At 45.8% G+C, this 265,218-nt stretch overlaps 168 non-coding genes and 13 pseudogenes across 168 annotated transcripts; 59 read left to right on the top strand and 122 right to left on the bottom strand.

Moving 5' to 3' along the window:
* Positions 1 to 14: 14 nt before the first annotated feature.
* LOC135029771 (U1 spliceosomal RNA) lies at positions 15 to 178 on the top strand. Its single transcript, XR_010225865.1, has one exon. It is a non-coding gene; the product is annotated as a U1 spliceosomal RNA (small nuclear RNA).
* Positions 179 to 330: 152 nt separating this feature from the next.
* On the top strand, positions 331 to 493 carry LOC135029783 (U1 spliceosomal RNA). Its single transcript, XR_010225877.1, has one exon. It is a non-coding gene; the product is annotated as a U1 spliceosomal RNA (small nuclear RNA).
* Positions 494 to 1,167: 674 nt separating this feature from the next.
* Positions 1,168 to 1,331, top strand: LOC135029762 (U1 spliceosomal RNA). Its single transcript, XR_010225857.1, has one exon. It is a non-coding gene; the product is annotated as a U1 spliceosomal RNA (small nuclear RNA).
* A 152-nt stretch (positions 1,332 to 1,483) lies between these two features.
* On the top strand, positions 1,484 to 1,635 carry LOC135029868 (U1 spliceosomal RNA; annotated as a pseudogene).
* A 685-nt stretch (positions 1,636 to 2,320) lies between these two features.
* LOC135029932 (U1 spliceosomal RNA) lies at positions 2,321 to 2,484 on the top strand. Its single transcript, XR_010226004.1, has one exon. It is a non-coding gene; the product is annotated as a U1 spliceosomal RNA (small nuclear RNA).
* A 152-nt stretch (positions 2,485 to 2,636) lies between these two features.
* Positions 2,637 to 2,799, top strand: LOC135029796 (U1 spliceosomal RNA). The gene has a single exon (XR_010225890.1). It is a non-coding gene; the product is annotated as a U1 spliceosomal RNA (small nuclear RNA).
* A 674-nt stretch (positions 2,800 to 3,473) lies between these two features.
* LOC135029754 (U1 spliceosomal RNA) lies at positions 3,474 to 3,637 on the top strand. The gene has a single exon (XR_010225849.1). It is a non-coding gene; the product is annotated as a U1 spliceosomal RNA (small nuclear RNA).
* Positions 3,638 to 3,789: 152 nt separating this feature from the next.
* Positions 3,790 to 3,952, top strand: LOC135029781 (U1 spliceosomal RNA). The gene has a single exon (XR_010225875.1). It is a non-coding gene; the product is annotated as a U1 spliceosomal RNA (small nuclear RNA).
* An 828-nt stretch (positions 3,953 to 4,780) lies between these two features.
* LOC135029816 (U1 spliceosomal RNA) lies at positions 4,781 to 4,943 on the bottom strand. The gene has a single exon (XR_010225905.1). It is a non-coding gene; the product is annotated as a U1 spliceosomal RNA (small nuclear RNA).
* Positions 4,944 to 5,095: 152 nt separating this feature from the next.
* On the bottom strand, positions 5,096 to 5,259 carry LOC135029744 (U1 spliceosomal RNA). Its single transcript, XR_010225840.1, has one exon. It is a non-coding gene; the product is annotated as a U1 spliceosomal RNA (small nuclear RNA).
* Positions 5,260 to 5,933: 674 nt separating this feature from the next.
* Positions 5,934 to 6,096, bottom strand: LOC135029806 (U1 spliceosomal RNA). The gene has a single exon (XR_010225899.1). It is a non-coding gene; the product is annotated as a U1 spliceosomal RNA (small nuclear RNA).
* Positions 6,097 to 6,248: 152 nt separating this feature from the next.
* Positions 6,249 to 6,412, bottom strand: LOC135029749 (U1 spliceosomal RNA). The gene has a single exon (XR_010225845.1). It is a non-coding gene; the product is annotated as a U1 spliceosomal RNA (small nuclear RNA).
* A 674-nt stretch (positions 6,413 to 7,086) lies between these two features.
* LOC135029814 (U1 spliceosomal RNA) lies at positions 7,087 to 7,249 on the bottom strand. Its single transcript, XR_010225903.1, has one exon. It is a non-coding gene; the product is annotated as a U1 spliceosomal RNA (small nuclear RNA).
* A 152-nt stretch (positions 7,250 to 7,401) lies between these two features.
* On the bottom strand, positions 7,402 to 7,565 carry LOC135029742 (U1 spliceosomal RNA). Its single transcript, XR_010225838.1, has one exon. It is a non-coding gene; the product is annotated as a U1 spliceosomal RNA (small nuclear RNA).
* A 674-nt stretch (positions 7,566 to 8,239) lies between these two features.
* Positions 8,240 to 8,402, bottom strand: LOC135029813 (U1 spliceosomal RNA). Its single transcript, XR_010225902.1, has one exon. It is a non-coding gene; the product is annotated as a U1 spliceosomal RNA (small nuclear RNA).
* Positions 8,403 to 8,554: 152 nt separating this feature from the next.
* LOC135029741 (U1 spliceosomal RNA) lies at positions 8,555 to 8,718 on the bottom strand. The gene has a single exon (XR_010225837.1). It is a non-coding gene; the product is annotated as a U1 spliceosomal RNA (small nuclear RNA).
* Positions 8,719 to 9,392: 674 nt separating this feature from the next.
* On the bottom strand, positions 9,393 to 9,555 carry LOC135029851 (U1 spliceosomal RNA). Its single transcript, XR_010225937.1, has one exon. It is a non-coding gene; the product is annotated as a U1 spliceosomal RNA (small nuclear RNA).
* A 152-nt stretch (positions 9,556 to 9,707) lies between these two features.
* LOC135029740 (U1 spliceosomal RNA) lies at positions 9,708 to 9,871 on the bottom strand. The gene has a single exon (XR_010225836.1). It is a non-coding gene; the product is annotated as a U1 spliceosomal RNA (small nuclear RNA).
* A 674-nt stretch (positions 9,872 to 10,545) lies between these two features.
* LOC135029780 (U1 spliceosomal RNA) lies at positions 10,546 to 10,708 on the bottom strand. Its single transcript, XR_010225874.1, has one exon. It is a non-coding gene; the product is annotated as a U1 spliceosomal RNA (small nuclear RNA).
* Positions 10,709 to 11,382: 674 nt separating this feature from the next.
* Positions 11,383 to 11,545, bottom strand: LOC135029787 (U1 spliceosomal RNA). Its single transcript, XR_010225881.1, has one exon. It is a non-coding gene; the product is annotated as a U1 spliceosomal RNA (small nuclear RNA).
* A 152-nt stretch (positions 11,546 to 11,697) lies between these two features.
* LOC135029798 (U1 spliceosomal RNA) lies at positions 11,698 to 11,862 on the bottom strand. Its single transcript, XR_010225892.1, has one exon. It is a non-coding gene; the product is annotated as a U1 spliceosomal RNA (small nuclear RNA).
* A 671-nt stretch (positions 11,863 to 12,533) lies between these two features.
* LOC135029831 (U1 spliceosomal RNA) lies at positions 12,534 to 12,696 on the bottom strand. The gene has a single exon (XR_010225920.1). It is a non-coding gene; the product is annotated as a U1 spliceosomal RNA (small nuclear RNA).
* Positions 12,697 to 12,848: 152 nt separating this feature from the next.
* LOC135029947 (U1 spliceosomal RNA) lies at positions 12,849 to 13,012 on the bottom strand. Its single transcript, XR_010226019.1, has one exon. It is a non-coding gene; the product is annotated as a U1 spliceosomal RNA (small nuclear RNA).
* A 972-nt stretch (positions 13,013 to 13,984) lies between these two features.
* Positions 13,985 to 14,148, bottom strand: LOC135029862 (U1 spliceosomal RNA). The gene has a single exon (XR_010225945.1). It is a non-coding gene; the product is annotated as a U1 spliceosomal RNA (small nuclear RNA).
* A 674-nt stretch (positions 14,149 to 14,822) lies between these two features.
* On the bottom strand, positions 14,823 to 14,985 carry LOC135029864 (U1 spliceosomal RNA). Its single transcript, XR_010225947.1, has one exon. It is a non-coding gene; the product is annotated as a U1 spliceosomal RNA (small nuclear RNA).
* A 152-nt stretch (positions 14,986 to 15,137) lies between these two features.
* LOC135029730 (U1 spliceosomal RNA) lies at positions 15,138 to 15,301 on the bottom strand. Its single transcript, XR_010225827.1, has one exon. It is a non-coding gene; the product is annotated as a U1 spliceosomal RNA (small nuclear RNA).
* Positions 15,302 to 15,993: 692 nt separating this feature from the next.
* Positions 15,994 to 16,135, bottom strand: LOC135029769 (U1 spliceosomal RNA; annotated as a pseudogene).
* Positions 16,136 to 16,287: 152 nt separating this feature from the next.
* Positions 16,288 to 16,451, bottom strand: LOC135029748 (U1 spliceosomal RNA). Its single transcript, XR_010225844.1, has one exon. It is a non-coding gene; the product is annotated as a U1 spliceosomal RNA (small nuclear RNA).
* Positions 16,452 to 44,966: 28,515 nt separating this feature from the next.
* LOC135029919 (U1 spliceosomal RNA) lies at positions 44,967 to 45,130 on the top strand. The gene has a single exon (XR_010225991.1). It is a non-coding gene; the product is annotated as a U1 spliceosomal RNA (small nuclear RNA).
* Positions 45,131 to 45,282: 152 nt separating this feature from the next.
* On the top strand, positions 45,283 to 45,445 carry LOC135029834 (U1 spliceosomal RNA). The gene has a single exon (XR_010225923.1). It is a non-coding gene; the product is annotated as a U1 spliceosomal RNA (small nuclear RNA).
* A 674-nt stretch (positions 45,446 to 46,119) lies between these two features.
* LOC135029719 (U1 spliceosomal RNA) lies at positions 46,120 to 46,283 on the top strand. Its single transcript, XR_010225817.1, has one exon. It is a non-coding gene; the product is annotated as a U1 spliceosomal RNA (small nuclear RNA).
* A 150-nt stretch (positions 46,284 to 46,433) lies between these two features.
* Positions 46,434 to 46,597, top strand: LOC135029773 (U1 spliceosomal RNA). Its single transcript, XR_010225867.1, has one exon. It is a non-coding gene; the product is annotated as a U1 spliceosomal RNA (small nuclear RNA).
* A 10,988-nt stretch (positions 46,598 to 57,585) lies between these two features.
* On the top strand, positions 57,586 to 57,749 carry LOC135029918 (U1 spliceosomal RNA). The gene has a single exon (XR_010225990.1). It is a non-coding gene; the product is annotated as a U1 spliceosomal RNA (small nuclear RNA).
* A 152-nt stretch (positions 57,750 to 57,901) lies between these two features.
* Positions 57,902 to 58,064, top strand: LOC135029833 (U1 spliceosomal RNA). The gene has a single exon (XR_010225922.1). It is a non-coding gene; the product is annotated as a U1 spliceosomal RNA (small nuclear RNA).
* A 674-nt stretch (positions 58,065 to 58,738) lies between these two features.
* LOC135029945 (U1 spliceosomal RNA) lies at positions 58,739 to 58,902 on the top strand. The gene has a single exon (XR_010226017.1). It is a non-coding gene; the product is annotated as a U1 spliceosomal RNA (small nuclear RNA).
* Positions 58,903 to 59,053: 151 nt separating this feature from the next.
* Positions 59,054 to 59,217, top strand: LOC135029802 (U1 spliceosomal RNA). Its single transcript, XR_010225896.1, has one exon. It is a non-coding gene; the product is annotated as a U1 spliceosomal RNA (small nuclear RNA).
* Positions 59,218 to 75,447: 16,230 nt separating this feature from the next.
* Positions 75,448 to 75,611, top strand: LOC135029917 (U1 spliceosomal RNA). Its single transcript, XR_010225989.1, has one exon. It is a non-coding gene; the product is annotated as a U1 spliceosomal RNA (small nuclear RNA).
* A 152-nt stretch (positions 75,612 to 75,763) lies between these two features.
* Positions 75,764 to 75,926, top strand: LOC135029866 (U1 spliceosomal RNA). The gene has a single exon (XR_010225948.1). It is a non-coding gene; the product is annotated as a U1 spliceosomal RNA (small nuclear RNA).
* Positions 75,927 to 76,600: 674 nt separating this feature from the next.
* On the top strand, positions 76,601 to 76,764 carry LOC135029943 (U1 spliceosomal RNA). Its single transcript, XR_010226015.1, has one exon. It is a non-coding gene; the product is annotated as a U1 spliceosomal RNA (small nuclear RNA).
* A 151-nt stretch (positions 76,765 to 76,915) lies between these two features.
* Positions 76,916 to 77,079, top strand: LOC135029772 (U1 spliceosomal RNA). The gene has a single exon (XR_010225866.1). It is a non-coding gene; the product is annotated as a U1 spliceosomal RNA (small nuclear RNA).
* Positions 77,080 to 88,907: 11,828 nt separating this feature from the next.
* Positions 88,908 to 89,070, bottom strand: LOC135029860 (U1 spliceosomal RNA). The gene has a single exon (XR_010225944.1). It is a non-coding gene; the product is annotated as a U1 spliceosomal RNA (small nuclear RNA).
* Positions 89,071 to 89,222: 152 nt separating this feature from the next.
* LOC135029750 (U1 spliceosomal RNA) lies at positions 89,223 to 89,386 on the bottom strand. Its single transcript, XR_010225846.1, has one exon. It is a non-coding gene; the product is annotated as a U1 spliceosomal RNA (small nuclear RNA).
* A 674-nt stretch (positions 89,387 to 90,060) lies between these two features.
* LOC135029774 (U1 spliceosomal RNA) lies at positions 90,061 to 90,223 on the bottom strand. Its single transcript, XR_010225868.1, has one exon. It is a non-coding gene; the product is annotated as a U1 spliceosomal RNA (small nuclear RNA).
* A 152-nt stretch (positions 90,224 to 90,375) lies between these two features.
* LOC135029729 (U1 spliceosomal RNA) lies at positions 90,376 to 90,539 on the bottom strand. The gene has a single exon (XR_010225826.1). It is a non-coding gene; the product is annotated as a U1 spliceosomal RNA (small nuclear RNA).
* Positions 90,540 to 91,213: 674 nt separating this feature from the next.
* On the bottom strand, positions 91,214 to 91,376 carry LOC135029836 (U1 spliceosomal RNA). The gene has a single exon (XR_010225924.1). It is a non-coding gene; the product is annotated as a U1 spliceosomal RNA (small nuclear RNA).
* Positions 91,377 to 91,528: 152 nt separating this feature from the next.
* Positions 91,529 to 91,692, bottom strand: LOC135029728 (U1 spliceosomal RNA). Its single transcript, XR_010225825.1, has one exon. It is a non-coding gene; the product is annotated as a U1 spliceosomal RNA (small nuclear RNA).
* Positions 91,693 to 92,366: 674 nt separating this feature from the next.
* Positions 92,367 to 92,529, bottom strand: LOC135029786 (U1 spliceosomal RNA). The gene has a single exon (XR_010225880.1). It is a non-coding gene; the product is annotated as a U1 spliceosomal RNA (small nuclear RNA).
* A 149-nt stretch (positions 92,530 to 92,678) lies between these two features.
* On the bottom strand, positions 92,679 to 92,843 carry LOC135029829 (U1 spliceosomal RNA). Its single transcript, XR_010225918.1, has one exon. It is a non-coding gene; the product is annotated as a U1 spliceosomal RNA (small nuclear RNA).
* A 670-nt stretch (positions 92,844 to 93,513) lies between these two features.
* LOC135029759 (U1 spliceosomal RNA) lies at positions 93,514 to 93,676 on the bottom strand. The gene has a single exon (XR_010225854.1). It is a non-coding gene; the product is annotated as a U1 spliceosomal RNA (small nuclear RNA).
* A 152-nt stretch (positions 93,677 to 93,828) lies between these two features.
* Positions 93,829 to 93,992, bottom strand: LOC135029747 (U1 spliceosomal RNA). The gene has a single exon (XR_010225843.1). It is a non-coding gene; the product is annotated as a U1 spliceosomal RNA (small nuclear RNA).
* A 972-nt stretch (positions 93,993 to 94,964) lies between these two features.
* LOC135029737 (U1 spliceosomal RNA) lies at positions 94,965 to 95,128 on the bottom strand. The gene has a single exon (XR_010225833.1). It is a non-coding gene; the product is annotated as a U1 spliceosomal RNA (small nuclear RNA).
* Positions 95,129 to 95,802: 674 nt separating this feature from the next.
* On the bottom strand, positions 95,803 to 95,965 carry LOC135029874 (U1 spliceosomal RNA). The gene has a single exon (XR_010225949.1). It is a non-coding gene; the product is annotated as a U1 spliceosomal RNA (small nuclear RNA).
* Positions 95,966 to 96,117: 152 nt separating this feature from the next.
* Positions 96,118 to 96,281, bottom strand: LOC135029928 (U1 spliceosomal RNA). The gene has a single exon (XR_010226000.1). It is a non-coding gene; the product is annotated as a U1 spliceosomal RNA (small nuclear RNA).
* Positions 96,282 to 96,951: 670 nt separating this feature from the next.
* On the bottom strand, positions 96,952 to 97,114 carry LOC135029766 (U1 spliceosomal RNA). Its single transcript, XR_010225861.1, has one exon. It is a non-coding gene; the product is annotated as a U1 spliceosomal RNA (small nuclear RNA).
* Positions 97,115 to 97,266: 152 nt separating this feature from the next.
* Positions 97,267 to 97,430, bottom strand: LOC135029725 (U1 spliceosomal RNA). The gene has a single exon (XR_010225822.1). It is a non-coding gene; the product is annotated as a U1 spliceosomal RNA (small nuclear RNA).
* A 674-nt stretch (positions 97,431 to 98,104) lies between these two features.
* Positions 98,105 to 98,267, bottom strand: LOC135029863 (U1 spliceosomal RNA). Its single transcript, XR_010225946.1, has one exon. It is a non-coding gene; the product is annotated as a U1 spliceosomal RNA (small nuclear RNA).
* Positions 98,268 to 98,419: 152 nt separating this feature from the next.
* LOC135029944 (U1 spliceosomal RNA) lies at positions 98,420 to 98,583 on the bottom strand. Its single transcript, XR_010226016.1, has one exon. It is a non-coding gene; the product is annotated as a U1 spliceosomal RNA (small nuclear RNA).
* Positions 98,584 to 98,727: 144 nt separating this feature from the next.
* LOC135029895 (U5 spliceosomal RNA) lies at positions 98,728 to 98,843 on the top strand. Its single transcript, XR_010225968.1, has one exon. It is a non-coding gene; the product is annotated as a U5 spliceosomal RNA (small nuclear RNA).
* A 270-nt stretch (positions 98,844 to 99,113) lies between these two features.
* Positions 99,114 to 99,230, top strand: LOC135029915 (U5 spliceosomal RNA). The gene has a single exon (XR_010225987.1). It is a non-coding gene; the product is annotated as a U5 spliceosomal RNA (small nuclear RNA).
* A 286-nt stretch (positions 99,231 to 99,516) lies between these two features.
* On the top strand, positions 99,517 to 99,629 carry LOC135029916 (U5 spliceosomal RNA). The gene has a single exon (XR_010225988.1). It is a non-coding gene; the product is annotated as a U5 spliceosomal RNA (small nuclear RNA).
* A 4,815-nt stretch (positions 99,630 to 104,444) lies between these two features.
* On the bottom strand, positions 104,445 to 104,607 carry LOC135029826 (U1 spliceosomal RNA). The gene has a single exon (XR_010225915.1). It is a non-coding gene; the product is annotated as a U1 spliceosomal RNA (small nuclear RNA).
* Positions 104,608 to 104,751: 144 nt separating this feature from the next.
* On the top strand, positions 104,752 to 104,867 carry LOC135029901 (U5 spliceosomal RNA). The gene has a single exon (XR_010225974.1). It is a non-coding gene; the product is annotated as a U5 spliceosomal RNA (small nuclear RNA).
* Positions 104,868 to 105,137: 270 nt separating this feature from the next.
* On the top strand, positions 105,138 to 105,253 carry LOC135029907 (U5 spliceosomal RNA). The gene has a single exon (XR_010225979.1). It is a non-coding gene; the product is annotated as a U5 spliceosomal RNA (small nuclear RNA).
* Positions 105,254 to 105,539: 286 nt separating this feature from the next.
* LOC135029890 (U5 spliceosomal RNA) lies at positions 105,540 to 105,655 on the top strand. The gene has a single exon (XR_010225963.1). It is a non-coding gene; the product is annotated as a U5 spliceosomal RNA (small nuclear RNA).
* Positions 105,656 to 105,930: 275 nt separating this feature from the next.
* On the top strand, positions 105,931 to 106,046 carry LOC135029913 (U5 spliceosomal RNA). Its single transcript, XR_010225985.1, has one exon. It is a non-coding gene; the product is annotated as a U5 spliceosomal RNA (small nuclear RNA).
* Positions 106,047 to 112,672: 6,626 nt separating this feature from the next.
* LOC135029718 (U1 spliceosomal RNA) lies at positions 112,673 to 112,836 on the bottom strand. Its single transcript, XR_010225816.1, has one exon. It is a non-coding gene; the product is annotated as a U1 spliceosomal RNA (small nuclear RNA).
* Positions 112,837 to 113,507: 671 nt separating this feature from the next.
* On the bottom strand, positions 113,508 to 113,670 carry LOC135029876 (U1 spliceosomal RNA). Its single transcript, XR_010225951.1, has one exon. It is a non-coding gene; the product is annotated as a U1 spliceosomal RNA (small nuclear RNA).
* A 152-nt stretch (positions 113,671 to 113,822) lies between these two features.
* On the bottom strand, positions 113,823 to 113,986 carry LOC135029735 (U1 spliceosomal RNA). Its single transcript, XR_010225832.1, has one exon. It is a non-coding gene; the product is annotated as a U1 spliceosomal RNA (small nuclear RNA).
* Positions 113,987 to 114,654: 668 nt separating this feature from the next.
* On the bottom strand, positions 114,655 to 114,818 carry LOC135029842 (U1 spliceosomal RNA). The gene has a single exon (XR_010225929.1). It is a non-coding gene; the product is annotated as a U1 spliceosomal RNA (small nuclear RNA).
* Positions 114,819 to 114,970: 152 nt separating this feature from the next.
* LOC135029937 (U1 spliceosomal RNA) lies at positions 114,971 to 115,134 on the bottom strand. The gene has a single exon (XR_010226009.1). It is a non-coding gene; the product is annotated as a U1 spliceosomal RNA (small nuclear RNA).
* Positions 115,135 to 115,804: 670 nt separating this feature from the next.
* LOC135029853 (U1 spliceosomal RNA) lies at positions 115,805 to 115,967 on the bottom strand. Its single transcript, XR_010225939.1, has one exon. It is a non-coding gene; the product is annotated as a U1 spliceosomal RNA (small nuclear RNA).
* A 152-nt stretch (positions 115,968 to 116,119) lies between these two features.
* Positions 116,120 to 116,283, bottom strand: LOC135029897 (U1 spliceosomal RNA). The gene has a single exon (XR_010225970.1). It is a non-coding gene; the product is annotated as a U1 spliceosomal RNA (small nuclear RNA).
* A 702-nt stretch (positions 116,284 to 116,985) lies between these two features.
* On the bottom strand, positions 116,986 to 117,120 carry LOC135029861 (U1 spliceosomal RNA; annotated as a pseudogene).
* A 152-nt stretch (positions 117,121 to 117,272) lies between these two features.
* On the bottom strand, positions 117,273 to 117,436 carry LOC135029723 (U1 spliceosomal RNA). Its single transcript, XR_010225820.1, has one exon. It is a non-coding gene; the product is annotated as a U1 spliceosomal RNA (small nuclear RNA).
* Positions 117,437 to 120,461: 3,025 nt separating this feature from the next.
* LOC135029765 (U1 spliceosomal RNA) lies at positions 120,462 to 120,625 on the top strand. The gene has a single exon (XR_010225860.1). It is a non-coding gene; the product is annotated as a U1 spliceosomal RNA (small nuclear RNA).
* Positions 120,626 to 120,777: 152 nt separating this feature from the next.
* Positions 120,778 to 120,940, top strand: LOC135029855 (U1 spliceosomal RNA). The gene has a single exon (XR_010225940.1). It is a non-coding gene; the product is annotated as a U1 spliceosomal RNA (small nuclear RNA).
* A 3,304-nt stretch (positions 120,941 to 124,244) lies between these two features.
* On the bottom strand, positions 124,245 to 124,408 carry LOC135029923 (U1 spliceosomal RNA). The gene has a single exon (XR_010225995.1). It is a non-coding gene; the product is annotated as a U1 spliceosomal RNA (small nuclear RNA).
* A 692-nt stretch (positions 124,409 to 125,100) lies between these two features.
* LOC135029810 (U1 spliceosomal RNA) lies at positions 125,101 to 125,242 on the bottom strand (annotated as a pseudogene).
* Positions 125,243 to 125,394: 152 nt separating this feature from the next.
* On the bottom strand, positions 125,395 to 125,558 carry LOC135029921 (U1 spliceosomal RNA). Its single transcript, XR_010225993.1, has one exon. It is a non-coding gene; the product is annotated as a U1 spliceosomal RNA (small nuclear RNA).
* Positions 125,559 to 126,250: 692 nt separating this feature from the next.
* On the bottom strand, positions 126,251 to 126,392 carry LOC135029809 (U1 spliceosomal RNA; annotated as a pseudogene).
* Positions 126,393 to 126,544: 152 nt separating this feature from the next.
* On the bottom strand, positions 126,545 to 126,708 carry LOC135029815 (U1 spliceosomal RNA). The gene has a single exon (XR_010225904.1). It is a non-coding gene; the product is annotated as a U1 spliceosomal RNA (small nuclear RNA).
* A 6,743-nt stretch (positions 126,709 to 133,451) lies between these two features.
* LOC135029912 (U5 spliceosomal RNA) lies at positions 133,452 to 133,567 on the bottom strand. Its single transcript, XR_010225984.1, has one exon. It is a non-coding gene; the product is annotated as a U5 spliceosomal RNA (small nuclear RNA).
* Positions 133,568 to 133,842: 275 nt separating this feature from the next.
* LOC135029889 (U5 spliceosomal RNA) lies at positions 133,843 to 133,958 on the bottom strand. Its single transcript, XR_010225962.1, has one exon. It is a non-coding gene; the product is annotated as a U5 spliceosomal RNA (small nuclear RNA).
* Positions 133,959 to 134,232: 274 nt separating this feature from the next.
* On the bottom strand, positions 134,233 to 134,348 carry LOC135029898 (U5 spliceosomal RNA). The gene has a single exon (XR_010225971.1). It is a non-coding gene; the product is annotated as a U5 spliceosomal RNA (small nuclear RNA).
* Positions 134,349 to 134,623: 275 nt separating this feature from the next.
* On the bottom strand, positions 134,624 to 134,739 carry LOC135029893 (U5 spliceosomal RNA). The gene has a single exon (XR_010225966.1). It is a non-coding gene; the product is annotated as a U5 spliceosomal RNA (small nuclear RNA).
* Positions 134,740 to 135,009: 270 nt separating this feature from the next.
* On the bottom strand, positions 135,010 to 135,125 carry LOC135029891 (U5 spliceosomal RNA). The gene has a single exon (XR_010225964.1). It is a non-coding gene; the product is annotated as a U5 spliceosomal RNA (small nuclear RNA).
* A 264-nt stretch (positions 135,126 to 135,389) lies between these two features.
* Positions 135,390 to 135,505, bottom strand: LOC135029905 (U5 spliceosomal RNA). The gene has a single exon (XR_010225977.1). It is a non-coding gene; the product is annotated as a U5 spliceosomal RNA (small nuclear RNA).
* A 270-nt stretch (positions 135,506 to 135,775) lies between these two features.
* On the bottom strand, positions 135,776 to 135,891 carry LOC135029896 (U5 spliceosomal RNA). Its single transcript, XR_010225969.1, has one exon. It is a non-coding gene; the product is annotated as a U5 spliceosomal RNA (small nuclear RNA).
* Positions 135,892 to 136,035: 144 nt separating this feature from the next.
* Positions 136,036 to 136,163, top strand: LOC135029878 (U1 spliceosomal RNA; annotated as a pseudogene).
* Positions 136,164 to 136,756: 593 nt separating this feature from the next.
* Positions 136,757 to 136,920, top strand: LOC135029931 (U1 spliceosomal RNA). Its single transcript, XR_010226003.1, has one exon. It is a non-coding gene; the product is annotated as a U1 spliceosomal RNA (small nuclear RNA).
* Positions 136,921 to 137,072: 152 nt separating this feature from the next.
* On the top strand, positions 137,073 to 137,235 carry LOC135029840 (U1 spliceosomal RNA). The gene has a single exon (XR_010225927.1). It is a non-coding gene; the product is annotated as a U1 spliceosomal RNA (small nuclear RNA).
* Positions 137,236 to 137,910: 675 nt separating this feature from the next.
* LOC135029746 (U1 spliceosomal RNA) lies at positions 137,911 to 138,074 on the top strand. Its single transcript, XR_010225842.1, has one exon. It is a non-coding gene; the product is annotated as a U1 spliceosomal RNA (small nuclear RNA).
* Positions 138,075 to 138,226: 152 nt separating this feature from the next.
* Positions 138,227 to 138,389, top strand: LOC135029846 (U1 spliceosomal RNA). Its single transcript, XR_010225933.1, has one exon. It is a non-coding gene; the product is annotated as a U1 spliceosomal RNA (small nuclear RNA).
* A 9,748-nt stretch (positions 138,390 to 148,137) lies between these two features.
* On the bottom strand, positions 148,138 to 148,301 carry LOC135029927 (U1 spliceosomal RNA). The gene has a single exon (XR_010225999.1). It is a non-coding gene; the product is annotated as a U1 spliceosomal RNA (small nuclear RNA).
* Positions 148,302 to 148,956: 655 nt separating this feature from the next.
* On the bottom strand, positions 148,957 to 149,119 carry LOC135029844 (U1 spliceosomal RNA). The gene has a single exon (XR_010225931.1). It is a non-coding gene; the product is annotated as a U1 spliceosomal RNA (small nuclear RNA).
* Positions 149,120 to 149,271: 152 nt separating this feature from the next.
* On the bottom strand, positions 149,272 to 149,435 carry LOC135029757 (U1 spliceosomal RNA). The gene has a single exon (XR_010225852.1). It is a non-coding gene; the product is annotated as a U1 spliceosomal RNA (small nuclear RNA).
* A 674-nt stretch (positions 149,436 to 150,109) lies between these two features.
* On the bottom strand, positions 150,110 to 150,272 carry LOC135029822 (U1 spliceosomal RNA). The gene has a single exon (XR_010225911.1). It is a non-coding gene; the product is annotated as a U1 spliceosomal RNA (small nuclear RNA).
* Positions 150,273 to 150,424: 152 nt separating this feature from the next.
* On the bottom strand, positions 150,425 to 150,588 carry LOC135029941 (U1 spliceosomal RNA). Its single transcript, XR_010226013.1, has one exon. It is a non-coding gene; the product is annotated as a U1 spliceosomal RNA (small nuclear RNA).
* Positions 150,589 to 151,247: 659 nt separating this feature from the next.
* On the bottom strand, positions 151,248 to 151,410 carry LOC135029795 (U1 spliceosomal RNA). Its single transcript, XR_010225889.1, has one exon. It is a non-coding gene; the product is annotated as a U1 spliceosomal RNA (small nuclear RNA).
* A 152-nt stretch (positions 151,411 to 151,562) lies between these two features.
* LOC135029936 (U1 spliceosomal RNA) lies at positions 151,563 to 151,726 on the bottom strand. The gene has a single exon (XR_010226008.1). It is a non-coding gene; the product is annotated as a U1 spliceosomal RNA (small nuclear RNA).
* Positions 151,727 to 152,381: 655 nt separating this feature from the next.
* On the bottom strand, positions 152,382 to 152,544 carry LOC135029843 (U1 spliceosomal RNA). Its single transcript, XR_010225930.1, has one exon. It is a non-coding gene; the product is annotated as a U1 spliceosomal RNA (small nuclear RNA).
* Positions 152,545 to 152,696: 152 nt separating this feature from the next.
* On the bottom strand, positions 152,697 to 152,860 carry LOC135029756 (U1 spliceosomal RNA). The gene has a single exon (XR_010225851.1). It is a non-coding gene; the product is annotated as a U1 spliceosomal RNA (small nuclear RNA).
* Positions 152,861 to 153,534: 674 nt separating this feature from the next.
* Positions 153,535 to 153,697, bottom strand: LOC135029821 (U1 spliceosomal RNA). The gene has a single exon (XR_010225910.1). It is a non-coding gene; the product is annotated as a U1 spliceosomal RNA (small nuclear RNA).
* Positions 153,698 to 153,849: 152 nt separating this feature from the next.
* Positions 153,850 to 154,013, bottom strand: LOC135029739 (U1 spliceosomal RNA). The gene has a single exon (XR_010225835.1). It is a non-coding gene; the product is annotated as a U1 spliceosomal RNA (small nuclear RNA).
* Positions 154,014 to 154,684: 671 nt separating this feature from the next.
* Positions 154,685 to 154,847, bottom strand: LOC135029819 (U1 spliceosomal RNA). The gene has a single exon (XR_010225908.1). It is a non-coding gene; the product is annotated as a U1 spliceosomal RNA (small nuclear RNA).
* A 152-nt stretch (positions 154,848 to 154,999) lies between these two features.
* Positions 155,000 to 155,163, bottom strand: LOC135029940 (U1 spliceosomal RNA). The gene has a single exon (XR_010226012.1). It is a non-coding gene; the product is annotated as a U1 spliceosomal RNA (small nuclear RNA).
* A 659-nt stretch (positions 155,164 to 155,822) lies between these two features.
* Positions 155,823 to 155,985, bottom strand: LOC135029799 (U1 spliceosomal RNA). Its single transcript, XR_010225893.1, has one exon. It is a non-coding gene; the product is annotated as a U1 spliceosomal RNA (small nuclear RNA).
* A 152-nt stretch (positions 155,986 to 156,137) lies between these two features.
* LOC135029935 (U1 spliceosomal RNA) lies at positions 156,138 to 156,301 on the bottom strand. Its single transcript, XR_010226007.1, has one exon. It is a non-coding gene; the product is annotated as a U1 spliceosomal RNA (small nuclear RNA).
* Positions 156,302 to 156,999: 698 nt separating this feature from the next.
* Positions 157,000 to 157,135, bottom strand: LOC135029867 (U1 spliceosomal RNA; annotated as a pseudogene).
* Positions 157,136 to 157,287: 152 nt separating this feature from the next.
* LOC135029724 (U1 spliceosomal RNA) lies at positions 157,288 to 157,451 on the bottom strand. The gene has a single exon (XR_010225821.1). It is a non-coding gene; the product is annotated as a U1 spliceosomal RNA (small nuclear RNA).
* An 8,066-nt stretch (positions 157,452 to 165,517) lies between these two features.
* On the top strand, positions 165,518 to 165,681 carry LOC135029942 (U1 spliceosomal RNA). Its single transcript, XR_010226014.1, has one exon. It is a non-coding gene; the product is annotated as a U1 spliceosomal RNA (small nuclear RNA).
* Positions 165,682 to 165,833: 152 nt separating this feature from the next.
* On the top strand, positions 165,834 to 165,996 carry LOC135029794 (U1 spliceosomal RNA). Its single transcript, XR_010225888.1, has one exon. It is a non-coding gene; the product is annotated as a U1 spliceosomal RNA (small nuclear RNA).
* A 671-nt stretch (positions 165,997 to 166,667) lies between these two features.
* Positions 166,668 to 166,831, top strand: LOC135029767 (U1 spliceosomal RNA). Its single transcript, XR_010225862.1, has one exon. It is a non-coding gene; the product is annotated as a U1 spliceosomal RNA (small nuclear RNA).
* A 152-nt stretch (positions 166,832 to 166,983) lies between these two features.
* On the top strand, positions 166,984 to 167,146 carry LOC135029770 (U1 spliceosomal RNA). The gene has a single exon (XR_010225864.1). It is a non-coding gene; the product is annotated as a U1 spliceosomal RNA (small nuclear RNA).
* Positions 167,147 to 167,820: 674 nt separating this feature from the next.
* On the top strand, positions 167,821 to 167,984 carry LOC135029732 (U1 spliceosomal RNA). Its single transcript, XR_010225829.1, has one exon. It is a non-coding gene; the product is annotated as a U1 spliceosomal RNA (small nuclear RNA).
* Positions 167,985 to 168,136: 152 nt separating this feature from the next.
* Positions 168,137 to 168,299, top strand: LOC135029779 (U1 spliceosomal RNA). The gene has a single exon (XR_010225873.1). It is a non-coding gene; the product is annotated as a U1 spliceosomal RNA (small nuclear RNA).
* A 3,287-nt stretch (positions 168,300 to 171,586) lies between these two features.
* Positions 171,587 to 171,750, bottom strand: LOC135029922 (U1 spliceosomal RNA). The gene has a single exon (XR_010225994.1). It is a non-coding gene; the product is annotated as a U1 spliceosomal RNA (small nuclear RNA).
* Positions 171,751 to 172,443: 693 nt separating this feature from the next.
* Positions 172,444 to 172,585, bottom strand: LOC135029808 (U1 spliceosomal RNA; annotated as a pseudogene).
* Positions 172,586 to 172,737: 152 nt separating this feature from the next.
* LOC135029804 (U1 spliceosomal RNA) lies at positions 172,738 to 172,901 on the bottom strand. Its single transcript, XR_010225898.1, has one exon. It is a non-coding gene; the product is annotated as a U1 spliceosomal RNA (small nuclear RNA).
* Positions 172,902 to 173,593: 692 nt separating this feature from the next.
* Positions 173,594 to 173,735, bottom strand: LOC135029807 (U1 spliceosomal RNA; annotated as a pseudogene).
* Positions 173,736 to 173,887: 152 nt separating this feature from the next.
* LOC135029721 (U1 spliceosomal RNA) lies at positions 173,888 to 174,051 on the bottom strand. The gene has a single exon (XR_010225818.1). It is a non-coding gene; the product is annotated as a U1 spliceosomal RNA (small nuclear RNA).
* Positions 174,052 to 180,795: 6,744 nt separating this feature from the next.
* Positions 180,796 to 180,911, bottom strand: LOC135029911 (U5 spliceosomal RNA). The gene has a single exon (XR_010225983.1). It is a non-coding gene; the product is annotated as a U5 spliceosomal RNA (small nuclear RNA).
* A 275-nt stretch (positions 180,912 to 181,186) lies between these two features.
* Positions 181,187 to 181,302, bottom strand: LOC135029903 (U5 spliceosomal RNA). Its single transcript, XR_010225975.1, has one exon. It is a non-coding gene; the product is annotated as a U5 spliceosomal RNA (small nuclear RNA).
* Positions 181,303 to 181,576: 274 nt separating this feature from the next.
* LOC135029906 (U5 spliceosomal RNA) lies at positions 181,577 to 181,692 on the bottom strand. The gene has a single exon (XR_010225978.1). It is a non-coding gene; the product is annotated as a U5 spliceosomal RNA (small nuclear RNA).
* A 274-nt stretch (positions 181,693 to 181,966) lies between these two features.
* On the bottom strand, positions 181,967 to 182,082 carry LOC135029900 (U5 spliceosomal RNA). Its single transcript, XR_010225973.1, has one exon. It is a non-coding gene; the product is annotated as a U5 spliceosomal RNA (small nuclear RNA).
* A 264-nt stretch (positions 182,083 to 182,346) lies between these two features.
* LOC135029904 (U5 spliceosomal RNA) lies at positions 182,347 to 182,462 on the bottom strand. Its single transcript, XR_010225976.1, has one exon. It is a non-coding gene; the product is annotated as a U5 spliceosomal RNA (small nuclear RNA).
* A 270-nt stretch (positions 182,463 to 182,732) lies between these two features.
* On the bottom strand, positions 182,733 to 182,848 carry LOC135029883 (U5 spliceosomal RNA). The gene has a single exon (XR_010225956.1). It is a non-coding gene; the product is annotated as a U5 spliceosomal RNA (small nuclear RNA).
* Positions 182,849 to 182,992: 144 nt separating this feature from the next.
* On the top strand, positions 182,993 to 183,120 carry LOC135029877 (U1 spliceosomal RNA; annotated as a pseudogene).
* A 593-nt stretch (positions 183,121 to 183,713) lies between these two features.
* On the top strand, positions 183,714 to 183,877 carry LOC135029920 (U1 spliceosomal RNA). Its single transcript, XR_010225992.1, has one exon. It is a non-coding gene; the product is annotated as a U1 spliceosomal RNA (small nuclear RNA).
* Positions 183,878 to 184,029: 152 nt separating this feature from the next.
* On the top strand, positions 184,030 to 184,192 carry LOC135029803 (U1 spliceosomal RNA). Its single transcript, XR_010225897.1, has one exon. It is a non-coding gene; the product is annotated as a U1 spliceosomal RNA (small nuclear RNA).
* A 675-nt stretch (positions 184,193 to 184,867) lies between these two features.
* LOC135029745 (U1 spliceosomal RNA) lies at positions 184,868 to 185,031 on the top strand. Its single transcript, XR_010225841.1, has one exon. It is a non-coding gene; the product is annotated as a U1 spliceosomal RNA (small nuclear RNA).
* A 152-nt stretch (positions 185,032 to 185,183) lies between these two features.
* On the top strand, positions 185,184 to 185,346 carry LOC135029845 (U1 spliceosomal RNA). The gene has a single exon (XR_010225932.1). It is a non-coding gene; the product is annotated as a U1 spliceosomal RNA (small nuclear RNA).
* A 9,742-nt stretch (positions 185,347 to 195,088) lies between these two features.
* On the bottom strand, positions 195,089 to 195,252 carry LOC135029926 (U1 spliceosomal RNA). Its single transcript, XR_010225998.1, has one exon. It is a non-coding gene; the product is annotated as a U1 spliceosomal RNA (small nuclear RNA).
* A 655-nt stretch (positions 195,253 to 195,907) lies between these two features.
* Positions 195,908 to 196,070, bottom strand: LOC135029817 (U1 spliceosomal RNA). The gene has a single exon (XR_010225906.1). It is a non-coding gene; the product is annotated as a U1 spliceosomal RNA (small nuclear RNA).
* A 152-nt stretch (positions 196,071 to 196,222) lies between these two features.
* Positions 196,223 to 196,386, bottom strand: LOC135029755 (U1 spliceosomal RNA). The gene has a single exon (XR_010225850.1). It is a non-coding gene; the product is annotated as a U1 spliceosomal RNA (small nuclear RNA).
* A 674-nt stretch (positions 196,387 to 197,060) lies between these two features.
* LOC135029820 (U1 spliceosomal RNA) lies at positions 197,061 to 197,223 on the bottom strand. The gene has a single exon (XR_010225909.1). It is a non-coding gene; the product is annotated as a U1 spliceosomal RNA (small nuclear RNA).
* Positions 197,224 to 197,375: 152 nt separating this feature from the next.
* Positions 197,376 to 197,539, bottom strand: LOC135029939 (U1 spliceosomal RNA). The gene has a single exon (XR_010226011.1). It is a non-coding gene; the product is annotated as a U1 spliceosomal RNA (small nuclear RNA).
* Positions 197,540 to 198,198: 659 nt separating this feature from the next.
* On the bottom strand, positions 198,199 to 198,361 carry LOC135029792 (U1 spliceosomal RNA). The gene has a single exon (XR_010225886.1). It is a non-coding gene; the product is annotated as a U1 spliceosomal RNA (small nuclear RNA).
* A 152-nt stretch (positions 198,362 to 198,513) lies between these two features.
* LOC135029934 (U1 spliceosomal RNA) lies at positions 198,514 to 198,677 on the bottom strand. Its single transcript, XR_010226006.1, has one exon. It is a non-coding gene; the product is annotated as a U1 spliceosomal RNA (small nuclear RNA).
* Positions 198,678 to 199,348: 671 nt separating this feature from the next.
* LOC135029818 (U1 spliceosomal RNA) lies at positions 199,349 to 199,511 on the bottom strand. Its single transcript, XR_010225907.1, has one exon. It is a non-coding gene; the product is annotated as a U1 spliceosomal RNA (small nuclear RNA).
* Positions 199,512 to 199,663: 152 nt separating this feature from the next.
* Positions 199,664 to 199,827, bottom strand: LOC135029938 (U1 spliceosomal RNA). Its single transcript, XR_010226010.1, has one exon. It is a non-coding gene; the product is annotated as a U1 spliceosomal RNA (small nuclear RNA).
* A 659-nt stretch (positions 199,828 to 200,486) lies between these two features.
* On the bottom strand, positions 200,487 to 200,649 carry LOC135029791 (U1 spliceosomal RNA). Its single transcript, XR_010225885.1, has one exon. It is a non-coding gene; the product is annotated as a U1 spliceosomal RNA (small nuclear RNA).
* A 152-nt stretch (positions 200,650 to 200,801) lies between these two features.
* Positions 200,802 to 200,965, bottom strand: LOC135029933 (U1 spliceosomal RNA). The gene has a single exon (XR_010226005.1). It is a non-coding gene; the product is annotated as a U1 spliceosomal RNA (small nuclear RNA).
* A 671-nt stretch (positions 200,966 to 201,636) lies between these two features.
* LOC135029858 (U1 spliceosomal RNA) lies at positions 201,637 to 201,799 on the bottom strand. Its single transcript, XR_010225942.1, has one exon. It is a non-coding gene; the product is annotated as a U1 spliceosomal RNA (small nuclear RNA).
* Positions 201,800 to 201,951: 152 nt separating this feature from the next.
* LOC135029909 (U1 spliceosomal RNA) lies at positions 201,952 to 202,115 on the bottom strand. The gene has a single exon (XR_010225981.1). It is a non-coding gene; the product is annotated as a U1 spliceosomal RNA (small nuclear RNA).
* A 7,551-nt stretch (positions 202,116 to 209,666) lies between these two features.
* LOC135029832 (U1 spliceosomal RNA) lies at positions 209,667 to 209,830 on the top strand. Its single transcript, XR_010225921.1, has one exon. It is a non-coding gene; the product is annotated as a U1 spliceosomal RNA (small nuclear RNA).
* A 152-nt stretch (positions 209,831 to 209,982) lies between these two features.
* Positions 209,983 to 210,145, top strand: LOC135029790 (U1 spliceosomal RNA). Its single transcript, XR_010225884.1, has one exon. It is a non-coding gene; the product is annotated as a U1 spliceosomal RNA (small nuclear RNA).
* A 671-nt stretch (positions 210,146 to 210,816) lies between these two features.
* On the top strand, positions 210,817 to 210,980 carry LOC135029722 (U1 spliceosomal RNA). The gene has a single exon (XR_010225819.1). It is a non-coding gene; the product is annotated as a U1 spliceosomal RNA (small nuclear RNA).
* A 152-nt stretch (positions 210,981 to 211,132) lies between these two features.
* Positions 211,133 to 211,296, top strand: LOC135029761 (U1 spliceosomal RNA). Its single transcript, XR_010225856.1, has one exon. It is a non-coding gene; the product is annotated as a U1 spliceosomal RNA (small nuclear RNA).
* Positions 211,297 to 211,970: 674 nt separating this feature from the next.
* LOC135029731 (U1 spliceosomal RNA) lies at positions 211,971 to 212,134 on the top strand. Its single transcript, XR_010225828.1, has one exon. It is a non-coding gene; the product is annotated as a U1 spliceosomal RNA (small nuclear RNA).
* Positions 212,135 to 212,286: 152 nt separating this feature from the next.
* On the top strand, positions 212,287 to 212,449 carry LOC135029778 (U1 spliceosomal RNA). The gene has a single exon (XR_010225872.1). It is a non-coding gene; the product is annotated as a U1 spliceosomal RNA (small nuclear RNA).
* Positions 212,450 to 213,104: 655 nt separating this feature from the next.
* On the top strand, positions 213,105 to 213,268 carry LOC135029733 (U1 spliceosomal RNA). Its single transcript, XR_010225830.1, has one exon. It is a non-coding gene; the product is annotated as a U1 spliceosomal RNA (small nuclear RNA).
* A 152-nt stretch (positions 213,269 to 213,420) lies between these two features.
* LOC135029841 (U1 spliceosomal RNA) lies at positions 213,421 to 213,583 on the top strand. The gene has a single exon (XR_010225928.1). It is a non-coding gene; the product is annotated as a U1 spliceosomal RNA (small nuclear RNA).
* Positions 213,584 to 214,257: 674 nt separating this feature from the next.
* Positions 214,258 to 214,420, top strand: LOC135029734 (U1 spliceosomal RNA). Its single transcript, XR_010225831.1, has one exon. It is a non-coding gene; the product is annotated as a U1 spliceosomal RNA (small nuclear RNA).
* A 9,243-nt stretch (positions 214,421 to 223,663) lies between these two features.
* On the bottom strand, positions 223,664 to 223,826 carry LOC135029777 (U1 spliceosomal RNA). The gene has a single exon (XR_010225871.1). It is a non-coding gene; the product is annotated as a U1 spliceosomal RNA (small nuclear RNA).
* A 152-nt stretch (positions 223,827 to 223,978) lies between these two features.
* On the bottom strand, positions 223,979 to 224,142 carry LOC135029875 (U1 spliceosomal RNA). Its single transcript, XR_010225950.1, has one exon. It is a non-coding gene; the product is annotated as a U1 spliceosomal RNA (small nuclear RNA).
* A 696-nt stretch (positions 224,143 to 224,838) lies between these two features.
* On the bottom strand, positions 224,839 to 224,980 carry LOC135029805 (U1 spliceosomal RNA; annotated as a pseudogene).
* A 152-nt stretch (positions 224,981 to 225,132) lies between these two features.
* Positions 225,133 to 225,296, bottom strand: LOC135029727 (U1 spliceosomal RNA). Its single transcript, XR_010225824.1, has one exon. It is a non-coding gene; the product is annotated as a U1 spliceosomal RNA (small nuclear RNA).
* A 695-nt stretch (positions 225,297 to 225,991) lies between these two features.
* Positions 225,992 to 226,133, bottom strand: LOC135029847 (U1 spliceosomal RNA; annotated as a pseudogene).
* A 152-nt stretch (positions 226,134 to 226,285) lies between these two features.
* LOC135029726 (U1 spliceosomal RNA) lies at positions 226,286 to 226,449 on the bottom strand. The gene has a single exon (XR_010225823.1). It is a non-coding gene; the product is annotated as a U1 spliceosomal RNA (small nuclear RNA).
* Positions 226,450 to 227,123: 674 nt separating this feature from the next.
* LOC135029811 (U1 spliceosomal RNA) lies at positions 227,124 to 227,286 on the bottom strand. The gene has a single exon (XR_010225900.1). It is a non-coding gene; the product is annotated as a U1 spliceosomal RNA (small nuclear RNA).
* Positions 227,287 to 227,437: 151 nt separating this feature from the next.
* On the bottom strand, positions 227,438 to 227,601 carry LOC135029930 (U1 spliceosomal RNA). The gene has a single exon (XR_010226002.1). It is a non-coding gene; the product is annotated as a U1 spliceosomal RNA (small nuclear RNA).
* A 674-nt stretch (positions 227,602 to 228,275) lies between these two features.
* On the bottom strand, positions 228,276 to 228,438 carry LOC135029789 (U1 spliceosomal RNA). Its single transcript, XR_010225883.1, has one exon. It is a non-coding gene; the product is annotated as a U1 spliceosomal RNA (small nuclear RNA).
* Positions 228,439 to 228,590: 152 nt separating this feature from the next.
* LOC135029929 (U1 spliceosomal RNA) lies at positions 228,591 to 228,754 on the bottom strand. Its single transcript, XR_010226001.1, has one exon. It is a non-coding gene; the product is annotated as a U1 spliceosomal RNA (small nuclear RNA).
* Positions 228,755 to 229,428: 674 nt separating this feature from the next.
* LOC135029776 (U1 spliceosomal RNA) lies at positions 229,429 to 229,591 on the bottom strand. Its single transcript, XR_010225870.1, has one exon. It is a non-coding gene; the product is annotated as a U1 spliceosomal RNA (small nuclear RNA).
* A 152-nt stretch (positions 229,592 to 229,743) lies between these two features.
* LOC135029753 (U1 spliceosomal RNA) lies at positions 229,744 to 229,907 on the bottom strand. The gene has a single exon (XR_010225848.1). It is a non-coding gene; the product is annotated as a U1 spliceosomal RNA (small nuclear RNA).
* A 674-nt stretch (positions 229,908 to 230,581) lies between these two features.
* On the bottom strand, positions 230,582 to 230,744 carry LOC135029775 (U1 spliceosomal RNA). The gene has a single exon (XR_010225869.1). It is a non-coding gene; the product is annotated as a U1 spliceosomal RNA (small nuclear RNA).
* A 152-nt stretch (positions 230,745 to 230,896) lies between these two features.
* Positions 230,897 to 231,060, bottom strand: LOC135029751 (U1 spliceosomal RNA). Its single transcript, XR_010225847.1, has one exon. It is a non-coding gene; the product is annotated as a U1 spliceosomal RNA (small nuclear RNA).
* Positions 231,061 to 231,734: 674 nt separating this feature from the next.
* LOC135029812 (U1 spliceosomal RNA) lies at positions 231,735 to 231,897 on the bottom strand. Its single transcript, XR_010225901.1, has one exon. It is a non-coding gene; the product is annotated as a U1 spliceosomal RNA (small nuclear RNA).
* Positions 231,898 to 232,049: 152 nt separating this feature from the next.
* Positions 232,050 to 232,214, bottom strand: LOC135029738 (U1 spliceosomal RNA). Its single transcript, XR_010225834.1, has one exon. It is a non-coding gene; the product is annotated as a U1 spliceosomal RNA (small nuclear RNA).
* Positions 232,215 to 233,378: 1,164 nt separating this feature from the next.
* On the bottom strand, positions 233,379 to 233,541 carry LOC135029857 (U1 spliceosomal RNA). The gene has a single exon (XR_010225941.1). It is a non-coding gene; the product is annotated as a U1 spliceosomal RNA (small nuclear RNA).
* Positions 233,542 to 233,693: 152 nt separating this feature from the next.
* LOC135029768 (U1 spliceosomal RNA) lies at positions 233,694 to 233,857 on the bottom strand. Its single transcript, XR_010225863.1, has one exon. It is a non-coding gene; the product is annotated as a U1 spliceosomal RNA (small nuclear RNA).
* Positions 233,858 to 234,528: 671 nt separating this feature from the next.
* On the bottom strand, positions 234,529 to 234,691 carry LOC135029837 (U1 spliceosomal RNA). The gene has a single exon (XR_010225925.1). It is a non-coding gene; the product is annotated as a U1 spliceosomal RNA (small nuclear RNA).
* A 152-nt stretch (positions 234,692 to 234,843) lies between these two features.
* On the bottom strand, positions 234,844 to 235,007 carry LOC135029925 (U1 spliceosomal RNA). The gene has a single exon (XR_010225997.1). It is a non-coding gene; the product is annotated as a U1 spliceosomal RNA (small nuclear RNA).
* Positions 235,008 to 235,678: 671 nt separating this feature from the next.
* LOC135029852 (U1 spliceosomal RNA) lies at positions 235,679 to 235,841 on the bottom strand. Its single transcript, XR_010225938.1, has one exon. It is a non-coding gene; the product is annotated as a U1 spliceosomal RNA (small nuclear RNA).
* A 491-nt stretch (positions 235,842 to 236,332) lies between these two features.
* On the top strand, positions 236,333 to 236,448 carry LOC135029892 (U5 spliceosomal RNA). Its single transcript, XR_010225965.1, has one exon. It is a non-coding gene; the product is annotated as a U5 spliceosomal RNA (small nuclear RNA).
* A 286-nt stretch (positions 236,449 to 236,734) lies between these two features.
* LOC135029887 (U5 spliceosomal RNA) lies at positions 236,735 to 236,850 on the top strand. Its single transcript, XR_010225960.1, has one exon. It is a non-coding gene; the product is annotated as a U5 spliceosomal RNA (small nuclear RNA).
* A 274-nt stretch (positions 236,851 to 237,124) lies between these two features.
* Positions 237,125 to 237,240, top strand: LOC135029879 (U5 spliceosomal RNA). The gene has a single exon (XR_010225952.1). It is a non-coding gene; the product is annotated as a U5 spliceosomal RNA (small nuclear RNA).
* Positions 237,241 to 237,501: 261 nt separating this feature from the next.
* Positions 237,502 to 237,617, top strand: LOC135029910 (U5 spliceosomal RNA). The gene has a single exon (XR_010225982.1). It is a non-coding gene; the product is annotated as a U5 spliceosomal RNA (small nuclear RNA).
* A 5,360-nt stretch (positions 237,618 to 242,977) lies between these two features.
* TRNAN-AUU (transfer RNA asparagine (anticodon AUU)) lies at positions 242,978 to 243,051 on the bottom strand. Its single transcript has one exon. It is a non-coding gene; the product is annotated as a tRNA-Asn (tRNA).
* A 20,949-nt stretch (positions 243,052 to 264,000) lies between these two features.
* LOC135029872 (U1 spliceosomal RNA) lies at positions 264,001 to 264,179 on the top strand (annotated as a pseudogene).
* The last annotated feature ends 1,039 nt before the right edge of the window (positions 264,180 to 265,218 follow it).

The raw sequence follows: 265,218 nt of genomic DNA, 5'->3' as shown, positions 1-265,218 counted from the left end.
CCCTATCCCAAATCATACTTATTTTGCATAGGAGATACCATGGTCATGAAGATTGTTCTCCCAGGGTGAGGTTCATTCATTGCATTCTGGGTATGCTGACCCCTGTGATTTTCCCAAATGTGGGAAACTCGACTGCATTATTTGTGGTAGTGGGGGACTGTGTTTGTGCTTTCCTCTGGTCAGCTCTGGTAAAAGTCAGATTTCTTTGTCTCAGATCTTCCTCTAGCCTTGTTCTTCTTTCGAGAGTTCCCTGGTGCTGCCTCAGTTGGATCTCCTTCACTTCACAGGGGGGAACCCGAGCAGCGACCCTCCCCAGCTCTAGCCCAACTCCTACTTACCTGCCAGGTGAGATACTATGATCATGAAGGTGCTTCTCCCAGGGCAAGGCTCACCCATTGCACTCTGGGTGTGCTGCCCCTGCGATTTCCCCAAATGTGGGAAACTTGACTGCATAATTTGTGTTTCCCCTGGTCGGCTCTCGTATAATTCAGATCTCTTTGTCTCAGGTCTCTCTCCAGCCTAGTTTGCTGTCTGTTTCCACTTCTCTTTTCTTCAGCCGCTCCCTTCTATACCCTTGTGCACTATCCTGACTTCTCCTCCCGTCTGCTTACTTTGTGCCTTCCAATGCACAATGCGAACTACAGGTAGTGCTGCAGGGCCCACACCCTTTTACTTGCCTTACAGAGCAGCTCTGGAGCTGTTACAGTGCCCAGCTGCTGCAAGAAATCAGCTTGAATGCTTCAGGGGCTGGGGCATAGCCAACATGAGCCCCACACCAAAGGAGGGTGGAGGTGTTTAATGCAAACTAGGGGTCAGCCAAGCGCCGCAAAAGGCCACCATGCCCTGCACGCCCCTTTTCTCTTTTCATATGCAGACGAGGATTGAAGCCAACTTTGACCCACTGCTTGGATGACATCACCATATGCAAATCCATCTGCGGCAGGCCTTCCCCCAGGAATGCTTGCACTAGTTGTTGCATTTGGTTTGTTGTTTGGGGGTGCTTCAGTATTAGGCAGCCTTCTGCCCTCCCATGTTCATCTGAAAATATATGTTCTCCCTGCAGTTGTTGTCCCAAGATGAGAGTTCCCTTGTGCTGCCTCAGTTGAATCTCCTTTACTTGACAGAGATGTGCATGAGCAGCGGCCCTCCCCAGCCCTATTCCAAATCATACTTATTTTGCATAGGAGATACCATGGTCATGAAGATTTTTCTCCCAGGGTGAGGTTCATTCATTGCATTTTGGGTATGCTGACCCCTGTGATTTCCCCAAATGTCGGAAACTTGACTGCATTATTTGTGGTAGTGGGAGACTGTGTTTGTGCTTTCCTCTGGTCAGCTCTGGTAAAAGTCAGATTTCTTTGTCTCAGATTTTCCTTTAGCCTTGTTCTTCTTTCGAGAGTTCCCTTGTGCTGCCTCAGTTGGATCTCCTTCACTTTACAGGGGGGTACCCGAGCAGCGACCCTCCCCAGCTCTAGCCCAACTCCTACTTACCTGCCAGGTGAGATACTATGATCATGAAGGTGCTTCTCCCAGGGCAAGGCTCACCCATTGTACTCTGGGTGTGATGCTCCTGCGATTTCCCCAAATGTGGGAATCTTGACTGCATAATTTGTGTTTCCCCTGGTCGGCTCACGTATAATTCAGATCTCTTTGTCTCAGGTCTCTCTCCAGCCTAGTTTGCTGTCTGTTTCCACTTCTCTTTTCTTCAGCCGCTCCCTTCTATACCCTTGTGCACTATCCTGACTTCTCCTCCCATCTGCTTACTTTGTGCCTTCCAATGCACAATGCAAACTACAGGTAGTGCTGCAGGGCCCACACCCTTTTACTTGCCTTACAGAGCAGCTCTGGAGCTGTTACAGTGCCCAGCTGCTGCAAGAAATCAGCTTGAATGCTTCAGGGGCTGGGGCATAGCCAACATGAGCCCCACACCGAAGGAGGGTGGAGGTGTTTAATGCGAACTAGGGGTCATCCAAGCACCGCAAAAGGCCGCCATGCCCTGCACGCCCCTTTTCTCTTTTCATATGCAGATGAGGGTTGAAGCCAACTTTGACCCACTGCTTGGATGACATCACCGTATGCAAATCCATCTTCTGCAGAACTTCCCCCAGGAATGCTTGCACTAGTTGTTGCATTTGGTTTGTTGTTTGGGGGTGCTTCAGTATTAGGCAGCCTTCTGCCCTCCCATGTTCATCTGAAAATATGTGTTCTCCCTGCAGTTGTTGTCCCCAGATGAGAGTTCCCTTGTGCTGCCTCAGTTGAATCTCCTTTACTTGACAGAGATGTGCATGAGCAGCGGCCCTTCCCAGCCCTATTCCAAATCATACTTATTTTGCATAGGAGATACCATGGTCATGAAGATTGTTCTCCCAGGGTGAGGTTCATTCATTGCATTTTGGGTATGCTGACCTCTGTGATTTCCCCAAATGTGGGAAACTTGACTGCATTATTTGTGGTAGTGGGGGACTGTGTTTGTGCTTTCCTCTGGTCAGCTCTGGTAAAAGTCAGATTTCTTTGTCTCAGATTTTCCTCTAGCCTTGTTCTTCTTTCGAGAGTTCCCTTGTGCTGCCTCAGTTGGATCTCCTTCACTTTACAGGGGGGTACCCGAGCAGCGACCCTCCCCAGCTCTAGCCCAACTCCTACTTACCTGCCAGGTGAGATACTATGATCATGAAGGTGCTTCTCCCAGGGCAAGGCTCACCCATTGCACTCTGGGTGTGCTGCTCCTGCGATTTCCCCAAATGTGGGAAACTTGACTGCATAATTTGTGTTTCCCCTGGTCGGCTCTCGTATAATTCAGATCTCTTTGTCTCAGGTCTCTCTCCAGCCTAGTTTGCTGTCTGTTTCCACTTCTCTTTTCTTGAGCCGCTCCCTTCTATGCCCTTGCGCACTATCCTGACTTCTCCTCCTGTCTGCTTACTTTGTGCCTTCCAACGCACAATGCGAACTACAGGTAGTGCTGCAGGGCCCACACCCTTTTACTTGCCTTACAGAGCAGCTCTGGAGCTGTTACAGTGCCCAGCTGCTGCAAGAATTCAGCTTGAATGCTTCAGGGGCTGGGGCATAGCCAACATGAGCCCCACACCAAAGGAGGGTGGAGGTGTTTAATGCAAACTAGGGGTCAGCCAAGCGCCGCAAAAGGCCACCATGCCCTGCACGCCCCTTTTCTCTTTTCATATGCAGACGAGGGTTGAAGCCAACTTTGACCAACTGCTTGGATGACATCACCATATGCAAATCCATCTGCGGCAGGCCTTCCCCCAGGAATGCTTGCACTAGTTGTTGCATTTGGTTTGTTGTTTGGGGGTGCTTCAGTATTAGGCAGCCTTCTGCCCTCCCATGTTCATCTGAAAATATATGTTCTCCCTGCAGTTGTTGTCCCAAGATGAGAGTTCCCTTGTGCTGCCTCAGTTGAATCTCCTTTACTTGACAGAGATGTGCATGAGCAGCGGCCCTCCCCAGCCCTCTTCCAAATCATACTTATTTTGCATAGGAGATACCATTGTCATGAAGATTTTTCTCCCAGGGTGAGGTTCATTCATTGCATTTTGGGTATGCTGACCCCTGTGATTTCCCCAAATGTGGGAAACTCGACTGCATTATTTGTGGTAGTGGGAGGCTGTGTTTGTGATTTCTTCTGGTCAGCTCTGGTAAAAGTCAGATTTCTTTGTTTCAGATTTTCCTTTAGCCTTGTTCTTCTTTCGAGAGTTCCCTTGTGCTGCCTCAGTTGGATCTCCTTCACTTAACAGGGGGGTGCCCGAGCAGCGACCCTCCCTAGCTCTAGCCCAACTCCTACTTACCTGCCAGGTGAGATACTATGATCATGAAGGTGCTTCTCCCAGGGCAAGGCTCACCCATTGCACTCTGGGTGTGCTGCCCCTGCGATTTCCCCAAATGTGGGAAACTTGACTGCATAATTTGTGTTTCCCCTGGTCGGCTCTCGTATAATTCAGATCTCTTTGTCTCAGATCTCTCTCCAGCCTAGTTTGCTGTCTGTTTCCACTTCTCTTTTCTTCAGCCGCTCCCTTCTATACCCTTGTGCACTATCCTGACTTCTCCTCCCGTCTGCTTACTTTGTGCCTTCCAATGCACAATGCAAACTACAGGTAGTGCTGCAGGGCCCACACCCTTTTACTTGCCTTACAGAGCGTCTCTGGAGCTGTTACAGTGCCCAGCTGCTGCAAGAAATCTGCTTGAATGCTTCAGGGGATGGGACATGGCCAACATGAGCCCCACACCAAAGGAGGGTGGAGCAGAAGGCTGCCTAATACTGAAGCACCCCCAAACAACAAACCAAATGCAACAACTAGTGCAAGCATTCCTGGGGGAAGGCCTGCCGCAGATGGATTTGCATATGGTGATGTCATCCAAGCAGTGGGTCAAAGGTGGCTTCAACCCTCGTCTGCATATAAAAACAGAAAAGGGGCGTGCAGGGCATGGTGGCCTTTTGCGGCGCTTGACTGACCCCTAGTTTGCATTAAACACCTCCACCCTCCTTCGGTGTGGGGCTCATGTTGGCTATGCCCCAGCCCCTGAAGCATTCAAGCTGATTTCTTGCAGCAGCTGGCCACTGTAACAGCTCCAGAGCTGCTCTGTAAGGCAAGTAAAAGGGTGTGGGCCCTGCAGCACTACCTGTAGTTTGCATTGTGCATTGGAAGGCACAAAGTAAGCAGACGGGAGGAGAAGTCAGGATAGTGCACAAGGGTATAGAAGGGAGCGGCTGAAAAAAAGAGAAGTGGAAACAGACAGCAAACTAGGCTGGAGAGAGACCTGAGACAAAGAGATCTGAATTATACGAGAGCCGACCAGGGGAAACACAAATTATGCAGTCAAGTTTCCCACATTTGGGGAAATCGCAGGAGCAGCACACCCAGAGTACAATGGGTGAGCCTTGCCCTGGGAGAAGCACCTTCATGATCATAGTATCTCACCTGGCAGGTAAGTAGGAGTTGGGCTAGAGCTGGGGAGGGTCGCTGCTCGGGTACCCCCCTGTAAAGTGAAGGAGATCCAACTGAGGCAGCACAAGGGAACTCTCGAAAGAAGAACAAGGCTAAAGGAAAATCTGAGACAAAGAAATCTGACTTTTACCAGAGCTGACCAGAAGAAATCACAAACACAGCCTCCCACTACCACAAATAATGCAGTCAAGTTTCCCACATTTGGGGAAATCACAGGGGTCAGCATACCCAAAATGCAATGAATAAACCTCACCCTGGGAGAAAAATCTTCATGACCATGGTATCTCCTATGCAAAATAAGTATGATTTGGAATAGGGCTGGGGAGGGCCGCTGCTCATGCACATCTCTGTCAAGTAAAGGAGATTTAACTGAGGCAACACAAGGGAACTCTCATCTGGGGACAACAACTGCAGGGAGAACATATATTTTCAGATGAACATGGGAGGGCAGAAGGCTGCCTAATACTGATGCACCCCCAAACAACAAACCAAATGCAACAACTAGTGCAAGCATTCCTGGGGGAAGGCCTGCCGCAGATGGATTTGCATATGGTGATGTCATCCAAGCAGTGGGTCAAAGTTGGCTTCAACCCTCGTCTGCATATGAAAAGAGAAAAGGGGCGTGCAGGGCATGGCGGCCTTTTGCGGTGCTTGGATGACCCCTAGTTCGCATTAAACACCTCCACCCTCTTTTGGTGTGGGGCTCATGTTGGCCATGCCCCATCCCCTGAAGCATTCAAGCAGATTTCTTGCAGCAGCTGGGCACTGTAACAGCTCCAGAGCTGCTCTGTAAGGCAAGTAAAAGGGTGTGGGCCCTGCAGCACTACCTGTAGTTTGCATTGTGCATTGGAAGGCACAAAGTAAGCAGACGGGAGGAGAAGTCAGGATAGTGCACAAGGTTATAGAAGGGAGCGGCTGAAGAAAAGAGAAGTGGAAACAGACAGCAAACTAGGCTGGAGAGAGACCTGAGACAAAGAGATCTGAATTATACGAGAGCCGACCAGGGGAAACACAAATTATGCAGTCAAGTTTCCCACATTTGGGGAAATCGCAGGGGCAGCACACCCAGAGTGCAATGGGTGAGCCTTGCCCTGGGAGAAGCACCATCATGATCATAGTATCTCACCTGGCAGGTAAGTAGGAGTTGGGCTAGAGCTGGGGAGGGTCTCTGCTCGGGCACCCCCCTGTCAAGTGAAGGAGATCCAACTGAGGCAGCACAAGGGAACTCTCGAAAGAAGAACAAGGCTAGAGGAAGATCTGAAACAAAGAAATCTGACTTTTACCAGAGCTGACCAGAGGAAAACACAAACACAGTCCCCCACTACCACAAATAAAGCAGTCGAGTTTCCCACATTTGGGGAAATCACAGGGGTCAGCATACCCAGAATGCAATGAATGAACCTCACCCTGGGAGAATAATCTTCATGACCATGGTATGTCCTATGCAAAATAAGTATGATTTGGGATAGAGCTGGGGTGGGCCGCTGCTCAGGCACATCTCTGTCAAGTTAAGGAGATTCAACTGAGGCAGCACAAGGGAACTCTCATCTGGGGACAACAACTGCAGGGAGAACACATATTTTCAGATGAACATGGGAGGGCAGAAGGCTGCCTAATACTGAAGCACCCCCAAACAACAAACCAAATGCAACAACTAGTGCAAGCATTCCTGGGGGAAGTTCTGCAGAAGACTGATTTGCATACGGTGATGTCATCCAAGCAGTGGGTCAAAGTTGGCTTCAACCCTCATCTGCATATGAAAAGAGAAAAGGGGCGTGCAGGGCATGGCGGCTTTTTGCGGTGCTTGGATGACCCCTAGTTCGCATTAAACACCTCCACCTTCCTTTGGTGTGGGGCTCATGTTGGCCATGCCCCATCCCCTGAAGCATTCAAGCTGATTTCTTGCAGCAGCTGGGCACTGTAACAGCTCCAGAGCTGCTCTGTAAGGCAAGTAAAAGGGTGTGGGCCCTGCAGCACTACCTGTAGTTTGCATTGTGCATTGGAAGGCACAAAGTAAGCAGACGGGAGGAGAAGTCAGGATAGTGCACAAGGGTATAGAAGGGAGCGGCTGAAGAAAAGAGAAGTGGAAACAGACAGCAAACTAGGCTGGAGAGAGACCTGAGACAAAGAGATCTGAATTATACGAGAGCCGACCAGGGGAAACACAAATTATGCAGTCAAGTTTCCCACATTTGGGGAAATCGCAGGAGCAGCACACCCAGAGTACAATGGGTGAGCCTTGCCCTGGGAGAAGCACCTTCATGATCATAGTATCTCACCTGGCAGGTAAGTAGGAGTTGGGCTAGAGCTGGGGAGGGTCGCTGCTCGGGTACCCCCCTGTAAAGTGAAGGAGATCCAACTGAGGCAGCACAAGGGAACTCTCGAAAGAAGAACAAGGCTAAAGGAAAATCTGAGACAAAGAAATCTGACTTTTACCAGAGCTGACCAGAGGAAAGCACAAACACAGTCTCCCACTACCACAAATAATGCAGTCAAGTTTCCCACATTTGGGGAAATCACAGGGGTCAGCATACCCAAAATGCAATGAATGAACCTCACCCTGGGAGAAAAATCTTCATGACCATGGTATCTCCTATGCAAAATAAGTATGATTTGGAATAGGGCTGGGGAGGGCCGCTGCTCATGCACATCTCTGTCAAGTAAAGGAGATTCAACTGAGGCAGCACAAGGGAACTCTCATCTTGGGACAACAACTGCAGGGAGAACACATATTTTCAGATGAACATGGGAGGGCAGAAGGCTGCCTAATACTGAAGCACCCCCAAACAACAAACCAAATGCAACAACTAGTGCAAGCATTCCTGGGGGAAGTTCTGCAGAAGACGGATTTGCATACGGTGATGTCATCCAAGCAGTGGGTCAAAGTTGGCTTCAACCCTCATCTGCATATGAAAAGAGAAAAGGGGCGTGCAGGGCATGGCGGCCTTTTGCGGTGCTTGGATGACCCCTAGTTCGCATTAAACACCTCCACCCTCCTTTGGTGTGGGGCTCATGTTGGCCATGCCCCATCCCCTGAAGCATTCAAGCTGATTTCTTGCAGCAGCTGGGCACTGTAACAGCTCCAGAGCTGCTCTGTAAGGCAAGTAAAAGGGTGTGGGCCCTGCAGCACTACCTGTAGTTTGCATTGTGCATTGGAAGTCACAAAGTAAGCAGACGGGAGGAGAAGTCAGGATAGTGCACAAGGGTATAGAAGGGAGCGGCTGAAGAAAAGAGAAGTGGAAACAGACAGCAAACTAGGCTGGAGAGAGACCTGAGACAAAGAGATCTGAATTATACGAGAGCCGACCAGGGGAAACACAAATTATGCAGTCAAGTTTCCCACATTTGGGGAAATCGCAGGAGCAGCACACCCAGAGTACAATGGGTGAGCCTTGCCCTGGGAGAAGCACCTTCATGATCATAGTATCTCACCTGGCAGGTAAGTAGGAGTTGGGCTAGAGCTGGGGAGGGTCGCTGCTCGGGTACCCCCCTGTAAAGTGAAGGAGATCCAACTGAGGCAGCACAAGGGAACTCTCGAAAGAAGAACAAGGCTAAAGGAAAATCTGAGACAAAGAAATCTGACTTTTACCAGAGCTGACCAGAGGAAAGCACAAACACAGTCTCCCACTACCACAAATAATGCAGTCAAGTTTCCCACATTTGGGGAAATCACAGGGGTCAGCATACCCAAAATGCAATGAATGAACCTCACCCTGGGAGAAAAATCTTCATGACCATGGTATCTCCTATGCAAAATAAGTATGATTTGGAATAGGGCTGGGGAGGGCCGCTGCTCATGCACATCTCTGTCAAGTAAAGGAGATTCAACTGAGGCAGCACAAGGGAACTCTCATCTTGGGACAACAACTGCAGGGAGAACACATATTTTCAGATGAACATGGGAGGGCAGAAGGCTGCCTAATACTGAAGCACCTCCAAACAACAAACCAAATGCAACAACTAGTGCAAGCATTCCTGGGGGAAGGCCTGCCGCAGATGGATTTGCATATGGTGATGTCATCCAAGCAGTGGGTCAAAGTTGGCTTCAACCCTCGTCTGCATATGAAAACAGAAAAGGGGCGTGCAGGGCATGGTGGCCTTTTGCGGCGCTTGTCTGACCCCTAGTTTGCATTAAACACCTCCACCCTCCTTCGGTGTGGGGCTCATGTTGGCTATGCCCCAGCCCCTGAAGCATTCAAGCTGATTTCTTGCAGCAGCTGGGCACTGTAACAGCTCCAGAGCTGCTCTGTAAGGCAAGTAAAAGGGTGTGGGCCCTGCAGCACTACCTGTAGTTTGCATTGTGCATTGGAAGGCACAAAGTAAGCAGACGGGAGGAGAAGTCAGGATAGTGCACAAGGGTATAGAAGGGAGCGGCTGAAGAAAAGAGAAGTGGAAACAGACAGCAAACTAGGCTGGAGAGAGACCTGAGACAAAGAGATCTGAATTATACGAGAGCCGACCAGGGGAAACACAAATTATGCAGTCAAGTTTCCCACATTTGGGGAAATCGCAGGAGCAGCACACCCAGAGTACAATGGGTTAGCCTTGCCCTGGGAGAAGCACCTTCATGATCATAGTATCTCACCTGGCAGGTAAGTAGGAGTTGGGCTAGAGCTGGGGAGGGTCGCTGCTCGGGTACCCCCCTGTAAAGTGAAGGAGATCCAACTGAGGCAGCACAAGGGAACTCTCGAAAGAAGAACAAGGCTAAAGGAAAATCTGAGACAAAGAAATCTGACTTTTACCAGAGCTGACCAGAGGAAAGCACAAACACAGTCTCCCACTACCACAAATAATGCAGTCAAGTTTCCCACATTTGGGGAAATCACAGGGGTCAGCATACCCAAAATGCAATGAATGAACCTCACCCTGGGAGAAAAATCTTCATGACCATGGTATCTCCTATGCAAAATAAGTATGATTTGGAATAGGGCTGGGGAGGGCCGCTGCTCATGCACATCTCTGTCAAGTAAAGGAGATTCAACTGAGGCAGCACAAGGGAACTCTCATCTTGGGACAACAACTGCAGGGAGAACACATATTTTCAGATGAACATGGGAGGGCAAAAGGCTGCCTAATACTGAAGCACCCCCAAACAACAAACCAAATGCAACAACTAGTGCAAGCATTCCTGGGGGAAGTTCTGCAGAAGACGGATTTGCATACGGTGATGTCATCCAAGCAGTGGGTCAAAGTTGGCTTCAACCCTCATCTGCATATGAAAAGAGAAAAGGGGCGTGCAGGGCATGGCGGCCTTTTGCGGTGCTTGGATGACCCCTAGTTCGCATTAAACACCTCCACCCTCCTTTGGTGTGGGGCTCATGTTGGCCATGCCCCATCCCCTGAAGCATTCAAGCTGATTTCTTGCAGCAGCTGGGCACTGTAACAGCTCCAGAGCTGCTCTGTAAGGCAAGTAAAAGGGTGTGGGCCCTGCAGCACTACCTGTAGTTTGCATTGTGCATTGGAAGGCACAAAGTAAGCAGACGGGAGGAGAAGTCAGGATAGTGCACAAGGGTATAGAAGGGAGCGGCTGAAGAAAAGAGAAGTGGAAACAGACAGCAAACTAGGCTGGAGAGAGACCTGAGACAAAGAGATCTGAATTATACGAGAGCCGACCAGGGGAAACACAAATTATGCAGTCAAGTTTCCCACATTTGGGGAAATCGCAGGGGCAGCACACCCAGAGTGCAATGGGTGAGCCTTGCCCTGGGAGAAGCACCTTCATGATCATAGTATCTCACCTGGCAGGTAAGTAGGAGTTGGGCTAGAGCTGGGGAAAGTCGCTGTTCGGGCACCCCCCTGTCAAGTGAAAGAGATCCAACTGAGGCAGCACAAGGAAACTCTCATCTGGGGACAACAACTGCAGGGAGAACACATATTTTCAGATGAACATGGGAGGGCAGAAGGCTGCCTAATACTGAAGCACCCCCAAACAACAAACCAAATGCAACAACTAGTAAAAGCATTCCTGGGGGAAGTTCTGCAGAAGACGGAATTGCATACGGTGATGTCATCCAAGCAGTGGGCCAAAGTTGGCTGGAACCCTCATCTGCATATGAAAAGAGAAAAGGGGTATGCAGGGCATGGCGGCCTTTTGCGGCGCTTGGATGACCCTTAGTTCGCATTAAACACCTCCACCCTCCTTCGGTGTGGGGCTCATGTTGGCCATGCCCCATCCCCTGAAGCATTCAAGCTGATTTCTTGCAGCAGCTTGGCACTGTAACAGCTCCAGAGCTGTTCAGTAAGGCAAGTAAAAGGGTGTGGGCCCTGCAGCACTACCTGTAGTTTGCATTGCGCATTGGAAGGCACAAAGTAAGCAGACAGGAGGAGAAGTCAGGATAGTGCACAAGGGTATAAAAGGGAGCGGCTCAAGAAAAGAGAAGTTGAAACAGACAGCAAACTAGGCTGGAGAGAGACCTGAGACAAAGAGATCTGAATTATACGAGACCTGACCAGGGGAAACACAAATTATGCAGTCAAGTTTCCCACATTTGGGGAAATCGCAGGGGCAGCACACCCAGAGTGCAATGGGTGAGCCTTGCCCTGGGAGAAGCACCTTCATGATCATAGTATCTCACCTGGCAGGTAAGTAGGAGTTGGGCTAGAGCTGGGGAGGGTCGCTGCTCGGGCACCCCCCTGTCAAGTGAAGGAGATCCAACTGAGGCAGCACAAGGAAACTCTCGAAAGAAGAACAAGGCTAGAGGAAGATCTGAAACAAAGAAATTTGACTTTTACCAGAGCTGACCAGAGGAAAACACAAACACAGTCCCCCACTACCAACAAATAAAGCAGTCGCGTTTCCCACATTTGGGGAAATCACAGGGGTCAGCATACCCAGAATGCAATGAATGAACCTCACCCTGGGAGAGTAATCTTCATGACCATGGTATCTCCTATGCAAAATAAGTATGATTTGGGATAGGGCTGGGGAGGGCCGCTGCTCATGCACATCTCTGTCAAGTAAAGGAGATTCAACTGAGGCAGCACAAGGGAACTCTCATCTGGGGACAACAACTGCAGGGAGAACACATATTTTCAGATGAACATGGGAGGGCAGAAGGCTGCCTAATACTGAAGCACCCCCAAACAACAAACCAAATGCAACAACTAGTGCAAGCATTCCTGGGGGAAGTTCTGCAGAAGACGGATTTGCATACGGTGATGTCATCCAAGCAGTGGGTCAAAGTTGGCTTCAACCCTCATCTGCATATGAAAAGAGAAAAGGGGCGTGCAGGGCATGGCGGCCTTTTGCGGTGCTTGGATGACCCCTAGTTCGCATTAAACACCCCCACCCTCCTTTGGTGTGGGGCTCATGTTGGCCATGCCCCATCCCCTGAAGCATTCAAGCTGATTTATTGCAGCAGCTGGGCACTGTTACAGCTCCAGAGCTGCTCTGAACGGCAAGTAAAAGGGTGTGGGCCCTGCAGCACTACCTGTAGTTTGCATTGTGCATTGGAAGGCACAAAGTTAGCAGACGGGAGAAGTCAGGATAGTGCGCAAGGGCATAGAAGGGAGCGGCTCAAGAAAAGAGAAGTTGAAACAGACAGCAAACTAGGCTGGAGAGAGACCTGAGACAAAGAGATCTGAATTATACGAGAGCCGACCAGGGGAAACACAAATTATGCAGTCAAGTTTCCCACATTTGGGGAAATCGCAGGAGCAGCACACCCAGAGTGCAATGGGTGAGCCTTGCCCTGGGAGAAGCACCTTCCTGATTATAGTATCTCACCTGGCAGGTAAGTAGGAGTTGGGCTAGAGCTTGGGAGGGTCGCTGCTCGGGCACCCCCCTGTCAAGTGAAGGAGATCCAACTGAGGCAGCACAAGGAAACTCTCGAAAGAAGAACAAGGCTAGAGGAAGATCTGAGACAAAGAAATCTGACTTTTACCAGAGCTGACCAGAGGAAAGCACAAACACAGTCCCCCACTACCACAAATAATGCAGTCGAGTTTCCCAAATTTGGGAAAATCACAGGGGTCAGCATACCCAGAATGCAATGAATGAAACTCACCCTGGGAGAACAATCTTCATGACCATGGTATCTCCTATGCAAAATAAGTATGATTTGGGATAGGGCTGGGGAGGGCCGCTGCTCAGGCACATCTCTGTCAAGTAAAGGAGATTCAACTGAGGCAGCACAAGGGAACTCTCATCTGGGGACAACAACTGCAGGGAGAACACATATTTTCAGATGAACATGGGAGGGCAGAAGGCAGCCTAATACTGAAGCACCCCCAAACAACAAACCAAATGCAACAACTAGTGCAAGCATTCCTGGGGGAAGGCCTGCAGCAGATGGATTTGCATACGGTGATGTCATCCAAGCAGTGGGTCAAAGTTGGCTTCAACCCTCGTCTGCATATGAAAAGAGAAAAGGGGCGTGCAGGGCATGGCGGCCTTTTGCGGCGCTTGGATGACCCCTAGTTCGCATTAAACACCTCCACCCTCCTTCGGTGTGGGGCTCATGTTGGCTATGCCCCAGCCCCTGAAGCATTCAAGCTGATTTCTTGCAGCAGCTGGGCACTGTAACAGCTCCAGAGCTGCTCTGTACGGCAAGTAAAAGGGTGTGGGCCCTGCAGCACTACCTGTAGTTTGCATTGTGCATTGGAAGGCACAAAGTAAGCAGACAGGAGGAGAAGTCAGGATAGTGCACAAGGGTATTAAAGGGAGGGGCTCATGAAAAAAGAAGTGGAAACAGACAGCAAACTAGGCTGGAGAGAGACCTGAGACAAAGAGATCTGAATTATACGAGAGCCGACCAGGGGAAACACAAATTATGCAGTCAAGCTTCCCACATTTGGGGAAATCAGAGTGCAATGGGTGAGCCTTGCCCTGGGAGAAGCACCTTCATGATCATAGTATCTCACCTGGCAGGTAAGTAGGAGTTGGGCTAGAGCTGGGGAGGGTCGCTGCTCGGGCACCCCCCTGTCAAGTGAAAGAGATCCAACTGAGGCAGCACAAGGGAACTCTCGAAAGAAGAACAAGGCTAGAGGAAGATCTGAGACAAATAAATCTGACTTTTACCAGAGCTGACCAGAGGAAAGCACAAACACAGTCCCCCACTACCACAAATAATGCAGTCGAGTTTCCCACATTTGGGGAAATCACAGGGGTCAGCATACCCAGAATACAATGAATGAACCTCACCCTGGGAGAACAATCTTCATGACCATGGTATCTCCTATGCAAAATAAGTATGATTTGGGATAGGGCTGGGGAGGTCCGCTGCTCAGGCACATCTCTGTCAAGTAAAGGAGATTCAACTGAGGCAGCACAAGGGAACTCTCATCTGGGGACAACAACTGCAGGGAGAACACATATTTTCAGATGAACATGGGAGGGCAGAAGGCTGCCTAATACTGAAGCACCCCCAAACAACAAACCAAATGCAACAACTAGTGCAAGCATTCCTGGGGGAAGGCCTGCAGCAGATGGATTTGCATACGGTGATGTCATCCAAGCAGTGGGTCAAAGTTGGCTTCAACCCTCGTCTGCATATGAAAAGAGAAAAGGGGCGTGCAGGGCATGGCGGCCTTTTGCGGCGCTTGGATGACCCCTAGTTCACATTAAACACCTCCACCCTCCTTCGGTGTGGGGCTCATGTTGGCTATGCCCCAGCCCCTGAAGCATTCAAGCTGATTTCTTGCAGCAGCTGGGCACTGTAACAGCTCCAGAGCTGCTCTGTACGGCAAGTAAAAGGGTGTGGGCCCTGCAGCACTACCTGTAGTTTGCATTGTGCATTGGAAGGCACAAAGTAAGCAGACAGGAGGAGAAGTCAGGATAGTGCACAAGGGTATAAAAGGGAGGGGCTCATGAAAAAAGAAGTGGAAACAGACAGCAAACTAGGCTGGAGAGAGACCTGAGACAAAGAGATCTGAATTATACGAGAGCTGACCAGGGGAAACACAAATTATGCAGTCAAGCTTCCCACATTTGGGGAAATCGCAGGGGCACCACACCCAGAGTGCAATGGGTGAGCCTTGCCCTGGGAGAAGCACCTTCATGATCAAAGTATCTCACCTGGCAGGTAAGTAGGAGTTGGGCTAGAGCTGGGGAGGGTCGCTGCTCTGGCACCCCCCTGTCAAGTGAAAGAGATCCAACTGAGGCAGCACAAGGGAACTCTCGAAAGAAGAACAAGGCTAGAGGAAGATCTGAGACAAATAAATCTGACTTTTACCAGAGCTGTCCAGAGGAAAGCACAAACACAGTCCCCCACTACCACAAATAATGCAGTCGTGTTTCCCACATTTGGGGAAATCACAGGGGTCAGCATACCCAGAATGCAATGAATGAACCTCACCCTGGGAGAACAATCTTCATGACCATGGTATCGCCTATGCAAAATAAGTATGATTTGGGATAGGGCTGGGGAGGGCCGCTGCTCAGGCACATCTCTGTCAAGTAAAGGAGATTCAACTGAGGCAGCACAAGGGAACTCTCATCTGGGGACAACAACTGCAGGGAGAACACATATTTCCAGATAAACATGGGAGGGCAGAAGGCTGCCTAATACTGAAGCACCCCCAAACAACAAACCAAATGCAACAACTAGTACAAGCATTCCTGGGGGAAGGCCAGCAGCAGATGGATTTGCATATGGTGATGTCATCCAAGCAGTGGGTCAAAGTTGGCTTCAACCCTCGTCTGCATATGAAAAGAGAAAAGGGGCGTGCAGGGCATGGCGGACTTTTGCGGCGCTTGGATGACCCCTAGTTCGCATTAAACACCTCCACCCTCCTTCGGTGTGGGGCTCATGTTGGCTATGCCCCAGCCCCTGAAGCATTCAAGCTGATTTCTTGCAGCAGCTGGGCACTGTAACAGCTCCAGAGCTGCTCTGAACGGCAAGTAAAAGGGTGTGGGCCCTGCAGCACTACCTGTAGTTTGCATTGTGCATTGGAAGGCACAAAGTAAGCAGACGGGAGAAGTCAGGATAGTGCGCAAGGGCATAGAAGGGAGCGGCTCAAGAAAAGAGAAGTTGAAACAGACAGCAAACTAGGCTGGAGAGAGACCTGAGACAAAGAGATCTGAATTATATGAGAGCCGACCAGGGGAAACACAAATTATGCAGTCAAGTTTCCCACATTTGGGGAAATCGCAGGAGCAGCACACCCAGAGTGCAATGGGTGAGCCTTGCCCTGGGAGAAGCACCTACATGATCATAGTATCTCACCTGCCAGGTAAGTAGAAGTTGGGCTAGAGCTGGGGAGGGTCGCTGCTCGGGTACCCCCCTGTCAAGTGAAGGAGATCCAACTGAGGCAGCACAAGGGAACTCTCGAAAGAAGAACAAGGCTAGAGGAAGATCTGAGACAAATAAATCTGACTTTTACCAGAGCTGACCAGAGGAAAGCACAAACACAGTCCCCCACTACCACAAATAATGCAGTCGAGTTTCCCACATTTGGGGAAATCACAGGGGTCAGCATACCCAGAATGCAATGAATGAACCTCACCCTGGGAGAACAATCTTCATGACCATGGTATCTCCTATGCAAAATAAGTATGATTTGGGATAGGGCTGGGGAGGGCCGCTGCTCAGGCACATCTCTGTCAAGTAAAGGAGATTCAACTGAGGCAGCACAAGGGAACTCTCATCTGGGGACAACAACTGCAGGGAGAACACAAATTTTCAGATGAACATGGGAGGGCAGAAGGCTGCCTAATAATGAAGCACCCCCAAACAACAAACCAAATGCAACAACTAGTGCAAGCATTCCTGGGGGAAGGCCTGCAGCAGATGGATTTGCATACGGTGATGTCATCCAAGCAGTGGGTCAAAGTTGGCTTCAACCCTCGTCTGCATATGAAAAGAGAAAAGGGGCGTGCAGGGCATGGCGGCCTTTTGCGGCGCTTGGATGACCCCTAGTTCGCATTAAACACCTCCACCCTCCTTCGGTGTGGGGCTCATGTTGGCTATGCCCCAGCCCCTGAAGCATTCAAGCTGATTTCTTGCAGCAGCTGGGCACTGTAACAGCTCCAGAGCTGCTCTGTACGGCAAGTAAAAGGGTGTGGGCCCTGCAGCACTACCTGTAGTTTGCATTGTGCATTGGAAGGCACAAAGTAAGCAGGCAAGGTCCAGAGAACAGTTAGAGGTCGGAGTAGCACTGTCTCAAGTAGTACTACGACAGCACGGATGGATTCTAAATATTCCAAAATCGCAGCTGATTCCGACGACACGTCTTCTGTTCCTAGGGATGATTCTGGACACAGTACAGAAAAAGGTGTTTCTCCCGGAGGAGAAAGCCAAGGAGTTATCCGACATAGTCAGGAACCTCCTAAGACCAGGCCAAGTGTCAGTACATCAATGCACAATGGTCCTGGGAAAGATGGTGGCTTCTTACGAAGCGATTCCATTCGGCAGATTCCACGCAAGAACTTTTCAGTGGGATCTGCTGGACAAATGGTCCGGATCGCATCTTCAAATGCATCAGCGGATAACCCTGTCTCCAAGGACAAGGGTGTCTCTCCTGTGGTGGTTACAGAGTGCTCATCTCCTAGAGGGCCGCAGATTCGGCATTCAGGATTGGGTCCTGGTGACCACGGATGCCAGCCTGAGAGGCTGGGGAGCAGTCACACAGGGAAGAAATTTCCAGGGCTTGTGGTCAAGCATGGAAACGTCACTTCACATAAATATCCTGGAACTAAGGGCCATTTACAATGCCCTAAGTCAGGCAAGACCTCTGCTTCAGGGTCAGCCGGTGTTGATCCAGTCGGACAACATCACGGCAGTCGCCCACGTAAACAGACAGGGCGGCACAAGAAGCAGGAGGGCTATGATGGAAGTGGCAAGGATTCTTCGCTGGGCGGAGAATCATGTGATAGCACTGTCAGCAGTGTTCATTCCGGGAGTGGACAACTGGGAAGCAGACTTCCTCAGCAGACACGATCTTCACCCGGGGGAGTGGGGACTTCACCCAGAAGTCTTCCACATGATTGTGAACCGTTGGGAAAAACCAAAGGGTGGACATGATGGCGTCCCGCCTCAACAAAAAACTGGACAGATATTGCGCCAGGTCAAGGGACCCTCAGGCAATAGCTGTGGACTCTCTGGTAACACCGTGGGTGTACCAGTCAGTGTATGTGTTCCCTCCTCTTCCTCTCATACCAAAAGTACTGAGAATCATAAGAAGGAGAGGAGTAAAGACTATACTCGTGGCTCCGGATTGGCCAAGAAGGACTTGGTACCCGGAAATTCAAGAGATGCTCACGGAAGACCCGTGGCCTCTACCTCTAAGAAAGGACCTGCTCCAGCAGGGACCATGTCTGTTCCAAGACTTACCGCGGCTGCGTTTGACGGCATGGCGGTTGAACGCCGGATCCTGAAGGAAAAAGGCATTCCGGATGAAGTCATCCCTACCCTGATCAAAGCCAGGAAGGATGTAACCATACAACATTATCACCGTATTTGGCGTAAATATGTTGCGTGGTGCGAGGCCAGGAAGGCCACTACAGAGGAATTTCAACTGGGTCGTTTCCTGCATTTCCTGCAAACAGGACTGTCTATGGGCCTCAAATTAGGGTCCATTAAGGTTCAAATTTCGGCCCTGTCAATATTCTTCCAAAAAGAACTGGCTTCTGTTCCTGAAGTTCAGACGTTTGTCAAGGGAGTACTGCATATACAGCCTCCTTTTGTGCCTCCAGTGGCACCTTGGGATCTCAATGTAGTTTTGGGATTCCTAAAATCACATTGGTTTGAACCACTCACCACTGTGGACTTAAAATATCTCACATGGAAAGTGGTAATGCTGTTAGCCCTGGCTTCAGCCAGGCGTGTCTCAGAATTGACCAAAACAAAAAACTGCAACAAACGAGTGCCTAATCATCAAAATAAAAAGTGAAAACCAATACGTGTTTCATAGAATTAAATAATCACAATTTTATGTTCCTGATAGTCTGCGCTTGCCGGAATACTATGTGTAGTATTGTGGTGATAGCATAGAAAAAGAACAAACGGCTGCGCTGAATATCAGGAACGAAACATGATGTACAGAGAGCCAACGTAAAAAATAACAATGTTTATTAATAAAACATATAAAAAGATTAATTGTCAAATAACCGGTGAAAAATATATACAAATATATATAAGAACAGTCACTAGACGTGAACTAGTGGTATATTGTAATGACTCAGCTTATTGGGGTGAAAAGTTCCGTGATTCACTTGTTAGATAGTTGATAAATACCAGGTGTGTTGGTAGGATCCTAATGAATAAAAAAGTCCCTCAGTTGAAATTGATATTCAATACCTTTCCAAAATGGGCTGGTAAGAGCCGAGCGTCCTCGGCTTCAATGTCCTGCAATGCCCATATACGCTGTGCAGCGGAAAGGAATGGATCGTCTCTCTCACAACCCGGTCGTGGCGGCGTGTGCGCTGAAGCCGCTGATGTCGGATGCTGTAGAAGGAGGGTGCAGCGGGGACCAAGGAACACCTGGAAGATTTCACCTGAGCTGAGTGTGGATAGGGGCGGGTCCTGACGCGTTTCGTCACGTTCACGTGACTTTCTCAAAGGTAGAATGTTCTTATATATATTTATATATATTTTTCACCGGTTATTTGACAATTAATCTTTTTATATGTTTTATTAATAAACATTGTTATTTTTTACGTTGGCTCTCTGTACATCGTGTCTCAGAATTGGCGGCTTTATCCTATAAAAGCCCTTACCTAATTTTTCATATGTGGTGCCTGCGGCTACTAGGGACTTGGAGGATTCCAAGTTGCTGGACGTAGTCAGGGCCCTGAAAATATATGTTTCCAGGACGGCTGGAGTCAGAAAATCTGATTCGCTGTTTATCCTGTATGCACCCAGCAAGCTGGGTGCTCCTGCTTCTAAGCAGACGATTGCTCGTTGGATTTGTAGTACAATTCAGCTTGCACATTCTGTGGCAGGCCTGCCACAGCCAAAATCTGTAAAAGCCCATTCCACACGGAAAGTGGGCTCATCTTGGGCGGCTGCCCGAGGGGTCTCGGCTTTACAACTTTGCCGAGCAGCTACTTGGTCAGGGGAAAACATGTTTGCTAAATTCTACAAATTTGATACCCTGGCTGAGGAGGACCTGGAGTTCTCTCATTCGGTGCTGCAGAGTCATCCGCACTCTCCCACCCGGTTGGGAGCTTTGGTATAATCCCCATGGTCCTTTCGGAGTCCCCAGCATCCACTAGGACGTTAGAGAAAATAAGAATTTACTTACCGATAATTCTATTTCTCATAGTCTGTAGTGGATGCTGGGCGCCCATCCCAAGTGCGGATTGTCTGCATTACTTGTACATAGTTATTGTTACAAAAATCGGGTTATTGTTGTTGTGAGCCATCTTTTCAGAGGCTCCTTCTGTTATCATGCTGTTAACTGGGTTCAGATCACAAGTTGTACGGTGTGATTGGTGTGGCTGGTATGAGTCTTACCCGGGATTCAAAATCCTTCCTTATTGTGTACGCTCGTCCGGGCACAGTATCCTAACTGAGGCTTGGAGGAGGGTCATAGGGGGAGGAGCCAGTGCACACCAGCTAGTCCTAAAGCTTTTACTTTGTGCCCAGTCTCCTGCGGAGCCGCTATTCCCCATGGTCCTTTCGGAGTCCCCAGCATCCACTACGGACTATGAGAAATAGAATTATCGGTAAGTAAATTCTTATTTTCTGGACTGTGTCCAGGATCATCCTTAGGAATAGAAGACGTGTCGTCGGAATCAGCTGCGATTTTGGAATATTAAGAATCCAACCGTGCTGCCGCAACACTACCTGAGATAGTGCTACCCCGACTACCAACTGTTCCCTGGATCTTGCCCTTATCCGGAGATCGTCCAAGTAAGGGATAATTAAAACTCCCTTCCTTCGAAGGAGTATCATCATTTCGGCCATTACTTTGGTAAAGACCCGGGGTGCCGTGGACAAACCAAACGGCAGCGTCTGAAACTGATAGTGACAGTTCTGTACCACAAACCTGAGGTACCCTTGGTGAGAAGGGTAATTTGGGACATGGAGATAAGCATCCTTGATGTCCAGAGACACCATATAATCCCCTTCTTCCCGGTTTGCCATCACCGCTCTGAGTGACTCCATCTTGAATTTGAACCTTTGTATGTAAGTGTTCAAGGATTTCAGATTTAAATTAGGTCTCACCGAGCCGTCCGGCTTCGGTACCACAAACAGCGTGGAATAATACCCCTTTCCCTGTTGTAGGAGGGGTACCTTGATTATCACCTGCTGGGAATACAGCTTGTGAATGGCTTCCCATACCGCCTCCCTGTCGGAGGGAGACGTCGGTAAAGCAGACTTTAGGAAAACGGCGAAGGGGAGACGTCTCAAATTCCAATTTGTACCCCTGAGATACCACCTGAAGGATCCAGGGGTCCACCTGTGAGTGAGCCCACTGCACGCTGAAATTTATGAGATGGGCCCCCACCGTTTCTGTTCCTGGGAACTGGCTGTTTGCTGCAGCCTTTTTCCTCTCCCTCTGCCACGGGGCAGAAATGAGGAGCCTTTTGCCCGCTTGCCCTTATGGGGCCCAAAGGACTGCGCCTGATAATACGGCGTCTTCTTATGTTGAGAGGCTACCTGGGGTAAAAATGTGGATTTCCCAGCCGTTGCCGTGGCCACCAGGTCTGTTAGACCTACCCCAAATAACTCCTCCCTTTTATAAGGCGATACTTCCGTATGCCTTTTGGAATCAGCATCACCTGACCACTGTCTTGTCCATAACCCTCTTCTGGCAGAAATGGACAGCGCACTTACTCTTGATGCCAGTCGGCAAATATCCCTCTGTGCATCACGCATATATAGAAAGCATCTTTTAAATGCTCTATAGTCAGTAATATACTGTCCCTATCTAGGGTATCAATATTGTCAGTCAGGGAATCCGACCAAGCCACCCCAGCACTGCACATCCAGGCTGAGGCGATTGCTGGTCGCAGTATCACACCCGTGTGAGTGTATATACATTTTAGGATATTTTACTGCTTTCTGTCAGCAGGTTCCTTAAGGGCGGCCGTATCCGGGGACGGTAGTGCCACCTGTTTAGACAAGCGTGTGAGCGCTTTATTCACCCTATGGGGTGTTTCCCAATGTGCCCTATCCTCTGGCGGGAAGGGGTATGATGCTAATAACTTTTTAGGAATTAACAGTTTTTATCGGGGGAAACCCACGCATCATCACACACTTCATTTAATTCCTCAGATGCAGGAAAAACTACAGGCAGTTTTTTCTCACCCAACATAATAGCCTTTTTAGTGGTACTGGTATTATCAGAAATGTGTAAAAACATTTTCCATAGCCTCAATCATGTAACGTGTGGCCCTACTGGAAGTCACATTCGTCTCTTAATCGTCGACACTGGAATCAGTATCCGTGTCGGCGTCTGTATCTGCCATCTGCGGTAACGGGCGTTTTAGAGCCCCTGATGGCTTTTGAGACACATGGACAGGCACAGGCTGAGTAGCCGGCTGTCTCATGTCATCAATCTTTTGTAAAGAGCTGACACTGTTACGTAATTCCTTCCATAAGCTCAGCCACTCAGGTGTCGACTCCCTAGGGGGTGACAACTCCATTACAGGCAATTGCTCCGCCTCCACACCATTTTCCTCCTCATACATGTCGACACAATCGTACCGACACACAGCACACACACAGGGAATGCTCTGATAGAGGACAGGACCCCACTAGCCCTTTGGGGAGACAGAGGGAGAGTATGCCAGCACACACCAGAGCGCTATATATATATATATATACAGGGATAACCTTATATAAGTGTTTTTCCCCTTATAGCTGCTGTATTGTTATACTACGCCTAATTAGTGCCCCCCTCTCTTTTTTAACCCCTTTCTGTAGTGTAGTAACTGCAGGGGAGAGCCAGGGAGTTTCCCTCCAACGGCGCTGTGAGAGAAAATGGCGCCAGTGTGCTGAGGAGATAGGCTCCGCCCCCTTCTCGGCGGCCTTTTCTCCCGTTTTTCTGTGGAATCTGCCAGGGGTTAAAATTCATCCATATAGCCCTGGGGGCTATTTGTGATGTATTTTCGCCAGCCAAGGTGTTTCTATTGCTGCTCAGGGCGCCCCCCCCTAGCGCCCTGCACCCTCAGTGACCGAAGTGTGAAGTGTGCTGAGGAGCAATGGCGCACAGCTGCAGTGCTGTGCGCTACCTTGGTGAAGACAGGATGTCTTCTGCCGCCGATTTTCCGGACCTCTTCTTGCTTCTGGCTCTGTAAGGGGGCCGGCGGCGCGGCTCTGGGACCGAGCTCCGAGGCTGGGCCTGTGTTCGGTCCCTCTGGAGCTAATGGTGTCCAGTAGCCTAAGAAGCCCAATCCACTCTGCACGCAGGTGAGTTCGCTTCTTCTCCCCTTAGTCCCTCGATGCAGTGAGCCTGTTGCCAGCAGGTCTCACTGAAAATAAAAAACCTAAAACAAAACTTTCACTAAGAAGCTCAGGAGAGCCCCTAGTGTGCACCCTTCTCGGCCGGGCACAAAAATCTAACTGAGGCTTGGAGGATTGTCATAGGGGGAGGAGCCAGTGCACACCAGGTAGTCCTAAAGCTTTACTTTTGTGCCCAGTATCCTGCGGAGCCGCTAATCCCCATGGTCCTTACGGAGTTCCCAGCATCCACTAGGACGTCAGAGAAACACTGATAGAGTACATTATATTTATGAATTAATTGCTTCCAGATTCTGCAGCAGCATCATCAGCACCACCAGTGTTACTCACAGTCACTTCACACTGACTGCTGCACAACACATCACTTAATTTCCGGGCCGCCCGCCACCTGGTGAAGAGACATGGGAGATGAAGGACCAGCAGTGCCACGTTGAGCGGAAGTATTGTTAATTAGTTACCCACACACTCCTTGTGACACCTGCTCCCCGTCTGCCCTCCCACCCGCCGCCTGCCGTCCGGAACCCGCACTGACAAGTAAGTCTCAGCAGAATGTGTCTGCCAGCAGCTCCCAGTCCCTCCTAGAGGAACACTGCCAGTGGTGTGGCGGCCGCGGCACACTAGGACTGAGAGACCGCAGCAGGAGGAAAGCACAGGTGGGCGGGAGGAGAGCATGGGCGGACATCACCACGTCACATTGCAAGGTGACGCCAGTCCCCCCAGTGAGGCCGCCGATGAATGCACTCAGCATAGTATTAGCAGCAGGCAGAGGGGGGTCGGGTGCAGCGGTGGTGGGAGGTACGGAAATGAGCTGCAGGCTAGGCTCCACCGATCACACACTCAGCGATCACTGTGCTACTCAAGCGTGGCGTGCAGCGGTGCTGGACATTAGGGAGTGCCTGTGCGCACCAGGCACCCCCTGTACGCACGCCTATGCGCTACCACCCCCCATATGCCACACTACATCACTATGCTACAGCCCTCCCATATGCTGCACTTCATAATTACACTATACCCCCCATACAACATACTACATCACCACACTACACTACTCACAATAAAATTAAAACATCCCAGTTCCTCATTCTTAATGAGCTCACGTGCGTTCTCTCCCCAACGGAGCTCCAGACCAAGTAACAATGAAGACACCAGCAGCGTGTAGGGGGCAGGCCTGGTCCACTTGTCAGGAGAGAGCAGTCACAGGAGGGTAAGAAGGGGGCGGGGCCTAGTCCTACAGACGGGAGAGAGCACAGACAGGAGAGAGCAAGGTACAGGGGTAGAAGGGGACGGAGCCTATTCTTACAGGCTTTCAAAATTCGACTTTAAAATTCGACATTTGACAAATTCGACTTTTCTGCAATGGTACAAATGCGGCAATTCGACAAAAGTATATTCAATTGAAGTTTGTAAATTCGACAACAGTGCTTTTAAACAGTAAATTCGTCATTTTCAATCCGCCACACTTTGCTGGCGGAATCTAATAAAAAAAATTTAAAAACATGTTTTTTTTTTTTGGTAATAGCATATCTATTTATATTAGAAGGGATTAGGTACTTGGTTTGTCTTTTTTGGAGGCACAAGTATTATTTATATATTTTTTAAAATATTATTTATTTTTTAAATGGAATGTGAAAAACCCGAAAAAAAAATTGCGTGGGTCCCCCCTCCAAAGCATAACCAGCCTCGGGCTCTTCGAGCCGGTCCTGGTTCTAAAAATCCGGGGGAAAAACGGACAGGGGATCCCCCGTATTTTTAAAACCAGCACCGGGCTCTGCGCCTGGTGCTGGTGCAAAAAATACGGGGGACAAAAAGAGTAGGGGTCCCCCGTATTTTTTACACCAGCATCGGGCTCCACTAGCTGGACAGATAATGCCACAGCCGGGGGTCACTTTTATACAGTGCCCTGCGGCCGTGGCATTAAATATCCAACTAGTCACCCCTGGCCGGGGTACCCTGGGGGAGTGGGGACCCCTTCAATCAAGGGGTCCCCCCCCCCCAGCCACCTAAGGGCCAGGGGTGAAGCCCGAGGCTGTCCCCCCCATCCAAGGGCTGCGGATGGGAGGCTGATAGCCTTGAGAAAATTTAAAGAATATTGTTTTTTCTAGTAGTACTACAAGTCCCAGCAAGCCTCCCCCGCAAGCTGGTACTTGGAGAACCACAAGTACCAGCATGCAGGAGAAAAACGGGCCCGCTGGTACCTGTAGTTCTACTGGGGGAAAAATACCCAAATAAAAACAGGACACAGACACCGTGAAAGTATAACTTTATTTCCCACCTGCCGACACACACATACTTACCTATGTTGACATGAAGCAGTCGGTCCTCTTCTCCAAGTAGAATCCACGGGTACCTGAAAATAAAAGATAATTATACTCACCTGATCCAGGTTCCAGATTAAATCCACGTACTTGGCAAAACAACAAACCGAACACCCGGACCAGACGGACTGAAAGGGGTCCCATGTTTACACATGGGATCCCTTTCCACGAATGCAGACATCCGAATCTCGTGAGAATCCGACAGCGGGATGATGACGTTCGTGCGCGCTCGGGCTAGCCGAGCAAGGCGGGAAGGTTCGAACCTGCCTCGGACCCGTGTAAAATGGGTGAAGTTCGGGGGGTTCGGATTCCGACGAACCGAACCCACTCATCACTAGTATGTACGTGAGTGTCAGGTGCCGTGCGCGTACATATGTGTCAGTGCCGTGCGTGTACGTACGTGTGTGTCAAGTGTCGTGCGTGTACGTGTGTGTGTGTGTGTGTGTCAGGTGGCGCGTACCTACATGTGTGTATGTCAGGTGCTGTGCATGTGTGTACGTACAGGCGTGTGTCAGGTGCCGCGCGTGTACGTACGTGTGTGTGTGTGTGTGTGTGTGCCAGGAGCCGCGCGTGTACATGCGTGTGGGTGTCAGGAGCCGTGTGTATACGTACATACGTGTAGGTGTCAGGTGCCGTGCGTATACGTATATACGTGTGTGTGTCAGGAGCCGAGCGTGTTCGTACATGTGTGTGTGTGTGTGTGTGTGTCAGGAGCCACGCGTGTGTGTGTGTCAGGAGCCACGCGTGTTCGTACATGTGTGTCAGGTGCCGCACGTGTAAGTGTGTGTGTGTTTTAAATTCCGCGTGTGTACGTACGTATGTGTGTGCCTGGAGCCGCGCGTGTACATACATGTGTGTGTGTGTCAGGTGCTGTACGTGTATGTGTGTGTCTCAGGTGCTGCACGTGTATATGTGTGTATCTCAGGTGCTGCATTTGTATGTGTCAGCTGCCACGTGGGTGTCAGGTGTTGAGCGTGTATGTGTTTGTGTCGCATCTGTATGTGTGTGACTGTCAGGTGCTGCACGTGTATGTGTGTGTCAGGTGCTGCATGTATATATGTGTGTGTTAGGTGCTGTTCATGTATGTGGGAGTGGCAGGTGCTACATGTGTATATATGTGTGAGTGGCAGGTGCTGCGTGTGTATACAAGTGTGTGTGAGGTGCTGCGAGTGTATGTGTGTGTTAGGTGCTCTGAGTGTATATGATTGTGTGTCAGGTGCTGTGCGTGTGTGCGTTAAATGCCACATGTATGTATGTGTGTCAGGTGCTGCGTGTGTGTGTGGGTGTGTCAGGTGCTGCATGTCTGTGTGTGTGGGTGTGTCAGGTGCTGCATGTGTGTGTGTGTGTGTGTGTGTGTGTGTCTGTCAGGTGCTGCATGTGTGTGTCAGGTGCTGCATGTCTGCGTGTGTTTGTCAGGCGCTGCATGTCTGTGTCAGGTGCTGCGTGTGTGTGTGTCAGGTGCTGTGTGTGTGTGTGTCAGGTGCTGCGTATGTGTGTGTGTGTCAGGTGCTGCGTGTCTGTGTCAGGTGCTGCGTGTCTGCATGTGTGTGTCAGGTGCTGCGTGTCTGCGTGTGTGTGTCAGGTGCTGCATGTCTGCGTGTGTGTGTCAGGTGCTGCGTGTGTGTGTGTGTGTCAGGTGCTGCGTGTCTGCGTGTGTGTGTCAGGTGCTGCGTGTCTGCGTGTGTGTGTCAGGCGCTGCATGTCTGTGTGTCAGGTGCTGCGTGTGTGTGTGTCAGGTGCTGTGTGTGTGTGTCAGGTGCTGCGTGCCGTGTGCGTGTGTCAGGTGCGTGAGTGTGCGTGTGTCAGGTGCGTGAGTGTGTGTGTGTCAGGTGCGTGAGTGTGTGTGTGTGTGTCAGGTGCGTGAGTGTGTGTGTCAGGTGCGTGAGTGTGTGTGTGTCAGGCGCTGCGTGTCTGTGTGTGTCAGGCGCTGCGTGTCTGTGTGTGTCAGGCGCTGCGTGTGAGTGTGTGCGTGTGTGTCAGGTCCGTGTGAGTGTCAGGTGCTGCGTCTGTGTGTGTGTGTCAGGTGCTGCGTGTGTGCGTGTGTGTCAGGCGCTGCGTGTGCGTGTGTCAGGCGCTGCAGGGAGGGCGGGGGGGGACGGACACACAGCAGGGAGGGCGGGGGGAGAACGGACACACAGCAGAGAGGAGGAGGGGGGGTGGACGGACACAGCGGGAGGAGGGGGGGTGGCCGGACACAGCGGGAGGAGGGGGGGTGGCCGGACACAGCGGGAGGAGGGGGGGTGGCCGGACACAGCGGGAGGGGGGGTGGCCGGACACAGCGGGAGGGGGGGGTGGACGGACACAGCGGGAGGGGGGGGTGGCCGGACACAGCGGGAGGGGGGGGTGGCCGGACACAGCGGAAGGAGGGGAGGGTGGCCGGACACAGCGGGAGGAGGGGAGGGTGGCCGGACACAGCGGGAGGGGGGGGTGGCCAGACACAGCGGGAGTGGGGGGGGGTGGCCGGTCACAGCGGGAGGGGGGGGTGGCCGGACACAGCGGGAGGTAGGGGGTGGACGGACACAGCGAGAGGGGGGGGGTGGCCGGACACAGCGGGAGGGGGGGTGGCCGGACACAGCGGGAGGAGGGGAGGGTGGCCGGACACAGCGGGAGGAGGGGAGGGTGGCCGGACACACAGCAGGGAGGGCGCGGGGGGGAACACACTGCAGGGAGGAGGGGGGGGACACACAGCAGGGAGGGCAAGGGGGGGGCGACGGACACACAGCAGGGGGGGGAGACGGACACACAGCAGGGAGGGCGAGAGGGGGAAGGGGGGGTGACTGGTGACCATAGAGACCTTGATAAATACCGCATACTGCAGGGAGGGAGGGCCGGACACAGCGGGAGGAGGAGGAGGGAGGAGTGGCCGGACACAGCTGCCCGAGACGCCTCCTACTGCCAGCCGCACCACAGACGCGGGGAGGAGACGTAGGCAGCCACCAGGGAAGGTCCGGCGGGCGGCCGGGCACACAGCGGGCAAGCGGGCGGGCGAGCGGGCGGGCGGGCGGGCGGGAGGGGAGGGTGGCCGGGCGGGCGAGAGGGGAGGGTGGCCGGACACGCGGGGGAGAAGTGGAAGCTGGGTACACAGCGGTGGGCTGCCTGACAGAACTCACCCAGTGCTACGCAGCTCCGGCGATCTCCTCCCGCTTCATGGACCTCAATGAACTCACACGCCGGGAACCGCTGGCTGTCCTCCTGCAGCTCCACGTTACTCCTTCCCGCTCTGTCTCCTCGTGCCCAACTGCCAGAGCTACTCTCTGTACACCCCCTGCTGGCGGTCACAGCGCAGGCGCAATAAATTGAAATGCCCTATCTCTATAATGGGGCATATTTCTCTTAATTAAAAAAACCCTATAACTTTCTGAAAAACCACAACCCCAAAAGGCACTACACTGGGGCATACTCTATCTAGTAAAACAAACCCCAAGTCTTAATTCGTCCTCTATCCTGAGTTATGCCTTCCCAAAAAAATCTTCATTCACTCTATAGGAAAACGTTGTCAAAAAGCCACAGAGGGAGTGGCAGAAAAAAACTGACAGTTGGAACTTTAGCTTACTCCCAATTCCTCATTTTTTATTATTTTGCCCTGAAATTTGGCCTGCAGCAGCGGGTGACGATTCTACGCGTCCATGCCAAATTTCAGCTCAGTACGTCCTATCAGTTTTGAGGTGTAGCCCCTCAAAAACCATGCCCCCATCTCAGAAGTTCCCTATGGGAGAATTCCGTTTGTTCGATTCAGCCTTAATATAAGGGCACGACCGTGCCCTTATAATTGACAGTATTGTTTTCTTTCAAAAATCCACTTAATTTTCTTTACCCGATTATTAAAATGGTAATTGACAAAAAACAAACTACATTGTCACCAGAAGAGCAATACAAAATGTACAAGTGATATATTAAAATCATCTTTCCAGCTTGAATTTCAATGATGCATTGGGGCAACGATTTTGTGAGAAACATCTTCACCCTTAAATAAAGATTTTCTTAATTCCTTACCTGTGTGCTAATTAGATATCACCTTGTTTTCACATTAAACAGACTTCCACATGAGAAAACAGCAAAGATGCAGTGGCGTTAATGTTTCCTGGTGTCAACCTGTATTATTTCCGTAGACATTGAAATGAGGATGCATCTTGCTGCCTTTCCAATGAAGCAAGTTTAATTTAGTAATAGGTGAAAAACCATCCCTACAAAGATGTTAATCAGATACTTGGCTTTGTGGACACTTTTCAGAGAACAAATTTGTTATCATAAAAATAAAGCCAGAAAATGAAGAGCTGTTTAATCACTCAATTGGATTTTTCTGCCAGCATATTTCTTTTTCTCTGCAACCCACTGCTAAATTGTGCTTCCTAGCTGTTTTTATAAAATCACTGAATCAAATCTAACTCTGATTACATCAGAGAAGGCCAGGTACCCTACACCATAACAGGGGTTTTCGAAATTTTGACTTGTCTACTTAAAGATCAAAAAAATCTGATAACAAGGTCAATTACGTCCCTGGGTGGGATTGAACCACCAACCTTTTGGTTAATAGCCGTACACACTAAGTGATTGCGCCACAGCGACACTTTGCAAAAGTACATACTGACAAAGGCTAATAAGCATTCATCTAGAACGTTTCCTATAAAAACTTTAAATAGTCAATAATCTGGAGAGTTTTTGTAAAATGTTTCTTCCATCAACCAATGAAGAAACACATTGGTACTTTCCCATGATGAGTGAGTGCTTCAGGATCTCTTGCACTTACATGTGCAGCAGAGTACTGTAATGGAAGCATGCTGGGTCCATAACCCAGAGGTAGGCAGATTGAAACTATCCTCTGCTATATGCATTTTTTTTTGTTAATTAAAGTAATCCAAAACTGGGATTGATATTTTTGCTCTTTTATTTTTACTTAAAGTACAATAACTTTTACCATTTTAATTTGTTTTAATAGTATATTGACAGTATTGTTTTCTTTCAAAAATCCAATTAATTTTCTTTACCCGATTATTAAAATGGTAATTGACAAAAACAAACTACATTGTCACCAGAAGAGCAATACAAAATGTACAAGTGATATATTAAAATCATCTTTCCAGCTTAAATTTCAATGATGCATTGGGGCAACGATTTTGTGAGAAACATCTTCACCCTTAAATAAAGATTTTCTTAATTCCTTACCTGTGTGCTAATTAGATATCACCTTGTTTTCACATTAAACAGACTTCCACATGAGAAAACAGCAAAGATGCAGTGGCGTTAATGTTTCCTGGTGTCAACCTGTATTATTTCCGTAGATATTGAAATGAGGATGCATCTTGCTGCCTTTCCAATGAAGCAAGTTTAATTTAGTAATAGGTGAAAAACCATCCCTACAAAGATGTTAATCAGATACTTGGCTTTGTGGACACTTTTCAGAGAACAAATTTGTTATCATAAAAATAAAGCCAGAAAATGAAGAGCTGTTTAATCACTCAATTGGATTTTTCTGCCAGCATTTTTCTTTTTCTCTGCAACCCACTGCTAAATTGTGCTTCCTAGCTGTTTTTTTTTATAAAATCACTTAATCAAATCTAACTACATCAGAGAAGGCCAGGTACCCTACACCATAAGAGGGGGTTTGCAATTTTGACTTGTCTACTTAAATATCACCAAAATCTGATCACAAGGTCAATTACGTCCCTGGGTGGGATTGAACCACCAACCTTTTGATCAATAGCTGAACACACTAACCGATTGCGCCACAGAGACACTTTGCGAAAAGTATATACTGACAAAGACTAATAAGCATTCATCTAGAACGTTTCCTAGAAAAACTTTAAATAGTCAATAATCTGGAGAGTTTTTGTAAGATGTTTCTTCCATCAACCAATGAAGAAACACATTGGTACTTTCCCATGATGAGTGAGTGCTTCAGGATCTCCTGCACTTACATGTGCAGCAGAGTACTGTAATGGAAGCATGCTGGGTCCATAACCCAGAGGTAGGCAGATTGAAACTATCCTCTGCTATATGCATTTTTTTTTGTTAATTAAAGTAATCCAAAACTGGGATTGATATTTTTGCTCTTTTATTTTTACTTAAAGTACAATAACTTTTACCATTTTAATTTGTTTTAATAGTATATTGACAGTATTGTTTTCTTTCAAAAATCCAATTAATTTTCTTTACCCGATTATTAAAATGGTAATTGACAAAAACAAACTACATTGTCACCAGAAGAGCAATACAAAATGTACAAGTGATATATTAAAATCATCTTTCCAGCTTGAATTTCAATGATGCATTGGGGCAACGATTTTGTGAGAAACATCTTCACCCTTAAATAAAGATTATCTTAATTCCTTACCTGTGTGCTAATTAGATATCACCTTGTTTTCACATTAAACAGACTTCCACATGAGAAAGCAGCAAGGATGCAGTGGCGTTAATGTTTCCTGGTGTCAACCTGTATTATTTCAGTAGATATTGAAATGAGGATGCATCTTGCTGCCTTTCCAATGAAGCAAGTTTAATTTAGTAATAGGTGAAAAACCATCCCTACAAATATGTTAATCAGATACTTGGCTTTGTGGACACTTTTCAGAGAACAAATTAGTTAGCATAAAAATAAAGCCAGAAAATGAAGAGCTGTTTAATCACTCAATTGGATTTTTCTGCCAGCATATTTCTTTTTCTCTGCAACCCACTGCTAAATTGTGCTTCATAGCTGTTTTTATAAAATCACTGAATCAAATCTAACTCTGATTACATCAGAGAAGGCCAGGTACCCTACACCATAACAGGGGGTTTGAAATTTTGACTTGTCTACTTAAAGATCACCAAAATCTGATAACAAGGTCAATTAAGTCCCTGGGTGGGATTGAACCACCAACCTTTTGGTTAATAGCCTTACACACTAACTGATTGCGCCACAGCGACACTTTGCAAAAGTTCATACTGACAAAGGCTAATAAGCATTCATCTAGAACGATTCCTAGAAACATTTTAAAAAGTCAATAATGTGGAGAGTTTTTGTATGATGTTTCTTCCATCAACCAATGAAGAAACACATTGGTACTTTCCCATGATGAGTGAGTGCTTCAGGATCTCTTGCACTTACATGTGCAGCAGAGTACTGTAATGGAAGCATGCTGGGTCCATAACCCAGAGGTAGGCAGATTGAAACTATCCTCTGCTATATGCATTTTTTTTTGTTAATTAAAGTAATCCAAAACTGGGATTGATATTTTTGCTCTTTTATTTTTACTTAAAGTACAATAACTTTTACCATTTTAATTTGTTTTAATAGTATATTGACAGTATTGTTTTCTTTCAAAAATCCAATTAATTTTCTTTACCCGATTATTAAAATGGTAATTGACAAAAGCAAACTACATTGTCACCAGAAGAGCAATACAAAATGTACAAGTGATATATTAAAATCATCTTTCCAGCTTGAATTTCAATGATGCATTGGGGCAACGATTTTGTGAGAAACATCTTCACCCTTAAATAAAGATTTTCTTAATTCCTTACCTGTGTGCTAATTAGATATCACCTTGTTTTCACATTAAACAGACTTCCACATGAGAAAGCAGCAAGGATGCAGTGGCGTTAATGTTTTCTGGTGTCAACCTGTATTATTTCAGTAGATATTGAAATGAGGATGCATCTTGCTGCCTTTCCAATGAAGCAAGTTTAATTTAGTAATAGGTGAAAAACCATCCCTACAAAGATGTTAATCAGATACTTGGCTTTGTGGACACTTTTCAGAGAACAAATTAGTTAGCATAAAAATAAAGCCAGAAAATGAAGAGCTGTTTAATCACTCAATTGGATTTTTCTGCCAGCATTTTTCTTTTTCTCTGCAACCCACTGCTAAATTGTGCTTCCTAGCTGATTTTTTATAAAATCACTTAAACAAATCTAACTCTGATTACATCAGAGAAGGCCAGGTACCCTACACCATAAGAGGGGGTTTGCAATTTTGACTTGTCTACTTAAATATCACCAAAATCTGATCACAAGGTCAATTACGTCCCTGGGTGGGATTGAACCACCAACCTTTTGATTAATAGCTGAACACACTAACCGATTGCGCCACAGAGCCACTTTGCAAAAAGTACATACTGACAAAGACTAATAAGCATTCATCTAGAACGTTTCCTAGAAAAACTTTAAAAAGTCAATAATCTGGAGAGTTTTTGTAAGATGTTTCTTCCAGCAACCAATGAAGAAACACATTGGTACTTTCGCATGATGAGTGAGTGCTTCAGGATCTCTTGCACTTACATGTGCAGCAGAGTACTGCAATGGAAGCATGCTGGGTCCATAACCCAGAGGTAGGCAGATTGAAACTATCCTTTGCTATATGCATTTTTTTTGTTCATTAAAGTAATCCAAAACTGGGATTGATATTTTAGCTTTTATTTTTACTTAAAGTACAATAACTTTTACCATTTTAATTTGTTTTAATAGTATATTGACAGTATTGTTTTCTTTCAAAAATCAACTTAATTTTCTTTACCCTATTATTAAAATGGTAATTGACAAAAACAAACTACATTGTCACCAGAAGAGCAATACAAAATGTACAAGTGATATATTAAAATCATCTTTCCAGCTTGAATTTCAATGATGCATTGGGGCAACGATTTTGTGAGAAACATCTTCACCCTTAAATAAAGATTTTCTTAATTCCTTACCTGTGTGCTAATTAGATATCACCTTGTTTTCACATTAAACAGACTTCCACATGAGAAAGCAGCAAGGATGCAGTAGCGTTAATGTTTCCTGGTGTCAACCTGTATTATTTCAGTAGATATTGAAATGAGGATGCATCTTGCTGCCTTTCCAATGAAGCAAGTTTAATTTAGTAATAGGTGAAAAACCATCCCTACAAATATGTTAATCAGATACTTGGCTTTGTGGACTCTTTTCAGAGAACAAATTAGTTAGCATAAAAATAAAGCCAGAAAATGAAGAGCTGTTTAATCACTCAATTGGATTTTTCTGCCAGCATATTTCTTTTTCTCTGCAACCCACTGCTAAATTGTGCTTCCTAGCTGTTTTTATAAAATCACTGAATCAAATCTAACTCTGATTACATCAGAGAAGGCCAGGTACCCTACACCATAACAGGGGGTTTGAAATTTTGACTTGTCTACTTAAAGATCACCAAAATCTGATAACAAGGTCAATTAAGTCCCTGGGTGGGATTGAACCACCAACCTTTTGGTTAATAGCCTTACACACTAACTGATTGCGCCACCGCGACACTTTGCAAAAGTATATACTGACAAAGGCTAATAAGCATTCATCTAGAACGATTCCTAGAAACATTTTAAAAAGTCAATAATGTGGAGAGTTTTTGTAAGATGTTTCTTCCATCAACCAATGAAGAAACACATTGGTACTTTCCCATGATGAGTGAGTGCTTCAGGATCTCTTGCACTTACATGTGCAGCAGAGTACTGTAATGGAAGCATGCTGGGTCCATAACCCAGAGGTAGGCAGATTGAAACTATCCTCTGCTATATGCATTTTTTTTGTTAATTAAAGTAATCCAAAACTGGGATTGATATTTTTGCTCTTTTATTTTTACTTAAAGTACAATAACTTTTACCATTTTAATTTGTTTTAATAGTATATTGACAGTATTGTTTTCTTTCAAAAATCCAATTAATTTTCTTTACCCGATTATTAAAATGGTAATTGACAAAAACAAACTACATTGTCACCAGAAGAGCAATACAAAATGTACAAGTGATATATTAAAATCATCTTTCCAGCTTGAATTTCAATGATGCATTGGGGCAACGATTTTGTGAGAAACATCTTCACCCTTAAATAAAGATTTTCTTAATTCCTTACCTGTGTGCTAATTAGATATCACCTTGTTTTCACATTAAACAGACTTCCACATGAGAAAACAGCAAAGATGCAGTGGCGTTAATGTTTCCTGGTGTCAACCTGTATTATTTCCGTAGATATTGAAATGAGGATGCATCTTGCTGCCTTTCCAATGAAGCAAGTTTAATTTAGTAATAGGTGAAAAACCATCCCTACAAAGATGTTAATCAGATACTTGGCTTTGTGGACACTTTTCAGAGTACAAATTTGTTATCATAAAAATAAAGCCAGAAAATGAAGAGCTGTTTAATCACTCAATTGGATTTTTCTGCCAGCATTTTTCTTTTTCTCTGCAACCCACTGCTAAATTGTGCTTCCTAGCTGATTTTTTATAAAATCACTTAATCAAATCTAACTCTGATTACATCAGAGAAGGCCAGGTACCCTACACCATAAGAGGGGGTTTGCAATTTTGACTTGTCTACTTAAATATCACCAAAATCTGATCACAAGGTCAATTACGTCCCTGGGTGGGATTGAACCACCAACGTTTTGATTAATAGCTGAACACACTAACCGATTGCGCCACAGAGACACTTTGCAAAAAGTCCATACTGACAAAGACTAATAAGCATTCATCTAGAACGTTTCCTAGAAAAACTTTAAAAAGTCAATAATCTGGAGAGTTTTTGTAAGATGTTTCTTCCAGCAACCAATGAAGAAACACATTGGTACTTTTGCATGATGAGTGAGTGCTTCAGGATCTCTTGCACTTACATGTGCAGCAGAGTACTGCAATGGAAGCATGCTGGGTCCATAACCCAGAGGTAGGCAGATTGAAACTATCCTTTGCTATATGCATTTTTTTTTTGTTCATTAAAGTAATCCAAAACTGGGATTGATATTTTAGCTTTTATTTTTACTTAAAGTACAATAACTTTTACCATTTTAATTTGTTTTAATAGTATATTGACAGTATTGTTTTCTTTCAAAAATCCACTTAATTTTCTTTACCCTATTATTAAAATGGTAATTGACAAAAACAAACTACATTGTCACCAGAAGAGCAATACAAAATGTACAAGTGATATATTAAAATCATCTTTCCAGCTTGAATTTCAATGATGCATTGGGGCAACGATTTTGTGAGAAACATCTTCACCCTTAAATAAAGATTTTCTTAATTCCTTACCTGTGTGCTAATTAGATATCACCTTGTTTTCACATTAAACAGACTTCCACATGAGAAAACAGCAAAGATGCAGTGGCGTTAATGTTTCCTGGTGTCAACCTGTATTATTTCCGTAGATATTGAAATGAGGATGCATCTTGCTGCCTTTCCAATGAAGCAAGTTTAATTTAGTAATAGGTGAAAAAACATCCCTACAAAGATGTTAATCAGATACTTGGCTTTGTGGACACTTTTCAGAGAACAAATTTGTTATCATAAAAATAAAGCCAGAAAATGAAGAGCTGTTTAATCACTCAATTGGATTTTTCTGCCAGCATTTTTCTTTTTCTCTGCAACCCACTGCTAAATTGTGCTTCCTAGCTGTTTTTTTATAAAATCACTTAATCAAATCTGATTACATCAGAGAAGGCCAGGTACCCTACACCATAAGAGGGGGTTTGCAATTTTGACTTGTCTACTTAAATATCACCAAAATCTGATTACAAGGTCAATTACGTCCCTGGGTGGGATTGAACCACCAACCTTTTGATTAATAGCTGAACACACTATCCGATTGCGCCACAGAGACACTTTGCGAAAAGTACATACTGACAAAGATTAATAAGCATTCATCTAGAACGTTTCCTAGAAAAACTTTAAAAAGTCAATAATCTGGAGAGTTTTTGTAAGATGTTTCTTCCAGCAACCAATGAAGAAACACATTGGTACTTTCGCATGATGAGTGAGTGCTTCAGGATCTCTTGCACTTACATGTGCAGCAGAGTACTGCAATGGAAGCATGCTGGGCCCATAACCCAGAGGTAGGCAGATTGAAACTATCCTTTGCTATATGCATTTTTTTTTTGTTCATTAAAGTAATCCAAAACTGGGGTTGATATTTTAGCTTTTATTTTTACTTAAAGTACAATAACTTTTACCATTTTAATTTGTTTTAGTGCAAATGGCATATCAGCAGTCAGCACTAACTGGTGACATGCCATTTGTACAAGTAAGCCATGTGTGACTAATATATAAACATACTTTATTAAATAACACCTCAAACTATCATACCCAGGATTCAAACCTATAACCTGTTGAATTCTAATCAAACACCCTACCCATGGAGCTACTTGATCCTGCATCTTTTCTAACCTCCAAAAACAGATTCAGTTGCATTTTCCAGCGTGTTTTGTTTGCGCCTTTGCAAATGTCTTACATCGACAAACTTATTTAGTACTATTTTGCAAATAGGGTTACATTGTCGCAACATTGTGTTCCCTAATTGCTTGATTTTTTAAATGCAACAATGCAGACACCTGATAATTGCTCTGTGGAGTCTTATTTTGTGTTTTGTGTTTAGTCTTTAGATCTGAATTTGAATGTACTTGTGAACTAACTTAATTTCCTACTTCTAAATTCATTCCTAAATTCACTACTTACATGAATCCTGTAGTTGGGCATTTTGGGACTTCGATTGTGGGCATTGTTTTGTGTCCAGACCAGCAGCAGGTGGTGTGCATTTGCTGGAAAGGCATCGAAGACCTCCGATATGCTGCATCTCCTGATGTGTGTCTCCCTCAAGTGGCTGTCAGCAAATGCCTGCTAGACACCCCATTCCAAGCTGATTGTGACATCATGGAACATGCATCATAGAACAGGCATGCTAAAACATGGGTCTTCAACCTGCGACCCTCCAGCTGCTGTGGAACTACACATCCCAGCATGCCCTGCCTCAGTTTTAGCATACCTTAATAGCAAAACTGTGGCAGGGCATGCTGGGATGTGTAGTTTCACAGCAGCTGGAGGGCCACAGGATGAAGACCCATGTGCTAGAGCCAAGCCGCAGGTACATTGAATGCTAGCAAGCTGAATATTTAAATCCTTTTTGTTCCGCAGCATTCCAATGCGGAAGATTCCATGGAACCAGAGATCCTTCCATTGAGAAGGACATGCTGCCTGGATGACTACACTGTGCAAATTAAATCACGGAGCCAGTTGGCTTGTGGGTGGCTCTGGTGACTGGGTGGTTGGGTGGGTGGTGTGTCGGAAGTGGAGCGCATGCAAATGATTGTGTATCATCCAGCTAGTGAGAGAGAAAACTCATGCAGGAGTGTGCCTGCTTGTCAGTGGGTTATGCACCTTGCCAGACGTTAAATCTACATAGAGCAGCTGGAGGGGACAAGAGCAGGTTTGCAAAATATAGATAGAAGAGCATATATGCTGGCGCATTCTCCATGATTGTGTCAGCTTATGTTTTGGTGCACTGCACTTTCCTCCACTAAGTTTTAGCCATTTTTGTTAAGCTCAAGTGTAGTTGCTTCTCGGCCTTTTGGCTGTGATCTTGTATCGTGGTTGAAGGGTCTGCTGGAGGGAGGGATTGTTTTCTTCATTGGCGAAAGACCAAAGATATTCCAGGATGGAAGGCTTGGGAACACTATCTGTTTTTCAGTTGTGGAAGAGCACAGAGGTCGGATTGGACTACATTCTATAGTAAAGGATATCTTTCTATTTATTGACCCTCCCCTTATATGTGTCTGTGTTACAATAAAGCTTCGGTTTTGTGAATCCCTCACCCTCTTACACTCCACACCCATAGCCTTATTAACTGTTGTATTATTGTATAGTTTAAATGTATAGTGCAGTTCATGATTTATAGTGTAGACTGGCCTGTGCTGTAGTTCTTGAACTGTACTATACCGTCAGCATTTGTATTGTGTTTTGGCTGTGCTGCAACACTGTATTTATGTGTGCAATGTTTATGTATGTTTTTTTTTATGTCAATAAAGACTGCTTTTTCAAGCCAATATCTGAAAACAATCAATGTTTATCTTTGATGGCAATAAAAGTGGTATGATATTTGATGCTTTTGAAATCCAATATCTGATATGTCCCCTATCTGGGAACCATATATTAAATGGCTTTTCAGAAAAGGGAGATGGGAGAAGAGCTTTCAGTACTTGTAGGACCGATGCACATAAAGAAGCAAAAAAACATACATAAACATTACACACATAAGTACCGCGTTGCGGCACAGCCAAAACACAATAGAAATGCTGATGGTATAGTACAGTTCAAGAACTACAGCACAGGCCAGCCTACACTATAAATCATGAACTGCACTATACATTTAAACTGTACAATAATACAACAGTTAATAAGGCTATGGGTGTGGAGTGTAAGAGGGTGAGGGAATCACAAGCCCGAAGCTTTATTGAAAGACTGACACATATAAGGGGAGGATTAATAAATAGAAAGACATCCTTTACTATAGAATGTAGTCCAATCCGGTCTTTCAACTCTTCCACAATTGAAAAACGGATAGTGTTCCCAAGCCTTCCATCCTGGAATATCTTTGGTCTTTCGCCAATGAAGAAAGCAATCCCTCCCTCCAGCAGACCCTTCAACCACAATACAAGATCACAGCCAAAAGGCCGAGAAGCAACTACACTTGAGCTTAACAAAAATGGCTAAAACTTAGTGGAGGAAAGTGCAGTGCACCAAAACATAAGCTGACACAATCATGGAGAAAGCGCCAGCATATATGCTCTTCTATCTATATTTTGCAAACATGCTCTTGTCCCCTCCAGCTGCTCTATGTAGATTTAACGTCTGGCAAGGAGCATAACCCACTGACAAGCAGGCACACTCCTGCATGAGTTTTCACTCTCACTAGCTGGATGATACACAATCATTTGCATGTGCTCCACCTCCGACACACCACCCACCCAACCACCCAGTCACCAGAGCCACCCACAAACCAACTGGCTCCGTGATTTAATTTGCACAGTGTAGTCATCCAGGCAGCATGTCCTTCTCAATGGAAGGATCTCTGGTTCCATGGAATCTTCCGCATTGGAATGCTGCGGAACAAAAAGGATTTAAATATTCAGCTTGCTAGCATTCAATGTACCTGCGGCTTGGCTCTAGCACATGGGTCTTCATCCTGTGGCCCTCCAGCTGCTGTGAAACTACACATCCCAGCATGCCCTGCCACAGTTTTGCTATAAGGTATGCTAAAACTGAGGCAGGGCATGCTGGGATGTGTAGTTCCACAGCAGCTGGAGGGTCGCAGGTTGAAGACCCATGTTTTAGCATGCCTGTTCTATGATGCATGTTCCGTGATGTCACAATCAGCTTGGAATGGGGTGTCTAGCAGGCATTTGCTGACAGCCACTTAAGGGAGACACACATCAGGAGATACAGCATATCGGAGGTCTTCGATGCCTTTCCAGCAAATGCACACCACCTGCTGCTGGTCTGGACACAAAACAATGCCCACAATCGAAGTCCCAAAATGCCCAACTACAGGATTCATGTAAGTAGTGAATTTAGGAATGAATTTAGAAGTAGGAAATTAAGTTAGTTCACAAGTACATTCAAATTCAGATCTAAAGTCTAGGTAGGCCTCACGTCCTGGCAGCCGCCAGCATTTAAAAATGCCTTGATTAGAGGTACGGAATTAAATGTAGATAAGAAGTAGACACAAAATAAGACTCCGCAGAGCAGTTATCAGGTGTTTTTATCAATTGTTGCATTTAAAAAATCAAGCAATTAGGGAACACAATGTTGCAACAATGTAACCCTATTTGCAAAATAGTACTAAATAAGTTTGTCGATGTAAGACATTTGCAAAGGCGCATCCAAAACACGCTGGAAAATGCTACTGAATCTGTTTTTGGAGGCTAGAATAGGAAATGTGCATCGGTCCTACAAGTACTGAAAGCTCTTCTCCCATCTCCCTTTTCTGAAAAGCCATTTAATATATGGTTCCCAGATAGGGGACATATCAGATATTGCCTTTCAAAAGCAGCAAATATCATACCACTTCTATTGCCATCAAAGATAAACATTGATTGTTTTCAGATATTGGATTGAAAAAGCAGTCTTTATTGACATAAAGAAGCAAAAAAACATACATAAACATTACACACATAAGTACTGTGTTGCAGCACAGCCAAAACACAATACAAATGCTGTCGGTATAGTACAGTTCAAGAACTACAGCACAGGTCAGCCTACACTATAAATCATGAACTGCACTATACATTTAAACAATACAATAGTTAATAAGGCTATGGGTGTGGAGTGTAAGAGGGTGACGGAATCACAAGCCCAAAGCTTTATTGAAAGACAGACACATATAAAGGGAGGATTAATAAATACAAAGATACCCTTTACTATAGAATGTAGTCCAATCCGGTCTTTCAACTCTTCCACAACTGAAAAACGGATAGTGTTCCCAAGCCTTCCATCCTGGAATATCTTCAGTCTCTCGCCAATGAAGAAAACAATCCCTCCAGCAGACTCTTCAACCACAATACAATATCACAGCCAAAAGAGCGAGAAGCAACTACACTTGCGTTTAAACAAAATGGCTAAAACTTAGTGAAAGTGCAGTGCACCAAAACATAAGCTGACACAATCATGGAGAATGCGCCAGCATATATGCTCTTCTGTCTATATTTTCCAAACCTGCTCTTGTCCCCTCCAGTTGCTCCATGTAGATTTGACGTCTGGCAAGGTGCATAACTCACTGACAAGCAGGCACACTCCTGCATGAGTTTTCTCTCTCACTAGCTGGATGATACACATTCATTTGCATGTGCTCCACCTCCGACACACCGCCCACCCAACCACCCAGTCACCAGAGCCACCCACAAGCCAACTGGCTCCGTGATTTAATTTGCACAGTGCAGTCATCCAGGCAGCATGTCCTTCTCAATGGAATAATCTCTGGTTCCATGGAATCTTCCGCATTGGAATGCTGCGGAACAAAAAGGATTTAAACATTCAGCTTGCTAGCATTCAATGTACCTGCGGTTTGGTTCTAGCACATGGGTCTTCATCCTGTTGCCCTCCAGCTGCTGTGAAACTACACATCCCAGCATGCCCTGCTACAGTTTTGCTTTTAAGGTATGCTAAAACTGAGGCAGGGCATGCTAGGATATGTAGTTCCACAGCAGCTGGAGGGTCGCAGGTTGAAGACCCATGTTCTAGCATGCCTGTTCTATGATGCATGTTCCGTGATGTCACAATCAGCTTGGAATGGGGTGTCTAGCATGCATTTGCTGACAGCCACTTGAGGCAGACACACATCAGGAGATGCAGCATATCGGAGGTCTTCGATGCCTTTCCAGCAAATGCACACCACCAGCTGCTGGTCTGGACACAAAACAATGCCCACAATTGAAGGCTCAAAATGCCCAACTACAGGATTAATGTAAGTAGTGAATTTAGGAATGAATTTAGAAGTAGGAAATTAAGTTAGTTCACAAGTACATTCAAATTCAGATCTAAAGACTAGGTAGGCCTCACGTCCTGGCAGCACCCAGCATTTAAAAATGCCTTGATTATAGGTAGGGAATTAAATGTAGATAAGAAGTAGACACAAAAGAAGACTCCACAGAGCAATTATCAGGTGTCTTTATCAATTTTTGCATTTAAAAAATCAAGCAATTAGGGAACACAATGTTGCGACAATGTAACCCTATTTGCAAAATAGTACTAAATAAGTTTGTCGATGTAAGACATTTGCAAAGGCGCAAACAAAACACGCTGGAAAATGCAACTGAATCTGTTTTTGGAGGTTAGAATAGATGCAGGATCAAGTAGCTCAATGGGTAGGGTGTTTGATTAGAATTTAACAGGTTATAGGTTTGAATCCTGGGTATGATAGTTTGAGGTGTTATTTAATAAAGTATGTTTATATATTAGTCACACATGGCTTACTTGTACAAATGGCATGTCACCAGTTAGTGCTGACTGCTGATATGCCATTTACACAAACATGCCATGTGTGACTGTATATGCATTTAAGGAGGGCACCCCTGCAAAACCACAAACCATTGATTGTCAAGTATACTAGATATATCTTCATATCTCATGTGCTTTCTCTGAGACCAATCTTGTTATGCCCCTTCCCCACAAGGCATGCGCCTTTTGTCCATATTGCAAAAATGGGGGGGAGGGCATATAATTCTCTGTCACAGGGCACCAAAAAGTCTAGTTATGGCTCTGGTATGCATTATGTAATCTGGCAGACCATCTCTCCAACACTGGCTGGTTGGAATAGAAATCCGGTTATCTATGTGAGCAAATGACCATCAACGATTTACTCTCAAACACTAAAAAATGGACAAAAATGGTCCCCTAAACAAATTGGTTAAATTTTGGGTTTAACCAATTTGTGTAATGACCATTTTTGACCACTTTTCTAGTGTTTGGGAGCAAATGGTTAATTGACATTTGCTCCTATACATTACCAGATTTTCATTCCATCCATCCAGACTGGATAGATAGCCTGACAGATAATTGTGTAGTGTACGCCCAGGATAACTGTTAGTCATGCTTTATTTTATGGCGGCACATAAATGGGTGGACAGATCCAGGGCAAGCACTGCCCACTCATGCATAGTTGTCAACTGATGTGAAGTTCCAGGGGGCAATCTCAGTTATAAAGAGAAGTATCTGGAAATTGTCCCTAGTTAAAAAAAAAAAAATTGATCAACTCCATTTATTTAGTATGATATCCCAGGTGATAGGATGCCGGCAGTCAGAACAACATACTTTATAACACATCTCAAACTACCATACCCAGGATTCAAACCTATAACCTGTTGAATTCTAATCAAACACCCTACCTATTGAGCTATTTGATCCTGCATAAAAATTGTGAACATTATATGAAGCTATTGGTACTTTGCAAAAAAAAAGAATCAGCATTACAACGCAGCAGATCCATGCAGTTTGCAGCCACACACTACATGTATCTGCTCAGCCACAATGCTGATTATTTCTTCACAAAGTACAAGGTGAGCTCCAAACAGAATTCTCTAGCTTAGAATTATACCTTTCTTTGCCAAACCTAGAAGTCGGGCCCCCCACCCTGGGATCCCCCAGAGGGAGGCCTGCACCGTCATGCGGCAGGCTTGTCCGTTTTGGAAGCAGGCTGATGGGCAGCCCAGGATTGCTTCAGTCTGGGCTTGGCAGGTCTGGAAACATGAGCTTGCTTTGGGTATGCCTGACCTTGGGTACGCTTTACCTGGAGGATGAAAGGGCCAAGAAAAGTACTTTTAGCCTTCTGCGTGGTAGGAGTCATACTAGGTAGGCAAGCTGTTTTAGCAGTAGCCAGATCAGCTACAATCTTATTGAGGTCTTCTCCAAAAGGAGATTCAACTGAGGCAGCACAAGGGAACTCTCATCTGGGGACAACAACTGCAGGGAGAACACATATTTTCAGATGAACATGGTAGGGCAGAAGGCTGCCTAATACTGAAGCACCCCCAAACAACAAATCAAATGCAACTTACTTGACAGAGATGTGCCTGAGCAACGGCCCTCCCCAGCCCTATCCCAAATCATACTTATTTTGCATAGGAGATACCATGGTCATGAAGATTGTTCTCCCAGGGTTAGGTTCATTCATTGCATTCTGGGTATGCTGACCCCTGTGATTTCCCCAAATGTGGGAAACTCGACTGCATTATTTGTGGTAGTGGGGGACTGTGTTTGTGCTTTCCTCTGGTCAGCTCTGGTAAAATTCAGATTTCTTTGTCTCAGATCTTCCTCTAGCCTTGTTCTTCTTTCGAGAGTTCCCTTGTGCTGCCTCAGTTGGATCTCCTTCACTTGACAGGGGGGTGCCCGAGCAGCGACCCTCCCCAGCTCTAGCCCAACTCCTACTTACCTGCCAGGTGAGATACTATGATCATGAAGTTGCTTCTCCCAGGGCAAGGCTCACCCATTGCACTCTGGGTGTGCTGCCCCTGCGATTTCCCCAAATGTGGGAAACTTGACTGCATAATTTGAGTTTTCCCTGGTCGGCTCTCATGTAATTCAGATCTCTTTGTCTCAGGTCTCTCTCCAGCCTAGTTTGCTGTCTGGTTCCACTTCTTTTTTCTTGAGCCCCTCCCTTCTATACCCTTGTGCACTATCCTGACTTCTCCTCCCGTCTGCTTACTTTGTGCCTCCCAATGCACAATGCAAACTGCGGGTAGTGCTGCAGGGCCCACACCCTTTTACTTGCTTTACAGAGCAGCTCTGGAGCTGTTACAGTGCCCAGCTGCTGCAAGAAATCAGCTTGAATGCTTCAGGGGCTGGTGAATGGCCAACATGAGCCCCACACCGAAGGAGGGTGGGGGTGCTTAATGCGAACTAGGGGTCATCCAAGCACCACAAAAGGCCTCCATGCCCTGCACACTCCTTTTCTCTTTTCATATGCAGACGAGGGTTGAAGCCAACTTTGACCCACTGCTTGGATGACATCACCATATTCAAATCCATCTGCTGCAGGCCATCCCCCAGGAATGCTTGCACTAGTTGTTGCATTTGGTTTGTTGTTTGGGGGTGCTTCAGTATTAGGCAGCCTTCTGCCACCCCATGTTCATCTGAAAATATGTGTTCTCCCTGCAGTTGTTGTCCCCAGATGAGAGTTCCCTTGTGCTGCCTCAGTTGAATCTCCTTTACTTGACAGAGATGTGCCTGAGCAGCGGCCCTCCCCTGCCCTATCCCAAATCATACTTATTTTGCATAGGAGATACTATTGTCATGAAGATTGTTTTCCCAGGGTGAGGTTCATTCATTGCATTCTGGGTATGCTGACCCCTGTGATTTCCCCAAATGTGGGAAACTCGACTGCATTATTTGTGGTAGTGGTGGACTGTGTTTGTGCTTTCCTCTGGTCAGCTCTGGTAAAGTCAGATTTCTTTGTCTCAGATCTTCCTCTAGCCTTGTTCTTCTTTTGAGAGTTCCCTTGTGCTGCCTCAGTTGGATCTCCTTCACTTGAAAGGTAGTGCCCGAGCAGCGACCCTCCCCAGCTCTAGCCCAACTCCTACTAACCTGCCAGGTGAGATACTATGATCATGAAGGTGCTTCTCCCAGGGCAAGGCTCACCCATTGCACTCTGGGTGTGCTGCCCCTTGCGATTTCCCCAAATGTGGGAAACTTGACTGCATAATTTGTGTTTCCCCTGGACGGCTCTCGTATAATTCAGATCTCTTTGTCTCAGGTCTCTCTCCAGCCTAGTATGCTGTCTGTTTCCACTTCTCTTTTCTTGAGCCCCTCCCTTCTATAACCTTGTGCACTATCCTGACTTCTCCTCCCGTCTGCTTACTTTGTGCCTTCCAATGCACAATGCAAACTACAGGTAGTGCTGCAGGGCCCACACCCTTTTACTTGCCTTACAGAGCAGCTCTGGAGCTGTTACAGTACCCAGCTGCTGCAAGAAATCAGCTTGAATGCTTCAGGGGCTGGGGCATGGCCAACATGAGCCCCACACCGAAGGAGGGTGGGGGTGTTTAATGCGAACTAGGGGTCATCCAAGCGTCGCAAAAGGCCGCCATGCCCTGCATATCCCTTTTCTCTTTTCATAAGCAGACGAGGGTTGAAGCCAACTTTGACCCACTGCTTGGATGACATCACTTGCTGCCTTTCCAATGAAGCAAGTTTAATTTAGTAATAGGTGAAAAACCATCCCTACAAAGGTGTTAATCAGATACTTGGCTTTGTGGACACTTTTCAGAGAACAAATTAGTTAGCATAAAAATAAAGCCAGAAAATGAAGAGCTGTTTAATCACTCAATTGGATTTTTCTGCAAGCGTATTTCTTTTTCTCTGCAACCCACTGCTAAGTTGTGCTTCCTAGCTGTTCTTTTATAAAATCACTTAATCAAATCTAACTCTGATTACATCAGAGTAGGCCAGGTACCCTACACCATAAGAGGGGGTTTGAAATTTTGACTTGTCTACTTAAAGATCACCAAAATCTGATGACATGGTCAATAACATCCCTGGGTGGGATTGAACCACCAACCCTTTGGTTAATAACCAAACACACTAACCGATTGCACCACCGAGACACTTTGCAAAAGTACATACTGACAAAGGCTAATAAGCATTCATCTAGAACGTTTCCTAGAAAACTTTAAAAAGTCAATAATCTGGAGAGTTTTTGTAAGATGTTTCTTCCATCAACCAATGAAGAAACGCATTGGTACTTTCCCATGATGAGTGAGTGCTTCAGGATCTCTTGCACTTACATGTGCAGCAGAGTACTGCAATGGAAGCATGCTGGGCCCCTTAACCCAGAGGTAGGCAGATTGAAACTATCCTCTGCTATATGCATTTTTTTTTGTTAATTAAAGTAATCCAAAACTGGGATTGATATTTTTGCTCTTTTATTTTTACTTAAAGTACAATAACTTTTACCATTTTAATTTGTTTTAATAGTATATTGACAGTATTGTTTTCTTTCAAAAATCCACTTAATTTTCTTTACCCTATTATTAAAATGGTAATTGACAAAAACAAACTACATTGTCACCAGAAGAGCAATACAAAATGTACAAGTGATATATTAAAATCATCTTTCCAGCTTGAATTTCAATGATGCATTGGGGCAACGATTTTGTGAGAAACATCTTCACCCTTAAATAAAGATTTTCTTAATTCCTTACCTGTGTGCTAATTAGATATCACCTTGTTTTCACATTAAACAGACTTCCACATGAGAAAGCAGCAAGGATGCAGTGGCGTTAATGTTTCCTGGTGTCAACCTGTATTATTTCAGGATATATTGAAATGAGGATGCATCTTGCTGCCTTTCCAATGAAGCAAGTTTAATTTAGTAATAGGTGAAAAACCATCCCTACAAAGATGTTAATCAGATACTTGGCTTTGTGGACACTTTTCAGAGAACAAATTTGTTAGCATAAAAATAAAGCCAGAAAATGAAGAGCTGTTTAATCACTCAATTGGATTTTTTTGCCAGCATATTTCTTTTTCTCTGCAAACCACTGCTAAATTGTGCTTCCTAGCTGTTTTTATAAAATCACTGAATCAAATCTAACTCTGATTACATCAGAGAAGGCCAGGTACCCTACACCATAACAGGGGTTTTTGAAATTTTGACTTGTCTACTTAAAGATCACCAAAATCTGATAACAAGGTCAATTACATCCCTGGGTGGGATTGAACCACCAACCTTTTGGTTAATAGCCGTACACACTAACTGATTGCGCCACAGCGACACTTTGCAAAAGTATATACTGACAAAGGCTAATAAGCATTCATCTAGAACGTTTCCTTGAAAAACTTTAAATAGTCAATAATCTGGAGAGTTTTTGTAAGATGTTTCTTCCATCAACCAATGAAGAAACACATTGGTACTTTCCCATGATGAGTGAGTGCTTCAGGATCTCTTGCAGTTACATGTGCAGCAGAGTACTGTAATGGAAGCATGCTGGGTCCATAGCACAGAGGTAGGCAGATTGAAACTATCCTCTGCTATATGCGTTTTTTTTTTGTTAATTAAAGTAATCCAAAACTGGGATTGATATTTTTGCTTTTTTATTTTTACTTAAAGTACAATAACTTTTACCATTTTCATTTGTTTTAATAGTATATTGACAGTATTGTTTTCTTTCAAAAATCCACTTAATTTTCTTTACCCGATTATTAAAATGGTAATTGACAAAAACAAACTACATTGTCACCAGAAGAGCAATACAAAATGTACAAGTGATATATTAAAATCATCTTTCCAGCTTGAATTTCAATGATGCATTGGGGCAACGATTTTGTGAGAAACATCTTCACCCTTAAATAAAGATTTTCTTAATTCCTTACCTGTGTGCTAATTAGATATCACCTTGTTTTCACATTAAACAGACTTCCACATGAGAAAGCACAAAGGATGCAGTGGCGTTAATGTTTCCTGGTGTCAACCTGTATTATTTCAGTAGATATTGAAATGAGGATGCATCTTGCTGCCTTTCCAATGAAGCAAGTTTAATTTAGTAATAGGTTAAAAACCATCCCTACAAAGGTGTTAATCAGAAACTTGGCTTTGTGGACACTTTTCAGAGAACAAATTTGTTAGCATAAAAATAAAGCCAGAAAATGAAGAGCTGTTTAATCACTCAATTGGATTTTTTTGCCAGCATATTTCTTTTTCTCTGCAACCCACTGCTAAATTGTGCTTCCTAGCTGTTTTTATAAAATCACTGAATCAAATCTAACTCTGATTACATCAGAGAAGGCCAGGTACCCTACACCATAAGAGGGGGTTTGAAATTTTGACTTGTCTACATAAAGATCACCAAAATCTGATAACAAGGTCAATTACGTCCCTGGGTGGGATTGAACCACCAACCTTTTGGTTAATAGCCTTACACAGTAACTGATTGCGCCACAGCAACACTTTGTAAAAGTCCATACTGACAAAGGCTAATAAGCATTCATCTAGAACGATTCCTAGAAACATTTTAAAAAGTCAATAATGTGGAGAGTTTTTGTAAGATGTTTCTTCCATCAACCAATGAAGAAACACATTGGTACTTTCCCATGATGAGTGAGTGCTTCAGGATCTCTTGCACTTACATGTGCAGCAGAGTACTGTAATGGAAGCATGCTGGGTCCATAACCCAGAGGTAGGCAGATTGAAACTATCCTTTGCTATATGCATTTTTTTTTTGTTCATTAAAGTAATCCAAAACTGGGATTGATATTTTAGCTTTTATTTTTACTTAAAGTACAATAACTTTTACCATTTTAATTTGTTTTAGTGCAAATGGCATATCAGCAGTCAGCACTAACTGGTGACATGCCATTTGTACAAGTAAGCAATGTGTGACTAATATATAAACATGCTTTATTAAATAACATCTCAAACTATCATACCCAGGATTCAAACCTATAACCTGTTGAATTCTAATCAAACACCCTACCCATGGAGCTACTTGATCCTGCATCTTTTCTAACCTCCAAAAACAGATTCAGTTGCATTTTCCAGCGTGTTTTGTTTGCGCCTTTGCAAATGTCTTACATCGACAAACTTATTTAGTACTATTTTGCAAATAGGGTTACATTGTCGCAACATTGTGTTCCCTAATTGCTTGATTTTTTAAATGCAACAATTGATAAAGACACCTGATAATTGCTCTGTGGAGTCTTATTTTGTGTTTTGTGTTTAGTCTTTAGATCTGAATTTGAATGTACTTGTGAACTAACTTAATTTCCTACTTCTAAATTCATTCCTAAATTCACTACTTACATGAATCCTGTAGTTGGGCATTTTGGGACTTCGATTGTGGGCATTGTTTTGTGTCCAGACCAGCAGCAGGTGGTGTGCATTTGCTGGAAAGGCATCGAAGACCTCCGATATGCTGCATCTCCTGATGTGTGTCTCCCTCAAGTGGCTGTCAGCAAATGCCTGCTAGACACCCCATTCCAAGCTGATTGTGACATCATGGAACATGCATCATAGAACAGGCATGCTAAAACATGGGTCTTCAACCTGCGACCCTCCAGCTGCTGTGGAACTACACATCCCAGCATGCCCTGCCTCAGTTTTAGCATACCTTAATAGCAAAACTGTGGCAGGGCATGCTGGGATGTGTAGTTTCACAGCAGCTGGAGGGCCACAGGATGAAGACCCATGTGCTAGAGCCAAGCGCAGGTACATTGAATGCTAGCAAGCTGAATATTTAAATCCTTTTTGTTCCGCAGCATTCCAATGCGGAAGATTCCATGGAACCAGAGATCCTTCCATTGAGAAGGACATGCTGCCTGGATGACTACACTGTGCAAATTAAATCACGGAGCCAGTTGGCTTGTGGGTGGCTCTGGTGACTGGGTGGTTGGGTGGGTGGTGTGTCGGAAGTGGAGCGCATGCAAATGATTGTGTATCATCCAGCTAGTGAGAGAGAAAACTCATGCAGGAGTGTGCCTGCTTGTCAGTGGGTTATGCACCTTGCCAGACGTTAAATCTACATAGAGCAGCTGGAGGGGACAAGAGCAGGTTTGCAAAATATAGATAGAAGAGCATATATGCTGGCGCATTCTCCATGATTGTGTCAGCTTATGTTTTGGTGCACTGCACTTTCCTCCACTAAGTTTTAGCCATTTTTGTTAAGCTCAAGTGTAGTTGCTTCTCGGCCTTTTGGCTGTGATCTTGTATCGTGGTTGAAGGGTCTGCTGGAGGGAGGGATTGTTTTCTTCATTGGCGAAAAACCAAAGATATTCCAGGATGGAAGGCTTGGGAACACTATCTGTTTTTCAGTTGTGGAAGAGCACAGAGGTCGGATTGGACTACATTCTATAGTAAAGGATATCTTTCTATTTATTGACCCTCCCCTTATATGTGTCTGTGTTACAATAAAGCTTCGGTTTTGTGAATCCCTCACCCTCTTACACTCCACACCCATAGCCTTATTAACTGTTGTATTATTGTATAGTTTAAATGTATAGTGCAGTTCATGATTTATAGTGTAGACTGGCCTGTGCTGTAGTTCTTGAACTGTACTATACCGTCAGCATTTGTATTGTGTTTTGGCTGTGCTGCAACACTGTATTTATGTGTGCAATGTTTATGTATGTTTTTTTTTATGTCAATAAAGACTGCTTTTTCAAGCCAATATCTGAAAACAATCAATGTTTATCTTTGATGGCAATAAAAGTGGTATGATATTTGATGCTTTTGAAATCCAATATCTGATATGTCCCCTATCTGGGAACCATATATTAAATGGCTTTTCAGAAAAGGGAGATGGGAGAAGAGCTTTCAGTACTTGTAGGACCGATGCACATAAAGAAGCAAAAAAACATACATAAACATTACACACATAAGTACCGCGTTGCGGCACAGCCAAAACACAATAGAAATGCTGATGGTATAGTACAGTTCAAGAACTACAGCACAGGCCAGCCTACACTATAAATCATGAACTGCACTATACATTTAAACTGTACAATAATACAACAGTTAATAAGGCTATGGGTGTGGAGTGTAAGAGGGTGAGGGAATCACAAGCCCGAAGCTTTATTGAAAGACTGACACATATAAAGGGAGGATTAATAAATAGAAAGACATCCTTTACTATAGAATGTAGTCCAATCCGGTCTTTCAACTCTTTCACAATTGAAAAACGGATAGTGTTCCCAAGCCTTCCATCCTGGAATATCTTTGGTCTTTCGCCAATGAAGAAAGCAATCCCTCCCTCCAGCAGACCCTTCAACCACAATACAAGATCACAGCCAAAAGGCCGAGAAGCAACTACACTTGAGCTTAACAAAAATGGCTAAAACTTAGTGGAGGAAAGTGCAGTGCACCAAAACATAAGCTGACACAATCAAGGAGAATGCGCCAGCATATATGCTCTTCTATCTATATTTTGCAAACATGCTCTTGTCCCCTCCAGCTGCTCTATGTAGATTTAACGTCTGGCAAGGTGCATAACCCACTGACAAGCAGGCACACTCCTGCATGAGTTTTCTCTCTCACTAGCTGGATGATACACAATCATTTGCATGTGCTCCACCTCCGACACACCACCCACCCAACCACCCAGTCACCAGAGCCACCCACAAACCAACTGGCTCCGTGATTTAATTTGCACAGTGTAGTCATCCAGGCAGCATGTCCTTCTCAATGGAAGGATCTCTGGTTCCATGGAATCTTCCGCATTGGAATGCTGCGGAACAAAAAGGATTTAAATATTCAGCTTGCTAGCATTCAATGTACCTGCGGCTTGGCTCTAGCACATGGGTCTTCATCCTGTGGCCCTCCAGCTGCTGTGAAACTACACATCCCAGCACGCCCTGCCACAGTTTTGCTATAAGGTATGCTAAAACTGAGGCAGGGCATGCTGGGATGTGTAATTCTACAGCAGCTGGAGGGTCGCAGGTTGAAGACCCATGTTTTAGCATGCCTGTTCTATGATGCATGTTCCGTGATGTCACAATCAGCTTGGAATGGGGTGTCTAGCTGGCATTTGCTGACAGCCACTTGAGGGAGACACACATCAGGAGATGCAGCATATCGGAGGTCTTCGATGCCTTTCCAGCAAATGCACACCACCTGCTGCTGGTCTGGACACAAAACAATGCCCACAATCGAAGTCCCAAAATGCCCAACTACAGGATTCATGTAAGTAGTGAATTTAGGAATGAATTTAGAAGTAGGAAATTAAGTTAGTTCACAAGTACATTCAAATTCAGATCTAAAGTCTAGGTAGGCCTCACGTCCTGGCAGCCGCCAGCATTTAAAAATGCCTTGATTAGAGGTACGGAATTAAATGTAGATAAGAAGTAGACACAAAATAAGACTCCGCAGAGCAGTTATCAGGTGTTTTTATCAATTGTTGCATTTAAAAAATCAAGCAATTAGGGAACACAATGTTGCAACAATGTAACCCTATTTGCAAAATAGTACTAAATAAGTTTGTCGATGTAAGACATTTGCAAAGGCGCATCCAAAACACGCTGGAAAATGCAACTGAATCTGTTTTTGGAGGCTAGAATAGGAAATGTGCATCGGTCCTACAAGTACTGAAAGCTCTTCTCCCATCTCCCTTTTCTGAAAAGCCATTTAATATATGGTTCCCAGATAGGGGACATATCAGATATTGCCTTTCAAAAGCAGCAAATATCATACCACTTCTATTGCCATCAAAGATAAACATTGATTGTTTTCAGATATTGGATTGAAAAAGCAGTCTTTATTGACATAAAGAAGCAAAAAAACATATATAAACATTACACACATAAGTACTGTGTTGCAGCACAGCCAAATCACAATACAAATGCTGTCGGTATAGTACAGTTCAAGAACTACAGTACAGGTCAGCCTACACTATAAATCATGAACTGCACTATACATTTAAACAATACAATAGTTAATAAGGCTATGGGTGTGGAGTGTAAGAGGGTGACGGAATCACAAGCCCAAAGCTTTATTGAAAGACAGACACATATAAAGGGAGGATTAATAAATACAAAGATACCCTTTACTATAGAATGTAGTCCAATCCGGTCTTTCAACTCTTCCACAACTGAAAAACGGATAGTGTTCCCAAGCCTTCCATCCTGGAATATCTTCAGTCTCTCGCCAATGAAGAAAACAATCCCTCCAGCAGACTCTTCAACCACAATACAATATCACAGCCAAAAGAGCGAGAAGCAACTACACTTGCGTTTAAACAAAATGGCTAAAACTTAGTGGAGGAAAGTGCAGTGCACCAAAACATAAGCTGACACAATCATGGAGAATGCGCCAGCATATATGCTCTTCTGTCTATATTTTCCAAACCTGCTCTTGTCCCCTCCAGTTGCTCCATGTAGATTTGACGTCTGGCAAGGTGCATAACTCACTGACAAGCAGGCACACTCCTGCATGAGTTTTCTCTCTCACTAGCTGGATGATACACATTCATTTGCATGTGCTCCACCTCCGACACACCGCCCACCCAACCACCCAGTCACCAGAGCCACCCACAAGCCAACTGGCTCCGTGATTTAATTTGCACAGTGCAGTCATCCAGGCAGCATGTCCTTCTCAATGGAATAATCTCTGGTTCCATGGAATCTTCCGCATTGGAATGCTGCGGAACAAAAAGGATTTAAACATTCAGCTTGCTAGCATTCAATGTACCTGCGGTTTGGTTCTAGCACATGGGTCTTCATCCTGTGGCCCTCCAGCTGCTGTGAAACTACACATCCCAGCATGCCCTGCCACAGTTTTGCTATTAAGGTATGCTAAAACTGAGGCAGGGCATGCTGGGATATGTAGTTCCACAGCAGCTGGAGGGTCGCAGGTTGAAGACCCATGTTCTAGCATGCCTGTTCTATGATGCATGTTCCGTGATGTCACAATCAGCTTGGAATGGGGTGTCTAGCATGCATATGCTGACAGCCACTTGAGGCAGACACACATCAGGAGATGCAGCATATCGGAGGTCTTCGATGCCTTTCCAGCAAATGCACACCACCAGCTGCTGGTCTGGACACAAAACAATGCCCACAATTGAAGGCTCAAAATGCCCAACTACAGGATTAATGTAAGTAGTGAATTTAGGAATGAATTTAGAAGTAGGAAATTAAGTTAGTTCACAAGTACATTCAAATTCAGATCTAAAGACTAGGTAGGCCTCACGTCCTGGCAGCACCCAGCATTTAAAAATGCCTTGATTATAGGTAGGGAATTAAATGTAGATAAGAAGTAGACACAAAAGAAGACTCCACAGAGCAATTATCAGGTGTCTTTATCAATTTTTGCATTTAAAAAATCAAGCAATTAGGGAACACAATGTTGCGACAATGTAACCCTATTTGCAAAATAGTACTAAATAAGTTTGTCGATGTAAGACATTTGCAAAGGCGCAAACAAAACACGCTGGAAAATGCAACTGAATCTGTTATTGGAGGTTAGAATAGATGCAGGATCAAGTAGCTCAATGGGTAGGGTGTTTGATTAGAATTTAACAGGTTATAGGTTTGAATCCTGGGTATGATAGTTTGAGGTGTTATTTAATAAAGTATGTTTATATATTAGTCACACATGGCTTACTTGTACAAATGGCATGTCACCAGTTAGTGCTGACTGCTGATATGCCATTTACACAAACATGCCATGTGTGACTGTATATGCATTTAAGGAGGGCACCCCTGCAATACCACAAACCATTGAGTGTCAAGTATACTAGATATATCTTCATATCTCATGTGCTTTCTCTGAGACCAATCTTGTTATGCCCCTTCCCCACAAGGCATGCGCCTTTTGTCCATATTGCAAAAATGGGGGGGAGGGCATATAATTCTCTGTCACAGGGCACCAAAAAGTCTAGTTATGGCTCTGGTATGCATTATGTAATCTGGCAGACCATCTCTCCAACACTGGCTGGTTGGAATAGAAATCCGGTTATCTATGTGAGCAAATGACCATCAACGATTTACTCTCAAACACTAAAAAATGGACAAAAATGGTCCCCTAAACAAATTGGTTAAATTTTGGGTTTAACCAATTTGTAATGACCATTTTTGACCACTTTTCTAGTGTTTGGGAGCAAATGGTTAATTGACATTTGCTCCTATACATTACCAGATTTTCATTCCATCCATCCAGACTGGATAGATAGCCTGACAGATAATTGTGTAGTGTACGCCCAGGATAACTGTTAGTCATGCTTTATTTTATGGCGGCACATAAATGGGTGGACAGATCCAGGGCAAGCACTGCCCACTCATGCATAGTTGTCAACTGATGTGAAGTTCCAGGGGGCAATCTCAGTTATAAAGAGAATTATCTGGAAATTGTCCCTAGTTAAAAAAAAAAAAAAAAAATTTGATCAACTCCATTTATTTAGTATGATATCCCAGGTGATAGGATGCCGGCAGTCAGAACAACATACTTTATTAAATAACACATCTCAAACTACCATACCCAGGATTCAAACCTACAACCTGTTGAATTCTAATCAAACATCCTACCTATTGAGCTATTTGATCCTGCATAAAAATTGTGAACATTATATGAAGCTATTGGTACTTTGCAAAAAAAAAGAATCAGCATTACAACGCAGCAGATCCATGCAGTTTGCAGCCACACACTACATGTATCTGCTCAGCCACAATGCTGATTATTTCTTCACAAAGTACAAGGTGAGCTCCAAACAGAATTCTCTAGCTTAGAATTATACCTTTCTTTGCCAAACCTAGAAGTCGGGCCCCCCACCCTGGGATCCCCCAGAGGGAGGCCTGCACCGTCATGCGGCAGGCTTGTCCGTTTTGGAAGCAGGCTGATGGGCAGCCCAGGATTGCTTCAGTCTGGGCTTGGCAGGTCTGGAAACATGAGCTTGCTTTGGGTATGCCTGACCTTGGGTACGCTTTACCTGGAGGATGAAAGGGCCAAGAAAAGTACTTTTAGCCTTCTGCGTGGTAGGAGTCATACTAGGTAGGCAAGCTGTTTTAGCAGTAGCCAGATCAGCTACAATCTTATTGAGGTCTTCTCCAAAAGGAGATTCAACTGAGGCAGCACAAGGGAACTCTCATCTGGGTACAACAACTGCAGGGAGAACACATATTTTCAGATGAACATGGTAGGGCAGAAGGCTGCCTAATACTGAAGCACCCCCAAACAACAAATCAAATGCAACTTACTTGACAGAGATGTGCCTGAGCAACGGCCCTCCCCAGCCCTATCCCAAATCATACTTATTTTGCATAGGAGATACCATGGTCATGAAGATTGTTCTCCCAGGGTTAGGTTCATTCATTGCATTCTGGGTATGCTGACCCCTGTGATTTCCCCAAATGTGGGAAACTCGACTGCATTATTTGTGGTAGTGGGGGACTGTGTTTGTGCTTTCCTCTGGTCAGCTCTGGTAAAAGTCAGATTTCTTTGTCTCAGATCTTCCTCTAGCCTTGTTCTTCTTTCGAGAGTTCCCTTGTGCTGCCTCAGTTGGATCTCCTTCACTTGACAGGGGGGTGCCCGAGCAGCGACCCTCCCCAGCTCTAGCCCAACTCCTACTTACCTGCCAGGTGAGATACTATGATCATGAAGTTGCTTCTCCCAGGGCAAGGCTCACCCATTGCACTCTGGGTGTGCTGCCCCTGCGATTTCCCCAAATGTGGGAAACTTGACTGCATAATTTGAGTTTTCCCTGGTCGGCTCTCATGTAATTCAGATCTCTTTGTCTCAGGTCTCTCTCCAGCCTAGTTTGCTGTCTGGTTCCACTTCTTTTTTCTTGAGCCCCTCCCTTCTATACCCTTGTGCACTATCCTGACTTCTCCTCCCGTCTGCTTACTTTGTGCCTCCCAATGCACAATGCAAACTACGGGTAGTGCTGCAGGGCCCACACCCTTTTACTTGCTTAACAGAGCAGCTCTGGAGCTGTTACAGTGCCCAGCTGCAGCAAGAAATCAGCTTGAATGCTTCAGGGGCTAGGGAATGGCCAACATGAGCCCCACACCGAAGGAGGGTGGGGGTGCTTAATGCGAACTAGGGGTCATCCAAGCACCACAAAAGGCCTCCATGCCCTGCACGCTCCTTTTCTCTTTTCATATGCAGACGAGGGTTGAAGCCAACTTTGACCCACAGCTTGGATGACATCACCATATTCAAATCCATCTGCTGCAGGCCATCCCCCAGGAATGCTTGCACTAGTTGTTGCATTTGGTTTGTTGTTTGGGGGTGCTTCAGTATTAGGCAGCCTTCTGCCACCCCATGTTCATCTGAAAATATGTGTTCTCCCTGCAGTTGTTGTCCCCAGATGAGAGTTCCCTTGTGCTGCCTCAGTTGAATCTCCTTTACTTGACAGAGATGTGCCTGAGCAGCGGCCCTCCCCAGCCCTATCCCAAATCATACTTATTTTGCATAGGAGATACTATTGTCATGAAGATTGTTCTCCCAGGGTGAGGTTCATTCATTGCATTCTGGGTATGCTGACCCCTGTGATTTCCCCAAATGTGGGAAACTCGACTGCATTATTTGTGGTAGTGGTGGACTGTGTTTGTGCTTTCCTCTGGTCAGCTCTGGTAAAAGTCAGATTTCTTTGTCTCAGATCTTCCTCTAGCCTTGTTCTTCTTTTGAGAGTTCCCTTGTGCTGCCTCAGTTGGATCTCCTTCACTTGAAAGGTAGTGCCCGAGCAGCGACCCTCCCCAGCTCTAACCCAACTCCTACTAACCTGCCAGGTGAGATACTATGATCATGAAGGTGCTTCTCCCAGGGCAAGGCTCACCCATTGCACTCTGGGAGTGCTGTCCCTTGCGATTTCCCCAAATGTGGGAAACTTGACTGCATAATTTGTGTTTCCCCTGGACGGCTCTCGTATAATTCAGATCTCTTTGTCTCAGGTCTCTCTCCAGCCTAGTATGCTGTCTGTTTCCACTTCTCTTTTCTTGAGCCCCTCCCTTCTATAACCTTGTGAACTATCCCGACTTCTCCTCCCGTCTGCTTACTTTGTGCCTTCCAATGCACAATGCAAACTACAGGTAGTGCTGCAGGGCCCACACCCTTTTACTTGCCTTACAGAGCAGCTCTGGAGCTGTTACAGTACCCAGCTGCTGCAAGAAATCAGCTTGAATGCTTCAGGGGCTGGGGCATGGCCAACATGAGCCCCACACCGAAGGAGGGTGGGGGTGTTTAATGCGAACTAGGGGTCATCCAAGCGTCGCAAAAGGCCGCCATGCCCTGCATATCCCTTTTCTCTTTTCATAAGCAGATGAGGGTTGAAGCCAACTTTGACCCACTGCTTGGATGACATCACTTGCTGCCTTTCCAATGAAGCAAGTTTAATTTAGTAATAGGTGAAAAACCATCCCTACAAAGGTGTTAATCAGATACTTGGCTTTGTGGACACTTTTCAGAGAACAAATTTGTTAGCATAAAAATAAAGCCAGAAAATGAAGAGCTGTTTAATCACTCAATTGGATTTTTCTGCAAGCGTATTTCTTTTTCTCTGCAACCCACTGCTAAGTTGTGCTTCCTAGCTGTTCTTTTATAAAATCACTTAATCAAATCTAACTCTGATTACATCAGAGAAGGCCAGGTACCCTACACCATAAGAGGGGGTTTGAAATTTTGACTTGTCTACTTAAAGATCACCAAAATCTGATAACAAGGTAAATTACGTCCCTGGGTAGGATTGAACCACCAACCTTTTGGTTAATAACCGAACACGCTAACTGATTGCGCCACAGAGACACATTGCAAAAGTATATACTGACAAAGGCTAATAAGCATTCATCTAGAACGTTTCCTAGAAAAACTTTAAAAAGTCAATAATCTGGAGAGTTTTTGTAAGATGTTTCTTCCATCAACCAATGAAGAAACACATTGGTACTTTCCCATGATGAATGAGTGCTTCAGGATCTCTTGCACTTACATGTGCAGCAGAGTACTGTAATGGAAGCATGCTGGGCCCATAACCCAGAGGTAGGCAGATTGAAACTATCCTCTGCTATATGCATTTTTTTTTGTTAATTAAAGTAATCCAAAACTGGGATTGATATTTTTGCTCTTTTATTTTTACTTAAAGTACAATAACTTTTATTATTTTAATTTGTTTTAATAGTATATTGACAGTATTGTTTTCTTTCAAAAATCCACTTAATTTTCTTTACCCTATTATTCAAATGGTAATTGACAAAAACAAACTACATTGTCACCAGAAGAGCAATACAAAATGTACAAGTGATATATTAAAATCATCTTTCCAGCTTGAATTTCAATGATGCATTGGGGCAACGATTTTGTGAGAAACCTCTTCACCCTTAAATAAAGATTTTCTTAATTCCTTACCTGTGTGCTAATTAGATATCACCTTGTTTTCACATTAAACAGACTTCCACATGAGAAAGCAGCAAGGATGCAGTGGCGTTAATGTTTCCTGGTGTCAACCTGTATTATTTCAGTAGATATTGAAATGAGGATGCATCTTGCTGCCTTTCCAATGAAGCATGTTTAATTTAGTAATAGGTGAAAAACCATCCCTACAAAGGTGTTAATCAGATACTTGGCTTTGTGGACTCTTTTCAGAGAACAAATTTGTTAGCATAAAAATAAAGCCAGAAAATGAAGAGCTGTTTAATCACTCAATTGGATTTTTCTGCCAGCATATTTCTTTTTCTCTGCAACCCACTGCTAAATTGTGCTTCCTAGCTGTTTTTTTTATAAAATCACTTAATCAAATCTAACTCTGATTACATCAGAGTAGGCCAGGTACCCTACACCATAAGAGAGGGTTTGAAATTTTGACTTGTCTACTTAAATATCACCAAAATCTGATCACAAGGTCAATTACGTCCCTGGGTGGGATTGAACCACCAACTTTTTGGTTAATAGCCGTACACACTAACTGATTGCGCTACAGCGACACTTTGCAAAAGTACATACTGACAAAGGCTAATAAGCATTCATCTAGAACGTTTCCTAGAAAAACTTTAAATAGTCAATAATCTGGAGAGTTTTTGTAAGATGTTTCTTCCATCAACCAATGAAGAAACACATTGGTACTTTCCCATGATGAGTGAGTGCTTCAGGATCTCTTGCACTTACATGTGCAGCAGAGTACTGTAATGGAAGCATGCTGGGTCCATAACCCAGAGGTAGGCAGATTGAAATTATCCTCTGCTATATGCATTTTTTTTTGTTAATTAAAGTAATCCAAAACTGGGATTGATATTTTTGCTCTTTTTATTTTACTTAAAGTACAATAACTTTTACCTTTTTAATTTGTTTTAATAGTATATAGACAGTATTGTTTTCTTTCAAAAATCCACTTAATTTTCTTTACCCGATTATTAAAATGGTAATTGACAAAAACAAACTACATTGTCACCAGAAGAGCAATACAAAATGTACAAGTGATATATTAAAATCATCTTTCCAGCTTGAATTTCAATGATGCATTGGGGCAACGATTTTGTGAGAAACATCTTACCATTAAATAAAGAATTTCTTAATTCCTTACCTGTGTGCTAATTAGATATCACCTTGTTTTCACATTAAACAGACTTCCACATGAGAAAGCAGCAAGGATGCAGTGGCGTTAATGTTTCCTGGTGTCAACCTGTATTATTTCAGTAGATCTTGAAATGAGGATGCATCTTGCTGCCTTTCCAATGAAGCATTTTTAATTTAGTAATAGGTGAAAAACCATCCCTACAAAGGTGTTAATCAGATACTTGTCTTTGTGGACTCTTTTCAGAGAACAAATTTGTTAGCATAAAAATAAAGTCAGAAAATGAAGAGCTGTTTAATCACTCAATTGGATTTTTCTGCCAGCATATTTCTTTTTCTCTGCAACCCACTGCTAAATTGTGCTTCCTAGCTGTTTTTTTTATAAAATCACTTAATCAAATCTAACTCTGATTACATCAGAGAAGGCCAGGTACCCTACACCATAAGAGGGGGTTTGAAATTTTGACTTGTCTACTTAAAGATCACCAAAATCTGATAACAAGGTAAATTACGTCCCTGGGTAGGATTGAACCACCAACCTTTTGGTTAATAACCGAACACGCTAACTGATTGCGCCACAGAGACACATTGCAAAAGTATATACTGACAAAGGCTAATAAGCATTCATCTAGAACGTTTCCTAGAAAAACTTTAAAAAGTCAATAATCTGGAGAGTTTTTGTAAGATGTTTCTTCCATCAACCAATGAAGAAACACATTGGTACTTTCCCATGATGAATGAGTGCTTCAGGATCTCTTGCACTTACATGTGCAGCAGAGTACTGCAATGGAAGCATGCTGGGCCCATAACCCAGAGGTAGGCAGATTGAAACTATCCTCTGCTATATGCATTTTTTTTTGTTAATTAAAGTAATCCAAAACTGGGATTGATATTTTTGCTCTTTTATTTTTACTTAAAGTACAATAACTTTTATTATTTTAATTTGTTTTAATAGTATATTGACAGTATTGTTTTCTTTCAAAAATCCACTTAATTTTCTTTACCCTATTATTCAAATGGTAATTGACAAAAACAAACTACATTGTCACCAGAAGAGCAATACAAAATGTACAAGTGATATATTAAAATCATCTTTCCAGCTTGAATTTCAATGATGCATTGGGGCAACGATTTTGTGAGAAACCTCTTCACCCTTAAATAAAGATTTTCTTAATTCCTTACCTGTGTGCTAATTAGATATCACCTTGTTTTCACATTAAACAGACTTCCACATGAGAAAGCAGCAAGGATGCAGTGGCGTTAATGTTTCCTGGTGTCAACCTGTATTATTTCAGTAGATATTGAAATGAGGATGCATCTTGCTGCCTTTCCAATGAAGCATGTTTAATTTAGTAATAGGTGAAAAACCATCCCTACAAAGGTGTTAATCAGATACTTGGCTTTGTGGACTCTTTTCAGAGAACAAATTTGTTAGCATAAAAATAAAGCCAGAAAATGAAGAGCTGTTTAATCACTCAATTGGATTTTTCTGCCAGCATATTTCTTTTTCTCTGCAACCCACTGCTAAATTGTGCTTCCTAGCTGTTTTTTTTATAAAATCACTTAATCAAATCTAACTCTGATTACATCAGAGTAGGCCAGGTACCCTACACCATAAGAGAGGGTTTGAAATTTTGACTTGTCTACTTAAATATCACCAAAATCTGATCACAAGGTCAATTACGTCCCTGGGTGGGATTGAACCACCAACTTTTTGGTTAATAGCCGTACACACTAACTGATTGCGCTACAGCGACACTTTGCAAAAGTACATACTGACAAAGGCTAATAAGCATTCATCTAGAACGTTTCCTAGAAAAACTTTAAATAGTCAATAATCTGGAGAGTTTTTGTAAGATGTTTCTTCCATCAACCAATGAAGAAACACATTGGTACTTTCCCATGATGAGTGAGTGCTTCAGGATCTCTTGCACTTACATGTGCAGCAGAGTACTGTAATGGAAGCATGCTGGGTCCATAACCCAGAGGTAGGCAGATTGAAATTATCCTCTGCTATATGCATTTTTTTTTGTTAATTAAAGTAATCCAAAACTGGGATTGATATTTTTGCTCTTTTTATTTTACTTAAAGTACAATAACTTTTACCTTTTTAATTTGTTTTAATAGTATATAGACAGTATTGTTTTCTTTCAAAAATCCACTTAATTTTCTTTACCCGATTATTAAAATGGTAATTGACAAAAACAAACTACATTGTCACCAGAAGAGCAATACAAAATGTACAAGTGATATATTAAAATCATCTTTCCAGCTTGAATTTCAATGATGCATTGGGGCAACGATTTTGTGAGAAACATCTTACCATTAAATAAAGAATTTCTTAATTCCTTACCTGTGTGCTAATTAGATATCACCTTGTTTTCACATTAAACAGACTTCCACATGAGAAAGCAGCAAGGATGCAGTGGCGTTAATGTTTCCTGGTGTCAACCTGTATTATTTCAGTAGATCTTGAAATGAGGATGCATCTTGCTGCCTTTCCAATGAAGCATTTTTAATTTAGTAATAGGTGAAAAACCATCCCTACAAAGGTGTTAATCAGATACTTGTCTTTGTGGACTCTTTTCAGAGAACAAATTTGTTAGCATAAAAATAAAGTCAGAAAATGAAGAGCTGTTTAATCACTCAATTGGATTTTTCTGCCAGCATATTTCTTTTTCTCTGCAACCCACTGCTAAATTGTGCTTCCTAGCTGTTTTTTTTATAAAATCACTTAATCAAATCTAACTCTGATTACATCAGAGTAGGCCAGGTACCCTACACCATAAGAGAGGGTTTGAAATTTTGACTTGTCTACTTAAATATCACCAAAATCTGATCACAAGGTCAATTACGTCCCTGGGTGGGATTGAACCACCAACTTTTAGGTTAATAGCCGTACACACTAACTGATTGCGCTACAGCGACACTTTGCAAAAGTACATACTGACAAAGGCTAATAAGCATTCATCTAGAACGTTTCCTAGAAAAACTTTAAATAGTCAATAATCTGGAGAGTTTTTGTAAGATGTTTCTTCCATCAACCAATGAAGAAACACATTGGTACTTTCCCATGATGAGTGAGTGCTTCAGGATCTCTTGCACTTACATGTGCAGCAGAGTACTGTAATGGAAGCATGCTGGGTCCATAACCCAGAGGTAGGCAGATTGAAATTATCCTCTGCTATATGCATTTTTTTTTGTTAATTAAAGTAATCCAAAACTGGGATTGATATTTTTGCTCTTTTTATTTTACTTAAAGTACAATAACTTTTACCTTTTTAATTTGTTTTAATAGTATATAGACAGTATTGTTTTCTTTCAAAAATCCACTTAATTTTCTTTACCCGATTATTAAAATGGTAATTGACAAAAACAAACTACATTGTCACCAGAAGAGCAATACAAAATGTACAAGTGATATATTAAAATCATCTTTCCAGCTTGAATTTCAATGATGCATTGGGGCAACGATTTTGTGAGAAACATCTTACCATTAAATAAAGAATTTCTTAATTCCTTACCTGTGTGCTAATTAGATATCACCTTGTTTTCACATTAAACAGACTTCCACATGAGAAAGCAGCAAGGATGCAGTGGCGTTAATGTTTCCTGGTGTCAACCTGTATTATTTCAGTAGATCTTGAAATGAGGATGCATCTTGCTGCCTTTCCAATGAAGCATTTTTAATTTAGTAATAGGTGAAAAACCATCCCTACAAAGGTGTTAATCAGATACTTGTCTTTGTGGACTCTTTTCAGAGAACAAATTTGTTAGCATAAAAATAAAGTCAGAAAATGAAGAGCTGTTTAATCACTCAATTGGATTTTTCTGCCAGCATATTTCTTTTTCTCTGCAACCCACTGCTAAATTGTGCTTCCTAGCTGTTTTTTTTATAAAATCACTTAATCAAATCTAACTCTGATTACATCAGAGTAGGCCAGGTACCCTACACTATAAGAGAGGGTTTGAAATTTTGACTTGTCTACTTAAATATCACCAAAATCTGATCACAAGGTCAATTACGTCCCTGGGTGGGATTGAACCACCAACTTTTTGGTTAATAGCCGTACACACTAACTGATTGCGCTACAGCGACACTTTGCAAAAGTACATACTGACAAAGGCTAATAAGCATTCATCTAGAACGTTTCCTAGAAAAACTTTAAATAGTCAATAATCTGGAGAGTTTTTGTAAGATGTTTCTTCCATCAACCAATGAAGAAACACATTGGTACTTTCCCATGATGAGTGAGTGCTTCAGGATCTCTTGCACTTACATGTGCAGCAGAGTACTGCAATTGAAGCATGCTGGGCCCCTTAACCCAGAGGTAGGCAGATTGAAACTATCCTCTGCTATATGCATTTTTTTTTTTGTTAATTAAAGTAATCCAAAACTGGGATTGATATTTTTGCTCTTTTATTTTTACTTAAAGTACAATAACTTTTACCATTTTAATTTGTTTTAATAGTATATTGACAGTATTGTTTTCTTTCAAAAATCCACTTAATTTTCTTTACCCTATTATTAAAATGGTAATTGACAAAAACAAACTACATTGTCACCAGAAGAGCAATACAAAATGTACAAGTGATATATTAAAATCATCTTTCCAGCTTGAATTTCAATGATGCATTGGGGCAACGATTTTGTGAGAAACATCTTCACCCTTAAATAAAGATTTTCTTAATTCCTTACCTGTGTGCTAATTAGATATCACCTTGTTTTCACATTAAACAGACTTCCACATGAGAAAGCAGCAAGGATGCAGTGGCGTTAATGTTTCCTGGTGTCAACCTGTATTATTTCAGTAGATATTGAAATGAGGATGCATCTTGCTGCCTTTCCAATGAAGCAAGTTTAATTTAGTAATAGGTGAAAAACCATCCCTACAAAGATGTTAATCAGATACTTGGCTTTGTGGACACTTTTCAGAGAACAAATTTGTTAGCATAAAAATAAAGCCAGAAAATGAAGAGCTGTTTAATCACTCAATTGGATTTTTTTGCCAGCATATTTCTTTTTCTCTGCAAACCACTGCTAAATTGTGCTTCCTAGCTGTTTTTATAAAATCACTGAATCAAATCTAACTCTGATTACATCAGAGAAGGCCAGGTACCCTACACCATAACAGGGGTTTTTGAAATTTTGACTTGTCTACTTAAAGATCACCAAAATCTGATAACAAGGTCAATTACATCCCTGGGTGGGATTGAACCACCAACCTTTTGGTTAATAGCCGTACACACTAACTGATTGCGCCACAGCGACACTTTGCAAAAGTACATACTGACAAAGGCTAATAAGCATTCATCTAGAACGTTTCCTAGAAAAACTTTAAATAGTCAATAATCTGGAGAGTTTTTGTAAGATGTTTCTTCCATCAACCAATGAAGAAACACATTGGTACTTTCCCATGATGAGTGAGTGCTTCAGGATCTCTTGCAATTACATGTGCAGCAGAGTACTGTAATGGAAGCATGCTGGGTCCATAGCCCAGAGGTAAGCAGATTGAAACTATCCTCTGCTAAATGCATTTTTTTTTGTTAATTCAAGTAATCCAAAACTGGGATTGATATTTTTGCTCTTTTATTTTTACTTAAAGTACAATAACTTTTACCATTTTCATTTGTTTTAGTGCAAATGGCATATCAGCAGTCAGCACTAACTGGTGACATGCCATTTGTACAAGTAAGCCATGTGTGACTAATATATAAACATGCTTTATTAAATAACACCTCAAACTATCATACCCAGGATTCAAACCTATAACCTGTTGAATTTTAATCAAACACCCTACCCATGGAGCTACTTGATCCTACATCTTTTCTAACCTCCAAAAACAGATTCAGTTGCATTTTCCAGCGTGTTTTGTTTGCGCCTTTGCAAATGTCTTACATCGACAAACTTATTTAGTACTATTTTGCAAATAGGGTTACATTGTCGCAACATTGTGTTCCCTAATTGCTTGATTTTTTAAATGCAACAATTGATAAAGACACCTGTTAATTGCTCTGTGGAGTCTTATTTTGTGTTTTGTGTTTAGTCTTTAGATCTGAATTTGAATGTACTTGTGAACTAACTTAATTTCCTACTTCTAAATTCATTCCTAAATTCACTACTTACATGAATCCTGTAGTTGGGCATTTTGGGACTTCGATTGTGGGCATTGTTTTGTGTCCAGACCAGCAGCAGGTGGTGTGCATTTGCTGGAAAGGCATCGAAGACCTCCGATATGCTGCATCTCCTGATGTGTGTCTCCCTCAAGTGGCTGTCAGCAAATGCCTGCTAGACACCCCATTCCAAGCTGATTGTGACATCATGGAACATGCATCATAGAACAGGCATGCTAAAACATGGGTCTTCAACCTGCGACCCTCCAGCTGCTGTGGAACTATACATCCCAGCATGCCCTGCCTCAGTTTTAGCATACCTTAATAGCAAAACTGTGGCAGGGCATGCTGGGATGTGTAGTTTCACAGAAGCTGGAGGGCCACAGGATGAAGACCCATGTGCTAGAGCCAAGCCGCAGGTACATTGAATGCTAGCAAGCTGAATATTTAAATCCTTTTTGTTCCACAGCATTCCAATGCGGAAGATTCCATGGAACCAGAGATCCTTCCATTGAGAAGGACATGCTGCCTGGATGATTACACTGTGCAAATTAAATCACGGAGCCAGTTGGCTTGTGGGTGGCTCTGGTGACTGGGTGGTTGGGTGGGTGGTGTGTCGGAAGTGGAGCGCATGCAAATGATTGTGTATCATCCAGCTAGTGAGAGAGAAAACTCATGCAGGAGTGTGCCTGCTTGTCAGTGGGTTATGCACCTTGCCAGACGTTAAATCTACATAGAGCAGCTGGAGGGGACAAGAGCAGGTTTGCAAAATATAGATAGAAGAGCATATATGCTGGCGCATTCTCCATGATTGTGTCAGCTTATGTTTTGGTGCACTGCACTTTCCTCCACTAAGTTTTAGCCATTTTTGTTAAGCTCAAGTGTAGTTTCTTCTCGGCCTTTTGGCTGTGATCTTGTATCGTGGTTGAAGGGTCTGCTGGAGGGAGGGATTGTTTTCTTCATTGGCGAAAGACCAAAGATATTCCAGGATGGAAGGCTTGGGAACACTATCTGTTTTTCAGTTGTGGAAGAGCACAGAGGTCGGATTGGACTACATTCTATAGTAAAGGATATCTTTCTATTTATTGACCCTCCCCTTATATGTGTCTGTGTTACAATAAAGCTTCGGTTTTGTGAATCCCTCACCCTCTTACACTCCACACCCATAGCCTTATTAACTGTTGTATTATTGTATAGTTTAAATGTATAGTGCAGTTCATGATTTATAGTGTAGACTGGCCTGTGCTGTAGTTCTTGAACTGTACTATACCGTCAGCATTTGTATTGTGTTTTGGCTGTGCTGCAACACTGTATTTATGTGTGCAATGTTTATGTATGTTTTTTTTTATGTCAATAAAGACTGCTTTTTCAAGCCAATATCTGAAAACAATCAATGTTTATCTTTGATGGCAATAAAAGTGGTATGATATTTGATGCTTTTGAAATCCAATATCTGATATGTCCCCTATCTGGGAACCATATATTAAATGGCTTTTCAGAAAAGGGAGATGGGAGAAGAGCTTTCAGTACTTGTAGGACCGATGCACATAAAGAAGCAAAAAAACATACATAAACATTACACACATAAGTACCGCGTTGCGGCACAGCCAAAACACAATAGAAATGCTGACGGTATAGTACAGTTCAAGAACTACAGCACAGGCCAGCCTACACTATAAATCATGAACTGCACTATACATTTAAACTGTACAATAATACAACAGTTAATAAGGCTATGGGTGTGGAGTGTAAGAGGGTGAGGGAATCACAAGCCCGAAGCTTTATTGAAAGACTGACACATATAAGGGGAGGATTAATACATAGAAAGACATCCTTTACTATAGAATGTAGTTCAATCCGGTCTTTCAACTCTTCCACAATTGAAAAACGGATAGTGTTCCCAAGCCTTCCATCCTGGAATATCTTTGGTCTTTCGCCAATGAAGAAAGCAATCCCTCCCTCCAGCAGACCCTTCAACCACAATACAAGATCACAGCCAAAAGGCCGAGAAGCAACTACACTTGAGCTTAACAAAAATGGCTAAAACTTAGTGGAGGAAAGTGCAGTGCACCAAAACATAAGCTGACACAATCATGGAGAATGCGCCAGCATATATGCTCTTCTATCTATATTTTGCAAACCTGCTCTTGTCCCCTCCAGCTGCTCTATGTAGCTTTAACGTCTGGCAAGGTGCATAACCCACTGACAAGCAGGCACACTCCTGCATGAGTTTTCACTCTCACTAGCTGGATGATACACAATCATTTGCATGTGCTCCACCTCCGACACACCACCCACCCAACCACCCAGTCACCAGAGCCACCCACAAACCAACTGGCTCCGTGATTTAATTTGCACAGTGTAGTCATCCAGGCAGCATGTCCTTCTCAATGGAAGGATCTCTGGTTCCATGGAATCTTCCGCATTGGAATGCTGCGGAACAAAAAGGATTTAAATATTCAGCTTGCTAGCATTCAATGTACCTGCGGCTTGGCTCTAGCACATGGGTCTTCATCCTGTGGCCCTCCAGCTGCTGTGAAACTACACATCCCAGCATGCCCTGCCACAGTTTTGCTATAAGGTATGCTAAAACTAAGGCAGGGCATGCTGGGATGTGTAGTTCCACAGCAGTTGGAGGGTCGCAGGTTGAAGACCCATGTTTTAGCATGCCTGTTCTATGATGCATGTTCCGTGATGTCACAATCAGCTTGGAATGGGGTGTCTAGCAGGCATTTGCTGACAGCGCAACACGAAAAAAGAATGTGTGTGTCTGGCGCTTTTTCCCAACTGTAGCCTCTTAACATAGAGAACAACCCAAAGTAGGCTGCCTACACAAAATGGACCTGGAAATCCACTAAACATCAAATGTGTACCTAAAAAAAAATATGAGTGAAGGCGCACAATATGATAACCGACTGCTTCTTTGATACAATTTATCTAGTTTATTAAAATTACTGATTAAAAATCAATCTTATATAGACAGTAAGGCAAATTCATTAGCCAATAAATTTCATATTACCATAAAACAATAATTAAAACAATTACTCTATGAGCAAGCAAGTGTAAACTCCACACAGATTGCACTTTGATTCATATAGCTCCTTTAGAAAGCTTGCCACAGTTTTGCTATTAAGGTATGCTAAAACTGAGGCAGGGCATGCTGGGATGTATAGTTCCACAGCAGCTGGAGGGTCGCAGGTTGAAGACCCATGTTTTAGCATGCCTGTTCTATGATGCATGTTCCATGATGTCACAATCAGCTTGGAATGGGGTGTCTAGCAGGCATTTGCTGACAGCCACTTGAGGGAGACACACATCAGGAGATGCAGCATATCGGAGGTCTTCGATGCCTTTCCAGCAAATGCACACCACCTGCTGCTGGTCTGGACACAAAACAATGCCCACAATCGAAGTCCCAAAATGCCCAACTACAGGATTCATGTAAGTAGTGAATTTAGGAATGAATTTAGAAGTAGGAAATTAAGTTAGTTCACAAGTACATTCAAATTCAGATCTAAAGTCTAGGTAGGCCTCACGTCCTGGCAGCCGCCAGCATTTAAAAATGCCTTGATTAGAGGTACGGAATTAAATGTAGATAAGAAGTAGACACAAAATAAGACTCCGCAGAGCAGTTATCAGGTGTTTTTATCAATTGTTGCATTTAAAAAATCAAGCAATTAGGGAACACAATGTTGCAACAATGTAACCCTATTTGCAAAATAGTACTAAATAAGTTTGTCGATGTAAGACATTTGCAAAGGCGCATCCAAAACACGCTGGAAAATGCAACTGAATCTGTGTTTGGAGGCTAGAATAGGAAATGTGCATCGGTCCTACAAGTACTGAAAGCTCTTCTCCCATCTCCCTTTTCTGAAAAGCCATTTAATATATGGTTCCCAGATAGGGGACATATCAGATATTGCCTTTCAAAAGCAGCAAATATCATACCACTTCTATTGCCATCAAAGATAAACATTGATTGTTTTCAGATATTGGATTGAAAAAGCAGTCTTTATTGACATAAAGAAGCCATAAAACATACATAAACATTACACACATAAGTACTGTGTTGCAGCACAGCCAAAACACAATACAAATGCTGTCGGTATAGTACAGTTCAAGAACTACAGCACAGGTCAGCCTACACTATAAATCATGAACTGCACTATACATTTAAACAATACAATAGTTAATAAGGCTATGGGTGTGGAGTGTAAGAGGGTGACGGAATCACAAGCCCAAAGCTTTATTGAAAGACAGACACATATAAAGGGAGGATTAATAAATACAAAGATACCCTTTACTATAGAATGTAGTCCAATCCGGTCTTTCAACTCTTCCACAACTGAAAAACGGATAGTGTTCCCAAGCCTTCCATCCTGGAATATCTTCAGTCTCTCGCCAATGAAGAAAACAATCCCTCCAGCAGACTCTTCAACCACAATACAATATCACAGCCAAAAGAGCGAGAAGCAACTACACTTGCGTTTAAACAAAATGGCTAAAACTTAGTGGAGGAAAGTGCAGTGCACCAAAACATAAGCTGACACAATCATGGAGAATGCGCCAGCATATATGCTCTTCTGTCTATATTTTCCAAACCTGCTCTTGTCCCCTCCAGTTGCTCCATGTAGATTTGACGTCTGGCAAGGTGCATAACTCACTGACAAGCAGGCACACTCCTGCATGAGTTTTCTCTCTCACTAGCTGGATGATACACATTCATTTGCATGTGCTCCACCTCCGACACACCGCCCACCTAACCACCCAGTAACCAGAGCCACCCACAAGCCAACTGGCTCCGTGATTTAATTTGCACAGTGCAGTCATCCAGGCAGCATGTCCTTCTCAATGGAATAATCTCTGGTTCCATGGAATCTTCCACATTGGAATGCTGCGGAACAAAAAGGATTTAAACGTTCAGCTTGCTAGCATTCAATGTACCTGCGGTTTGGTTCTAGCACATGGGTCTTCATCCTGTGGCCCTCCAGCTGCTGTGAAACTACACATCCCAGCATGCCCTGCCACAGTTTTGCTATTAAGGTATGCTAAAACTGAGGCAGGGCATGCTGGGATATGTAGTTCCACAGCAGCTGGAGGGTCGCAGGTTGAAGACCCATGTTCTAGCATGCCTGTTCTATGATGCATGTTCCGTGATGTCACAATCAGCTTGGAATGGGGTGTCTAGCATGCATTTGCTGACTGCCACTTGAGGCAGACACACATCAGGAGATGCAGCATATCGGAGGTCTTCGATGCCTTTCCAGCAAATGCACACCACCAGCTGCTGGTCTGGACACAAAACAATGCCCACAATTGAAGGCTCAAAATGCCCAACTACAGGATTAATGTAAGTAGTGAATTTAGGAATGAGTTTAGAAGTAGGAAATTAAGTTAGTTCACAAGTACATTCAAATTCAGATCTAAAGACTAGGTAGGCCTCACGTCCTGGCAGCACCCAGCATTTAAAAATGCCTTGATTATAGGTAGGGAATTAAATGTAGATAAGAAGTAGACACAAAAGAAGACTCCACAGAGCAATTATCAGGTGTCTTTATCAATTTTTGCATTTAAAAAATCAAGCAATTAGGGAACACAATGTTGCGACAATGTAACCCTATTTGCAAAATAGTACTAAATAAGTTTGTCGATGTAAGACATTTGCAAAGGCGCAAACAAAACACGCTGGAAAATGCAACTGAATCTGTTTTTGGAGGTTAGAATAGATGCAGGATCAAGTAGCTCAATGGGTAGGGTGTTTGATTAGAATTTAACAGGTTATAGGTTTGAATCCTGGGTATGATAGTTTGAGGTGTTATTTAATAAAGTATGTTTATATATTAGTCACACATGGCTTACTTGTACAAATGGCACGTCACCAGTTAGTGCTGACTGCTGATATGCCATTTACACAAACATGCCATGTGTGACTGTATATGCATTTAAGGAGGGCACCCCTGCAATACCACAAACCATTGAGTGTCAAGTATACTAGATATATCTTCATATCTCATGTGCTTTCTCTGAGATCAATCTTGTTATGCCCCTTCCCCACAAGGCATGCGCCTTTTGTCCATATTGCAAAAATGGGGGGGAGGGCATATAATTCTCTGTCACAGGGCACCAAAAAGTCTAGTTATGGCTCTGGTATGCATTATGTAATCTGGCAGACCATCTCTCCAACACTGGCTGGTTGGAATAGAAATCCGGTTATCTATGTGAGCAAATGACCATCAACGATTTACTCTCAAACACTAAAAAATGGACAAAAATGGTCCCCTAAACAAATTGGTTAAATTTTGGGTTTAACCAATTTGTGTAATGACCATTTTTGACCACTTTTCTAGTGTTTGGGAGCAAATGGTTAATTGACATTTGCTCCTATACATTACCAGATTTTCATTCCATCCATCCAGACTGGATAGATAGCCTGACAGATAATTGTGTAGTGTACGCCCAGGATAACTGTTAGTCATGCTTTATTTTATGGCGGCACATAAATGGGTGGACAGATCCAGGGCAAGCACTGCCCACTCATGCATAGTTGTCAACTGATGTGAAGTTCCAGGGGGCAATCTCAGTTATAAAGAGAAGTATCTGGAAATTGTCCCTAGTTAAAAAAAAAAAAATTTGATCAACTCCATTTATTTAGTATGATATCCCAGGTGATAAGATGCCGGCAGTCAGAACAACATACTTTATTAAATAACACATCTCAAACTACCATACCCAGGATTCAAACCTATAACCTGTTGAATTCTAATCAAACACCCTACCTATTGAGCTATTTGATCCTGCATAAAAATTGTGAACATTATATGAAGCTATTGGTACTTTGCAAAAAAAAAGAATCAGCATTACAATGCAGCAGATCCATGCAGTTTGCAGCCACACACTACATGTATCTGCTCAGCCACAATGCTGATTATTTCTTCACAAAGTACAAGGTGAGCTCCAAACAGAATTCTCTAGCTTAGAATTATACCTTTCTTTGCCAAACCTAGAAGTCGGGCCCCCCACCCTGGGATCCCCCAGAGGGAGGCCTGCACCGTCATGCGGCAGGCTTGTCCGTTTTGGAAGCAGGCTGATGGGCAGCCCAGGATTGCTTCAGTCTGGGCTTGGCAGGTCTGGAAACATGAGCTTGCTTTGGGTATGCCTGACCTTGGGTACGCTTTACCTGGAGGATGAAAGGGCCAAGAAAAGTACTTTTAGCCTTCTGCGTGGTAGGAGTCATACTAGGTAGGCAAGCTGTTTTAGCAGTAGCCAGATCAGCTACAATCTTATTGAGGTCTTCTCCAAAAGGAGATTCAACTGAGGCAGCACAAGGGAACTCTCATCTGGGGACAACAACTGCAGGGAGAACACATATTTTCAGATGAACATGGTAGGGCAGAAGGCTGCCTAATACTGAAGCACCCCCAAACAACAAATCAAATGCAACTTACTTGACAGAGATGTGCCTGAGCAAGGGCCCTCCCCAGCCCTAGCCCAAATCATACTTATTTTGCATAGGAGATACCATGGTCATGAAGATTGTTCTCCCAGGGTTAGGTTCATTCATTGCATTCTGGGTATGCTGACCCCTGTGATTTCCCCAAATGTGGGAAACTCGACTGCATTATTTGTGGTAGTGGGGGACTGTGTTTGTGCTTTCCTCTGGTCAGCTCTGGTAAAAGTCAGATTTCTTTGTCTCAGATCTTCCTCTAGCCTTGTTCTTCTTTCGAGAGTTCCCTTGTGCTGCCTCAGTTGGATCTCCTTCACTTGACAGGGGGGTGCCCGAGCAGCGACCCTCCCCAGCTCTAGCCCAACTCCTACTTAGTTGCCAGGTGAGATACTATGATCATGAAGTTGCTTCTCCCAGGGCAAGGCTCACCCATTGCACTCTGGGTGTGCTGCCCCTGCGATTTCCCCAAATGTGGGAAACTTGACTGCATAATTTGAGTTTTCCCTGGTCGGCTCTCATGTAATTCAGATCTCTTTGTCTCAGGTCTCTCTCCAGCCTAGTTTGCTGTCTGGTTCCACTTCTTTTTTCTTGAGCCCCTCCCTTCTATACCCTTGTGCACTATCCTGACTTCTCCTCCCGTCTGCTTACTTTATGCTTCCCAATGCACAATGCAAACTACGGGTAGTGCTGCAGGGCCCACACCCTTTTACTTGCTTTACAGAGCAGCTCTGGAGCTGTTACAGTGCCCAGCTGCTGCAAGAAATCAGCTTGAATGCTTCAGGGGCTGGGGAATGGCCAACATGAGCCCCACACCGAAGGAGGGTGGGTGTGCTTAATGCGAACTAGGGGTCATCCAAGCACCACAAAAGGCCTCCATGCCCTGCACGCTCCTTTTCTCTTTTCATATGCAGACGAGGGTTGAAGCCAACTTTGACCCACTGCTTGGATGACATCACCATATTCAAATCCATCTGCTGCAGGCCATCCCCCAGGAATGCTTGCACTAGTTGTTGCATTTGGTTTGTTGTTTGGGGGTGCTTCAGTATTAGGCAGCCTTCTGCCACCCCATGTTCATCTGAAAATATGTGTTCTCCCTGCAGTTGTTGTCCCCAGATGAGAGTTCCCTTGTGCTGCCTCAGTTGAATCTCCTTTACTTGACAGAGATGTGCCTGAGCAGCGGCCCTCCCCAGCCCTATCCCAAATCATACTTATTTTGCATAGGAGATACTATTGTCATGAAGATTGTTCTCCCAGGGTGAGGTTCATTCATTGCATTCTGGGTATGCTGACCCCTGTGATTTCCCCAAATGTGGAAAACTCGACTGCATTATTTGTGGTAGTGGTGGACTGTGTTTGTGCTTTCCTCTGGTCAGCTCTGGTAAAAGTCAGATTTCTTTGTCTCAGATCTTCCTCTAGCCTTGTTCTTCTTTTGAGAGTTCCCTTGTGCTGCCTCAGTTGGATCTCCTTCACTTGAAAGGTAGTGCCCGAGCAGCGACCCTCCCCAGCTCTAGCCCAACTCCTACTAACCTGCCAGGTGAGATACTATGATCATGAAGGTGCTTCTCCCAGGGCAAGGCTCACCCATTGCACTCTGGGTGTGCTGCCCCTTGCGATTTCCCCAAATGTGGGAAACTTGACTGCATAATTTGTGTTTCCCCTGGACGGCTCTCGTATAATTCAGATCTCTTTGTCTCAGGTCTCTCTCCAGCCTAGTATGCTGTCTGTTTCCACTTCTCTTTTCTTGAGCCCATCCCTTCTATAACCTTGTGCACTATCCTGACTTCTCCTCCCGTCTGCTTACTTTGTGCCTTCCAATGCACAATGCAAACTACAGGTAGTGCTGCAGGGCCCACACCCTTTTACTTGCCTTACAGAGCAGCTCTGGAGCTGTTACAGTACCCAGCTGCTGCAAGAAATCAGCTTGAATGCTTTAGGGGCTGGGGCATGGCCAACATGAGCCCCACACCGAAGGAGGGTGGGGGTGTTTATTGCGAACTAGGGGTCATCCAAGCGTCGCAAAAGGCCGCCATGCCCTGCATATCCCTTTTCTCTTTTCATAAGCAGACGAGGGATGAAGCCAACTTTGACCCACTGCTTGGATGACATCACTTGCTGCCTTTCCAATGAAGCAAGTTTAATTTAGTAATAGGTGAAAAACCATCCCTACAAAGGTGTTAATCAGATACTTGGCTTTGTGGACACTTTTCAGAGAACAAATTTGTTAGCATAAAAATAAAGCCAGAAAATGAAGAGCTGTTTAATCACTCAATTGAATTTTTCTGCAAGCGTATTTCTTTTTCTCTGCAACCCACTGCTAAGTTGTGCTTCCTAGCTGTTCTTTTATAAAATCACTTAATCAAATCTAACTCTGATTACATCAGAGAAGGCCAGGTACCCTACACCATAAGAGGGGGTTTGAAATTTTGACTTGTCTACTTAAAGATCACCAAAATCTGATAACAAGGTAAATTACGTCCCTGGGTAGGATTGAACCACCAACCTTTTGGTTAATAACCGAACACGCTAACTGATTGCGCCACAGAGACACATTGCAAAAGCATATACTGACAAAGGCTAATAAGCATTCATCTAGAACGTTTCCTAGAAAAACTTTAAAAAGTCAATAATCTGGAGAGTTTTTGTAAGATGTTTCTTCCATCAACCAATGAAGAAACACATTGGTACTTTCCCATGATGAGTGAGTGCTTCAGGATCTCTTGCACTTACATGTGCAGCAGAGTACTGCAATGGAAGCATGCTGGGCCCATAACCCAGAGGTAGGCAGATTGAAACTATCCTCTGCTATATGCATTTTTTTTTTGTTAATTAAAGTAATCCAAAACTGGGATTGATATTTTTGCTCTTTTATTTTTACTTAAAGTACAATAACTTTTATTATTTTAATTTGTTTTAATAGTATATTGACAGTATTGTTTTCTTTCAAAAATCCACTTAATTTTCTTTACCCTATTATTCAAATGGTAATTGACAAAAACAAACTACATTGTCACCAGAAGAGCAATACAAAATGTACAAGTGATATATTAAAATCATCTTTCCAGCTTGAATTTCAATGATGCATTGGGGCAACGATTTTGTGAGAAACCTCTTCACCCTTAAATAAAGATTTTCTTAATTCCTTACCTGTGTGCTAATTAGATATCACCTTGTTTTCACATTAAACAGACTTCCACATGAGAAAGCAGCAAGGATGCAGTGGCGTTAATGTTTCCTGGTGTCAACCTGTATTATTTCAGTAGATATTGAAATGAGGATGCATCTTGCTGCCTTTCCAATGAAGCATGTTTAATTTAGTAATAGGTGAAAAACCATCCCTACAAAGGTGTTAATCAGATACTTGGCTTTGTGGACTCTTTTCAGAGAACAAATTTGTTAGCATAAAAATAAAGCCAGAAAATGAAGAGCTGTTTAATCACTCAATTGGATTTTTCTGCCAGCATATTTCTTTTTCTCTGCAACCCACTGCTAAATTGTGCTTCCTAGCTGTTTTTTTTATAAAATCACTTAATCAAATCTAACTGATTACATCAGAGTAGGCCAGGTACCCTACACCATAAGAGAGGGTTTGAAATTTTGACTTGTCTACTTAAATATCACCAAAATCTGATCACAAGGTCAATTACGTCCCTGGGTGGGATTGAACCACCAACTTTTTGGTTAATAGCCGTACACACTAACTGATTGCGCTACAGCGACACTTTGTGAAAGTACATACTGACAAAGGCTAATAAGCATTCATCTAGAACGTTTCCTAGAAAAACTTTAAATAGTCAATAATCTGGAGAGTTTTTGTAAGATGTTTCTTCCATCAACCAATGAAGAAACACATTGGTACTTTCCCATGATGAGTGAGTGCTTCAGGATCTCTTGCACTTACATGTGCAGCAGAGTACTCTAATGGAAGCATGCTGGGTCCATAACCCAGAGGTAGGCAGATTGAAATTATCCTCTGCTATATGCATTTTTTTTTTGTTAATTAAAGTAATCCAAAACTGGGATTGATATTTTTGCTCTTTTTATTTTACTTAAAGTACAATAACTTTTACCTTTTTAATTTGTTTTAATAGTATATAGACAGTATTGTTTTCTTTCAAAAATCCACTTAATTTTCTTTACCCGATTATTAAAATGGTAATTGACAAAAACAAACTACATTGTCACCAGAAGAGCAATACAAAATGTACAAGTGATATATTAAAATCATCTTTCCAGCTTGAATTTCAATGATGCATTGGGGCAACGATTTTGTGAGAAACATCTTACCCTTAAATAAAGATTTTCTTAATTCCTTACCTGTGTGCTAATTAGATATCACCTTGTTTTCACATTAAACAGACTTCCACATGAGAAAACAGCAAGGATGCAGTGGCGTTAATGTTTCCTGGTGTCAACCTGTATTATTTCAGTAGATATTGAAATGAGGATGCATCTTGCTGACTTTCCAATGAAGCAAGTTTAATTTAGTAATAGGTGAAAAACCATCCCTACAAAGATGTTAATCCGATACTTGGCTTTGTGGACACTTTTCAGAGAATAAATTAGTTAGCATAAAAATAAAGCCAGAAAATGAAGAGCTGTTTAATCACTCAATTGGATTTTTCTGCCAGCATATTTCATTTTCTCTGCAAACCACTGCTAAATTGTGCTTCCTAGCTGTTTTTTGATAAAATCACTTAATCAAATCTAACTCTGATTACATCAGAGTAGGCCAGGTACCCTACACCATAAGAGGGGGTTTGAAATTTTGACTTGTCTACTTAAAGATCACCAAAATCTGATGACAAGGTCAATAACATCCCTGGGTGGGATTGAACCACCAACCCTTTGGTTAATAACCAAACACACTAACCGATTGCACCACAGAAACACTTTGCAAAAGTACATACTGACAAAGGCTAATAAGCATTCATCTAGAACGTTTTCCTAGAAAACTTTAAAAAGTCAATAATCTGGAGAGTTTTTGTAAGATGTTTCTTCCATCAACCAATGAAGAAACACATTGGTACTTTCCCATGATGAGTGAGTGCTTCAGAATCTCTTGCACTTACATGTGCAGCAGAGTACTGTAATGGAAGCATGCTGGGTCCATAACCCAGAGGTAGGCAGATTGAAACTATCCTCTGCTATATGCATTTTTTTTTTGTTAATTAAAGTAATCCAAAACTGGGATTGATATTTTTGCTCTTTTATTTTTACTTAAAGTACAATAACTTTTACCATTTTAATTTGTTTTAATAGTATATTGACAGTATTGTTTTCTTTCAAAAATCCACTTAATTTTCTTTACCCGATTATTAAAATGGTAATTGACAAAAACAAACTACATTGTCACCAGAAGAGCAATACAAAATGTACAAATGATATATTAAAATCATCTTTCCAGCTTGAATTTAAATGATGCATTGGGGCAACGATTTTGTGAGAAACATCTTCACCCTTAAATAAAGATTTTCTTAATTCCTTACATGTGTGCTAATTAGATATCACCTTGTTTTCACATTAAACAGACTTCCACATGAGAAAGCAGCAAGGATGCAGTGGCGTTAATGTTTCCTGGTGTCAACCTGTATTATTTCAGTAGATATTGAAATGAGGATGCATCTTGTTGCCTTTCCAATGAAGCAAGTTTAATTTAGTAATAGGTGAAAAACCATCCCTACAAAGATGTTAATCAGATACTTGGCTTTGTGGACACTTTTCAGAGAACAAATTTGTTAGCATAAAAATAAAGCCAGAAAATGAAGAGCTATTTAATCACTCAATTGGATTTTTTTGCCAGCATATTTCTTTTTCTCTGCAACCCACTGCTAAATTGTGCTTCCTAGCTGTTTTTATAAAATCACTGAATCAAATCTAACTCTGATTACATCAGAGAAGGCCAGGTATCCTACACCATAACAGGGGTTTTCGAAATTTTGACTTGTCTACATAAAGATCACCAAAATCTGATAACGAGGTCAATTACGTCCCTGGGTGGGATTGAACCACCAACCTTTTGGTTAATAGCCTTACATAGTAACTGATTGCACCACAGCAACACTTTGCAAAAGTCCATACTGACAAAGGCTAATAAGCATTCATCTAGAACGATTCCTAGAAACATTTTAAAAAGTCAATAATGTGGAGAGTTTTTGTAAGATGTTTCTTCCATCAACCAATGAAGAAACACATTGGTACTTTCCCATGATGAGTGAGTGCTTCAGGATCTCTTGCACTTACATGTGCAGCAGAGTACTGTAATGGAAGCATGCTGGGTCCATAACCCAGAGGTAGGCAGATTGAAACGATCCTCTGCTATATGCATTTTTTTTTTGTTAATTAAAGTAATCCAAAACTGGGATTGATATTTTTGCTCTTTTATTTTTACTTAAAGTACAATAACTTTTACCATTTTAATTTGTTTTAATAGTATATTGACAATATTGTTTTCTTTCAAAAATCCACTTAATTTTCTTTACCCGATTATTAAAATGGTAATTGACAAAAACAAACTACATTATCACCAGAAGAGCAATATAAAATGTTCAAGTAATATATTAAAATCATCTTACCAGCTTGGATTTCAATGATGCATTGGGGCAACGATTTTGTGAGAAACATCTTCACCCTTAAATAAAGATTTTCTTAATTCCTTACCTGTGTGCTAATTAGATATCACCTTGTTTTCACATTAAACAGACTTCCACATGAGAAAACAGCAAAGATGCAGTGGCGTTAATGTTTCATGGTGTCAACCTGTATTATTTCCGTAAATATTGAAATGAGGATGCATCTTGCTGCCTTTCCAATGAAGCAAGTTTAATTTAGTAATAGGTGAAAAACCATCCCTACAAAGATGTTAATCAGATACTTGGCTTTGTGGACACTTTTCAGAGAACAAATTTGTTATCATAAAAATAAAGCCAGAAAATGAAGAGCTGTTTAATCACTCAATTGGATTTTTCTGCCAGCATTTTTCTTTTTCTCTGCAACTCACTGCTAAATTGTGCTTCCTAGCTGTTTTTTTTATAAAATCACTTAATCAAATCTAACTCTGATTACATCAGAGAAGGCCAGGTACCCTACACCATAAGAGGGGGTTTGCAATTTTGACTTGTCTACTTAAATATCACCAAAATCTGATCACAAGGTCAATCACGTCCCTGGGTGGGATTGAACCACCAACCTTTTGATTAATAGCTGAACACACTAACCGATTGCGCCACAGACACACTTTGCAAAAAGTAAATACTGACAAAGACTAATAAGCATTCATCTAGAACGTTTCCTAGAAAAACTTTAAAAAGTCAATAATCTGGAGAGTTTTTGTAAGATGTTTCTTCCAGCAACCAATGAAGAAACACATTGGTACTTTCGCATGATGAGTGAGTGCTTCAGGATCTCTTGCACTTACATGTGCAGCAGAGTACTGTAATGGAAGCATGCTGGGTCCATAACCCAGAGGTAGGCAGATTGAAACTATCCTTTGCTATATGCATTTTTTTTTGTTCATTAAAGTAATCCAAAACTGGGATTGATATTTTAGCTTTTATTTTTACTTAAAGTACAATAACTTTTACCATTTTAATTTGTTTTAATAGTATATTGACAGTATTGTTTTCTTTCAAAAATCCACTTAATTTTCTTTACCCTATTATTAAAATGGTAATTGACAAAAACAAACTACATTGTCACCAGAAGAGCAATACAAAATGTACAAGTGATATATTAAAATCATCTTTCCAGCTTGAATTTCAATGATGCATTGGGGCAACGATTTTGTGAGAAACATCTTCACCCTTAAATAAAGATTTTCTTAATTCCTTACCTGTGTGCTAATTAGATATCACCTTGTTTTCACATTAAACAGACTTCCACATGAGAAAGCAGCAAGGATGCAGTGGCGTTAATGTTTCCTGGTGTCAACCTGTATTATTTCAGTAGATATTGAAATGAGGATGCATCTTGCTGCCTTTCCAATGAAGCAAGTTTAATTTAGTAATAGGTGAAAAACCATCCCTACAAAGATGTTAATCAGATATTTGGCTTTGTGGACACTTTTCAGAGAACAAATTTGTTAGCATAAAAGTAAAGCCAGAAAATGAAGAGCTGTTTAATCACTCAATTGGATTTTTTTGCCAGCATATTTCTTTTTCTCTGCAAACCACTGCTAAATTGTGCTTCCTAGCTGTTTTTATAAAATCACTGAATCAAATCTAACTCTGATTACATCAGAGAAGGCCAGGTACCCTACACCATAAGAGGGGTTTTTGAAATTTTGACTTGTCTACTTAAAGATCACCTAAATCTGATAACAAGGTCAATTACGTCCCTGGGTGGGATTGAACCACCAACCTTTTGGTTAATAGCCGTACACACTAACTGATTGCGCCACAGCGACACTTTGCAAAAGTATATACTGACAAAGGCTGATAAGCATTCATCTAGAACGTTTCCAAGAAAAACTTTAAATAGTCAATAATCTGGAGAGTTTTTGTAAGATGTTTCTTCCATCAACCAATGAAGAAACACATTGGTACTTTCCCATGATGAGTGAGTGCTTCAGGATCTCTTGCAATTACATGTGCAGCAGAGTACTGTAATGGAAGCATGCTGGGTCCATAGCCCAGAGGTAGGCAGATTGAAACTATCCTCTGCTATATGCATTTTTTTTTGTTAATTAAAGTAATCCAAAACTGGGATTGATATTTTTGCTCTTTTATTTTTACTTAAAGTACAATAACTTTTACCATTTTAATTTGTTTTAATAGTATATTGACAGTATTGTTTTCTTTCAAAAATCCACTTAATTTTCTTTACCCGATTATTAAAATGGTAATTGACAAAAATAAACTGATGAGGATACTACTGCAGTCTTTGTTTCGTCTGTACCCGCTGAAAGAGCAGCAAAAGGTGGAGATCTTGATGGGACAGTTGAAAGGGCTTGCACTTAGAGAGGTTACTTCCTGGCCTACTGAAGAGAAGAAGACTGTGGACCAGATCCTCAACAGGCTTGCTACCACATTTGACACAAGGACAGTGTCAGAACTTAAAATGCACTTCTTTGCTCGAAAGCAACAACCAGGAGAGTCACTACGGGGCTATGCCCTCAGCTTTCAGGAAGCACTCAGAGATGTTCAGCAAGCAGACCCTGAGGAAGTGCATGACAAAGAGAAAATGTAATTGGACCAGTTCACTGAAGGTGCAAGGGGCGAATTTGTAAAAACTCAGCTGCGACTATTGAGATTGCAGAAGCCTGGAAGCACATTCCTGGATTTTAAAGAGGCTGCGATTAAAGTTCTAGGCTCCAGTCTTACTTCAGGGGCTGTTCCACAAGAGTCTATTCCAGAGATGCCACGGTATCAAGAGAATTCTGATGCCCAGGAGTCAAGTTTTAAAGGAGCTACTTACCCACCTACAGTAAAAGGAGTGACAGTGCCATGTTCAAAGACATGCATATTTGACTCTTCTAGTGAGTTACGAAGTCTGCTGGCTGAACTGACACGTGGTGTGACAGAGATGCGCAGAGACCTGCAGATTCTGAAGAGACAGCAGGCACTGCTCCATGAAGAAATGGAATGGTGCCAGGAGAGGAGACCACTGAACAGTTCCCAATGGGACCTACATAGAAACAGGGAGACACTTTTTTCCAACCACTTTGCCTCCCAAAGGCGACCCATTTTTCAAAGCTGTGAAGGAAGCGGACAAATTAAGAGAGAATTTGAGCAGCCAGATCATTTAAACTCCAAATTCATGTGGTTAACCCGTTATGTTAGCCAATGCCCGGTGGTTCAAGTTTGCATCAATGGAGTCTCAATGCCCACTCTCTTAGACACTGGATCACAAGTGACCACAATACAAGCAACACAGTTTGAGCAGCATTGGACTGAGGAACAGATGTTTCCGTCAACTTCCACATTGATAAACCCGATTGCAAGCAATGGGCACTGCATCCCTTGCAAAGGATACTGGGAAGCTGAAATTCAAATCGGACGAACAGTGCTACCACAGCAAGGCATCACCACTGCCCAAGATGATGGATTGCCTCCAGTGATAGTGGGCATGAATGTGTTGCGGAACTGCTGTGAGGAGCTCGTAGCAGCACTCCAAGGAGAGTTTCAAACTGACAAGCTCCAGGAGAAACAAGGCCTTCAACCTGGGATAGCCAAACAAAAGGGAAGAATGATAACAGAATTATCTGTAAGAGAGGAACATGAAAAAAATAAGGCTAGCCAAATAATGATAGAAATGCCCATCTCCAGTGTCCAGATTATCCGAAAGAATGCTTCAATGTTAGGCATGAATAATATAGCATCCAGTTCTAGAAACTGTGAGCAACCTATTCAAGGAACCAGTTTTGACCACCTGCAAGATAAAAGTCAGATGATAAGACACCTCAAAGCCTTACTGAAGATTGGGAAACACCTGACCAAGCGACAAAGGCAAGAATCCTCGCCAGAACTCCTGAAGTTGTTGAGACAGCGAGAAAGGCTGTTTGAAGAGAAAGGACAGTTGGTTCGATGTAGTGTGGATCCTAATACTCATTATAGGATCAGTCAACTTGTAATTCCAAGACAAAGTGCTTGTTATGTGCTTGAAGAATATCACGACAAGTCAGGTCACCCTGGGTGCAAAAGGATGGAAACAAGCATCTGGAAAAAGTTCTTTTGGGTTGAAATGAGGGAAGACATCAAGAGATGGTGCCGAAACTGTCCAACCTGTTCTGTAAGAAGAACCTTGCTGCCTCTTTCTCTCCAGAATCTATTGTCCCAAACCAGCTGTGATACTGAATCCCAAGATGGAATGGAAGAGGCTCATAAAATGTATTTACAGCAGACTAAGGTGGTTTGTCACCGACAAGGAGGCAAGAAGACTAGGGCTTGCAAAACAGAAAACCACCATAGTCAGCTGCAGTTTTGTACAGCATGTCCCAAAGACAGTTTAGAAAGAGTTCAATACTCATCCATGGCAGGGGGGTTGAGGTTTCCTAGACAAACTTTTCAAGACCATATACTGTCCAGATTTCAACCGATTGCTCCAGGAGCATGTGTTAATGTACTATAGCACAAAAGGAATTATACCTATCAGATACTGATGTTAAAAATGTTGATAAATGTTAATGTTTCAGACATAATCTGTGTTCACTAATGAATGTGACTGGATATAGTGAGAAGTTTATATAGGGATAAAACCAAAATGCGTGAGGACACGCATGTTTTGGGGGGGGGGCACGTGTGATATCCCATAACAACAAGGACATTTTTGACAACAGTGTAGTTGCCTGTGCCATTTTAAATAAAGTTTATTTAAAAGAAAATTGAACAGCAGTTTGAGAAGTCAGTTGGAGCCATGGTGAGGAAAGAGCTGGCGACGCCATTACGCAGAGATGAGCAGCTGAGAGAGGGGAGACAAATAAGCTGAAAATTGCATGAGAGAGTAAGCAGTAGTGCAAAATACAGCAGTGGAAGTGCAGCAATTAACAAGTAAGAACGCCATGACACTCTCAGCCAAGAGAGTGCACAGCAAGTGTCAGAGACAGGAGAGTATAAAGCCTTTATACCAATGCTGACTGGCCTACATCTGAGGGGAAACTGCCTCAGAAACATCTATTGACTGGGTGAGATAAATCCATATTTATACTGAAACCTACTCCACTGCAAAGGACATTATCCTATATTTACTATACCTATGCAGCGATTTACATGGGAAGCAGCTCCAGTTTGTTTTAAACAATCATCTTTACTACACAGAGCTACAATATTTTGTTCACAGCTAAAGGAGACAATAGCTGCATATAACTATGTAACAACATAACCGGGCCCCAACGTGCACATAGAGACTCCCTGCAGTGACACCAATGTTATCTGGGACTTAAATATTGTCTGCATAAGTTGATTTCTATTACTAAGCAACATAGTATTAATCTCAGATTTAGTTATATTACCATTTGTGTAATGACTTAAAGTGTATATGGTGTCTGTGTTTAAGTTGCTTGAATCAAATCTTTCCCTTCCCTACTGTAATCAGTTCCTTTTCTGAGTTATGTGGTAAACCATTTATTCTTTCATACAAAGCCCTGCCTGCCTTTCTTTGTGTCTGGGGAAACCTTGCCTCTCTGCCAGGAATAGAGAAGAGCTGCTGCTGAAGGAGGAATAGTCCATCAAGGTATCCCTGACCTGTTCCACATAGTTTACACACTTGTTATACCGGGGTGTTACATTGTGTGTGACTGACCTTAGGAAGAAACCGGAGCCTCCGCTGCAGTGACCCAGCAACCAGGGCACGGGAGTATACAGTGCCGCTGGGAGTGATGAAGCTGCAGTAAAGATGTCTATTAGACCTAGCCTGCTGCAGCCCTTGTAGATTCTCATAAAAAAAGTTCTTCTTTTCTTGTCAAAATTAATAGCTAAGAATAGGCTGCTTGAGGCAGGCCCCTGTTAAGTGGCCTGCTACTGAAGGCAACAACTACAAACTGAGCTCCCTGTTCATGGAAGCGGGGTTATAGAGGAGAATGCGCTGAGCATCTTGGGAACAGTCAAAAGCTTTGAGCCGGTTGGTGCCTCAGATCAAGATCCTACTCTACACCCCAATGTGAATCCTTGTGGAGTCCAGTGTACCCCACAGAAGAAATTAATGTGTCACACCCATTGGCAGCAACCTTAGAATAGCTGCTGATGGGCACAATTGAGAAAGGAAGGGGGGGGACATTTGAATCCAGCACATAGATGCAATTCAAATATGTAATTTGAACCTTCCTATTTTAAAATATAATGGATGAACCTCACCCTGTGAGAACAATCTTCATGATATAGAGATCTCATATGCAAAATAAGTATGAGTTGGGATAGGGCTGGGGAGGGTGGCTGCTCGGGCAGCCCCTCCCCCGTCAAGTTAAGGAGATTCAACTGAGGAAGCACAAGGGAACTCTCGTCTGGGGACAACAACTGCAGGGAGACCACATCTTTTCAGATGAACATGGGAGGGCGGAAGGCTGCCTAATACTGAAGCACCATCAAATATCAAACCATATGCAATAACTAGTACAAGCATTCCTGGGGGAAGGTCTGCAGGAGACGAATTTGCATACGGTGATGTCATCCAAGCAGTGGGCCAAAGTTGGCTGGAACCCTCATCTGCATATGAAAAGAGAAAAGGGTTATGCAGGGCATGGCGGCATTTTGCGGCGCTTGGATGACCCCTAGTTCGCATTAAACACCTCCACCCTCCTTCGGTGTGGGGCTCATGTTGACTATGCCCCAGCCCCTGAAGCATTCAAGCTGATTTCTTGCAGCAGCTGGGCACTGTAACAGCTCCAGAGCTGCTCTGTAAGGCAAATAAAAGGGTGTGGGCCCTGCAGCACTACCTGTAGTTCGCATTGTGCGTTGGAAGGCACAAAGTAAGCAGACGGGAGAAGTCAGGATAGTGCGCAAGGGCATAGAAGGGAGCGGCTCAAGAAAAGAGAAGTGGAAACAGACAGCAAACTAGGCTGGAGAGAGACCTGAGACAAAGAGATCTGAATTATACGAGAGCCGACCAGGGGAAACACAAATTATGCAGTCAAGTTTCCCACATTTGGGGAAATCGCAGGGGCAGCACAGCCAGAGTGCAATGGGTGAGCCTTGCCCTGGGAGAAGCACCTTCAAGATCATAGTATCTCACCTGGCAGGTAAATAGGAGTTGGGCTAGAGCTGGGGAGGGTCGCTGCTCGGGCACCCCCCTGTCAAGTGAAGGAGATCCAACTGAGGCAGCACAATGGAACTCTCGAAAGAAGAACAAGGCTAGAGGAAGATCTGAGACAAAGAAATCTGACTTTTACCAGAGCTGACCAGCGGAAAACACAAACACAGTCCCCCACTACCACAAATAATGCAGGCGAGTTTCCCACATTTGGGGAAATCACAGGGGTCAGCATACCCAGAATGCAATGAATGAACCTCACCCTGGGTGAACAATCTTCATGACCATGGTGTCTCCTATGCAAAATAAGTATGATTTGGGATAGGGCTGGGGAGGGCCGCTGCTCAGGCACATCTCTGTCAAGTAAAGGAAATTCAACTGAGGCAGCACAAGGGAACTCTCATCTGGGGACAACAACTGCAGGGAGAACACATATTTTCAGATGAACATGGGAGGGCAGAAGGCTGCCTAATACTGAAGCACCCCCAAACAACAAACCAAATGCAACAACTAGTGCAAGCATTCCTGGGGGAAGGCCTGCAGCAGATGGATTTGCATATGGTGATGTTATCCAAGCAGTGGGTCAAAGTTGGCTTCAACCCTCATCTGCATATGAAAAGAGAAAAGGGGCGTGCAGGGCATGGCGGCCTTTTGCGCTGCTTGGATGACCCCTAGATCGCATTAAACACCCCCACCCTCCTTTGGTGTGGGGCTCATGTTGGCCATGCCCCATCCCATGAAGCATTCAAGCTGATTTCTTGCAGCGGCTGGGCACTGTAACAGCTCCAGAGCTGCTCTGTAAGGCAAGTAAAAGGGTGTGGGCCCTGCAGCACTACCTGTAGTTTGCATTGTGCATTGGAAGGCACAAAGTAAGCAGACGGGAGGAGAAGTCAGGATAGTGCACAAGGGTATAGAAGGGAGGGGCTCAAGGAAAGAGAAGTGGAAACAGACAGCAAACTAGGCTGGAGAGAGACCTGAGACAAAGAGATCTGAATTATACGAGAGCCGACCAGGGGAAACACAAATTATGCAGTCAAGTTTCCCACATTTGGGGAAATTGCAGGGGCAGCACACCCAGAGTGCAATGGGTGAGCCTTGCCCTGGGAGAAGCACCTTCATGATCATAGTATCTCACCTGGCAGGTAAGTAGGAGTTGGGCTAGAGCTGGAGAGGGTCGCTGCTCGGGCACCCCCCTGTCAAGTGAAGGAGATCTAACTGAGGCAGCACAAAGGAACTCTCGAAAGAAGAACAAGGCTAGAGGAAGATCTGAGACAAAGAAATCTGACTTTTACCAGAGCTGACCAGAGGAAAGCACAAACACAGTCCACCACTACCACAAATAATGCAGTCGAGTTTCCCACATTTGGGGAAATCACAGGGGTCAGCATACCCAGAGTGCAATGAATGAACCGCACCCTGGGAGAACAATCTTCATAACAATGGTATCTCCTATGCAAAATAAGTATGATTTGGGATATGGCTGGGGAGGGCCGCTGCTCAGGCACATCTCTGTCAAGTAAAGGAGATTCAACTGAGGCAGCACAAGGGAACTCTCATCTGGGGACAACAACTGCAGGGAGAACACATATTTTCAGATGAACATGGGAGGGCAGAAGGCTGCCTAATACTGAAGCACCCCCAAACAACAAACCAAATGCAACAACTAGTGCAAGCATTCCTGGGGGAAGGCCTGCAGCAGATAGATTTGCATATGGTGATGTCATCCAAGCAGTGGGTCAAAGTTGGCTTCAACCCTCGTCTGCATATGAAAAGAGAAAAGGGGCGTGCAGGGCATGGTGGCCTTTTGCGGCACTTGGCTGACCCCTAGTTTGCATTAAACACCTCCACCCTCCTTCGGTGTGGGGCTCATGTTGGCTATGCCCCAGCCCCTGAAGCATTCAAGCTGATTTCTTGCAGCAGCTGGGCACTGTAACAGCTCCAGAGCTGCTCTGTAAGGCAAGTAAAAGGGTGTGGGCCCTGCAGCACTACCTGTAGTTCGCATTGTGCGTTGGAAGGCACAAAGTAAGCAGAAAGGAGGAGAAGTCAGGATAGTGCGCAAGGGCATAGAAGGGAGCGGCTCAAGAAAAGAGAAGTGGAAACAGACAGCAAACTAGGCTGGAGAGAGACCTGAGACAAAGATATCTGAATTATACGAGACCTGACCAGGGGAAACACAAATTATGCAGTCAAGTTTCCCACATTTGGGGAAATCGCAGGAGCAGCACACCCAGAGTGCAATGGGTGAGCCTTGCCCTTGGAGAAGCACCTTCATGATCATAGTATCTCACCTGGCAGGTAAGTAGGAGTTGGGCTAGAGCTGGGGAGGGTCGCTGCTCGGGCACCCCCCTGTCAAGTGAAGGAGATCCAACTGAGGCAGCACAAAGGAACTCTCGAAAGAAGAACAAGGCTAGAGGAAGATCTGAGACAAAGAAATCTGACTTTTACCAGAGCTGACCAGAGGAAAGCACAAACACAGTCCACCACTACCACAAATAATGCAGTCGAGTTTCCCACATTTGGGGAAATCACAGGGGTCAGCATACCCAGAGTGCAATGAATGAACCGCACCCTGGGAGAACAATCTTCATAACAATGGTATCTCCTATGCAAAATAAGTATGATTTGGGATATGGCTGGGGAGGGCCGCTGCTCAGGCACATCTCTGTCAAGTAAAGGAGATTCAACTGAGGCAGCACAAGGGAACTCTCATCTGGGGACAACAACTGCAGGGAGAACACATATTTTCAGATGAACATGGGAGGGCAGAAGGCTGCCTAATACTGAAGCACCCCCAAACAACAAACCAAATGCAACAACTAGTGCAAGCATTCCTGGGGGAAGGCCTGCAGCAGATAGATTTGCATATGGTGATGTCATCCAAGCAGTGGGTCAAAGTTGGCTTCAACCCTCGTCTGCATATGAAAAGAGAAAAGGGGCGTGCAGGGCATGGTGGCCTTTTGCAGCACTTGGCTGACCCCTAGTTTGCATTAAACACCTCCACCCTCCTTCGGTGTGGGGCTCATGTTGGCTATGCCCCAGCCCCTGAAGCATTCAAGCTGATTTCTTGCAGCAGCTGGGCACTGTAACAGCTCCAGAGCTGCTCTGTAAGGCAAGTAAAAGGGTGTGGGCCCTGCAGCACTACCTGTAGTTCGCATTGTGCGTTGGAAGGCACAAAGTAAGCAGAAAGGAGGAGAAGTCAGGATAGTGCGCAAGGGCATAGAAGGGAGCGGCTCAAGAAAAGAGAAGTGGAAACAGACAGCAAACTAGGCTGGAGAGAGACCTGAGACAAAGAGATCTGAATTATACGAGACCTGACCAGGGGAAACACAAATTATGCAGTCAAGTTTCCCACATTTGGGGAAATCGCAGGGGCAGCACACCCAGAGTGCAATGGGTGAGCCTTGCCCTGGGAGAAGCACCTTCATGATCATAGTATCTCACCTGGCAGGTAAGTAGGAGTTGGGCTAGAGCTGGGGAGGGTCGCTGCTCGGGCACCCCCCTGTCAAGTGAAGGAGATCCAACTGAGGCAGCACAAGGAAACTCTCGAAAGAAGAACAAGGCTAGAGGAAGATCTGAAACAAAGAAATCTGACTTTTACCAGAGATCAGAGGAAAACACAAACACAGTCCCCCACTACCAACAAATAAAGCAGTCACGTTTCCCACATTTGGGGAAATCACAGGGGTCAGCATACCCAGAATGCAATGAATGAACCTCACCCTGGGAGAGTAATCTTCATGACCATGGTATCTCCTATGCAAAATAAGTATGATTTGGGATAGGGCTGGGGAGGGCCGCTGCTCATGCACATCTCTGTCAAGTAAAGGAGATTCAACTGAGGCAGCACAAGGGAACTCTCATCTGGGGACAACAACTGCAGGGAGAACACATATTTTCAGATGAACATGGGAGGGCAGAAGGCTGCCTAATACTGAAGCACCCCCAAACAACAAACCAAATGCAACAACTAGTGCAAGCATTCCTGGGGGAAGTTCTGCAGAAGACGGATTTGCATACGGTGATGTCATCCAAGCAGTGGGTCAAAGTTGGCTTCAACCCTCATCTGCATATGAAAAGAGAAAAGGGGCGTGCAGGGCATGGCGGCCTTTTGCGGTGCTTGGATGACCCCTAGTTCGCATTAAACACCCCACCCTCCTTTGGTGTGGGGCTCATGTTGGCCATGCCCCATCCCCTGAAGCATTCAAGCTGATTTATTGCAGCAGCTGGGCACTGTAACAGCTCCAGAGCAGCTCTGAACGGCAAGTAAAAGGGTGTGGGCCCTGCAGCACTACCTGTAGTTTGCATTGTGCATTGGAAGGCACAAAGTAAGCAGACGGGAGAAGTCAGGATAGTGCGCAAGGGCATAGAAGGGAGCGGCTCAAGAAAAGAGAAGTTGAAACAGACAGCAAACTAGGCTGGAGAGAGACCTGAGACAAAGAGATCTGAATTATACGAGAGCCGACCAGTGGAAACACAAATTATGCAGTCAAGTTTCCCACATTTGGGGAAATCGAAGGAGCAGCACACCCAGAGTGCAATGGGTGAGCCTTGCCCTGGGAGAAGCACCTACATGATCATAGTATCTCACCTGCCAGGTAAGTAGAAGTTGGGCTAGAGCTGGGGAGGGTCGCTGCTCGGGTACCCCCCTGTCAAGTGAAGGAGATCCAACTGAGGCAGCACAAGGGAACTCTCGAAAGAAGAACAAGGCTAAAGGAAGATCTGAGACAAAGAAATCTGACTTTTACCAGAGCTGACCAGAGGAAAGCACAAACACAGTCCCCCACTACCACAAATAAAGCAGTCGAGTTTCCCACATTTGGGGAAATCACAGGGGTCAGCATACCCAGAAAGCAATGAATGAACCTCACCGTGGGAGAACAATCTTCATGACCATGGTATCTCCTATGCAAAATAAGTATGATTTGGGATAGGGCTGGGGAGGGCCGCTGCTCAGGCACATCTCTGTCAAGTAAAGGAGATTCAACTGAGGCAGCACAAGGGAACTCTCATCTGGGGACAACAACTGCAGGGAGAACACATATTTTCAGATGAACATGGGAGGGCAGAAGGCTGCCTAATACTGAAGCACCCCCAAACAACAAACCAAATGCATCAACTAGTGCAAGCATTCCTGGGGGTAGGCCTGCAGCAGATGGATTTGCATACGGTGATGTCATCCAAGCAGTGGGTCAAAGTTGGCTTCAACCCTCGTCTGCATATGAAAAGAGAAAAGGGGCGTGCAGGGCATGGCGGCCTTTTGCGGCGCTTGGATGACCCCTAGTTCGCATTAAACACCTCCACCCTCCTTCGGTGTGGGGCTCATGTTGGCTATGCCCCAGCCCCTGAAGCATTCAAGCTGATTTCTTGCAGCAGCTGGGCACTGTAACAGCTCCAGAGCTGCTCTGTACGGCAAGTAAAAGGGTGTGGGCCCTGCAGCACTACCTGTAGTTTGCATTGTGCATTGGAAGGCACAAAGTAAGCAGACAGGAGGAGAAGTCAGGATAGTGCACAAGGGTATAAAAGGGAGGGGCTCATGAAAAAAGAAGTGGAAACAGACAGCAAACTAAGCTGGAGAGAGACCTGAGACAAAGAGATCTGAATTATACGAGAGCCGACCAGGGGAAACACAAATTATGCAGTCAAGCTTCCCACATTTAAGGAAATCAGAGTGCAATGGGTGAGCCTTGCCCTGGGAGAAGCACCTTCATGATCATAGTATCTCACCTGGCAGGTAAGTAGGAGTTGGGCTAGAGCTGGGGAGGGTCGCTACTCGGGCACCCCCCTGTCAAGTGAAAGAGATCCAACTGAGGCAGCACAAGGAAACTCTCGAAAGAAGAACAAGGCTAGAGGAAGATCTGAGACAAATAAATCTGACTTTTACCAGAGCTGACCAGAGGAAAGCACAAACACAGTCCCCCACTACCACAAATAATGCAGTCGAGTTTCCCACATTTGGGGAAATCACAGGGGTCAGCATACCCAGAATGCAATGAATGAACCTCACCCTGGGAGAACAATCTTCATGACCATGGTATCTCCTATGCAAAATAAGTATGATTTGGGATAGGGCTGGGGAGGGCCGCTGCTCAGGCACATCTCTGTCAAGTAAAGGAGATTCAACTGAGGCAGCACAAGGGAACTCTCATCTGGGGACAACAACTGCAGGGAGAACACATATTTTCAGATGAACATGGGAGGGCAGAAGGCTGCCTAATACTGAAGCACCCCCAAACAACAAACCAAATGCAACAACTAGTGCAAGCATTCCTGGGGGAAGGCCTGCAGCAGATGGATTTGCATACGGTGATGTCATCCCAGCAGTGGGTCAAAGTTGGCTTCAACCCTCGTCTGCATATGAAAAGAGAAAAGGGGCGTGCAGGGCATGGCGGCCTTTTGCGGTGCTTGGATGACCCCTAGTTCACATTAAACACCTCCACCCTCCTTCGGTGTGGGGCTCATGTTGGCTGTGCCCCAGCCCCTGAAGCATTCAAGCTGATTTCTTGCAGTAGCTGGGCACTGTAACAGCTCCAGAGCTGCTCTGTACGGCAAGTAAAAGGGTGTGGGCCCTACAGCACTACCTGTAGTTTGCATTGTGCATTGGAAGGCACAAAGTAAGCAGACAGGAGGAGAAGTCAGGATAGTGCACAAGGGTATAAAAGGGAGGGGCTCATGAAAAAAGAAGTGGAAACAGACAGCAAACTAGGCTGGAGAGAGACCTGAGACAAAGAGATCTGAATTATACGAGAGCCGACCAGGGGAAACACAAATTATGCAGTCAAGCTTCCCACATTTGGGGAAATCGCAGGGGCACCACACCCAGAGTGCAATGGGTGAGCCTTGCCCTGGGAGAAGATCCTTCATGATCATAGTATCTCACCTGGCAAGTAAGTAGGAGTTGGGCTAGAGCTGGGGAGGGTCGCTGCTCGGGCACCCCCCTGTCAAGTTAAAGAGATCCAACTGAGGCAGCACAAGGGAACTCTCGAAAGAAGAACAAGGCTAGAGGAAGATCTGAGACAAAGAAATCTGACTTTTACCAGAGCTGTCCAGAGGAAAGCACAAACACAGTCCCCCACTACCACAAATAATGCAGTCGAGTTTCCCACATTTGGGGAAATCACAGGGGTCAGCATACCCAGAATGCAATGAATGAACCTCACCCTGGGAGAACAATCTTCATGACCATGGTATCGCCTATGCAAAATAAGTATGATTTGGGATAGGGTTGGGGAGGGCCGCTGCTCAGGCACATCTCTGTCAAGTAAAGGAGATTCAACTGAGGCAGCACAAGGGAACTCTCATCTGGGGACAACAACTGCAGGGAGAACACATATTTTCAGATAAACATGGGAGGGCAGAAGGCTGCCTAATACTGAAGCACCCCCAAACAACAAACCAAATGCAACAACTAGTACAAGCATTCCTGGGGAAGGCCTGCAGCAGATGGATTTGCATATAGTGATGTCATCCAAGCAGTGGGTCAAAGTTGGCTTCAACCCTCGTCTGCATATGAAAAGAGAAAAGGGGCGTGCAGGGCATGGCGGCCTTTTGCGGCGCTTGGATGACCCCTAGTTCGCATTAAACACCTCCACCCTCCTTCGGTGTGGGGCTCATGTTGGCTATGCCCCAGCCCCTGAAGCATTCAAGCTGATTTCTTGCAGCAGCTGGGCACTGTAACAGCTCCAGAGCTGCTCTGAACGGCAAGTAAAAGGGTGTGGGCCCTGCAGCACTACCTGTAGTTTGCATTGTGCATTGGAAGGCACAAAGTAAGCAGACGGGAGAAGTCAGGATAGTGCGCAAGGGCATAGAAGGGAGCGGCTCAAGAAAAGAGAAGTTGAAACAGACAGCAAACTAGGCTGGAGAGAGACCTGAGACAAAGAGATCTGAATTATACGAGAGCCGACCAGGGGAAGCACAAATTATGCAGTCAAGTTTCCCACATTTGGGGAAATCGCAGGAGCAGCACACCCAGAGTGCAATGGGTGAGCCTTGCCCTGGGAGAAGCACCTACATGATCATAGTATCTCACCTGCCAGGTAAGTAGAAGTTGGGCTAGAGCTGGGGAGGGTCGCTGCTCGGGTACCCCCCTGTCAAGTGAAGGAGATTCAACTGAGGCAGCACAAGGGAACTCTCGAAAGAAGAACAAGGCTAGAGGAAGATCTGAGACAAATAAATCTGACTTTTACCAGAGCTGACCAGAGGAAAGCACAAACACAGTCCCCCACTACCACAAATAATGCAGTCGAGTTTCCCACATTTGGGGAAATCACAGGGGTCAGCATACCCAGAATGCAATGAATGAACCTCACCCTGGGAGAACAATCTTCATGACCATGGTATCTCCTATGCAAAATAAGTATGATTTGGGATAGGGCTGGGGAGGGCCGCTGCTCAGGCACATCTCTGTCAAGTAAAGGAGATTCAACTGAGGCAGCACAAGGGAACTCTCATCTGGGGACAACAACTGCAGGGAGAACACATATTTTCAGATGAACATGGGAGGGCAGAAGGCTGCCTAATAATGAAGCACCCCCAAACAACAAACCAAATGCAACAACTAGTGCAAGCATTCCTGGGGGAAGGCCTGCAGCAGATGGATTTGCATACGGTGATGTCATCCAAGCAGTGGGTCAAAGTTGGCTTCAACCCTCGTCTGCATATGAAAAGAGAAAAGGGGCGTGCAGGGCATAGCGGCCTTTTGCGGCGCTTGGATGACCCCTAGTTCGCATTAAACACCTCCACCCTCCTTCGGTGTGGGGCTCATGTTGGCTATGCCCCAGCCCCTGAAGCATTCAAGCTGATTTCTTGCAGCAGCTGGGCACTGTAACAGCTCCAGAGCTGCTCTGTACGGCAAGTAAAAGGGTGTGGGCCCTGCAGCACTACCTGTAGTTTGCATTGTGCATTGGAAGGCACAAAATAAGCAGACAAGAGGAGAAGTCAGGATAGTGCACAAGGGTATAAAAGGGAGGGGCTCATGAAAAAAGAAGTGGAAACAGACAGCAAACTAGGCTGGAGAGAGACCTGAGACAAAGAGATCTGAATTATACGAGAGCCGACCAGGGGAAACACAAATTATGCAGTCAAGCTTCCCACATTTTGGGAAATCGCAGGGGCACCACACCCAGAGTGCAATGGGTGAGCCTTGCCCTGGGAGAAGCACCTTCATGATCATAGTATCTCACCTGGCAGGTAAGTAGGAGTTGGGCTAGAGCTGGGGAGGGTCGCTACTCGGGCACCCCCCTGTCAAGTGAAAGAGATCCAACTGAGGCAGCACAAGGGAACTCTCGAAAGAAGAACAAGGCTAGAGGAAGATCTGAGACAAATAAATCTGACTTTTACCAGAGCTGACCAGAGGAAAGCACAAACACAGTCCCCCACTACCACAAATAATGCAGTCGAGTTTCCCACATTTGGGGAAATCACAGGGGTCAGCATACCCAGAATGCAATGAATGAACCGCACCCTGGGAGAACAATCTTCATGACCATGGTATCGCCTATGCAAAATAAGTATGATTTGGGATAGGGCTGGGGAGGGCCGCTGCTCAGGCACATCTCTGTCAAGTAAAGGAGATTCAGCTGAGGCAGCACAAGGGAACTCTCATCTGGGGACAACAACTGCAGGGAGAACACATATTTTCAGATAAAAATCTTGGTCATGCTCTGGTTTCTCTTCAGAACGAACAAATCTTTCGCCTCTTACTAAAGATTTCCGTGGAGAGGAGCAAAACCGAGTTTTATCTCAATTTTTGCATGCCCCATCTTTTTGGGGTTTCTTTTACCGGTTTAAAGATAGAATGAGTGTGCTTTAATGTAAGCTCATTTGCATAGAAATGACAGTAAATGTTTATTTATGTTCAAACAGAACTTTCTTGACCATGCTACTTGCTTTAAAGATCTGGGAGCACATGGAATACAGTACAAACCATGCTTATAGCAAGGAGAAGCCAGGTGAGAAATCTGCTTTCTTTCAAATTGGGCGCTCACTTTGATCTGAATGAGGACTGCTGGCACAGCACTCAGGCGACAGGTGGAATCTTGGTCATGCTCTGGTTTCTCTTCAGAACGAACAAATCTTTCGCCTTTTATTAAAGATTATCCGTGGAGAGGAGCAAAACTGAGTTTTATCTCAATTTTTGCATGCCCCATATTATTGGGGTTTCTTTTATCAGTTTAAAGACAGAACGAGTGTGCTTTCTTGTTAGCTTTAATGTAAGTTTATTTGCATAACAATGACAATAAATGTCTGTTTCTTTTCAAGCAGAACTTTCTTGACCATACTAATTGCTTGAAAGATCTGGGAGCACATGGAAAAGAGTACAAACCATGTTTATAGCAAGGGGAAGCCTGGTGAGAAATCTGCTTTCTTTCTTTCAAATTGGGTGCTCACTTTGAGCTGAATGAGGACTGCTGGCATGGCACTCAGGCGACAGGTGGAATCTTGGTCATGCTCTGGTTTCTCTTCAGAACGAACAAATCTTTCGCCTTTTACTAAAGATTTCCGTGGAGAGGAGCAAAACTGAGTTTTATCTCAATTTTTGCATGCCCCATATCATACCTCCCAACTGTCCCGATTTTCGCGGGACAGTCCCGTTTTTTGGGGACTGTCCCGCTGTCCCACCTGCGGGCCGCAGTGTCCCGCGGTGGGGAGGACAGTTGGGAGGCTCTGTCTGTCGCTGCCCTGCTTAGCAGAGCAGCGGTGAATAGTCGCTGTGCGCACAGCGTCTATTCACTGAAGTCAGAGGGAGAGGTGGCATGCCAGCGGCTCACAGAGCGCTGGGCATGCCCCCTCAGTGCCGAAAACGGGGGCGTGACTCGCGATCGCGGGTCCTCCCGCGAAGCCATGCCCCTTTTTACTTAGGCCACGCCCTTTTTGGGAGCGCGTGCGACTTCGCCGCGCGTGTGTCCCTCTTTGCGAGCCGACAAAGTTGGGAGGTATGCCCATATTATTGGGGTTTCTTTTATCAGTTTAAAGACAGAACGAGTGTGCTTTCTGGTTAGCTTTAATGTAAGTTTATTTGCATAACAATGACAGTAAATGTTTGTTTCTTTTCAAACAGAACTTTCTTGACCATGCTACTTGCTTGAAAGATCTGGGAGCACATGGAAAACAGTACAAACCATGCAGTATCACAAGAGCCTTTATTTGATCTTTCATGAAGATAGAGCAGAATTGAGGACACGTCAACAATTTCTGCCGAAGGTGGTTCATCTTTCCACATGGTACCTTTGGCCACTGACACCTTCGTTGAGTCAAAGTCTCTGGCTGTGGTCAGAACTTTGAAAATTTATGTCACCAGAACGGTTCAGATTAGGAAAACAGAGGCTCTGTTTGTCCTGTATGCTCCCAACAGGATTGGGTGTCCTGCTTCCATGTAGACCATTATGCGCTGGATCTGTGGTAAGATTCAGCATGCTCATTCCATGGCAGGATTGCCGTTACTGAATTAGGTGAAGACCCATTCTACTAGAAAGGTGGGTTCATCCTGGGCAGCTGGTCGGGGAGTCTCGGCATTGCAACTTTGCCGAGCAGCTATTTAGTAAACGCTTTTGCTAAGTTTTACAAGTTTGATACCTTGGCCGATGATAACTTCAAGTTGGGTCATTCGGTGCTGCAGAGTCGTACGCACTCTTCCACCCGTTCAAGAGCTTTGGTATAACCCCATGGTTCTTAATGTGACCCCAGCATCCTCTAGGTCGTATGAGAAAATAGGATTTTAATACCTACCGGTAAATCCTTTTCTCTTAGTCTGTAGAGGATGCTGGGCACCCGTCCCAGTCCATACTGTGTCTGCAGTTATTACTTGTGGTTATACACATGTTGTGTTATGGTTCTGGTCAGCTTTTTGCTGCAATTATTCATGCCGTTGGCTTGTGTTCTGTTGAATGCCACGTTCTGCGGCATGCTTAAGGTGTGAGCTGGTAAGATGCTCACCTTAGTTTAACAATAAATCCTTTCCTCGAAATGTCCGTCTCCATGGGCACAGTTCCTATAACTGGAGTCTGGAGGAGGGGCATAGAGGGAGGAGCCAGTTCACACCCTTTGATAGTCTTAAAGTGCCCATGTCTCTTGCGGATCCCGTCTATACCCCATGGTTCCTAATGTGACCCCAGCATCCTCTACGGACTAAGAGAAAAGGATGCCCTTGCGCACTATCCTGACTTCTCCTCCCGTCTGCTTACTTTGTGCCTTCCAACGCACAATGCAAACTACAGGTGGTGCTGCAGGGCCCACACCCTTTTACTTGCCTTACAGAACAGCTCTGGAGCTGTTACAGTGCCCAGCTGCTGCAAGAAATCAGCTTGAATGCTTCAGGGGATGGGGCATGGCCAACATGAGCCCACACCAAAGGAGGGTGGGGGTGTTTAATGAGAACTAGGGGTCATCCAAGCACTGCAAAAGGCCGCCATGCCCTGCACGCCCCTTTTCTCTTTTCATATGCAGATGAGGGTTCCAGCCAACTTTGGCCCACTGCTTGAATAACATCACTGTATGCAAATCCGTCTGCTGCAGACCTTCCCCCAGGAAGGCTTGTACTAGATGTTGCATATGGTTTGATATTTGATGGTGCTTCAGTATTAGGCAGCCTTCCGCCCTCCCATGTTCATCTGAAAAGATGTGGTCTCCCTGCAGTTGTTGTCCCCAGACGAGAGTTCCCTTGTGCTTCCTCAGTTGAATCTCCTTAACTTGACGGGGGAGGGGCTGCCCGAGCAGCCACCCTCCCCAGCCCTATCCCAACTCATACTTATTTTGCATATGAGATCTCTTGATCATGAAGATTGTTCTCACAGGGTGAGGTTCATCCATTATATTTTAAAATAGGAAGGTACAAATTACATATTTGAATTGCATTTATGTGCTGGATTCAAATGTCCCCCCCCCCCCCCCTTCCTTTCTCAATTGTGCCCGTCAGCAGCTATTCTAAGGTTGCTGCCAATGGGTGTGACACATTAATTTCTTCTGTGGGGTACACTGGACTCCACAAGGATTCACATTGGGGTGTAGAGTAGGATCTTGATCTGAGGCACCAACCGGCTCAAAGCTTTTGACTGTTCCCAAGATGCTCAGTGCATTCTCCTCTATAACCCCGCTTCCATGAACAGGGAGCTCAGTTTGTAGTTGGTGCCTTCAGTAGCAGGCCACTTAACAGGGGCCTGCCTCAGGCAGCCTATTCTTAGCTATAAATTTTGACAAGAAAAGAAGAACTTGTTTTATGAGAATCTACAAGGGCTGCAGCAGGCTAGGTCTAATAGACATCTTTACTGCAGCTTCATCACTCCCAGCGGCGCTGTATACTCCCGTGCCCTGGTTGCTGGGTCACTGCAGCGGAGGGTCCGGTTTCATCCTAAGGTCAGTCACACACACACCACCCTTCCGGATCACGAGGCCGCTGATGAAGGGGAGCGTGGCCGTAGGGGGTGGACCGTGTGCGCACTGGCGTGGACACTGATTACTGGGCAGCCGCTCCACTAGCCACCAGGTACAGTTAAGGAGCACAGGTCTGGGGGTTTTTCTCCTATATTAACCCAATTTTGTACTGCCCGCAGCGCATTGTGATAGGTAATAGGGCCTGATTCAGGTTGGATTGCAATCACAATAAGCGATCCAACTGCAAAAATTGCTAAGAGCATACGCATGTGCCTGCATTTTCTGCGGCACCCCGCAGAGAATGCGATCGCCTCTGCCTGTCAATCGGGGCGGGGGGGGATAGGTGGGTCAGCAACACTCCATTTCCAAGTCAGGGATGGAGCGGTGCGGGGGCAAGGCTTCAAAATGGGGTCTGCAACGGAGTAGACACAGGGGGCGTGGTCACAGCGGCTGTATGACATCACATTCAGCCGCTGTGATCACAAAAATGGTGGCGGCTTCCTGCGCGCACATACAGTCTGCACCAGCAGGAGGCTACACCATTTTTTATGATCACGCTGAACTGCAGTGCGACTGCAATTACAGCATGGTCAAGAAGGGAGGCGTCATGCTGGGTGGCCATGCCCTTTCACTGTGCAGGAGCCAGCACCGCTCACACACTAGTCCCCGGGTGCAGCCCCCAACCCCCGGGACACCCGGAGCAACAAAATGTAGATTCAGGCCACCAGGCCATGCCCCTACCTATGAAACCATGCCTCCTTTTTACCATTGCGCTGCTTATCTGCGCGCACTGCATTACAATCTCCCTCGCCACCTCTCTGGGTGTCACCAGTGATAGTGACACCTCTGCCATGCTTGTAGCAGCTGGTCCTAAGATCTACGCCTCAAGCCCTGAGTGTTTGCCCTTGTGACTTGTTGATCATCATAGCGAAGCAGATGCTTACAGAAAACTGCAGGGGCTTAGATTGAAAATAAAAAAATTGATTGGTATAACGTAGAGAGGAGCGGGTTCGGTTCTCCGAGAACCGAATTCCCCACGAACTCCACGTTGTTTACACTGGTCCGAGGCAGGCTCGGTTGTTCCCGCCTGACTCGCAAAACCTGAACAAGGGAAAATGTCATCATCCCGCTGTCGGATTCTCGCGAGATTCGGATTCCATATAAAGAGCTGCGCGTTGCCGCCATTTTTACTCGTGCATTGAAGAGAGAGCGGAATGGACGTGGCTATGTTCTCTCAGTGGAAATCTCAATATCAGTGCTCAGTATCAGTGGTTACTTATTGCTGCTCAGTAATACTAGTAGTGTGTCTCTCCTGCTCAGTGTCAGTTCTCAGTAGTATCCTCATCAGTGCTCAGTATCACTGCTCATTGTCTTGTGCTGCATTGTGGTGCTCAGCATACTACAGTACATTACTAATAGTCCAGTGCTGCATCTTGCTGCTCAGTGTCAGTTCTAGTATCCTCATCAGTGCTCACTATCACTGTTCATTGCATTTTGGTTTTCTGTATACTACAGTAACATAGTAATATAGTAACATATAGTAACATAGTTTTTGAGGTTGAATAGAGGCAAATTGCCCATCGTGTTCAACCTGTTTTAAGTTGTGATGATTCTACATACTTGCTGAATAATGTTTTATGACTAGTTAGCTACTATAACTCATGTTACCCCCGGATTAACCATGTTGATATTTTAAGTATTATAACCTTAGATAGCTTTTTCATTCAGAAATGTATCCATTCCTTTTTTAAATCCAATTACAGAGTCCGCCATTACCACCTTCCCTGGCAGGGAATTCCACATCCTGATTGCCCTAACAGTGAAGATCATAGTATCTCACCTGGCAGGTAAGTAGGAGTTGGGCTAGAGCTGTGGAGGATTGCTGCTCGGGCACCCCCTGTCAAGTGAAGGAGATCCAACTGAGGCAGCACAAGGGAACTCTCGAAAGAAGAACAAGGCTAGAGGAAGATCTGAGACAAAGAAATCTGACTTTTACCAGAGCTGACCAGAGGAAAGCACAAACACAGTCCCCCACTACCACAAATAATGCAGTCGAGTTTCCCACATTGGGGAAATCACAGGGGTCAGCATACCCAGAATGCAATGAATGAACCTCACCCTGGGAGAACAATCTTCATGACCATGGTATCTCCTATGCAAAATAAGTATGATTTGGGATAGGGCTGGGGAGGGCCGCTGCTCAGGCACATCTCTGTCAAGTAAAGGAGATTCAACTGAGGCAGCACAAGGGAACTCTCATCTGGGGACAACAACTGCAGGGAGAACACATATTTTCAGATGAAAATCTTGGTCATGCTCTGGTTTCTCTTCAGAACGAACAAATCTTTCGCCTTTTACTAAAGATTTCCGTGGAGAGGAGCAAAACTGAGTTTTACCTCAATTTTTGCATGCCCCATCTTTTTGGATTTTCTTTTATCGGTTTAAAGATAGAATGAGTGTGCTTTAATGAAAGCTCATTTGCATAGAAATTACAGTAAATGTTTGTTTCTTTTCAAACAGAACTTTCTTGACCATGCTACTTGCTTGAAAGATCTGGGAGCACATGGAATACAGTACAAACCATGCTTATAGCAAGGAGAAGCCAGGTGAGAAATCTGCTTTCTTTCAAATTGGGCGCTCACTTTGATCTGAATGAGGACTGCTGGCATGGCACTCAGGCGACAGGTGGAATCTTGGTCATGCTCTGGTTTCTCTTCAGAATGAACAAATCTTTCGCCATTTATTAAAGATTTCCGTGGAGAGGAGCAAAACTGAGTTTTATCTCAATTTTTGCATGCCCCATATTATTGGGGTTTCTTTTATCAGTTTAAGGACAGAATGAGTGTGCTTTCTTGTTGGCTTTAATGTAAGTTTATTTGTATAACAATGACAGTAAATGTCTGTTTCTTTTCAAACAGAACTTTCTTGACCATGCTACTTGCTTGAAAGATCTGGGAGCACATGGAAAAGAGTACAAACCATGCTTATAGCAAGGGGAAGCCTGGTGAGAAATCTGCTTTCTTTCTTTCAAATTGGGTGCTCACTTTGAGCTGAATGAGGACTGCTGGCATGGCACTCAGGCGACAGGTGGAATCTTGGTCATGCTCTGGTTTCTCTTCAGAACGAACAAATCTTTCGCCTTTTACTAAAGATTTCCGTGGAGAGGAGCAAAACTGAGTTTTATCTCAAATTTTGCATTCCCCATCTTATTGGGGTTTAATTTTATCTGTTTAAAGATAGAACGAGTGTGCTTTAATGTAAGCTCATTTGCATAGAAATGACAGTAAATGTTTGTTTCTTTTCAAACAGAACTTTCTTGACTATACTAATTGCTTGAAAGATCTGGGAACACATGGAAAAGAGTACAAACCATGTTTATAGCTAGGGGAAGCCTGGTGAGAAATCTGCTATCTTTCTTTCAAATTGGGTGCTCACTTTGAGCTCAATGAGAACTGCTGGCATGGCACTCAGGCGACAGGTGGAATCTTGGTCATGCTCTGGTTTCTCTTCAGAACTAACAAATATTTCGCCTTTTATTAAAGATTTCCGTGGAGAGGAGCAAAACTGAGTTTTATCTCAATTTTTGCATGCCCCATATTATTGGGGTTTCTTTTATCAGTTTAAAGACAGAACGAGTGTGCTTTCTTGTTAGCTTTAATGTAAGTTGCCATAGATGCAGTGAAACACACGTGTAGGGCACGGCGTGTCCGCGTGTATTTGACTCATGTGAAATGTTATAAAACAAAAATATATGATTATGATGTTAGCTGTTAGTCTCCACTAATAGGGAATAGAAGCTGAGCTATAAGAAAGGAATACACTAGATATGATGTCACTTAGCAGATACAATGTCTAAAGTGCATACAGATAGCTACTAATAACTCTTGATAAGAAAGTATATCAGTGTGGGTATATTTATATGATGGGATATTGGGACTAGTGAATATATATCACTCCTGCTGTCCAGATTGGCAATAACCAGACAATTATGATAAGAGTAGAGATGTCACATGGGCTGCTATAGATATTAATTTAATGCTGTATGTGTCATTTGTTACAAATGGATACATTTTCTATGAGTCAGCCTAGCAGCTGCATGTTCTAACACAACACTATCCTCACACAGAATCTGCTAACCTTGAGATAACTAAATGACAGTGTGTAACAGTCTCTTTACTATAAGACTGTTACAAAGTAATATATATATTTGAAGTCAGTCTAGCAGCTGTGTGTTCCAGCAGTTTATAAGACAAAGAAAATCTCCTATTGTGGAATCTAGACACATGGGACTGCTGGCCTGTGTCATACTATTTCTATGTAATACCAGTAACATGTATATAACTGTTACATAATTGTTACAAATGGATAAATCTTTGAGTCAGCCTAGCAGCTGCATGTCCTAACAGGACACCATAAATCCTTTACAGTGTAACAAATTGATTGGTAACACTTAAAGGCTGGAGAGCAGTTATATGCCTTACTAGCATACTCAATATACCACATTATTACACCAGTTACCACGATTATTGACAGCGCATTTGATATATTATATTACCCTCACACTGAGTCTGTTTACCTTTAGATAACTAAGTGACCGAATATGTAACAGTTTCTCTATCATAAGACTGTTACAAAGTGAGATAGATATATTTGGAAGTCAGTCAAACAGCTGTGTGTTTCAGCGGTTTATAAGAAAATTCCTCATTGTGGAATCTGGACCACTAAGGGTTATTATATATATAGCACATGGAATTGCCACATCTCCCTATATGATAATTTCTTTACACTGTAACATAATAAGAATTAACTCTTTAACAGTGTAAATAGAGAGTAATGAATCTCTGACACATGGAATATATTATTTCTTAGATGAATTGGATAAACCATTATGACAGACACTTTGCTTCCTAATAAGAATTGAGGTGGCTATACCTCTAAGGAAAGCATTATTGCCTACGCCTAGATCAGATTAAATAAGATCTGGCTGAATATATGAAGGAAGGTTGCTATTTATATGAGAATTGGAATTGCTATATTCCTTAAGGCAACCCCACCGATTGATATATGTTGTCAATTAAGTATATCTGAACGGCTATATCTGGACCAGATTTAATAAGATCTGGCTGATTATATGAAGGAGGGCTGCTATTTATATTGGAATTGCCATATTCCTTAAGGCAACCGCACCTGTTGGTATATCTCGCCAATTAACTATATCTAAACAGCTAAATTAAAGCTATTCATCATTTTTTTAGTTTGGATATTAATAAATATGATCTTTCCATGATGCATAGAGATTTCCCTATCAAGTGATTCCTTATCCGATATAGAAAGCTATCCCCCTGTGGTATTGAATTTAGGAATATAGTCTTAGGGGACACAGAGAAATAAGTGATCCCCATCTACCTAAGCACCCCACAAATTGGAGGTTAGCTTACCGGTTATACTCAATCACCCCCACAAATTCGCCAATGGGGATGGCTTCCCGGGAGGTAACCCCTATTGAGTGAAGGGAGTATATAGGATACGACCCAGTGGTACCTGACGACATAGATACTAACAGCTATTTAATAACATTACGCTAGAAAGTGATTATTAGCAACATATATATCTATATAAACAACCCCGCCAGGGTTGTGCCTTCAAAAATAATCACACACGGACACGCTTTTTAAACCTTTTTTTCACATCTCTTTATTCTTCTTATGCACATGTATGTTAGTTCTGTGATTTTAACCTTTATGTTTCACTGCAGTTTGGGATAATAATATTAATATTTATCCAATTTTAATACATACTTAATAAAGGTTATATTTTATGATTCATTCATTCTGTCCAGTGCGTCAACAGTGCAGATTTCTTCTTGTTTTTTCTCCCAAATTCTATAACAATGACAGTAAATGTTGTTTCTTTTCAAACAGAACTTTCTTGACCATGCTACTTGCTTGAAAGATCTGGGAGCACATGGAAAACAGTACAAACCATGCAGTATCACAAGAGCCTTTATTTGATCTTTCATGAAGATAGAGCAGAATTGAGGACACGTCAACAATTTCTGCCGAAGGTGGTTCATCTTTCCACATGGTGCCTTTGGCCACTGACACCTTCGTTGAGTCAAAGTCTCTGGCTGTGGTCAGAACTTTGAAAATTTATGTCACCAGAACGGTTCAGATTAGGAAAACAGAGGCTCTGTTTGTCCTGTATGCTCCCAACAGGATTGGGTGTCCTGCTTCCATGTAGACCATTATGCGCTGGATCTGTGGTAAGATTCAGCATGCTCATTCCATGGCAGGATTGCCGTTACTGAATTAGGTGAAGACCCATTCTACTAGAAAGGTGGGTTCATCCTGGGCAGCTGGTCGGGGAGTCTCGGCATTGCAACTTTGCCGAGCAGCTATTTAGTAAACACTTTTGCTAAGTTTTACAAGTTTGATACCTTGGCTGATGATAACCTCAAGTTGGGTCATTCGGTGCTGCAGAGTCGTACGCACTCTCCCACCCGTTCAAGAGCTTTGGTATAACCCCATGGTTCTTAATGTGACCCCAGCATCCTCTAGGTCGTATGAGAAAATAGGATTTTAATACCTACCGGTAAATCCTTTTCTCTTAGTCCGTAGAGGATGCTGGGCACCCGTCCCAGTCCATACTGTGTCTGCAGTTATTACTTGTGGTTATACACATGTTATGTTATGGTTCTGGTCAGCTTTTTGCTGCAATTGTTCATGCCGTTGGCTTGTGTTCTGTTGAATGCCACGTTCTGCGGCATGCTTAAGGTGTGAGCTGGTAAGATGCTCACCTTAGTTTAACAATAAATCCTTTCCTCGAAATGTCCGTCTCCCTGGGCACAGTTCCTATAACTGGAGTCTGGAGGAGGGGCATAGAGGGAGGAGCCAGTTCACACCCTTTGAAAGTCTTAAAGTGCCCATGTCTCTTGCGGATCCCGTCTATACCCCATGGTTCTTAATGTGACCCCAGCATCCTCTACGGACTAAGAGAAAAGGATGCCCTTGCGCACTATCCTGACTTCTCCTCCCGTCTGCTTACTTTGTGCCTTCCAATGCACAATGCGAACTACAGGTGGTGCTGCAGGGCCCACACCCTTTTACTTGCCTTACAGAACAGCTCTGGAGCTGTTACAGTGCCCAGCTGCTGCAAGAAATCAGCTTGAATGCTTCAGGGGATGGGGCATGGCCAACATGAGCCCCACACCAAAGGAGGGTGGGGGTGTTTAATGCGAACTAGGGGTCATCCAAGCACCGCAAAAGGCCGCCATGCCCTGCATGCCCCTTTTCTCTTTTCATATGCAGATGAGGGTTCCAGCCAACTTTGGCCCACATCTTGGATGACATCACCGTATGCAAATCCGTCTTCTGCAGACCTTCCCCCAGGAATGCTTGTACTAGTTGTTGCATATGGTTTGATATTTGATGGTGCTTCAATATTAGGCAGCCTTCCACCCTCCCATGTTCATCTGAACAGATGTGGTCTCCCTGCAGTTGTTGTCCCCAGACGAGAGTTCCCTTGTGCGTCCTCAGTTGAATCTCCTTAACTTGACGGGGGAGGGGCTGCCCGAGCAGCCACCCTCCCCAGCCCTATCCCAACTCATACTTATTTTGCATATGAGATCTCTTGATCATGAAGATTGTTCTCACAGGGTGAGGTTCATCCATTATATTTTAAAATAGGAAGGTACAAATTACATATTTGAATTGCATCTATGTGCTGGATTCAAATGTCCCCCCCCCCCCTTCCTTTCTCAATTGTGCCCGTCAGCAGCTATTCTAAGGTTGCTGCCAATGGGTGTGACACATTAATTTCTTCTGTGGGGTACACTGGACTCCACAAGGATTCACATTGGGGTGTAGAGTAGGATCTTGATCTGAGGCACCAACCGGCTCAAAGCTTTTGACTGTTCCCAAGATGCTCAGCGCATCCTCCTCTATAACCCCGCTTCCATGAACAGGGAGCTCAGTTTGTAGTTGGTGCCTTCAGTAGCAGGCCACTTAACAGGGGCCTGCCTCAGGCAGCCTATTCTTAGCTATTAATTTTGACAAGAAAAGAAGAACTTGTTTTATGAGAATCTACAAGGGCTGCAGCAGGCTAGGTCTAATAGACATCTTTACTGCAGCTTCATCACTCCCAGCGGCGCTGTATACTCCCGTGCCCTGGTTGCTGGGTCACTGCAGCGGAGGCTCCAGTTTCTTCCTAAGGTCAGTCACACACACACCGCCCTTCCGGATCACGAGGCCGCTGATGAAGGGGAGCGTGGCCGTAGGGGGTGGACCGTGTGCGCACTGGCGTGGACACTGATTACTGGGCAGCCGCTCCACTAGCCACCAGGTACAGTTAAGGAGCACAGGTCTGGGAGTTTTACTCCTATATTAACCCAATTTTGTACTGCCCGCAGCGCATTGTGATAGGTAATAGGGCCTGATTCAGGTTGGAATGCAATCACAATAAGCGATCCAACTGCAAAAATTGCTATCAGCATACGCATGTGCCTGCATTTTCTGCGGCACCCCGCAGAGAATGCGATCGCCTCTGCCTGTCAATCGGGGCGGGGGGGGAGAGGGGGGTCAGCAACACTCCATTTCCAAGTCAGGGATGGAGCGGTGCGGGGGCAAGGCTTCAAAATGGGGTCTGCAACGGAGGAGACACAGGGGGCGTGGTCACAGCGGCTGTATGACATCACATTCAGCCGCTGTGATCACAAAAATGGTGGCGGCTTCCTGCGCGCACATACAGTCTGCACCAGCAGGAGGCTACACCATTTTTTATGATCACGCTGAACTGCAGTGCGACTGCAATTACAGCATGGTCAAGAATGGAGGCGTCATGCTGGGTGGCCATGCCCTGTCACTGTGCAGGAGCCAGCACCGCACACACACTAGTCCCCGGGTGCAGCCCCCAACCCCCGGGACACCCGGAGCAACAAAATGTAGATTCAGGCCACCAGGCCATGCCCCTACCTATGAAACCATGCCTCCTTTTTACCATTGCGCTGCTTATCTGCGCGCACTGCATTACAATCTCCTTCGCCACCTCTCTGGGTGTCACCAGTGATAGTGACACCTCTGCCATGCTTGTAGCAGCTGGTCCTAAGATCTACGCCTCAAGCCCTGAGTGTTTGCCCTTGTGACTTGTTGATCATCATAGCGAAGCAGATGCTTACAGAAAACTGCAGGGGCTTAGATTGAAAATAAAAAAATTGATGGGTATAAGGTAGAGAGGAGCGGGTTCGGTTCTCCGAGAACCGAATTCCCGACGAACTCCACGTGGTTTACACTGGTCCGAGGCAGGCTCGGTTGTTCCCGCCTGACTCGGAAAACCTGAACAAGGGAAAATGTCATCATCCCGCTGTCGGATTCTCTCGAGATTCGGATTCCATAAAAAGAGCTGCGCGTTGCCGCCATTTTTACTCGTGCATTGAAGAGAGAGCGGAGAGGACGTGGCTATGTTCTCTCAGTGGAAATCTCAATATCAGTGCTCAGTATCAGTGGTTACTTATTGCTGCTCAGTAATACTAGTAGTGTGTCTCTCCTGCTCAGTGTCAGTTCTCAGTAGTATCCTCATCAGTGCTCAGTATCACTGCTCATTGTCTTGTGCTGCATTGTGGTGCTCAGCATACTACAGTACATTACTAATAGTCCAGTGCTGCATCTTGCTGCTCAGTGTCAGTTCTAGTATCCTCATCAGTGCTCACTATCACTGCTCATTACATTGTGGTGTTCTGTATACTACAGTAACATAGTAATATAGTAACATATAGTAACATAGTTTTTGAGGTTGAATAGAGGCAAATTGCCCATCGTGTTCAACCTGTTTTAAGTTGTGATGATTCTACATACTTGCTGAATATTGTTTTATGACTAGTTAGCTACTATAACTCATGTTACCCCCGGATTAACCATGTTGATATTTTAAGTATTATAACCTTGGATAGCTTTTTCATTCAGAAATGTATCCATTCCTTTTTTAAATCCAATTACAGAGTCCGCCATTACCACCTTCCCTGGCAGGGAATTCCACATCCTGATTGCCCTAACAGTGAACATCATAGTATCTCACCTGGCAGGTAAGTAGGAGTTGGGCTAGAGCTGTGGAGGATTGCTGCTCGGGCACCCCCTGTCAAGTGAAGGAGATCCAACTGAGGCAGCACAAGGGAACTCTCGAAAGAAGAACAAGGCTAGAGGAAGATCTGAGACAAAGAAATCTGACTTTTACCAGAGCTGACCAGAGGAAAGCACAAACGCAGTCCCCCACTACCACAAATAATGCAGTCGAGTTTCCCACATTTGGGGAAATCACAGGGGTCAGCATACCCAGAGTGCAATGAATGAACCTCACCCTGGGAGAACAATCTTCATGACCATGGTATCTCCTATGCAAAATAAGTATGATTTGGGATAGGGCTGGGGAGGGCCGCTGCTCAGGCACATCTCTGTCAAGTAAAGGAGATTCAACTGAGGCAACACAAGGGAACTCTCATCTGGGGACAACAACTGCAGGGAGAACACATATTTTCAGATGAACATGGGAGGGCAGAAGGCTGCCTAACACTGAAGCACCCCCAAACAACAAACCAAATGCAACTACTAGTGCAAGCATTCCTGGGGGAAGGCCTGCAGCAGATGGATTTGCATATGGTGATGTCATCCAAGCAGTGGGTCAAAGTTGGCTTCAACCCTCGTCTGCATATGAAAATAAAAAAGGGGTGTGCAGGGCATGGCGGCCTTTTGCGGCGCTTGGATGACCCCTAGTTTGCATTAAACACCTCCACCTTCCTTCGGTGTGGGGCTCATGTTGGCTATGCCCCAGCCCCTGAAGCATTCAAGCTGATTTCTTGCAGCAGCTGGGCACTGTAACAGCTCCAGAGCTGCTCTGTAAAGCAAGTAAAAGGGTGTGGGCCCTGCAGCACTACCTGTAGTTTGCATTGTGCGTTGGAAGGCACAAAGTAAGCAGACGGGAGAAGTCAGGATAGTGCACAAGGGCATAGAAGGGAGCGGCTCAAGAAAAGAGAAGTGGAAACAGACAGCAAACTAGGCTGGAGAGAGACCTGAGACAAAGAGATCTGAATTATACGAGAGCCGACCAGAGGAAACACAAATTATGTAATCAAGTGTCCCACATTTGGGGAAATCGTAGGAGCAGCACACCCAGAGTGCATTGGGTGAGCCTTGCCCTGGGAGAAGCACCTTCCTGATCATAGTATCTCACCTGGGAGGTAAGTAGGAGTTGGGCTAGAGCTGGGGAGGGTCGCTGTTCGGGCACCCCCCTGTCAAGTGAAGGAGATCCAACTGAGGCAGCACAAGGAAACTCTCGAAAAAAGAACAAGGCTAGAGGAAGATCTGAGACAAAGAAATCTGACTTTTACCAGAGCTGACCAGAGGAAAGCACAAACACAGTCCCCCACTACCACAAATAATGCAGTCGAGTTTCCCACATTTGGGGAAATGACAGGGGTCAGCATACCCAGAATGCAATGAATGAACCTCACCCTGGGAGAACAATCTTCATGACAATGGTATCTCCTATGCAAAATAAGTATGATTTGGGATAGGGCTGGGGAGGGCCGCTGCTCAGGCACATCTCTGTCAAGTAAAGGAGATTCAACTGAGGCAGCACAAGGGAACTCTCATCTGGGGACAACAACTGCAGGGAGAACACATATTTTCAGATGAACATGGGAGAGCAGAAGGCTGCCTAATACTGAAGCACCCCCAAACAACAAACCAAATGCAACAACTAGTACAAGCATTCCTGGGAAAAGGTCTGCAGAAGACGGATTTGCATACGGTGATGTCATCCAAGCAGTGGGCCAAAGTTGGCTGGAACCCTCATCTGCATATGAAAAGAGAAAAGGGGTATGCAGGGCATGGCGGCCTTTTGCGGCGCTTGGATGACCCTTAGTTCGCATTAAACACCTCCACCCTCCGTCGGTGTGGGGCTCATGTTGGCTATGCCCCAGCCCCTGAAGCATTCAAGCTGATTTCTTGCAGCAGCTGGGCACTGTAACAGCTCCAGAGCTGCTCTGTAAGGCAAGTAAAAGGGTGTTGGCCCTGCAGCACTACCTGTAGTTTGCATTGTGCGTTGGAAGGCACAAAGTAAGCAGACAGGAGAAGTCAGGAGAGTGCACAAGGGCAAGGGCAGGGGCTCAAGAAAAGAGAAGTGGAAACAGACAGCAAACTAGGCTGGAGAGAGACCTGAGACAAAGAGATCTGAATTATACGAGTAGCCGACCAGAGGAAACACAAATTATGTAGTCAAGTGTCCCACATTTGGGGAAATCGTAGGAGCAGCACACCCAGAGTGCAATGGGTGAGCCTTGCCCTGGGAGAAGCACCTTCCTGATCATAGTATCTCACCTGGCAGGTAAGTAGGAGTTGGGCTAGAGCTGGGGAGGGTCGCTGCTCGGGCACCCCCCTGTCAAGTGAAGGAAATCCAACTGAGGCAGCACAAGGAAACTCTCAAAAAAAGAACAAGGCTAGAGGAAGATCTGAGACAAAGAAATCTGACTTTTACCAGAGCTGACCAGAGGAAAGCACAAACACAGTCCCCCACTACCACAAATAATGCAGTCGAGTTTCCCACATTTGGGGAAATCACAGGGGTCAGCATACCCAGAATGCAATGAATGAACCTCACCCTGGAAGAACAATCTTCATGACCATGGTAGCTCCTATGCAAAATAAGTATGATTTGGGATAGGGCTGGGGAGGGCCGCTGCTCAGGCACATCTCTGTCAAGTAAAGGAGATTCAACTGAGGCAGCACAAGAGAACTCTCATCTGGGGACAACAACTGCAGGGAGAACACATATTTTCAGATGAACATGGGAGAGCAGAAGGCTGCCTAATACTGAAGCACCCCAAACAACAAACCAAATGCAACAACTAGTACAAGCATTCCTGGGGGAAGGTCTGCAGAAGACGTATTTGCATACGGTGATGTCATCCAAGCAGTGGGCCAAAGTTGGCTGGAACCCTCATCTGCATATGAAAAGAGAAAAGGGGTATGCAGGGCATGGCGGCCTTTTGCGGCGCTTGGATGACCCTTAGTTCGCATTAAACACCTCCACCCTCCGTCGGTGTGGGGCTCATGTTGGCTATGCCCCAGCCCCTGAAGCATTCAAGCTGATTTCTTGCAGCAGCTGGGCACTGTAACAGCTCCAGAGCTGCTCTGAAAGGCAAGTAAAAGGGTGTGGGCCCTGCAGCACTACCTGTAGTTTGCATTGTGCGTTGGAAGGCACAAAGTAAGCAGACAGGAGAAGTCAGGAGAGTGCACAAGGGCATAGAAGGCAGCGGCTCAAGAAAAGAGAAGTGGAAACAGACAGCAAACTAGGCTGGAGAGAGACCTGAGACAAAGAGATCTGAATTATACGAGAGCCGACCAGGGGAAACACAAATTATGCAGTCAAGTTTCCCACATTTGGGGAAATCGCAGGAGCAGCACACCCAGAGTGCAATGGGTGAGCCTTGCCCTGGGAGAAGCACCTTCATGATCATAGTATCTCACCTGGCAGTTATGTAGAAGTTGGGCTAGAGCTGGGGAGGGTCGCTGCTCGGGTACCCCCCTGTCAAGTGAAGGAGATCAAACTGAGGCAGCACAATGGAACTCTCGAAAGAAGAACAAGGCTAGAGGAAGATCTGAGACAAAGAAATCTGACTTTTACCAGAGCTGACCAGAGGAAAACACAAACACAGTCCCCCACTACCACAAATAATGCAGTTGAGTTTCCCACATTTGGGGAAATCACAGGGGTCAGCATACCCAGAATGCAATGAATGAACCTCACCCTGGGAGAACAATCTTTATGACCATGGTATCTCCTATGCAAAATAAGTATGATTTGGGATAGGGCTGGGGAGGGCCGCTGCTCAGGCACATCTCTGTCAAGTAAAGGAGATTCAACTGAGGCAGCACAAGGGAACTCTCATCTGGGGACAACAACTGCCGGGAGAACACATATTTTCAGATGAACATGGGAGGGCAGAAGGCTGCCTAATACTGAAGCACCCCCAAACAACAAACCAAATGCAACAACTAGTACAAGCATTCCTGGGGGAAGGTCTGCAGAAGACGGATTTGCATACAGTGATGTCATCCAAGCAGTGGGCCAAAGTTGGCTGGAACCCTCATCTGCATATGAAAAGAGAAAAGGGGTATGCAGGGCATGGCGGCCTTTTGCGGCGCTTGGATGACCCTTAGTTCGCATTAAACACCCCCACCCTACTTCGGTGTGGGGCTCATGTTGGCCATGCCCCAGCCCCTGAAGCATTCAAGCTGATTTCTTGCAGCAGCTTGGCACTGTAACAGCTCCAGAGCTGCTCTGTAAGGCAAGTAAAAGGGTGTGGGCCCTGCAGCACTACCTGTAGTTTGCATTGTGCATCGGAAGGCACAAAGTAAGCAGACAGGAGGAGAAGTCAGGATAGTGCACAAGGGTATAGAAGGGAGGGGCTCAAGAAAAAAGAAGTGGAAACAGACAGCAAACTAGGCTGGAGAGAGACCTGAGACAAAGAGATCTGAATTATATGAGAGCCGACTAGGGGAAACACAAATTATGCAATCAAGTTTCCCATATTTGGGGAAATCGCAGGGGCAGCACACCCAGAGTGCAATGGGTGAGCCTTGCCCTGGGAGAAGCAACTTCATGATCATAGTATCTCACCTGGCAGGTAAGTAGGAGTTGGGCTAGAGCTGGGGAGGGTCGCTGCTCGGGCACCCCCCTGTCAAGTGAAGGAGATCCAACTGAGGCAGCACAAGGGAACTCTTGAAAGAAGAACAAGGCTAGAGGAAGATCTGAGACAAAGAAATCTGACTTTTACCAGAGCTGACCAGAGGAAAGCACAAACACAGTCCCCCACTACCACAAATAATGCAGTTGAGTTTCCCACATTTGGGGAAATCACAGAGGTCAGCATACCCAGAACGCAATGAATGAACCTAACCCTGGGAGAACAATCTTCATGACCATGGTATCTCCTATGCAAAATAAGTATGATTTGGGATAGGGCTGGGGAGGGCCGCTGCTCAGTCACATCTCTGTCAAGTAAAGGAGATTCAACTGAGGCAGCACAAGGGAACTCTCATCTGGGGACAACAACTGCAGGGAGAACACATATTTTCAGATGAACATGGGAGGGCAGAAGGCTGCCTAATACTGAAGCACCCCCAAACAACAAACCAAATGCAACAACTAGTGCAAGCATTCCTGGGGGAAGGCCTGCCGCAGATGGATTTGCATATGGTGATGTCATCCAAGCAGTGGGTCAAAGTTGGCTTCAACCCTCGTCTGCATATGAAAAGAGAAAAGGGGCATGCAGGGCATGGCGGCCTTTTGCGGCGCTTGGCTGACCCCTAGTTTGCATTAAACACCTCCACCCTCCGTCGGTGTGGGGCTCATGTTGGCTATGCCCCAGCCCCTGAAGCATTCAAGCTGATTTCTTGCTGCAGCTGGGCACTGTAACAGCTCCAGAGCTGCTCTGTAAGGCAAGTAAAAGGGTGTGGGCCCTGCAGCACTACCTGTAGTTTGCATTGTGCGTTGGAAGGCACAAAGTAAGCAGATAGGAGAAGTCTGGAGAGTGCACAAGGGCATAGAAGGCAGCGGCTCAAGAAAAGAGAAGTGGAAACAGACAGCAAACTAGGCTGGAGAGAGACCTGAGACAAAGAGATCTGAATTATACGAGAGCCGACCAGGGGAAACACAAATTATGCAGTCAAGTTTCCCACAGGAGTATATAGGATACGACCCAGTGGTACCTGACGACATAGATACTAACAGCTATTTAATAACATTACGCTAGAAAGTGATTATTTGCAACATATATATCTATATAAACAACCCCGCCAGGGTTGTGCCTTCAAAAATAATCACACACGGACACGCTTTTTAAACCTTTTTTTCACATCTCTTTATTCTTCTTATGCACATGTATGTTAGTTCTGTGATTTTAACCTTTATGTTTCACTGCAGTTTGGGATAATAATATTAATATTTATCCAATTTTAATACATACTTAATAAAGGTTATATTTTATGATTCATTCATTCTGTCCAGTGCGTCAACAGTGCAGATTTCTTCTTGTTTTTTCTCCCAAATTCTATAACAATGACAGTAAATGTTGTTTCTTTTCAAACAGAACTTTCTTGACCATGCTTCTTGCTTGAAAGATCTGGGAGCACATGGAAAACAGTACAAACCATGCAGTATCACAAGAGCCTTTATTTGATATTTCATGAAGATAGAGCAGAATTGAGGACACGTCAACTATTTCTGCCGAAGGTGGTTCATCTTTCCACATGGTGCCTTTGGCCACTGACACCTTCGTTGAGTCAAAGTCTCTGGCTGTGGTCAGAACTTTGAAAATTTATGTCACCAGAACGGTTCAGATTAGGAAAACAGAGGCTCTGTTTGTCCTGTATGCTCCCAACAGGATTGGGTGTCCTGCTTCCATGTAGACAATTATGCGCTGGATCTGTGGTAAGATTCAGCATGCTCATTCCACGGCAGGATTGCCGTTACTGAATTAGGTGAAGACCCATTCTACTAGAAAGGTGGGTTCATCCTGGGCAGCTGGTCGGGGAGTCTCGGCATTGCAACTTTGCCGAGCAGCTATTTAGTAAACACTTTTGCTAAGTTTTACAAGTTTTAGAGTAAAGGAGATTCAACTGAGGCAGCACAAGGGAACTCTCATCTGGGGACAACAACTGCAGTGAGAACACATATTTTCAGATGAACATGGGAGGGCAGAAGGCTGCCTAATACTGAAGCACCCCCAAACAACAAACCAAATGCAACAACTAGTACAAGCATTCCTGGGGGAAGGTCTGCAGAAGACGGATATGCATATAGTGATGTCATCCAAGCAGTGGGCCAAAGTTGGCTGGAACCCTCATCTGCATATGAAAAGAGAAAAGGGGTATGCAGGGCATGGCGGCCTTTTGCGGCGCTTGGATGACCCTTAGTTCGCATTAAACACCCCCACCCTCCTTCGGTGTGGGGCTCATGTTGGCCATGCCCCAGCCCCTGAAGCATTCAAGCTGATTTCTTGCAGCAGCTTGGCACTGTAACAGCTCCAGAGCTGCTCTGTAAGGCAAGTAAAAGGGTGTGGGCCCTGCAGCACTACCTGTAGTTTGCATTGTGCATTGGAAGGCACAAAGTAAGCAGACAGGAGGAGAAGTCAGGATAGTCCACACGGGTATAGAAGGGAGGGGCTCAAGAAAAAAGAAGTGGAAACAGACAGCAAACTAGGCTGGAGATAGACCTGAGACAAAGAGATCTGAATTATATGAGAGCCGACCAGGGGAAACACAAATTATGCAGTCAAGTTTCCCACATTTGGGGAAATTGCAGGGGCAGCACACCAAGGTGAGATACTATAATCAGGAAGGTGCTTCTATACCCTTGTGCACTATCCTGACTTCTATACCCTTGTGCACTATCCTGACTTCTCCTCCCGTCTGCTTACTTTGTGCCTTCCAATGCACAATGCAAACTACAGGTAGTGCTGCAGGGCCCACACCCTTTTACTTGCCTTACAGAGCAGCTCTGGAGCTGTTACAGTGCCCAGCTGCTGCAAGAAATCAGCTTGAATGCTTCATGGGATGGGGCATGGCCAACATGAGCCCCACACCAAAGGAGGGTGGGGGTGTTTAATGCGATCTAGGGGTCATCCAAGCACCGCAAAAGGCCGCCATGCCCTGCACGCCCCTTTTCTCTTTTCATATGCAGATGAGGGTTGAAGCCAACTTTGACCCACTGCTTGGATAACATCACCATATGCAAATCCATCTGCTGCAGGCCTTCCCCCAGGAATGCTTGCACTAGTTGTTGCATTTGGTTTGTTGTTTGGGGGTGCTTCAGTATTAGGCAGCCTTCTGCCCTCCCATGTTCATCTGAAAATATGTGTTCTCCCTGCAGTTGTTGTCCCCATATGAGAGTTCCCTTGTGCTGCCTCAGTTGAATCTCCTTTACTTGACAGAGATGTGCCTGAGCAGCGGCCCTCCCCAGCCCTATCCCAAATCATACTTATTTTGCATAGGAGACACCATGGTCATGAAAATTGTTCACCCAGGGTGAGGTTCATTCATTGCATTCTGGGTATGCTGACCCCTGTGATTTACCCAAATGTGGGAAACTCGCCTGCATTATTTGTGGTAGTTGGGGACTGTGTTTGTGTTTTCCGCTGGTCAGCTCTGGTAAAAGTCAGATTTCTTTGTCTCAGATCTTCCTCTAGCCTTGTTCTTCTTTCGAGAGTTCCATTGTGCTGCCTCAGTTGGATCTCCTTCACTTGACAGGGGGGTGCCCGAGCAGCGACCCTCCCCAGCTCTAGCCCAACTCCTACTTACCTGCCAGGTGAGATACTATGATCTTGAAGGTGCTTCTCCCAGGGCAAGGCTCAACCATTGCACTCTGGGTGTGCTGCCCCTGCGATTTCCCCAAATATGGGAAACTTGACTGCATAATTTGTGTTTCCCCTGGTCGGCTCTCGTATAATTCAGATCTCTTTGTCTCAGGTCTCTCTCCAGCCTAGTTTGCTGTCTGTTTCCACTTCTCTTTTCCTGAGCCGCTCCCTTCTATGCCCTTGCGCACTATCCTGACTTCTCCCGTCTGCTTACTTTGTGCCTTCCAACGCACAATGCGAACTACAGGTAGTGCTGCAGGGCCCACACCCTTTTATTTGCCTTACAGAGCAGCTCTGGAGCTGTTACAGTGCCCAGCTGCTGCAAGAAATCAGCTTGAATGCTTCAGGGGCTGGGGCATAGCCAACATGAGCCCCACACCGAAGGAGGGTGGAGGTGTTTAATGCGAACTAGGGGTCATCCAAGCGCCGCAAAAGGCCGCCATGCCCTGCATAACCCTTTTCTCTTTTCATATGCAGATGAGGGTTCCAGCCAACTTTGGCCCACTGCTTGGATGACATCACCGTATGCAAATTCGTCTCCTGCAGACCTTCCCCCAGGAATGCTTGTACTAGTTATTGCATATGGTTTGATATTTGATGGTGCTTCAGTATTAGGCAGCCTTCCGCCCTCCCATGTTCATCTGAAAAAATGTGGTCTCCCTGCAGTTGTTGTCCCCAGACGAGAGTTCCCTTGTGCTTCCTCAGTTGAATCTCCTTAACTTGACGGGGGAGGGGCTTGCCCGAGCAGCCACCCTCCCCAGCCCTATCCCAACTCATACTTATTTTGCATATGAGATCTCTATATCATGAAGATTGTTATCACAGGGTGAAGTTCATCCATTATATTTTAAAATAGGAAGGTTCAAATTACATATTTGAATTGCATCTATGTGCTGGATTCAAATGTCCCCCCCCCCTTCCTTTCTCAATTGTGCCCGTCAGCAGCTATTCTAAGGTTGCTGCCAATGGGTGTGACACATTAATTTCTTCTGTGGGGTACACTGGACTCCACAAGGATTCACATTGGGGTGTAGAGTAGGATCTTGATCTGAGGCACCAACCGGCTCAAAGCTTTTGACTGTTCCCAAGATGCTCAGCGCATTCTCCTCTATAACCCCGCTTCCATGAACAGGGAGCTCAGTTTGTAGTTGGTGCCTTCAGTAGCAGGCCACTTAACAGGGGCCTGCCTCAGGCAGCCTATTCTTAGCTATTAATTTTGACAAGAAAATAAGAACTTTTTTTATGAGAATCTACAAGGGCTGCAGCAGGCTAGGTCTAATAGACATCTTTACTGCAGCTTCATCACTCCCAGCGGCGCTGTATACTCCCGTGCCCTGGTTGCTGGGTCACTGCAGCGGAGGCTCCGGTTTCTTCCTAAGGTCAGTCACACACGCACCGCCCTTCCGGATCACGAGGCCGCTGATGAAGGGGAGCGTGGCCGTAGGGGGTGGACCGTGTGCGCACTGGCGTGGACACTGATTACTGGGCTGCCGCTCCACGAGCCACCAGGTACAGTTAAGGAGCACAGGTCTGGGGTTTTTTCTCCCATATTAAACCAATTTTGTACTGCCCGCAGCGCATTGTGATAGGTAATAGGGCCTGATTCAGGTTGGATTGCAATCACAGTAAGCGATCCAACTGCAAAAATTGCTAAGAGCATACGCATGTGCCTGCATTTTCTGCGGCACCCCGCAGAGAATGCGATCGCCTCTGCCTGTCAATCGGGGCAGGGGGGGAGAGGGGGGTCAGCAACACTCCATTTCCAAGTCAGGGATGGAGCGGTGCGGGGGCAAGGCTTCAAAATGGGGTCTGCAACGGAGGAGACACAGGGGGCGTGGTCACAGCGGCTGTATGACATCACATTCAGCCGCTGTGATCACAAAAATGGTGGCGGCTTCCTGCGCGCACATACAGTCTGCACCAGCAGGAGGCTACACCATTTTTTATGATCACGCTGAACTGCAGTGCGACTGCAATTACAGATTGGTCAAGAAGGGAGGCGTCATGCTGGGTGGCCATGTCCTGTCACTGTGCAGGAGCCAGCACCGCTCACACACTAGTCCCCGGGTGCAGCCCCCAACCCCCGGGACACCCGGAGCAACAAAATGTAGATTCAGGCCACCAGGCCACGCCCCTACCTATGAAACCATGCCTCCTTTTTACCATTGCGCTGCTTATCTGCGCGCACTGCATTACAATCTCCTTCGCCACCTCTCTGGGTGTCACCAGTGATAGTGACACCTCTGCCATGCTTGTAGCAGCTGGTCCTAAGATCTACGCCTCAAGCCCTGAGTGTTTGCCCTTGTGACTTGTTGATCATCATAGCGAAGCAGATGCTTACAGAAAACTGCAGGGGCTTAGATTGAAAATAAAAAAATATATGGGTATAAGGTAGAGAGGAGCGGGTTCGGTTCTCCGAGAACCGAATTCCCCACGAACTCCACGTGGTTTACACTGGTCCGAGGCAGGCTCGGTTGTTCCCGCCTGACTCGGAAAACCTGAACAAGGGAAAATGTCATCATCCCGCTGTCGGATTCTCGCGAGATTCGGATTTCATATAAAGAGCTGCGCGTTGCCGCCATTTTTACTCGTGCATTGAAGAGGGAGCGGAGAGGACGTGGCTATGTTCTCTCAGTGGAAATCTCAATATCAGTGCTCAGTATCAGTGGTTACTTATTGCTGCTCAGTAATACTATTAGTGTGTCTCTCCTGCTCAGTGTCAGTTCTCAGTAGTATCCTCATCAGTGCTCAGTATCACTGCTCATTGTCTTGTGCTGCATTGTGGTGCTCAGCATACTACAGTACATTACTAATAGTCCAGTGCTGCATCTTGCTGCTCAGTGTCAGTTCTAGTATCCTCATCAGTGCTCACTATCACTGCTCATTACATTGTGGTGTTCTGTATACTACAGTAACATAGTAATATAGTAACATATAGTAATATAGTTTTTGAGGTTGAAAAGAGGCAAATTGCCCATCGTGTTCAACCTGTTTTAAGTTGTGATGATTCTACATACTTGCTGAATAATGTTTTATGACTAGTTAACTACTACAACTCATGTTACCCCCGGATTAACCATGTTGATATTTTAAGTATTATAACCTTGGATAGCTTTTTCATTCAGAAATGTATCCATTCCTTTTTTAAATCCAATTACAGAGTCCGCCATTACCACCTTCCCTGGCAGGGAATTCCACATCCTGATTGCCCTAACAGTGAAGATCATAGTATCTCACCTGGCAGGTAAGTAGGAGTTGGGCTAGAGCTGTGGAGGATTGCTGCTTGGGCACCCCCTGTCAAGTGAAGGAGATCCAACTGAGGCAGCACAAGGGAACTCTCGAAAGAAGAACAAGGCTAGAGGAAGATCTGAGACAAAGAAATCTGACTTTTACCAGAGCTGACCAGAGGAAAGCACAAACACAGTCCCCCACTACCACAAATAATGCAGTCGAGTTTCCCACATTTGGGGAAATCACAGGGGTCAGCATACCCAGAATGCAATGAATGAACCTCACCCTGGGAGAACAATCTTCATGACCAAGGTATCTCCTATGCAAAATAAGTATGATTTGGGATAGGGCTGGGGAGGGCCGCTGCTCAGGCACATCTCTGTCAAGTAAAGGAGATTCAACTGAGGCAGCACAAGGGAACTCTCATCTGGGGACAACAACTGCAGGGAGAACACATATTTTCAGATGAACATGGGAGGGCAGAAGGCTGCCTAAAACTGAAGCACCCCCAAACAACGAACCAAATGCAACTACTAGTGCAAGCATTCCTGGGGGAAGGCCTGCAGCAGATGGATTTGCATATGGTGATGTCATCCAAGCAGTGGGTCAAAGTTGGCTTCAACCCTCGTCTGCATATGAAAAGAAAAAAGGGGTGTGCAGGGCATGGCGGCCTTTTGCGGCGCTTGGATGACCCCTAGTTCGCATTAAACACCTCCACCCTCCTTCGGTGTGGGGCTCATGTTGGCTATGCCCCAGCCCCTGAAGCATTCAAGCTGATTTCTTGCAGCAGCTGGGCACTGTAACAGCTCCAGAGCTGCTCTGTAAAGCAAGTAAAAGGGTGTGGGCCCTGCAGCACTACCTGTAGTTTGCATTGTGCGTTGGAAGGCACAAAGTAAGCAGATGGGAGAAGTCAGGATAGTGCACAAGGGTATAGAAGGGAGGGGCTCAAGAAAAAAGAAGTGGAAACAGACAGCAAACTAGGCTGGAGAGAGACCTGAGACAAAGAGATCTGAATTATATGAGAGCCGACCAGGGGAAACACAAATTATGCAGTCAAGTTTCCCACATTTGGGGAAATCGCAGGGGCAGCACACCCAGAGTGCAATGGGTGAGCCTTGCCCTGGGAGAAGCATCTTCATGATCATAGTATCTCACCTGGCAGGTAAGTAGGAGTTGGGCTAGAGCTGGGGAGGGTCGCTGCTCGGGCACCCCCCTGTCAAGTGAAGGAGATCCAACTGAGGCAGCACAAGGGAACTCTCGAAAGAAGAACAAGGCTAGAGGAAGATCTGAGACAAAGAAATCTGACATTTACCAGAGCTGACCAGAGGAAAGCACAAACACAGTCCCCCACTACCACAAATAATGCAGTTGAGTTTCCCACATTTGGGGAAATCACAGGGGTCAGCATACCCAGAATGCAAAGAATGAACCTAACCCTGGGAGAACAATCTTCATGACCATGGTATCTCCTATGCAAAATAAGTATGATTTGGGATAGGGCTGGGGAGGGCCGCTGCTCAGGCACATCTCTGTCAAGTAAAGGAGATTCAACTGAGGCAGCACAAGGGAACTCTCATCTGGGGACAACAACTGCAGGGAGAACACATATTTTCAGATGAACATGGGAGGGCATAAGGCTGCCTAATACTGAAGCACCCCCAAACAACAAACCAAATGCAACAACTAGTGCAAGCATTCCTGGGGGAAGGCCTGCAGCAGATGGATTTGAATATGGTGATGTCATCCAAGCAGTGGGTCAAAGTTGGCTTCAACCCTCGTCTGCATATGAAAAGAATAAAGGGGTGTGCAGGGCATGGCGGCCTTTTGCGGCGCTTGGATGACCCCTAGTTCGCATTAAACACCTCCACCCTCCTTCGGTGTGGGGCTCATGTTGGCTATGCCCCAGCCCCTGAAGCATTCAAGCTGATTTCTTGCAGCAGCTGGGCACTGTAACAGCTCCAGAGCTGCTCTGTAAAGCAAGTAAAAGGGTGTGGGCCCTGCAGCACTACCTGTAGTTTGTATTGTGCGTTGGAAGGCACAAAGTAAGCAGACGGGAGAAGTCAGGATAGTGCACAAGGGTATAGAAGGGAGGGGCTCAAGAAAAAAGAAGTGGAAACAGACAGCAAACTAGGCTGGAGAGAGACCTGAGACAAAGAAATCTGAATTATATGAGAGCCGACCAGGGGAAACACAAATTATGCAGTCAAGTTTCCCACATTTGGGGAAATCGCAGGGGCAGCACACCCAGAGTGCAATGGGTGAGCCTTGCCCTGGGAGAAGCATCTTCATGATCATAGTATCTCACCTGGCAGGTAAGTAGGAGTTGGGCTAGAGCTGGGGAGGGTCGCTGCTCGGGCACCCCCCTGTCAAGTGAAGGAGATCCAACTGAGGCAGCACAAGGGAACTCTCGAAAGAAGAACAAGGCTAGAGGAAGATCTGAGACAAAGAAATCTGACTTTTACCAGAGCTGACCAGAGGAAAGCACAAACACAGTCCCCCACTACCACAAATAATGCAGTTGAGTTTCCCACATTTGGGGAAATCACAGGGGTCAGCATACCCAGAATGCAATGAATTAACCTAACCCTGGGAGAACAATCTTCATGACCATGGTATCTCCTATGCAAAATAAGTATGATTTGGGATAGGGCTGGGGAGGGCCGCTGCTCAGGCACATCTCTGTCAAGTAAAGGAGATTCAACTGAGGCAGCACAAGGGAACTCTCATCTGGGGACAACAACTGCAGGGAGAACACATATTTTCAGATGAACATGGGAGGGCAGAAGGCTGCCTAATACTGAAGCACCCCCAAACAACAAACCAAATGCAACAACTAGTGCAAGCATTCCTGGGGGAAGGCCTGCCGCAGATGGATTTGCATATGGTGATGTCATCCAAGCAGTGGGTCAAAGTTGGTTCAAACACCTTTGCAAAGTTCTATAAGTTTGATACCCTGGCTGAGGAGGACCTCCTGTTTGCTCAATCGGTGCTGCAAAGTCATCCGCACTCTCCTGCCCGTTTGGGAGCTTTGGTATAATCCCCATGGTCCTTACGGAGTCCCCAGCATCCTCTAGGACGTAAGAGAAAATAAGATTTTAAACCTACCGGTAAATCTTTTTCTCGGAGTCCGTAGAGGATGCTGGGTGCCCGTCCCAAGTGCGGTCTACTTCTGCAAGACTTGTATATAGTTATTGCTTACATAAGGGTTATATGTTAGTTTTCATCGGTCTTGGACTGATGCTATGTTGTTTTCATACTGTTAACTGGGTAGTATATCACAAGTTATACGGTGTGATTGGTGTGGCTGGTATGAATCTTGGCCTTGGATTAACAAAAATCCTTTCCTCGTACTGTCCGTCTCCTCTGGGCACAGTTTCTCTAACTGAGGTATGGAGGAGGGGCATAGAGGGAGGAGCCAGTGCACACCCAGATCTAAAGTCTTTCTTAAAGTGCCCATGTCTGCTGCGGGGCCCGTCTATCCCCCATGGTCCTTACGGAGTCCCCATCATCCTCTACGGACTACGAGAGAAAAAAATTACCGGTAGGTTTAAAATGTTATTTTTTTCTCTGCAACCCACTGCTAAATTGTGCTTCCTAGCTGTTTTTTATAAAATCACTTAATTAAATCTAACTCTGATTACGTCAGAGAAGGCCAGGTACCCTACACCATAAGAGGGGGTTTGAAATTTTGACTTGTCTACTTAAAGATCACCAAAATCTGATGACAAGGTCAATTACATCCCTGGGTGGGATTGAACCACCAACCTTTTGGTTAATAGCCCATGTAAGTGCAAGAAATCCTGAAGCACTCACTCATCATGGGAAAGTACCAATGTGTTTCTTACAAAAATTCTCCAGATTATTGACTTTTTAAAGTTTTTCTAGGAAACGTTCTAGATGAATGCTTATTAGCCTTTGTCAGTATTGACTTTTGCAAGGTGTCTCTGTGGCGCAATCGGTTAGCATGTTTGGCTATTAACCAAAAGGTTGGTGGTTCAATCCCACCCAGGGATGTAATTGACCTTGTAATCAGATTTTGGTGATCTTTAAGTAGACAAGTCAAAATTTCAAAAACCCCCCTTATGGTGTAGGGTACCTGGCCTTCTCTGATGTAATCAGAGTTAGATTTGATTAAGTGATTTTATAAAAAAACAGCTAGGAAGCACAATTTAGCAGTGAGTTGCAGAGAAAAAAAATTATGCTGGCAGAAAAGTCCAATTGAGTGATTAAACAGCTCTTCATTTTCTGATTTTATGTTTATGCTAACAAATTTGCTCTCTGAAAAGTGTCCACAAAGCCAAGTCTCTGATTAACACCTTTGTAGGAATGGTTTTTCACCTATTACTGAATTAAACTTGCTTCATTGGAAAGGCATCAAAGATGCATCCTCATTTCAATGTCTACTGAAATAATACAGGTTGACACCAGGAAACGTCACTGCATCCTTGCTGCTTCCTCATGGGGAAGTCTGTTTAATGTGAAAACAAGGTGATATCTAATCAGCACACAGGTAAGGAATTAAGAAAATCTTTCTTTATGGGTGAAGATGTTTCTCACAAATTGTTGTCCCAATGCATCATTGAAATTCAAGATGGAAGATGATTTTCATATATCACTTGTACATTTTGCATTGCTCTTCTGGTGACAATGTAGTTTGTTTTTGTCAATTACCATTTCAGTAATAGGGTAAAGAAAATTAAGTGGATTTTTTAAAGAAAACAATGCTGTCAATATACTATTAAAACAAATTAAAATGATAAAAGTTATTGTACTTTAAGTAAAAATAAAAGTGCCAAAATATCAATCCCAGTTTTTGATTACTTTAATTATAAAAAAAAAAATGCACATAGCAGAGGATAGTTTCGATCAATCGACCTCTGGGTTATGGGCCCAGCATGCTTCCATTGCACTACTCTGCTGCTCATGGAAGTGTCAGAGATCCTGAAGACTAAATTGATTAAAGGCCTTAAAGTACTGGACTATAAGGAAAGACTTACTAGGCTGAATATTTATACACTAGAAAAGAGGTGCCTAAGAGGAGATATTATTAATATCTTCAAATATGTAAAGATACATAACAAAGAGTTATCAGAGGAATTATTTATTAAAAGAACACGTGGTCACTCGCTGCGACTGGAGGAAAGTTCAGAACGCAATGGAGGAAAGGTTTCTTCACTGTTAGGGCAATCAGGATGTGGAATTCCCTGCCAGGGAAGGTGGTAATGGCGGACTCTGTAATTGGATTTAAAAAAGGAATGGATACATTTCTGAATGAAAAAGCTATCCAAGGTTATAATACTTAAAATATCAACATGGTTAATCCGGGGGTAACATGAGTTATAGTAGCTAACTAGTCATAAAACATTATTCAGCAAGTATGTAGAATCATCACAACTTAAAACAGGTTGAACACGATGGGCAATTTGCCTCTATTCAACCTCAAAAACTATGTTACTATATTACTATGTTATTGTAGTATACAGAACACCACAATGCAATGAGCAGTGATAGTGAGCACTGATGAGGATACTAGAACTGACACTGAGCAGCAAGATGCAGCACTGGACTATTAGTAATGTACTGTATTATGCTGAGCAACACAATGCAGCACAAGACAATGAACAGTGATACTGAGCACTGATGAGGATACTACTGAGAACTGACACTGAGCAGGAGAGACACACTACTAGTATTACTGAGCAGCAATAAGTAACCACTGATACTGAGCACTGATATTGAGATTTCCACTGAGAGAACATAGCCACGTCCTCTCCGCTCTCTCTTCAATGCACGAGTAAAAATGGCAGCAACGCGCAGCTCTTTATATGGAATCCGAATCTCGCGAGAATCCGACAGCGGGATGATGACATTTTCCCTTGTTCAGGTTTTCCGAGTCAGGCGGGAACAACCGAGCCTGCCTCGGACCAGTGTAAACCACGTGGAGTTCGTGGGGAATTCGGTTCTCGGAGAACCGAACCCGCTCCTCTCTACCTTATACCCTATCAATTTTTTTATTTTCAATCTAAGCCCCTGCAGTTTTCTGTAAGCATCTGCTTCGCTATGATGATCAACAAGTCACAAGGGCAAACACTCAGGGTTTGAGGCGTAGATCTTAGGACCAGCTGCTACAAGCATGGCAGAGGTGTCACTATCACTGGTGACACCCAGAGAGGTGGCGAGGGAGATTGTAATGCAGTGCGCGCAGATAAGCAGTGCAATGGTAAAAAGGAGGCATGGTTTCATAGGTAGGGGCGTGGCCTGGTGGCCTGAATCTACATTTTGTTGCTCCGGGTGTCCCGGGGGTTGGGGGCTGCACCCGGGGACTAGTGTGTGAGCGGTGCTGGCTCCTGCAAAGTGACAGGGCATGGCCACCCAGCATGACGCCTCCCTTCTTGACCATGCTGTAATTGCAGTCGCACTGCAGTTCAGCGTGATCATAAAAAATGGTGTAGGCTCCTGCTGGTGCAGACTGTATGTGCGCGCAGGAAGCCGCCACCATTTTTGTGATCACAGCGGCTGAATGTGATGTCATACAGTCGCTGTGACCACGCCCCCTGTGTCTCCTCCGTTGCAGACCCCATTTTGAAGCCTTGCCCCCGCACCGCTCCATCCCTGACTTGGAAATGGAGTGTTGCTGACCCACCTCTCCCCCCCTTCCCCGCCCCGATTGACAGGCAGAGGCGATCACATTCTCTGCGGGGTGCCGCAGAAAATGCAGGCACATGCGTATGCTCTTAGCAATTTTTGCAGTTGGATCGCTTATTGTGATTGCAATCCAACCTGAATCAGGCCCTATTACCTATCACAATGCGCTGCGGGCAGTACAAAATTGGGTTAATATAGGAGAAAAACCCCCAGACCTGTGCTCCTTAACTGTACCTGGTGGCTAGTGGAGCGGCTGCCCAGTAATCAGTGTCCACCGCAGTGCGCACACGGCCCACCCCCTACGGCCTCGCTCCCCTTCAGCAGCGGCCTCGTGATCCGGAAGGGTGGTGTGTGTGTGACTGACCTTAGGATGAAACCGGAGCCTCCGCTGCAGTGACCCAGCAACCAGGGCACGGGAGTATACAGCGCCGCTGGGAGTGATGAAGCTGCAGTAAAGATGTCTATTAGACCTAGCCTGCTGCAGCCCTTGTAGATTCTCATAAAACAAGTTCTTCTTTTCTTGTCAAAATTAATAGCTAAGAATAGGCTGCCTGAGGCAGGCCCCTGTTAATTGGCCTGCTACTGAAGGCACCAACTACAAACTGAGCTCCCTGTTCATGGAAGCGGGGTTATAGAGGAGAATGCACTGAGCTTCTTGGGAACAGTCAAAAGCTTTGAGCCGGTTGGTGCCTCAGATCAAGATCCTACTCTACACCCCAATGTGAATCCTTGTGGAGTCCAGTGTACCCCACAGAAGAAATTAATGTGTCACACCCATTGGCAGCAACCTTAGAATAGCTGCTGACGGGCACAATTGAGAAAGGAAGGGGGGGGGGACATTTGAATCCAGCACATAGATGCAATTCAAATATGTAATTCGTACCTTCCTATTTTAAAATATAATGGATGAACCTCACCCTGTGAGAACAATCTTCATGATCAAGAGATCTCATATGCAAAATAAATATGAGTTGGGATAGGGCTGGGGAGGGCTGCTCGGGCAGCACCTCCCCCGTCAAGTTAAGGAGATTCAACTGAGGAAGCACAAGGGAACTCTCGTCTGGGGACAACAACTGCAGGGAGACCACATCTTTTCAGATGAACATGGGAGGGCGGAAGGCTGCCTAATACTGAAGCACCATATGCAACAACTAGTACAAGCATTCCTGGGGGAAGGTCTGCAGCAGTCGGATTTGCATACGGTGATGTTATCCAAGCAGTGGGCCAAAGTTGACTGGAACCCTCATCTGCATATGAAAAGAGAAAAGGGGCGTGCAGGGCATGGCGGCCTTTTGCAGTGCTTGGATGACCCCTAGTTCACATTAAACACCCCCACCCTCCTTTGGTGTGGGGCTCATGTTGGCCATGCCCCATCCCCTGAAGCATTCAAGCTGATTTCTTGCAGCAGCTGGGCACTGTAACAGCTCCAGAGCTGTTCTGTAAGGCAAGTAAAAGGGTGTGGGCCCTGCAGCACCACCTGTAGTTCGCATTGTGCGTTGGAAGGCACAAAGTAAGCAGACGGGAGGAGAAGTCAGGATAGTGCGCAAGGGCATTCTTTTCTCTTAGTCCGTAGAGGATGCTGGGATCACATTAAGAACCATGGGGTATAGACGGGATCCGCAAGAGACATGGGCACTTTAAGACTTTCAAAGGGTGTGAACTGGCTCCTCCCTCTATGCCCCTCCTCCAGACTCCAGTTATAGGAACTGTGCCCAGGGAGACGGACATTTCGAGGAAAGGATTTATTGTTAAACTAAGGTGAGCATCTTACCAGCTCACACCTTAAACATGCCGCAGAACGTGGCATTCAACAGAACACAAGCCAACGGCATGAACAATTGCAGCAAAAAGCTGACCAGAACCATAACACAACATGTGTATAACCACAAGTAATAACTGCAGACACAGTATGGACTGGGACGGGTGCCCAGCATCTTCTACAGACTAAGAGAAAAGGATTTACCGGTAGGTATTAAAATCCTATTTTCTCATACGACCTAGAGGATGCTGGGGTCACATTAAGAACCATGGGGTTATACCAAAGCCCTTGAACGGGTGGGAGAGTGCGTACGACTCTGCAGCACCGAATGACCCAACTTAAGGTTATCATCAGCCAAGGTATCAAACTTGTAAAACTTAGCAAAAGTGTTTACTAAATAGCTGCTCGGCAAAGTTACAATGCCGAGACTCCCCGACCAGCTGCCAAGGATGAACCCACCTTTCTAGTAGAATGGGTCTTCACCTACTTCAGTAACGGCAATCCTGCCGTGGAACGAGCATGCTGAATCTTACCACAGATCCAGCGCATAATGGTCTGCATGGAAGCAGGACACCAAATCCTGTTGGGAGCATACAGGACAAACAGAGCCTCTGTTTTCCTAATCTGAACCGTTCTGGTGACATACATTTTCAAAGTTCTGACCACAGCCAGAGACTTTGACTCAACGAAGGTGTCAGTGGCCAAAGGCACCATGTGGAAAGATGAACCACCTTCGGCAGAAATTGTTGACGTGTCCTCAATTCTGCTCTATCTTCATGAAAGATCAAATAAAGGCTCTTGTGATACTGCATGGTTTGTACTGTTTTCCATGTGCTCCCAGACCTTTAAGCAAGTAGCATGGTCAAGAAAGTTCTGTTTGAAAAGAAACAACATTTACTGTCATTGTTATGCAAATAAACTTACATTAAAGCTAACAAGAAAGCACACTCGTTCTGTCTTTAAACTGATAAAAGAAACCCCAATAATATGGGGCATGCAAAAATTGAGATAAAACTCAGTTTTGCTCCTCTCCACGGAAATCTTTAATAAAAGGCGAAATATTTGTTAGTTCTGAAGAGAAACCAGAGCATGACCAAGATTCCACCTGTCGCCTGAGTGCCATGCCAGCAGTTCTCATTCAGCTGAAAGTGAGCACCCAATTTGAATGAAAGAAAGCAGATTTCTCACCAGGCTTCCCCTTGCTATAAACATGGTTTGTACTCTTTTCCATGTGCTCCCAGATCTTTCAAGCAATTAGTGTGGTCAAGAAAGTTCTGTTTGAAAAGAAACAAACATTTACTGTCATTTCTATGCAAATGAGCTTACATTAAAGCACACTCGTTCTATCTTTAAACCGATAAAATAAAACCCCAATAAGATGGGGCATGCAAAAATTGAGATAAAACTCAGTTTTGCTCCTCTCCACGGAAATCTTTAGTAAAAGGCGAAAGATTTGTTCGTTCTGAAGAGAAACCAGAACATGACCAAGATTCCACCTGTCGCCTGAGTGCCATGCCAGCAGTCCTCATTCAGCTCAAAGTGAGCACCCAATTTGAAAGAAAGAAAGCAGATTTCTCACCAGGCTTCCCCTTGCTATAAACATGGTTTGTACTCTTTTCCATGTGCTCCCAGATCTTTCAAGCAATTAGTGTGGTCAAGAAAGTTCTGTTTGAAAAGAAACAAACATTTACTGTCATTTCTATGCAAATGAGCTTACATTAAAGCACACTCGTTCTATCTTTAAACCGATAAAAGAAACCCCAATAAGACGGAGCATGCAAAAATTGAGATAAAACTCAGTTTTGCTCCTCTCCACGGAAATCTTTAGTAAAAGGCGAAAGATCTGTTCGTTTTGAAGAGAAACCAGAGCATGACCAAGATTCCACCTGTCGCCTGAGTGCCATGCCAGCAATCCTCATTCAGCTCAAAGTGAGCACCCAATTTGAAAGAAAGAAAGCAGATTTCTCACCAGGCTTCCCCTTGCTATAAACATGGTTTGTACTCTTTTCCATGTGCTCCCAGATCTTTCAAGCAATTAGTGTGGTCAAGAAAGTTCTGTTTGAAAAGAAACAAACATTTACTGTCATTTCTATGCAAATGAGCTTACATTAAAGCACACTCGTTCTATCTTTAAACCGATAAAATAAAATCCCAATAAGATGGGGCATGCAAAAATTGAGATAAAACTCAGTTTTGCTCCTCTCCACGGAAATCTTTAGTAAAAGGCGAAAGATTTGTTCGTTCTGAAGAGAAACCAGAACATGACCAAGATTCCACCTGTCGCCTGAGTGCCATGCCAGCAGTCCTCATTCAGCTCAAAGTGAGCACCCAATTTGAAAGAAAGCAGATTTCTCACCAGGCTTCCCCTTGCTATAAACATGGTTTGTACTCTTTTCCATGTGCTCCCAGATCTTTCAAGCATTTAGTATAGTCAAGAAAGTTCTGTTTGAAAAGAAACAAACATTTACTGTCATTTCTATGCAAATGAGCTTACATTAAAGCACACTCGTTCTATCTTTAAACCGATAAAAGAAACCCCAATAAGACGGAGCATGCAAAAATTGAGATAAAACTCAGTTTTGCTCCTCTCCACGGAAATCTTTAGTAAAAGGCGAAAGATCTGTTCGTTTTGAAGAGAAACCAGAGTATGACTAAGATTCCACCTGTCGCCTGAGTGCCATGCCAGCAGTCCTCATTCAGCGCAAAGTGAGCACCCAATTTGAAAGAAAGAAAGCAGATTTCTCACCAGGCTTCCCCTTGCTATAAGCATGGTTTGTACTCTTTTCCATGTGCTCCCAGATCTTTCAAGCAATTAGAATGGTCAAGAAAGTTCTGCTTGAAAAGAAACAGACATTTATAGTCATTGTTATGCAAATAAACTTACATTAAAGCTAACAAGAAACTGATAAAAGAAACACCAATAATATGGTGCATGCAAAAATTGAGATAAAACTCAGTTTTGCTCCTCTCCACAGAAATCTTTAATAAAAGGCGAAAGATTTGTTCGTTCTGAAGAGAAACCAGAGCATGACCAAGATTCCACCTGTCGCCTAAATGCTGTGCCAGCAGTCCTCATTCAGATCAAAGTGAGCGCCCAACTTGAAAGTAAGCAGATTTCTCACCTGGCTTCTCCTTGCTATAAGCATGGTTTGTACTGTATTCCATGTGCTCCCAGATCTTTCAAGCAAGTAGCATGGTCAAGAAAGTTCTGTTTGAAAAGAAACAAACATTTACTGTCATTTCTATGCAAATGAGCTTACATTAAAGCACACTCATTCTATCTTTAAACCGATAAAAGAAACCCCAAAAAGATGGGGCATGCAAAAATTGAGATAAAACTCGGTTTTGCTCCTCTCCACGGAAATCTTTAATAAAAGGCGAAAGATTTGTTCGTTCTGAAGAGAAACCAGAGCATGACCAAGATTTTTATCTGAAAATATGTGTTCTCCCTGCAGTTGTTGTCCCCAGATGAGAGTTCCCTTGTGCTGCCTCAGTTGAATCTCCTTTACTTGACAGAGATGTGCCTGATCAGCGGCCCTCCCCAGCCCTATCCCAAATCATACTTATTTTGCATAGGAGATACCATGGTCATGAAGATTGTTCTCCCAGGGTGAGGTTCATTCATTGCATTCTGGGTATGCTGACCCCTGTGATTTTCCCAAATGTGGGAAACTCGCTTTTATACCCTTGTGCACTATCCTGACTTCTCCTCCTGTCTGCTTACTTTGTGCCTTCCAATGCACAATGCAAACTACAGGTAGTGCTGCAGGGCCCACACCCTTTTACTTGCCTTACAGAGCAGCTCTGGAGCTGATACAGTGCCAAGCTGCTGCAAGAAATCAGCTTGAATGCTTCAGGGGATGGGGCATGGCCAACATGAGCCCCACACCGAAGGAGGGTGGGGGTGTTTAATGCGAACTAAGGGTCATCCAAGCGCCGCAAAAGGCCGCCATGCCCTGCATACCCCTTTTCTCTTTTCATATGCAGATGAGGGTTCCAGCCAACTTTGGCCCACTGCTTGGATGACATCACCGTATGCAAATCCGTCTTCTGCAGAACTTCCCCCAGGAATGCTTGCACTAGTTGTTGCATTTGGTTTGTTGTTTGGGGGTGCTTCAGTATTAGGCAGCCTTCTGCCCTCCCATGTTCATCTGAAAATATGTGTTCTCCCTGCAGTTGTTGTCCCCAGATGAGAGTTCCCTTGTGCTGCCTCAGTTGAATCTCCTTTACTTGACAGAGATGTGCATGAGCAGCGGCCCTCCCCAGCCCTATCCCAAATCATACTTATTTTGCATAGGAGATACCATGGTCATGAAGATTGTTCTCCCAGGGTGAGGTTCATTCATTGCATTTTGGGTATGCTGACCCCTGTGATTTACCCAAATGTGGGAAACTCGACTGCATTATTTGTGGTAGTGGGGGACTGTGTTTGTGCTTTCCTCTGGTCAGCTCTGTTAAAACTCAGATTTCTTTGTCTCAGATTTTCCTCTAGCCTTGTTCTTCTTTCGAGAGTTCCCTTGTGCTGCCTCAGGTGGATCTCCTTCACTTGACAGGGGGGTGCCCGAGCAGCGACCCTCCCCAGCTCTAGCCCAACTCCTACTTACCTGCCAGGTGAGATACTATGATCAGGAAGGTGCTTCACCCAGGGCAAGGCTCACCCATTGCACTCTGGGTGTGCTGCTCCTACGATTTCCCCAAATGTGGGACACTTGACTGCATAATTTGTGTTTCCTCTGGTCGGCTCTCGTATAATTCAGATCTCTTTGTCTCAGGTCTTTCTCCAGCCTAGTTTGCTGTCTGTTTCCACTTCTTTTATCTTGAGCCCCTCCCTTCTATACCCTTGTGCACTATCCTGACTTTTCCTCCCGTCTGCTTACTTTGTGCCTTCCAATGCACAATGCAAACTACAGGTAGTGCTGCAGGGCCCACACAATCTTTTACTTGCCTTAAAGAGCAGCTCTGGAGCTGTTACAGTGCCCAGCTGCTGCAAGAAATCAGCTTGAATGCTTCAGGAGATGGGGCATGGCCAACATGAGCCCCACACCAAAGGTGGGTGGGGGTGTTTAATGCGAACTAGGGGTAATCCAAGCACCGCAAAAGGCCGCCATGCCCTGCACGCCCCTTTTCTCTTTTCATATGCAGATGAGGGTTGAAGCCAACTTTGACCCACTGCTTGGATGACATCACCATATGCAAATCCATCTGCTGCAGGCCTTGCCCCAGGAATGCTTGCACTAGTTGTTGCATTTGGTTTGTTGTTTGGGGGTGCTTCAGTATTAGGCAGCCTTCTGCCCTCCCATGTTCATCTGAAAATATGTGTTCTCCCTGCAGTTGTTGTCCCCAGATGAGAGTTCCCTTGTGCTGCCTCAGTTGAATCTCCTTTACTTGACAGAGATGTGCCTGAGCAGCGGCCCTCCCAGCCCTATCCCAAATCATACTTATTTTGCATAGGAGACACCATGGTCATGAAGATTGTTCACCCAGGGTGAGGTTCATTCATTGCATTCTGGGTATGCTGACCCCTGTGATTTCCCCAAATGTGGGAAACTCGCCTGCATTTTTTGTGGTAGTGGGGGACTGTGTTTGTGTTTTCCTCTGGTCAGCTCTGGTAAAAGTCAGATTTCTTTGTCTCATATATTCCTCTAGCCTTGTTCTTCTTTCGAGAGTTCCCTTGTGCTGCCTCAGTTGGATCTCCTTCACTTGACAGGGGGGTGCCCGAGCAGTGACCCTCCCCAGCTCTAGCCCAACTCCTACTTACCTGCCAGGTGAGATACTATGATCATGAAGGTGCTTCTCCCAGGGCAAGGCTCACCCATTGCACTCTGGGTGTGCTGCTCCTGTGATTTCCCCAAATGTGGGAAACTTGATTGCATAATTTGTGTTTCCCCTGGTCGGCTCTCGTATAATTCAGATCTCTTTGTCTCAGGTCTCTCTCCAGCCTAGTTTGCTGTCTGTTTCCACTTCTCTTTTCTGGAGCCACTCCCTTCTATGCCCTTGCGCACTATCCTGACTTCTCCCGTCTGCTTACTTTGTGCCTTCCAACGCACAATGCGAACTACAGGTAGTGCTGCAGGGCCCACACCCTTTTAGTTGCCTTACAGAGCAGCTCTGGAGCTGTTACAGTGCCCAGCTGCTGCAAGAAATCAGCTTGAATGCTTCAGGGGCTGGGGCATAGCCAACATGAGCCCCACACCAAAGGAGGGTGGGGGTGTTTAATGCGAACTAGGGGTCATCCAAGCACCGCAAAAGGCCGCCATGCCCTGCATGCCCCTTTTCTCTTTTCATATGCAGATGAGGGTTCCAGCCAACTTTGGCCCACTGCTTGGATGACATCACCGTATGCAAATCCGTCTGCTGCAGACCTTCCCCCAGGAATGCTTGTACTAGTTGTTGCATATGGTTTGATATTTGATGGTGCTTCAATATTAGGCAGCCTTCCGCCCTCCCATGTTCATCTGAAAAGATGTGGTCTCCCTGCAGTTGTTGTCCCCAGACGAGAGTTCCCTTGTGCTTCCTCAGTTGAATCTCCTTAACTTGATGGGGGAGGGGCTGCCCGAGCAGCCACCCTCCCCAGCCCTATCCCAACTCATACTTATTTTGCATATGAGATCTCTTGATCATGAAGATTGTTCTCACAGGGTGAAGTTCATCCATTATATTTTAAAATAGGAAGGTACAAATTACATATTTGAATTGCATCTATGTGCTGGATTCAAATGTCCCCCCCCCCCCTTCCTTTCTCAATTGTGCCCATCAGCAGCTATTCTAAGGTTGCTGCCAATGGGTGTGACACATTAATTTCTTCTATGGGGTACACAGGACTCCACAAGGATTCACATTGGGGTGTAGAGTAGGATCTTGATCTGAGGCACCAACCGACTCAAAGCTTTTGACTGTTCCCAAGATGCTCAGCGCATCCTCCTCTATAACCCCGCTTCCATGAACAGGGAGCTCAGTTTGTAGTTGGTGCCTTCAGTAGCAGGCCACTTAACAGGGGCCTGCCTCAGGAAGCCAATTCTTAGCTATTCATTTTGACAAGAAAAGAAGAACTTGTTTTATGAGAATCTACAAGGGCTGCAGCAGGCTAGGTCTAATAGACATCTTTACTGCAGCTTCATCACTCCCAGCGGCGCTGTATACTCCCGTGCCCTGGTTGCTGGGTCACTGCAGCGGAGGCTCCGGTTTCTTCCTAAGGTCAGTCACACACACACCGCCCTTCCGGATCACGAGGCCGCTGATGAAGGGGAGCGTGGCCGTAGGGGGTGGACCGTGTGCGCACTGGCGTGGACACTGATTACTGGGCAGCCGCTCCACTAGCCACCAGGTACAGTTAAGGAGCACAGGTCTGGGGTTTTTTCTCCTATATTAAACCAATTTTGTACTGCCCGCAGCGCATTGTGATAGGTAATAGGGCCTGATTCAGGTTGGATTGCAATCACAATAAGTGATCCAACTGCAAAAATTGCTAAGAGCATACGCATGTGCCTGCATTTTCTGCGGCACCCCGCAGAGAATGCGATCGCCTCTGCCTGTCAATCGGGGCAGGGGGGGAGAGGGGGGTCAGCAACACTCCATTTCCAAGTCAGGGATGGAGCGGTGCGGGGGCAAGGCTTCAAAATGGGGTCTGCAATGGAGGAGACACAGGGGGCGTGGTCACAGCAGCTGTATGACATCACATTCAGCCGCTGTGATCACAAAAATGGTGGCGGCTTCCTGCGCGCACATACAGTCTGCACCAGCAGGAGGCTACACCATTTTTTATGATCACGCTGAACTGCAGTGCGACTGCAATTACAGCATGGTCAAGAAGGGAGGCGTCATGCTGGGTGGCCATAAGAGATGAGCGGGTTCGGTTCCTCGGAATCCGAACCCGCCCGAACTTCACCCTTTTTTGCTCGGGTCCGAGCAGACTCGGATCCTCTCGCCTTGCTCGGTTAACCCGAGCGCGCCCGAACGTCATCATCCCGCTGTCGGATTCTCACGAGACTTGGATTCTATATAAGGAGCCGCGCGTCGCCGCCATTTTCACACGTGCATTGAGATTGATAGGGAGAGGACGTGGCTGGCGTCCTCTCCGTTTAGATTAGAAGATAGAGACGAGTGACATTTGATTTACTACTAATTTGGGGAGCAGTTGAACTTGTCAGGAGTACTCAGTAGTGCAGAGTTTTGCTGATAGTGACCACCAGTTTTATTATTTATAATCCGTTCTCTGCCTGAAAAAAAACGATACACATACCATATCTGTGCTCAGCCTCAGTGTGCTGCATGATATATCATCTATGTATATCTGACTGTGCTGAGTGCTCACTGCTCACACAGCTTAATTGTGGGGGAGACTGGGGAGCAGTTATAGCAGGAGTACAGTGCACACTTTTGCTGCCAGTGTGACCACCAGTATATTGTCTGCCTGAAAAAGTTAAACACTCCTGTGGTGTTTTTTTTTTATTCTATAAATGCATTCTGCTGACAGTGTCCAGCAGGTCCGTCATACATATATTATATAAATATTTACCTGCAGTAGTGTTATATTTTTTTTTTCATCTTTATCATCTCTATATTAGCAGACGCAGTACGGTAGTCCACGGCTGTGGCTATCTCTGTGTCGTCAGTGCTCGTCCATAATTGTATACCTACCTACCTGTGGTGGTTTTTTTTTTTTCTATCTTCTTCATACTAGTAGTTTAGGAGTCTACTGACAGTGTCCACCAGGTCCATCATTATATTATATACCTACAGTAGTAATATATTTATTATATAATCTATACTAGCAGACGCAGTACGGTAGTCCACGGCTGTGGCTATCTCTGTGTCGTCAGTGCTCGTCCATAATTGTATACCTACCTACCTGTGGTGGGTTTTTTTTTTTATCTTCTTCATACTAGTAGTTTAGCAGTCTGCTGACAGTGTCCACCAGGTCCGTCATTATATTATATACCTACAGTAGTAATATATTTATTATATTATCTATACTAGCAGATGCAGTACGGTAGTCCACGGCTGTACCTACCTCTGTGTCGTCAGTGCTCGTCCATAATTGTATACCTACCTGTGGTGGGGTTTTTTTTTCTATCTTCTTCATACTAGTAGTTTAGGAGTCTGCTGACAGTGTCCACCAGGTCCGTCATTATATTATATACCTACAGTAGTAATATATTTAGTATATTATCTATACTAGCAGACGCAGTACGGTAGTCCACGGCTGTACCTACCTCTGTGTCGTCACTCGTCCATAATTGTATACCTAACTGTGGTGGGTTTTTTTTTCTATCTTCTTCATACTAGTAGTTTAGCAGTCTGCTGACAGTGTCCACCAGGTCCGTCATTATATTATATATACCTACAGTAGTTATATATATTTTTTTTTTTATATCATTAATTATCATCTCTATACTAGCAGACGCAGTACGGTAGGCCACGGCTGTGGCTATCTCTGTGTCGTCAGTGCTCGTCCATAATTGTATACCTACCTACCTGTGGTGGAAGTTTTTTCTATCTTCTTCATACTAGTAGTTTAGCAGTCTGCTGACAGTGTCCACCAGGTCCGTCATTATATTATATATACCTACAGTAGTTATATATATATTTTTTTTTATATCATTAATTATCATCTCTATACTAGCAGACGCAGTACGGTAGTCCACGGCTGTAGCTACCTCTGTGTCGTCAGTCACTCGTCATCCATAAGTATACTAGTATCCATCCATCTCCATTGTTTACCTGAGGTGCCTTTTAGTTGTGCCTATTAAAATATGGAGAACAAAAATGTTGAGGTTCCAAAAATAGGGAAAGATCAAGATCCACTTCCACCTCGTGCTGAAGCTGCTGCCACTAGTCATGGCCGAGACGATGAAATTCCATCAACGTCGTCTGCCAAGGCCGATGCCCAATGTCATAGTACAGAGCATGTAAAATCCAAAACACAAAAGATCAGTAAAAAAATGACTCAAAAATCTAAATAAAAATCGTCGGAGGAGAAGCGTAAACTTGCCAATATGCCATTTACCACACGGAGTGGCAAGGAACGGCTGAGGCCCTGGCCTATCTTCATGGCTAGTGGTTCAGCTTCACATGAGGATGGAAGCACTCAGCCTCTCGCTAGAAAAATGAAAAGACTTAAGCTGGCAAAAGCACAGCAAAGAACTGTGCGTTCTTCAAAATCACAAATCCACAAGGAGAGTCCAATTGTGTCGGTTGCGATGCCTGACCTTCCCAACACTGGACGTGAAGAGCATGCACCTTCCACCATTTGCACGCCCCCTGCAAGTGCTGGAAGGAGCACCCGCAGTCCAGTTCCTGATAGTCAGATTGAAGATGTCAGTGTTGAAGTACACCAGGATGAGGAGAATATGGGTGTTGCTGGCGCTGGGGAGGAAATTGACAAGGAGGATTCTGATGGTGAGGTGGTTTGTTTAAGTCAGGCACCCGGCGAGACACCTGTTGTCCGTGGGAGGAATATGGCCATTGACATGCCTGGTGAAAATACCAAAAAAATCAGCTCTTCGGTGTGGAAGTATTTCAACAGAAATGCGGACAACAGGTGTCAAGCCGTGTGTTGCCTTTGTCAAGCTGTAATAAGTAGGGGTAAGGACGTTAACCACCTCGGAACATCCTCCCTTATACGTCACCTGCAGCGCATTCATCATAAGTCAGTGACAAGTTCAAAAACTTTGGGCGACAGCGGAAGCAGTCCACTGACCAGTAAATCCCTTCCTCTTGTAACCAAGCTCACGCAAACCACCCCACCAACTCCCTCAGTGTCAATTTCCTCCTTCCCCAGGAATGCCAATAGTCCTGCAGGCCATGTCACTGGCAATTCTGACGAGTTCTCTCCTGCCTGGGATTCCTCCGATGCATCCTTGAGTGTAACGCCTACTGCTGCTGGCGCTGCTGTTGTTGCTGCTGGGAGTCGATGGTCATCCCAGAGGGGAAGTCGTAAGACCACTTTTACTACTTCCACCAAGCAATTGACTGTCCAACAGTCCTTTGCGAGGAAGATGAAATATCACAGCAGTCATCCTGCTGCAAAGCGGATAACTGAGGCCTTGGCATCCTGGGCAGTGAGAAACGTGGTTCCGGTATCCATCATTACTTCAGAGCCAACTATAGACTTGATTGAGGTACTGTGTCCCCGGTACCAAATACTATCTAGGTTCCATTTCTCTAGGCAGGCGATACCGAAAATGTACACAGACCTCAGAAAAAGACTCACCAGTGTCCTAAAAAATGCAGTTGTACCCAATGTCCACTTAACCACGGACATGTGGACAAGTGGAGCAGGGCAGACTCAGGACTATATGACTGTGACAGCCCACTGGGTAGATGTATTGACTCCCGCCGCAAGAACAGCAGCGGCGGCACCAGTAGCAGCATCTCGCAAACGCCAACTCTTTCCTAGGCAGGCTACGCTTTGTATCACCGCTTTCCAGAATACGCACACAGATGAAAACCTCTTACGGCAACTGAGGAAGATCATCACAGAATGGCTTACCCCAATTGGACTCTCCTGTGGATTTGTGGCATCGGACAACGCCAGCAATATTGTGCGTGCATTATATCTGGGCAAATTCCAGCACGTCCCATGTTTTGCACATACCTTGAATTTGGTGGTGCAGAATTATTTAAAAAACGACAGGGGCGTGCAAGAGATGCTGTCGGTGGCCACAAGAATTGCGGGACACTTTCGGCGTACAGGCACCACGTACAGAAGACTGGAGCAACACCAAAAACGCCTGAACCTGCCCTGCCATCATCTGAAGCAAGAAGTGGAAACGAGGTGGAATTCAACCCTCTATATGCTTCAGAGGATGGAGGAGCAGCAAAAGGCCATTCAAGCCTATACATCTGACCACGATATAGGAGGTGGAATGCACCTGTCTCAAGCGCAGTGGAGAATGATTTCAACGTTGTGCAAGGTTCTGCAACCTTTTGAACTTGCCACACGTGAAGTCAGTTCAGACACTGCCAGCCTGAGTCAGGTCATTCCCGTCATCAGGCTTTTGCAGAAGAAGCTGGAGACATTGAAGGAGGAGCTAAGACAGAGCGATTCCGCTAGGCATGTGGGACTTGTGGATGGAGCCCTTCATTCGCTTAACCAGGATTCACGGGTGGTCAATCTGTTGAAATCAGAGCACTACATTTTGGCCACCGTGCTCGATCCTAGATTTAAAACCTACGTTGTATCTCTCTTTCCGGCAGACACAAGTCTGCAGGGGTTCAAAGACCTGCTGGTGAGAAAATTATCAAGTCAAGCGGAACTTGATCGGTCAACAGCTCCTCCTTCACAGTCTCCCGCAATTGGGGGTGCGAGGAAAAGGCTCAGAATTCCGAGCCCACCCGCTGGCGGTGATGCAGGGCAGTCTGGAGCGACTGCTGATGCTGACATCTGGTCCGGACTGAAGGACCTGCCAACGATTACGGACATGTCGTCTACTGTCACTGCATATGATTCTCTCACCATTGAAAGAATGGTGGAGGATTATATGAGTGACCGCATCCAAGTAGGCACGTCAGACAGTCCGTACGTATACTGGCAGGAAAAAGAGGCAATTTGGAGGCCCTTGCACAAACTGGCTTTATTCTACCTAAGTTGCCCTCCCACAAGTGTGTACTCCGAAAGAGTGTTTAGTGCCGCCGCTCACCTTGTCAGCAATCGGCGTACGAGGTTACTTCCAGAAAATGTGGAGAAGATGATGTTCATTAAAATGAATTATAATCAATTGCTCCGTGGAGACATTGACCAGCAGCAATTGCCTCCACAAAGTATACAGGGAGCTGAGATGGTGGATTCCAGTGGGGACGAATTGATAATCTGTGAGGAGGGGGATGTACACGGTGATGAATCGGAGGATGATGATGAGGTGGACATCTTGCCTCTATAGAGCCAGTTTGTGCAAGGAGAGATTTATTGCTTCTTTTTTGGTGGGGGTCCAAACCAACCCGTCATTTCAGTCACAGTCGTGTGGCAGACCCTGTCACTGAAATGATGGGTTGGTTAAAGTGTGCATGTCCTGTTTATACAACATAAGGGTGGGTGGGAGGGCCCAAGGCAATTCCACCTTGCACCTCTTTTTTCTTTTATTTTTCTTTGCGTCATGTGCTGTTTGGGGAGTGTTTTTTGGAAGGGCCATCCTGCGTGACACTGCAGTGCCACTCCTAGATGGGCCAGGTGTTTGTGTCGGCCACTTGGGTCGCTGAGCTTAGTCACACAGCTACCTCATTGCGCCTCTTTTTTTCTTTGCATCATGTGCTGTTTGGGGAGTGTTTTTTGGAAGGGCCATCCTGCGTGACACTGCAGTGACACTCCTAGATGGGCCAGGTGTTTGTGTCGTCCACTTGGGTCGCTGAGCTTAGTCACACAGCTACCTCATTGCGCCACTTTTTTTCTTTGCGTCATGTGCTGTTTGGGGAGTGTTTTTTGGAAGGGCCATCCTGCGTGACACTGCAGTGCCACTCCTAGATGGGCCAGGTGTTTGTGTCGGCCACTTGGGTCGCTGAGCTTAGTCACACAGCTACCTCATTGCGCCTCTTTTTTTCTTTGCGTCATGTGCTGTTTGGGGAGTGTTTTTGGAAGGGCCATCCTGCGTGACACTGCAGTGCCACTCCTAGATGGGCCAGGTGTTTGTGTCGGCCACTTGGGTCGCTGAGCTTAGTCACACAGCTACCTCATTGCGCCTCTTTTTTTCTTTGCGTCATGTGCTGTTTGGGGAGTGTTTTTTGGAAGGGCCATCCTGCGTGACACTGCAGTGCCACTCCTAGATGGGCCAGGTGTTTGTGTCGGCCACTTGGGTCGCTGAGCTTAGTCACACAGCTACCTCATTGCGCCTCTTTTTTTCTTTGCGTCATGTGCTGTTTGGGGAGTGTTTTTTGGAAGGGCCATCATGCGTGACACTGCAGTGCCACTCCTAGATGGGCCAGGTGTTTGTGTCGGCCACTTGGGTCACTGAGCTTAGTCATCCAGCGACCTCGGTGCAAATTTTAGGACTAAAAATAATATTGTGAGGTGTGAGGTGTTAAGAATAGACTGAAAATTAGTGGAAATTATGGTTATTGAGGTTAATAATACTTTGGGATCAAAATGACTCCCAAATTCTATGATTTAAGCTGTTTTTTAGGGTTTTTTGAAAAAAACACCCGAATCCAAAACACACCCGAATCCGACAAAAAAAATTCGGTGAGGTTTAGCCAAAACGCGTTCGAACCCAAAACACGGCCGCGGAACCGAACCCAAAACCAAAACACAAAACCCGAAAAATTTCCGGTGCACATCTCTAGTGGCCATGCCATGTCACTGTGCAGGAGCCAGCACCACTCACACACTAGTCCCCGGTGCAGCCCCCAACCCCCGGGACACCCGGAGCAACAAAATGTAGATTCAGGCCACCAGGCCACGCCCCTACCTATGAAACCATGCCTCCTTTTTACCATTGCACTGCTTATCTGCGCGCACTGCATTACAATCTCCCTCGCCACCTCTCTGGGTGTCACCAGTGATAGTGACACCTCTGCCATGCTTGTAGCAGCTGGTCCTAAGATCTACACCTCAAGCCCTGAGTGTTTGCCCTTGTGACTTGTTGATCATCATAGCAAAGCAGATGCTTACAGAAAACTGCAGGGGCTTAGATTGAAAATAAAAAAAATTGATGGGTATAAGGTAGAGAGGAGCGGGTTCGGTTCTCCGAGAACCGAATTCCCCACGAACCCCACGAACTCCTCCTCCGAGGCAGGCTCGGTTGTTCCCGCCTGACTCGGAAAACCTGAACAAGGGAAAATGTCATCATCCCGCTGTCGGATTCTCGCGAGATTCGGATTCCATATAAAGAGCTGCGCGTTGCCGCCATTTTTACTCGTGCATTGAAGAGAGAGCGGAGAGGACGTGGCTATGTTCTCTCAGTGGAAATCTCAATATCAGTGCTCAGTATCAGTGGATACTTATTGCTGCTCAGTAATACTAGTAGTGTGTCTCTCCTGCTCAGTGTCAGTTCTCAGTAGTATCCTCATCAGTGCTCAGTATCACTGCTCATTGTCTTGTGCTGCATTGTTGTGCTCAGCATACTACAGTACATTACTAATAGTCCAGTGCTGCATCTTGCTGCTCAGTGTCAGTTCTAGTATCCTCATCAGTGCTCACTATCACTGCTCATTGCATTGTGGTGTTCTGTATACTACAGTAACATAGTAATATAGTAACATATAGTAACATAGTTTTTGAGGTTGAATAGAGGCAAATTGCCCATCATGTTCAACCTGTTTTAAGTTGTGATGATTCTACATACTTGCTGAATAATGTTTTATGACTAGTTAGCTACTACAACTCATGTTACCCCCGGATTAACCATGTTGATATTTTAAGTATTATAACCTTGGATAGCTTTTTCATTCAGAAATGTATCCATTCCTTTTTTAAATCCAATTACAGAGTCCGCCATTACCACCTTCCCTGGCAGGGAATTCCACATCCTGATTGCCCTAACAGTGAAGATCATAGTATCTCACCTGGCAGGTAAGTAGGAGTTGGGCCAGAGCTGTGGAGGATTGCTGCTCGGGCACCCCCTGTCAAATGAAGGAGATCCAACTGAGGCAGCACAAGGGAACTCTCGAAAGAAGAACAAGGCTAGAGGAAGATCTGAGACAAAGAAATCTGACTTTTACCAGAGCTGACCAGAGGAAAGCACAAACACAGTCCCCCACTACCACAAATAATGCAGTCGAGTTTCCCACATTTGGGGAAATCACAGGGGTCAGCATACCCAGAATGCAATGAATGAACCTCACCCTGGGAGAACAATCTTCATGACCATGGTATCGCCTATGCAAAATAAGTATGATTTGGGATAGGGCTGGGGAGGGCCGCTGCTCAGGCACATCTCTGTCAAGTAAAGGAGATTCAACTGAGGCAGCACAAGGGAACTCTCATCTGGGGACAACAACTGCAGGGAGAACACATATTTTCAGATGAACATGGGAGGGCAGAAGGCTGCCTAATACTGAAGCACCCCCAAACAACAAACCAAATGCAACAACTAGTACAAGCATTCCTGGGGGAAGTTCTGCAGAAGACGGATTTGCATACGGTGATGTCATCCAAGCAGTGGGCCAAAGTTGGCTGGATCCCTCATCTGCATATGAAAAGAGAAAAGGGGTATGCAGGGCATGGCGGCCTTTTGCGGCGCTTGGATGACCCTTAGTTCGCATTAAACACCCCCACCCTCCTTCGGTGTGGGGCTCATGTTGACAATGCCCCAGCCCCTGAAGCATTCAAGCTGATTTCTTACAGCAGCTTGGCACTGTAACAGCTCCAGAGCTGCTCTGTAAGGCAAGTAAAAGGGTGTGTAGTTTGCATTGTGCATTGGAAGGCACAAAGTAAGCAGACAGGAGGAGAAGTCAGGATAGTGCACAAGGGTATAAAAGGGAGGGGCTCAAGAAAAAAGAAGTGGAAACAGACAGCAAACTAGGCTGGAGAGAGACCTGAGACAAAGAGATCTGAATTATACGAGAGCCGACCAGGGGAAACACAAATTATGCAGTCAAGTTTCCCACATTTGGGGAAATCGCAGGGGCAGCACACCCAGAGTGCAATGGGTGAGCCTTGCCCTGGAAGATGCACCTTCATGATCATAGTATCTCACCTGGCAGGTAAGTAGGAGTTGGGCTTGAGCTGGGGAAGGTCGCTGCTCGGGCACCCCCCTGTCAAGTGAAGGAGATCCAACTGAGGCAGCACAAGGGAACTCTCGAAAGAAGAACAAGGCTAGAGGAAGATCTGAAACAAAGAAATCTGACTTTTACCAGAGCTGACCAGAGGAAAACACAAACACAGTCCCCCACTACCACAAATAATGCAGTCGAGTTACCCACATTTGGGGAAATCACAGGGGTCAGCATACCCAGAATGCAATGAATGAACCTCACCCTGGGAGAATAATCTTCATGACCATGGTATCTCATATGCAAAATAAGTATGATTTGGGATAGGGCTGGGGAGGGCCGCTGCTCAGGCACATCTCTGTCAAGTAAAGGAGATTCAACTGAGGCAGCACAAGGGAACTCTCATCTGGGGACAACAACTGCAGGGAGAACACATATTTTCAGATGAACATGGGAGGGCAGAAGGCTGCCTAATACTGAAGCACCCCCAAACAACAAACCAAATGCAACAACTAGTGCAAGCATTCCTGGGGGAAGGCCTGCCGCAGATGGATTTGCATATGGTGATGTCATCCAAGCAGTGGGTCAAAGTTGGCTTCAACCCTCGTCTGCATATGAAAAGAGAAAAGGGGCGTGCAGGGCATGGCGGCCTTTTGCGGTGCTTGGATGACCCTTAGTTTGCATGAAACACCCCCACCCTCCTTCGGTGTGGGTCTCATGTTGGCCATGCCCCAGCCCCTGAAGCATTCAAGCTGATTTCTTGCAGCAGCTTGGCACTGTAACAGCTCCAGAGCTGCTCTGTAAGGCAAGTAAAAGGGTGTGGGCCCTGCAGCACTACCTGTAGTTTGCATTGTGCATTGGAAGGCACAAAGTAAGCAGACAGGAGGAGAAGTCAGGATAGTGCACAAGGGTATAAAAGGGAGGGGCTCAAGAAAAAAGAAGTGGAAACAGACAGCAAACTAGGCTGTAGAGAGACCTGAGACAAAGAGATCTGAATTATACGAGAGCCGACCAGGGGAAACACAAATTCTGCAGTCAAGTTTCCCACATTTGGGGAAATCGCAGGGGCAGCACACCCAGAGTGCAATGGGTGAGCCTTGCCCTGGGAGAAGCACCTTCATGATCATAGTATCTCACCTGGCAGGTAAGTAGGAGTTGGGCTAGAGCTGGGGAGGGTCGCTGCTCGGGCACCCCCCTGTCAAGTGAAGGAGATCCAACTGAGGCAGCACAAGGGAACTCTCGAAAGAAGAACAAGGCTAGAGGAAGATCTGAGACAAAGAAATCTGACTTTTACCAGAGCTGACCAGAGGAAAACACAAACACAGTCCCCCACTACAACAAATAATGCAGTCGAGTTTCCCACATTTGGGGAAATCACAGGGGTCAGCATACCCAGAATGCAATGAATGAACCTCACCCTGGGAGAACAATCTTCATGACCATGGTATCTCCTATGCAAAATAAGTATGATTTGGGATAGGGCTGGGGAGGGCCGCTGCTCAGGCACATCTCTGTCAAGTAAAGGAGATTCAACTGAGGCAGCACAAGGGAACTCTCATCTGGGGACAACAACTGCAGGGAGAACACATATTTTCAGATGAACATGGGAGGGCAGAAGGCTGCCTAATACTGAAGCACCCCCAAACAACAAACCAAATGCAACAACTAGTGCAAGCATTCCTGGGGGAAGGCCTGCAGCAGATGGATTTGCATATGGTGATGTCATCCAAGCAGTGGGTCAAAGTTGGCTTCAACCCTCGTCTGCATATGAAAAGAGAAAAGGGGCGTCCAGGGCATGGCGGCCTTTTGCGGCGCTTGGATGACCCCTAGTTCGCATTAAACACCTCCACCCTCCTTCGGTGTGGGGCTCATGTTGGCTATGCCACAGCCCCTGAAGCATACAAGCTGATTTCTTGCAGCAGCTGGGCACTGTAACAGCTCCAGAGCTGCTCTGTACGGCAAGTAAAAGGGTGTGGGCCCTGCAGCACTACCTGTAGTTTGGAAGGCACAAAGTAAGCAGACGGGAGAAGTCAGGATAGTGCGCAAGGGCATAGAAGGGAGCAGCTCAAGAAAAGAGAAGTGGAAACAGACAGCAAACTAGGCTGGAGAGAGACCTGAGACAAAGAGATCTGAATTATACGAGAGCCGACCAGGGGAAACACAAATTATGCAGTCAAGTTTCCCACATTTGGGGAAATCGCAGGAGCAGCACACCCAGAGTGCAATGGGTGAGCCTTGCCCTGGGAGAAGCACCTTCATGATCATAGTATCTCACCTGGCAGGTAAGTAGGATTTGGGCTAGAGCTGGGGAGGGTCGCTGCTCGGGTACCCCCCTGTCAAGTGAAGGAGATCCAACTGAGGCAGCACAAGGGAACTCTCGAAAGAAGAACAAGGCTAGAGGAAGATCTGAGACAAAGAAATCTGACTTTTACCAGAGCTGACCAGAGGAAAGCACAAACACAGTCCCCCACTACCACAAATAATGCAGTCGAGTTTCCCACATTTGGGGAAATCACAGGGGTCAGCATACCCAGAATGCAATGAATGAACCTCACCCTGGGAAAACAATCTTCATGACCATGGTATCGCCTATGCAAAATAAGTATGATTTGGGATAGGGCTGGGGAGGGCCGCTGCTCAGGCACATCTCTGTCAAGTAAAGGAGATTCAACTGAGGCAGCACAAGGGAACTCTCATCTGGGGACAACAACTGCAGGGAGAACACATATTTTCAGATGAACATGGGAGGGCAGAAGGCTGCCTAATACTGAAGCACCCCCAAACAACAAACCAAATGCAACAACTAGTACAAGCATTCCTGGGGGAAGTTCTGCAGAAGACGGATTTGCATACGGTGATGTCATCCAAGCAGTGGGCCAAAGTTGGCTGGATCCCTCATCTGCATATGAAAAGAGAAAAGGGGTATGCAGGGCATGGCGGCCTTTTGCGGCGCTTGGATGACCCTTAGTTCGCATTAAACACCCCCACCCTCCTTCGGTGTGGGGCTCATGTTGACAATGCCCCAGCCCCTGAAGCATTCAAGCTGATTTCTTACAGCAGCTTGGCACTGTAACAGCTCCAGAGCTGCTCTGTAAGGCAAGTAAAAGGGTGTGTAGTTTGCATTGTGCATTGGAAGGCACAAAGTAAGCAGACAGGAGGAGAAGTCAGGATAGTGCACAAGGGTATAAAAGGGAGGGGCTCAAGAAAAAAGAAGTGGAAACAGACAGCAAACTAGGCTGGAGAGAGACCTGAGACAAAGAGATCTGAATTATACGAGAGCCGACCAGGGGAAACACAAATTATGCAGTCAAGTTTCCCACATTTGGGGAAATCGCAGGGGCAGCACACCCAGAGTGCAATGGGTGAGCCTTGCCCTGGAAGATGCACCTTCATGATCATAGTATCTCACCTGGCAGGTAAGTAGGAGTTGGGCTTGAGCTGGGGAAGGTCGCTGCTCGGGCACCCCCCTGTCAAGTGAAGGAGATCCAACTGAGGAAGCACAAGGGAACTCTCGAAAGAAGAACAAGGCTAGAGGAAGATCTGAAACAAAGAAATCTGACTTTTACCAGAGCTGACCAGAGGAAAACACAAACACAGTCCCCCACTACCACAAATAATGCAGTCGAGTTACCCACATTTGGGGAAATCACAGGGGTCAGCATACCCAGAATGCAATGAATGAACCTCACCCTGGGAGAATAATCTTCATGACCATGGTATCTCATATGCAAAATAAGTATGATTTGGGATAGGGCTGGGGAGGGCCGCTGCTCAGGCACATCTCTGTCAAGTAAAGGAGATTCAACTGAGGCAGCACAAGGGAACTCTCATCTGGGGACAACAACTGCAGGGAGAACACATATTTTCAGATGAACATGGGAGGGCAGAAGGCTGCCTAATACTGAAGCACCCCCAAACAACAAACCAAATGCAACAACTAGTGCAAGCATTCCTGGGGGAAGGCCTGCCGCAGATGGATTTGCATATGGTGATGTCATCCAAGCAGTGGGTCAAAGTTGGCTTCAACCCTCGTCTGCATATGAAAAGAGAAAAGGGGCGTGCAGGGCATGGCGGCCTTTTGCGGTGCTTGGATGACCCTTAGTTTGCATGAAACACCCCCACCCTCCTTCGGTGTGGGTCTCATGTTGGCCATGCCCCAGCCCCTGAAGCATTCAAGCTGATTTCTTGCAGCAGCTTGGCACTGTAACAGCTCCAGAGCTGCTCTGTAAGGCAAGTAAAAGGGTGTGGGCCCTGCAGCACTACCTGTAGTTTGCATTGTGCATTGGAAGGCACAAAGTAAGCAGACAGGAGGAGAAGTCAGGATAGTGCACAAGGGTATAAAAGGGAGGGGCTCAAGAAAAAAGAAGTGGAAACAGACAGCAAACTAGGCTGTAGAGAGACCTGAGACAAAGAGATCTGAATTATACGAGAGCCGACCAGGGGAAACACAAATTCTGCAGTCAAGTTTCCCACATTTGGGGAAATCGCAGGGGCAGCACACCCAGAGTGCAATGGGTGAGCCTTGCCCTGGGAGAAGCACCTTCATGATCATAGTATCTCACCTGGCAGGTAAGTAGGAGTTGGGCTAGAGCTGGGGAGGGTCGCTGCTCGGGCACCCCCCTGTCAAGTGAAGGAGATCCAACTGAGGCAGCACAAGGGAACTCTCGAAAGAAGAACAAGGCTAGAGGAAGATCTGAGACAAAGAAATCTGACTTTTACCAGAGCTGACCAGAGGAAAACACAAACACAGTCCCCCACTACAACAAATAATGCAGTCGAGTTTCCCACATTTGGGGAAATCACAGGGGTCAGCATACCCAGAATGCAATGAATGAACCTCACCCTGGGAAAACAATCTTCATGACCATGGTATCGCCTATGCAAAATAAGTATGATTTGGGATAGGGCTGGGGAGGGCCGCTGCTCAGGCACATCTCTGTCAAGTAAAGGAGATTCAACTGAGGCAGCACAAGGGAACTCTCATCTGGGGACAACAACTGCAGGGAGAACACATATTTTCAGATGAACATGGGAGGGCAGAAGGCTGCCTAATACTGAAGCACCCCCAAACAACAAACCAAATGCAACAACTAGTGCAAGCATTCCTGGGGGAAGGCCTGCAGCAGATGGATTTGCATATGGTGATGTCATCCAAGCAGTGGGTCAAAGTTGGCTTCAACCCTCGTCTGCATATGAAAAGAGAAAAGGGGCGTGCAGGGCATGGCGGCCTTTTGCGGCGCTTGGATGACCCCTAGTTCGCATTAAACACCTCCACCCTCCTTCGGTGTGGGGCTCATGTTGGCTATGCCTCAGCCCCTGAAGCATTCAAGCTGATTTCTTGCAGTAGCTGGGCTCTGTAACAGCTCCAGAGCTGCTCTGTACGGCAAGTAAAAGGGTGTGGGCCCTGCAGCACTACCTGTAGTTTGCATTGTGCATTGGAAGGCACAAAGTAAGCAGACGGGAGAAGTAAGGATAGTGCGCAAGGGCATAGAAGGGAGCGGCTCAAGAAAAGAGAAGTGGAAACAGACAGCAAACTAGGCTGGAGAGAGACCTGAGACAAAGAGATCTGAATTACATGAGAGCCGACCAGGGAACACTCAAATTATGCAGTCAAGTTTCCCACATTTGGGGAAATCGCAGGGGCAGCACACCCAGAGTGCAATGGGTGAGCCTTGCCCTGGGAGAAGCACCTTCATGATCATAGTATCTCACCTGGCAGGTAAGTAGGAGTTGGGCTAGAGCTGGGGAGGGTCGCTGCTCGGGCACCCCCCTGTCAAGTGAAGGAGATCCAACTGAGGCAGCACAAGGGAACTCTCGAAAGAAGAACAAGGCTAGAGGAAGATCTGAGACAAAGAAATCTGACTTTTACCAGAGCTGACCAGAGGAAAACACAAACACAGTCCCCCACTACAACAAATAATGCAGTCGAGTTTCCCACATTTGGGGAAATCACAGGGGTCAGCATACCCAGAATGCAATGAATGAACCTCACCCTGGGAGAACAATCTTCATGACCATGGTATCTCCTATGCAAAATAAGTATGATTTGGGATAGGGCTGGGGAGGGCCGCTGCTCAGGCACATCTCTGTCAAGTAAAGGAGATTCAACTGAGGCAGCACAAGGGAACTCTCATCTGGGGACAACAACTGCAGGGAGAACACATATTTTCAGATGAACATGGGAGGGCAGAAGGCTGCCTAATACTGAAGCACCCCCAAACAACAAACCAAATGCAACAACTAGTGCAAGCATTCCTGGGGGAAGGCCTGCAGCAGATGGATTTGCATATGGTGATGTCATCCAAGCAGTGGGTCAAAGTTGGCTTCAACCCTCGTCTGCATATGAAAAGAGAAAAGGGGCGTGCAGGGCATGGCGGCCTTTTGCGGCGCTTGGATGACCCCTAGTTCGCATTAAACACCTCCACCCTCCTTCGGTGTGGGGCTCATGTTGGCTATGCCACAGCCCCTGAAGCATACAAGCTGATTTCTTACAGCAGCTGGGCACTGTAACAGCTCCAGAGCTGCTCTGTACGGCAAGTAAAAGGGTGTGGGCCCTGCAGCACTACCTGTAGTTTGGAAGGCACAAAGTAAGCAAACGGGAGAAGTCAGGATAGTGCGCAAGGGCATAGAAGGGAGCAGCTCAAGAAAAGAGAAGTGGAAACAGACAGCAAACTAGGCTGGAGAGAGACCTGAGACAAAGAGATCTGAATTATACGAGAGCCGACCAGGGGAAACACAAATTATGCAGTCAAGTTTCCCACATTTGGGGAAATCGCAGGAGCAGCACACCCAGAGTGCAATGGGTGAGCTTTGCCCTGGGAGAAGCACCTTCATGATCATAGTATCTCACCTGGCAGGTAAGTAGGATTTGGGCTAGAGCTGGGGAGGGTCGCTGCTCGGGTACCCCCCTGTCAAGTGAAGGAGATCCAACTGAGGCAGCACAAGGGAACTCTCGAAAGAAGAACAAGGCTAGAGGAAGATCTGAGACAAAGAAATCTGACTTTTACCAGAGCTGACCAGAGGAAAGCACAAACACAGTCCCCCACTACCACAAATAATGCAGTCGAGTTTCCCACATTTGGGGAAATCACAGGGGTCAGCATACCCAGAATGCAATGAATGAACCTCACCCTGGGAAAACAATCTTCATGACCATGGTATCGCCTATGCAAAATAAGTATGATTTGGGATAGGGCTGGGGAGGGCCGCTGCTCAGGCACATCTCTGTCAAGTAAAGGAGATTCAACTGAGGCAGCACAAGGGAACTCTCATCTGGGGACAACAACTGCAGGGAGAACACATATTTTCAGATGAACATGGGAGGGCAGAAGGCTGCCTAATACTGAAGCACCCCCAAACAACAAACCAAATGCAACAACTAGTGCAAGCATTCCTGGGGGAAGGCCTGCAGCAGATGGATTTGCATATGGTGATGTCATCCAAGCAGTGGGTCAAAGTTGGCTTCAACCCTCGTCTGCATGTGAAAAGAGAAAAGGGGCGTGCAGGGCATGGCGGCCATTTGCGGCGCTTGGATGACCCCTAGTTCGCATTAAACACCTCCACCCTCCTTCGGTGTGGGGCTCATGTTGGCTATGCCTCAGCCCCTGAAGCATTCAAGCTGATTTCTTGCAGTAGCTGGGCTCTGTAACAGCTCCAGAGCTGCTCTGTACGGCAAGTAAAAGGGTGTGGGCCCTGCAGCACTACCTGTAGTTTGCATTGTGCATTGGAAGGCACAAAGTAAGCAGACGGGAGAAGTAAGGATAGTGCGCAAGGGCATAGAAGGGAGCGGCTCAAGAAAAGAGAAGTGGAAACAGACAGCAAACTAGGCTGGAGAGAGACCTGAGACAAAGAGATCTGAATTAAATGAGAGCCGACCAGGGAACACTCAAATTATGCAGTCAAGTTTCCCACATTTGGGGAAATCGCAGGGGCAGCACACCCAGAGTGCAATGGGTGAGCCTTGCCCTGGGAGAAGCAACTTCATGATCATAGTATCTCACCTGGCTGGTAAGTAGGAGTTGGGCTAGAGCTTGGGAGGGTCGCTGCTCGGGCACCCCCCTGTCAAGTGAAGGAGATCCAACTGAGGCAGCACAAGGGAACTCTCGAAAGAAGAACAAGGCTAGAGGAAGATCTGAGACAAAGAAATATGACTTTTACCAGAGCTGACCAGAGGAAAGCACAAACACAGTCCCCCACTACCACAAATAATGCAGTCGAGTTTCCCACATTTGGGGAAATTACAGGGGTCAGCATACCCAGAATGCAATGAATGAACCTAACCCTGGGAGAACAATCTTCATGACCATGGTATCTCCTATGCAAAATAAGTATGATTTGGGATAGGGCTGGGGAGGGCCGTTGCTCAGGCACATCTCTGTCAAGTAAGTTGCATTTGATTTGTTGTTTGGGGGTGCTTCAGTATTAGGCAGCCTTCTGCCCTACCATGTTCATCTGAAAATATGTGTTCTCCCTGCAGTTGTTGTCCCCAGATGAGAGTTCCCTTGTGCTGCCTCAGTTGAATCTCCTTTTGGAGAAGACCTCAATAAGATTGTAGCTGATCTGGCTACTGCTAAAACAGCTTGCCTACCTAGTATGACTCCTACCACGCAGAAGGCTAAAAGTACTTTTCTTGGCCCTTTCATCTTCCAGGTAAAGCGTACCCAAGGTCAGGCATACCCAAAGCAAGCTCATGTTTCCAGACCTGCCAAGCCCAGACTGAAGCAATCCTGGGCTGCCCATCAGCCTGCTTCCAAAACGGACAAGCCTGCCGCATGACGGTGCAGGCCTCCCTCTGGGGGATCCCAGGGTGGGGGGCCCGACTTCTAGGTTTGGCAAAGAAAGGTATAATTCTAAGCTAGAGAATTCTGTTTGGAGCTCACCTTGCACTTTGTGAAGAAATAATCAGCATTGTGGCTGAGCAGATACATGTAGTGTGTGGCTGCAAACTGCATGGATCTGCTGCGTTGTAATGCTGATTCTTTTTTTTTTGCAAAGTACCAATAGCTTCATATAATGTTCACAATTTTTATGCAGGATCAAATAGCTCAATAGGTAGGGTGTTTGATTAGAATTCAACAGGTTATAGGTTTGAATCCTGGGTATGGTAGTTTGAGATGTGTTATTTAATAAAGTATGTTGTTCTGACTGCTGGCATCCTATCACCTGGGATATCATACTAAATAAATGGAGGTGATCAAATTTTTTTTTTTAACTAGGGACAATTTCCAGATACTTCTCTTTATAACTGAGATTGCCCCCTGGAACTTCACATCAGTTGACAACTATGCATGAGTGGGCAGTGCTTGCCCTGGATCTGCCCACCCATTTATGTGCCGTCATAAAATAAAGCATGACTGACAGTTATCCTGGGCGTACACTACACAATTATCTGTCAGGCTATCTATCCAGTCTGGATGGATGGAATGAAAATCTGGTAATGTATTGGAGCAAATGTCAATTAGCCATTTGCTCCCAAACACTAGAAAAGTGGTCAAAAATGGTCATTACACAAATTGGTTAAACCCAAAATTTAACCAATTTGTTTAGGGGACCATTTTTGTCCATTTTTTAGTGTTTGAGAGTAAATCGTTGATGGTCATTTGCTCACATAGATAACCGGATTTCTATTCCAACCAGCCAGTGTTGGAGAGATGGTCTGCCAGATTACATAATGCATACCAGAGCCATAACTAGACTTTTTGGTTCCCTGTGACAGAGAATTATATGCCCCCCCCCCCTCCCTCCCTCCCTCCCCATTTTTTCAATATGGACAAAAGGTGCATGCCTTGTGGGGAAGGGGCATAACAAGATTGGTCTCAGAGAAAGCACATGAGATATGAAGATATATCTAGTATACTTGACACTCAATGGTTTGTGGTATTGCCGGGGTGCCCTCCTTAAATGCATATACAGTCACACATGGCATGTTTGTGTAAATGGCATATCAGCAGTCAGCACTAACTGGTGACATGCCATTTGTACAAGTAAGCCATGTGTGACTAATATATACAAACATACACCTCAAACTATCATACCCAGGATTCAAACCTATAACCTGTTGAATTCTAATCAAACACCCTGCCCATTGAGCTACTTGATCCTGCATTTATTCTAACCTCCAAAAACAGATTCAGTTGCATTTTCCAGCGTGTATTGTTTGCGCCTTTGCAAATGTCTTACATCGACAAACTTATTTAGTACTATTTTGCAAATAGGGTTACATTGTCGCAACATTGTGTTCCCTAATTGCTTGAATTTTTAAATGCAAAAATTGATAAAGACACCTGATAATTGCTCTGTGGAGTCTTATTTTGTGTCTACTTCTTATCTACATTTAATTCCCTACCTCTAATCAAGGCATTTTTAAATGCTGGGCGCTGCCAGGACGTGAGGCCTACCTAGTCTTTAGATCTGAATTTGAATGTACTTGTGAACTAACTTAATTTCCTACTTCTAAATTCATTCCTAAATTCACTACTTACATTAATCCTGTAGTTGGGCATTTTGAGCCTTCAATTGTGGGCATTGTTTTGTGTCCAGACCAGCAGCTGGTGGTGTGCATTTGCTGGAAAGGCATCGAAGACTTCCGATATGCTGCTTCTCCTGATGTGTGTCTGCCTCAAGTGGCTGTCAGCAAATGCATGCTAGACACCCCATTCCAAGCTGATTGTGACATCACGGAACATGCATCATAGAACAGGCATGCTAGAACATGGGTCTTCAACCTGCGACCCTCCAGCTGCTGTGGAACTACATATCCCAGCATGCCCTGCCTCAGTTTTAGCATACCTTAATAGCAAAACTGTGGCAGGGCATGCTGGGATGTGTAGTTTCACAGCAGCTGGAGGGCCACAGGATGAAGACCCATGTGCTAGAACCAAACCGCAGGTACATTGAATGCTAGCAAGCTGAATGTTTAAATCCTTTTTGTTCCGCAGCATTCCAATGCGGAAGATTCCATGGAACCAGAGATTATTCCATTGAGAAGGACATGCTGCCTGGATGACTGCACTGTGCAAATTAAATCACGGAGCTAGTTGGCTTGTGGGTGGCTCTGGTGACTGGGTGGTTGGGTGGGCGGTATGTCGGAGGTGGAGCACATGCAAATGAATGTGTATCATCCAGCTAGTGAGAGAGAAAACTAATGCAGGAGTGTGCCTGCTTGTCAGTGAGTTATGCACCTTGCCAGACGTCAAATCTACATGGAGCAACTGGAGGGGACAAGAGCAGGTTTGGAAAATATAGACAGAAGAGCATATATGCTGGCGCATTCTCCATGATTGTGTCAGCTTATGTTTTGGTGCACTGCACTTTCCTCCACTAAGTTTTAGCCATTTTGTTTAAACGCAAGTGTAGTTGCTTCTCGCTCTTTTGGCTGTGATATTGTATCGTGGTTGAAGAGTCTGCTGGAGGGATTGTTTTCTTCATTGGCGAGAGACTGAAGATATTCCAGGATGGAAGGCTTGGGAACACTATCTGTTTTTCAGTTGTGGAAGAGTTGAAAGACCGGATTGGACTACATTCTATAGTAAAGGGTATTTTTGTATTTATTAATCCTCCCTTTATATGTGTCTGTCTTTCAATAAAGCTTTGGGCTTGTGATTCCGTCACCCTCTTACACTCCACACCCATAGCCTTATTAACTATTGTATTGTTTAAATGTATAGTGCAGTTCATGATTTATAGTGTAGGCTGGCCTGTGCTGTAGTTCTTGAACTGTACTATACCGACAGCATTTGTATTGTGTTTTGGCTGTGCTGCAACACAGTACTTATGTGTGTAATGTTTATGTATGTTTTTTTTGCTTCTTTATGTCAATAAAGACTGCTTTTTCAATCCAATATCTGAAAACAATCAATGTTTATCTTTGATGGCAATAGAAGTGGTATGATATTTGCTGCTTTTGAAAGGCAATATCTGATATGTCCCCTATCTGGGAACCATATATTAAATGGCTTTTCAGAAAAGGGAGATGGGAGAAGAGCTTTCAGTACTTGTAGGACCGATGCACATTTCCTATTCTAGCCTCCAAAAACAGATTCAGTTGCATTTTCCAGCGTGTTTTGGATGCGCCTTTGCAAATGTCTTACATCGACAAACTTATTTAGTACTATTTTGCAAATAGGGTTACATTGTTGCAACATTGTGTTCCCTAATTGCTTGATTTTTTAAATGCAACAATTGATAAAAACACCTGATAACTGCTCTGCGGAGTCTTATTTTGTGTCTACTTCTTATCTACATTTAATTCCGTACCTCTAATCAAGGCATTTTTAAATGCTGGCGGCTGCCAGGACGTGAGGCCTACCTAGACTTTAGATCTGAATTTGAATGTACTTGTGAACTAACTTAATTTCCTACTTCTAAATTCATTCCTAAATTCACTACTTACATGAATCCTGTAGTTGGGCATTTTGGGACTTCGATTGTGGGCATTGTTTTGTGTCCAGACCAGCAGCAGGTGGTGTGCATTTGCTGGAAAGGCATCGAAGACCTCCGATATGCTGCATCTCCTGATGTGTGTCTCCCTCAAGTGGCTGTCAGCAAATGCCTGCTAGACACCCCATTCCAAGCTGATTGTGACATCACGGAACATGCATCATAGAACAGGCATGCTAAAACATGGGTCTTCAACCTGCGACCCTCCAGCTGCTGTGGAACTACACATCCCAGCATGCCCTGCCTCAGTTTTAGCATACCTTAATAGCAAAACTGTGGCTGGGCATGCTGGGATGTGTAGTTTCACAGCAGCTGGAGGGCCACAGGATGAAGACCCATGTGCTAGAGCCAAGCCACAGGTACATTGAATGCTAGCAAGCTGAATATTTAAATCCTTTTTGTTCCGCAGCATTCCAATGCGGAAGATTCCATGGAACCAGAGATCCTTCCATTGAGAAGGACATGCTGCCTGGATGACTACACTGTGCAAATTAAATCACGGAGCCAGTTGGTTTGTGGGTGGCTCTGGTGACTGGGTGGTTGGGTGGGTGGTGTGTCGGAGGTGGAGCACATGCAAATGATTGTGTATCATCCAGCTAGTGAGAGAGAAAACTCATGCAGGAGTGTGCCTGCTTGTCAGTGGGTTATGCACCTTGCCAGACGTTAAATCTACATAGAGCAGCTGGAGGGGACAAGAGCAGGTTTGCAAAATATAGATAGAAGAGCATATATGCTGGCGCATTCTCCATGATTGTGTCAGCTTATGTTTTGGTGCACTGCACTTTCCTCCGCTAAGTTTTAGCCATTTTTGTTAAGCTCAAGTGTAGTTGCTTCTCGGCCTTTTGGCTGTGATCTTGTATTGTGGTTGAAGGGTCTGCTGGAGGGAGGGATTGCTTTCTTCATTGGCGAAAGACCAAAGATATTCCAGGATGGAAGGCTTGGGAACACTATCCGTTTTTCAATTGTGGAAGAGTTGAAAGACCGGATTGGACTACATTCTATAGTAAAGGATGTCTTTCTATTTATTAATCCTCCCCTTATATGTGTCAGTCTTTCAATAAAGCTTCGGGCTTGTGATTCCCTCACCCTCTTACACTCCACACCCATAGCCTTATTAACTGTTGTATTATTGTACAGTTTAAATGTATAGTGCAGTTCATGATTTATAGTGTAGGCTGGCCTGTGCTGTAGTTCTTGAACTGTACTATACCGTCAGCATTTGTATTGTGTTTTGGCTGTGCCGCAACGCGGTACTTATGTGTGTAATGTTTATGTATGTTTTTTTGCTTCTTTATGTGCATCGGTCCTACAAGTACTGAAAGCTCTTCTCCCATCTCCCTTTTCTGAAAAGCCATTTAATATATGGGCCCTCATTCCGAGTTGTTCGCTCGCAAGGCGAATGTAGCAGAGTTACACACGCTAAGCCGCCGCCTACTGGGAGTGAATCTTAGCTTCTTAAAATTGCGACCGACGTACGCGCAATATTGCGATTACAAACGAGTTAGCAGTTTCTGAGTAGCTTCAGACTTACTCTGCCTGTGCGATCAGTTCAGTGCTTTTCGTTCCTGGCTGACGTCATAAACACACCCAGCGTTCGCCCAGGCACTCCCACCGTTTCTCCGGCCACTCCTGCGTTTTTTCCGGAAACTGTAGCGTTTCCAGCCACACGCCCCTAAAACGCCGTGCATCCGCCCAGTAACACCCATTTCCTGTCAATCACAATGCGAACGTCGGAGCGATGAAAATGCCGTGAGTAAACTTACTTTCTTCATAGTAAAGTTACTTGGCGCAGTCGCAGTGCGAACATTGCGCATGCGCACTAAGAGAATTCTCACTGCGATGCGATGAAAATCTCCGAGCGAACAACTCGGAATGAGGGCCCTGGTTCCCAGATAGGGGACATATCAGATATTGGATTTCAAAAGCATCAAATATCATACCACTTTTATTGCCATCAAAGATAAACATTGATTGTTTTCAGATATTGGCTTGAAAAAGCAGTCTTTATTGACATAAAAAAAAACATACATAAACATTACACACATAAATACAGTGTTGCAGCACAGCCAAAACACAATACAAATGCTGACGGTATAGTACAGTTCAAGAACTACAGCACAGGCCAGCCTACACTATAAATCATGAACTGCACTATACATTTAAACTATACAATAATACAACAGTTAATAAGGCTATGGGTGTGGAGTGTAAGAGGGTGAGGGATTCACAAAACCGAAGCTTTATTGTAACACAGACACATATAAGGGGAGGGTCAATAAATAGAAAGATATCCTTTACTATAGAATGTAGTCCAATCCGACCTCTGTGCTCTTCCACAACTGAAAAACAGATAGTGTTCCCAAGCCTTCCATCCTGGAATATCTTTGGTCTTTCGCCAATGAAGAAAACAATCCCTCCCTCCAGCAGACCCTTCAACCACGATACAAGATCACAGCCAAAAGGCCGAGAAGCAACTACACTTGAGCTTAACAAAAATGGCTAAAACTTAGTGGAGGAAAGTGCAGTGCACCAAAACATAAGCTGACACAATCATGGAGAATGCGCCAGCATATATGCTCTTCTATCTATATTTTGCAAACCTGCTCTTGTCCCCTCCAGCTGCTCTATGTAGATTTAACGTCTGGCAAGGTGCATAACCCACTGACAAGCAGGCACACTCCTGCATGAGTTTTCTCTCTCACTAGCTGGATGATACACAATCATTTGCATGTGCTCCACTTCCGACACACCACCCACCCAACCACCCAGCTCTAGCTGGCTTGGCTCTAGCACATGGGTCTTCATCCTGTGGCCCTCCAGCTGCTGTGAAACTACACATCCCAGCATGCCCTGCCACAGTTTTGCTATTAAGGTATGCTAAAACTGAGGCAGGGCATGCTGGGATGTGTAGTTCCACAGCAGCTGGAGGGTCGCAGGTTGAAGACCCATGTTTTAGCATGCCTGTTCTATGATGCATGTCTAGCAGGCATTTGCTGACTGTCACTTGAGGGAGACACACATCAGGAGATGCAGCATATCGGAGGTCTTCGATGCCTTTCCAGCAAATGCACACCACCTGCTGCTGGTCTGGACACAAAACAATGCCCACAATCGAAGTCCCAAAATGCCCAACTACAGGATTCATGTAAGTAGTGAATTTAGGAATGAATTTAGAAGTAGGAAATTAAGTTAGTTCACAAGTACATTCAAATTCAGATCTAAAGACTAAACACAAAACACAAAATAAGACTCCACAGAGCAATTATCAGGTGTCTTTATCAATTGTTGCATTTAAAAAATCAAGCAATTAGGGAACACAATGTTGCGACAATCTAACCCTATTTGCAAAATAGTACTAAATAAGTTTGTCGATGTAAGACATTTGCAAAGGCGCAAACAAAACACGCTGGAAAATGCAACTGAATCTGTTTTTGGAGGTTAGAATAGATGCAGGATCAAGTAGCTCAATGGGTAGGGTGTTTGATTAGAATTCAACAGGTTATAGGTTTGAATCCTGGGTATGATAGTTTGAGGTGTTATTTAATAAAGCATGTTTATATATTAGTCACACATGGCTTACTTGTACAAATGGCATGTCACCAGTTAGTGCTGACTGCTGATATGCCATTTGCACAAACATGCCATGTGTGACTGTATATGCATTTAAGGAGTGCACCCCGGCAATACCACAAACCATTGAGTGCCAAGTATACTAGATATATCTTCATATCTCATGTGCTTTCTCTGAGACCAATCTTGTTATGCCCCTTCCCCAGAAGGCATGCACCTTTTGTCCATATTGCAAAAATGGGGAGGGGGGGGCATATAATTATCTGTCACAGGGCACCAAAAAGTCTAGTTATGGCTCTGGTATGCATTATGTAATCTGGCAGACCATCTCTCCTTTACTTGACAGAGATGTGCCTGAGCAGCGGCCCTCCCCAGCCCTATCCCAAATCATACTTATTTTGCATAGGAGATACCATGGTCATGAAGATTGTTCTCCCAGGGTGAGGTTCATTCATTGCATTCTGGGTATGCTGACCCCTGTGATTTCCCCAAATGTGGGAAACTCGACTGCATTATTTGTGGTAGTGGGGGACTGTGTTTGTGCTTTCCTCTGGTCAGCTCTGGTAAAAGTCAGATTTCTTTGTCTCAGATCTTCCTCTAGCCTTGTTCTTCTTTCGAGAATTCCCTTGTGCTGCCTCAGTTGGATCTCCTTCACTTGACAGGGGGGTACCCGAGCAGCGACCCTCCCCAGCTCTAGCCCAACTCCTACTTACCTGCCAGGTGAGATACTATGATCATGAAGGTGCTTCTCCCAGGGCAAGGCTCACCCATTGCACTCTGGGTGTGCTGCTCCTGCGATTTCCCCAAATGTGGGAAACTTGACTGCATAATTTGTGTTTCCCCTGGTCGGCTCTCGTATAATTCAGATCTCTTTGTCTCAGGTCTCTCTCCAGCCTAGTTTGCTGTCTGTTTCCACTTCTCTTTTCTTGAGCCGCTCCCTTCTATGCCCTTGCGCACTATCCTTACTTCTCCCGTCTGCTTACTTTGTGCCTTCCAAAGCACAATGCAAACTACAGGTAGTGCTGCAGGGCCCACACCCTTTTACTTGCCGTACAGAGCAGCTCTAGAGCTGTTACAGTGCCCAGCTGCTGCAAGAAATCAGCTTGTATGCTTCAGGGGCTGGGGCATAGCCAACATGAGCCCCACACCGAAGGAGGGTGGAGGTGTTTAATGCGAACTAGGGGTCATCCAAGCACCGCAAAAGGCCGCCATGCCCTGCACGCCCCTTTTCTCTTTTCATATGCAGACGAGGGTTGAAGCCAACTTTGACCCACTGCTTGGATGACATCACCATATGCAAATCCATCTGCTGCAGGCCTTCCCCCAGGAATGCTTGCACTAGTTGTTGCATTTGGTTTGTTGTTTGGGGGTGCTTCAGTATTAGGCAGCCTTCTGCCCTCCCATGTTCATCTGAAAATATGTGTTCTCCCTGCAGTTGTTGTCCCCAGATGAGAGTTCCCTTGTGCTGCCTCAGTTGAATCTCCTTTACTTGACAGAGATGTGCCTGAGCAGCGGCCCTCCCCAGCCCTATCCCAAATCATACTTATTTTGCATAGGCGATACCATGGTCATGAAGATTGTTCTCCAAGGCTGAGGTTCATTCATTGCATTCTGGGTATGCTGACCCCTGTGATTTCCCCAAATGTGGGAAACTTGACTGCATTATTTGTTGTAGTGGGGGACTGTGTTTGTGTTTTCCTCTGGTCAGCTCTGGTAAAAGTCACATTTTTTTGTCTCAGATCTTCCTCTAGCCTTGTTCTTCTTTCGAGAGTTCCCTTGTGCTGCCTCAGTTGGATCTCCTTCACTTGACAGGGGGGTGCCCGAGCAGCGACCCTCCCAAGCTCTAGCCCAACTCCTACTTACCTGCCAGGTGAGATACTATGATCATGAAGGTGCTTCTCCCAGGGCAAGGCTCACCCATTGCACTCTGGGTGTGCTGCCCCTGCGATTTCCCCAAATGTGGGAAACTTGACTGCAGAATTTGTGTTTCCCCTGGTCGGCTCTCGTGTAATTCAGATCTCTTTGTCTCAGGTCTCTCTCCAGCCTAGTTTGCTGTCTGTTTCCACTTCTTTTTTCTTGAGCCCCTCCCTTTTATACCCTTGTGCACTATCCTGACTTCTCCTCCTGTCTGCTTACTTTGTGCCTTCCAATGCACAATGCAAACTACAGGTAGTGCTGCAGGGCCCACAACCTTTTACTTGCCTTACAGAGCAGCTCTGGAGCTGTTACAGTGCCAAGCTGCCGCAAGAAATCAGCTTGAATGCTTCAGGGGCTGGGGCATGGCCAACATGAGACCCACACCGAAGGAGGGTGGGGGTGTTTAATGCAAACTAAGGGTCATCCAAGCGCCGCAAAAGGCCGCCATGCCCTGCACGCCCCTTTTCTCTTTTCATATGCAGACGAGGGTTGAAGCCAACTTTGACCCACTGCTTGGATGACATCACCATATGCAAATCCATCTGCGGCAGGCCTTCCCCCAGGAATGCTTGCACTAGTTGTTGCATTTGGTTTGTTGTTTGGGGGTGCTTCAGTATTAGGCAGCCTTCTGCCCTCCCATGTTCATCTGAAAATATGTGTTCTCCCTGCAGTTGTTGTCCCCAGATGAGAGTTCCCTTGTGCTGCCTCAGTTGAATCTCCTTTACTTGACAGAGATGTGCCTGAGCAGCGGCCCTCCCCAGCCCTATTCCAAATCATACTTATTTTGCATAGGAGATACCATGGTCATGAAGATTATTCTCCCAGGGTGAGGTTCATTCATTGCATTCTGGGTATGCTGACCCCTGTGATTTCCCCAAATGTGGGTAACTCGACTGCATTATTTGTGGTAGTGGGGGACTGTGTTTGTGTTTTCCTCTGGTCAGCTCTGGTAAAAGTCAGATTTCTTTGTCTCAGATCTTCCTCTAGCCTTGTTCTTCTTTCGAGAGTTCCCTTGTGCTGCCTCAGTTGGATCTCCTTCACTTGACAGGGGGGTGCCCGAGCAGCGACCCTCCCCAGCTCAAGCCCAACTCCTACTTACCTGCCAGGTGAGATACTATGATCATGAAGGTGCTTCTCCCAGGGCAAGGCTCACCCATTGCACTCTGGGTGTGCTGCCCCTGCGATTTCCCCAAATGTGGGAAACTTGACTGCATAATTTGTGTTTCCCCTGGTCGGCTCTCGTATAATTCAGATCTCTTTGTCTCAGGTCTCTCTCCAGCCTAGTTTGCTGTCTGTTTCCACTTCTTTTTTCTTCAGCCCCTCCCTTTTATACCCTTGTGCACTATCCTGACTTCTCCTCCTGTCTGCTTACTTTGTGCCTTCCAATGCACAATGCAAACTACACACCCTTTTACTTGCCTTACAGAGCAGCTCTGGAGCTGTTACAGTGCCAAGCTGCTGCAAGAAATCAGCTTGAATGCTTCAGGGGATGGGGCATGGCCAACATGAGCCCCACACCAAAGGAGGGTAGGGGTGTTTAATGCGAACTAGGGGTCATCCAAGCACTGCAAAAGGCCGCCATGCCCTGCATGCCCCTTTTCTCTTTTCATATGCAAATGAGGGTTCCAGCCAACTTTGGCCCACTGCTTGGATGACATCACCGTATGCAAATCCGTCTTCTGCAGACCTTCCCCCAGGAATGCTTGTACTAGTTGTTGCATATGGTTTGATATTTGATGGTGCTTCAGTATTAGGCAGCCTTCCGCCCTCCCATGTTCATCTGAAAAGATGTGGTCTCCCTGCAGTTGTTGTCCCCAGACGAGAGTTCCCTTGTGCTTCCTCAGTTGAATCTCCTTAACTTGACGGGGGAGGGGCTGCCCGAGCAGCCACCCTCCCCAGCCCTATCCCAACTCATACTTATTTTGCATATGAGATCTCTTGATCATGAAGATTGTTCTCACAGGGTGAGGTTCATCCATTATATTTTAAAATAGGAAGGTACAAATTACATATTTGAATTGCATTTATGTGCTGGATTCAAATGTCCCCCCCCCCTTCCTTTCTCAATTGTGCCCGTCAGCAGCTATTCTAAGGTTGCTGCCAATGGGTGTGACACATTAATTTCTTCTGTGGGGTACACAGGACTCCACAAGGATTCACATTGGGGTGTAGAGTAGGATCTTGATCTGAGGCACCAACCGGCTCAAAGCTTTTGACTGTTCCCAAGATGCTCAGCGCATCCTCCTCTATAACCCCGCTTCCATGAACAGGGAGCTCAGTTTGTAGTTGGTGCCTTCAGTAGCAGGCCACTTAACAGGGGCCTGCCTCAGGCAGCCTATTCTTAGCTATTAATTTTGACAAGAAAAGAAGAACTTGTTTTATGAGAATCTACAAGGGCTGCAGCAGGCTAGGTCTAATAGACATCTTTACTGCAGCTTCATCACTCCCAGCGGCGCTGTATACTCCCGTGCCCTGGTTGCTGGGTCACTGCAGCGGAGGCTCCGGTTTCTTCCTAAGGTCAGTCACACACGCACCGCCCTTCCGGATCACGAGGCCGCTGATGAAGGGGAGCGTGGCCGTAGGGGGTGGACCGTGTGTGCACTGGCGTGGACACTGATTACTGGGCAGCCGCTCCACGAGCCACCAGGTACAGTTAAGGAGCACAGGTCTGGGGTTTTTTCTCCCATATTAAACCAATTTTGTACTGCCCGCAGCGCATTGTGATAGGTAATAGGGCCTGATTCAGGTTGGATTGCAATCACAGTAAGCGATCCAACTGCAAAAATTGCTAAGAGCATACGCATGTGCCTGCATTTTCTGCGGCACCCCGCAGAGAATGCGATCGCCTCTGCCTGTCAATCGGGGCAGGGGGGGAGAGGGGGGTCAGCAACACTCCATTTCCAAGTCAGGGATGGAGCGGTGCGGGGGCAAGGCTTCAAAATGGGGTCTGCAACGGAGGAGACACAGGGGGCGTGGTCACAGCGGCTGTATGACATCACATTCAGCCGCTGTGATCACAAAAATGGTGGCGGCTTCCTGCGCGCACATACAGTCTGCACCAGCAGGAGGCTACACCATTTTTTATGATCACGCTGAACTGCAGTGCGACTGCAATTACAGATTGGTCAAGAAGGGAGGCGTCATGCTGGGTGGCCATGTCCTGTCACTGTGCAGGAGCCAGCACCGCTCACACACTAGTCCCCGGGTGAAGCCCCCAACCCCCGGGACACCCGGAGCAACAAAATGTAGATTCAGGCCACCAGGCCACGCCCCTACCTATGAAACCATGCCTCCTTTTTACCATTGGGCTGCTTATCTGCGCGCACTGCATTACAATCTCCTTCGCCACCTCTCTGGGTGTCACCAGTGATAGTGACACCTCTGCCATGCTTGTAGCAGCTGGTCCTAAGATCTACGCCTCAAGCCCTGAGTGTTTGCCCTTGTGACTTGTTGATCATCATAGCGAAGCAGATGCTTACAGAAAACTGCAGGGGCTTAGATTGAAAATAAAAAAATATATGGGTATAAGGTAGAGAGGAGCGGGTTCGGTTCTCCGAGAACCGAATTCCCCACGAACTCCACGTGGTTTACACTGGTCCGAGGCAGGCTCGGTTGTTCCCGCCTGACTCGGAAAACCTGAACAAGGGAAAATGTCATCATCCCGCTGTCGGATTCTCGCGAGATTCGGATTTCATATAAAGAGCTGCGCGTTGCCGCCATTTTTACTCGTGCATTGAAGAGGGAGCGGAGAGGACGTGGCTATGTTCTCTCAGTGGAAATCTCAATATCAGTGCTCAGTATCAGTGGTTACTTATTGCTGCTCAGTAATACTAGTAGTGTGTCTCTCCTGCTCAGTGTCAGTTCTCAGTAGTATCCTCATCAGTGCTCAGTATCACTGCTCATTGTCTTGTGCTGCATTGTGGTGCTCAGCATACTACAGTACATTACTAATAGTCCAGTGCTGCATCTTGCTGCTCAGTGTCAGTTCTAGTATCCTCATCAGTGCTCACTATCACTGCTCATTACATTGTGGTGTTCTGTATACTACAGTAACATAGTAATATAGTAACATATAGTAATATAGTTTTTGAGGTTGAAAAGAGGCAAATTGCCCATCGTGTTCAACCTGTTTTAAGTTGTGATGATTCTACATACTTGCTGAATAATGTTTTATGACTAGTTAACTACTACAACTCATGTTACCCCCGGATTAACCATGTTGATATTTTAAGTATTATAACCTTGGATAGCTTTTTCATTCAGAAATGTATCCATTCCTTTTTTAAATCCAATTACAGAGTCCGCCATTACCACCTTCCCTGGCAGGGAATTCCACATCCTGATTGCCCTAACAGTGAAGATCATAGTATCTCACCTGGCAGGTAAGTAGGAGTTGGGCTAGAGCTGTGGAGGATTGCTGCTTGGGCACCCCCTGTCAAGTGAAGGAGATCCAACTGAGGCAGCACAAGGGAACTCTCGAAAGAAGAACAAGGCTAGAGGAAGATCTAAGACAAAGAAATCTGACTTTTACCAGAGCTGACCAGAGGAAAGCACAAACACAGTCCCCCACTACCACAAATAATGCAGTCGAGTTTCCCACATTTGGGGAAATCACAGGGGTCAGCATACCCAGAATGCAATGAATGAACCTCACCCTGGGAGAACAATCTTCATGACCAAGGTATCTCCTATGCAAAATAAGTATGATTTGGGATAGGGCTGGGGAGGGCCACTGCTCAGGCACATCTCTGTCAAGTAAAGGAGATTCAACTGAGGCAGCACAAGGGAACTCTCATCTGGGGACAACAACTGCAGGGAGAACACATATTTTCAGATGAACATGGGAGGGCAGAAGGCTGCCTAAAACTGAAGCACCCCCAAACAACGAACCAAATGCAACAACTAGTGCAAGCATTCCTGGGGGAAGGCCTGCAGCAGATGGATTTGCATATGGTGATGTCATCCAAGCAGTGGGTCAAAGTTGGCTTCAACCCTCGTCTGCATATGAAAAGAAAAAAGGGGTGTGCAGGGCATGGCGGCCTTTTGCGGCGCTTGGATGACCCCTAGTTCGGAAAAAAACACCTCCACCCTCCTTCGGTGTGGGGCTCATGTTGGCTATGCCCCAGCCCCTGAAGCATTCAAGCTGATTTCTTGCAGCAGCTGGGCACTGTAACAGCTCCAGAGCTGCTCTGTAAAGCAAGTAAAAGGGTGTGGGCCCTGCAGCACTACCTGTAGTTTGCATTGTGCGTTGGAAGGCACAAAGTAAGCAGACGGGAGAAGTCAGGATAGTGCACAAGGGTATAGAAGGGAGGGGCTCAAGAAAAAAGAAGTGGAAACAGACAGCAAACTAGGCTGGAGAGAGACCTGAGACAAAGAGATCTGAATTATATGAGAGCCGACCAGGGGAAACACAAATTATGCAGTCAAGTTTCCCACATTTGGGGAAATCGCAGGGGCAGCACACCCAGAGTGCAATGGGTGAGCCTTGCCCTGGGAGAAGCATCTTCATGATCATAGTATCTCACCTGGCAGGTAAGTAGGAGTTGGGCTAGAGCTGGGGAGGGTCGCTGCTCGGGCACCCCCCTGTCAAGTGAAGGAGATCCAACTGAGGCAGCACAAGGGAACTCTCGAAAGAAGAACAAGGCTAGAGGAAGATCTGAGACAAAGAAATCTGACTTTTACCAGAGCTGACCAGAGGAAAGCACAAACACAGTCCCCCACTACCACAAATAATGCAGTTGAGTTTCCCACATTTGGGGAAATCACAGGGGTCAGCATACCCAGAATGCAATGAATGAACCTAACCCTGGGAGAACAATCTTCATGACCATGGTATCTCCTATGCAAAATAAGTATGATTTGGGATAGGGCTGGGGAGGGCCGCTGCTCAGGCACATCTCTGTCAAGTAAAGGAGATTCAACTGAGGCAGCACAAGGGAACTCTCATCTGGGGACAACAACTGCAGGGAGAACACATATTTTCAGATGAACATGGGAGGGCAGAAGGCTGCCTAATACTGAAGCACCCCCAAACAACAAACCAAATGCAACAACTAGTGCAAGCATTCCTGGGGGAAGGCCTGCAGCAGATGGATTTGAATATGGTGATGTCATCCAAGCAGTGGGTCAAAGTTGGCTTCAACCCTCGTCTGCATATGAAAAGAATAAAGGGGTGTGCAGGGCATGGCGGCCTTTTGCGGCGCTTGGATGACCCCTAGTTCGCATTAAACACCTCCACCCTCCTTCGGTGTGGGGCTCATGTTGGCTATGCCCCAGCCCCTGAAGCATTCAAGCTGATTTCTTGCAGCAGCTGGGCACTGTAACAGCTCCAGAGCTGCTCTGTAAAGCAAGTAAAAGGGTGTGGGCCCTGCAGCACTACCTGTAGTTTGTATTGTGCGTTGGAAGGCACAAAGTAAGCAGACGGGAGAAGTCAGGATAGTGCACAAGGGTATAGAAGGGAGGGGCTCAAGAAAAAAGAAGTGGAAACAGACAGCAAACTAGGCTGGAGAGAGACCTGAGACAAAGAGATCTGAATTATATGAGAGCCGACCAGGGGAAACACAAATTATGCAGTCAAGTTTCCCACATTTGGGGAAATCGCAGGGGCAGCACACCCAGAGTGCAATGGGTGAGCCTTGCCCTGGGAGAAGCATCTTCATGATCATAGTATCTCACCTGGCAGGTAAGTAGGAGTTGGGCTAGAGCTGGGGAGGGTCGCTGCTCGGGCACCCCCCTGTCAAGTGAAGGAGATCCAACTGAGGCAGCACAAGGGAACTCTCGAAAGAAGAACAAGGCTAGAGGAAGATCTGAGACAAAGAAATCTGACTTTTACCAGAGCTGACCAGAGGAAAGCACAAACACAGTCCCCCACTACCACAAATAATGCAGTTGAGTTTCCCACATTTGGGGAAATCACATGGGTCAGCATACCCAGAATGCAATGAATTAACCTAACCCTGGGAGAACAATCTTCATGACCATGGTATCTCCTATGCAAAATAAGTATGATTTGGGATAGGGCTGGGGAGGGCCGCTGCTCAGGCACATCTCTGTCAAGTAAAGGAGATTCAACTGAGGCAGCACAAGGGAACTCTCATCTGGGGACAACAACTGCAGGGAGAACACATATTTTCAGATGAACATGGGAGGGCAGAAGGCTGCCTAATACTGAAGCACCCCCAAACAACAAACCAAATGCAACAACTAGTGCAAGCATTCCTGGGGGAAGGCCTGCCGCAGATGGATTTGCATATGGTGATGTCATCCAAGCAGTGGGTCAAAGTTGGTTCAAACACCTTTGCAAAGTTCTATAAGTTTGATACCCTGGCTGAGGAGGACCTCCTGTTTGCTCAATCGGTGCTGCAAAGTCATCCGCACTCTCCTGCCCGTTTGGGAGCTTTGGTATAATCCCCATGGTCCTTTCGGAGTCCCCAGCATCCTCTAGGACGTAAGAGAAAATAAGATTTTAAACCTACCGGTAAATCTTTTTCTCGTAGTCCGTAGAGGATGCTGGGTGCCCGTCCCAAGTGCGGTCTACTTCTGCAAGACTTGTATATAGTTATTGCTTACATAAGGGTTATATGTTAGTTTTCATCGGTCTTGGACTGATGCTATGTTGTTTTCATACTGTTAACTGGGTAGTATATCACAAGTTATACGGTGTGATTGGTGTGGCTGGTATGAATCTTGACCTTGGATTAACAAAAATCCTTTCCTCGTACTGTCCGTCTCCTCTGGGCACAGTTTCTCTAACTGAGGTATGGAGGAGGGGCATAGAGGGAGGAGCCAGTGCACACCCAGATCTAAAGTCTTTCTTAAAGTGCCCATGTCTGCTGCGGAGCCCGTCTATCCCCCATGGTCCTTACGGAGTCCCCATCATCCTCTACGGACTACGAGAGAAAAAAAATTACCGGTAGGTTTAAAATGTTATTTTTTTCTCTGCAACCCACTGCTAAATTGTGCTTCCTAGCTGTTTTTTATAAAATCACTTAATTAAATCTAACTCTGATTACGTCAGAGAAGGCCAGGTACCCTACACCATAAGAGGGGGTTTGAAATTTTGACTTGTCTACTTAAAGATCACCAAAATCTGATGACAAGGTCAATTACATCCCTGGGTGGGATTGAACCACCAACCTTTTGGTTAATAGCCCATGTAAGTGCAAGAAATCCTGAAGCACTCACTCATCATGGGAAAGTACCAATGTGTTTCTTACAAAAATTCTCCAGATTATTGACTTTTTAAAGTTTTTCTAGGAAACGTTCTAGATGAATGCTTATTAGCCTTTGTCAGTATTGACTTTCGCAAGGTGTCTCTGTGGCGCAATCGGTTAGCATGTTTGGCTATTAACCAAAAGGTTGGTGGTTCAATCCCACCCAGGGATGTAATTGACCTTGTAATCAGATTTTGGTGATCTTTAAGTAGACAAGTCAAAATTTCAGAAACCTCCCTTATGGTGTAGGGTACCTGGCCTTCTCTGATGTAATCAGAGTTAGATTTGATTAAGTGATTTTATAAAAAAACAGCTAGGAAGCACAATTTAGCAGTGAGTTGCAGAGAAAAAAAATTATGCTGGCAGAAAAGTCCAATTGAGTGATTAAACAGCTCTTCATTTTCTGATTTTATGTTTATGCTAACAAATTTGCTCTCTGAAAAGTGTCCACAAAGCCAAGTCTCTGATTAACACCTTTGTAGGAATGGTTTTTCACCTATTACTGAATTAAACTTGCTTCATTGGAAAGGCATCAAAGATGCATCCTCATTTCAATGTCTACTGAAATAATACAGGTTGACACCAGGAAACGTCACTGCATCCTTGCTGCTTCCTCATGGGGAAGTCTGTTTAATGTGAAAACAAGGTGATATCTAATCAGCACACAGGTAAGGAATTAAGAAAATCTTTCTTTATGGGTGAAGATGTTTCTCACAAATTGTTGTCCCAATGCATCATTGAAATTCAAGATGGAAGATGATTTTCATATATCACTTGTACATTTTGCATTGCTCTTCTGGTGACAATGTAGTTTGTTTTTGTCAATTACCATTTCAGTAATAGGGTAAAGAAAATTAAGAGAATTTTTTAAAGAAAACAATGCTGTCAATATACTATTAAAACAAATTAAAATGATAAAAGTTATTGTACTTTAAGTAAAAATAAAAGTGCCAAAATATCAATCCCAGTTTTTGATTACTTTAATTATAAAAAAAAAATGCACATAGCAGAGGATAGTTTCGATCAATCGACCTCTGGGTTATGGGCCCAGCATGCTTCCATTGCACTACTCTGCTGCTCATGGAAGTGTCAGAGATCCTGAAGACTAAATTGATTAAAGGCCTAAAAGTACTGGACTATAAGGAAAGACTTACTAGGCTGAATATTTATACACTAGAAAAGAGGTGCCTAAGAGGAGATATTATTAATATCTTCAAATATGTAAAGATACATAACAAAGAGTTATCAGAGGAATTATTTATTAAAAGAACACGTGGTCACTCGCTGCGACTGGAGGAAAGTTCAGAACGCAATGGAGGAAAGGGTTCTTCACTGTTAGGGCAATCAGGATGTGGAATTCCCTGCCAGGGAAGGTGGTAATGGCGGACTCTGTAATTGGATTTAAAAAAGGAATGGATACATTTCTGAATGAAAAAGCTATCCAAGGTTATAATACTTAAAATATCAACATGGTTAATCCGGGGGTAACATGAGTTATAGTAGCTAACTAGTCATAAAACATTATTCAGCAAGTATGTAGAATCATCACAACTTAAAACAGGTTGAACACGATGGGCAATTTGCCTCTATTCAACCTCAAAAACTATGTTACTATATTACTATGTTATTGTAGTATACAGAACACCACAATGCAATGAGCAGTGATAGTGAGCACTGATGAGGATACTAGAACTGACACTGAGCAGCAAGATGCAGCACTGGACTATTAGTAATGTACTGTAGTATGCTGAGCAACACAATGCAGCACAAGACAATGAACAGTGATACTGAGCACTGATGAGGATACTACTGAGAACTGACACTGAGCAGGAGAGACACACTACTAGTATTACTGAGCAGCAATAAGTAACCACTGATACTGAGCACTGATATTGAGATTTCCACTGAGAGAACATAGCCACGTCCTCTCCGCTCTCTCTTCAATGCACGAGTAAAAATGGCAGCAACGCGCAGCTCTTTATATGGAATCCGAATCTCGCGAGAATCCGACAGCGGGATGATGACATTTTCCCTTGTTCAGGTTTTCCGAGTCAGGCGGGAACAACCGAGCCTGCCTCGGACCAGTGTAAACCACGTGGAGTTCGTGGGGAATTCGGTTCTCGGAGAACCGAACCCGCTCCTCTCTACCTTATACCCTATCAATTTTTTTATTTTCAATCTAAGCCCCTGCAGTTTTCTGTAAGCATCTGCTTCGCTATGATGATCAACAAGTCACAAGGGCAAACACTCAGGGTTTGAGGCGTAGATCTTAGGACCAGCTGCTACAAGCATGGCAGAGGTGTCACTATCACTGGTGACACCCAGAGAGGTGGCGAGGGAGATTGTAATGCAGTGCGCGCAGATAAGCAGTGCAATGGTAAAAAGGAGGCATGGTTTCATAGGTAGGGGCGTGGCCTGGTGGCCTGAATCTACATTTTGTTGCTCCGGGTGTCCCGGGGGTTGGGGGCTGCACCCGGGGACTAGTGTGTGAGCGGTGCTGGCTCCTGCAAAGTGACAGGGCATGGCCACCCAGCATGACGCCTCCCTTCTTGACCATGCTGTAATTGCAGTCGCACTGCAGTTCAGCGTGATCATAAAAAATGGTGTAGGCTCCTGCTGGTGCAGACTGTATGTGCGCGCAGGAAGCCGCCACCATTTTTGTGATCACAGCGGCTGAATGTGATGTCATACAGTCGCTGTGACCACGCCCCCTGTGTCTCCTCCGTTGCAGACCCCATTTTGAAGCCTTGCCCCCGCACCGCTCCATCCCTGACTTGGAAATGGAGTGTTGCTGACCCACCTCTCCCCCCCTTCCCCGCCCCGATTGACAGGCAGAGGCGATCACATTCTCTGCGGGGTGCCGCAGAAAATGCAGGCACATGCGTATGCTCTTAGCAATTTTTGCAGTTGGATCGCTTATTGTGATTGCAATCCAACCTGAATCAGGCCCTATTACCTATCACAGTGCGCTGCGGGCAGTACAAAATTGGGTTAATATAGGAGAAAACCCCCCAGACCTGTGCTCCTTAACTGTACCTGGTGGCTAGTGGAGCGGCTGCCCAGTAATCAGTGTCCACCGCAGTGCGCACACGGCCCACCCCCTACGGCCTCGCTCCCCTTCAGCAGCGGCCTCGTGATCCGGAAGGGTGGTGTGTGTGTGACTGACCTTAGGATGAAACCGGAGCCTCCGCTGCAGTGACCCAGCAACCAGGGCACGGGAGTATACAGCGCCGCTGGGAGTGATGAAGCTGCAGTAAAGATGTCTATTAGACCTAGCCTGCTGCAGCCCTTGTAGATTCTCATAAAACACGTTCTTCTTTTCTTGTCAAAATTAATAGCTAAGAATAGGCTGCCTGAGGCAGGCCCCTGTTAATTGGCCTGCTACTGAAGGCACCAACTACAAACTGAGCTCCCTGTTCATGGAAGCGAGGTTATAGAGGAGAATGCACTGAGCTTCTTGGGAACAGTCAAAAGCTTTGAGCCGGTTGGTGCCTCAGATCAAGATCCTACTCTACACCCCAATGTGAATCCTTGTGGAGTCCAGTGTACCCCACAGAAAAAATTAATGTGTCACACCCATTGGCAGCAACCTTAGAATAGCTGCTGACGGGCACAATTGAGAAAGGAAGGGGGGGGGGGACATTTGAATCCAGCACATAGATGCAATTCAAATATGTAATTCGTACCTTCCTATTTTAAAATATAATGGATGAACCTCACCCTGTGAGAACAATCTTCATGATCAAGAGATCTCATATGCAAAATAAATATGAGTTGGGATAGGGCTGGGGAGGGCTGCTCGGGCAGCACCTCCCCCGTCAAGTTAAGGAGATTCAACTGAGGAAGCACAAGGGAACTCTCGTCTGGGGACAACAACTGCAGGGAGACCACATCTTTTCAGATGAACATGGGAGGGCGGAAGGCTGCCTAATACTGAAGCACCATATGCAACAACTAGTACAAGCATTCCTGGGGGAAGGTCTGCAGCAGACGGATTTGCATACGGTGATGTTATCCAAGCAGTGGGCCAAAGTTGACTGGAACCCTCATCTGCATATGAAAAGAGAAAAGGGGCATGCAGGGCATGGCGGCCTTTTGCAGTGCTTGGATGACCCCTAGTTCACATTAAACACCCCCACCCTCCTTTGGTGTGGGGCTCATGTTGGCCATGCCCCATCCCCTGAAGCATTCAAGCTGATTTCTTGCAGCAGCTGGGCACTGTAACAGCTCCAGAGCTGTTCTGTAAGGCAAGTAAAAGGGTGTGGGCCCTGCAGCACCACCTGTAGTTCGCATTGTGCGTTGGAAGGCACAAAGTAAGCAGACGGGAGGAGAAGTCAGGATAGTGCGCAAGGGCATTCTTTTCTCTTAGTCCGTAGAGGATGCTGGGGTCACATTAAGAACCATGGGGTATAGACGGGATCCGCAAGAGACATGGGCACTTTAAGACTTTCAAAGGGTGTGAACTGGCTCCTCCCTCTATGCCCCTCCTCCAGACTCCAGTTATAGGAACTGTGCCCAGGGAGACGGACATTTCGAGGAAAGGATTTATTGTTAAACTAAGGTGAGCATCTTACCAGCTCACACCTTAAACATGCCGCAGAACGTGGCATTCAACAGAACACAAGCCAACGGCATGAACAATTGCAGCAAAAAGCTGACCAGAACCATAACACAACATGTGTATAACCACAAGTAATAACTGCAGACACAGTATGGACTGGGACGGGTGCCCAGCATCCTCTACAGACTAAGAGAAAAGGATTTACCGGTAGGTATTAAAATCCTATTTTCTCATACGACCTAGAGGATGCTGGGGTCACATTAAGAACCATGGGGTTATACCAAAGCTCTTGAACGGGTGGGAGAGTGCGTACGACTCTGCAGCACCGAATGACCCAACTTAAGGTTATCATCAGCCAAGGTATCAAACTTGTAAAACTTAGCAAAAGTGTTTACTAAATAGCTGCTCGGCAAAGTTGCAATGCCGAGACTCCCCGACCAGCTGCCAAGGATGAACCCACCTTTCTAGTAGAATGGGTCTTCACCTACTTCAGTAACGGCAATCCTGCCGTGGAACGAGCATGCTGAATCTTACCACAGATCCAGCGCATAATGGTCTGCATGGAAGCAGGACACCAAATCCTGTTGGGAGCATACAGGACAAACAGAGCCTCTGTTTTCCTAATCTGAACCGTTCTGGTGACATACATTTTCAAAGTTCTGACCACAGCCAGAGACTTTGACTCAACGAAGGTGTCAGTGGCCAAAGGCACCATGTGGAAAGATGAACCACCTTCGGCAGAAATTGTTGACGTGTCCTCAATTCTGCTCTATCTTCATGAAAGATCAAATAAAGGCTCTTGTGATACTGCATGGTTTGTACTGTTTTCCATGTGCTCCCAGACCTTTAAGCAAGTAGCATGGTCAAGAAAGTTCTGTTTGAAAAGAAACAACATTTACTGTCATTGTTATGCAAATAAACTTACATTAAAGCTAACAAGAAAGCACACTCGTTCTGTCTTTAAACTGATAAAAGAAACCCCAATAATATGGGGCATGCAAAAATTGAGATAAAACTCAGTTTTGCTCCTCTCCACGGAAATCTTTAATAAAAGGCGAAATATTTGTTAGTTCTGAAGAGAAACCAGAGCATGACCAAGATTCCACCTGTCGCCTGAGTGCCATGCCAGCAGTTCTCATTCAGCTGAAAGTGAGCACCCAATTTGAATGAAAGAAAGCAGATTTCTCACCAGGCTTCCCCTTGCTATAAACATGGTTTGTACTCTTTTCCATGTGCTCCCAGATCTTTCAAGCAATTAGTGTGGTCAAGAAAGTTCTGTTTGAAAAGAAACAAACATTTACTGTCATTTCTATGCAAATGAGCTTACATTAAAGCACACTCGTTCTATCTTTAAACCGATAAAATAAAACCCCAATAAGATGGGGCATGCAAAAATTGAGATAAAACTAAGTTTTGCTCCTCTCCACGGAAATCTTTAGTAAAAGGCGAAAGATTTGTTCGTTCTGAAGAGAAACCAGAACATGACCAAAATTCCACCTGTCGCCTGAGTGCCATGCCAGCAGTCCTCATTCAGCTCAAAGTGAGCACCCAATTTGAAAGAAAGAAAGCAGATTTCTCACCAGGCTTCCCCTTGCTATAAACATGGTTTGTACTCTTTTCCATGTGCTCCCAGATCTTTCAAGCAATTAGTATAGTCAAGAAAGTTCTGTTTGAAAAGAAACAAACATTTACTGTCATTTCTATGCAAATGAGCTTACATTAAAGCACACTCGTTCTATCTTTAAACCGATAAAAGAAACCCCAATAAGACGGAGCATGCAAAAATTGAGATAAAACTCAGTTTTGCTCCTCTCCACGGAACTCTTTAGTAAAAGGCGAAAGATCTGTTCGTTTTGAAGAGAAACCAGAGCATGACCAAGATTCCACCTGTCGCCTGAGTGCCATGCCAGCAATCCTCATTCAGCTCAAAGTGAGCACCCAATTTGAAAGAAAGAAAGCAGATTTCTCACCAGGCTTCCCCTTGCTATAAACATGGTTTGTACTCTTTTCCATGTGCTCCCAGATCTTTCAAGCATTTAGTATAGTCAAGAAAGTTCTGTTTGAAAAGAAACAAACATTTACTGTCATTTCTATGCAAATGAGCTTACATTAAAGCACACTCGTTCTATCTTTAAACCGATAAAAGAAACCCCAATAAGACGGAGCATGCAAAAATTGAGATAAAACTCAGTTTTGCTCCTCTCCACGGAAATCTTTAGTAAAAGGCGAAAGATCTGTTTGTTTTGAAGAGAAACCAGAGTATGACCAAGATTCCACCTGTCGCCTGAGTGCCATGCCAGCAGTCCTCATTCAGCGCAAAGTGAGCACCCAATTTGAAAGAAAGAAAGCAGATTTCTCACCAGGCTTCCCCTTGCTATAAGCATGGTTTGTACTCTTTTCCATGTGCTCCCAGATCTTTCAAGCAATTAGAATGGTCAAGAAAGTTCTGCTTGAAAAGAAACAGACATTTATAGTCATTGTTATGCAAATAAACTTACATTAAAGCTAACAAGAAACTGATAAAAGAAACCCCAATAATATGGGGCATGCAAAAATTGAGATAAAACTCAGTTTTGCTCCTCTCCACAGAAATCTTTAATAAAAGGCGAAAGATTTGTTCGTTCTGAAGAGAAACCAGAGCATGACCAAGATTCCACCTGTCGCCTAAATGCTGTGCCAGCAGTCCTCATTCAGATCAAAGTGAGCGCCCAACTTGAAAGTAAGCAGATTTCTCACCTGGCTTCTCCTTGCTATAAGCATGGTTTGTACTGTATTCCATGTGCTCCCAGATCTTTCAAGCAAGTAGCATGGTCAAGAAAGTTCTGTTTGAAAAGAAACAAACATTTACTGTCATTTCTATGCAAATGAGCTTACATTAAAGCACACTCATTCTATCTTTAAACCGATAAAAGAAACCCCAAAAAGATGGGGCATGCAAAAATTGAGATAAAACTCGGTTTTGCTCCTCTCCACGGAAATCTTTAGTAAAAGGCGAAAGATTTGTTCGTTCTGAAGAGAAACCAGAGCATGACCAAGATTTTTATCTGAAAATATGTGTTCTCCCTGCAGTTGTTGTCCCCAGATGAGAGTTCCCTTGTGCTGCCTCAGTTGAATCTCCTTTACTTGACAGAGATGTGCCTGAGCAGCGGCCCTCCCCAGCCCTATCCCAAATCATACTTATTTTGCATAGGAGATACCATGGTCATGAAGATTGTTCTCCCAGGGTGAGGTTCATTCATTGCATTCTGGGTATGCTGACCCCTGTGATTTTCCCAAATGTGGGAAACTCGCTTTTATACCCTTGTGCACTATCCTGACTTCTCCTCCTGTCTGCTTACTTTGTGCCTTCCAATGCACAATGCAAACTACAGGTAGTGCTGCAGGGCCCACACCCTTTTACTTGCCTTACAGAGCAGCTCTGGAGCTGATACAGTGCCAAGCTGCTGCAAGAAATCAGCTTGAATGCTTCAGGGGATGGGGCATGGCCAACATGAGCCCCACACCGAAGGAGGGTGGGGGTGTTTAATGCAAACTAAGGGTCATCCAAGCGCCGCAAAAGGCCGCCATGCCCTGCATACCCCTTTTCTCTTTTCATATGCAGATGAGGGTTCCAGCCAACTTTGGCCCTCTGCTTGGATGACATCACCGTATGCAAATCCGTCTTCTGCAGAACTTCCCCCAGGAATGCTTGCACTAGTTGTTGCATTTGGTTTGTTGTTTGGGGGTGCTTCAGTATTAGGCAGCCTTCTGCCCTCCCATGTTCATCTGAAAATATGTGTTCTCCCTGCAGTTGTTGTCCCCAGATGAGAGTTCCCTTGTGCTGCCTCAGTTGAATCTCCTTTACTTGACAGAGATGTGCATGAGCAGCGGCCCTCCCCAGCCCTATCCCAAATCATACTTATTTTGCATAGGAGATACCATGGTCATGAAGATTGTTCTCCCAGGGTGAGGTTCATTCATTGCATTTTGGGTATGCTGACCCCTGTGATTTACCCAAATGTGGGAAACTCGACTGCATTATTTGTGGTAGTGGGGGACTGTGTTTGTGCTTTCCTCTGGTCAGCTCTGTTAAAACTCAGATTTCTTTGTCTCAGATTTTCCTCTAGCCTTGTTCTTCTTTCGAGAGTTCCCTTGTGCTGCCTCAGGTGGATCTCCTTCACTTGACAGGGGGGTGCCCGAGCAGCGACCCTCCCCAGCTCTATCCCAACTCCTACTTACCTGCCAGGTGAGATACTATGATCAGGAAGGTGCTTCTCCCAGGGCAAGGCTCACCCATTGCACTCTGGGTGTGCTGCTCCTACGATTTCCCCAAATGTGGGACACTTGACTGCATAATTTGTGTTTCCTCTGGTCGGCTCTCGTATAATTCAGATCTCTTTGTCTCAGGTCTTTCTCCAGCCTAGTTTGCTGTCTGTTTCCACTTCTTTTATCTTGAGCCCCTCCCTTCTATACCCTTGTGCACTATCCTGACTTCTCCTCCCGTCTGCTTACTTTGTGCCTTCCAATGCACAATGCAAACTACAGGTAGTGCTGCAGGGCCCACACAATCTTTTACTTGCCTTAAAGAGCAGCTCTGGAGCTGTTACAGTGCCCTGCTGCTGCAAGAAATCAGCTTGAATGCTTCAGGGGATGGGGCATGGCCAACATGAGCCCCACACCAAAGGTGGGTGGGGGTGTTTAATGCGAACTAGGGGTAATCCAAGCACCGCAAAAGGCCGCCATGCCCTGCACGCCCCTTTTCTCTTTTCATATGCAGATGAGGGTTGAAGCCAACTTTGACCCACTGCTTGGATGACATCACCATATGCAAATCCATCTGCTGCAGGCCTTGCCCCAGGAATGCTTGCACTAGTTGTTGCATTTGGTTTGTTGTTTGGGGGTGCTTCAGTATTAGGCAGCCTTCTGCCCTCCCATGTTCATCTGAAAATATGTGTTCTCCCTGCAGTTGTTGTCCCCAGATGAGAGTTCCCTTGTGCTGCCTCAGTTGAATCTCCTTTACTTGACAGAGATGTGCCTGAGCAGCGGCCCTCCCCGCCCTATCCCAAATCATACTTATTTTGCATAGGAGACACCATGGTCATGAAGATTGTTCACCCAGGGTGAGGTTCATTCATTGCATTCTGGGTATGCTGACCCCTGTGATTTCCCCAAATGTGGGAAACTCGCCTGCATTTTTTGTGGTAGTGGGGGACTGTGTTTGTGTTTTCCTCTGGTCAGCTCTGGTAAAAGTCAGATTTCTTTGTCTCATATATTCCTCTAGCCTTGTTCTTCTTTCGAGAGTTCCCTTGTGCTGCCTCAGTTGGATCTCCTTCACTTGACAGGGGGGTGCCCGAGCAGTGACCCTCCCCAGCTCTAGCCCAACTCCTACTTACCTGCCAGGTGAGATACTATGATCATGAAGGTGCTTCTCCCAGGGCAAGGCTCACCCATTGCACTCTGGGTGTGCTGCTCCTGTGATTTCCCCAAATGTGGGAAACTTGATTGCATAATTTGTGTTTCCCCTGGTCGGCTCTCGTATAATTCAGATCTCTTTGTCTCAGGTCTCTCTCCAGCCTAGTTTGCTGTCTGTTTCCACTTCTCTTTTCTGGAGCCACTCCCTTCTATGCCCTTGCGCACTATCCTGACTTCTCCCGTCTGCTTACTTTGTGCCTTCCAACGCACAATGCGAACTACAGGTGGTGCTGCAGGGCCCACACCCTTTTAGTTGCCTTACAGAGCAGCTCTGGAGCTGTTACAGTGCCCAGCTGCTGCAAGAAATCAGCTTGAATGCTTCAGGGGCTGGGGCATAGCCAACATGAGCCCCACACCAAAGGAGGGTGGGGGTGTTTAATGCGAACTAGGGGTCATCCAAGCACCGCAAAAGGCCGCCATGCCCTGCATGCCCCTTTTCTCTTTTCATATGCAGATGAGGGTTCCAGCCAACTTTGGCCCACTGCTTGGATGACATCACCGTATGCAAATCCGTCTGCTGCAGACCTTCCCCCAGGAATGCTTGTACTAGTTGTTGCATATGGTTTGATATTTGATGGTGCTTCAGTATTAGGCAGCCTTCCGCCCTCCCATGTTCATCTGAAAAGATGTGGTCTCCCTGCAGTTGTTGTCCCCAGACGAGAGTTCCCTTGTGCTTCCTCAGTTGAATCTCCTTAACTTGATGGGGGAGGGGCTGCCCGAGCAGCCACCCTCCCCAGCCCTATCCCAACTCATACTTATTTTGCATATGAGATCTCTTGATCATGAAGATTGTTCTCACAGGGTGAAGTTCATCCATTATATTTTAAAATAGGAAGGTACAAATTACATATTTGAATTGCATCTATGTGCTGGATTCAAATGTCCCCCCCTTCCTTTCTCAATTGTGCCCATCAGCAGCTATTCTAAGGTTGCTGCCAATGGGTGTGACACATTAATTTCTTCTGTGGGGTACACAGGACTCCACAAGGATTCACATTGGGGTGTAGAGTAGGATCTTGATCTGAGGCACCAACCGACTCAAAGCTTTTGACTGTTCCCAAGATGCTCAGCGCATCCTCCTCTATAACCCCGCTTCCATGAACAGGGAGCTCAGTTTGTAGTTGGTGCCTTCAGTAGCAGGCCACTTAACAGGGGCCTGCCTCAGGAAGCCAATTCTTAGCTATTCATTTTGACAAGAAAAGAAGAACTTGTTTTATGAGAATCTACAAGGGCTGCAGCAGGCTAGGTCTAATAGACATCTTTACTGCAGCTTCATCACTCCCAGCGGCGCTGTATACTCCCGTGCCCTGGTTGCTGGGTCACTGCAGCGGAGGCTCCGGTTTCTTCCTAAGGTCAGTCACACACACACCGCCCTTCCGGATCACGAGGCCGCTGATGAAGGGGAGCGTGGCCGTAGGGGGTGGACCGTGTGCGCACTGGCGTGGACACTGATTACTGGGCAGCCGCTCCACTAGCCACCAGGTACAGTTAAGGAGCACAGGTCTGGGGGTTTTTCTCCTATATTAAACCAATTTTGTACTGCCCGCAGCGCATTGTGATAGGTAATAGGGCCTGATTCAGGTTGGATTGCAATCACAATAAGTGATCCAACTGCAAAAATTGCTAAGAGCATACGCATGTGCCTGCATTTTCTGCGGCACCCCGCAGAGAATGCGATCGCCTCTGCCTGTCAATCGGAGCAGGGGGGGAGAGGGGGGTCAGCAACACTCCATTTCCATGTCAGGGATGGAGCGGTGCGGGGGCAAGGCTTCAAAATGGGGTCTGCAATGGAGGAGACACAGGGGGCGTGGTCACAGCAGCTGTATGACATCACATTCAGCCGCTGTGATCACAAAAATGGTGGCGGCTTCCTGCGCGCACATACAGTCTGCACCAGCAGGAGGCTACACCATTTTTTATGATCACGCTGAACTGCAGTGCGACTGCAATTACAGCATGGTCAAGAAGGGAGGCGTCATGCTGGGTGGCCATAAGAGATGAGCGGGTTCGGTTCCTCGGAATCCGAACCCGCCCGAACTTCACCCTTTTTTGCTCGGGTCCGAGCAGACTCGGATCCTCTCGCCTTGCTCGGTTAACCCGAGCGCGCCCGAACGTCATCATCCCGCTGTCGGATTCTCACGAGACTTGGATTCTATATAAGGAGCCGCGCGTCGCCGCCATTTTCACACGTGCATTGAGATTGATAGGGAGAGGACGTGGCTGGCGTCCTCTCCGTTTAGATTAGAAGATAGAGACGAGTGACATTTGATTTACTACTAATTTGGGGAGCAGTTGAACTTGTCAGGAGTACTCAGTAGTGCAGAGTTTTGCTGATAGTGACCACCAGTTTTATTATTTATAATCCGTTCTCTGCCTGAAAAAAAACGATACACATACCATATCTGTGCTCAGCCTCAGTGTGCTGCATGATATATCATCTATGTATATCTGACTGTGCTGAGTGCTCACTGCTCACACAGCTTAATTGTGGGGGAGACTGGGGAGCAGTTATAGCAGGAGTACAGTGCACACTTTTGCTGCCAGTGTGACCACCAGTATATTGTCTGCCTGAAAAAGTTAAACACTCCTGTGGTGTTTTTTTTTTATTCTATAAATGCATTCTGCTGACAGTGTCCAGCAGGTCCGTCATACATATATTATATAAATATTTACCTGCAGTAGTGTTATATTTTTTTTTCATCTTTATCATCTCTATATTAGCAGACGCAGTACGGTAGTCCACGGCTGTGGCTATCTCTGTGTCGTCAGTGCTCGTCCATAATTGTATACCTACCTACCTGTGGTGGGTTTTTTTTTTCTATCTTCTTCATACTAGTAGTTTAGGAGTCTACTGACAGTGTCCACCAGGTCCATCATTATATTATATACCTACAGTAGTAATATATTTATTATATTATCTATACTAGCAGACGCAGTACGGTAGTCCACGGCTGTGGCTATCTCTGTGTCGTCAGTGCTCATCCATAATTGTATACCTAACTACCTGTGGTGGGGTTTTTTTTTTATCTTCTTCATACTAGTAGTTTAGCAGTCTGCTGACAGTGTCCACCAGGTCCGTCATTATATTATATACCTACAGTAGTAATATATTTATTATATTATCTATACTAGCAGATGCAGTACGGTAGTCCACGGCTGTACCTACCTCTGTGTCGTCAGTGCTCGTCCATAATTGTATACCTACCTGTGGTGGGGTTTTTTTTTCTATCTTCTTCATACTAGTAGTTTAGGAGTCTGCTGACAGTGTCCACCAGGTCCGTCATTATATTATATACCTACAGTAGTAATATATTTAGTATATTATCTATACTAGCAGACGCAGTACGGTAGTCCACGGCTGTACCTACCTCTGTGTCGTCACTCGTCCATAATTGTATACCTAACTGTGGTGGTTTTTTTTTTCTATCTTCTTCATACTAGTAGTTTAGCAGTCTGCTGACAGTGTCCACCAGGTCCGTCATTATATTATATATACCTACAGTAGTTATATATATATTTTTTTTTATATCATTAATTATCATCTCTATACTAGCAGACGCAGTACGGTAGGCCACGGCTGTGGCTATCTCTGTGTCATCAGTGCTCGTCCATAATTGTATACCTACCTACCTGTGGTGGAAGTTTTTTTCTATCTTCTTCATACTAGTAGTTTAGCAGTCTGCTGACAGTGTCCACCAGGTCCGTCATTATATTATATATACCTACAGTAGTTATATATATATTTTTTTTTATATCATTAATTATCATCTCTATACTAGCAGACGCAGTACGGTAGTCCACGGCTGTAGCTACCTCTGTGTCGTCAGTCACTCGTCATCCATAAGTATACTAGTATCCATCCATCTCCATTGTTTACCTGAGGTGCCTTTTAGTTGTGCCTATTAAAATATGGAGAACAAAAATGTTGAGGTTCCAAAAATAGGGAAAGATCAAGATCCACTTCCACCTCGTGCTGAAGCTGCTGCCACTAGTCATGGCCGAGACGATGAAATTCCATCAACGTCGTCTGCCAAGGCCGATGCCCAATGTCATAGTACAGAGCATGTAAAATCCAAAACACAAAAGATCAGTAAAAAAATGACTCAAAAATCTAAATAAAAATCGTCGGAGGAGAAGCGTAAACTTGCCAATATGCCATTTACCACACGGAGTGGCAAGGAACGGCTGAGGCCCTGGCCTATGTTCATGGCTAGTGGTTCAGCTTCACATGAGGATGGAAGCACTCAGTCTCTCGCTAGAAAAATGAAAAGACTTAAGCTGGCAAAAGCACAGCAAAGAACTGTGCGTTCTTCAAAATCACAAATCCACAAGGAGAGTCCAATTGTGTCGGTTGCGATGCCTGACCTTCCCAACACTGGACGTGAAGAGCATGCACCTTCCACCATTTGCACGCCCCCTGCAAGTGCTGGAAGGAGCACCCGCAGTCCAGTTCCTGATAGTCAGATTGAAGATGTCAGTGTTGAAGTACACCAGGATGAGGAGAATATGGGTGTTGCTGGCGCTGGGGAGGAAATTGACTAGGAGGATTCTGATGGTGAGGTGGTTTGTTTAAGTCAGGCACCCGGCGAGACACCTGTTGTCCGTGGGAGGAATATGGCCATTGACATGCCTGGTGAAAATACCAAAAAAATCAGCTCTTCGGTGTGGAAGTATTTCAACAGAAATGCGGACAACAGGTGTCAAGCCGTGTGTTGCCTTTGTCAAGCTGTAATAAGTAGGGGTAAGGACGTTAACCACCTCGGAACATCCTCCCTTATACGTCACCTGCAGCGCATTCATCATAAGTCAGTGACAAGTTCAAAAACTTTGGGCGACAGCGGAAGCAGTCCACTGACCAGTAAATCCCTTCCTCTTGTAACCAAGCTCACGCAAACCACCCCACCAACTCCCTCAGTGTCAATTTCCTCCTTCCCCAGGAATGCCAATAGTCCTGCAGGCCATGTCACTGGCAATTCTGACGAGTTCTCTCCTGCCTGGGATTCCTCCGATGCATCCTTGAGTGTAACGCCTACTGCTGCTGGCGCTGCTGTTGTTGCTGCTGGGAGTCGATGGTCATCCCAGAGGGGAAGTCGTAAGACCACTTTTACTACTTCCACCAAGCAATTGACTGTCCAACAGTCCTTTGCGAGGAAGATGAAATATCACAGCAGTCATCCTGCTGCAAAGCGGATAACTGAGGCCTTGGCATCCTGGGCAGTGAGAAACGTGGTTCCGGTATCCATCATTACTTCAGAGCCAACTATAGACTTGATTGAGGTACTGTGTCCCCGGTACCAAATACTATCTAGGTTCCATTTCTCTAGGCAGGCGATACCGAAAATGTACACAGACCTCAGAAAAAGACTCACCAGTGTCCTAAAAAATGCAGTTGTACCCAATGTCCACTTAACCACGGACATGTGGACAAGTGGAGCAGGGCAGACTCAGGACTATATGACTGTGACAGCCCACTGGGTAGATGTATTGACTCCCGCCGCAAGAACAGCAGCGGCGGCACCAGTAGCAGCATCTCGCAAACGCCAACTCTTTCCTAGGCAGGCTACGCTTTGTATCACCGCTTTCCAGAATACGCACACAGATGAAAACCTCTTACGGCAACTGAGGAAGATCATCACAGAATGGCTTACCCCAATTGGACTCTCCTGTGGATTTGTGGCATCGGACAACGCCAGCAATATTGTGCGTGCATTATATCTGGGCAAATTCCAGCACGTCCCATGTTTTGCACATACCTTGAATTTGGTGGTGCAGAATTATTTAAAAAACGACAGGGGCGTGCAAGAGATGCTGTCGGTGGCCACAAGAATTGCGGGACACTTTCGGCGTACAGGCACCACGTACAGAAGACTGGAGCAACACCAAAAACGCCTGAACCTGCCCTGCCATCATCTGAAGCAAGAAGTGGAAACGAGGTGGAATTCAACCCTCTATATGCTTCAGAGGATGGAGGAGCAGCAAAAGGCCATTCAAGCCTATACATCTGACCACGATATAGGAGGTGGAATGCACCTGTCTCAAGCGCAGTGGAGAATGATTTCAACGTTGTGCAAGGTTCTGCAATCTTTTGAACTTGCCACACGTGAAGTCAGTTCAGACACTGCCAGCCTGAGTCAGGTCATTCCCGTCATCAGGCTTTTGCAGAAGAAGCTGGAGACATTGAAGGAGGAGCTAAGACAGAGCGATTCCGCTAGGCATGTGGGACTTGTGGATGGAGCCCTTCATTCGCTTAACCAGGATTCACGGGTGGTCAATCTGTTGAAATCAGAGCACTACATTTTGGCCACCGTGCTCGATCCTAGATTTAAAACCTACGTTGTATCTCTCTTTCCGGCAGACACAAGTCTGCAGGGGTTCAAAGACCTGCTGGTGAGAAAATTATCAAGTCAAGCGGAACTTGATCGGTCAACAGCTCCTCCTTCACATTCTCCCGCAATTGGGGGTGCGAGGAAAAGGCTCAGAATTCCGAGCCCACCCGCTGGCGGTGATGCAGGGCAGTCTGGAGCGACTGCTGATGCTGACATCTGGTCCGGACTGAAGGACCTGCCAACGATTACGGACATGTCGTCTACTGTCACTGCATATGATTCTCTCACCATTGAAAGAATGGTGGAGGATTATATGAGTGACCGCATCCAAGTAGGCACGTCAGACAGTCCGTACGTATACTGGCAGGAAAAAGAGGCAATTTGGAGGCCCTTGCACAAACTGGCTTTATTCTACCTAAGTTGCCCTCCCACAAGTGTGTACTCCGAAAGAGTGTTTAGTGCCGCCGCTCACCTTGTCAGCAATCGGCGTACGAGGTTACTTCCAGAAAATGTGGAGAAGATGATGTTCATTAAAATGAATTATAATCAATTGCTCCGTGGAGACATTGACCAGCAGCAATTGCCTCCACAAAGTATACAGGGAGCTGAGATGGTGGATTCCAGTGGGGACGAATTGATAATCTGTGAGGAGGGGGATGTACACGGTGATGAATCGGAGGATGATGATGAGGTGGACATCTTGCCTCTATAGAGCCAGTTTGTGCAAGGAGAGATTTATTGCTTCTTTTTTGGTGGGGGTCCAAACCAACCCGTCATTTCAGTCACAGTCGTGTGGCAGACCCTGTCACTGAAATGATGGGTTGGTTAAAGTGTGCATGTCCTGTTTATACAACATAAGGGTGGGTGGGAGGGCCCAAGGCAATTCCACCTTGCACCTCTTTTTTCTTTTATTTTTCTTTGCGTCATGTGCTGTTTGGGGAGTGTTTTTTGGAAGGGCCATCCTGCGTGACACTGCAGTGCCACTCCTAGATGGGCCAGGTGTTTGTGTCGGCCACTTGGGTCGCTGAGCTTAGTCACACAGCTACCTCATTGCGCCTCTTTTTTTCTTTGCGTCATGTGCTGTTTGGGGAGTGTTTTTTGGAAGGGCCATCCTGCGTGACACTGCAGTGACACTCCTAGATGGGCCAGGTGTTTGTGTCGTCCACTTGGGTCGCTGAGCTTAGTCACACAGCTACCTCATTGCGCCACTTTTTTTCTTTGCGTCATGTGCTGTTTGGGGAGTGTTTTTTGGAAGGGCCATCCTGCGTGACACTGCAGTGCCACTCCTAGATGGGCCAGGTGTTTGTGTCGGCCACTTGGGTCGCTGAGCTTAGTCACACAGCTACCTCATTGCGCCTCTTTTTTTCTTTGCGTCATGTGCTGTTTGGGGAGTGTTTTTGGAAGGGCCATCCTGCGTGACACTGCAGTGCCACTCCTAGATGGGCCAGGTGTTTGTGTCGGCCACTTGGGTCGCTGAGCTTAGTCACACAGCTACCTCATTGTGCCTCTTTTTTTCTTTGCGTCATGTGCTGTTTGGGGAGTGTTTTTTGGAAGGGCCATCCTGCGTGACACTGCAGTGCCACTCCTAGATGGGCCAGGTGTTTGTGTCGGCCACTTGGGTCGCTGAGCTTAGTCACACAGCTACCTCATTGCGCCTCTTTTTTTCTTTGCGTCATGTGCTGTTTGGGGAGTGTTTTTTGGAAGGGCCATCATGCGTGACACTGCAGTGCCACTCCTAGATGGGCCAGGTGTTTGTGTCGGCCACTTGGGTCACTGAGCTTAGTCATCCAGCGACCTCGGTGCAAATTTTAGGACTAAAAATAATATTGTGAGGTGTGAGGTGTTAAGAATAGACTGAAAATTAGTGGAAATTATGGTTATTGAGGTTAATAATACTTTGGGATCAAAATGACTCCCAAATTCTATGATTTAAGCTGTTTTTTAGGGTTTTTTGAAAAAAACACCCGAATCCAAAACACACCCGAATCCGACAAAAAAAATTCGGTGAGGTTTAGCCAAAACGCGTTCAAACCCAAAACACGGCCGCGGAACCGAACCCAAAACCAAAACACAAAACCCGAAAAATTTCCGGTGCACATCTCTAGTGGCCATGCCATGTCACTGTGCAGGAGCCAGCACCGCTCACACACTAGTCCCCGGTGCAGCCCCCAACCCCCGGGACACCCGGAGCAACAAAATGTAGATTCAGGCCACCAGGCCACGCCCCTACCTATGAAACCATGCCTCCTTTTTACCATTGCGCTGCTTATCTGCGCGCACTGCATTACAATCTCCCTCGCCACCTCTCTGGGTGTCACCAGTGATAGTGACACCTCTGCCATGCTTGTAGCAGCTGGTCCTAAGATCTACGCCTCAAGCCCTGAGTGTTTGCCCTTGTGACTTGTTGATCATCATAGCAAAGCAGATGCTTACAGAAAACTGCAGGGGCTTAGATTGAAAATAAAAAAAATTGATGGGTATAAGGTAGAGAGGAGCGGGTTCGGTTCTCCGAGAACCGAATTCCCCACGAACCCCACGAACTCCTCCTCCGAGGCAGGCTCGGTTGTTCCCGCCTGACTCGGAAAACCTGAACAAGGGAAAATGTCATCATCCCGCTGTCGGATTCTCGCGAGATTCGGATTCCATATAAAGAGCTGCGCGTTGCCGCCATTTTTACTCGTGCATTGAAGAGAGAGCGGAGAGGACGTGGCTATGTTCTCTCAGTGGAAATCTCAATATCAGTGCTCAGTATCAGTGGATACTTATTGCTGCTCAGTAATACTAGTAGTGTGTCTCTCCTGCTCAGTGTCAGTTCTCAGTAGTATCCTCATCAGTGCTCAGTATCACTGCTCATTGTCTTGTGCTGCATTGTTGTGCTCAGCATACTACAGTACATTACTAATAGTCCAGTGCTGCATCTTGCTGCTCAGTGTCAGTTCTAGTATCCTCATCAGTGCTCACTATCACTGCTCATTGCATTGTGGTGTTCTGTATACTACAGTAACATAGTAATATAGTAACATATAGTAACATAGTTTTTGAGGTTGAATAGAGGCAAATTGCCCATCGTGTTCAACCTGTTTTAAGTTGTGATGATTCTACATACTTGCTGAATAATGTTTTATGACTAGTTAGCTACTACAACTCATGTTACCCCCGGATTAACCATGTTGATATTTTAAGTATTATAACCTTGGATAGCTTTTTCATTCAGAAATGTATCCATTCCTTTTTTAAATCCAATTACAGAGTCCGCCATTACCACCTTCCCTGGCAGGGAATTCCACATCCTGATTGCCCTAACAGTGAAGATCATAGTATCTCACCTGGCAGGTAAGTAGGAGTTGGGCCAGAGCTGTGGAGGATTGCTGCTCGGGCACCCCCTGTCAAATGAAGGAGATCCAACTGAGGCAGCACAAGGGAACTCTCGAAAGAAGAACAAGGCTAGAGGAAGATCTGAGACAAAGAAATCTGACTTTTACCAGAGCTGACCAGAGGAAAGCACAAACACAGTCCCCCACTACCACAAATAATGCAGTCGAGTTTCCCACATTTGGGGAAATCACAGGGGTCAGCATACCCAGAATGCAATGAATGAACCTCACCCTGGGAGAACAATCTTCATGACCATGGTATCGCCTATGCAAAATAAGTATGATTTGGGATAGGGCTGGGGAGGGCCGCTGCTCAGGCACATCTCTGTCAAGTAAAGGAGATTCAACTGAGGCAGCACAAGGGAACTCTCATCTGGGGACAACAACTGCAGGGAGAACACATATTTTCAGATGAACATGGGAGGGCAGAAGGCTGCCTAATACTGAAGCACCCCCAAACAACAAACCAAATGCAACAACTAGTACAAGCATTCCTGGGGGAAGTTCTGCAGAAGACGGATTTGCATACGGTGATGTCATCCAAGCAGTGGGCCAAAGTTGGCTGGATCCCTCATCTGCATATGAAAAGAGAAAAGGGGTATGCAGGGCATGGCGGCCTTTTGCGGCGCTTGGATGACCCTTAGTTCGCATTAAACACCCCCACCCTCCTTCGGTGTGGGGCTCATGTTGACAATGCCCCAGCCCCTGAAGCATTCAAGCTGATTTCTTACAGCAGCTTGGCACTGTAACAGCTCCAGAGCTGCTCTGTAAGGCAAGTAAAAGGGTGTGTAGTTTGCATTGTGCATTGGAAGGCACAAAGTAAGCAGACAGGAGGAGAAGTCAGGATAGTGCACAAGGGTATAAAAGGGAGGGGCTCAAGAAAAAAGAAGTGGAAACAGACAGCAAACTAGGCTGGAGAGAGACCTGAGACAAAGAGATCTGAATTATACGAGAGCCGACCAGGGGAAACACAAATTATGCAGTCAAGTTTCCCACATTTGGGGAAATCGCAGGGGCAGCACACCCAGAGTGCAATGGGTGAGCCTTGCCCTGGAAGAAGCACCTTCATGATCATAGTATCTCACCTGGCAGGTAAGTAGGAGTTGGGCTTGAGCTGGGGAGGGTCGCTGCTCGGGCACCCCCCTGTCAAGTGAAGGAGATCCAACTGAGGCAGCACAAGGGAACTCTCGAAAGAAGAACAAGGCTAGAGGAAGATCTGAAACAAAGAAATCTGACTTTTACCAGAGCTGACCAGAGGAAAACACAAACACAGTCCCCCACTACCACAAATAATGCAGTCGAGTTACCCACATTTGGGGAAATCACAGGGGTCAGCATACCCAGAATGCAATGAATGAACCTCACCCTGGGAGAATAATCTTCATGACCATGGTATCTCATATGCAAAATAAGTATGATTTGGGATAGGGCTGGGGAGGGCCGCTGCTCAGGCACATCTCTGTCAAGTAAAGGAGATTCAACTGAGGCAGCACAAGGGAACTCTCATCTGGGGACAACAACTGCAGGGAGAACACATATTTTCAGATGAACATGGGAGGGCAGAAGGCTGCCTAATACTGAAGCACCCCCAAACAACAAACCAAATGCAACAACTAGTGCAAGCATTCCTGGGGGAAGGCCTGCCGCAGATGGATTTGCATATGGTCATGTCATCCAAGCAGTGGGTCAAAGTTGGCTTCAACCCTCGTCTGCATATGAAAAGAGAAAAGGGGCGTGCAGGGCATGGCGGCCTTTTGCGGTGCTTGGATGACACTTAGTTTGCATGAAACACCCCCACCCTCCTTCGGTGTGGGTCTCATGTTGGCCATGCCCCAGCCCCTGAAGCATTCAAGCTGATTTCTTGCAGCAGCTTGGCACTGTAACAGCTCCAGAGCTGCTCTGTAAGGCAAGTAAAAGGGTGTGGGCCCTGCAGCACTACCTGTAGTTTGCATTGTGCATTGGAAGGCACAAAGTAAGCAGACAGGAGGAGAAGTCAGGATAGTGCACAAGGGTATAAAAGGGAGGGGCTCAAGAAAAAAGAAGTGGAAACAGACAGCAAACTAGGCTGTAGAGAGACCTGAGACAAAGAGATCTGAATTATACGAGAGCCGACCAGGGGAAACACAAATTCTGCAGTCAAGTTTCCCACATTTGGGGAAATCGCAGGGGCAGCACACCCAGAGTGCAATGGGTGAGCCTTGCCCTGGGAGAAGCACCTTCATGATCATAGTATCTCACCTGGCAGGTAAGTAGGAGTTGGGCTAGAGCTGGGGAGGGTCGCTGCTCGGGCACCCCCCTGTCAAGTGAAGGAGATCCAACTGAGGCAGCACAAGGGAACTCTCGAAAGAAGAACAAGGCTAGAGGAAGATCTGAGACAAAGAAATCTGACTTTTACCAGAGCTGACCAGAGGAAAACACAAACACAGTCCCCCACTACAACAAATAATGCAGTCGAGTTTCCCACATTTGGGGAAATCACAGGGGTCAGCATACCCAGAATGCAATGAATGAACCTCACCCTGGGAGAACAATCTTCATGACCATGGTATCTCCTATGCAAAATAAGTATGATTTGGGATAGGGCTGGGGAGGGCCGCTGCTCAGGCACATCTCTGTCAAGTAAAGGAGATTCAACTGAGGCAGCACAAGGGAACTCTCATCTGGGGACAACAACTGCAGGGAGAACACATATTTTCAGATGAACATGGGAGGGCAGAAGGCTGCCTAATACTGAAGCACCCCCAAACAACAAACCAAATGCAACAACTAGTGCAAGCATTCCTGGGGGAAGGCCTGCAGCAGATGGATTTGCATATGGTGATGTCATCCAAGCAGTGGGTCAAAGTTGGCTTCAACCCTCGTCTGCATATGAAAAGAGAAAAGGGGCGTGCAGGGCATGGCGGCCTTTTGCGGCGCTTGGATGACCCCTAGTTCGCATTAAACACCTCCACCCTCCTTCGGTGTGGGGCTCATGTTGGCTATGCCACAGCCCCTGAAGCATACTAGCTGATTTCTTGCAGCAGCTGGGCACTGTAACAGCTCCAGAGCTGCTCTGTACGGCAAGTAAAAGGGTGTGGGCCCTGCAGCACTACCTGTAGTTTGGAAGGCACAAAGTAAGCAGACGGGAGAAGTCAGGATAGTGCGCAAGGGCATAGAAGGGAGCAGCTCAAGAAAAGAGAAGTGGAAACAGACAGCAAACTAGGCTGGAGAGAGACCTGAGACAAAGAGATCTGAATTATACGAGAGCCGACCAGGGGAAACACAAATTATGCAGTCAAGTTTCCCACATTTGGGGAAATCGCAGGAGCAGCACACCCAGAGTGCAATGGGTGAGCCTTGCCCTGGGAGAAGCACCTTCATGATCATAGTATCTCACCTGGCAGGTAAGTAGGATTTGGGCTAGAGCTGGGGAGGGTCGCTGCTCGGGTACCCCCCTGTCAAGTGAAGGAGATCCAACTGAGGCAGCACAAGGGAACTCTCGAAAGAAGAACAAGGCTAGAGGAAGATCTGAGACAAAGAAATCTGACTTTTACCAGAGCTGACCAGAGGAAAGCACAAACACAGTCCCCCACTACCACAAATAATGCAGTCGAGTTTCCCACATTTGGGGAAATCACAGGGGTCAGCATACCCAGAATGCAATGAATGAACCTCACCCTGGGAAAACAATCTTCATGACCATGGTATCGCCTATGCAAAATAAGTATGATTTGGGATAGGGCTGGGGAGGGCCGCTGCTCAGGCACATCTCTGTCAAGTAAAGGAGATTCAACTGAGGCAGCACAAGGGAACTCTCATCTGGGGACAACAACTGCAGGGAGAACACATATTTTCAGATGAACATGGGAGGGCAGAAGGCTGCCTAATACTGAAGCACCCCCAAACAACAAACCAAATGCAACAACTAGTGCAAGCATTCCTGGGGGAAGGCCTGCAGCAGATGGATTTGCATATGGTGATGTCATCCAAGCAGTGGGTCAAAGTTGGCTTCAACCCTCGTCTGCATGTGAAAAGAGAAAAGGGGCGTGCAGGGCATGGCGGCCTTTTGCGGCGCTTGGATGACCCCTAGTTCGCATTAAACACCTCCACCCTCCTTCGGTGTGGGGCTCATGTTGGCTATGCCTCAGCCCCTGAAGCATTCAAGCTGATTTCTTGCAGTAGCTGGGCTCTGTAACAGCTCCAGAGCTGCTCTGTACGGCAAGTAAAAGGGTGTGGGCCCTGCAGCACTACCTGTAGTTTGCATTGTGCATTGGAAGGCACAAAGTAAGCAGACGGGAGAAGTAAGGATAGTGCGCAAGGGCATAGAAGGGAGCGGCTCAAGAAAAGAGAAGTGGAAACAGACAGCAAACTAGGCTGGAGAGAGACCTGAGACAAAGAGATCTGAATTACATGAGAGCCGACCAGGGAACACTCAAATTATGCAGTCAAGTTTCCCACATTTGGGGAAATCGCAGGGGCAGCACACCCAGAGTGCAATGGGTGAGCCTTGCCCTGGGAGAAGCACCTTCATGATCATAGTATCTCACCTGGCAGGTAAGTAGGAGTTGGGCTAGAGCTGGGGAGGGTCGCTGCTCGGGCACCCCCCTGTCAAGTGAAGGAGATCCAACTGAGGCAGCACAAGGGAACTCTCGAAAGAAGAACAAGGCTAGAGGAAGATCTGAGACAAAGAAATCTGACTTTTACCAGAGCTGACCAGAGGAAAACACAAACACAGTCCCCCACTACAACAAATAATGCAGTCGAGTTTCCCACATTTGGGGAAATCACAGGGGTCAGCATACCCAGAATGCAATGAATGAACCTCACCCTGGGAGAACAATCTTCATGACCATGGTATCTCCTATGCAAAATAAGTATGATTTGGGATAGGGCTGGGGAGGGCCGCTGCTCAGGCACATCTCTGTCAAGTAAAGGAGATTCAACTGAGGCAGCACAAGGGAACTCTCATCTGGGGACAACAACTGCAGGGAGAACACATATTTTCAGATGAACATGGGAGGGCAGAAGGCTGCCTAATACTGAAGCACCCCCAAACAACAAACCAAATGCAACAACTAGTGCAAGCATTCCTGGGGGAAGGCCTGCAGCAGATGGATTTGCATATGGTGATGTCATCCAAGCAGTGGGTCAAAGTTGGCTTCAACCCTCGTCTGCATATGAAAAGAGAAAAGGGGCGTGCAGGGCATGGCGGCCTTTTGCGGCGCTTGGATGACCCCTAGTTCGCATTAAACACCTCCACCCTCCTTCGGTGTGGGGCTCATGTTGGCTATGCCACAGCCCCTGAAGCATACAAGCTGATTTCTTGCAGCAGCTGGGCACTGTAACAGCTCCAGAGCTGCTCTGTACGGCAAGTAAAAGGGTGTGGGCCCTGCAGCACTACCTGTAGTTTGGAAGGCACAAAGTAAGCAGACGGGAGAAGTCAGGATAGTGCGCAAGGGCATAGAAGGGAGCAGCTCAAGAAAAGAGAAGTGGAAACAGACAGCAAACTAGGCTGGAGAGAGACCTGAGACAAAGAGATCTGAATTATACGAGAGCCGACCAGGGGAAACACAAATTATGCAGTCAAGTTTCCCACATTTGGGGAAATCGCAGGAGCAGCACACCCAGAGTGCAATGGGTGAGCCTTGCCCTGGGAGAAGCACCTTCATGATCATAGTATCTCACCTGGCAGGTAAGTAGGATTTGGGCTAGAGCTGGGGAGGGTCGCTGCTCGGGTACCCCCCTGTCAAGTGAAGGAGATCCAACTGAGGCAGCACAAGGGAACTCTCGAAAGAAGAACAAGGCTAGAGGAAGATCTGAGACAAAGAAATCTGACTTTTACCAGAGCTGACCAGAGGAAAGCACAAACACAGTCCCCCACTACCACAAATAATGCAGTCGAGTTTCCCACATTTGGGGAAATCACAGGGGTCAGCATACCCAGAATGCAATGAATGAACCTCACCCTGGGAAAACAATCTTCATGACCATGGTATCGCCTATGCAAAATAAGTATGATTTGGGATAGGGCTGGGGAGGGCCGCTGCTCAGGCACATCTCTGTCAAGTAAAGGAGATTCAACTGAGGCAGCACAAGGGAACTCTCATCTGGGGACAACAACTGCAGGGAGAACACATATTTTCAGATGAACATGGGAGGGCAGAAGGCTGCCTAAAACTGAAGCACCCCCAAACAACAAACCAAATGCAACAACTAGTGCAAGCATTCCTGGGGGAAGGCCTGCAGCAGATGGATTTGCATATGGTGATGTCATCCAAGCAGTGGGTCAAAGTTGGCTTCAACCCTCGTCTGCATGTGAAAAGAGAAAAGGGGCGTGCAGGGCATGGCGGCCTTTTGCGGCGCTTGGATGACCCCTAGTTCGCATTAAACACCTCCACCCTCCTTCGGTGTGGGGCTCATGTTGGCTATGCCTCAGCCCCTGAAGCATTCAAGCTGATTTCTTGCAGTAGCTGGGCTCTGTAACAGCTCCAGAGCTGCTCTGTACGGCAAGTAAAAGGGTGTGGGCCCTGCAGCACTACCTGTAGTTTGCATTGTGCATTGGAAGGCACAAAGTAAGCAGACGGGAGAAGTAAGGATAGTGCGCAAGGGCATAGAAGGGAGCGGCTCAAGAAAAGAGAAGTGGAAACAGACAGCAAACTAGGCTGGAGAGAGACCTGAGACAAAGAGATCTGAATTACATGAGAGCCGACCAGGGAACACTCAAATTATGCAGTCAAGTTTCCCACATTTGGGGAAATCGCAGGGGCAGCACACCCAGAGTGCAATGGGTGAGCCTTGCCCTGGGAGAAGCAACTTCATGATCATAGTATCTCACCTGGCTGGTAAGTAGGAGTTGGGCTAGAGCTTGGGAGGGTCGCTGCTCGGGCACCCCCCTGTCAAGTGAAGGAGATCCAACTGAGGCAGCACAAGGGAACTCTCGAAAGAAGAACAAGGCTAGAGGAAGATCTGAGACAAAGAAATATGACTTTTACCAGAGCTGACCAGAGGAAAGCACAAACACAGTCCCCCACTACCACAAATAATGCAGTCGAGTTTCCCACATTTGGGGAAATCACAGGGGTCAGCATACCCAGAATGCAATGAATGAACCTAACCCTGGGAGAACAATCTTCATGACCATGGTATCTCCTATGCAAAATAAGTATGATTTGGGATAGGGCTGGGGAGGGCCGTTGCTCAGGCACATCTCTGTCAAGTAAGTTGCATTTGATTTGTTGTTTGGGGGTGCTTCAGTATTAGGCAGCCTTCTGCCCTACCATGTTCATCTGAAAATATGTGTTCTCCCTGCAGTTGTTGTCCCCAGATGAGAGTTCCCTTGTGCTGCCTCAGTTGAATCTCCTTTTGGAGAAGACCTCAATAAGATTGTAGCTGATCTGGCTACTGCTAAAACAGCTTGCCTACCTAGTATGACTCCTACCACGCAGAAGGCTAAAAGTACTTTTCTTTGCCCTTTCATCTTCCAGGTAAAGCGTACCCAAGGTCAGGCATACCCAAAGCAAGCTCATGTTTCCAGACCTGCCAAGCCCAGACTGAAGCAATCCTGGGCTGCCCATCAGCCTGCTTCCAAAACGGACAAGCCTGCCGCATGACGGTGCAGGCCTCCCTCTGGGGGATCCCAGGGTGGGGGGCCCGACTTCTAGGTTTGGCAAAGAAAGGTATAATTCTAAGCTAGAGAATTCTGTTTGGAGCTCACCTTGCACTTTGTGAAGAAATAATCAGCATTGTGGCTGAGCAGATACATGTAGTGTGTGGCTGCAAACTGCATGGATCTGCTGCGTTGTAATGCTGATTCTTTTTTTTTTGCAAAGTACCAATAGCTTCATATAATGTTCACAATTTTTATGCAGGATCAAATAGCTCAATAGGTAGGGTGTTTGATTAGAATTCAACAGGTTATAGGTTTGAATCCTGGGTATGGTAGTTTGAGATGTGTTATTTAATAAAGTATGTTGTTCTGACTGCTGGCATCCTATCACCTGGGATATCATATTAAATAAATGGAGGTGATCAAATTTTTTTTTTTAACTAGGGACAATTTCCAGATACTTCTCTTTATAACTGAGATTGCCCCCTGGAACTTCACATCAGTTGACAACTATGCATGAGTGGGCAGTGCTTGCCCTGGATCTGCCCACCCATTTATGTGCCGTCATAAAATAAAGCATGACTGACAGTTATCCTGGGCGTACACTACACAATTATCTGTCAGGCTATCTATCCAGTCTGGATGGATGGAATGAAAATCTGGTAATGTATTGGAGCAAATGTCAATTAGCCATTTGCTCCCAAACACTAGAAAAGTGGTCAAAAATGGTCATTACACAAATTGGTTAAACCCAAAATTTAACCAATTTGTTTAGGGGACCATTTTTGTCCATTTTTTAGTGTTTGAGAGTAAATCGTTGATGGTCATTTGCTCACATAGATAACCGGATTTCTATTCCAACCAGCCAGTGTTGGAGAGATGGTCTGCCAGATTACATAGTGCATACCAGAGCCATAACTAGACTTTTTGGATCCCTGTGACAGAGAATTATATGCCCCCCCCCCTCCCTCCCTCCCTCCCTCCCCATTTTTTCAATATGGACAAAAGGTGCATGCCTTGTGGGGAAGGGGCATAACAAGATTGGTCTCAGAGAAAGCACATGAGATATGAAGATATATCTAGTATACTTGACACTCAATGGTTTGTGGTATTGCCGGGGTGCCCTCCTTAAATGCATATACAGTCACACATGGCATGTTTGTGTAAATGGCATATCAGCAGTCAGCACTAACTGGTGACATGCCATTTGTACAAGTAAGCCATGTGTGACTAATATATACAAACATACACCTCAAACTATCATACCCAGGATTCAAACCTATAACCTGTTGAATTCTAATCAAACACCCTGCCCATTGAGCTACTTGATCCTGCATTTATTCTAACCTCCAAAAACAGATTCAGTTGCATTTTCCAGCGTGTATTGTTTGCGCCTTTGCAAATGTCTTACATCGACAAACTTATTTAGTACTATTTTGCAAATAGGGTTACATTGTCGCAACATTGTGTTCCCTAATTGCTTGAATTTTTAAATGCAAAAATTGATAAAGACACCTGATAATTGCTCTGTGGAGTCTTATTTTGTGTCTACTTCTTATCTACATTTAATTCCCTACCTCTAATCAAGGCATTTTTAAATGCTGGGCGCTGCCAGGACGTGAGGCCTACCTAGTCTTTAGATCTGAATTTGAATGTACTTGTGAACTAACTTAATTTCCTACTTCTAAATTCATTCCTAAATTCACTACTTACATTAATCCTGTAGTTGGGCATTTTGAGCCTTCAATTGTGGGCATTGTTTTGTGTCCAGACCAGCAGCTGGTGGTGTGCATTTGCTGGAAAGGCATCGAAGACCTCCGATATGCTGCATCTCCTGATGTGTGTCTGCCTCAAGTGGCTGTCAGCAAATGCATGCTAGACACCCCATTCCAAGCTGATTGTGACATCACGGAACATGCATCATAGAACAGGCATGCTAGAACATGGGTCTTCAACCTGCGACCCTCCAGCTGCTGTGGAACTACATATCCCAGCATGCCCTGCCTCAGTTTTAGCATACCTTAATAGCAAAACTGTGGCAGGGCATGCTGGGATGTGTAGTTTCACAGCAGCTGGAGGGCCACAGGATGAAGACCCATGTGCTAGAACCAAACCGCAGGTACATTGAATGCTAGCAAGCTGAATGTTTAAATCCTTTTTGTTCCGCAGCATTCCAATGCGGAAGATTCCATGGAACCAGAGATTATTCCATTGAGAAGGACATGCTGCCTGGATGACTGCACTGTGCAAATTAAATCACGGAGCTAGTTGGCTTGTGGGTGGCTCTGGTGACTGGGTGGTTGGGTGGGCGGTATGTCGGAGGTGGAGCACATGCAAATGAATGTGTATCATCCAGCTAGTGAGAGAGAAAACTAATGCAGGAGTGTGCCTGTTTGTCAGTGAGTTATGCACCTTGCCAGACGTCAAATCTACATGGAGCAACTGGAGGGGACAAGAGCAGGTTTGGAAAATATAGACAGAAGAGCATATATGCTGGCGCATTCTCCATGATTGTGTCAGCTTATGTTTTGGTGCACTGCACTTTCCTCCACTAAGTTTTAGCCATTTTGTTTAAACGCAAGTGTAGTTGCTTCTCGCTCTTTTGGCTGTGATATTGTATCGTGGTTGAAGAGTCTGCTGGAGGGATTGTTTTCTTCATTGGCGAGAGACTGAAGATATTCCAGGATGGAAGGCTTGGGAACACTATCTGTTTTTCAGTTGTGGAAGAGTTGAAAGACCGGATTGGACTACATTCTATAGTAAAGGGTATTTTTGTATTTATTAATCCTCCCTTTATATGTGTCTGTCTTTCAATAAAGCTTTGGGCTTGTGATTCCGTCACCCTCTTACACTCCACACCCATAGCCTTATTAACTATTGTATTGTTTAAATGTATAGTGCAGTTCATGATTTATAGTGTAGGCTGGCCTGTGCTGTAGTTCTTGAACTGTACTATACCGACAGCATTTGTATTGTGTTTTGGCTGTGCTGCAACACAGTACTTATGTGTGTAATGTTTATGTATGTTTTTTTTGCTTCTTTATGTCAATAAAGACTGCTTTTTCAATCCAATATCTGAAAACAATCAATGTTTATCTTTGATGGCAATAGAAGTGGTATGATATTTGCTGCTTTTGAAAGGCAATATCTGATATGTCCCCTATCTGGGAACCATATATTAAATGGCTTTTCAGAAAAGGGAGATGGGAGAAGAGCTTTCAGTACTTGTAGGACCGATGCACATTTCCTATTCAAGCCTCCAAAAACAGATTCAGTTGCATTTTCCAGCGTGTTTTGGATGCGCCTTTGCAAATGTCTTACATCGACAAACTTATTTAGTACTATTTTGCAAATAGGGTTACATTGTTGCAACATTGTGTTCCCTAATTGCTTGATTTTTTAAATGCAACAATTGATAAAAACACCTGATAACTGCTCTGCGGAGTCTTATTTTGTGTCTACTTCTTATCTACATTTAATTCCGTACCTCTAATCAAGGCATTTTTAAATGCTGGCGGCTGCCAGGACGTGAGGCCTACCTAGACTTTAGATCTGAATTTGAATGTACTTGTGAACTAACTTAATTTCCTACTTCTAAATTCATTCCTAAATTCACTACTTACATGAATCCTGTAGTTGGGCATTTTGGGACTTCGATTGTGGGCATTGTTTTGTGTCCAGACCAGCAGCAGGTGGTGTGCATTTGCTGGAAAGGCATCGAAGACCTCCGATATGCTGCATCTCCTGATGTGTGTCTCCCTCAAGTGGCTGTCAGCAAATGCCTGCTAGACACCCCATTCCAAGCTGATTGTGACATCACCGAACATGCATCATAGAACAGGCATGCTAAAACATGGGTCTTCAACCTGCGACCCTCCAGCTGCTGTGGAACTACACATCCCAGCATGCCCTGCCTCAGTTTTAGCATACCTTAATAGCAAAACTGTGGCTGGGCATGCTGGGATGTGTAGTTTCACAGCAGCTGGAGGGCCACAGGATGAAGACCCATGTGCTAGAGCCAAGCCACAGGTACATTGAATGCTAGCAAGCTGAATATTTAAATCCTTTTTGTTCCGCAGCATTCCAATGCGGAAGATTCCATGGAACCAGAGATCCTTCCATTGAGAAGGACATGCTGCCTGGATGACTACACTGTGCAAATTAAATCACGGAGCCAGTTGGTTTGTGGATGGCTCTGGTGACTGGGTGGTTGGGTGGGTGGTGTGTCGGAGGTGGAGCACATGCAAATGATTGTGTATCATCCAGCTAGTGAGAGAGAAAACTCATGCAGGAGTGTGCCTGCTTGTCAGTGGGTTATGCACCTTGCCAGACGTTAAATCTACATAGAGCAGCTGGAGGGGACAAGAGCAGGTTTGCAAAATATAGATAGAAGAGCATATATGCTGGCGCATTCTCCATGATTGTGTCAGCTTATGTTTTGGTGCACTGCACTTTCCTCCACTAAGTTTTAGCCATTTTTGTTAAGCTCAAGTGTAGTTGCTTCTCGGCCTTTTGGCTGTGATCTTGTATTGTGGTTGAAGGGTCTGCTGGAGGGAGGGATTGCTTTCTTCATTGGCGAAAGACCAAAGATATTCCAGGATGGAAGGCTTGGGAACACTATCCGTTTTTCAATTGTGGAAGAGTTGAAAGACCGGATTGGACTACATTCTGTAGTAAAGGATGTCTTTCTATTTATTAATCCTCCCCTTATATGTGTCAGTCTTTCAATTAAGCTTCGGGCTTGTGATTCCCTCACCCTCTTACACTCCACACCCATAGCCTTATTAACTGTTGTATTATTGTACAGTTTAAATGTATAGTGCAGTTCATGATTTATAGTGTAGGCTGGCCTGTGCTGTAGTTCTTGAACTGTACTATACCGTCAGCATTTGTATTGTGTTTTGGCTGTGCCGCAACGCGGTACTTATGTGTGTAATGTTTATGTATGTTTTTTTGCTTCTTTATGTGCATCGGTCCTACAAGTACTGAAAGCTCTTCTCCCATCTCCCTTTTCTGAAAAGCCATTTAATATATGGTTCCCAGATAGGGGACATATCAGATATTGGATTTCAAAAGCATCAAATATCATACCACTTTTATTGCCATCAAAGATAAACATTGATTGTTTTCAGATATTGGCTTGAAAAAGCAGTCTTTATTGGCATAAAAAAAAACATACATAAACATTACACACATAAATACAGTGTTGCAGCACAGCCAAAACACAATACAAATGCTGACGGTATAGTACAGTTCAAGAACTACAGCACAGGCCAGCCTACACTATAAATCATGAACTGCACTATACATTTAAACTATACAATAATACAACAGTTAATAAGGCTATGGGTGTGGAGTGTAAGAGGGTGAGGGATTCACAAAACCGAAGCTTTATTGTAACACAGACACATATAAGGGGAGGGTCAATAAATAGAAAGATATCCTTTACTATAGAATGTAGTCCAATCCGACCTCTGTGCTCTTCCACAACTGAAAAACAGATAGTGTTCCCAAGCCTTCCATCCTGGAATATCTTTGGTCTTTCGCCAATGAAGAAAACAATCCCTCCCTCCAGCAGACCCTTCAACCACGATACAAGATCACAGCCAAAAGGCCGAGAAGCAACTACACTTGAGCTTAACAAAAATGGCTAAAACTTAGTGGAGGAAAGTGCAGTGCACCAAAACATAAGCTGACACAATCATGGAGAATGCGCCAGCATATATGCTCTTCTATCTATATTTTGCAAACCTGCTCTTGTCCCCTCCAGCTGCTCTATGTAGATTTAACGTCTGGCAAGGTGCATAACCCACTGACAAGCAGGCACACTCCTGCATGAGTTTTCTCTCTCACTAGCTGGATGATACACAATCATTTGCATGTGCTCCACCTCCGACACACCACCCACCCAACCACCCAGCTCTAGCTGGCTTGGCTCTAGCACATGGGTCTTCATCCTGTGGCCCTCCAGCTGCTGTGAAACTACACATCCCAGCATGCCCTGCCACAGTTTTGCTATTAAGGTATGCTAAAACTGAGGCAGGGCATGCTGGGATGTGTAGTTCCACAGCAGCTGGAGGGTCGCAGGTTGAAGACCCATGTTTTAGCATGCCTGTTCTATGATGCATGTCTAGCAGGCATTTGCTGACAGCCACTTGAGGGAGACACACATCAGGAGATGCAGCATATCGGAGGTCTTCGATGCCTTTCCAGCAAATGCACACCACCTGCTGCTGGTCTGGACACAAAACAATGCCCACAATCGAAGTCCCAAAATGCCCAACTACAGGATTCATGTAAGTAGTGAATTTAGGAATGAATTTAGAAGTAGGAAATTAAGTTAGTTCACAAGTACATTCAAATTCAGATCTAAAGACTAAACACAAAACACAAAATAAGACTCCACAGAGCAATTATCAGGTGTCTTTATCAATTGTTGCATTTAAAAAATCAAGCAATTAGGGAACACAATGTTGCGACAATCTAACCCTATTTGCAAAATAGTACTAAATAAGTTTGTCGATGTAAGACATTTGCAAAGGCGCAAACAAAACACGCTGGAAGATGCAACTGAATCTGTTTTTGGAGGTTAGAATAGATGCAGGATCAAGTAGCTCAATGGGTAGGGTGTTTGATTAGAATTCAACAGGTTATAGGTTTGAATCCTGGGTATGATAGTTTGAGGTGTTATTTAATAAAGCATGTTTATATATTAGTCACACATGGCTTACTTGTACAAATGGCATGTCAACAGTTAGTGCTGACTGCTGATATGCCATTTGCACAAACATGCCATGTGTGACTGTATATGCATTTAAGGAGTGCACCCCGGCAATACCACAAACCATTGAGTGCCAAGTATACTAGATATATCTTCATATCTCATGTGCTTTCTCTGAGACCAATCTTGTTATGCCCCTTCCCCAGAAGGCATGCACCTTTTGTCCATATTGCAAAAATGGGGAGGGGGGGGGCATATAATTATCTGTCACAGGGCACCAAAAAGTCTAGTTATGGCTCTGGTATGCATTATGTAATCTGGCAGACCATCTCTCCTTTACTTGACAGAGATGTGCCTGAGCAGCGGCCCTCCCCAGCCCTATCCCAAATCATACTTATTTTGCATAGGAGATACCATGGTCATGAAGATTGTTCTCCCAGGGTGAGGTTCATTCATTGCATTCTGGGTATGCTGACCCCTGTGATTTCCCCAAATGTGGGAAACTCGACTGCATTATTTGTGGTAGTGGAGGACTGTGTTTGTGCTTTCCTCTGGTCAGCTCTGGTAAAAGTCAGATTTCTTTGTCTCAGATCTTCCTCTAGCCTTGTTCTTCTTTCGAGAATTCCCTTGTGCTGCCTCAGTTGGATCTCCTTCACTTGACAGGGGGGTACCCGAGCAGCGACCCTCCCCAGCTCTAGCCCAACTCCTACTTACCTGCCAGGTGAGATACTATGATCATGAAGGTGCTTCTCCCAGGGCAAGGCTCACCCATTGCACTCTGGGTGTGCTGCTCCTGCGATTTCCCCAAATGTGGGAAACTTGACTGCATAATTTGTGTTTCCCCTGGTCGGCTCTCGTATAATTCAGATCTCTTTGTCTCAGGTCTCTCTCCAGCCTAGTTTGCTGTCTGTTTCCACTTCTCTTTTCTTGAGCCGCTCCCTTCTATGCCCTTGCGCACTATCCTTACTTCTCCCGTCTGCTTACTTTGTGCCTTCCAAAGCACAATGCAAACTACAGGTAGTGCTGCAGGGCCCACACCCTTTTACTTGCCGTACAGAGCAGCTCTAGAGCTGTTACAGTGCCCAGCTGCTGCAAGAAATCAGCTTGTATGCTTCAGGGGCTGGGGCATAGCCAACATGAGCCCCACACCGAAGGAGGGTGGAGGTGTTTAATGCGAACTAGGGGTCATCCAAGCGCCGCAAAAGGCCGCCATGCCCTGCACGCCCCTTTTCTCTTTTCATATGCAGACGAGGGTTGAAGCCAACTTTGACCCACTGCTTGGATGACATCACCATATGCAAATCCATCTGCTGCAGGCCTTCCCCCAGGAATGCTTGCACTAGTTGTTGCATTTGGTTTGTTGTTTGGGGGTGCTTCAGTATTAGGCAGCCTTCTGCCCTCCCATGTTCATCTGAAAATATGTGTTCTCCCTGCAGTTGTTGTCCCCAGATGAGAGTTCCCTTGTGCTGCCTCAGTTGAATCTCCTTTACTTGACAGAGATGTGCCTGAGCAGCGGCCCTCCCCAGCCCTATCCCAAATCATACTTATTTTGCATAGGAGATACCATGGTCATGAAGATTGTTCTCCAAGGGTGAGGTTCATTCATTGCATTCTGGGTATGCTGACCCCTGTGATTTCCCCAAATGTGGGAAACTCGACTGCATTATTTGTTGTAGTGGGGGACTGTGTTTGTGTTTTCCTCTGGTCAGCTCTGGTAAAAGTCACATTTCTTTGTCTCAGATCTTCCTCTAGCCTTGTTCTTCTTTCGAGAGTTCCCTTGTGCTGCCTCAGTTGGATCTCCTTCACTTGACAGGGGGGTGCCCGAGCAGCGACCCTCCCAAGCTCTAGCCCAACTCCTACTTACCTGCCAGGTGAGATACTATGATCATGAAGGTGCTTCTCCCAGGGCAAGGCTCACCCATTGCACTCTGGGTGTGCTGCCCCCTGCGATTTCCCCAAATGTGGGAAACTTGACTGCAGAATTTGTGTTTCCCCTGGTCGGCTCTCGTGTAATTCAGATCTCTTTGTCTCAGGTCTCTCTCCAGCCTAGTTTGCTGTCTGTTTCCACTTCTTTTTTCTTGAGCCCCTCCCTTTTATACCCTTGTGCACTATCCTGACTTCTCCTCCTGTCTGCTTACTTTGTGCCTTCCAATGCACAATGCAAACTACAGGTAGTGCTGCAGGGCCCACAACCTTTTACTTGCCTTACAGAGCAGCTCTGGAGCTGTTACAGTGCCCAGCTGCTGCAAGAAATCAGCTTGTATGCTTCAGGGGCTGGGGCATAGCCAACATGAGCCCCACACCGAAGGAGGGTGGAGGTGTTTAATGCGAACTAGGGGTCATCCAAGCGCCGCAAAAGGCCGCCATGCCCTGCACGCCCCTTTTCTCTTTTCATATGCAGATGAGGGTTGAAGCCAACTTTGACCCACTGCTTGGATGACATCACCATATGCAAATCCATCTGCGGCAGGCCTTCCCCCAGGAATGCTTGCACTAGTTGTTGCATTTGGTTTGTTGTTTGGGGGTGCTTCAGTATTAGGCAGCCTTCTGCCCTCCCATGTTCATCTGAAAATATGTGTTCTCCCTGCAGTTGTTGTCCCCAGATGAGAGTTCCCTTGTGCTGCCTCAGTTGAATCTCCTTTACTTGACAGAGATGTGCCTGAGCAGCGGCCCTCCCCAGCCCTATTCCAAATCATACTTATTTTGCATAGGAGATACCATGGTCATGAAGATTATTCTCCCAGGGTGAGGTTCATTCATTGCATTCTGGGTATGCTGACCCCTGTGATTTCCCCAAATGTGGGTAACTCGACTGCATTATTTGTGGTAGTGGGGGACTGTGTTTGTGTTTTCCTCTGGTCAGCTCTGGTAAAAGTCAGATTTCTTTGTCTCAGATCTTCCTCTAGCCTTGTTCTTCTTTCGAGAGTTCCCTTGTGCTGCCTCAGTTGGATCTCCTTCACTTGACAGGGGGGTGCCCGAGCAGCGACCCTCCCCAGCTCAAGCCCAACTCCTACTTACCTGCCAGGTGAGATACTATGATCATGAAGGTGCTTCTCCCAGGGCAAGGCTCACCCATTGCACTCTGGGTGTGCTGCCCCTGCGATTTCCCCAAATGTGGGAAACTTGACTGCATAATTTGTGTTTCCCCTGGTCGGCTCTCGTATAATTCAGATCTCTTTGTCTCAGGTCTCTCTCCAGCCTAGTTTGCTGTCTGTTTCCACTTCTTTTTTCTTCAGCCCCTCCCTTTTATACCCTTGTGCACTATCCTGACTTCTCCTCCTGTCTGCTTACTTTGTGCCTTCCAATGCACAATGCAAACTACACACCCTTTTACTTGCCTTACAGAGCAGCTCTGGAGCTGTTACAGTGCCAAGCTGCTGTAAGAAATCAGCTTGAATGCTTCAGGGGCTAGGGCATTGTCAACATGAGCCCCACACCAAAGGAGGGTGGAGGTGTTTAATGCGAACTAGGGGTCATCCAAGCGCCGCAAAAGGCCGCCATGCCCTGCACGCCCCTTTTCTCTTTTCATATGCAGATGAGGGTTGAAGCCAACTTTGACCCACTGCTTGGATGACATCACCATATGCAAATCCATCTGCTGCAGGCCTTCCCCCCGGAATGCTTGCACTAGTTGTTGCATTTGGTTTGTTGTTTGGGGGTGCTTCAGTATTAGGCAGCCTTCTGCCCTCCCATGTTCATCTGAAAATATGTGTTCTCCCTGCAGTTGTTGTCCCCAGATGAGAGTTCCCTTGTGCTGCCTCAGTTGAATCTCCATTACTTGACAGAGATGTGCCTGAGCAGCGGCCCTCCCCAGCCCTATCCCAAATCATACTTATTTTGCATAGGCGATACCATGGTCATGAAGATTGTTCTCCCAGGGTGAGGTTCATTCATTGCATTCTGGGTATGCTGACCCCTGTGATTTCCCCAAATGTGGGAAACTCGACTGCATTATTTGTTGTAGTGGGGGACTGTGTTTGTGTTTTCCTCTGGTCAGCTCTGGTAAAAGTCAGATTTCTTTGTCTCAGATCTTCCTCTAGCCTTGTTCTTCTTTCGAGAGTTCCCTTGTGCTGCCTCAGTTGGATCTCCTTCACTTGACAGGGGGGTGCCCGAGCAGCGACCCTCCCCAGCTCTAGCCCAACTCCTACTTACCTGCCAGGTGAGATACTATGATCATGAAGGTGCTTCTCCCAGGGCAAGGCTCACCCATTGTACTCTGGGTGTGCTGCCCCTGCGATTTCCCCAAATGTGGGAAACTTGACTGCAGAATTTGTGTTTCCCCTGGTCAGCTCTCGTATAATTCAGATCTCTTTGTCTCAGGTCTCTCTCCAGCCTAGTTTGCTGTCTGTTTCCACTTCTTTTTTCTTGAGCCCCTCCCTTTTATACCCTTGTGCACTATCCTGACTTCTCCTCCTGTCTGCTTACTTTGTGCCTTCCAATGCACAATGCAAACTACAGGTAGTGCTGCAGGGCCCACACCCTTTTACTTGCCTTACAGAGCAGCTCTGGAGCTGTTACAGTGCCAAGCTGCTGTAAGAAATAAGCTTGAATGCTTCAGAGGCTGGGGCATTGTCAACATGAGCCCCACACCAAAGGAGGGTGGAGGTGTTTAATGCGAACTAGGGGTCATCCAAGCGCCGCAAAAGGCCGCCATGCCCTGCACGCCCCTTTTCTCTTTTCATATGCAGATGAGGGTTCCAGCCAACTTTGGCCCACTGCTTGGATGACATCACCATATGCAAATCCGTCTTCTGCAGAACTTCCCCCAGGAATGCTTGTACTAGTTGTTGCATTTGGTTTGTTGTTTGGGGGTGCTTCAGTATTAGGCAGCCTTCTGCCCTCCCATGTTCATCTGAAAATATGTGTTCTCCCTGCAGTTGTTGTCCCCAGATGAGAGTTCCCTTGTGCTGCCTCAGTTGAATCTCCTATACTTGACAGAGATGTGCCTGAGCAGCGGCCCTCCCCAGCCCTATCCCAAATCATACTTATTTTGCATAGGCGATACCATGGTCATGAAGATTGTTCTCCCAGGGTGAGGTTCATTCATTGCATTCTGGGTATGCTGACCCCTGTGATTTCCAAAATGTGGGAAACTCGACTGCATTATTTGTGGTAGTGGGGGACTGTGTTTGTGCTTTCCTCTGGTCAGCTCTGGTAAAAGTCAGATTTCTTTGTCTCAGATCTTCCTCTAGCCTTGTTCTTCTTTCGAGAGTTCCCTTGTGCTGCCTCAGTTGGATCTCCTTCACTTCACAGGGGGTGCCCGAGCAGCAATCCTCCACAGCTCTGGCCCAACTCCTACTTACCTGCCAGGTGAGATACTATGATCTTCACTGTTAGGGCAATCAGGATGTGGAATTCCCTGCCAGGGAAGGTGGTAATGGCGGACTCTGTAATTGGATTTAAAAAAGGAATGGATACATTTCTGAATGAAAAAGCTATCCAAGTTTATAATACTTAAAATATCAACATGGTTAATCCGGGGGTAACATGAGTTGTAGTAGCTAACTAGTCATAATACATTATTAAGCAAGTATGTAGAATCATCACAACTTAAAACAGGTTGAACACGATGGGCAATTTGCCTCTATTCAACCTCAAAAACTATGTTACTATATGTTACTATATTACTATGTTACTGTAGTATACAGAACACCACAATGCAATGAGCAGTGATAGTGAGCACTGATGAGGATACTAGAACTGACACTGAGCAGCAAGATGCAGCACTGGACTATTAGTAATGTACTGTAGTATGCTGAGCACAACAATGCAGCACAAGACAATGAGCAGTGATACTGAGCACTGATGAGGATACTACTGAGAACTGACACTGAGCAGGAGAGACACACTACTAGTATTACTGAGCAACAATAAGTATCCACTGATACTGAGCACTGATATTGAGATTTCCACTGAGAGAACATAGCCACGTCCTCTCCGCTCTCTCTTCAATGCACGAGTAAAAATGGCGGCAACGCGCAGCTCTTTATATGGAATCCGAATCTCGCGAGAATCCGACAGCGGGATGATGACATTTTCCCTTGTTCATAGAATTTGGGAGTCATTTTGATCCCAAAGTATTATTAACCTCAATAACCATAATTTCCACTCATTTTCAGTCTATTCTTAACACCTTACACCTCACAATATTATTTTTAGTCCTAAAATTTGCACCGAGGTCGCTGGATGACTAAGCTCAGCGACCCAAGTGGCCGACACAAACACCTGGCCCATCTAGGAGTGGCACTGCAGTGTCACGCAGGATAGCCCTTCCAAAAAACACTCCCCAAACAGCACATGACGCAAAGAAAAAAAGAGGCGCAATGAGGTAGCTGTGTGACTAAGCTCAGCGACCCAAGTGGCCGACACAAACACCTGGCCCATCTAGGAGTGGCACTGCAGTGTCACGCAGGATGGCCCTTCCAAAAAACACTCCCCAAACAGCACATGACGCAAAGAAAAAAAGAGGCGCAATGAGGTAGCTGTGTGACTAAGCTCAGCGACCCAAGTGGCCGACACAAACACCTGGCCCATCTAGGAGTGGCACTGCAGTGTCACGCAGGATGGCCCTTCCAAAAACACTCCCCAAACAGCACATGACGCAAAGAAAAAAAGAGGCGCAATGAGGTAGCTGTGTGACTAAGCTCAGCGACCCAAGTGGGCGACACAAACACCTGGCCCATCTAGGAGTGGCACTGCAGTGTCACGCAGGATGGCCCTTCCAAAAAACACTCCCCAAACAGCACATGACGCAAAGAAAAAAAGAGGCGCAATGAGGTAGCTGTGTGACTAAGCTCAGCGACCCAAGTGGCCGACACAAACACCTGGCCCATCTAGGAGTGTCACTGCAGTGTCACGCAGGATGGCCCTTCCAAAAAACACTCCCCAAACAGCACATGACGCAAAGAAAAAAAGAGGCGCAATGAGGTAGCTGTGTGACTAAGCTCAGCGACCCAAGTGGCCGACACAAACACCTGGCCCATCTAGGAGTGGCACTGCAGTGTCACGCAGGATGGCCCTTCCAAAAAACACTCCCCAAACAGCACATGACGCAAAGAAAAATGAAAGAAAAAAGAGGTGCAAGATGGAATTGTCCTTGGGCCCTCCCACCCACCCTTATGTTGTATAAACAGGACATGCACACTTTAACCAACCCATCATTTCAGTGACAGGGTCTGCCACACGACTGTGACTGAAATGACGGGTTGGTTTGGACCCCCACCAAAAAAGAAGCAATTAATCTCTCCTTGCACAAACTGGCTCTACAGAGGCAAAATGTCCACCTCATCATCATCCTCCGATTCATCACCGTGTACATCCCCCTCCTCACAGATTATCAATTCGTCCCCACTGGAATCTACCATCTCAGCTCCCTGTGTACTTTGTGGAGGCAATTGCTGCTGGTCAATGTCTCCACGGAGCAATTGATTATAATTCATTTTAATGAACATCATCTTCTCCACATTTTCTGGAAGTAACCTCGTACGCCGATTGCTGACAAGGTGAGCGGCGGCACTAAACACTCTTTCGGAGTACTACTTGTGGGAGGGCAACTTAGGTAGAATAAAGCCAGTTTGTGCAAGGGCCTCCAAATTGCCTCTTTTTCCTGCCAGTATACGTACGGACTGTCTGACGTGCCTACTTGGATGCGGTCACTCATATAATCCTCCACCATTCTTTCAATGGTGAGAGAATCATATGCAGTGACAGTAGACGTCATGTCCGTAATCGTTGGCAGGTCCTTCAGTCCGGACCAGATGTCAGCATCAGCAGTCGCTCCAGACTGCCCTGCATCACCGCCAGCGGGTGGACTCGGAATTCTGAGCCTTTTCCTCGCACCCCCAATTGCGGGAGAATGTGAAGGAGGAGCTGTTGACCGATCAAGTTCCACTTGACTTGATAATTTTCTCACCAGCAGGTCTTTGAACCCCTGCAGACTTGTGTCTGCCGGAAAGAGAGATACAACGTAGGTTTTAAATCTAGGATCGAGCACGGTGGCCAAAATGTAGTGCTCTGATTTCAACAGATTGACCACCCGTGAATCCTGGTTAAGCGAATGAAGGGCTCCATCCACAAGTCCCACATGCCTAGCGGAATCGCTCTGTCTTAGCTCCTCCTTCAATGTCTCCAGCTTCTTCTGCAAAAGCCTGATGACGGGAATGACCTGACTCAGGCTGGCAGTGTCTGAACTGACTTCACGTGTGGCAAGTTCAAAAGGTTGCAGAACCTTGCACAACGTTGAAATCATTCTCCACTGCGCTTGAGACAGGTGCATTCCACCTCCTATATCGTGGTTAGATGTATAGGCTTGAATGGCCTTTTGCTGCTCCTCCATCCTCTGAAGCATATAGAGGGTTGAATTCCACCTCGTTACCACTTCTTGCTTCAGATGATGGCAGGGCAGGTTCAGGCGTTTTTGGTGTTGCTCCAGTCTTCTGTACGTGGTGCCTGTACGCCGAAAGTGTCCCGCAATTCTTCTGGCCACCGACAGCATCTCTTGCACACCCCTGTCGTTTTTTAAATAATTCTGCACCACCAAATTCAAGGTATGTGCAAAACATGGGACGTGCTGGAATTTGCCCAGATATAATGCACGCACAATATTGCTGGCGCTGTCCGATGCCACAAATCCACAGGAGAGTCCAATTGGGGTAAGCCATTTTGCGATGATCTTCCTCAGTTGCCGTAAGAGGTTTTCAGCTGTGTGCGTATTCTGGAAAGCGGTGATACAAAGCGTAGCCTGCCTAGGAAAGAGTTGGCGTTTGCGAGATGCTGCTACTGGTGCCGCCGCTGCTGTTCTTGCGGCGGGAGTCAATACATCTACCCAGTGGGCTGTCACAGTCATATAGTCCTGAGTCTGCCCTGCCCCACTTGTCCACATGTCCGTGGTTAAGTGGACATTGGGTACAACTGCATTTTTTAGGACACTGGTGAGTCTTTTTCTGAGGTCTGTGTACATTTTCGGTATCGCCTGCCTAGAGAAATGGAACCTAGATGGTATTTGGTACCGGGGACACAGTACCTCAATCAAGTCTATAGTTGGCTCTGAAGTAATGATGGATACCGGAACCACGTTTCTCACCGCCCAGGATGCCAAGGCCTCAGTTATCCGCTTTGCAGCAGGATGACTGCTGTGATATTTCATCTTCCTTGCAAAGGACTGTTGGACAGTCAATCGCTTGGTGGAAGTAGTAAAAGTGGTCTTACGACTTCCCCTCTGGGATGACCATCGACTCCCAGCAGCAACAACAGCAGCGCCAGCAGCAGTAGGCGTTACACTCAAGGATGCATCGGAGGAATCCCAGGCAGGAGAGAACTCGTCAGAATTGCCAGTGACATGGCCTGCAGGACTATTGGCATTCCTGGGGAAGGAGGAAATTGACACTGAGGGAGTTGGTGGGGTGGTTTGCGTGAGCTTGGTTACAAGAGGAAGGGATTTACTGGTCAGTGGACTGCTTCCGCTGTCGCATAAAGTTTTTGAACTTGTCACTGACTTATGATGAATGCGCTGCAGGTGACGTATAAGGGAGGATGTTCCGAGGTGGTTAACGTCCTTACCCCTACTTATTACAGCTTGACAAAGGCAACACACGGCTTGACACCTGTTGTTCGCATTTCTGTTGAAATACTTCCACACCGAAGAGCATTTATTTTTGGTATTTTCACCAGGCATGTCAATGGCCATATTCCTCCCACGGACAACAGGTGTCTCCCCGGGTGCCTGACTTAAACAAACCACCTCACCTCCCCAGCGCCAGCAACACCCATATCCTCCTCATCCTGGTGTACTTCAACACTGACATCTTCAATCTGACTATCAGGAACTGGACTGCGGGTGCTCCTTCCAGCACTTGCAGGGGGTGTGCAAATGGTGGAAGGTGCATGCTCTTCACGTCCAGTGTTGGGAAGGTCAGGCATCGCAACTGACACAATTGGACTCTCCTTGTGGATTTGTGATTTTGAAGAACGCACAGTTCTTTGCTGTGCTTTTGCCAGCTTAAGTCTTTTCATTTTTCTAGCGAGAGGCTGAGTGCTTCCATCCTCATGTGAAGCTGAACCACTAGCCATGAACATAGGCCAGGGCCTCAGCCGTTCCTTGCCACTCCGTGTGGTAAATGGCATATTGGCAAGTTTACGCTTCTCCTCCGACGATTTTTATTTAGATTTTTGAGTCCTTTTTTTACTGATCTTTTGTGTTTTGAATTTTACATGCTCTGTACTATGACATTGGGCATCGGCCTCGGCAGACGACGTTGATGGAATTTCATCGTCTCGGCCATGACTAGTGGCAGCAGCTTCAGCACGAGGTGGAAGTGGATCTTGATCTTTCCCTATTTTTGGAACCTCAACATTTTTGTTCTCCATATTTTAATAGGCACAACTAAAAGGCACCTCAGGTAAACAATGGAGATGGATGGATACTAGTATACTTATGGATGACGAGTGACTGACGACACAGAGGTAGCTACAGCCGTGGACTACCGTACTGCGTCTGCTAGTATAGAGATGATAATTAATGATATAAAAAAAATATATATATAACTACTGTAGGTATATATTATATAATGACGGACCTGGTGGACACTGTCAGCAGACTGCTAAACTACTAGTATGAAGAAGATAGAAAAAAAACTTCACCACAGGTAGGTATACAATTATGGACGAGTGACGACACAGAGGTAGGTACAGCCGTGGACTACCGTACTGCGTCTGCTAGTATAGATAATATACTAAATATATTACTACTGTAGGTATATAATATAATGACGGACCTGGTGGACACTGTCAGCAGACTCCTAAACTACTAGTATGAAGAAGATAGAAAAAAAACCCCACCACAGGTAGGTAGGTATACAATTATGGACGAGCACTGACGACACAGAGATAGCCACAGCCGTGGCCTACCGTACTGCGTCTGCTAGCATAGATAATATACTAAATATATTACTACTGTAGGTATATAATATAATGACGGACCTGGTGGACACTGTCAGCAGACTGCTAAACTACTAGTATGAAGAAGATAGAAAAAAAAAACCCACCACAGGTAGGTATACAATTATGGACGAGTGACGACACAGAGGTAGGTACAGCCGTGGACTACAGTACTGCGTCTGCTAGTATAGATAATATACTAAATATATTACTACTGTAGGTATATAATATAATGACGGACCTGGTGGACACTGTCAGCAGACTCCTAAACTACTAGTATGAAGAAGATAGAAAAAAAAACCCCACCACAGTTAGGTATACAATTATGGACGAGTGACGACACAGAGGTAGGTACAGCCGTGGACTACCGTACTGCGTCTGCTAGTATAGATAATATACTAAATATATTACTACTGTAGGTATATAATATAATGACGGACCTGGTGGACACTGTCAGCAGACTCCTAAACTACTAGTATGAAGAAGATAGAAAAAAAAACCCCACCACAGGTAGGTATACAATTATGGACGAGCACTGACGACACAGAGATAGCCACAGCCGTGGACTACCGTACTGCGTCTGCTAGTATAGATAATATAATAAATATATTACTACTGTAGGTATATAATATAATGATGGACCTGGTGGACACTGTCAGCAGACTCCTAAACTACTAGTATGAAGAAGATAGAAAAAAAAAAACCACCACAGGTAGGTAGGTATACAATTATGGACGAGCACTGACGACACAGAGATAGCCACAGCCGTGGACTACCGTACTGCGTCTGCTAATATAGAGATGATAAAGATGATAGAGATGAAAAAAAAATATAACACTACTGCAGGTAAATATTTATATAATATAATGTATGACGGACCTGCTGGACACTGTCAGCAGAATGCGTTTATAGAATAAAAAAAAAAAACACCACAGGAGTGTTTAACTTTTTCAGGCAGACAATATACTGGTGGTCACACTGGCAGCAAAAGTGTGCACTGTACTCCTGCTATAACTGCTCCCCAGTCTCCCCCACAATTAAGCTGTGTGAGCAGTGAGTACTCAGCACAGTCAGATATACATAGATGATATATCATGCAGCACACTGAGGCTGAGCACATATATGGTATGTGTATCGTTTTTTTTCAGGCAGAGAACGGATTATAAATAATAAAACTGGTGGTCACTATCAGCAAAACTCTGCACTACTGAGTACTCCTGACAAGTTCAACTGCTCCCCAAATTAGTAGTAAATCAAATGTCACTCGTCTCTATCTTCTAATCTAAACGGAGAGGACGCCAGCCACGTCCTCTCCCTATCAATCTCAATGCACGTGTGAAAATGGCGGCGACGCGCGGCTCCTTATATAGAATCCGAGTCTCGTGAGAATCCGACAGCGGGATGATGACGTTCGGGCGCGCTCGGGTTAACCGAGCAAGGCGGGAGGATCCGAGTCTGCTCGGACCCGTGCAAAAAAGGGTGACGTTCGGGCGGGTTCGGATTCCGAGGAACCGAACCCGCTCATCTCTAATGGCCACCCAGCATGACGCCTCCCTTCTTGACCATGCTGTAATTGCAGTCGCACTGCAGTTCAGCGTGATCATAAAAAATGGTGTAGCCTCCTGCTGGTGCAGACTGTATGTGCGCGCAGGAAGCCGCCACCATTTTTGTGATCACAGCGGCTGAATGTGATGTCATACAGCCGCTGTGACCACGCCCCCTGTGTCTCCTCCATTGCAGACCCCATTTTGAAGCCTTGCCCCCGCACCGCTCCATCCCTGACTTGGAAATGGAGTGTTGCTGACCCCCCTCTCCCCCCCTGCCCCGATTGACAGGCAGAGGCGATCGCATTCTCTGCGGGGTGCCGCAGAAAATGCAGGCACATGCGTATGCTCTTAGCAATTTTTGCAGTTGGATCGCTTATTGTGATTGCAATCCAACCTGAATCAGGCCCTATTACCTATCACAATGCGCTGCGGGCAGTACAAAATTGGTTTAATATAGGAGAAAAACCCCCAGACCTGTGCTCCTTAACTGTACCTGGTGGCTAGTGGAGCGGCTGCCCAGTAATCAGTGTCCACGCCAGTGCGCACACGGTCCACCCCCTACGGCCACGCTCCCCTTCATCAGCGGCCTCGTGATCCGGAAGGGCGGTGTGTGTGTGACTGACCTTAGGAAGAAACCGGAGCCTCCGCTGCAGTGACCCAGCAACCAGGGCACGGGAGTATACAGCGCCTCTGGGAGTGATGAAGCTGCAGTAAAGATGTCTATTAGACCTAGCCTGCTGCAGCCCTTGTAGATTCTCATAAAACAAGTTCTTCTTTTCTTGTCAAAATTAATAGCTAAGAATAGGCTGCCTGAGGCAGGCCCCTGTTAAGTGGCCTGCTACTGAAGGCACCAACTACAAACTGAGCTCCCTGTTCATGGAAGCGGGGTTATAGAGGAGAATGCACTGAGCTTCTTGGGAACAGTCAAAAGCTTTGAGCCGGTTGGTGCCTCAGATCAAGATCCTACTCTACACCCCAATGTGAATCCTTGTGGAGTCCAGTGTACCCCACAGAAGAAATTAATGTGTCACACCCATTGGCAGCAACCTTAGAATAGCTGCTGACGGGCACAATTGAGAAAGGAAGGGGGGGGACACATTTGAATCCAACACATAGATGCAATTCAAATATGTAATTTGTACCTTCCTATTTTAAAATATAATGGATGAACCTCACCCTGTGAGAACAATCTTCATGATCAAGAGATCTCATTTGCAAAATAAGTATGAGTTGGGATAGGGCTGGGGAGGGTGGCTGCTCGGGCAGCCCCTCCCCCGTCAAGTTAAGGAGATTCAACTGAGGAAGCACAAGGGAACTCTCGTCTGGGGACAACAACTGCAGGGAGACCACATCTTTTCAGATGAACATGGGAGGGCGGAAGGCTGCCTAATACTGAAGCACCATCAAATATCAAACCATATGCAACAACTAGTACAAGCATTCCTGGGGGAAGGTCTGCAGAAGACGGATTTGCATACGGTGATGTCATCCAAGCAGTGGGCCAAAGTTGGCTGGAACCCTCATCTGCATATGAAAAGAGAAAAGGGGCATGCAGGGCATGGCGGCCTTTTGCGGTGCTTGGATGACCCTTAGTTCGCATTAAACACCCCCACCCTCCTTTTGTGTGGGGCTCATGTTGGCTCTGCCCCAGCCCCTGAAGCATTCAAGCTGATTTCTTGCAGCAGCTGGGCACTGTAACAGCTCCAGAGCTGCTCTGTAAGGCAACTAAAAGGGTGTGGGCCCTGCAGCACTACCTGTAGTTCGCATTGTGCGTTTGAAGGCACAAAGTAAGCAGACAGGAGGATAAGTCAGGATAGTGCGCAAGGGCATAGAAGGGAGCGGCTCAAGAAAAGAGAAGTGGAAACAGACAGCAAACTAGGCTGGAGAGAGACCTGAGACAAAGAGATCTGAATTATACGAGAGCCGACCAGGGGAAACACAAATTATGCAGTCAAGTTTCCCACATTTGGGGAAATCGCAGGGGCAGCACACCCAGAGTGCAATGGGTGAGCCTTGCCCTGGGAGAAGCACCTTCATGATCATAGTATCTCACCTGGCAGGTAAGTAGGAGTTGGGCTAGAGCTGGGGAGGGTCGCTGCTCGGGTACCCCCCTGTAAAGTGAAGGAGATCCAACTGAGGCAGCACAAGGGAACTCTCGAAAGAAGAACAAGGCTAGAGGAAAATCTGAGACAAAGAAATCTGACTTTTACCAGAGCTGACCAGAGGAAAGCACAAACACAGTCCCCCACTACCACAAATAATGCAGTCAAGTTTCCCACATTTGGGGAAATCACAGGGGTCAGCATACCCAAAATGCAATGAATGAACCTCACCCTGGGAGAACAATCTTCATGACCATGGTATCTCCTATGCAAAATAAGTATGATTTGGAATAGGGCTGGGGAGGGCCGCTGCTCATGCACATCTCTGTCAAGTAAAGGAGATTCGACTGAGGCAGCACAAGGGAACTCTCATCTGGGGACAACAACTGCAGGGAGAACACATATTTTCAGATGAACATGGGAGGGCAGAAGGCTTGCATAATACTGAAGCACCCCCAAACAACAAACCAAATGCAACAACTAGTGCAAGCATTCCTGGGGGAAGTTCTGCAGAAGACGGATTTGCATACTTTGATGTCATCCAAGCAGTGGGTCAAAGTTGGCTTCAACCCTCATCTGCATATGAAAAGAGAAAAGGGGCGTGCAGGGCATGGCGGCCTTTTGCGGTGCTTGGATGACCCCTAGTTCGCATTAAACACCTCCACCCTCCTTTGGTGTGGGGCTCATGTTGGCCATGCCCCATCCCCTGAAGCATTCAAGCTGATTTCTTGCAGCAGCTGGGCACTGTAACAGCTCCAGAGCTGCTCTGTAAGGCAAGTAAAAGGGTGTGGGCCCTGCAGCACTACCTGTAGTTTGCATTGTACATTGGAAGGCACAAAGTAAGCAGACGGGAGCAGAAGTCAGGATAGTGCACAAGGGTATAGAAGGGAGGGGCTCAAGAAAAAAGAAGTGGAAACAGACAGCAAACTAGGCTGGAGAGAGACCTGAGACAAAGAGATCTGAATTATATGAGAGCCGACCAGGGGAAACACAAATTATGCAGTCAAGTTTCCCACATTTGGGGAAATCGCAGGGGCAGCACACCCAGAGTGCAATGGGTGAGCCTTGCCCTGGGAGAAGCACCTTCATGATCATAGTATCTCACCTGGCAGGTAAGTAGGAGTTGGGCTAGAGCTGGGGAGGGTCGCTGCTCGGGCACCCCCCTGTCAAGTGAAGGAGATCCAACTGAGGCAGCACAAGGGAACTCTTGAAAGAAGAACAAGGCTAGAGGAAGATCTGAAACAAAGAAATCTGACTTTTACCAGAGCTGACCAGAGGAAAACACAAACACAGTCCCCCACTACCACAAATAAAGCAGTCGAGTTTCCCACATTTGGGGAAATCACAGGGGTCAGCATACCCAGAATGCAATGAATGAACCTCACCCTGGGAGAATAATCTTCATGACCATGGTATCTCCTATGCAAAATAAGTATGATTTGGGATAGGGCTGGGGAGGGCCGCTGCTCAGGCACATCTCTGTCAAGTAAAGGAGATTCAAATGAGGCAGCACAAGGGAACTCTCATCTGGGGACAACAACTGCAGGGAGAACATATATTTTCAGATGAACATGGGAGGGCAGAAGGCTGCCTAATACTGAAGCACCCCCAAACAACAAACCAAATGCAACAACTAGTGCAAGCAATCCTGGGGGAAGGCCTGCCGCAGATGGATTTGCATATGGTGATGTCATCCAAGCAGTGGGTCAAAGTTGGCTTCAACCCTCGTCTGCATATGAAAACAGAAAAGGGGCGTGCAGGGCATGGTGGCCTTTTGCGGCGCTTGTCTGACCCCTAGTTTGCATTAAACACCTCCACCCTCCTTCGGTGTGGGGCTCATGTTGGCTATGCCCCAGCCCCTGAAGCATTCAAGCTGATTTCTTGCAGCAGCTGGGCACTGTAACAGCTCCAGAGCTGCTCTGTAAGGCAAGTAAAAGGGTGTGGGCCCTGCAGCACTACCTGTAGTTTGCATTGTGCATTGGAAGGCACAAAATAAGCAGACGGGAGGAGAAGTCAGGATATTGCACAAGGGTATAGATGGGAGGGGCTCAAGAAAAAAGAAGTGGAAACAGACAGCAAACTAGGCTGGAGAGAGACCTGAGACAAAGAGATCTAAATTATACGAGAGCCGACCAGGGGAAACACAAATTATGCAGTCAAGTTTCCCACATTTCGGGAAATCGCAGGGGCAGCACACCCAGAGTGCAATGGGTGGGCCTTGCCCTGGGAGAAGCACCTTCATGATCATAGTATCTCACCTGGCAGGTAAGTAGGAGTTGGGCTAGAGCTGGGGAGGGTCGCTGCTCGGGCACCCCCCTGTCAAGTGAAGGAGATCCAACTGAGGCAGCACAAGGGAACTCTCGAAAGAAGAACAAGGCTAGAGGAAGATCTGAAACAAAGAAATCTGACTTTTACCAGAGCTGACCAGAGGAAAACACAAACACAGTCCCCCACTACCACAAATAAAGCAGTCGAGTTTCCCACATTTGGGGAAATCACAGAGGTCAGCATACCCAGAATGCAATGAATGAACCTCACCCTGGGAGAACAATCTTCATGACCATGGTATCTCCTATGCAAAATAAGTATGATTTGGAATAGGGCTGGGGAGGGCCGCTGCTCATGCACATCTCTGTCAAGTAAAGGAGATTCAACTGAGGCAGCACAAGGGAACTCTCATCTGGGGACAACAACTGCAGGGAGAACACATATTTTCAGATGAACATTGGAGGGCAGAAGGCTGCCTAATACTGAAGCACCCCCAAACAACAAACCAAATGCAACAACTAGTACAAGCATTCCTGGGGGAAGTTCTGCAGAAGACGGATTTGCATATGGTGATGTCATCCAAGCAGTGGGTCAAAGTTGGCTTCAACCCTCATCTGCATATGAAAAGAGAAAAGGGGCGTGCAGGGCATGGCGGCCTTTTGCGGTGCTTGGATGACCCCTTTTTCGCATTAAACACCCCCACCCTCCTTTGGTGTGGGGCTCATGTTGGCCATGCCCCATCCCCTGAAGCATTCAAGATGATTTCTTGCAGCAGCTGGGCACTGTAACAGCTCCAGAGCTGCTCTGTAAGGCAAGTAAAAGGGTGTGGGCCCTGCTGCACTACCTGTAGTTTGCATTGTGCATTGGAAGGCACAAAGTAAGCAGACGGGAGGAGAAGTCAGGATAGTGCGCAAGGGCATAGAAGGGAGCGGCTCAAGAAAAGAGAAGTGGAACCAGACAGCAAACTAGGCTGAAGAGAGACCTGAGACAAAGAGATCTGAATTATACGAGAGCCGACCAGGGGAAACACAAATTATGCAGTCAAGTTTCCCACATTTAGGGAAAACGCAGGAGCAGCACACCCAGAGTGCAATGGGTGAGCCTTGCCCTGGGAGAAGCACCTACATGATCATAGTATCTCACCTGCCAGGTAAGTAGAAGTTGGGCTAGAGCTGGGGAGGGTCGCTGCTCGGGTACCCCCCTGTCAAGTGAAGGAGATCCAACTGAGGCAGCACAAGGGACTCTCGAAAGAAGAACAAGGCTAGAGGAAGATCTGAGACAAAGAAATCTGACTTTTACCAGAGCTGACCAGAGGAAAGCACAAACACAGTCCGCTACTACCACAAATAATGCAGTCGAGTTTCCCACATTTGGGGAAATCACAGGGGTCAGCATACCCTGAATGCAATGAATGAACCTCACCCTGGGAGAACAATCTTCATGACCATGGTATCTCCTATGCAAAATAAGTATGATTTGGGATAGGGCTGGGGAGGGCCGCTGCTCAGGCACATCTCTGTCAAGTAAAGGAGATTCAACTGAGGCAGCACAAGGGAACTCTCATCTGGGGACAACAACTGCAGGGAGAACACATATTTTCAGAAGAACATGGGAGGGCAGAAGGCTGCCTAATACTGAAGCACCCCCAAACAACAAACCAAATGCAACAACTAGTGCAAGCATTCCTGGGGGAAGGCCTGCAGCAGATGGATTTGCATATGGTGATGTCATCCAAGCAGTGGGTCAAAGTTGGCTTCAACCCTCGTCTGCATATGAAAAGAGAAAAGGGGCGTGCAGGGCATGGCGGCCTTTTGCGGCGCTTGGATGACCCCTAGTTCGCATTAAACACCTCCACCCTCCTTCGGTGTGGGGCTCATGTTGGCTATGCCCCAGCCCCTGAAGCATTCAAGCTGATTTCTTGCAGCATCTGGGCACTGTAACAGCTCCAGAGCTGCTCTGTAAGGCAAGTAAAAGGGTGTGGGCCCTGCAGCACTACCTGTAGTTCGCATTGTGCTTTGGAAGGCACAAAGTAAGCAGAGAGGAGGAGAAGTCAGGATAGTGCGCAAGGGCATAGAAGAGAGCGGCTCAAGAAAAGAGAAGTGGAAACAGACAGCAAACTAGGCTGGAGAGAGACCTGAGACAAAGAGATCTGAATTATACGAGAGCCGACCAGGGGAAACACAAATTATGCAGTCAAGTTTCCCACATTTGGGGAAATCGCAGGAGCAGCACACCCAGAGTGCAATGGGTGAGCCTTGCCCTGGGAGAAGCACCTTCATGATCATAGTATCTCACCTGGCAGGTAAGTAGGATTTGGGCTAGAGCTGGGGAGGGTCGCTGCTCGGGTACCCCCCTGTCAAGTGAAGGAGATCCAACTGAGGCAGCACAAGGGAACTCTCGAAAGAAGAACAAGGCTAGAGTAAAATATGAGACAAAGAAATCTGACTTTTACCAGAGCTGACCAGAGGAAAGCACAAACACAGTCCCCCACTACCACAAATAATGCAGTCAAGTTTCCCACATTTGGGGAAATCACAGGGGTCAGCATACCCAAAATGCAATGAATGAACCTCACCCTGAGAGAACAATCTTCATGACCATGGTATCTCCTATGCAAAATAAGTATGATTTGGAATAGGGCTGGGGAGGGCCGCTGCTCATGCACATCTCTGTCAAGTAAAGGAGATTCAACTGAGGCAGCACAAGGGAACTCTCATCTGGGGACAACAACTGCAGGGAGAACACATATTTTTAGATGAACATGGGAGGGCAGAAGGCTGCCTAATACTGAAGCACCCCCAAACAACAAACCAAATGCAACAACTAGTGCAAGCATTCCTGGGGGAAGTTCTGCAGAAGACGGATTTGCATACGGTGATGTCATCCAAGCAGTTGGTCAAAGTTGGCTTCAACCCTCATCTGCATATGAAAAGAGAAAAGGGGCGTGCAGGGCATGGCGGCCTTTTGCGGTGCTTGGATGACCCCTAGTTTGCATTAAACACCTCCACCCTCCTTTGGTGTGGGGCTCATGTTGGCCATGCCCCATCCCCTGAAGCATTCAAGCAGATTTCTTGCAGCAGCTGGGCACTGTAACAGCTCCAGAGCTGCTCTGTAAGGCAAGTAAAAGGGTGTGGGCCCTGCAGTACTACCTGTAGTTTGCATTGTGCATTGGAAGGCACAAAGTAAGCAGACGGGAGGAGAAGTCAGGATAGTGCACAAGGGTATAGAAGGGAGCGGCTGAAGAAAAGAGAAGTGGAAACAGACAGCAAACTAGGCTGTAGAGAGATCTGAGACAAAGAGATCTGAATTATACGAGAGCCGACCAGGGGAAACACAAATTATGCAGTCAAGTTTCCCACATTTGGGGAAATCGCAGGGGCAGCACACCCAGAGTGCAATGGGTGAGCCTTGCCCTGGGAGAAGCACCTTCATGATCATAGTATCTCACCTGGCAGGTAAGTAGGAGTTGGGCTAGAGCTGGGGAGGGTCGCTGCTCGGGCACCCCCCTGTTAAGTGAAGGAGATCCAACTGAGGCAGCACAAGGGAACTCTCGAAAGAAGAACAAGGCTAAAGGAAAATCTGAGACAAAGAAATCTGACTTTTACCAGAGCTGACCAGAAGAAATCACAAACACAGCCTCCCACTACCACAAATAATGCAGTCAAGTTTCCCACATTTGGGGAAATCACAGGGGTCAGCATACCCAAAATGCAATGAATGAACCTCACCCTGGGAGAAAAATCTTCATGACCATGGTATCTCCTATGCAAAATAAGTATGATTTGGAATAGGGCTGGGGAGGGCCGCTGCTCATGCACATCTCTATCAAGTAAAGGAGATTCAACTGAGGCAGCACAAGGGAACTCTCATCTGGGGACAACAACTGCAGGGAGAACACATATTTTCAGATGAACATGGGAGGGCAGAAGGCTGCCTAATACTGAAGCACCCCCAAACAACAAACCAAATGCAACAACTAGTGCAAGCATTCCTGGGGGAAGGCCTGCCGCAGATGGATTTGCATATGGTGATGTCATCCAAGCAGTGGGTCAAAGTTGGCTTCAACCCTCGTCTGCATATGAAAAGAGAAAAGGGGCGTGCAGGGCATGGTGGCCTTTTGCGGCGCTTGGCTGACCCCTAGTTTGCATTAAACACCTCCACCCTCCTTTGGTGTGGGGCTCATGTTGGCTATGCCCCAGCCCCTGAAGCATTCAAGCTGATTTCTTGCAGCAGCTGGGCACTGTAACAGCTCCAGAGCTGCTCTGTAAGGCAAGTAAAAGGGTGTGGGCCCTGCAGCACTACCTGTAGTTCGCATTGTGCGTTGGAAGGCACAAAGTAAGCAGACAGGAGGAGAAGTCAGGATAGTGCGCAAGGGCATAGAAGGGAGCGGCTCAAGAAAAGAGAAGTGGAAACAGACAGCAAACTAGGCTGGAGAGAGACCTGAGACAAAGAGATCTGAATTATACGAGAGCCGACCAGGGGAAACACAAATTATGCAGTCAAGTTTCCCACATTTGGGGAAATCGCAGGGGCAGCACACCCAGAGTGCAATGGGTGAGCCTTGCCCTGGGAGAAGCACCTTCATGATCATAGTATCTCACCTGGCAGGTAAGTAGGAGTTGGGCTAGAGCTGGGGAGGGTCTCTGCTCGGGCACCCCCCTGTCAAGTGAAGGAGATCCAACTGAGGCAGCACAAGGGAACTCTCGAAAGAAGAACAAGGCTAGAGGAAGATCTGAAACAAAGAAATCTGACTTTTACCAGAGCTGACCAGAGGAAAACACAAACACAGTCCCCCACTACCACAAATAAAGCAGTCAAGTTTCCCACATTTGGGGAAATCACAGGAGTCAGCATACCCAGAATGCAATGAATGAACCTCACCCTGGGAGAATAATCTTCATGACCATGGTATCTCCTATGCAAAATAAGTATGATTTGGGATAGAGCTGGGGAGGGCCGCTGCTCAGGCACATCTCTGTCAAGTTAAGGAGATTCAACTGAGGCAGCACAAGGGAACTCTCATCTGGGGACAACAACTGCAGGGAGAACACATATTTTCAGATGAACATGGGAGGGCAGAAGGCTGCCTAATACTGAAGCACCCCCAAACAACAAACCAAATGCAACAACTAGTGCAAGCATTCCTGGGGGAAGGCCTGCCGCAGATGGATTTGCATATGGTGATGTCATCCAAGCAGTGGGTCAAAGTTGGCTTCAACCCTCGTCTGCATATGAAAACAGAAAAGGGGCGTGCAGGGCATGGTGGCCTTTTGCGGCGCTTGTCTGACCCCTAGTTTGCATTAAACACCTCCACCCTCCTTCGGTGTGGGGCTCATGTTGGCTATGCCCCAGCCCCTGAAGCATTCAAGCTGATTTCTTGCAGCAGCTGGGCACTGTAACAGCTCCAGAGCTGCTCTGTAAGGCAAGTAAAAGGGTGTGGGCCCTGCAGCACTACCTGTAGTTTGCATTGTGCATTGGAAGGCACAAAGTAAGCAGACGGGAGGAGAAGTCAGGATAGTGCACAAGGGTATAGAAGGGAGCGGCTGAAGAAAAGAGAAGTGGAAACAGACAGCAAACTAGGCTGGAGAGAGACCTGAGACAAAGAGATCTGAATTATACGAGAGCCGACCAGGGGAAACACAAATTATGCAGTCAAGTTTCCCACATTTGGGGAAATCGCAGGAGCAGCACACCCAGAGTACAATGGGTGAGCCTTGCCCTGGGAGAAGCACCTTCATGATCATAGTATCTCACCTGGCAGGTAAGTAGGAGTTGGGCTAGAGCTGGGGAGGGTCGCTGTTCAGGCACCCCCCTGCCAAGTGAAGGAGATCCAACTGAGGCAGCACAAGGAAACTCTCGAAAAAAGAACAAGGCTAGAGGAAGATCTGAGACAAAGAAATCTGACTTTTACCAGAGCTGACCAGAGGAAAGCACAAACACAGTCCCCCACTACCACAAATAGTGCAGTCGAGTTTCCCACATTTGGTGGAAATCACAGGGGTCAGCATACCCAGAATGCAATGAATGAACCTCACCCTGGGAGAACAATCTTCATGATAATGGTATCTCCTATGCAAAATAAGTATGATTTGGGATAGGGCTGGGGAGGGCCGCTGCTCAGGCACATCTCTGTCAAGTAAAGGAGATTCAACTGAGGCAGCACAAGGGAACTCTCATCTGGGGACAACAACTGCAGGGAGAACACATATTTTCAGATGAAAATGGGAGAGCAGAAGGCTGCCTAATACTGAAGCACACCCAAACAACAAAACAAATGCAACAACTAGTACAAGCATTCCTGGGAAAAGAAGAGTACAGATGGGTTTTCTTCCCCTAGCGCAAGATTAGTAAAGATGAGAGACACAGAAGTGAAAAGAAATTTCTTTTATTCTGAAATTGTATAAAACATAATATGGTTATAATCATCAGTGTAAAATCACTGGTTATGTGATGTGCAAGTGATTATGACACCTATTACCGGTAAACATATAGACAAACTACATAAAACATATATAACATGTACTAATGCCAATTGTCCATAGCAAGAAAAGTCTATTTATTATAAAAGCTGTTGTCTGAGTACAGAGGAGGTGCACTTTTTAGCGACTTACCCTCTCTGATGTATTTCAGGTTCTGCAATTTCCAACAGGTGCAGGATATATCGGTGCATATGTAACACAGTCTTTAATGTGTGCTGTGACGTCAGAAGTCCCTGTTAAGCAACTTGTGACCTATTGTTTTTAAAGTTCAAGAGTACCTTGATATTAGTTGCATAGCCAGTCTTGAATGGTTTCAGGTGGGTCTTCCAGATGAGAGTATCCCCCCTAAGACAGATGGAGCTGAAGTCCTGGGAAAAGGTCTGCAGTAGACGGATTTGCATACGGTGATGTCATCCAAGCAGTGGGCCAAAGTTGGCTGGAACCCTCATCTGCATATGAAAAGAGAAAAGGGTTATGCAGGGCATGGCGGCCTTTTGCGGTGCTTGGATGACCCTTAGTTCGCATTAAACACCTCCACCCTCCGTCGGTGTGGGGCTCATGTTGGCTATGCCCCAGCCCCTGAAGCATTCAAGCTGATTTCTTGCAGCAGCTGGGCACTGTAACAGCTCCAGAGCTGCTCTGTACGGCAAGTAAAAGGGTGTGGGCCCTGCAGCACTACCTGTAGTTTGCATTGTGCATTGGAAGGCACTTAAGAAAAGAGAAGTGGAAACAGACAGCAAACTAGGCTGGAGAGAGACCTGAGACAAAGAGATCTGAATTATACGAGAGCCGACCAGGGGAAACACAAATTATGCAGTCAAGTTTCCCACATTTGGGGAAATCGCAGGAGCAGCACACCCAGAGTGCAATGGGTGAGCCTTGCCCTGGGAGAAGCACCTACGTGATCATAGTATCTTACCTGGCAGGTAAGTAGGAGTTGGGCTAGAGCTGGGGAGGGTCGCTGCTCGGGTACCCCCCTGTCAAGTGAAGGAGATCCAACTGAGGCAGCACAAGGGAATTCTCGAAAGAAGAACAAGGCTAGAGGAAGATCTGAAACAAAGAAATCTGACTTTTACCAGAGCTGACCAGAGGAAAACACAAACACAGTCCCCCACTACCACAAATAATGCTGTCGAGTTTCCCACATTTGGGGAAATCACAGGGGTCAGCATACCCAGAATGCAATAAATGAACCTCACACTGGGAGAATAATCTTCATGACCATGGTCTCTCCTATGCAAAATAAGTATGATTTGGGATAGGGCTGGGGAGGGCCGCTGCTCAGGCACATCTCTTTCAAGTAAAGGAGATTCAACTGAGGCAGCACAAGGGAACTCTCATCTGGGGACAACAACTGCAGGGAGAACACATATTTTCAGATGAACATGGGAGGGCAGAAGGCTGCCTAATACTGAAGCACCCCCAAACAACAAACCAAATGCAACAACTAGTGCAAGCATTCCTGGGGGAAGGCCTGCAGCAGATGGATTTGCATATGGTGATGCCATCCAAGCAGTGGGTCAAAGTTGGCTTCAACCCTCGTCTGCATATGAAAAGAGAAAAGGGGCGTGCAGGGCATGGCGGCCTTTTGCGGCGCTTGGATGACCCCTAGTTCGCATTACACACCTCCACCCTCCTTCGGTGTGGGGCTCATGTTGGCTATGCCCCAGCCCCTGAAGCATTCAAGCTGATTTCTTGCAGCAGCTGGGCACTGTAACTGCTCCAGAGCTGCTCTGTAAGGCAAGTAAAAGGGTGTGGGCCCTGCAGCACTACCTGTAGTTTGCATTGTGCGTTGGAAGGCACGAAGTAAGCAGACGGGAGAAGTCAGGATAGTGCGCAAGGGCATAGAAGGGAGCGGCTCAAGAAAAGAGAAGTGGAAACAGACAGCAAACTAGGCTGGAGAGAGACCTGAGACAAAGAGATCTGAATTATACGAGAGATGACCAAGGGAAACACAAATTATGCAGTCAAGTTTCCCACATTTGGGGAAATCGCAGGGGCAGCACAACCAGAGTGCAATGGGTGAGCCTTGCCCTGGGAGAAGCACCTTCATGATCATAGTATCTCACCTGGCAGGTAAGTAGGAGTTGGGCTAGAGCTGGGGAGGGTCGCTGCTCGGGCACCCCCCTCTCAAGTGAAAGAGATCCAACTGAGGCAGCACAAGGGAACTCTCGAAAGAAGAACAAGGCTAGAGGAAGATCTGATATAAAGAAATCTGATTTTTACCAGAGCTGACCAGAGGAAAGCACAAACACAGTCCCCCACTACCACAAATAATGCAGTCGAGTTTCCCACATTTGGGGAAATCACAGGGGTCAGCATACCCAGAATGCAATGAATGAACCTCACCCTGGGAGAACAATCTTCATGACCATGGTATCGCCTATGCAAAATAAGTATGATTTGGGATAGGGCTGGGGAGGGCCGCTGCTCAGGCACATCTCTGTCAAGTAAAGGAGATTCAACTGAGGCAGCACAAGGGAACTCTCATCTGGGGACAACAACTGCAGGGAGAACACATATTTTCAGATGAACATGGGAGGGCAGAAGGCTGCCTAATACTGAAGCACCCCCAAACAACAAACCAAATGCAACAACTAGTGCAAGCATTCCTGGGGGAAGGCCTGCAGTAGATGGATTTGCATATGGTGATGTCATCCAAACAGTGGGTCAAAGTTGGCTTCAACCCTCGTCTGCATATGAAAAGAGACAAGGGGCGTGCAGGGCATGGCGGCCTTTTGCGGCGCTTGGATGACCCCTAGTTCGCATTACACACCTCCACCCTCCTTCGGTGTGGGGCTCATGTTGGCTATGCCCCAGCCCCTGAAGCATTCAAGCTGATTTCTTGCAGCAGCTGGGCACTGTAACTGCTCCAGAGACGCTCTGTAAGGCAAGTAAAAGGGTGTGGGCCCTGCAGCACTACCTGTAGTTTGCATTGTGCGTTGGAAGGCACGAAGTAAGCAGACGGGAGAAGTCAGGATAGTGCGCAAGGGCATAGAAGGGAGCGGCTCAAGAAAAGAGAAGTGGAAACAGACAGCAAACTAGGCTGGAGAGAGACCTGAGACAAAGAGATCTGAATTATGCGAGAGCCGACCAGGGGAAACACAAATTATGCAGTCAAGTTTCCCACATTTGGGGAAAACGCAGAAGCAGCACACCCAGAGTGCAATGGGTGAGCCTTGCCCTGGGAGAAGCACCTTCATGATCATAGTATCTCACCTGGCAGGTAAGTAGGAGTTGGGCTAGAGCTGGGGAGGGTCGCTGCTCGAGCATCCCCCTGTCAAGTAAAGGAGATTCAACTGAGGCAGCACAAGGGAACTCTCATCTGGGGACAACAACTGCAGGGAGAACACATATTTTCAGATAAAAATCTTGGTCATGCTCTAAAGATTTCCGTGGAGAGGAGCAAAACCGAGTTTTATCTCAATTTTTGCATGCCTCATCTTTTTGGGGTTTCTTTTATCGGTTTAAAGATAGAATGAGTGTGCTTTAATGTAAGCTCATTTGCATAGAAATGACAGTAAATGTTTGTTTCTTTTCAAACAGAACTTTCTTGACCATGCTACTTGCTTGAAAGATCTGGGAGCACATGGAATACAGTACAAACCATGCTTATAGCAAGGAGAAGACAGGTGAGAAATCTGCTTTCTTTCAAATTGGGCGCTCACTTTGATCTGAATGAGGACTGCTGGCACGGCACTCAGGCGACAGGTGGAATCTTGGTCATGCTCTGGTTTCTCTGCAGAACGAACAAATCTTTCGCCTTTTACTAAAGATTTCCGTGGAGAGGAGCAAAACTGAGTTTTATCTCAATTTTTGCATGCCCCATATTATTGGGGTTTCTTTTATCGGATTAAAGACAGAACGAGTGTGCTTTCTTGTTAGCTTTAATGTAAGTTTATTTGCATAACAATGACAATAAATGTTTGTTTCTTTTCAAGCAGAACTTTCTTGACCATACTAATTGCTTGAAAGATCTGGGAGCACATGGAAAAGAGTACAAACCATGCTTATAGCAAGGGGAAGCCTGGAGAGAAATCTGCTTTCTTTCTTTCAAATTGGGTGCTCACTTTGAGCTGAATGAGGACTGCTGGCATGGCACTCAGGCAACAGGTGGAATCTTGGTCATGCTCTGGTTTCTCTTCAGAACGAACAAATCTTTCGCCTTTTACTAAAGATTTCCGTGGAGAGGAGCAAAACTGAGTTTTATCTCAATTTTTGCATGCCCCGTCTTATTGGGGTTTCTTTTATCAGTTTAAAGATAGAACGAGTGTGCTTTAATGTAAGCTCATTTGCATAGAAATGACAGTAAATGTTTGTTTCTTTTCAAACAGAACTTTCTTGACTATACTAATTGCTTGAAAGATCTGGGAGCACATGGAAAAGAGTACAAACCATGTTTATAGCAAGGGGAAGCCTGGTGAGAAATCTGCTTTCTTTCTTTCAAATTGGGTGCTCACTTTGAGCTGAATGAGGACTGCTGGCATGGCACTCAGGCGACAGGTAGAATCTTGGTCATGCTCTGGTTTCTCTTCAGAACGAACAAATCTTTCGCCTTTTACTAAAGATTTCCGTGGAGAGGAGCAAAACTGAGTTTTATCTCAATTTTTGCATGCCCCATCTTATTGGGGTTTTATTTTATCGGTTTAAAGATAGAACGAGTGTGCTTTAATGTAAGCTCATTTGCATAGAAATGACAGTAAATGTTTGTTTCTTTTCAAACAGAACTAATTGTTTGAAAGATCTGGGAGCACATGGAAAAGAGTACAAACCATGTTTATAGCAAGGGGAAGCCTGGTGAGAAATCTGCTTTCTTTCATTCAAATTGGGTGCTCACTTTGAGCTGAATGAGAACTGCTGGCATGGCACTCAGGCGACAGGTGGAATCTTGGTCATGCTCTGGTTTCTCTTCAGAACTAACAAATATTTCGCCTTTTATTAAAGATTTCCGTGGAGAGGAGCAAAACTGAGTTTTATCTCAATTTTTGCATGCCCCATATTATTGGGGTTTCTTTTATCAGTTTAAAGACAGAACGAGTGGGCTTTCTTGTTAGCTTTAATGTAAGTTTATTTGCATAACAATGACAGTAAATGTTTGTTTCTTTTCAAACAGAACTTTCTTGACCATGCTACTTGCTTGAAAGATCTGGGAGCACATGGAAAACAGTACAAACCATGCAGTATCACAAGAGCCTTTATTTGATCTTTCATGAAGATAGAGCAGAATTGAGGACACGTCAACAATTTCTGCCAAAGGTGGTTCATCTTTCCACATGGTGCCTTTGGCCACTGACACCTTCGTTGAGTCAAAGTCTCTGGCTGTGGTCAGAACTTTGAAAATTTATGTCACCAGAACGGTTCAGATTAGGAAAACAGAGGCTCTGTTTGTCTTGTATGCTCCCAACAGGATTGGGTGTCCTGCTTCCATGCAGACCATTATGCGCTGAATCTGTGGTAAGATTCAGCATGCTCATTCCACGGCAGGATTGCCGTTACTGAATTAGGTGAAGACCCATTCTACTAGAAAGGTGGGTTCATCCTGGGCAGCTGGTCGGGGAGTCTCAGCATTGCAACTTTGCCGAGCAGCTATTTAGTAAACACTTTTGCTAAGTTTTACAAGTTTGATACCTTGGCTGATGATAACCTCAAGTTGGGTCATTCGGTGCTGCAGAGTCGTACGCACTCTCCCACCCGTTCAAGAGCTTTGGTATAACCCCATGGTTCTTAATGTGACCCCAGCATCCTCTAGGTCGTATGAGAAAATAGGATTTTAATACCTACCGGTAAATCCTTTTCTCTTAGTACGTAGAGGATGCTGGGCACCCGTCCCAGTCCATACTGTGTCTGCAGTTATTACTTGTGGTTATACACATGTTGTGTTACGGTTCTGGTCAGCTTTTTGCTGCAATTGTTCATGCCGTTGGCTTGTGTTCTGTTGAATGCCACGTTCTGTGGCATGCTTAAGGTGTGAGCTGGTAAGATGCTCACCTTAGTTTAACAATAAATCCTTTCCTCGAAATGTCCGTCTCCCTGGGCACAGTTCCTATAACTGGAGTCTGGAGGAGGGGCATAGAGGGAGGAGCCAGTTCACACCCTTTGAAAGTCTTAAAGTGCCCATGTCTCTTGCGGATCCCGTCTATACCCCATGGTTCTTAATGTGACCCCAGCATCCTTTACGGACTAAGAGAAAAGGATGCCCTTGTGTACTATCCTGACTTCTCCTCCCGTCTGCTTACTTTGTGCCTTCCAACGCACAATGCGAACTACAGGTGGTGCTGCAGGGCCCACACCCTTTTACTTGCCTTACAGAGCAGCTCTGGAGCTGTTACAGTGCCCAGCTGCTGCAAGAAATCAGCATGAATGCTTCAGGGGATGGGGCATGGCCAACATGAGCCCCACACCAAAGGAGGGTGGGGGTGTTTAATGCGAACTAGGGGTCATCCAAGCACTGCAAAAGGCCGCCATGCCCTGCATGCCCCTTTTCTCTTTTTATATGCAGATGAGGGTTCCAGCCAACTTTGGCCCACTGCTTGGATGACATCACCGTATGCAAATCCGTCTGCTGCAGACCTTCCCCCAGGAATGCTTGTACTAGTTGTTGGATATGGTTTGATATTTGATGGTGCTTCAGTATTAGGCAGCCTTCCGCCCTCCCATGTTCATCTGAAAAGATGTGGTCTCCCTGCAGTTGTTGTCCCCAGACGAGAGTTCCCTTGTGCTTCCTCAGTTGAATCTCCTTAACTTGACGGGGGAGGTGCTGCCCGAGCAGCCCTCCCCAGCCCTATCCCAACTCATACTTATTTTACATATTAGATCTCTTGATCATGAAGATTGTTCTCACAGGGTGAGGTTCATCCATTATATTTTAAAATAGGAAGGTACAAATTACATATTTGAATTGCATCTATTTGCTGGATTCAAATGCCCCCCCCCCCCTTCCTTTCTCAATTGTGCCCGTCAGCAGCTATTCTAAGGTTGCTGCCAATGGGTGTGACACATTAATTTCTTCTGTGGGGTACACTGGACTCCACAAGGATTCACATTGGGGTGTAGAGTAGGATCTTGATCTGAGGCACCAACCGGCTCAAAGCTTTTGACTGTTCCCAAGATGCTCAGCGCATCCTCCTCTATAACCCCGCTTCCATGAACAGGGAGCTCAGTTTGTAGTTGGTGCCTTCAGTAGCAGGCCACTTAACAGGGGCCTGCCTCAGGCAGCCTATTCTTAGCTATTAATTTTGACAAGAAAAGAAGAACTTGTTTTATGAGAATCTACAAGGGCTGCAGCAGGCTAGGTCTAATAGACATCTTTACTGCAGCTTCATCACTCCCAGCGGCGCTGTATACTCCCGTGCCCTGGTTGCTGGGTCACTGCAGCGGAGGCTCCGGTTTCTTCCTAAGGTCAGTCACACACACACCGCCCTTCCGGATCACGAGGCCGCTGATTAAGGGGAGCGTGGCCGTAGGGGGTGGGCCGTGTGCGCACTGGGGTGGACACTGATTACTGGGCAGCCGCTCCACTAGCCACCAGGTACAGTTAAGGAGCACAGGTCTGGGGGTTTTTCTCCTATATTAACCCAATTTTGTACTGCCCGCAGCGCATTGTGATAGGTAATAGGGCCTGATTCAGGTTGGATTGCAATCACAATAAGCGATCCAACTGCAAAAATTGCTAAGAGCATACGCATGTGCCTGCATGCGATCGCCTCTGCCTGTCAATCGGGGCAGGGGGGGAGAGTGGGGTCAGCAACACTCCATTTCCAAGTCAGGGATGGAGCAGTGCGGGGGCAAGGCTTCAAAATGGGGTCTGCAATGGAGGAGACACAGGGGGCGTGGTCACAGCGGCTGTATGACATCACATTCAGCCGCTGTGATCACAAAAATGGTGGCGGCTTCCTGCGCGCACATACAGTCTGCACCAGCAGGAGGCTACACCATTGTTTATGATCACGCTGAACTGCAGTGCGACTGCAATTACAGCATGGTAAAAAAGGGAGGTGTCATACTGGGTGGCCATGCCCTGTCACTGTGCAGGAGCCAGCACCGCTTACACACTAGTCCCCGGGTGCAGCCCCCAACCCCCGGGACACCCGGAGCAACAAAATGTAGATTCAGGCCACCAGGCCACGCCCCTACCTATGAAATCATGCCTCCTTTTTACCATTGCGCTGCTTATTTGCACGCACTGCATTACAATCTCCCTCGCCACCTCTCTGGGTGTCACCAGTGATAGTGACACCTCTGCCATGCTTGTAGCAGCTGGTCCAAAGATCTATGCCTCAAGCCCTGAGTGTTTGCCCTTGTGACTTGTTGATCATCATAGCGAAGCAGATGCTTACAGAAAACTGCAGGGGCTTAGATTGAAAATAAAAAAAATTGATGGGTATAAGGTAGAGAGGAGCGGGTTCGGTTCTCCGAGAACCGAATTCCCCACGAACTCCACGTGGTTTACACTGGTCTGAGGCAGGCTCGGTTGTTCCCGCCTGACTCGGAAAACCTGAACAAGGGAAAATGTCATCATCCCGCTGTCGGATTCTCGCGAGATTCGGATATTATATATAGAGCTGCGCGTTGCCGCCATTTTTACTCGTGCATTGAAGAGAGAGCGGAGAGGACGTGGCTATGTTCTCTCAGTGGAAATCTCAATATCAGTGCTCAGTATCAGTGGTTACTTATTGCTGCTCAGTAATACTAGTAGTGTGTCTCTCCTGCTCAGTGTCAGTTCTCAGTAGTATCCTCATCAGTGCTCAGTATCACTGCTCATTGTCTTGTGCTGCATTGTGGTGCTCAGCATACTACAGTACATTACTAATAGTCCAGTGCTGCATCTTGCTGCTCAGTGTCAGTTCTAGTATCCTCATCAGTGCTCACTATCACTGCTCATTGCATTGTGGTGTTCTGTATACTACAGTAATATAGTAACATATAGTAACATAGTTTTTGAGGTTGAATAGAGGCAAATTGCCCATCGTGTTCAACCTGTTTTAAGTTGTGATGATTCTACATACTTGCTGAATAATGTTTTATGACTAGTTAGCTACTATAACTCATGTTACCCCCGGATTAACCATGTTGATATTTTAAGTATTATAACCTTGGATAGCTTTTTCATTCAGAAATGTATCCATTCCTTTTTTAAATCCAATTACAGAGTCCGCCATTACCACCTTCCCTGGCAGGGAATTCCACATCCTGATTGCCCTAACAGTGAAGAACCCTTTCCTCCATTGCATTCTGAACTTTCCTCCAGTCGCAGCGAGTGACCACGTGTTCTTTTAATAAATAATTCCTCTGATAACTCTTTGTTATGTATCTTTACATATTTGAAGATATTAATAATATCTCCTCTTAGGCACCTCTTTTCTAGTGTATACATATTCAGCCTAGTAAGTCTTTCCTTATAGTCCAGTACTTTTAGGCCTTTAATCAATTTAGTCTTCAGGATCTCTCGGACTTCCATGAGCAGCAGAGTAGTGCAATGGAAGGATGCTGGGCCCATAACCCAGAGGTCGATTAATCGAAACTATCCTCTGCTATGTGCATTTTTTTTTTATAATTAAAGTAATCAAAAACTGGGATTGATATTTTGGCTCTTTTATTTTTACTTAAAGTACAATAACTTTTATCATTTTAATTTGTTTTAATAGTATATTATCAGCATTGTTTTCTTTAAAAAATCCACTTAATATTCTTTACCCTATTCCTGAAATGGTAATTGACAAAAACAAACTACATTGTCACCAGAAGAGCAATGCAAAATGTACAAGTGATATATTAAAATCATCTTCCATCTTGAATTTCAATGATGCATTGGGACAACAATTTTGTGAGAAACATCTTCACCCATAAAGAAAGATTTTCTTAATTCCTTATCTGTGTGCTGATTAGATATTACCTTGTTTTCACATTAAACAGACTTCCACATGAGAAAGCAGCAAGGATGCAGTAACGTTTATGTTTCCTGGTGTCAACCTGTATTATTTCAGTAGACATTGAAATGAGGATGCATCTTGCTGCCTTTCCAATGTAGCAAGTTTAATTCAGTAATAGGTGAAAAAACATTCCTACAAAGGTGTTAATAAGAGACTTGGCTTTGTGGACACTTTTCAGAGAGCAAATTTGTTAGCATAAAAATAAAGTCAGAAAATGAAGAGCTGTTTAATCACTCAATTGGACTTTTCTGCCAGCATAATTTTTTTTTCTCTGCAACCCACTGCTAAATTGTGCTTCCTAGCTGTTTTTTATAAAATAACTTAATCAAATCTAACTCTGATTACATCAGAGAAGGCCAGGTACCCTACACCATAAGAGGGGGTTTGAAATTTTGACTTGTCTACTTAAAGATCACCAAAATCTGATCACAAGGTCAATTACATCCCTGGGTGGGATTGAACCACCAATCTTTTGGTTAATAGCCAAACATGCTAACCGATTGCACCACAGAGACACCTCGTAAAAGTATATACTGACAAAGGCTAATAAGCATTCATCTAGAACGTTTCCTAGAAAAACTTTAAAAAGTCAATAATCTGGAGAGTTTTTGTAAGAAACACATTGGTACTTTCCCATGATGAGTGAGTGCTTCAGGATCTCTTGCACTTACATGAGCAGCAGAGTACTGCAACGGAAGCATGCTGGGCCCATAACCCAGAGGTAGGCAGATTGAAACTATCCTCTGCTATATGCATTGTTTTTTGTTAATTAAAGTAATCCAAAACTGGGATTGATATTTTGGCTCTTTTATTTTTACTTAAAGTACAATAACTTTTACCATTTTAATTTGTTTTAATAGTATATTGACAGTATTGTTTTCTTTAAAAAATCCACTTAATTTTCTTTACCCTATTATTAAAATGGTAATGGACAAAAACAAACTACATTGTCACCAGAAGAGCAGTACAAAATGTACAAGTGATATATTAAAATCATCTTTCCAGCTTGAATTTCAATGATGCTTTGGTGCAACAATTTTGTGAGAAACATCTTCACCCATAAAGAAAGATTTTCTTAATTCCTTACCTGTGTGCTGATTAGATATCACCTTGTTTTCACATTAAACAGACTTCCCCATGAGGAAGCAGCAAGGATGCAGTGACGTTTATGTTTCCTGGTGTCAACCTGTATTATTTCAGTAGACATTGAAATGAGGATGCATCTTGCTGCCTTTCCAATGAAGCAAGTTTAATTCAGTAATAGGTGAAAAACCATCCCTACAAAGGTGTTAATCAGAGACTTGGCTTTGTGGACACTTTTCAGAGAGCAAATTTGTTAGCATAAACATAAAATCAGAAAATGAAGAGCTGTTTCGTCACTAAATTGGACTTTTCTGCCAGCATAATTTTTTTTCTCTGCAACCCACTGCTAAATTGTGCTTCCTAGCTGTTTTTTTATAAAATCACTTAATCAAATCTAACTCTGATTACATCAGAGAAGGCCAGGTACCCTACACCATAAGAGGGGGTTTGAATTTTTGACTTGTCTATTTAAAGATCACCAAAATCTGATTACAAGGTCAATTACATCCCTGGGTGGGATTGAACCACCAACCTTTTGGTTAATAGCCAAACATGCTAACCGATTGCGCCACATAGACACCTTGCAAAAGTAGATACTGACAAAGGCTAATAAGCATTTATCTAGAACGTTTCCTAGAAAAACTTTAAAAAGTCAATAATCTGGAGAATTTTTGTAAGAAACACATTGGTACTTTCCCATGATGAGTGAGTGCTTCAGGATCTCTTTCACTTACATGGGCTATTAACCAAAAGGTTGGTGGTTCAATCCCACCCAGGGATGTAATTGACCTTGTGATCAGATTTTGGTGATCTTTAAGTAGACAAGTCAAAATTTCAAACCCCCTCTTATGGTGTAGGGTACCTGGCCTTCTCTGACGTAATCAGAGTTAGATTTAATTAAGTGATTTTATAAAAAACAGCTAGGAAGCACAATTTAGCAGTGGGTTGCAGAGAAAAAAATAACATTTTAAACCTACCGGTAAATTTTTTTTCTCGTAGTCCGTAGAGGATGATGGGGACTCCGTAAGGACCATGGGGGATAGACGGGCTCCGCAGCAGACATGGGCACTTTAAGAAAGACTTTAGATCTGGGTGTGCACTGGCTCCTCCCTCTATGCCCCTCCTCCATACCTCAGTTAGAGAAACTGTGCCCAGAGGAGACGGACAGTACGAGGAAATGATTTTTGTTAATCCAAGGTCAAGATTCATACCAGCCACACCAATCACACCGTATAACTTGTGATATACAACCCAGTTAACAGTATGAAAACAACATAGCATCAGTCCAAGACCGATGAAAACTAACATATAACCCTTATGTAAGCAATAACTATATACAAGTCTTGCAGAAGTAGTCCGCACTTGGGACGGGCACCCAGCATCCTCTACGGACTACGAGAAAAAGATTTACCGGTAGGTTTAAAATCTTATTTTCTCTTACGTCCTAGAGGATGCTGGGGACTCCGTAAGGACCATGGGGATTATACCAAAGCTCCCAAACGGGCTCCTGCGGATGACTCTGCAGCACCGATTGAGCAAACAGGAGGTCCTCCTCAGCCAGGGTATCAAACTTATAGAACTTTGCAAAGGTGTTTGAACCCGACCAAGTAGCAGCTCGGCACAGCTGTAGTGCCGAGACCCCTCGGGCAGCTGCCCAAGAAGAGCCCACCTTCCTAGTGGAATGGGCCTTGACTGAATTAGGCAACGGCAATCCCGCCATAGAATGCGCCTGCTGAATCGTGTTACAGATCCAGAGAGCAATAGTCTGATTTGAAGCAGGGGTGCCAATCTTGTTGGCTGCATACAGGACAAACAGTGCTTCTGTTTTTCTGACTCTAGCCGTTCTGGCCACGTAAATTTTCAAAGCCCTGACCACATCAAGGGACTCGGAATCCTCCAAGTCACGCGTAGCCACAGGCACCACAATAGGTTGGTTCATATGAAAGGATGAGTCCACTTTTAGCAGGAATTGAGGACGGGTCTGCAATTCCGCTCTATCCATATGGAAAACCAGATAGGGGATTTTATGTGATAAAGCTGCTAATTCCGACACTCACCTAGCGGAAGCCAAGGCTAATAACATGACCACCTTCCAAGTGAGATATTTAAACTCCACCATTTTAAGTGGTTCAAACCATAACCTTAACACCACGTTAAGGTCCCAAGGGACCACCGGAGGTACAAAAGGAGGCTGAATATGCAGTACTCCCTTCACAAAAGTTTGTACTTACTTCAGGAAGAGAGGCCAATTCCTTTTGAAAGAAAATGGATAAGGCCAAAATCTGAACCTTAATAGAGCCTTATTTTAGGCCCAAATTCACTCCAGTTTGTAGGAAGTGAAGGAAGTGGCCCAGGTGGAATTCTTACGTATGAGCATTCCTGGCCTCACACAAAGAAACATATTTTCGCCATATACAGTGATAATGTTTAGATGTCACGTCCTTCCTAGCCTTTATTAGCGTAGGAATGACCTCATCTGGAATACCCTTTTCCGCTAGGATCCGGCGTTCAACCGCCATGCCGTCAAACGCAGCCGCGGTAAGTCTTGGAACAGACAGGGCCCCTGTTGCAACAGGTCCTGTCTTAGAGGAAGTGGCCACGGATCTTCTGTGAGCATTTCCTGCAGATCTGGATACCAGGTCCTTCGCGGCCAATCTGGAACAATGAGAATTGTTCTTACTCCTCTTTTTCTTACTATTATCAACACCTTGGGTATGAGAGGTAGAGGAGGAAATACATAGACCGACCGGAACACCCACGGTGTCACTAGGGCGTCTACAGCTACTGCCCGAGGGTCTCTTTACCTGGTGCAATACCTCTGTAGCTTTTTGTTGAGGCGGGACGCCATCATGTCTATCTGGAACAGTCCCCACCGACTTGCAATCTGTGCGAAGACTTCCTGATGGAGTCCCCACTCTCCTGGATGTAGGTCGTGTCTGCTGAGGAAGTCTGCATCCCAGTTGTCCACTCCCGGAATGAACACTGCTGACAGTGCGCTTTGATAAAGCTAAATATTTATCTTATTTAAAACCCTTTGTGAGGTCTAAGAACACTGTACGCTATTTGCGTATGGAGTACCGTAAGGGTACGCTCGTTGCGTAACAATCGCTTAGCCGTGGTCGAGACGCTCAAGCGTCACGTTCGCTCACGGCCAAGAGATCACAGGCAGGCACGCTATTGGCTGCTGACTAACATAATGGTTCGCTATAGCGTAACGGACGCTGTATCGGGAGCGGGCTGCTCGAGCGATACAGACGCTCACGAGAATACGCTGTTGGTATCGGGCACACTTATAGGTGAGCGACTACCGTAATGCTACGCTATCAGCGTAGCGGACGCTCGAGACCACGAGGAGATCACGAGCGGCGCCGACGCTCACAATGTTAAACCTTTATGTCTAAACCACAAACAATGTAATTTGCTGTAAAACCTTAGTGTAGAGATAGGGTGTAAATGCAACACTGTATAACCTTATTAACTCAAAAGCTGTTCGAGCGTCACCGACGCTCTGAGAATACTTAACACTATAAGAAATACACAAATACCGTGCTTAGGGTCCAACGCCTAATATATATATTATGAATGTTATACTTGCAAAAGAATTAATACAATACAAGTCATACACTACAATATAACATAGACTAACTAACCAGGTAACTACACAGTAAATACAATACAAGTACGTTTAAGAGAAAATGAGAGAAAGAGAAGAGAGAGAGAGAAAGATATGGCCCATAATAACAAGAAAAGACAATATGATTACGGAGAAAACTTACGCACAAAGGAAACGATCGCATGCGCCTCTGGACATCCAGCTCCCGATTTTCAGCAATGATAACCGATGAAGAGTGAGTGCTGGATGTGATCGGCCTGTCTATTTATGCCCCACACACAATACAATTCAATGGTCCCTACAATCTCATTGTTCATTGGACACAGGAATTCGTCTTCGCATTATAACAAAAGGTCATAGGTTGATTCATACAGGTGGGCTGTGACTATTTCCAACAGCTCAGGTGGGAGGGAAACTGGGTTTCCCGCCGCATGGATAAGTAAGTGCAAATACAGTAAATGTTCATAAACTTCTTATGTCCATAACTATTCGCACGAGCGATTGATCCGCTTCAAACCAACACCGGAATATTGCTAATTAAATACTCTTCCGATGGATACTAAACACCACTGTATTACTCCTGTCTGACCCTTCGTATCAAACAATGAGGGATCTCTCTGTCCAGGAACATACTACATTAACTAAACTTTCAGAATCTATCAAAGGGACCATAATCTACAAAATGCATTATATGGTGAAAATATGTAACGAAAGAGTCGCCCGCTAGACGCACACAATCTCTACCGTAAATGTGCATACCGTGCGCCTGCGGGTGCCCGCAACAGCGAGTATGCGCACGCACGGGAGAGCGCACGCATGCGCAGCAGGGACACATATGAGGTGCAAATATGGCAGTGTGCATCGTGATATTTTTCTGACTTTGACAGTCCACCCTTTGGCAGTCAACAATAACTGCCACTTCCTAAAACATTTCAAAAAGAGAAAAATATATGTCAGGGGTTAATACATTTACATGGTTGGGTAGGGGAGGAGAGGAGAAGGTAGGAAAAGGGTATGACCTAGTGAGATAGCAGAAGCATGTGTGTATGAATCCATGTTTGGGGGGTCATGTATCATCGTGCCGTACGTGTTTTAAATCAAGCTTCGAGGTATTGCGAAGTATACATTTGAATTCCTTCTTATCCCGTGGTACGGGTCTGTGGATGGGCTGTCAAACTTTACCGAGCTTTTTTCGGATTTTGGTTGTAACAAAAATGGGGAGCACATTTTAGTTGATGATACATGAATGGGGGAATATGTGATTGCTGATATCTGTGCCTGTATTCCCTATACTATGTGTGTAATTACCTGAAGGTTGTAGAGATGAAGAAAATACATAATTACGGTAAATGCAGTGGTATTCTATGTCAGGTTAATGAACATTCGTCGATTGAGGTCTTGTTTGGTGTCTGTTGAATGCAGTCTTCTTTGTGCTTTTGCCCATAAGGTGCGAGCAAAAAGCTTTGTCAATGTCCATAGATTTACAAAGTGTTGGGCTAGCGTAATTTTAAAATTTCTAGGGAAACTGGGGATCTATGGCATAGTTCATCAAAAATCTGTGTATAAGGTTGTCAAAACTTCTTCTTTAATCCATCTGTTGTCTGTATATCGGCTCATCAAATTCCTCGTCCAAGTGGGTCTTTTTACCTCAGAGGAAAACGGAAAAACAGGTGAAAGAAACGGACCGTAGAAATCGCATTACAATTCCCTCACTCCTTAAACTCATCACCCTGGTACTTCGTTTGCACTTCGTTAAAGCCTGACCGCATCTAAATATCAAGCCAATCGTTATGATAACACCTAAGATACATAGGAGAAACTTCCCTACATCCGTTATAACTCCTTGAGCCCATTCTCCTAAACCGGAGAACCAATTTCGCGGGTTCAACCATGACACCCAACTAGTCAGCTCATTACTCACAGCAGCAAGGGTGAGATTGTGTCTCCTGCGAAATTCCCACTTCAATTGGAGAATATCGTCCATCTTTTGGTCTATGACCTCGACCGGGTCCTCGGTACTATTCGTTATATATGTGCAGCATTTCACGCCGTACTGCGTTGCCAGTGTGACACAATATTCACCTGTTACTGCTGTGAGATAATTGAGAATCATTCTATGCTGAACTAGTTCTGTTTTATAAGCTTGAAGTTCTCTTCCAGTATACCTAAACGTGTCATCATACATTTCTGTGATATTGTCTAACAAATTTGCGAGCGCAGATATGTATTTATAATTCAACACTCCTCTGGCGGTGCGAGTGAGGTCTAACGCAAGTAGAAACTGAATCCCGGTGGATTCATGGATCATGTCAGAGGCCGGGTGCTCTGTTCTTTCTATCAGGTGCCGTTTAACTACGTGCTCGTAATGGGTGTGAGTATAAGGAGTTTGGGCAACACGGTGTATGTCTTTCATTTTGGCATGTGATACAGTCATTACCTCAGGCAATACTTTTCCAATATAACACAATCCTTCAGAGTTTGGGGCAAGCCACTTATACGCCTTCCTCCCGCATATGAAATATGCATCATCGGGGAGAACATATGGGACGGAGTAGGACATAACCATATTACACATTTTCCATGTGAAATCTCCTAACCCTAATTCTCCCATCTGTCTAGTACACGTATCAGCTTGTACGATATGTGCACAGTATCCTGGTGATACCTCTCCAACTCTCGTAATCCTACTTCCTAGGGTATACCTATACCGGAAAGATTTTCCTCTACTGGCTATGTGGCGTATAAGCTCTGTATCTGTCGGCATTCTATCTGCTCTATATGAAAAGGTCATGGTTTGGTTACTCCATGACACTTCCCAATTTCCCGGCTTTCGGGGATTGGAAATGTTAAAACATATGAGGGATCTATCCACATGATATTGGTGGAGCTTCAAACTAGGAGGACTGGAGATATTAAACCTCCTGTCCACCGGTCTCCCACCACTTAGCTCAAGTACCTCCCCTATCGTTAAAGGAAATGGTACTAGTCCTGATTTGCTATGACCTTGAGGTACTTGAGAGCATACCCAACAATCTGTTTGATTTAACACGCTACCCACTAAGGAGTGATAGTCACTCAAGGGATGCCGGTCCATGTGGATATTAAAACTGGATTGGCATTTCTTAATGCACCCATCCTCGACTACGTTGTCACAGAGCCTACAGATACAGTTTTCTTCAGCTAACAATCCTTCACAATTCCTTCTATTGTCAATGCTATCGGATCGTTTTCTGATACTCGCCTTTGCTTGTTGATTATGTTGTTCTCGGAAAACTACGCCTCCATCTCTGTCATCAGAACCCATTCCAGAACCTCTCTCGACCTCCATGGTACTCTCGCCGGAACAGACTGCTCTGGTCAACATCATGGTCAACAGGAAAATCCGGATCACAGTCTCTTGGGGCAAGTCCATCTTATAGGAGGAAACGAAGAAGAATGAGAAGGGGGGGAAAATAATTTGAGGGAGAGGGGATGGGAAGTTGGAGAAAAACAATAAAAGGGAACAGGGAATCGACAACTGCTTTTGATCTTGTGATTTTCAATGCTCAGGTGCCGCCTCAGTCCTCCTGGAACAGACACTCCAGTGATACAACGTCCTCTACCGTCTGTTCCTTATCACGGGACCTCTCTGGATCAGCAACCTTCTTACAATGGGACGAATGAACCCAAGTCTCTCTCTCGGCAACTTTCAATGCTGTAGTGCTAGTCAATAAGACTTGGTATGGTCCTTCCCATCTGTCAATAAGGCAACCTGAGCGTAGAAAATTTCGTATCATTACATACTCCCCAGGTTCAATGTCATGACAATTACTATCTGGTAAATCAGGAATCACCAACTTCAAATTATTATTTTGATTCCTTAGCTGTTTACTCATATTAACCAGGTACTTTACAGTCACTTCATTGTTACACTTCAAATCATCCTGAGGGTTAATCATAACATGCGGTTGTCGACCAAACAAGATTTCAAAAGGGGACAGATTAAAAGGGGACCTGGGAGTGGTTCTGATGCTGTACAGTACAATGGGTAAAGCTTCTTGCCATGTCAATCCTGTTTCTGCCATAACTTTGCTCAAATTATTTTTAATAGTGCTATTCACTCTTTCCACCTTCGCACTCGCCTGTGGACGGTATGGAGTGTGCAGCTTGCTATCAATTCCCATCAACTTACACATTCCTTGAAAGACATCACCTGTAAAATGGGTACCCCTATCACTTTCGATAATTCTAGGGATACCATATCTACATACAAATTCCTGCACAATTTTCTTAGCAGTAAACATAGCGGTATTTGTGGCCGCCGGGAATGCTTCAACCCAATTTGAGAACACATCTATACAAACAAGTACATATTTCAAATTTCGACAAGGGGGTAATTGAATGAAGTCAATCTGTATTGCCTGGAAAGGACCGCCTGCAGGTGGGATATGAGATGGTTCTGTTGGTATTGCCTTTCCGATATTCTTTCTCAAACAGGTAAGGCATGACATTGCTCTCTTACTTGCATGAGATGAAAATCCTGGGGCGCACCAATATGCTCTTACCAACTTGCACTTTCCTTCCTTGCCCAGATGAGTCAGCCCGTGAGCTGCCTCAGCTAAACATGGAAGATATGCTCTGGGGGCCACCGGTTTACCTTGTCCATCCGTCCAGAGTCCTGAGGACTCCTGGCCATATCCCTTCGCCTTCCAGACTGCCTTTTCCTGTGTGGAACACAAATTTTGCATTTCACACAACTTCTGTGTGTTGATGGTATTAAATACCATCAGTTGTGTGGTGTCTGTCTGTCTGGGGGTACCAGCTGCTAACTTAGCTGCTTCGTCTGCTCGGCTGTTACCAAGTGATACTGGGTCCTGGCTATATGTGTGTGCTTTACACTTGATAACAGCCACTCTGTCGGGTTCCTGTATCGCTGTTAGAAGCCTTTTGATGTGAGCTGCATGCGCTACTGGTGTACCAGCTGCCGTCATGAAATTTCTGAGGCGCCATAGGGCTCCGAAATCATGGACTACCCCGAATGCGTATCTAGAGTCGGTGTAGATATTGGCTGATTTGCCCTTAGCCAATTCACATGCTCTGGTTAGGGCGACCAGTTCAGCAACCTGGGCTGAGTGAGGTGGGCCTAGCGGTTCCGCTTCTATGGTGCCTTGGTCATCTACGACTGCGTATCCAGTACACAAGTCTCCCGAGTCTGACTGTCTGTGACAACTACCGTCCGTGTAGAAAGTTAGATCTACATTTTTCAGCGGGTTGTCACTGATGTCAGGCCTTGCGGTAAAATTTTGGGTCAAATATTCCATACAATCATGTGTGTCCTCCTGTGTGTTAAATTCTCCTTCCCCACCACTCTCATCCTCCACCCTTTGTGCCTGTCCAGGCACACCTGGGAGATATGTTGCAGGATTTAATGCACTGCATCTCCTTATGGTGATGTTTACGGGGGCCATTAGTGCCAATTCCCATCTTGTAAACCGCGCTGATGAGACGTGCCTGGTTTGGGCAGAATTTAGCAAGGCTGACACTGCATGTGGTGTATGAATTGTGAGGTTGTGACCTAGCACTACATCTTCGCTTTTCGTTACTAGCAATGCTATCGCAGCGACGCTTCGCAAGCATGTGGGGAGGGATCGCGCTACCGTGTCTAGCTGAGCGCTGTAGTATGCTACTGGCCTGCTGGCATCACCGTGCTTTTGGGTTAAGACGCCTGCCGTGCAACCAGCACTTTCTGTTCCGTACAGCTCAAAGGGTTTCCCATAGTCTGGCATACCTAATGCTGGTGCCTGCGTTAGGCACTGTTTAAGTCTCTCAAATGCCATCTCGGACTCGTCTGTATGCGAAATCCGATCAGGTTTGTTTGAGGAGACCATCTCCTGCAGAGGTAACGCTAGAATGGAAAACCCTGGGATCCAGTTACGGCAATACCCACACATTCCTAAAAATGTTCTGATCTGTTGCTGGGTTTTTGGCAGAGTCATGTCTCTAATTGCTTGAATTCTATCAGTGGTCAGGTGTCTCAGTCCTTGTGTTAGACAGTGTCCCAAATATTTTACCTTAGTTTGGCATAATTGCAACTTGTCTTTGGAAACCTTGTGTCCTGTGTCTGAAAGATGAAACAGGAGCTGTTTCGTATCCTTCAGGGATGCTTCCAATGAATCAGAACACAGTAGTAGATCATCCACGTACTGTATTAATACTGATCCACTCTCTGGTTGGAAAGACTGTAAACAATCATGCAAAGCCTGGGAAAATATACTTGGACTGTCTATGAAACCTTGTGGTAATCGAGTCCATGTGTATTGGACTCCTCTGTATGTGAATGCAAACAAATATTGGCTGTCAGGGTGCAGAGGTACCGAAAAGAAAGCGGAGCAGAGGTCAATAACAGTGAAAAATTTCGCAGTGGGAGGGATTTGCATAAGGATGACAGCTGGATTTGGCACTACGGGGAACTGACTCTCAACTATTTTGTTGATCCCCCTTAGATCCTGCACTAGCCGGTAACCCCTCCCCCCACTCTTTTTCACAGGGAAGATGGGACTATTGGCAGTGCTGGACGTTCTTACCAGAATACCCTGTTGTAGCAAGCGCTCTATTACGGGATACACTCCTAACTCCACCTCTGGCTTCAGAGGGTACTGTGGGATTTTTGGAGCTATCCTACCATCTTTTACTTGTACAACTACTGGAGCTACGTTTGCCATTAATCCAGTGTCCTGTCCATCTTTAGTCCAAAGTGACTCTGGTATCTGGGATGTAATTTCTTCTACTTGGGATGGAGTCCTATTTGTCATAATGGTATGTGACATTAATTTTGATGGGGAGTCTAACATGTCTCGCACTTCCTGAGCGTGATTCTCAGGTATGTCCAAGAATACACCTTCAGGAGTACAATAAATGACGCACCCCATTTTACACAATAAGTCTCTTCCCAGGAGATTAGTCGGTGCCGATGCAGCCAGCAAAAAGGAATGCTTGGTATGTAAAGGCCCTACTGTAATCTCGGCTGGTTTGCTAACAGGGTAATGCTGGACTACTCCCGTTACCCCTATGGCTGGAATTGTCTTACCAGTGGTTCTCATGCCCACTGTCGAATTTATCACTGATTTGGCCGCCCCTGTGTCTACAAGAAAGTTTAATGATTTACCAGCTACATTGATTGCAATTTAAGGTTCACTCCCAAGGCTTGCAATCAATTTTACTGGCTGCAGATTACAGGTATGGCCACACCCCTATTGGGTATGGTGACCTCCCTGAATCCCGCTGGCAGCAACTACTTGTGAAGGGGTTAAATGGGAACTGCCAGGAGTTTGCCAGTCTCTGTTCGGGGGGTATCTTTTTGTTTCTCCTGCATGTGGCTCATAACTCCGTCTCTGCGGACCTTGCTCCCAATGTCGTGTGTCGTGTCGTTGTCTAGGGGGTTGGTAAGATCTTTGCGAATTTTTCGCTCTACAGTCTCGTGCTATGTGTCCCTGTTTATGACAAAAATAACATGTTACCACATTTGACTTACCCACAGGGTTTGGTGATATAAACACAGGCTGTTTTGTGGTCAGGGCCTGTATACTTACTGACATTAACTTATCACCTTGCGACTCCCTGTGTCTGGTGATATTCCGGTCGTGATCAATAGCAGCCTCTCTCAAAGTAGCCACTGACAGACCTCGCCAACATGGTTGCGTGGTCTGTACCCTTGTCTTTAATGCTTCTTTTAAACCATCCATTAGCACAGATACTGCTACTTCTTGATGGTTTGCATTGGTCCTAATGTCCTCTATGCCAGTGTACTTTGCCATTTCTAATAATGCCCGGTGAAAATAATCAGCAGCTGTTTCTGTCTCTTTTTGTTTAATGGAAAAAATTCTATTCCATTTGGCTACAGCTGGGAAATACTCCTTTAACTGTAAATTTATTCTTTTTACGTTATCTTTGTTGTACACATCTGTAAGAGGTACATCCAGATCCAATCCACAGTCAGCTAAAAATTGAGCTGAGTCGACATTGGAGGGTAAACATGCCCTCAGCAATATCTGCCAGTCTTTGTTATTGGGCTCTAAAGTGTTTCCTAGGTCTCTGATGTATTTTTGGCTAGCAACTAAGTCTTTTCTGGGGTCAGGGAATTCAGACACTATGGTCCTTAATTCCATTCTGGAAAATGGGCTATACATGGCAATGTTCCTGATAGGAGTGACTCCTGATGTGTCAGTTTTCCCATTTGGAACAGCTATTACCCTAACAGGATTAAGTCTACTAACATCATTCTGTGTAGATTCTACAGCCTGTGGTGAAATGGTTTCAGCATAGTGTAAGGTGCCGTACTTACCCGTTGATACGACCTCACCTGTCCCTCCGCTAGGGGGCTTTGTTACTAATCTTATGGGCTGGGCCGTGCCTACTGTCGTTTCTGATATAGTGGCTGCTAGAGAGAGCGCCGATATTGTTGCCGATTCGTCCTCTTGATCACACTCCTGGGGAAAGTTCAAAACAGGGTACAACTTGCACGGGTTAATACTTGCATTGGTTAACTTATTAACATTATCCTTAACATTTATACAGTTGCTAAGTGCCTGTTTGTTACCCCCTGATGCGTCATTCTCCGCAACCAATTTCTCTCCTGATATGTATGGTGGCGGCGGGGCCATGGCTATCAGTTTCCTGATAGGGCCAGATCCCGCCGCCAGAGCCAATCCTCTCTGTATTTCACCCTCCTGTTGCCATAGCTGCAAATAATCATAATGTTGGATTCGTCTCTTTGTTGATTTAATGAGACATATCCTCCTCCTTAAATTCATTAACACTTCTGGGCTGAAGCTACCTACTCTTGGGAATTTCTCCCCGTCATGTACTGTCATTCTCTCCCATTCATCACATAAAATTTCTGTATGTAAACCATATTTTTCACACATTACATACCTTGCCGACCCGACTTGTCGGTTTACTGAATCAACCCGAACCGAGGTTGATCGCCCCCTTCCTGAACAGCTGGCCCCCATAATTTGCAGGTGTTGCTTGCTCTACCTCTGACCTTTATCTCAGGGTCTTCAGCGAACCCTTACAAAAAACCAAAATATTAAAAGATAGGTTGACGGTGAAGTTTACCGAGCACCTCACTCACTCGTCCACGCCGACCAATACGCCCACACACTGATATAGTGCTGGCGTACTCGACCCAGGGCCCCTATGAACCTCTATTTACTGGAACATGCGAGAGATATCCGAAGAACACTTACTCTTTCCAGTAACTATTGGTTGTTGGACAATTCCTGAGTGACCAGCGAACTTCCCTTCAGAAAATAAAAAATTACACAAATCACGTCAGAATATACAAATAGTTTTATGACCGGGTTTGTACACAAATGGTACTGGTCAGACTAACTTAATGCACACAATTACGTGCGGTACAATCGTTCAGCACATAAGCAACTAATCTTATGTACGGAGCGACCAGTGGAATCGACATTCAGCAGCTGCGAATTCCTTCAGCCTGAGCTTTTTATGGCCTATATGGGTGTCGCACCAACCCTTCTTGGTGTTGTGCCTTGTCTCTACAGCGGACTTCCTTGTCTGCTGTACTTGGACCTCCTGGTCTGTTATGCGACCTCCTGGTCTGACCTCCTGGTCTGTTACAGTATGACCTCCTGGTCTGCTACACTCTAATGCTCAAATTTTATGTTTAACCAGAGATGCCTCCCTAGCCACCACGTATGTCACTTACACGTATGTACTTCACGAGAACTCGATGATTTCTGTGGTTCAATCCCCAAAATTGTAAAAACAAACACTCACTCACCACATACACACTTTTGTTTCTATTTCTATTTCTGCGCAGAAATTTTTCTTTAGACCAGATGTGTTGTAAATTTGGAGAAGGATCTGTTAATTTAAATTTCGGATTTAAAATAGATTTGCGCTATTTATCGCCTGTTGCGCTATTTATCGCTTGTTGCGCTATTTATCGCCTGTTGCGCTATTTATCGCTTATTGCGCTATTTATCGCTTATTGTGCTATTTAAAAATCAACACTATCGTGTGATTTGAGTTACGTGGGCGTACCCAGACGCTCCGTTGCGTAATTTACGCTGCGTGCGTCGGCCTTTGCGTACGCGAGTCTCAGCCTTTTGTTAGAGACACGTGTATACAAAACCAATGTCCACCGTAACACAACTAACACGTTTTATCAATGTAGATGATCCTCGATCGTCTACCGTGCAACACACCAATCTCTCCTTTTACCTTTAGGTAGAGCTGCGTGTGTGCTTTACACTTTATCCCTTAACGCATTACTTTTACACTTTAACTATGAAATAGCGACAAATCTCTCTTAGCACGTTTTATCAATTATAAAATGGCAAACAGGAGAGTGATATATGAAAATACATGAATGAAAAAGAAATGCAGATATGCGTGTGTGCGTACGCAAGATAGAAATAAACAGTTTTAAAAGACACTAGTGTGTTGTTCTTACCTCCGGTTCCCGGATTCCTTCAGCACCCTTTACTAAGCGAAACAGATGCTTATCCCGTCAGCACTGCGAAGAATATGATCTCCCGCCCTTTGCTGATGGATAATGTCTGCTGAAATTACCTAGCAGAGATATGTGAAGGACAGGACGAGCCGCCAATTGATAAAGCTAAATATTTATCTTATTTAAAACCCTTTGTGAGGTCTAAGAACACTGTACGCTATTTGCGTATGGAGTACCGTAAGGGTACGCTCGTTGCGTAACAATCGCTTAGCCGTGGTCGAGACGCTCAAGCGTCACGTTCGCTCACGGCCAAGAGATCACAGGCAGGCACGCTATTGGCTGCTGACTAACGTAATGGTTCGCTATAGCGTAACGGACGCTGTATCGGGAGCGGGCTGCTCGAGCGATACAGACGCTCACGAGAATACGCTGTTGGTATCGGGCACACTTATAGGTGAGCGACTACCGTAATGCTACGCTATCAGCGTAGCGGACGCTCGAGACCACGAGGAGATCACGAGCGGCGCCGACGCTCACAATGTTAAACCTTTATGTCTAAACCACAAACAATGTAATTTGCTGTAAAACCTTAGTGTAGAGATAGGGTGTAAATGCAACACTGTATAACCTTATTAACTCAAAAGCTGTTCGAGCGTCACCGACGCTCTGAGAATACTTAACACTATAAGAAATACACAAATACCGTGCTTAGGGTCCAACGCCTAATATATATATTATGAATGTTATACTTGCAAAAGAATTAATACAATACAAGTCATACACTACAATATAACATAGACTAACTAACCAGGTAACTACACAGTAAATACAATACAAGTACGTTTAAGAGAAAATGAGAGAAAGAGAAGAGAGAGAGAGAAAGATATGGCCCATAATAACAAGAAAAGACAATATGATTACGGAGAAAACTTACGCACAAAGGAAACGATCGCATGCGCCTCTGGACATCCAGCTCCCGATTTTCAGCAATGATAACCGATGAAGAGTGAGTGCTGGATGTGATCGGCCTGTCTATTTATGCCCCACACACAATACAATTCAATGGTCCCTACAATCTCATTGTTCATTGGACACAGGAATTCGTCTTCGCATTATAACAAAAGGTCATAGGTTGATTCATACAGGTGGGCTGTGACTATTTCCAACAGCTCAGGTGGGAGGGAAACTGGGTTTCCCGCCGCATGGATAAGTAAGTGCAAATACAGTAAATGTACATAAACTTCTTATGTCCATAACTATTCGCACGAGCGATTGATCCGCTTCAAACCAACACCGGAATATTGCTAATTAAATACTCTTCCGATGGATACTAAACACCACTGTATTACTCCTGTCTGACCCTTCGTATCAAACAATGAGGGATCTCTCTGTCCAGGAACATACTACATTAACTAAACTTTCAGAATCTATCAAAGGGACCATAATCTACAAAATGCATTATATGGTGAAAATATGTAACGAAAGAGTCGCCCGCTAGACGCACACAATCTCTACCGTAAATGCGCATACCGTGCGCCTGCGGGTGCCCGCAACAGCGAGTATGCGCACGCACGGGAGAGCGCACGCATGCGCAGCAGGGACACATATGAGGTGCAAATATGGCAGTGTGCATCGTGATATTTTTCTGACTTTGACAGCTTACATGATTCTCCGCCCAGCGAAGAATTCTGGTGGCTTCCGCCATCGCCACTCTGCTCCTTGTGCCGCCTTGGCGGTTTACATGAACTACTGCGGTGACGTTGTCTGACTGGATCAGAACTGGTTGGTCGCGAAGTAAGGTCTCCGCTTGACATAGGGCGTTGTATATGGCCCTTTGCTCCAGGATGTTGATGTGAAGACAAGTCTCCTGACTTGACCAAAGACCTTGGAAATTTCTTCCCTGTGTGGCTGCTCCCCAACCTCGGAGGCTCGCGTTCGTGGTCACCAGGATCCAGTCCTGAATGCCGAACCTGCGGCCCTCTGGAAGGTGAGCACTCTGCAGCCACCACAGGAGAGATACCCTGGCCCTGGGGGACAGGGTGATCAACTGATGAATCTGTAGATGTGACCCGGACCACTTGTCCAGTAGGTCCCATTGCAAGATCCTCGCATGGAACCTGCCGAAGGGAATGGCCTCGTATGATGCCACCATCATTCCCAGGACTCGAGTGCAGTGATGCACTGACACCTGTTTTGGTTTCAATAGGTTCCTGACCAGAGTCATGAGTTCCTGGGCCTTTTCTATCGGAAGATAAACCCTTTTCTGGTCCGTATCCAGAATAATGCCCAAGCAAAGTCAGACGAGTCGTAGGAACCAACTGCGACTTCGGGATATTGAGAATCCAGCCGTGTTGCTGTAACACCTTCAGTGAAAGTTATACGCTGTTCAGCAACTGCTCTCTTGATCTCGCTTTTATGAGGAGATCGTTCAAGTACGGGATAATTGTGACACCTTGCTTTCGCAGGAGCACCATAATTTCCGTCATTACCTTGGTGAAAATTCTCGGAGAAAATTCTGGAGAGACCAAACGGCAACGTCTGAAATTGGTAATGACAATACTGTACCGCAAATCTTAGGTACGCCTGATGAGGTGGATAAATGAGTACATGAAGGTATGCATCCTTTATGTCCAGAGATATCATAAAATCCCCCCCTTCTAGGCTGGCGATGACCGCTCTTAGCGATTCCATCTTGAACTTGAACCTTTTCAAGTATAGGTTCAGGGATTTTAAATTTAATATGGGTCTGACCAAACCGTCCGGTTTTGGGACTACAAACAGGGTCGAATAATTTCCCTTTCCTTGTTGAAGCAGGGGAACCTTGACCACCACCTGTTGAAGATACAATTTGTGAATTGCATTTAACACTATCTCCCTTTCCTGGGGAGAAGATGGTAGGGCCGATTTGAAAAACCGGCGAGGAGGCACCTCTTCGAATTTAAGCTTGTAACCCTGAGAAACAATTTCTATTGCCTAGGGATCCACCTGCGAATGAACCCAGATGTGGCTGAAAACTCGAAGACGTGCCCCCAACTGGGCGGACTCCTTTAGCGGAGCCCCAGCGTCATGCGGTGGATTTTGTAGAGGCCGGGGAGGACTTCTGTTCCTGGGAACTAGCTGTGTTGTGCAGCTTCTTCCCTCTGCCCTTACCTCTGGCAAGAAAGGACACACCTCGTACTTTCTTGTTTCTCTGTGATCGAAAGGACTGCATTTGATAATGTGGTGCTTTCTTAGGCTGTGAGGGAATATAAGGCAAAAAATTTGATTTACCAGCTGTAGCTGTGGAGACTAGGTCCGAGAGACCTTCCCCAAACAATTCCTCACCCCTGTAAGGTAAAACCTCCATATGCCTTTTTGAGTCGGCATCACCTGTCCATTGCCGGGTCCATAGGACTCGTCTATCAGAAATCGACATAGCGTTTATTCTAGAACCCAGTAGACTAATGTCACTTTGAGCATCTCTCATATATAGGACAGCATCTTTTATATGCCCTATGGTCAATAACATAGCATCCTTATCTAGGGTCTCAATCTCTGCTGATAAGGTATCTGTCCATGCTGCCACCGCGCTACAACCCCGGCCGACGCAATTGCCGGTCTGAGTAAGGTACCAGAATGTGTGTAAATGGACTTTAGGGTAACCTCCTGCTTGCGGTCAGCATGGTCCCTGATGGTAGCCGTATCCTGGGATGGCAGCGCTACCTTTTTGGATAAGCGTGTCAATGCTTTATCCACCCTAGGGGAGGATTCCCACCGTATCCTGTCCATTGGCGGGAAAGGATACGCCATAAGAATCCTTTTGGGAATCTGCAGCTTTTTGTCTGGAGATTCTCAAGCTTTTTCACATAATTCGTTCAACTCATGTGAGGGGGGAAAGGTTATCTCAGGTTTCTTTCCTTTATACATGTGTACCCTCGTGTCAGGGACAGGGGACTCTGTGATGTGCAAAACATCTTTTATTGCAATAATCATATATCGAATACATTTAGCCAATTTTGGCTGTAACTTTGCATCATCGTAGTCGACACTGGAGTCAGAATCCGTGTCGGTATCTGTGTCAACTATTTGGGATAGTGGGCGCTTTTGAGACCCCGAAGGTCCCTGCGACATAGGGACAGGCATGGGTTGACTCCCTGACTGTTCCCTAGCTTCAGCTTTGTCTAATCTCTTGTGTAATAAGTTTACATTAGCACTTAAAACATTTCACATATCCATTCAGTCAGGTGTCGGCGTTGTCGATGGAGACACCACATTAATTTGCTCCTGCTCCTCTCTAGGAGAGCCTTCTACCTCAGACATGTCGACACACGTGTACCGACACACCATACACTCAGGGAATCCTCTTATCTGAGGACAGTTCCCCAACAAGGCCCTTTGGAGAGACAGAGAGAGAGAGTATGCCAGCACACACCCCAGCGCTATATGACCCAGGAAAAAAACACAATAATTTTATGTTTACCCAGTAGCGCTGTATTTCCATATATATATGCACCTAATTATGTGCCCCCCTCTTCTTTAAGACCCTCTTTCTACCGTGGTATAAGCAGGGGAGAGTCCGTGGAGCTTCCCCTCAGCGGTGCTGTGGAGAAAATGGTGCTGGTGAGTGCTGAGGGAGAAGCCCCACCCCCTCAGCGACGGGCTTCTGTCCCGCTCAAATATAGTAAAAAAATGGCGGGGGCTCTTATATATATATATACAGTGCCTAGCTGCATATATATTTATTTTGCCAAAGAGAGGTCTATATTGCTGCCCAGGGCGTCCCCCCTGAGCCCTTCACCCTTACACTGACTGCCGTGTGTGAGGTGTATGGGAGCAATTGAGCACAGCTTTACTGCTGTGCGTTACCTCAGTGAAGATCATGAAGTCTTCCGCCGCCTCTGAAGTCTTCTTTTCTTCTCATACTCACCCGGCTTCTATCTTCCGGCTCTGCGAGGGGGACGGCGGCGCGGCTCTGGGACGGACGGCGAGGGTGAGACCTGCGTACCGATCCCTCTGGAGCTAATGCTGTACAGTAGCCTAAGAAGCAGAGCCTATCAACTCACAGAAGTAGGTGTGCATCTCTCCCCTCCGCCCCTCGATGCAGGGAGTCTGTTGCCAGCAGGCTCCCTGAAAATAAAAAAATCTAACAAATATACTTTCTGTCAGGAAACTCAGGAGAGCTCCCTGAAAAGCACCCAGTCTCCTCTGGGCACAGTAGTAAACTGAGGTCTGGAGGAGGGGCATAGAGGGAGGAGCCAGTGCACACCCAGATCTAAAGTCTTTCTTTAAGTGCCCATGTCTCCTGCGGAGCCCGTCTATCCCCCATGGTCCTTACGGAGTCCCCAGCATCCTCTGGGACGTAAGAGAAAAATTATGCTGGCAGAAAAATCCAATTGAGTGATTAAACAGCTCCAGAGCTGCTCTGTAAGGCAAGTAAAAGGGTGTGGGCCCTGCAGCACTACCTGTAGTTTGCATTGTGCATTGGAAGCCTAGTTTGCTGTCTGTTTCCACTTCTTTTTTCTTGAGCCCCTCCCGTCTATACCCTTGTGCACTATCCTGACTTCTCCTCCTGTCTGCTTACTTTGTGCCTTCCAATGCACAATGCAAACTACAGGTAGTGCTGCAGGGCCCACACCCTTTTACTTGCCTTACAGAGCAGCTCTTGAGCTGTTACAGTGCCCAGCTGCTGCAAGAAATCAGCGTGAATGCTTCAGGGGCTGGGGCATGGCCAACATGAGCCCCACACCGAAGGAGGGTGGGGGTGTTTAATGCGAACTAGGGGTCTCGCACAATGCGAACTACAGGTAGTGCTGCAGGGCCCACACCCTTTTACTTGCCTTACAGAGCAGCTCTGGAGCTGTTACAGTGCCCAGCTGCTGCAAGAAATCAGCTTGAATGCTTCAGGGGCTGGGGCATAGCCAACATGAGCCCCACACCGACGGAGGGTGGAGGTGTTTAATGCGAACTAGGGGTCATCCAAGTGCCGCAAAAGGCCGCCATGCCCTGCACGCCCCTTTTCTCTTTTCATATGCAGACGAGGGTTGAAGCCAACTTTGACCCACTGCTTGGATGACATCGCCATATGCAAATCCATCTGCTGCAGGCCTTCCCCCAGGAATGCTTGCACTAGTTGTTGCATTTGGTTTGTTGTTTGGGGGTGCTTCAGTATTAGGCAGCCTTCTGCCCTCCCATGTTCATCTGAAAATATGTGTTCTCCCTGCAGTTGTTGTCCCCAGATGAGAGTTCCCTTGTGCTGCCTCAGTTGAATCTCCTTTACTTGACAGAGATGTGCCTGAGCAGCGGCCCTCCCCAGCCCTATCCCAAATCATACTTATTTTGCATAGGAGATACCATGGTCATGAAGACTGTTCTCCCAGGGTGCGGTTCATTCATTGCATTCTGGGTATGCTGACCCCTGTGATTTCCCCAAATGTGGGAAACTCGACTGCATTATTTAATGCGAACTAGGGGTCATCCAAGCACCGCAAAAGGCCGCCATGCCCTGCATACCCCTTTTCTCTTTTCATAAGCAGACGAGGTTTGAAGCCAACTTTGACCCACTGCTTGGATGACATCACTTGCTGCCTTTCCAATGAAGCAAGTTTAATTTAATAATAGGTGAAAAACCATCCCTACAAAGGTGTTAATCAGATACTTGGCTTTGTGGACACTTTTCAGAGCACAAATTTGTTAGCATAAAAATAAAGCCAGAAAATGAAGAGCTGTTTAATCACTCAATTGGATTTTTCTGCCAGCATATTTCTTTTTCTCTGCAACCCACTGCTAAATTGTGCTTCGTGGCTGGTTTTTTTATAAAATCACTTAATCAAATCTAACTCTGATTACATCAGAGAAGGCCAGGTACCCTACACCATAAGAGGTGGTTTGAAATTTTTACTTGTCTACTTAAAGATCACCAAAATCTGATAACGAGGTCAATTACGTCCCTAGGTGGGATTGAACCACCAACCTTTTGGTTAACAACTGAACACGCTAACTGTTTGCGCCTCAGAGACACTTTGCGAAAGTACATACTGACAAAGGTTAATAAGCATTCATCTAGAACGTTTCCTAGAAAAACTTTAAAAAGTCAATAATCTGGAGAGTTTTTGTAAGATGTTCCTTCCATCAACCAATGAAGAAACACATTGGTACTTTCCCATGATGAGTGAGTGCTTCAGGATCTCTTGCACTTACATGTGCAGCAAAGGACTACAATGGAAGCATGCTGGGCCTATAACCCAGAGGTAGGCAGATTGCAACTGTCCTCTGCTATATGCATTTTTTTTGTTAATTAAAGTAATCCAAAACTGGGATTGATATTTTGGCTCTTTTATTTTTACTTAAAGTACAATAACTTTTACCGTTTTAATTTGTTTTAATAGTATATTGACAGTATTGTTTTCTTTCAAAAATCCACTTAATTTTCTTTACCCTATTATTAAAATGGTAATTGACAAAAACAAACTACATTGTCACCAGAAGAGCAATACAAAATGTACAAGTGATATATTAAAATCATCTTTTCAGCTTGAATTTCAATGA

The sequence above is a fragment of the Pseudophryne corroboree genome, unplaced genomic scaffold (assembly GCF_028390025.1).
Source record: "Pseudophryne corroboree isolate aPseCor3 unplaced genomic scaffold, aPseCor3.hap2 scaffold_493, whole genome shotgun sequence".
NCBI classification, from domain to species: domain Eukaryota; kingdom Metazoa; phylum Chordata; class Amphibia; order Anura; family Myobatrachidae; genus Pseudophryne; species Pseudophryne corroboree.
This window is presented reverse-complemented; position numbering and strand designations above follow the sequence as displayed.